Below are 288,358 nucleotides of genomic sequence, written 5' to 3'. Positions count from 1 at the left end.
GAATAATTGTGAATAACTTATTCTGCAGATAGTACATTCCATCATGCGACTGAGGTCCGAATAAGACACACTACCAGCTAGGCATTTTGATGTTTCGGTGCATCAACTTAAACAGCGAGATATATTAAAATTTTGTGGTAAGAAGTTCAAGAATACAGTTATATCAAACTAAAATAATGCCCAAGCATTGAAAAAGATGGTGAGGGAGAAAGACGTGAACAAATTATAAACATGCTTGGGTCAATTTATTTACCACTATCACTATTTATATTCTGTGAATTTGACGCTCATCGGAAAAAAAACAAAACAAGCTGCAATTTTGTTTACACTGAAAAAAAATTCTTAGGTGGAATTAAAATTATCATACGATATGAACAAAATCATTACACGTTTTCTGCAACGAAGCATTTTCGTGCATTGTAAATAGTTCGTTTCGTCTAATGGCATCTTGATGAACGAAAAGTTGAGTAGTTTTACATATTTAATGTACGGGTTATTCCATGTCAAATTTACAACCACAATTTTAATTCCTACCAAAAAATTTTCTTGCATTCTTAGCACAAAATAATTGACATCTATTTTTTGTTTTGGCTGAATACGATAGATTTTTTTCAAGTTATGAGTTTTTGAATTTTATGAATTGGACGTGCGTTTTCGAATGAATTCACCAATAAATATCTGATATAGTTTTACATTTCTTACAAAAGAAATGTATAGGATTCGCTCAAACTTTGAAAACTTTTTCCGAGGCCCGGAGGGCCGAGTCTCATATACCAATCGACTCAGCTCGACAAATTGAGACAATGTCTGTATGTGTGTGTGTGTGTATGTGTGTATGTATGTATGTACAAAATGTCATGTAATTATCTCAGCAATGGCTGAACCGATCTTAATGAAATTAGTTTCAAATGAAAGGCCTAACGTTGCCATTTGACACTATTATTTTTGATTTTCGATATGTTGTTTACTTTCTGAGATATGGGCGATTTTGTCAAAACACAGCAGGTTTTTTGCAAATAACTTTCGAACAGTACAATATTGTCCCACAAACTGCACATAAATAGAAAGCTTGTAAAAATACCTTTCTAACAAGCTATAGATTGTATAAATCCGTGCACGAGCGGCGGAGATATTAGACATTTTGTATTTTTAGTCCTCGCTTACCAATTTCCACCAATTAAAAATGAGATTGTTTCATACAGAGTATTGCTTCACTGGTGTTTTAGGGGCAAAACTAAACCGATTTTGAATATCGGGGTATGAAAACTCATCTACGTGATTCAAGGAATTCGATGATGTGAACATTTTGTGAATTACCTTTATAGTAAATGAACTATTTCTCAAAAATCAATATATAAGTTCACTTCAAAGACAAAATAATGTGTTGATAAAGAAACAGTGAGTTCTAGTATTTATTCCTTGGATTACGCATTGCGTTCAATCATGAGGTAAATGTTGGATGGTATATCAATACACAGATCAACAAGTAATTCACCTAGTAGTGAGATAAAAGATTTCTAATATAATTATACTTGTGGCGTCACCGAAAGCAACTGTATGTTTGAAGCCCAAAAATCTAGCGAAAATTTAGCTCTTTTGCAAGATTTAGGTTATACTGGTTATGGAGCAAAAATTACTGCTTACATTATTTATAATAAGAATGTAAGAATCAATATATCATAATAATATGCCTATAAAAATAATGTCACTGCATTAACCATCATTTGCCATTCCTCACACGCCCCCCCATCTCTCTCTCTCTCTCTCTGTCTCTCTTCTATCGCATCTATCTAGCTATTTCAGTATGCATTTCTAAGTTGTGTGATAAGATCTTCTGCCAATCTGAAATATTTATTAATTGTAATTGCGAAGGTTTGAGAAAACAAAACTATTTTTTGTCTGCTGCTACATCAACTCAACTTTAATTCAATTGTATTCAAAGCCTGTATCTACTCTATAATTAAGGAAATTCATGGCTATATTAGAAAAATATTTGGCTTAACTGGGTAATATGAAAGTTTGACAATGGAAATTTTCAAAAGAGACATTCCACGTGCGATATTTAAACTATTCGTATCTCTATTGAATTTTGAATGAAATATATGCTCAAAGACTGAAAGCTGAAGCCAGGATTTCGAAGACAAAATACATGAGAGGAAGAGGTTCTAGAGACGACAATGTGAACCTCCCACCCGAGTTCGGATTGACGGTGACGAAATCGAGATGGTCGACGAATTCATGTATTTGGGCTCACTGGTAACCGACGACAATGATAACAGCAGAGAAATTCAGAGACGGATCATAGCGGGAAATCGTGCCTACTTTGGACTCCAGAGGACGCACCGGTCGAACAAAATTCGCCGCCGCACGAAGTTGATTATCTTCAAGACGCTGATTAGATCGGTGGTCCTCTACGGCCACGAGACCTGGACTATGCTCGTGGAGGACCAACGCGCCCTTGGAGTTTTCGAACGAAAAGTGTTGCGTACCATCTATGGTGGCGTGCAGATGGAAGACGGAACGTTGCGCAGGCGAATGAACCATGAGTTGTATCAGCTGCACATTCGTTGTATTGGTACGAACTTTCATGAAAAATAACGGATCAAAGACCAAAAATATCCACAAATTAGATCCAGGAAAAGAAGTCTTCAAAGTACCCACTCTCAATGGGGGATGCAACTACAATGTGTCTTCTAACTTATTGTCGTCCATATTTGGATATACTGAGTAGTTTGAACCATTTCTTTTTCACAATATTGGTCTGTATAGGACTTATTTATCCATATTTCCTGCACGAGAATTCCAAACGAAGCAATATGAAAGCTATAAGCATGAATGGAAAGAGACTGCATTGCAATCAACTGAATGCACGGCTTTTATGCTATCAACATAGCCTAGACATTTCACACTATTTACTTCAATGCAAATAAAAACTTTGAAATATCTACCTGTCTCATTCACGAATCGCATTCTCCCTCTGTCGTTCTCTGTTCAAGGGGCTTGAAAGCACATGTGACCTTGTCTCACTTTACTATATTCAATTGCGCGTTAAAATACTGGACCAGTAAATTCTGTTCTGCACATAAATCTTTTTTCGGGAATATCCGGTTTATTCATTATTTATTATTAATTCAAAAATGTGTTTGGCTTCAAATATATGACGATTTCATTTTAATTAATAATTTCATTCCGCATCTTTTTATTCGTTTTGTTCATCTGCGTTCATTTTACTTATTTTATTCGTTTCATTCTTTGGATTCACTCTGATCAGTTTAGTTTTTTGTGCATTTTACTCATATCATTCATTGTTTTCATTGTATGTATTTTATTAATTTTTTCCAGTTTATTCATTTTGTTCAGTTTCTTCATTTTAATAATCTGACTACTTTTTCAGTTTTAATCATTTCATCCAAATAATTTATTTGATTCAATTTATTTCTTTATATTAATTTATAACCTTTCACTGTTGTTCAATTTTGCATTTTAATCAATGCATTTAATTCTGCTCATTTTCTTCTTTTTATTCATTTTATCACTCCAGGTCATTTTATTTATTTGATTCGTTTGTGTTATTTATGCATTTCATTTATTTTTTACTTTATTCATTTTGTTCATCCATTCTTTTTATTCATTTGATCCATTTCATTAATTTGATTCATTGTATTCACTGGATGAATTAAATCAATTTGATTCATTTAATTCATTTGATTCATGTGATTCGTGTGATTCATGTGATTCATGTGATTCATTTGATTCATATGATTTATTTGATTCATTTGATTCATTTGATTCATTTGATTCATTTGATTCATTTGATTCATTTGATTCATTTGATTCACTTGATTCATTTGATTCATTTGATTCATTTGATTCATTTGATTCATTTGATTCATTTGATTCATTTGATTCATTTGATTCATTTGATTCATTTGAATCATTTGATTCATTTGATTCATTTGATTCATTTGATTTATTTGATTCATTTGATTCATTTGATTCATTTGATTCATTTGATTCATTTGATTCATTTGATTCATTTGATTCATTTGATTCATTTGATTCATTTGATTCATTTGATTCATTTGATTCATTTGATTCATTTGATTCATTTGATTCATTTGATTCATTTGATTCATTTGATTTATTTGATTCATTTGATTCATTTGATTCATTTAATTCATTTGATTCATTTGCTTCATTTGATTCATTTGATTCATTTGGTTTATTTGATTCATTTGATTGATTTTATTCGGGACAGCCGCTCTCCAGATGCCGGTCACCCTATGGTTGATAAGGAGATAAGAAACTCACACATATAAACCATTGCAATAGTCCCTACCTAGGTGATATAGGCGATCACTCACGATCTGATCAGATATAAAACGACAGTTGTCAACGCTACAATATTTTTTTTCTTTCGAGCTAAAATTAGTACGGTTTTCGGTAAAATTGTTGGACAGAGGACAGACAGATTAAAATTAAGGACTAGAAATGTAAGTCATTCTAAAATACAATGAATTAAAATTGAATTGTAATAATTATCAACATTTATAAAATTACAGCTAAAAGCAAACTCTAACCTAACACCTGAGTTTCGCTATACGGATCCGAAAGAATCCTCTCGCCTCTACCAACAAACTTTTAGATTTCTATGGATAGAAATCGGTCGGATTTCAGATCGTTGGCTATTTGGTAGGAAAATACCACGAAGGAAGAAATACAGCCAACGCGATGGCGAACCGATGCCCATGCGGTCTTCCCGATGCAGGCAAAATGGTGGAATGTGAAAGATGTCTGATCTACCATCACTTCTCTTGTGCTAACGTCAACGATAGCATCGCTGCGGATGATCGTCATTTCATTTGTAAGGCCTGCGCGACCGTTCCTTTAATCACGTACGGTAGCAAATCCGGAAGGTCATCTTCATCTAGCACACGAGCTGCTAGGACTGCGCTCGAGCTACAGCTCCTCGAAGAGAAAAAGCAAATGCAGTCTCGTCAACTGGCAGATGAAGAGGAACGAGAAAAGGCTTTACGAGATAAAGCACTTCGATTGGAGCAGGAATATCTCGTGAAAAAATATGAAGTGCTGTTCGCACAGCTTGATGAACAAGAAGAAGCAGATAGTGTGAGAAGTGCACGGTCAAGTCGTGGTGCACGGAGGATAATGGATTGGGTACAGAGCCAGTCAGTTCCGACAACAAGTGTTGGTACCGGGAATATGCAAACCCCCACCAACCTTCAGTCTCGAACTGGAACTATTCCAAAAAGATTTCCGTTAGTACCACCGATTTCCATCCATCGCGCTAACTCAGATCAGAACGTCGCGATGCCAGTACCTATGAAACATAAAGTCGATGGCAGAACGACAGTAATGGCTCCTGTTTCCAAAGCGAGCCGCATATTATCCCCGCAACCAACAGAAAGCGACCTGACCAACGAACTTAAGGAACTCCAGCAAAGGATGGAAGTTCTACAACTACGCTTACGAGGGTCGTCACGACAGGCAAATGTCCAGAGTACCCAGATGCAGTTGACAAAGAGGCAAGCGATTGAAGAGCAAGTCGGACAGCCAATCCAGCATCATCGTCAGCAACTTTCATCAGTGCAGTTCCAGAGCTTCGTGACAGCAGGTAATCCAGCCCTATACGAGAGCAGACAGCGCTTTTTATCAAGTAAGCAAGCTGGCATAAATAATTACGATAAAGTGACACGTGAAAATCCAACGATCGAGCAGCAAGCTCTTATCAATGTTCCGGTAAGTCAGGCACTGGTGAGTACAGCGACTGTGGCTCAAGCGAATTATACGACCGCATCACCAATTCACACGACCGCTCAAGCCGCATATCAGATCTCATTAATTGATGAACTAACGCCATTGACATTACCATACACACCCATCTCACGACCGCTTAATGTTTCAGCGGTATTTCAACCATTAAATATAAGCACCCCTCGGACTCTGGTGAACTCTACTCGTCCCTCCGTGCAAACTGTGTCTAGTTATCTATCGCCAGTGGTTTCTCCAATTGTACATTCGTCTGCTGCAGTACAGCGTCAGCTCTTCAACAGTCCAAACAGTCAGCAGCTTGCGGCAAGGCATGTCGTTCCCAAAGAGCTTCCAATTTTTTCGGGCGATCCTGTCGATTGGCCACTGTTCCTGAATAGCTACCAGAATTCAACCGAGATGTGCGGATTTTCCGATGGAGAAAATATGATGCGTCTTCAACGATGTCTGCGAGGAAATGCTATGGAGGCAGTGAGAAGCTACCTGATGAACCCTTCATCAGTGCCAATAGTAATCAACACCTTGAAAACACTGTATGGACGACCAGAACTTATAATTAATTCACTGCTGTATAAAATACGCGGTATGCCTATGCCAAGACCAGAAAAACTTGAAACTCTTATTAGTTTCGGTCTAGCGTGTCAAAATCTTTGTGCGCATCTAGAATCAGCAGGACAGTTAGCACATCTAGCCAATCCATCGTTACTACAAGAGTTGATCGAAAAACTCCCACCCAACCTGAAGCTAGATTGGGCTATTTATAAACGTAGTTTTCCTATAGCTGATCTCACAACGTTCGGTAGCTACATGGCCAATCTAGTGTCGGCTGCCAGCGATGTAACTTTTACGCACGTGGTTGATGGTTCTCATGCAACGAAGTTGGATAAAAGGCACCCAAAGGAGAAGATGTTTGTTAACACCCACACGATCGAGGGAGCCGAGAAAAAGGAAATGCAGTACAACGAAAGTAAACATGGTGATAGAAGGGATATCTTGGTGAAGCCGTGCCTAATCTGTGAGAGGTCAGGGCATAAATCAAGGGAATGTGAGCTATTTCGAAAAATGAGTTTGGTTGATCGTTGGAAAGCGGTACAGCAGCGTCATATATGTCGACGGTGTTTAATGGCCCATGGGAAATTCCCATGCAAGGCATCAGTTTGTGGATCTAATGGCTGTCAGGAGCGGCATCACTGGCTACTGCATCCAGGTAAACCAGATGTATCATCGAAGGTCGACGATACCTCAAAAAAGAATTCGACAGTTGCGATTCACCAACAACTTGAGCATGCAGTTCTATTCAGAATAATTCCTGTCACTCTCTATGGAGGCGGTAAATCCATTGACACCTACGCCTTTTTAGATGATGGTTCATCTACAACCCTAATTGACTCAAGGATAGCTGAAGATCTAGGAGTATCAGGTGATGTACATCCGCTTTGTCTACAATGGACCAATGGTATCGAGAGAATCGAGAACAATTCTCGGCTGGTTAGGCTGAGCATCTCAGGGGCTACGACCCAAAAGCGGTACGAGATGAAAGGGGTTCACACTGTGAAGAATTTGAACCTACCAGTTCAAACGCTGGCTGTCGAAAGGTTTGCCGAAAAATATGCACATATTCGAGGATTACCAGTCCGTAGTTATGTGCAAGCATCACCTGGAATCCTTATCGGTTTAGATAATTCGCATTTGAAAGCAGTGTTGAAACTACGAGAAGGTGGTCAGGATGAACCGATTGCTGCTAAAACAAGGCTTGGCTGGACAATCTACGGGAAGGTATCAGAAGACGTAGCATCCAGAGCACATCGTCAGTTACACGTGTGTGCCCGAATGCCGGACGAAGAGCTCCATGATATGGTTAAGCGATTCTTTTCTGTAGAAAGCGCGGGTGTAGCAGTTGCTCCTATGTTGGAAGGTGAAGGAGATAAACGTGCAAGGGGAATTTTAGAACGGACGACAGTTCGAACCGCTTCGGGCCGCTTCCAAACAGGCTTGCTTTGGAAACACGATTACGTCGAGTTCAACAACAGTAGGCCAATGGCTGAACGTAGGCTTCAATGCTTAGAGCGTCGTTTGTTTGCAAATCCTGAGTTGTACGCGAAAGTGAAAGTACTTATCAGCGAGTACCAAAGCAAGGGCTATGCACATAGAGCCACTAGTGAAGAGCTTGGCGGCTCAGATCCCAAGCGGGTTTGGTATTTACCACTCAGCGTAGTCGTCAATCCTCGAAAACCAGCGAAAGTCCGGTTAGTATGGGATGCTGCTGCGAAGGTTGGAAATCAATCCTTCAACTCAATGCTGTTAGCAGGTCCCGATCTGCTTACTTCTCTCCCATCGGTGTTGTATATGTATAGACAACGGCAGGTTGCTTTAAGTGCGGACATAAGGGAGATGTTCCACCAGGTGCAGATACGACCAGAGGATCGACAAGCACAGCGGTTCTTGTGGAGAGATGATCCGAAATATCCATCACAAGTCTTCGTGATGGATGTAGCGACATTCGGTTCCACCTGCTCCCCTTGCGCAGCCCAGTATGTTAAAAACAAAAATGCTGAGGAGTACGCCGAACAATTTCCGCGAGCAGTCAACGCTATCATTAAAAACCACTATGTTGACGACTATCTGGACAGCGTGGACACCATCGACGAAGCTGTAGTGTTGGCAGAGCAGGTTAAGTTAGTCCATTCGAAGGCTGGATTCGATATACGAAATTGGCTGTCAAATTCTAGTGACGTTCTAGCACGGGTTGGGGACCACAAAGCGGAACCAATCAAGAGCTTCAGGTCGGACAAAGCCCAGGATTATGAACGTGTATTGGGAATGGTCTGGATACCAGAACACGACATCTTCGTATTCGACGGACTTTTTAAGGAAGAGATCCAGTCATTGCTCGACGGAAATGTTACTCCTACGAAACGTCAGGTGCTGCGGGTCGTCATGAGCATTTTCGATCCACTTGGATTGGTGGCACGTTTCGTAGTTCACGGAAAAATACTTGTCCAAAATATTTGGCGGTCAGGTATTTCCTGGGATGATCGCATTCCTGACGAATTACTTGCTCACTGGCAGCGCTGGACCCTACTCCTGCAACAACTTAAGGAAATATCTATTTCTCGGTGCTATTTTCCCGGCTATGATCCACGAAGCTATGACGACATCGAACTTCACACGTTTGTGGATGCCAGTGAAGATGCTTATGCTTGTGTATCCTACTTTAGAATGGTAGATCGAGGGGAAATTCGCTGTTCCCTCGTTGCTGCCAAGACGAAAGTGGCTCCTTTGAAACCATTGTCCATCCCAAAACTGGAGCTTCAAGCAGCCGTCATAGGAGCTCGAATGACGAAGAATATTGTGGAAAATCACACTATAAAAGTAAAACGGCAGGTGATGTGGACCGATTCCAGCACGGTATTGTCTTGGCTACGGTCGGACGTGCGGAAATATCGTCAATACGTGGCGTTTAGAGTTTCGGAAATTTTGGATCATACTTCCGTGGATGAATGGCGCTGGGTTTCATCAAAATGGAATGTCGCTGACGATGCCACGAAATGGGGCAAGGGCCCTAGAATCGATAGTAACAGTCGTTGGTTCAAAGCTCCAGAGTTCATAAACCGCCTTTCGGAATTCTGGCCAGACCATGTTTTTCCTCCTGCTGGTACAACTGAAGAACTCCGTCCAGTACACGCTCATCGAGGAATCCGTATGCAGCAGCTATTGAATTTCGGAAGATTTTCCAAATGGGAACGATTGGTTCGTGCGGTTGCTTACGTGTACAGATTCATCAATATTCTTCAGCGTAGAGTGCATGGCAAATCATCCGAAACATCGAAGTGGTTGAGCAGGGAGGAAATACTAACAGCAGAGAGAACAATCTGGAAGCAAATACAGTTCAAGGAGTATGCCGACGAGATTCTCGTCATTAGTATGAATCAGAAGGTACCCTTGGAGAAGCGTGAACGTTTGGATTCGAACAGTAAACTCATCAAACTTTCACCGTTCTTGGACGATCGCGGAGTTTTACGTATGGAAACTAGGATGGCAAACGCCGATCATCTACCGTACGATTTCAGATTTCCTATTATTCTGCCGAAAAATCGATATGGTACTCACCTCATAGTCGATTGGTATCATCGACAATACAAACATCACAGCAACGAAACCGCAGTCAATGAGATGAAGCAGAGGTATCACGTATCGAGGCTACGAGTGGCTTTCAAAAGCGTTCGAAAGCTGTGCAATTGGTGTAAGGTGTATAAAGCGAAACCACAAATTCCGAGGATGGCACCGCTCCCTCTCGCAAGATCCACACCATACGTTCGAGCATTTTGTTATACTGGAGTCGATTACTTTGGTCCACTTCTCATAAAACAAGGTCGAAGTGAGGTGAAACGTTGGGTAGCGCTCTTCACCTGCTTAACAATTCGAACAGTACATTTAGAACCTGTATCTAGTTTATCCACCGAGTCCTGTAAAATGGCGATTCGAAGGTTTGTTGCACGGAGGGGAGCTCCAATGGAAATTTATAGCGACCAAGGTACCAATTTCCTGGGCGCAAATCGCGAGCTGCTGCAGGAATATCGGGAAATCAACAATAATCTAGCTGCTTCATTCACCAATGCGGTAACACAATGGCGTTTCAATCCGCCTTCCTCGCCACACATGGGGGGTGTATGGGAACGATTGGTTCGTTCTGTAAAGTGTGCACTTGCCTCCCTATCAACGATGCGGAAACCAAACGATGAAACATTTGGCACGTTATTGGTCGAGGCCGAGTCTATTGTCAACTCAAGACCTCTCATTTATATGCCAATAGCCACTGAAGATCAAGCAGCGCTAACACCGAACTGCTTTCTAATGCTAAGTACCAGTGGTGTCAATCAGCCAGCTGTAGGAATTGCAGTGAGCCAATGCCAAAGCAGTTCTAGCTGGAATATCTGCCAGTGTCTTTTGGACCAGTTCTGGTGTCGCTGGATAAAGGAGTACTTGCCGACAATAACCAAGCGTACTAAGTGGTTCGAAGAGAGTAAGGCGGTGGAAGCTGGTGACTTGGTCGTGATAGTAGAGGATCATCAACGGAATGGATGGGCAAGAGGAAGAGTACTTCAAGTGATCCTTGGGCGAGACGGCAGAGCCCGCAGTGCAGATGTGAAAACAGCAACAACAGTGCTGCGGCGACCGGTGGCGAAGCTGGCAGTCCTCGAGGTTAATGGTACAGCTACAGAAATCTCCAAGCAATACGGGTTGGGGGATATTCGGGACAGCCGCTCTCCAGATGCCGGTCACCCTATGGTTGATAAGGAGATAAGAAACTCACACATATAAACCATTGCAATAGTCCCTACCTAGGTGATATAGGCGATCACTCACGATCTGATCAGATATAAAACGACAGTTGTCAACGCTACAATATTTTTTTTCTTTCGAGCTAAAATTAGTACGGTTTTCGGTAAAATTGTTGGACAGAGGACAGACAGATTAAAATTAAGGACTAGAAATGTAAGTCATTCTAAAATACAATGAATTAAAATTGAATTGTAATAATTATCAAAATTTATAAAATTACAGCTAAAAGCAAACTCTAACCTAACACCTGAGTTTCGCTATACGGAGCCGAAAGAATCCTCTCGCCTCTACCAACAGATTTAATTCATTTGATTCATTTGATTTATTTGATTCATTTGATTCATTTGAATCATTTGATTCATTTGATTCATTTGATTCATTTGATTCATTTGATTCATTTGATTCATTTGATTCATTTGATTCATTTGATTCATATGATTCATTTGATTTATCTGATTCATTTTATTCGTATCTTTATTTTTATGCATTTCATGTTTAGTCATTCGTTTTATTTCATTCAATTTGTTAGTATGAGTCAATTTATTCTATTAATCTTATAACTATTTCTAAATATAATCTTAATTTTTATGTAATAACCTAATCTAATTTGATTCGTGTATTTGGATCAAAATTATAATGATTTTCATTAATTTTTCTACTCATTTTATGAATTTAGAAATCTATTGTTTCATTTTTTGCTTTACTTTTTTATTTCGGTCGTTTTGTTGATTTCTATAATTTATTTAGTTTATTCGAGATTTTATTCGTGCAAGACTAGAAACTGTTTTCATCCCACCTCTAATTGGGTGCCTACTTCTCGTGAGTTCTGCAAACTAATCCAATAGTGAAATGTGTAAGAAATGTCTCATCTCACTGCTAGGTGGATTAAATCGGTTTTTTTGTTATTTATGTTATGATTTCTGCAAATGATAGAAATATATCGAAAAAACAAGCTTGGACTAATAAGTTTTTTATTCAATGAAAATATTTATAATTATATTGAGAACCTTATTACTTTACGAGATATTTCAATTAAAGCTGGCCCATAACATGGCGTTTAATGTAAAATTGCCCTTTTTAACGTTATATTTGTAATTTATCGCAAAACATTTTGAGATCCACTGCAAAAATTTTACACAATATTTCTAACATGATTTTTATTATTTGAAGAAAAAATAAGCAAAAAATTTGATCCAACTTTAAAAAAAATTCTCAATTTTTCCAGCAAGCTCATGCGAAACTGCAACTTGATTCATTTTTATATTTAATATTTTTTTCCATGCATCAAATACTTTACGAGCTATCAGCGATTGAAAAATGTTCAATTTTTCTAACTTCAAAAGTTGAAAGCTCATACCTTGAAGTAAATATTATATTCAGTCATAACAAAAATACCTGTCAAATATTTTTAGCTGAAGAATGCAAGAAAGAAATTTGGAATGAACTAAAATTTTATTTGCAAATCTGACGTTGATTGGCCCGTACGGTGCATAAAAGTTATCATCGATGTCTAAAACATTTTTCGTGAATGAAACGAAATGATTCGTTCTTTTATCAATTGTTTTATATAGTATAAATATTTTTGGAAAGGGTAAATTTATTTTTCGTATATAAAAGGAAAAAAATCGCATTTCCGTATTACATCGGATCTTTTTGGATCTATGTTTGACAACATCTATTTTATTTCAAAGAGCTCACCCCGATTGTGTACTAGAAAAAAATGTTATATTTGCGAAAATTATCCAAATATATTTCGATAACAAGCAGCCAAAAACTAAAATTAAAACAATTCCTATATTTGACCCAAGTTGGTTTTATGAAACTTATTTGTAGCAGAATTAAAAATATGTTTTCTCTGTATACTCTTATTTGACAGTTTGCGCTCGAATAGGCAGTCGAAATCTAGTACCGCAATCTAACAAGCTCGAACGCTTGGTCGAATGTGATACGTAATGCCGCAAATTAGTCGAAACGACTTCAACACGTTTCGAATCGAGTCACTCGAATCGAGATGCGGAATGCCACCTCTGTTTTCGATATAAGCTATGGGTGCATTTTGCCCCAGGAGTGCGTTTTACCCCATCTTCCCCTATATCCCGTGCGGTTGGAGCAACAATCCGCACAGCCAACGAGAAAGTAGAGAACGAGGAAGATGGTTTCCCGACTGTAATCTGCAAATCGAATAAAAGAAAACGGAATGGTATTCTTAAGTTATTTCACAATATCCGTCTTATTTCCAATTCCGTCAAAGTATGTTTGCTTTAAAAATATGCCGCATAGAATACTTGAGCGAATCTCTTCTGTTTTATTTTATCCATACACAGTTGCTCTTGACGCTGTTTTACAGCAATCACAACAACTCGCTTTCGCTTCGGGTGGGTCCACTTGTAGCCGTAGCTAAGCAACACAGTTTAGCTGAGTCTACAATACAACATTCTTAGATGATAAAGTCATTGCACAATTTGATTAACTTAAATTGATCCAATTTCCGCTAAATGTTAGCTTGAAAGGGAACCTACATAGCAGCACATTGAAGACAATCATCGACAACGACGACGACGACGACAATGACGACGCATGTTCCGTTGCTGGGGGCGAGATGACACGCGTAGAAGCATCTCAAATGCTAAACGCTGAAACCGTCATATAATCGTCGTTGAACTTTTCCACTGCACCGCACCGAAGCACGTGTCGAATGTTTTGAGCTCAGCATGCCAATTAGTTTGTATGCTAGTGAGACAAATGAGTGAAATGCATCTTCTACTGTTACAGTTCTGAACTTAATTGGGGCACTATAACGTTTTTTGACTCTTGTGTCTTTTTTTGCTTGAAAACCCTGACACGAAATTAAATTGCTTGCTTCAAATATAAGCTTGTTTCGGTGGAATTGAGTGAGGTGTACGCAAAACAACGGCGATGTAAGCCAACTTGATATTTATTTCGGCTTAGAACCCAACTTGATTTTTAACTCAATGGCGAAGATCCCCAGTTCGAAACAAACAAATGTTTTTTTCAGTTTCAGTCTCATGCAAAAAAACGACATTATATAAACAACTCTAGTAACAGTTAACAGTTTTTTCACCCGGCTGTATCAACAAAGTCCAATGTATCACCACAGACAACAGACGTTTTGATTCGTATTCAAAATATGTGTACACACTTGCAACCGTAATTTTAAATGAAACGAACGATTTGAACGCATTATGGAACCGTTTGTACATACACTGAAAGAAATCCAAACGTTAATTCTATTTGCTTCAAACCGCTTAAAATTCATATGAAGAAGAAATGCTATTGTTATCACGCGCACACATACCTTCTATGTGTCAACTGTATAAACTATGTATGCACACACATAAGTTATATGTGCATATTATTATAGAATGGGGTTTTATGTGCCTAATAGTTATGAAATGTGAATGTAAGATTAATATTTCTTGTGAATACACACATTAGGTTTATGTGCCAGCAAATAGTGTCTATATGCCTCCGTTAATTGCAAAAATCTATGTGTAAAATCAATAGGCATAACGTTTACTTTTTTTTGAGTGTAGGTTCAGCAGCGATGAATTGCTATTGGAATGCTGCAATGTCAAACTTCGTGTAGCGACTAGTAGAGTAGATGTCAATTTTGAGCCTCTGATTTCCAAACTATATCGATTTGAAAGTGGACATAGGTTTTTAAGTAAATTTGGGTTGACGCCAAATGTCTATTATCTGTGCATGAACTGCATCCTGTCAAATAGGTCATCGGCCGAGTGCTCAACAATAATATCAGCGTTGGTGTCGTTACCGAAAATCACATACCGTTATGCTTCGAAATCCGGCAGGGTAATGCTTAGCATCAATTGCATGTAAAAAGTAGTTGCTTTCTACGTTGAGAATTGTTTATTGTTTTTGTTGTAGTTTAAGATGTTATGAAATTGGTTTTAGTTTCAAATGGTTTATCTATCAGTGTCGGTTGGGGTGATTAATTTGAAAAATAAGCACAAGTGCTGTTTTAAAATCGGTTAAGTGCAACACACAACATGTCTTTATTTTTAACATTTTTCTAACATTCAAGTCCTACATTGATCGTTGGCTGTAAATAGTCGCAAACTTGTCGTAGTTGGTTTTTATGTCATTACGTCATATGAATGAACTATTGACAAATGTCAAGATTTCAAGGCCGGTCCGATTTTGAGTCACTACGGTAGCTCAGTAGCTGCAAACATTGGCGACCGTGTTTATCGCTGACTCGTGCCGCTTTTGTACATTGGCTTTAGCCTTCCCAGTGTTAACCAGACATTCCATTGATTTGCGCGCGAGCAAACCGCATGTAAACAAGAGTGTACGAAAAGAAATGTTATTGGCCTTGGCCGTGATCGTCCTGCTGCATCCAGCCATTCGCTTCACGCCGATGCAGTGGCTGCCTAGCGTAGAAAGCAAACAAACTGAAATGGTTTCAGAATCCGGGGAGTCAACAATGCGGTCATAAATAGACATAGGAACGGAGGTACTTAGTTTATTTATAAAATTGATAAAATATAACCTATAGCGAATCCCAAGATTCTTTCAAACAAGCGGAATTGAATATTAGGGGGAGTGAGGATAGATTAATTGTAATATTTCCAAATTTTTTATGCTCTTCCTAGTCGGCTATTTGGAGTTCAAGTTGCTTATTTGGCCAATCGTATTAATACAACTAATTTTCGGCAGCCTGCTTTCCAGAGCAATTACTACATGATAACGCTATTGGTACACTTACTAACAAATCTTCCCGTGATACATGTGGAGATACAAAGGTCTCCTCGGTCTCTAGTAGCGACATGTATCGGACTAACATTCCTTCCTTCACCAGAAGAGCTGCATTCGGACGTGGTCGGCGTTGGTATTGACTGGCATGCAGGGATTAATATCGATTACACAATGTGGATTATCTTGTTATTCCAAACATGTTGTTTAAATACACATTTTACAATCTCAATTTGTTTTGGTCAATAACAGCACGCAGAAAAAAGATTTGTAGGTTCAATAAAATTATGCATTAAATTCAATAAATTAAATTATTGGTCGGGAGACAATAAAATTATTTATTGAATTCAATAAAATTTATTTATTGTTTCAATAAAACAAAATTATCGTTCCGTTTTTCAATAATTATTTTATAGAAATTAAAAGAAAATTATTGATACTAAAAATGTATTTATTGAAAGCAAAAATTTGTTGTTGTTCTAATAAAAAAATATTTTCAAACCAATAAGTTTGTTTGTTAAAGTGATAAACAATAAATAATTGAATTCAATAACACATATTTTTGGTTTAAATATGCTATTTTTTTCTGCGTGAGAGTATCAACCACAGGCGATCTTATATTTATGCCTATTTTTATGCCTAATTGTAATATTTGCAACCTTTTACCATTGAGGATTCCTTGTGCACGAGGATAAAAGAATAAATAGTGCTCTACTTTATGTAATATTATTCCACTATAGAATGTAACATGTCGCCACAATTATTAGCATTTTCCATATGTATGGGTTACTTCCTCCACTCGCGGCATGAACTATGGAAAAAGTTGAGCCAGTTTCCTGGCTAAAACCTCGTATACAATTTGAAAAATTATTTTTTTGTCTTTTTCTCTGTGATTAACCTCTTCATGCACATCTCGCTGTTACGAGAAGATTGAGTTTCGAATTTAGTTCAGTCAACATTAGCGTCTGTTACACGCACTATTTGAACACACCCTTCGCTAAGTTTTGTCACACACTTGCTTGATCCCAGCGCCGAGCAACAAATTTGCTGCAAGCAAAGCAGCTGTCAACCATGCTTCCGCTCAGATAGAAAATCTAATTCGTAGTGGAGTGTATCGACACGACTGGTAGACTAAAAGATCGCCACCCGGAAAAAAAACATGTGCCGTGAGTGTTTCGCCTGCGAATAAAAGAAACCGACTGTCGCGTCGGATGAACCTTTTGGTTCCACAGAGAAAGAACGATACTTTCGGATCAAAAGTGATTCGACCAGAGTGCGGAGCACGAGGAACCACTCGCATTACCCGAAGGAAGCGTAAAAAAGCGAAGCTTTTGTGCTGCACAAAACACGGAGTAGATCAGCAAAAAATACTGTGGCGTGCAGAGAAAATATCTGCATTGAAGGAGCCAAAGGATTTGCGCTAAACGACGGAAGTGCGCGAAAGAAACGATTCAGGGTTCCAGGGAAGGTTACCCACTGGAGGGCGGTAACACCGAACATACGGTTAGGCGAGTTGTAACGCTGCTAAAAGGGCTCTCTGCAGGAAGCTTTTTTGACTGGAAACTGAATCCCTTTTTATTAGAAACTGCTTTTTATTCTGGAAACTGAATCTTTGTTTCGGAAGTTGATTCATTGTTTGATACTTTGATACTTATTCGGGAGCGAATAACTTCTGGGAGGCGCAACGCCCTGACCCGGCCGACATTCCTGAGCGCGACGGAGAAAACTTGGCTTTTCGAAACCGTACGGGATCGATGTTGAGCCACTAGGATTGCTCACGACGAAGATGCGCGGGAGGTGCTAAACCCGATGGCATAAATAGTGCGAGTGCAAGTAAGATAGTGTAAGGAAGAGATGGCTGATTTGACCTAGAAGGTGCGTTCAAGAAGGAGAAAAGCAAGAGAAAGCGGAGCGGAGTGGAACATGAAAGGGATATAGGAATGAGAAGTAAAATGCGGTGAAGGAAGTTTTAACAGTTTATGTAAGAAGGGAGAAACAGCAATACATTTATGTTGAATCAGATTTGTGGATTGTTTTGATTTCCAGATTTGGGTAAGCCTTCTTATGTTACATCGCTTATAAACAACATCCATAACATTTGGTTTAGACTTTTTTTGGTGGTATCCAACGGGGAAAGCAGATCGAAATGGTGTGTCAAACGAAAGCAATTATGTGAAAAAATTCCACCCAGAGGTAGGATTCGAACCTGCAACCCTTGGGACTCCGGTCCAATACACAAAGCCCTTATGCTATCACTGGGCTATGATGACGTCCCAGGAAGAACACATGATTATTGCATTCACGCCTCTTGAGAGAGACCTGCTGGAGAGAGAGAGAGAGAGAGAGAGATCACACACAACCGCAGCCTCCACCCAACACATTTGTTCTATTTAATCCAGTTTAGAATCCTGCCTATGGGATGCTTTTTTCACAAAATTGCTTTCGTTTATCTAACCATTTCGATTTTTTTTCGACGTTGGATACCACCAAAAAGTTTTATATTAGGTACTAGTTAATACCCATCGCGCGTTGCTGCGACTTACAACGAAATAGAAGGAAAACACAATTTGTCCCAAAACGCCTTATGACGGGCAGATAATCCCCAGCCAATAGCACACAAACACGCTCCATAACAAACGCCTTCTACATATATATTTTGACGGCAAGCGGTTGAGCCGTGTGGGAGTCCATAAATGACATACATACAAACATTGACTTTTACATATATAGATACACTCTATTGCACAGATCGCTCTACCAGTGTTAGAGAAAGACTGTAACAACAGCGACCTCCCACTGATCCGACGAGCGTCGGAGCTTACGCAACACTGCACCGGAGCTACGTTGCTACGTGTGGCACACAGCGAAACCGACGATTGTTTGGAACGTGAAGAAGTTGTAAGGGTCGGAGACCCACCCGGTAAAGTTCGACTAATAGGTGAAGAACTATTGGTAAACCGATTCCAGCAATCGATTGTATTATACACCGATGGCTCCAAATGTGATACAGTCGGAAACCGACTCCATGGTATTGGTATGGCGGGAATACGTAGTCTTCCGCAATATTGTAGCATTTTTTCTGCGGATACCTATGCCGCTAGATGGCTTTGTCAATTCCGAACATACAGAACGTACTGGTCGCTCTAACAGACTGTGCGAGCTGTCTGTTTGCCTTAGAGGGCGGCAAATTGAAGCATCCGTAGATCCAGGAGGCAGAAGCGTTAGCAGAGAGCAAATCTGTTCGATTCGTCTGGATCCCAGGATATAGTGGCATAACAGATAACAACTAGGTAGATTGACTGGGGAACGGGGCAAGAGCACTGCCGGCCATTGATGTACCAATCACAGCTAAAGATGCTTGGAACGCAATAAAAACGCGATACGACTGTGGCATGCAATGGCTCGGTTTCCAAGAAACTAAAATGCGATATAACAAATGCGATACACAGCGATGGACGGACCGAAATAGTGCTGCCGATCAACGCATACTGAGTCATGTTGCGAGGTCGGTTCAGCGATACCGAATGAAACGTAGCGTCTGGTTCGCTGAAGCCTCGACGGCCTAGCGCTGGCGCTTCACACAGCTACTCGATCTAGCCCCTGGCGGTGGAACTAGCTTGCTCCCGGGCTTCGGTTTTGCGATTCCAAATGGTTCGTGGCACCTGGTCACTGGCGTCTCGATCAAAGCTGCGCTCTTCCAGCTAGCATAATGGACATTACTTTAACGATTCAGTCGGTTGTCGATCATCACGTCCAATAGCATAATTTGCCGGTGTAGAGGTCTTCAGGAACCCTCAAGCTGTACAACGAATGAGCGACTGTTTCCCAGCTAACACTGTTGAAAGCATTCTTCACATCTAAGGTATTCGCGATACTCTTTCCTCCTCACTGTACGATGAAAGCGGCCAGATCGTTGGTTCATGCCTCTGGAATGCCTTTCGATGATGACCTTCATCTTCTCCGGGGACCTTACAGGTGGTCCAGCCATGACAACTCTGTAGGAGTCTCCTCGAGAATTCGGGTTGCCTTTGTGGCAAAGCTCCTCAATGTAGGCTTACTTGCTCAGCTTGACTGCTTCTGTTCTTGGAGCTCGTTCCTCATTTCGGTGTCATTACGATTCCTCTGGCTGCAACAAGTCCACTGTTTCTTGGTTTCGCATTCCTTGGTATGGTGGTATTGCACGCCCTTGTTAATACTACCGTCAACTCGTTCGCATTGGCCTCAAAGAGGATCCTCTCAAATTCGACGGACACGTCCTTGTGAAAGTTCGCCGTTTTGCACGATCACTCGTTTATCTGTCTCCCACGTGATTCAAACTGTTTCATGATACTAATGCCATACCGGATCGTTTGTTGATCATTGTGGGTCTAGCGCACTTTTCAATTAATCTTTCCTGTCTCTCCAAGGCTACATAAATTGACATCGATAATGGATTCCCGGCTCTCCCTGCGGGAAGTGCTGATGATTCCTTCGTTTGTAAGATCTACATTTAGCTTTGCCTGATCTCTGATGTTCAGTCAAAGTTCCTTTGAATCCAGTGTCCATCCCGATAATTTCGTAATTACTTGGTTCTCGGAATATTTCCAAATTAAAGTTTCTTCGGCTCCTCGGAAAAGGTTTATTCGAGTCAAGAATTTTACGTTTCGACTTCGTCTCTTCAAAGCACTTGGCTAAGACACCAGCTAGTCCAAAAATGGAGCACTGCTTGTGAACACACTAACTTCTATCTTGCGATGTCCCGAAAGTTAACAAGTTCTGTTTGGTGATGAGACAAATAAAACCTTCTTTTCAACTAAGCAAACTAATGTGTAACAGTTCCAAAGGCAAAAAATACGGCGTTACAAGAGCGACGATGCAACACGCAATGTGTTGTGGGTGGCGAAAGTCACGAGTTTATGAAGGCATGGGCTAGAGTCTATTTATAGATTCGAGATATTTTATTTTCGATCCATTGTTTAAGACCGACAATTTGCATTGATCTCAATATAACGAGCATATTAGATATAATCCTTTTGCGTGCGAATCCTAACTGAAATTCTTTTTCCTTTTTTTCTTCCAGTGAAAATCCAAATCGACGAGGCACCCAACAGCACCACAACGTCTCCCAACCATGCCCCGTACGCTAGCAGTAACGGGAAAATCGAGGACAAAATGCTACTGCCAAGCAGTAACGGAATGGCTCCCGGAAAGGATAACCACGAGGAGCTGGAGGATGACGATGACTACGAGCTGGTACCACCGGATGGTGGTTGGGGATGGCTGGTGCTAGGCGGTTCCATGTTAGTTAACATACTCGTACCTGGTACGATCAAGAGCTTCGGCGTATTGTTCGTAGAGTTTCTAGAAGCATTCCAGGCGTCTCCGTCGGCCGCCGCGTGGATCCCAGCGCTGTGCTATTTCCTGTACAGCTCTCTTGGACCACTGTCGAGCATTCTGTCGGTGAAATACAGCTACCGGACGGTGACAATAATCGGTGGAACGTTTGCGGCAGCCGGCATGATTCTCACTTATTGGGCTACTTCGATCAATTACTTGTACATAAGCTATGGGGTACTGGTGGGAGCGGGAGCTGGACTGTCATTCCCACCAACCGTTTATATTGTGACGTCGTATTTCGTCAGACTCAGAGGGCTTGCCAATGGGCTGTGTATTTCCGGAAGTGCACTTGGATCGATCATTCTACCACCAGTGCTGCGGTATTTGCTAGTCAACTTCGGCTACCGGGGATCCTGTCTGATCATGGGTGCAATCACACTGAACGTATGGGTAGCAGCGATATTCTATCAACCCGTAGAGGACCACATGAAAAGGGTGAAAAAGGTAAAGGATTGCGATCAATTGACCGGAGATGATACCATCCTGGAAGAGTCAGAAACAGGTGAAGACAAGGAGGCGTCTCAAAATCCGAATAAGCCTGCGATCAAGCCAAAATTTATGATCCTGGATGACGATACTCCGCTGGCGACACCTACGTTGGAGCATAAATCCCCAGACATTTTTCGATTTAACCCTAAAAACGGACTGATCGACAGCTTCGCAAGAAGTGTTTCAGCAGCAGCCGTTCCGGCATCGTACCACAAAGAAGAAGGTTCTAACCGGCATCGTAAAATCAGCACTCCAATCAAAGAAGAACATCGCAATTTAACTTTTACGAGCCAAATGAATGAGTCTCAAGGATCGCATTACCGTTTATCTAGGCTAAATAGCATGCGAAGTGGTCATAGACCCCCAAGACGATCTCCGTCAACCAGCAGCTTCCAGTATATCAGTACTCCGTATCATGGAAGTACACTATCTACGCATCAACCGCGAGAGTTCGCCTCACATCTTTCACTTAGATCAATTGCAGATAGTTTTAAGCCCGCAAAAGGCGAAAAGTCCGATGAAACCTCCAATCGTAAAACGTTCTTTGACCTATCACTATTGCGCAATCCAACATATCTAGTAATTCTGATATCCAACTCCACTAACGCAATTGGATATACCAACTTCATTATTCTTCTACCGGCGTACGCAATCTCGCTAGGATTCGATAAGAGCCTGGCAGCTTACCTTCTGTCAATTGTATCAACTCTGGATCTGGTCGGACGAATCGGAGGATCTGCTTTATCGGACACCAATCTCATCCCGAAAACGTGGTACTTTGTTGGGGGACTCTCGATCTCCGGTCTCGCACTGGCCGTGCTCCCGATGGCCACATCGTATACCATGGTTAGCGCAGTCTGTGCCTTGTTTGGGCTTGCATCGGGTACTTACGTTGGAATCACTGCCGTTATCATGGCGGACATGCTGGGAACCGAACGGCTGACCTCTTCCTACGGTATCAGTCTATTCGTTAACGGCATCCTGCAGCTTGTTGGGCCACCAATCTGTGGGATTATATTTGAAAGTATCGGGCGCTACCAGCCATTATTCACCGCGCTCGGATTTATTCTGCTCGGGGGATCTGCCCTGTGGGGTTTCATGCCGCTGATATCGAGAAATAAGCTTCGGAAAGAACAAAGAGCGGCGGAAGTTCTCCTGGAAAAGGAGAAGAGCCTGATGGCGTAAAAAGTGTGTCTTGACCAAAGAATCAATCGGAGAACCAGTTTTTTTTTCGTTTTTTCGTTGTATGGAAAAGTGTGATAGTTTGATGAGGGTGAAAGTATTTAGAATTTGTTGTATTTCAATCTCTATACCTACTAAAAAGAGTGTGCTTTTAATGGTTCTCCGATCTGTTCAGGAGAATTATACGAGTGGTTAGGGCTTGACGATTTGTCGAAATGAATTCTTTTCAGAACACGCAACAAACAGGTAATCCGCCTTTCCATCAGATCAGTGGAAGGCAGCGGATGCTTACTTTTAGGTCAATATATTTAGGGGACAACAAGAACACAATATGAGTATTATATTTTTAGCTATATACAACAACAAAAAAAAATCATGTAGCTGAAATTTGCGGGATTTTACAGCGTATGAATGACTAGGTTAGGCTTCAAATAGAGACGGAACAATCCCGTAGAGACATATTAGATTTGGCATGAGGAAGGTGTGAAAGTTGCTGTCACGAAGCACGAAAGATTAGATGAATCTTGTGAGATATCGAAAAAATATGTAAATGTTAATAATCAATTTTATCAATGTAATGTTTAAATCTATCTTTTAGCGCTAGAGATAATTTAGAAAAGAAACATAGCAATCAAAACATCTACAGACTTGTTTTATTGGGCAATTTTTATCCGAAATGTCTACACCAGCTTGGGTTCAAAACTAGGACGTGTTAGTATGGAATTTTATTTCGTATGCAATAATTCATATTTATAAAATAATTTCATTCATTTCATATAGTCTAATCTATGCTTACTTGTGTTAACATCCTCTCGCATTGCCAACGAAGTGACAGCGACTACTCGAACAAACGAATACTTTAACCGACCGTGTTCATCTATTGGATAAAAGAACAGGATATGATACGATGCTAATGGACCTTCTTGTAGATAGGCCTAATGACACCATTCAATCAATCCGAATTCTTCCGCCCAGATCATCACGATCACGCGGTGGATTGTTTCGTACAGCACTTCCACTCCCGGCCTGGATTCCGTGTCCTCCATTGCCTCTACGGTTTTCAGCTTTCGAATAGCCTTCCATGTTTGTCCACAACTACTGAATCCTTATTTTATCTGTTTAGAATTTAGTCACAAATGGCCGACATTTGAGCTAGAACATTTTTAAGCGGTCAAATTTCAAACCGAAAAACGTTAGAAATCAGTGTTTCAACATTGCAATCTACTCCACTGTTAAGTGCAACTACGATTTAGTAGCATTGCATCGATCACTGCGCCATCTACAAACGTTTGCCGAACGTGTTTCTGACGCTCGCTTTATTTGAAATGACTAGCAGATGTTTAAACACATTTCGCGACGAGCCTATCTGTTATCTTTAGTTTAATGTTAAATCTATATTCCTTCCACATAGTAGCAACTTCTGAACCATCTGTCATCTGGCGCTTCTGTTATTGATAGTTTTGTGAAATTTTTGCACATCACACGTTTCTTATGCCGATGACGTTTTTTCTCAGCTGCGCTTGGTTTACCATACCACTCCCTGACCTGAGGTGTAGCCGCTGCAAGCATTAGGCTTATAGACTAATTTTTCTTATTTGTCCGAGGGGAGCAACACTCCGTGATTTGTGGATGAACTGAAGTTATAATTTATAGTTCTGGACAGATTGATGAAGATTGGCCAGCGCTGCGAAATTTCAAAATCAGTTACCTATTTCTGCTTGAATTTACCGAAACCAACATTCAGATTCATCACCTCCCTCATTCATTAACTTTCCAACTGACTGAAATTTCATGTAGAGTCGAATGCTTGAGTGGAGAGGAAATATAAATTCCTTCACCAACCAAAGCATTCATTTGTTATTATGTGGACAGTTTGTAGGCAGAAGTTGTCATCTTCTACATTTTCGAGCATAAGTGAACTGCGTAATCTATATCTGGTGCACTTTTGCTCAATAATTCCTCTTAGAGCTAGCATAGAAACAAAATGCTTCCGAAACCGAACATGTCCGAACCAGAATGCGCTGCGTCGGGAGAACGGATGACGAGTGAAAAGAAACATTTTATTCATCGCGACGAGGATGAATTGAATTTCGTTTCCTTTCAAGTTCACACAACATGTCAACTTTTTTAAGCTCTGACATTGGTTAAACACTATTTAGACTCTCCGTTTAAATGAACGTGAATAAGTGCTGAATATTAGAGGCAGTTCACTATAAGAATGTATAACAAATTTGCTGATGCAAATGGAAATTGAAGGCATTAGAAAAAATGCCTTTAATTCCCAAAAAAAATATCGGGTTTGGGGGGATATGAATATTTTTTGTATATACAGTCGTAATTCGCTGGTTGGACATTTCTTAACTGGACCGTTTTTTAGTTGAATCTCCGCTAGTTGGACCATAGAGTTTTAGGCAAACCATTTCACACACACCACTTTAGTGGTTTGTTTTCCTCCAGCTGTCATATGTAAAACTGTCAGCCAATTTAATCATTTGAAATAGCTCGCATAAAGTATTTATAATTCTGCTGAAATGCTCTTTGTCGCTGTAAAAGTCATTCCGAAGACGTACAATGCCAGTTGGTCAGGTTCGATCACGAAAATAATCCTACTGAAAAGTTACTTTCGATTTGTTTTTCTCCACCTATGACAGGTGCAGGAAAACAAATAGTCGAACACACTAATACAGTTACAGATTGTCAAGTACTCTATTGTCCAACTAAAAAGCATCTGAACGCCAAAATCTCATGTCAAATTAACTTTGACAATCAATCTGACAATATTTAGAGGTGTTAATAGATGCATTTACACTGCCAACATCTCCTTTGGAGAGTTTTTGACATTTGTCAGTCGGTCCAACTAGCGAATCAAATTCGTTAGTTGGAAAAGGCAGTGGCCCAACCAGCGAATCACGACTGTATATGAAAAACATGTTTAAAAACATTCTGAGCAGGAAATAAATGCACAAAAATCAACAACTCAGGGAACAGGTTTGGGTAGTAACCCGACCCGCTAATACAACTAATCTTGCACGGGATTTGAATCCTTCCCGGCATTACCTTATGGCATCACTTCGGGAAGAGTTTTTTTTATGTGCACAGCACACACTCCTATCCAACTAGTTCTTTCAGTAGGACCCATCCATCCTTGACACACTACCAGTTTTCGAACATCCACATAACGTAACAATTTCTGTATGGTAGTAGAAAAGCTAGCTGTGGGTCTAGAATTAGTACTTTTCCCCTACGAGGACAACCTGGGCGGCAAACTTCAGACTGCCTAATTTACTGAGCCCGTAAATTCCCTTGTGCCATTTAGTACCACTTCCTCGTTGAGCATCCGACTGGTTCGCAAACTATTCGGTCTAGTTCCCGACGATGGATCTAGCCTACTCCGACGAAGGCGAGAGAAGTTCGAAAGCGAACCAACCAGCCAGGTGCCGAGGTCAGTTCGGCGATTCCGGTAGAGTAGGGCGTCCGGTTTGTTGGAGCCCCGGCGCGACTGGTCTAGTTCCCGGTGGTGAATCTGACTATACGCTGACGGAGAGTTCCGCGGCGAAAGAAGTTCTCCCGATGCTGATTCTTATTTGGTTTCATTACCACAACTTCTTGAGCCCTTTGGCTCCATAACCGGTGCCGTTTAGCGCCGCAACTCTTTTAAGCCCTTTAGTTCGCTTCTTGGGTCATTTAGCACTGCTTCCTTGATGAGCCATTCAGCTCCTCAACTTGTTCGCGAACAACTCGGTCTAGTCCCCGACGATGGACCTGACCTACTCCGACAGAGAGTTCCCCGGCGAGAGAAATTCTCCCGAAATCGAGCCAATCAACTAGGTGATTTGGGTTAAGCAGGATGTCCGGTTCACTGGTGTCCCGATGACCCGCGACTGGTGGTGTCTCGTCGTGGTCTACTCAGTCTAGTCCCCAGCGGTGAATCTAGCTTACGCTGACGGAGAGTTCCCTGGCGAAAAAAGTTCTCCAAATACCGATTCTTCTTTGGTTTTCGCTATTTTTCTATCGGAACAACCGGTGGAATGCCACGGTCGGTCTTGCGATTTCGGATGGAGCGTGACGTCCGATTTGCTGGCGTTTCGACGACTCATACTCGGTGTTCTGTTACAGGCTACTCGACTAGTCCTCGGCGGTGGTTCTAGAGTATTCCTGCGGAGAGTTCTCTGGCGGTGATTGCTCTCCCGAAACCGTTTGCTCGATTTCCATCACTCCGTTTCCGATGTACATCATAACTCTGTTTACTGCATTCCACGTCTTTACTTCATTCTGTAGGCTACATTATCCGGGTTGATATCCGGTCCTCCCGTTTTAAGTAGCTCCCTGCACGTCACTTCAAACCTCGGACATTCAAAGACCACATGCTCCGGAGTCTCCTCGACGTTCTCACACTACGGGCAAAGTGGTGACGTTGCGTACCCGAACCGATGGTGATACTTCCTGAAGCAGCCGTGGCTCGGTAGGAGCTGCTTCAAGTGGAAGGTAATCTCTCCGTGCTTTCTATTGGCCCACGTCAACAGGTTTGGATGAGCCGGTAGGTCCACTTTCCTTTCGCTGAATTGTCCCATTCCTGCTGACACGTCACCATCAAATCGATTCTCATAATCTTCCTCACGTTTCTGACGTTTCATTGATTGTAGCACTTGATATCCTCCCCCAGGGTGATGCAGATGGGGATGATCTCGGTGATAACGCATACTGCCCCCTGTACGCAATCGTACGGTGTCAGTGAACAGGTAGTTGAATCGTACTTCGAGAAATGACCCTCAACGATTATCTTTAGCTAACCCGGGCATATTTCAGCTGGTGTCGACGGGCCCTCATCTTCGTCATGACAACTCGGTATGCGTCCCCCAGGGATTGGCGTCTATTTCTCAGCACAGCTACTTATGGCAATTGGCTTGCTAAGCTTGATCTCCCGTTTTAAATAATCCCTACCTTCTCGAAACGTCGCTCTCTCACTCTCCGATCATGCGCTCTGAGCCCGCCGTCACAATTTTTCTTGTTAGATCAGCTGCATCTACGTACTTGATTCCGCTGTTCGTCGAAGCGACTCAACAAAGAGGTTTTAGTTAAAGACATCCACTTTAGCTTGCCGGTCGTCCTTCTCCATGCTGCAGCATATCCGTTTCGTGAACCAATAAGCTCCCAGTTTTGTCACGATACTAGGAGCCATTTAGCTCCTCGCTTCGCCGCGATCTACTTGTTGTAATCCTCGGCGGTTGAGCAAGCCTCCACAACGAGCCGACAGGTAGGTGTCGAAGTTTGCCGCCAACTTTCACTACATGGCAATATTCTCATAAGATAACTTTTGTAAATGAAACTTTGAGAATTACATTTCTCGACAAACATATGATTACGGCCTAAAAGCCAACTGTCAAAATTCACTTTTAATGGAAATTCCGGACAAACCGTTATTAGCTGAACACAGTTCACAACAGTTTATGAAAGAGAAAACTTTTCTCTTTCGTTTACTACCAACATCTGTGATTGGCGTGTAACGGTTTGTCCGGAATTTCCATTCAAAGTGGATTATGACAGTTGGCTTTTAGGCCGTAATCATATGTTTGTCGAGATTTAAAAACTAGGCATATTTTTGTTGAACATATTCAATTTTGTCAAATTTCTTCGAAATATTTCGAGGGGGGTTTTGTCGCCAACACTACCCCCCCCCCCCCCCTCGCCCTGCTATGCCACTGCTCCTAAGCTTTTTTCTTGGTTCATTCTAGACCAATATTCGTTTGAAAACTGGTCCATACGTCAATAATTTTTTTCTGCTTTGTAACATTGTGGAATTGAAAAGGTTAAATCTAAAAAATGACAGTTTCGCAATCTTGTCGGTATCTTGTTTTTCGTAATTCCCATTCCAATGATAACGACAATAGTTACAAGAGAAACAAAAAATAATCAGCTGATCAGACACGCCTCACGTAATGGGCTTCTCACCCTAACCGAGTCAATTTCCTACCCCTCACGAAAAAAAAAAGTTACGCTGACGTTTCTGACTTCAAAAATTTGTTTATTTTTTCCGGCTTGTGTTTTTGTGAGAAGACCTCCAATGTTTAGTAGTGTTTAGCTCGTACTTTTCCAAAAAAGAAATATAAAACAATAATTGAACAATTGTAAATCACCTGTGAACGATGTCATCCGGTCGGAAGTGCAACAACTGCGGCAGTGCCGACATCGAGGTGGACAACGCGCGCGGTGATGCCGTCTGTACCAACTGTGGTTCGGTGCTGGAGGACAACATCATCGTGTCGGAGGTACAGTTCGAGGAAAACGCTCACGGTGCATCCAGTGCGGTCGGTCAGTTCGTGGCGTCCGATTCGAAGGGTGGCGCGACAGCGTACGGCAAGTTCCACGTCGGTACTGGGACGGAATCACGGGAGGTTACACTGCGAAAAGCCCGGCAGGGTATTACACATCTGTGCCATCAGTTGCATCTGAATAATCACTGCATCGAGACGGCTTGTAACTTTTTTAAGATGGCACTGATTAGACACCTGACGCGGGGACGGAGGAATACACACATTTACGCCGCTTGCGTGTACATTACCTGCCGAACGGAGGGGACATCGCGTAAGTGGTTTCCGATTGTCGGCGAAAGCGGTTCGACGGTTGGTTACTGAATTTGTCTTTCGTTTTAGATCTCCTGATTGATATAAGCGATGTTTTGCAAATCTGCTGCTACGAGCTGGGTCGTACCTATCTTAAACTGTCTCAGGCACTGTGCATTAATATACCGTCAATCGGTGAGTACCTAACAATCATACATCTTTGTTTAATCAAATGTTCCGATAAAGAATATTTAATTTTATTCAGCTATTTTGAGCTATTTTCCATTAAGCGATTTGAGATCGGATTTGTCACTAGCGTTATTTTGTAAGAGTTAGTCGCTCGTCAATTCGTCTGATATTTCATTTGACTGGTTCTATCTAGTAGATTGAAATGCGAATGATGGAAGTATATCTTTTTGTGGCCTTGAGAGCTTTATTAGAACGACCGGACCGAATAGTAGGAAGGACCTCTTTATCTATACTATAATGCAAATGCTAGTGATAAACTTCCAGAGTAAAATTCAGATGTATTTTTCGATGTTTTTTACATTAGGAGATTTTTGAGGAGAATATTTTAGGTGACAAAACTACTCGATTTTAACAGATTTAATTTAATTTTAATAGATTTTAATAGAATTTAAGAGTTTCGCAGTCGGATACTCCCAGCCCGGGGACAGCTTGACAGATAGTGCTTGTTTCATATATGTACCACTAATTTGATGGTGGCGCTAGTATGCCTTCTCCGTACGAGTACCACGAACAACGAAACGAAATAGTTTCAAGAGAAAAGCGTGTTTCGTTACGTGTGTTATGCACGCCGTCAATGCAGCAAGAACAACATTTAGAAAAAGCGTATTCCAAAATGTGGATAAAGAAAACAATTATTAGAGAATAAATTTATCCCTAACTGGAAACTGTCAGCAAGGTACATAAATCTTACTATAAATTTAACTGGAAGTCGTTGTTTTTTTTGTTTTATTGTTGTGTGAAGTGTGTAATCGGTAAATCATTTGTGCTTTTTGCCCGAGAAATATGAATGAAAACCATTTTGGCCAATGAAAGTAAATCACCAACAGGGATGCCAACGGTACCGATAAACTACATTTTTTTTCGATATATTTACATTTGCACAAGCCGTACAGCCCGCTACAGCGACGGATCACTACAGCTCTTGCCAGAACAGTAGTCAAACCGAGTACATTTTGCCGTACAGCAGTAGAATACATTTTTGTTTTGCTGCTGTACTCCGACTGCTCGGTGAGAGTGTGGCGTAGTAAAGTTTGTTCTCTCGCTTTGTACATTTTTCTCTGCATAGTCAAGGGGAGAGTCCCGCACACGAAAGCGTTGATGCCGGCCGTGGCGTAAATGAGCCGCATTCATTGTAGTCATTTTTGAATAAAAATATTAAAAAGATTGAAAATATTAAAAAATGTAAAATAAGGAAAGCGAAGCTGTACCGCTCGCGTCTGGTGGCTGTACTGGGGACAGTAGTTTTCTGTCATGTTACTGCTTTACACACAGGCAGCCGTACAGCGCTGGGCGTCCTGCACTAGCGAATGACATCAGCATCGAGAGAGAAATGAGAATGTAGGCAGAAAAATTACAGCCGTGGAAAAGGTAGGCATTTTGCATCCTTGATCACCAAGCCTAACAATTCTTGAACATATGACATCTTGTTTCAAATTAATTTAGAACGTCAAGAATTCTAGAATTTTGGGAATATAAACGAAATATGTAGGATTTTCTACACAGTTAGCAAAATTGGTTTTGGATAGAATTTGTGCGGTTTTACCAGAATTCTGGCAGCAAACCGGTAGTGCCCGGTTTTAGAATGCTGCCAGGAATTGGGTCGTGCATAAATGACGTAGCATTTTGGGGGGTAGGGAGGGTATACCAAATTTGTGACGAAGTGTGACTCGGGGGAGGGTAGGGTCAGAAGTTGTGCGACGTAGCATTAAGTTTAAAACCCATTGTTTAGAGAAAACAATTTAATGATCCTCCATTATTTCCAAGAGAAATAAATTTAAATTCAAACAAGTTACTTTTGATGCGGTTTTTCATGAGGTAAATTTTACGATTCGCGGAATTACAAGTTCACAAAAATAAGAAAAGATTTTGTATGCGGATTTAACTTGCTACATTAGTTAGTTAATGTTGCTAACTATTAAACTTAGTTTGGAAGCTGAATTAAATTTTCACTTCGAATTCAACCAAACAAAATTTAGTAATTTAGATAAACGTATGCTTCTTAGAATCATTGGCAGCTGCAGGATTGTGAACTAAGAGAACTTCTCTTTCTGCTCCCCTTGACATAAAATTCCAAACAATACTATCAACACTATATTTGTGATGAAATGGGCTTATTTTGCACGCAATTTGCTGTTATAATGAAAATGTTGATAAAAGTCGTCAAACATTTTGAAAGGACATGTATTTAAAATAATTGAAAAAAATGTTTTTTTTCTCATCACCCGGGCGCTTTACATGGGACGAGGGGGAGGGGGTAGGTAAATGCTACATTATTTACGAGGGTTAGAATTTTGTGGCCAAATGCTACGAGGGGGGAGGAAGGGGTCAAAATCGCCAAAAAAACCTACGTCATTTGTGTACAATTATGTTCGACTCTTGCCAGAGCTTTATTCGACTTTTGCAATAATTCTGTTCAAAAGATTTTGCGATGGTTTTGGTACGAATTCCTTCAGAATTCATTTCGCATATTACTCAGCTCCAGCCCGACAGAAAACTAATTGAACGGCGTCTACCGGAGGATTTCATGTTGGTTCGATCTCGAAGATTTTCGGAAATTTCTATATAAGTGGAAGTGGCACGATTTTGAAAGCCATCTTCCTGTATTTCTGAAAATCGATTCATTTTTCTTGGATTGTTTAAATCCAAAATGGAAACTATGTTTCTGTTAAGGTATGGACAGTTTTTAATTTGAACAGCGAAATAAATTTGGTGATAGAAATGCTTAAATTATTAATTTTTACAGCTATAGAAAATAATAGATGGGATGCGCCTTTTTTAAATTTTGTTCCATTCGAGCCGCCATGACATCACCAAATCACCACAAAATTTGCTTATGAGTTCAATATATGGGAGCTGTCAAGTTGTCCCCGGGCTGGATACTCCTCATTACTTTATTCTGCAGTTCTACCACACGCGAAATTCTTGATGCAAACGGTATACTGTTTTGTTTCTCTAACCGTCTTTCTCGGCTTATCTATCTCGTAACATTTTGGACTTTCGCCTATTCTATTTCGAACGAAGTTCCACATTTGATCATTCATCTACCTGTTACAGATCGATTATGACACTGAACTGCTCCCTGCTAACCTTGGGCTCAACGGTGTTTACGTACGCCGTTTTTGTGTGTACCCAAAATTGAGTCAGGTTGCAACCCCAACCGCTGTCAGTTCATACATTTTCACAAATATATGCTATGCTATATTTCTTCTTGACGGAGAAAATTTTGGGTAAAAACTATTTTTTCTCCACTAAGGAGAAAATTGTTTTAAACCCCTTTTGTGCGTAAAGGCCACGAAATTGATATTAGACTAGTTACATTTAAAGATAGACAGAAACTTGGCTTTAATCATATTTCTAGTCAAATGGAAGTCAAATCCGGAGTCAGTAGTGCCAGGAGTGAGTATTTCCATGAATCCAGCTGGAATCTGTTTCACGTTGGAAAATGTCGGAGAGCAAAGCGTAAGAAACCGGCGTTGAACAGCCTCGATTCTGTTAATCCCATTCTTGAAGTACGAACACCACAGAAGAACAATATTCTAACGTTGAGCGAACTAACGCGCAATGAAGCGATTCAAGACAGTATACGTCCCTAAAGTAGTTTTCTATCCAGAAGATGAACCCTAACTGTCTTGATGCCTTATCCACATTGTATGAAGTATGTGGTTTGGAGTTGTGATATTGACAACGGCTGCAGTAACGGCACCACCCTGCTTCTAATGTTTTATTCAGTATTTTTTTGTTTTAAACAGTACCAACCTTTCTGTTGATAACTGCTTTAGTATATATAATGCATAATAAGTCCTAATGAGATTCATTGCAAATTGTCATCTTTCGTATTCTAATCAAAGTCTATTTATTTTTTTTTGTAGTTTTTAGATATCTATTACTGCTCTGGGAAATACTTGACCAGATGAAATGAATGTGACTAAAAAGTGTAATTTAATTAAATAAATTGTGTTTAGCCAGCAACGGAACGTTAAATTTCTAGCTTTTGACGAAACGTTGAACTCGCAGGAGTTTAATAATATTCATTTGTTTGTTAGAAGTAAGGGAATTACAACTACGAACTATGTTTCATTTATCAAAGTCATCATCTAGATGTGGTTCTTCTATTCAATTTAAACCTCATTCTAATTGTGTTAAATGTTGTTTCGTAGATATTGTATAGTCTTGTTTTTTTTTTCTATAATCATTCTAACATTAAACTTTTCTTTTGTTTTAAAGTTTCATTTGGGTTTTGTCTCAAATTCCTCTTTGCTGGCCTACAAGCGAGGACTTTTAATCACTTTCTCTCTGCAACTTACATACTAGGAGGAAACCGTCGCTTATGATTTGATTAGTTTTATATTGTTGCTATATGTTTCGCATTTGTATTTATGCTGTTCCATTTTGTTTGCTTCCCGTTAAATTTTTGAGTATTTTTTTAAATCTCAACTACCGTTCAGTTGTCTTTAGCAACACTCATGCATTTTGCTTAAACTTTAATTCTCTATTTGATTTGAAGTTGATGATATATGAAAAACGAAAACTCATATCTTAACGCAACAAATAAACGCCAAACCTTTACTCATTACGTGACTAGTACTTTGCTATAACAACTCGTATAAAATCGATTATTTTAGTACGTTAGCACACTACGAGGGAACGCCAAATTACTTAAGTCGCATGTCCTTTGAACAACTCTTCCTAAAGTTTTAATTTAAGCAACAAAGTTTTTATAACTAATACAAAAAGGTAGGGTCATACATAATCCATGCAGCTCATTGCATTCTTGGTTTGTAGAGTAACTTAATCTCAAGGATTGTGTTATCAGCTAGTCGGAATGCTGAACTTTAAAGCGCACAGTGAAGTTACGAAAAAGGCCTACGATCCATGCTGAACATATTGAAAATGTCTGGAGAAGTACTCACACGTGGTCATCGCGCCTTTCTACTGCAAATCGAGCCAGGATGCTTTGCAGCATGGGGCTCGTAATCGGAGGAGGAGATGTCGTCATCCTAGCTTTTACGCCTGCATACATCAGGATGAAAAGATTCGCATCCGGAGCATAAGTCACAAGTACAATCCTAGCCATTATGGCTGAAGCAGGTACTTTGCCATTTGATCTGCTATAAAACACGATTAGCTATCCGTATGTTGAAAAAAGCAAGGATAATGCCTAACTGCTTGAAAATTGTACGAGCCCAAGCCACAGATGTTGTGGGTCATAAAGAAACGCATAAAAGCGTTGAGACTCTTCGGAAATCGTTCGTCCAGCTATTCAGATGCCAGATCGTTTCATTCATTCTATAACGATGGTTCCAAAGACGATAACACAGTAGGCGCGGGAGTTTTTGGAGAACACTATTGGTTGGCCTTCCGCCGCAATGCTGTGTCGTGTCCGCCGAAGCATTCGCAATAAGAACAGCGCTTACTGCATACCACACGTTCAGCGACCTGCTAATAATGTCCGATTTGGCTAGCTGACTATCAGCAATCGGAATTGGACCCTGAGCGTTATAGATGTTGACGAAACGATAATTACATTAGCGTCTTCTAGGTTTAAATCGTCTTGCAATCTTGGACCCAGCGGTCGTTTTGGTGACTTCGTTTGTTCCCGTCTTTCGAGCATTTCTTGTCCGTAACATATTTTCATGAGTAACATATATTCTTGCTGGAAATTCGCGAACCTGTTTCCAGTCCATAAAAAGGGAAATAAGCGAGACGTCCATCACTATCTTGAAATAACTTTATTGAGTGGTGTCTCGAAGTTTTTCGAGCTGGTAATTCTGGAATCTCCTAAGGCTCACTGCCAGCAACATGGATTCCTGTGTCAATCCTATAATATCCTACATAATAGAAAGTATAGAATGTCGCGATCGATTTGATATTATTTACACCTAACAATCTGCCGCTTCTAGTAAATTGAACTGCGATATAACAATCACTAAAATGCAGTTATTTGGAATCAATAATAATGTTTATTGTTGTTTCTATCCTATCTTACGGATCTTAGTGATTGACAGGCTTACCCACATTTACGTCAACGTTAACACATACCCTAAGGAAGGCACCCGGTACTGTTGATGTTTCTGCTGCACCTCAATGAAAGTGCTGAAGACCTCACGACTAACATGATCTCAAGATATTTCGTCTGTTTTGCTCAATTGAAGATTGAAGAATTCTCCAACATCAGTATCAAGTTTTTGTTGATTGGTATAGAAAGAACCGCCCGTGTGTAAAGCTGTAGAAATGCTGGGTGATCACATTCTCATGCAGGAAAGATTCGGTTGGTTTCAGCAATCTGCAAAAATTGAACGCAAATTTTTTTCACTACCGAAAGCTTGGGAAACAATCTGCCAGGCACGAGCCGGAAGTAGCGTCAAATTAACTTTGCATCTGCGGGAAGGCGGGGTCCCCTTACGACTGTCCTGGGTTTTTACTTCTCTGATGTTGTCACCCCATCTTAACCCATGTTATCCGGAAAATGATTATTCTCTACTCGCGAGAGTTAGAATTGCGGAACCTGATTGAACGTTTCTCGACAACCGGATTCACTAATAGAATTACCAGGTTTGTTCAGAAAATATCAAGGAAAACACCAAAACATGGTTGTCCCATTCATAAGGCTAATAAAAATGCAAATTTTGAATAGCGTATTTCTCGACTTGCTGCTTTTCAATATGGAACTCTCATTGTGGATTAATGGGCAATTGAACAGTAAAAAGTATCATGAACAGCGATTGCACTCACCTTTTAGCGGAGGTCAAATCCTTCTATTTATTCCATTTTCTTTGATATTCAACTTAAATAAAAACAAAAAGAACTTACGTCGACGTGTTCTATGATTTTCCTCTACACTTATCTGTTTGGATTATGGATAACCCGGAATGGGCCACTAGGTGCAAGGCAAAAAAGGACAGCCAAACGAACATAGAATTGTCTCACAAACGAAAACTTACCGATTCAATATTTGTCAGCTATTTGATTATTTTTGATTCTACAAACTTTTCACTACTGCTAAATTTTCCACCCTGTTACTACTAAACAGACTGTGTACATCTTGTAAGTGTTTGTATGTATTTGTGTTTGAATAAGTAATTGTTCTGCCAAAATTGGTTACTCTCAACAAAGATTTGATCCTTTTCTATTCATATCACGTATTTTCGGACCACATGTCCCACTCATTCACTTTCATTGTTCAGCAAAGCGATTGTTCCGAGCCCATTGTTGGCCAGCAGGTTTGGCCCATTATCTGCATTTCCGTTGGAATAGCTGCTTCCGTTGCCATTGTGCAGTGTCGAGCAAGAGTTTGATCCGCTAGTTGCCGACGAGTTCGGTTTGCTGTTGTTGTTGTTGTTGTTGATGGAATTGGCGCTGCTACTGGTAGGCAAAACAGCACTATGGCTACTGACGCCCATCGGACCGTAGAATATTAGTTCCGGAATTTGGCCTCCCTGCACACCGGTACCGTTGGTGCTCTCCGAGGAGCACTGAAACTGGAAGGTGACCGTTCCGACGCAAACCTCACTCATTCCTTCCTGTCCGAAAAAACTCAGCTCGGTTCCATCTAGCACGACCGAGGCCGTGTAGAAGCACTCCGGTTCGATCTGGATCGGTGTTTCGAAGAAAACATGGAACGTATTGCTTGAACCATCCGAGAAAAATTTGGTACTATTCTCCGCCAGCACACGACCCAGCCGCTTCAATTCGATCTTAACATCATAATCTGCCGCACCAGTCGAAGATCCATACAAACCAAATCCCACAATGAAGATCCGCTTATCCACCGAAAACTGTATCGAATCGCAGCGACCCCGATAGCGCCACTGATTGCTCCGATAGGCACACGAAGCAAACCGGTGGCAGACCTGTGTCTTCAGCCCGGCCCGACTTTTCACCGGAAACGTCAGCTTGGGCTTATTCTTAGCGGTAAAATTCAAAAATATATCGATTGTCTCCTGATTGGTCAGGATGCCCAGCTGGGCCACCCGGTTGGCAAACTCCTCCAGCGACATGGTCGGTATGCGGATCAGATACAGTGCCTGCCCGAGCACCTGCCGCTTGTTGTTCGAGGTCGGTTCGATGTCAATTTTGCTGCAGGCGGCCTGGGCCCAGCTCAGCGCTGCCTCGAACAGGTGAATCTCCTTGCAGTTGAGCGTCTCCCGGGCCAGAATGGTCTCGAACGTCTTCAGATCGATATCGACAAAGCCTTCGGATTTGATTGCCATTTCCGCCTGTCTCCGTTGAATAATTGGATCGATTTGCGCGCGGGAAGAGGGGATACAGAGCAAAAAAAAAATGGGACAACGTGTTAGGAAAATGTGAGTGAAAAAAACTTAGGATAAGTGAAACTGCAATATTTTTGTTTTTCGGCCGATAAAATTCGTTTATCTATTCCATCATCGGGTGTACAATGTTCCGGGTTTTACAACTAGATATATATAGACAGGTAAGCTTGACTTCCTAGTATACGGTTAAAATATTGAGCTTTCTTTTGAGTGATTGTTGACTTTTATCCCCTTATTAAGCATTACGAGTTGATGGTAGACGACGAAAAACATTGAAAACAACAACACACGACGATACAGATTATGTTTTATGTTACTTTACAAGAGGGGTTCAAATCAAACTTGACAATGATATCTGCCTAGTCGGCTTTTATAACTTGCTCCAAGGATTGAACTACTGTTCTTACTACAATTTGGCAATTAAAATCACAACCATTGCTCTGTTACGACAAGTTGAATAATACTCTAGTCTATCTGCTCTGTTTCTTTTTGTTCGATCATACATAAACCAATGTACCAAATATTGCAGTTTTAGTTCGTGTAAGTAATGAAATTAAAATCTAAACTACTGATGGCCTGCTTGAAGCAATTGTAAGATGATTATCTGAATGCAGGTGGGAGTTGGAGTTGGGTGCGGGTGTTTGGAGAATGGATAACAACAGTTCATTCCAAAAGAGGAAATTTTATTTTGCTTCAAAATATTGTTTTAAGTACTATGACGACGGATAACATACGCAGAATGTTGTGTAAATTTCAATTTATGTTTTTCAAGGAAATCGATGTTTTGCATTATTGAAATAATGCTATTTATAATTTCAATAACGACAGAAAAATCTAATCTTAAATTCAACGTTTTCATTTCTCTAGCACAGTCATGTCAAATCGCTTGCCAAATCAAACGTTTTTGTTTTCTGAAATTTCAACCTTTCGCTGGAGTTTATCAAGTAAATGAAAAATTCATCAGACGATCGTGCCCTGAATGAGCAATCGGCTACTGCTGGTGCCAAAATTCCTTGGGGTTGGTTTTGTGTAATTCGTTTTTTGTGCGAAAAATTCACAAAAACTCTGCAAAGTCGAATAGCGATTCTTTGTAGATTATTGAGTTCACCAAAGGGAATCTGCTTCTCTTATATGTTATTAATCATTCGGAAGTCGCGTAGTGAACTGAGAGCATCACTGTTTGAAAGTAAGGCGAAAGTGTTTTAGAGCTTTAGTCGGTCGCCTAAATGCATATAATAACGCGACTGCCGGAAAGTTAATATTGTGAAACATATTTTCGGCTAATAATCGGAACGGTTCTTAAAACACATTGAAATGCTGTTATAAGAGAGCTAGTTTTTTAAATTCGTTTATTTTGCACGACTTGTGATATATGTAAATTAAATGGAGCCGTGAATCTTCTGGACAGTGAATAAAGAGTGTGGCGATCAAAATTTGGTCCAACAAGAATGCCAGTAAATCGTAGAAAAATCAATATCAAAATTTAAGCGAATCCTATACGTTTCTATTATACGAAATCTAAAACATTTAGTTAACATAAATATTGTAAAAATATTTAACTAGACTTTCGGTTGACTGAATCCGAATTGTCCGGCCTTCCGCACAACTTGTGCCATCAGATTCGGTACAAACAGCTCCGAAAAGTTTAATGTGTCTTCCTTAGATTCCGCTTGGCGATGGTGCTATATTTCTCATATTGAGAGAGTTTCGGCCCTCGTGCACCGTCGTCACGTTTTTGGCGGAATATCACTTCGCAATTTTTTTCATAAAGCACAGAACAATCGTATTGCTTCAGGAAAGGCAGCGGACGGTTTTCCCAGTCACTTGTTCACGTAGATTTCCTGGATGGTGATCCCCATTGCAATGGAAATGTCGCTTTTCATTCTACATGTACAGTTAGCTTACCAAACCAGATATTTTTAGCGAACTTAGGCAGTTTCATAACAGACATTCTTCCTCGCTATTTATGAGATTTTCCTACTATCTTCTGGTGAATCCACCAATGCATCATAGTACCCCTATTGCTTAGAGTCACGCATTATCAGCGATATCGGTTGTTTTGCAGAAGTCATGTGAAAAATAGTGAAAACTCCGTTCCATTGTATTTACCTACTACTGCCTGAAATCCGGAGGCGAAGAAATCCGTCATCGCGGAGCAGTTAGTGTCAATGGAATACAGCAGATTCGAGGTTTACTCGGAAAGCCTAGCAGAAGCTGAAGCGCAATACCGAGGGAAATGTGGCGCAATCTTTCCGTGCCTTGGATTGAGAGTTCGGTGCCACAAATCAACCAAAAGTAACTCCAAGCCACAAACATTGTTATGCAGAAGCGCAGGCCCAAGCCGGCCGTCTCGGAGCAGAGGGTTACCTTTCAGAAGCAGCGGTTCAAGACAATGGTCAAGGTGGTTAAGAGATTGGATTATGAAACATATCTGACCCTAGATGGCAACGACTGGCGGAGGACGGAATGTTTCTCGTCCCCCCCATGGCACAGTGTTTTTTTTGCAAAATCGTGCGAAATATTAATTACGCTTATATCGTTAAATTTGGGAGGATTTTGTGGGCAACCCTTTCCAATGGTATTGCTGTTTTAATGATTGATCTCCCTAAAAGTGAGATACATTTACCAACTTTCTTGTAAGTCCATATATTTAAATTATGTCTTAGGCAAAGTTGTAGAGCAAGCTTTTGACATTAACTTTGCTGAAAACACAAAGCCTTTATATTTAATATCTTCACCATTATTGTTGGTTGTTTGTGGATGATCCCTTTAATGCCAATTCATTGATATAACGTTTTAAATATTGTCAGAATGATATTTATTTTCGGTATGTTCCGTAAAAAGGTTTGAATTTTTAACATGGACAACTTTCTATATTACCACAATGGCTTATCTCGTGTATTTTCAATCTAATTTGGCAACTCTTGAAAATTAAAAGGTTTCAAATGGTGATTGGTCGTTAATGTGGAAACGACCGAGTTTACGTTAGTAGTGTTTTTGGACTACTTATCTAAAATAACAAGATTTGGCTATGATTTTAGTAATTAATCTTCCTACAGGTGAGATTTTTCAACTATTTTTTCGATATAGAGATAACGTCTTTGGAAAAGCTATGCTTTCATGAATATATTTGTTGAATACACGAAGTTTCTTCTTTAAATGTTTAAGAAGTTATAGCTCGTTATATTTGGATTACCCCAAAATTATTTTTTTAAAATATCTTTTCAATTATCATTTCTATGGGCTTCATATATTCTACAAAGTTATTTCAATCGTCAAAATACGCAATTTTTATGAACCCATAATTTTTTTTATCTCGAGTATTTTCGAAGTTATTGACCATTTTTTTGAAAAACAATAGTTTTTTTTTCAAATCATCTGTAACTCTATTGGAGACAACGAGAGACAAATGAACTCTAGTAAGTTGATGTAGCATTTCTAATTTCAACTAGAGCTGGCTGCCCGTTTTGTCCGTTCAAAAGTTATTACTTTTAAAGCTTTTACTAATTTTACCGGAAATTACCCAATAACTTCTAGGTCGCAAGAGATGGTCTGATGATATTTTCGTGGGGAAGGATATGTATCTTGATAAGGCGAACAACTTTCTGAAACATGTTGAAGCTTTATCTACGATATTTTAGAAGTTATGGCGAAAAAGAATTTGAAGGGGTCATTCACAAACAACGATCAATAACTTCAAGAGTACAATAAATAGAGATGGTCTTCAGTGAAGATGTTGTTTAATAAGAATAAGGGTTCTTCATAGTTTTAAAAATATAGCAAATATCTTACTTCAAGAGTGATTAATCACTATAACTATCTCATCAAAATCTTGAATCTTGGATCTTCATAAAACTTCCTAGAAGACATCATTGCTGTACGCTTTACTGTTTTCGCGTGAATAATTTTGGCAAAAAACACTGTGCAAGGAGATAAGCGGCGATATTAGGTATAGGTATCTCCCACACCATATTCTCAAAAAAGGTTCTCCTGTGGCTGTGGCCATCAGTGACATGAAAAAGTTGAAGCCACAGGACTGGCTATGAATGGAGTGATTTATGCTACCAAATGACTGCCGAATGTAACCGCTTTCATCCGGAAGCGCCATCCAGGCAGAATGTTGTGTTTTGGTTGGGCCTGATATCGGTCCACAACGTCAAAAGGTCGTGGAAAGAAATTGACCGCCTGAACATTACTATGGTACCGAAGAACGCGAACCCTCCGAACGCTCCTCATTTACAACAAATTTGTTCTATACAACAGAGTCTTGGTAAGGTGGGATATTTTCTGAACATGAAAATAGAGCTTAAGCCTACAGAAGTTGCCTATATTCAGTATCATCGCCTGCGCCATTTACTGATACTGATTATTCAACATGTTAGGCCAAGCAGAACGTTTCGTTTACATGTTACATGCGCTAGCGCCGCGTACCATCGCGTGTCAAAAACAGATCGTAGGGCGGAGAAGTTACATCTTCCTGGGTATTCCTCAAGGTGTTCTTGTGATGAGGCTCCGGGTCAAAAGACCTATCCCGCCCTCCTATTTGACTATACAATTCAAAACTAACAGCATACCATGGAAAAGCTTGCGCGCAAGATGCTAAGGCGAATGCATTACAACCAATTGTCCTCTCATCCACGGGAAACCAAATTCAAAACACTGTCTTCAAAACCAATACCTGAACAAAAAACGGCTGTTCAGGCCATAATGACAACTATAGAGGCCGCATCTAGCACCCCAAAATCAACAGCCAGCACAACCGACGAGAAAGTTGATACCAATACGATAGAAGGCCTCCACGAGAAACTGAAAGTTGCGTGCACGAGATCTGACATTCAATAATATTTATTTTTATTTAGTTTTTAAATATTGTAAATATACAAAAAACCATGGCTCTGATAAACTGCCGTAATGTGCCTTTAACAATATACGAATTATAAGAAATGAATCGGTTAGCATTAGAGAACTGGCACGTAAGGTGGAACAAAACAGTCTACCTTCTCGTCTCTGACAGAGTAGAAGCAAAAAAACCGCTACGCTATACACATCAGAAAAGCCAGCAAGAAATACTACCTTCAGTCCTTTGTTAAAATGGCACCGGTTCGTTTAAAATCAGCCGAGATTGCTTAGATTTTCTAAGGAGGAAATTTTTTCGTCATGTTTTCCTTCTGAAGGACAGTAAAGTCGTTGATTCCGGCTCATGTGTTGATGGGTCGATATCTAGCGTGCAGATGGTGGAGGCATCTGTCCGGGGTCGGTGATAGGAACTGAGTGCAGACAGTTTGGTATCGCCACTGCACAAACAGTATGGTATCGTTGCCTTCGGCGCAGTGAAATGAAAATAAATAAAGTCGTACTGCGGGTTAACACCATCCGATTGACTTTACGAACACTCGCGTTAGACCAAAAGCTCAGAAGGTGAAATATCCGGCAAATGTAAAATTGGAGCTTAATCTCAAAGAAGGGATCTACATACAGTTACATCATGTGACAAACTGCGTTTTGATAACGACTAAATTTCCAAAGCCCAGACGGAAGACTTCATTGCGAAGGACAACATGTAACAATACATTGTATACAGCAACATTAGAACCAAGCTCTCAGAGTACATGGAACATGACGAAGTAGATGTTGGTAGGCATGACCTAGCACCGTACACTAAATAATACGTGTCAAAATACGTTTAAGTGGAATTGGTTACGACTGACTTTTGGAGAAAGTTTTTCATCGGTATTCCCAACGGCGTCCGTGTTGTGAGATTATCGAATGCAAATCATCAAGCAAAATGACGGTGTAATCTAATAGGCAAACAAGATCTGATCTGTAACCAGATGGCCCACCACGGAAACACATGCGCCGAACCAGCTAGTGAAAACTTATTTACTACAGATAACCCTACCAAGTAGCCATTGCATCTCGATAACTAATTTAGTTATAGGTTTTGTGCCCTTTACGCGCGAACATGGTTTCACACAATTTTGTCCTTAGTGGTGAAAAAATAGTTTTTACCTACATTTTTGTACACTAAGGAGAAATATAGCATAGTGAAGCAAGAACGGTTACACCTAATCCCTCCAAACCAACAACCAGCACCACATACAAAGAAGGCAATGGCGATGAAGACGGATGTGCAATAGCGGCCCGTAGAACCAGAAACAAATGAGAGCATCTGACTGCGAGCAATAAGAATGTAGTACCGATGACGACAGGGACGAGAATGACAACACGATAGAAGGTAGACCGAATAAGTTGCGGTGGGCAACGAAGCTAATATTTCACTGTCAAGGAGATCTCAATACGTAACAGTTTGAGGGATTTCTAGTTTTGCTTTCTTCATTTTTATCTATAGTAAAAGCATAAAGATCCATAGACCAGTTATAGTAGAAAATTAGAACCCGCTTGTTAGAAGATGGAGAGAGAAAAATCAAAGCTAATTCACGAGAGATTCCAATCTTTCAACACGTGATATTGCTCAACAAGTCAGTGTTTTGCAAAATTGCGTCCAGAAGATCAATGCAAGCACAGAATTATACGCATAGAAGATTTAAAATTTTCCTAAACGGCGATGAAAGTCAACAAACTGTTGTCAAGAATGGGGCTAGAAAATTCTACACGTTAATCTTGATCAGATGTAATTGCTGCCTGCTAAATGACGAAACAAACAGTCGCCAGCGCTGACTTCCAACATATATCAGAACCACAAGATATAACACCGGGAACGATAAGTTCGATGTGGAAGATCATTTTAAAAAGAGGGAAGACGAAAATGTCGAATTTCGCATCGCAAAAGCATATCTGGCAAGCAATCTGCACTTGTGTAAAGCGAAATAAAATTTTAGTCACCAAAGCCACCACCAAAGATGAAATTTACAAAACGAAATGTCGTCTATAACGTATTTGTCAGTATTTTGTTTATGGTTACTATTCTAAGAGCGCGGAGTGGCTAGTTCGGTGCATTTTATCCTCGAGGATATGAATTCATCGAATTGAAATTTTGAAAATCCATCAATGTATTCGGAACATTCAGAGAATACTTCCGTTGCGTAAGTACCGTATACTTCGTAGATTGTAGACTTATGACTCTCATTTCCAACCAGACTACTTGAGGAGCATTGTTTGGAAATAATAATTGATCCAGTCCAAACGAGAATTCCGCCTGAGAACCACCATTGCGTGCCACGCTAACCATCTTTACCGTAACTTGGGATATGAGAAAGGAAGTTTTTATGAGATACTTACTTAACGGAAGGCCCCGACTTAGCGACAACCCCAAAAGTACCACAGATTGGGTAGTGGGTGGTTTGTTATTTAGGATTCGGCTCAAGCAAGTGATGCGACTGAGAATATATTTTCGTACATAACAAGTTTGAATAGTTTATTGACTGTAGGATACGTAAATGCTCTAGATCAGTGGTTTTCAACCGGGGGTTAATTCACCCCTAGGGGTAAATTAGACTGATGTAGGGGGTGAATTACGCAGGACAAATTTTTACTTGTTATCCAAACATTTCCGTCACAACATCTAACTGAAAATCATTCTGACAGGGTAATGATGGTAAACAGTTTTCACAAAGGGGTACACCATGGTGATCAATATTCAAAAAGCGGTACATGGAACGACAAAGGTTGAAAACCACTGTTCTAGATGGTAAGGCGTTTAAACTCTGGAAACTCTTCATGAAAATCATAAAGACTTTCTATATTTCCTAGCCGCAAAATTTATATACCTATTCCTGATTTTTTGAAAAGCCCTTAAGATGCATAAACGGAATGGTTTTTAAATTGATCACCGGGCATTTGTATTGTATTGAATTTTGTCAGTTGGTATATGTTATTTTTTTCTTCATGTGGAGTTATATCGATTTAGAGGGGATTTGACTTCATCCCCTTTTCTTTACGTCACTAACTGGTGCCTGTTTTGTCATCGGCAGGGGAACGGCGCATTTGTCGCTCTCTGTTTGTGCCGTTGTTCTCGTTGTATATTACCCAAGTACCAAGTGCTACTAGGTGAAAGTGCGAAATGCTGCACAACTGCACTAGAGGTGGGTGGGCATGGGTTTTTTTTGTATCCGGATCCGATCCGAACCCGAATATTATTTACCCCGAACCCGGTGATAACCAACCCCATCATGATATTTACGGCAAGGGGGCGTCCATAACATTAAAAACATTCGTACGAGTAAGAGCGAATTGTTTCGAAAAAAAATCGACCCGATACGTACCCGTAATAAATATTTTTAGAGCATCCGACCCGACCCGTACCCGGTAGTAACAAAACCCAAAACCACCCCGCTTCCTTCGGGTACTGGTTCGGGTCGTACCTGTCCATCTCTAAACTGCACACGCCTTTTACTTCCTGATAACAATTCCCCAACCGAATCAGAATCCAGTATTTTTTTCGAATATAACGAGGTCAGATATGTTCAAAATTTCACCACAATGTGCTATAGAAAATCTATCCCACCCCCTTCCCTAATAGGGTTAGCCTTTGTTGACAACACTGCAAGTTTCGAAAAAATATTCTCACGAATGGTGTAGCTGTTTTAGCTAATATCTTACTCCTATAGAGTACTTTATTAAAATCACATTTAAAAAGCAACACACAATCTCGTAAATTATTATTTTCTCGCTATCACTTAACAAATAAAATTTCTACACTATCCATAGGTGATTCAGTCTGTTACTAGACAACTATTCGCTAGCCATCGCCACGGCAAAGACGTATATCGAAAGCTTATTTCCATACGCAAAAAACAATCTATCTACCGATAGAGAAAACTTATGTCAAATGTCGAACATCCACCACAAAAGAAAACCAGCATTTGCTGGCAGTTATATTCTATCGCTTCGCTTAAACCGAAGGTTCCCCTGAGTGATCGATTTCCGCGGTTGAGCTCAGTGAGCTGCTGGAAACCGACGATGAAACCGTTGTGGATGAACTAGTGGATGAACTATTGTCCCCATTACCGGCGGTTGCACCGCCGATCATCGTGGATGTGGATGAGGATTGCAGCTGCTCGTAGCAACCGGGCAGGTACGGAACAGGAACAGAATTAGTGGGATTGGGAACTAGCCTGTTGACGTTACTATTAGGTACTACTATGGCGGAGGATGATGGACTAGTAGTGGTTGCTGATGGTGGAATGTTTGAGCTATTGGTTACGAAATGAGTGCTGTTCCTATCTACTATTTCTAGGTTGACCGTACGGTCACATACCTGGGCGTCGATAACCTCCCAGCAGCGTTGCATCAGTTCCGGTTCCTCGAACAGCCGCGACTGACTGAGCAGTAGGCAGGCATTTTTCGCCGTTAGACTGGTCTCCAGATAGTTGACACAGGCCCGTGCCAGATGCGGTACGATGTACTTCTTGGCGACGTATAGCGTGGCCAGCACGTTGTCCGCCTCCAGGTGTATCTCATCACAGTATAAGTATCTGCAAGTATAGAAGCTCGATTATTCACGATTGCTTAGGCCTTAGAGTAGGCAGTACTGACTTCAATAGCGTTAGAAAAGCAGTCGGCTCGACGTCAGGAACTTTGATATCTTGTTTGTTCTCGGCTAGTCCTCCGTAAAACATGGCATAGAACACGGAACTTCCGGTTGCAAGCACGTACTTGTGAGCCGGTATGGTTTGCACTTGCTCTATTTACGGGAGAGGAAAATACACGTGAGAGAACACAATGTGAGAACGTTAGAATAAAGAAAAATAACACAAGGACACATATGAGTGCATCATTATGTAACCACGTGTTTTCATTAGATAGGCTGGAGATGCTGCTGCATTAGCAGGATGCTACTGTCAAACAACACTGACCTTCGGGGCGTCTGAATAACCACTTACCATCGGTTCCGACGATGAAGCGAATATCCGCCATCAGATCGTTGTTGAACATGGCCGCATTTCGTTCCCGGACCGTACTTTTCGTGGCTTGCCAGTTTGGATCACCGGTATCCGCTGCGGTGGTGCTGGTAATGACACAGCTACCTCCACTGGCACTACTGCCGCTGCTGTTGCTTCCCGTCGGCAGACAGAACGAAGTCGAACTGAGGGCACCGGGTGAAGTGATGGTCGGCGACGATGGCGCACTGCAGGGCTGAGTCACTTGCATATTCTCCACACCGCGGCTTCCCGGGCCGTTCAGACCGCCTGGCGCGGCGACACTGCCACCGGTTGCGGCACCGGCTGTGGCGGTAGCGGCTGCGGCACTGTTTTGGTGAAACGGGGCCAGCACGTTGAACATCTCAACTACAATGAGAATCAAGAACGAAGACCGGTTAGCTGTGCATAATTTTTAGCGACAGAATAGCTGAAGGCCCATTCGTTCTGAACGATCAAGACGGGCGGAGAGAACTGACTGAGGACAGTGTGAATTTCTTTATTGTCTATCATCTCCTCGTACGCAGAAGTAGCGCCCGCTTCGCACACGGTGACATGATGCCGCGATGTACGTGACGACGCGGCTCTATTCTTACTATAATAGTGGTGGAAGAAAATCTGCATTGCAAACAAACATTCGGCAAGAGCAGTGGACAGAAGAGAACATTGATTTTTTTTGCCGTTTTTGTTTGCCCTTGGCCCCCACGCGTTGCTTCAGCGGGTGGGAAATTTTGAGCACTTTCGTCTATGTGCGAACCGTGAGCGGAGCGGTGGGTTTCACAACATAATATAGTCGGCGCCGAATAGATTTTTTTCGCGTGTTTCTTAGGGGGGGTGGGGGTCGTCCAGAAACACGAGCCAATCCAATAAGTATGAGCGGTAGATAATAAATATGTTTAAAGATGTTATTGATCCGCATTATGTAAAAGCGAGGATAAGTTCCAATTAAATAACTATAGCAATGTTCCTAGAAACGATCTGAAACGATTTAGTCTTTATTTTGTCAGCAAAACCGATTATCGCTTAAAAGTTAAGTTCACGAGCGGAAGTTTTAAATGAGACAACTAAATTCTGCATACTTTTTCAAAAAGAGAATTTTTCATTTGGTTCATTTGGCAGATAATCCCCAACTAATAGTCCACAAACATGCTCCAAAACAATTGTCTACTACATATAAACATTGACTTTTATATTTATAGATATAGATTGAGTCAAAAAGAGATAAGTATACCCTCATTAATTCCTTCTGAAACTAGCCAGGGTATCAATTTAGCACTGGTTGATTGAAAAATTACTAAAATAAACTCACATTTGTAAAGTGTAATCAGCAACGCTATTCAGCGCCGTTCACATTACACTGTATTTCACTTATTCAATTAATTGCAAGGAATACCAAAGTAACAGCCACTCTCGCTGTGGAGGATATGCTAAACGAGCTTTGCCCTCCAACACAGCTAACAGGAAAAGGCAGCATAGAGTTTATTTTTAATTTTTTTATTTTTATTTTTTTTAATTGCCCACCACACTCCCCCACACTCATACAAGAGCCCCCTGGTAGTGGACGCAACAAATTATTAGCATTACCTGACACTGCGTGTCTTCCAGGAATCTTAGCAGGGAGCGATGGATGCGGTTATTCACCACCCTCGCTATGGAGATCCCGGAAAAGGAACAAAGCTCACACCCATACTTAATATCTAAGGACCGATGAAGAAGCAGCCAACGTTAATACTAGAAGAAATCTTTTGAAATGTTGGTTCGGCCGGTTGAATTATACCTACCGCCATACCACCAAACAGCAGCCGCAGATCAGCACCAGCAACAGTGAGGTACACTGGAAAAAATTGTTCCCGAAATCGTGAATAAAGTGATTTTGGAACAATCACGTTTTTACGTTACGAAAACAGAACCATGAGCGAAAATCATGTGTTTTATTATTATATTCAATTTTCCTTCAGTAACACCCGCATAACGCTTTTATTAGTGGCAGTATTTCAAAAATCACTCCAATCAGCATGCGTTGAAAAAACCATAGTTTGGCAAATCATTAAAATCCATGATTTCATCACTCATGGTTTTTTTGGCTCCTGAGGAGTGAAAACCGCCAAGGAGTGAAAACAGGCTACTAGATTATAATTACAGCATACAGTTTAAAAGCCCGAGCTCAATTTAGATTTTCAATTTTCATTTAATCAAGCACAAAAGCAAAACAGATCCTTGGTACAGTTCATGGCGAAAGCTTCTTTTCGATAGACCTCGAAGGTCAGCATTCAATGGTTAGCGTACTAGGCTAGGCTTAGGCCATTACAGTAATAAAGAGTACACCTGTTTTGCATCCTTCCACTATGCATTTGTACTTTTGGATTTCATCACTTCAGCAGAAACATTTTTACACCGGATTTGAGATATGTTTGCCCGTGATTATTGTTAGAAACACATATTTGTTAAAGTTATATATTTCCAGCCGATTTTGACAGATAAACAAAATTCTGAAATCATTTTTGGTATAAGTCGATTTACACTTCTGAAATCGTAGTTATACCAAATCTATATACCGATCGTTCAATAGTAGAAACTGCGTGCTTATCGTATAAAATATGGCAGGCCCACTTCACCCTTTCCGGCGGAGTAAATCAACAAAATTGTCGAATTTGGGGGACACAGAATCCACACGTTATACATAAAACACCACTGCACTACCAGAAAGTAACTGTTTGGGCCGGAGTGTGCTCCAAAACAATCATTGGTCCCTATTTTTTAAAGAGGGAGAGACCATCGAAAACGCACGCTACCGCTGGATTTTGACGCACTTTGTCTGTCCACAAATGCAGAAAAAAGGTCTGAAAAACTTCTATTTTCAACAAGACGGGGCATCTTGCCATACCGCAATCAAGTTCTTGCAGAGCAAATTCCCAGGATGCGATGTCTCAAAAAATGGTGATTTGGAATGGCCTCCTCGTTCTCCGGATTTATTGCCAGACTTTTTTCTGAAGGGTTACTTGAAAAGTAAAGTGTATTCTAGCAAACCTAAGTACCTTGACGAACTCAAAGCTAATATACGAGCTGAAATTGCTGCGATTATGCCCGAAATGCTGTCCAATGTCATGCAAAATGTCCGCAAAAGAGCTGCTTTTTGTGTATCAAATGGGGGTGGTGTTTTCTAAACCTGGTTTATAATAAATGGCATAAAATATCCTAAAAAGACTTGTTTACTTGTGAAAACGGCTAAAAAATGGCGGGTTGTTCAATGTTGAAAAAGGATACATCCAGCTGGCGCACCTGGGATAATTGAGTAATTAAACATACAAATTTTGATGACCTGTTATCAAAGTTTGTAATTAAATTCGATCTATAAGAGGTGACAGAACAAGAATCACAAAACCCATTTGGATTGCTGATTGTTATATTTACTCCCAGAAACGTGCATAACAAAGATTGGTTTCCACCGCTCCTTTGGAAACAGGCTCCTTGGTGTGAAATGTGTGGTTTATTTGAAACACTGATTAGTGGAAATATTTGTTTCGCTTTTGTGAACTTCAGTCACGGTGACCTAGTTTCCAATTTTATGGTCATCATTCATAAAACCGAAGGTTGGCTCATGATGTTATTCAGAGGTTTAGGAACATTAGTTCACAAAATCAAAACATTCTGGGTATTTTCTCGTGAAATAATCGAAATTTTCATGAATCCATTCAATCCTCGTGAACTAATTTTTGATTCCTAATATATTAGTCTCGATCCAATATCCGTGGTTATAAAATAGTTCACAAAATCATAAAATATTAGTCATGTATTAGTGAATTAGTTTATGTTTTCTAGTACAGTAGTCACGACTGACCATTCGTGCTTGTGAAATAGTTCAGAAAATCATGAAATATTATAAAAGTATTCGTGGTTCACTGGATACCTAGTATAACAGTCACGTGAAATAGTTCTCGAAACCATAAAATATTATTTTTGTATTCGTGAACTGGTTGATGATTTCTAGTACTTGATTTACGTTCCATTTCGCTGGTGATACTTAGAAGATATCCTTAATCATTTCCAATTTCATATAACATGGTAATGAAATTTTCACGTGAACTATTTCACAAAATTTGTAGTATAATTCGGGGAATCGTTTTTATTCCTTGCACTTTTTTATGAAATGTCCAGCTGCTTGCGACCAGGCGGTGGTCAGGGTCAGCTCTTTTCGTCCGCGTCCCTTATCATCCATTTTATAAGGTGGTTCATCAACAGTGCCATCTTTGAAAATGAATACCCTTGGTTATGCAACTAATTTTCCCGGTATTATTTTAATTGCAAATAATTAAGTACTCTTCATTTTATTATATTCAGAATTGCACATATTCTGTCGTATGTAATTTTAAATGTTCTTTGATTTGATGGCATTGTAAGGGAATTTGATGGCATTGTAAGGGAACGCCGGTTGATGCCAATCGAGCTGACATTTCTTTGGACTGATCAAACTAATTTCTTTGTTTGTTCAGTGTTTATTTGACCAACCAGGAAACTAATCCACTGGGCATTGTGCATGAGGAATACGCATGATATTGCCTGAGTGAAATGATGACTGTTTAATCATATATGATGGTTGAGAATTGACAGTGAATCAGAAGCCAGTTACCAATTTGCAGCAGTCATATCAACATGAAGAACATATGCTTCATTGTCGTATTCATTGGCTTGCTTTTAGTCCAATAAATCAATTAAATTAATTGTTCTCATTATATTGAATACTTTCATTTGCTTTGAAGTAGTGCATGCTCTATATTATTGATTGTCATGTTAACCATATTTCTGCATGAGTATAAAATTATTCTAGCTTGATTATTGACGTAAAAGGTGACAGGTTAGTTTCTTTTCGTTTTTATTGTTTTCAATCTTGTTCTAGTATTTATTGTAAAAATTAACGTCATCAATCATCTATTCGACATAAAAAGCTGGTCGTTTCAGGTATTTCGGTAGCGCTTATTTTATACCGTCTTTAAGCACTAGCGGCCGTTAGTTCAGTGAGCCGTTTACGTGATCTCCGAAGGAGAAAAAACGCGCGCGAATAACACTCGGTACCTTATTTAATTATTCGCGGAGAAAGAAAGTGTCCTTTTATGTGCTATATAAGCACCAAATTTTATATACGATAAACAGTGCTTGTATTGCGAAATCTTCAATTACATAGGTATTACCGCATCTATTTCTATTTCAGCGTCTCAAGAGATCTCTCTTGAGACGCTGAAGGTAATCGCTTTTCATAATACTGAATTCTTTTGGAATTTTCGTGTTCCGCCGGAATAAAGAAACAAGGAATAATAACATTGTTCACATACCGTCTGATTCTATTAAACATAAGTAGCACTCCTGACTCCTGTTTAAGTTGCTTTTTTGCAACCCGGGCGTTTCCAAACAAACGATTACTCTATCAAATTCTCGACAGCCGGCTGCCCAGAGTAATAAAAGCATGATAACACTTCTGAGAGTTGCATAGATCGTATCACTTATCAAGGTGAACCCAATGTTACGTAACTCTTTACCCCAACCTACTAACAAAAATTCCTTCCCGTGGCAAACGTGGAGATGCAGAGGTATACACAGTCTCATTAACAACGTTTGCTTTAACATTCCTTTCCTTCCCCGATGACTGCAAGGACGTGGCCTGCGCCGTTGACATTTGAACGTATAGAACTCTCGAAACGTGCACATTGAGGATGGATAGCTGCTCCCAGGCCCCATTCGTTGATTCTCTGCGCAATTTCGCTTGTTCTGGTCAATCACGGAGTAGCAACTACGAATTGTACGGTCATCATGCTCATGCTCATACTCAAATGTCCAGCTGCTTGCGACAAGTAATACCAGCAGTAGCTATAAGGAAACTATTAGCACCTCGAGCATCGTTATTCATTTGATAAGAGGTTGGTTGTGATGTCTGGAGAGAAAACGAAAACTGCGCTGAGCACTACAAATCGTGTTCGTGTTATATTTCACAGAACAAGATACTGCGAATCAGCCAAACTTTTTTGATCCAGTTCATATTGTCACAGTACTCCAAGTAAAAAAACCAATAGTAACCAAAAAACAGATAGTTATAAGGCTAAAGGACAATTTCTTCGCCTTCATTTTGCGCTTAAGCCAGGTTTAAACGTAATGGTAAACCTGGTTAAAAAGTTAAGCGATGGTGAAGAAATCAGCCGTAAGAGAAGTTACGAATACCATGATAAAACTGCTGCTATTATGGCACCACCTATCAAATTCGAAAGTAAGTTCTCTAGAATAAAATATCACGATAACGTGAACAGAATTTATGAAAATCGGGACTAATATTCTGCAATCATGAACAGAAATTACACTACTTGTGATAACAGAACAAAAATCGTGGCTAAGATCCTGAAATCATTAACATAAATCACATTACTCGTGATTAAAATATCAAAAATAACTAAGATCCTGGCATCATGAACATGAATCACTTTACTTATGAATAAAATATTACGATAACGTGAATAGAAATTACGAAAAGATCCTGAAATTATAAACATAAATCCCGCTAGTCCGACAGAAAAATCCGATAGTAAACTCATGAATAAAATAGCACAGTAACCTGATTAGAAAAATCGCAAATAAGCTCTTGAAATCATGAACGTCGTTTGACTGTCGTTTGTGTACCCCCAAATGATGAACAGGAATCATCACGAAAACTAAACATGTCTAGAGAACAACAATAGTAACCCATCCAAATATTCAAATGCATTCGGGGCGAGCTAGTTTTTTGAAACCACAAATATTTTCATGAATACAAGGTTCATTATTCATAATTTCAGGAACTTGGTCACGATTTGCGTAAATCGTTCAGCTTACGAATTCGTGATCTTTTGTTCACGATTTTAATGTGCGGATTTTTTCCATGTAATTTGATGAATTTCAAAGAAATCACTTTTTTAAACCATTTTGAGCAACTTAGTGGGATGCAAAATATTAAATTTTGCAAACGGCCAAATATTTTTTTCCTGAAATGATAGAAAAGATCACCTTGAAACGAAGGGTTGGTATCCAAGCAGTATTTACGCTTTTCAAATATATTCCATGGAAACAATGAAATTCAATAATAAATAAGTTAAATTACCAGTTGTCTCTGGGTCAAACCCTGTTTAAATCGGTTCGTCGAAAACAAAAAATGTGCATGTGTGTAAGTGTAATTCAAACTCACAATTTTCGCGGAGATCCTTGAACCGATTTGCACAAACTTACTTTCAAATGAATGGTACAACGCTCCCATGGGCTGCTATTGATTTTCTGTTGATCAGAGCCACGGCTCTGGAGCTACGGGTTGAAGACTGCGGTCATACAGCAATTTCCCATATAAACTGGTACCATCAATATGATGCTAAACTTATTAAAATCAGTTCAAAATTACTTTGATTTGCAGTTCTAGATCCCTAATCACGTCAATCCGGTGCTAGCTTAGTCCGTTAATTAAGTTAGTGTCGAATTCTGAGAAGACGAAGTCGAAACGCAAATTTAGTTCTAAACATAAACATTTTTCTCCACTAAGGCTGTGAACAATTTAGCGAATATTTTTAGGTAAAATTTTACTGTGCGAAAGCCTTTTTCTCTCGGATTGTGAATTTTAACCGAGAGAGCGACCCATTTCAAATGTTTTCGATAGTTATTTAGAATTTACAGCTGCGATGATTATCGCAGTTGGTGAGGTGTGAACATTTGTCCACCGATAAATTTAAAAACAAATTATCATGCCGAATTCAAGCCAATCCAGATGCTCCGAATCATGACTGAATGTATTTAAGGTTACTTGATCTTGAGCTGCCGTCGTAAACCTCCCTTTCACGGTAGATGCGAGTGTATTTTATAAGATTGCATACAGTCAGCGAATACGGTGACTAACCCAATGTCGATACCCTCTTACAGGTTCTCTGCTGAACATAATTTTAGCTAGTCTAATGACCCATTCGGGGATATCACACATGATAATGCAAAGAACTATGGAACGAGCCGGGCTGTCAACGTACAAGAGCAAAGAGACACCCAATCGAGATGACAAGCAAAATACCACGACTAAAGTAGAAGCGCGACAGTTGTACACAACATTGTAGACCATGTTTGATTGCGTCCTATGGGCGATGAAACATACGTCAGGGCGAATTTGAAGTAACTGCTAGGTCAAGAATTTTATATTGCTACCGAAAAGGAAAGGTTCAAGCTAGGCTCAGGCGATTTGCACATGTGGGCTGAAAAACTAGCTCTCTGTGACAACTTCTATCGTTAGTTTTATTATTATTGTTTATATTTACTTCCCGGGTTCGACATTGGATTGTGTTTTTTTCAATTTAAAATTTAAACTTAATTTTTGTTTTTGTGAAAAATGACACATTGTTTTAGTGAATATATCTTTAGTGCAGAGGTATTCATTCCCTGTGACTCCTTCTTAGAAAGTGTTGCTATATAAAATACGGGAATGAAACATTTTTTACTGGTGCATGCAAAAAACGCTTACGTTCTTTTAAAAAAATGCTCTTGAGTCGAAATTGATCATCTCATTGTTTCATCGGAATCGAAGATGGTCGAACGGATCTTTGTGAAATTCTTCATATATAAGCATGTTAAACCTGCGTATCATCCAAACATAGTTTGGATTAGGTCCTTTTTTGATGAAGTTTTCTTCTGATAATATTTTCATTCGTATCATTTTGTCGTGACACAAAATTCGTAATACTCATTGGCGCTTCAGTAGTAATGTATACCACTATATGGCATTATCTTTATCGTAATGTAGAGATTAGAGGCGCAAAAAAATGCAAATATCGCAGTGTCTTTGTCAACTTAAAATCAATTCTACTTTTTCGGATCTATAAGTATCAAGAAAATAACTACAAACTTCAAATAATTTCTAGGCTACTATGAGTTTTTGGAACCAAGCAATATGAATTTAAGAGGAGAACTACCTCTGGACGATTGAAGAAAATCATTGTTTTGTATTATTTTGGGCAATGTTATCCCAAAGTTTTACAGTCGACGATCTCTGCTGTGCGCGTGGGCATGAGTTGTGCGACAGTCATAAATTATCAACAAGGCCAAATGGTGCTTATATAGAGCTTTTGTGTCTTGTCTAATATCATCTACAACAACTTTATTGGATATTTCAAGTATCTAATTAATGTTTTTAAAGAGTTAACTTTCCATAACTTTAAGGGGGATTAATCACCTAAATTATTTTTAATAGATGCGCTGCATTATGCAAAAAAACTCCCTCGAAAACCTCCAAAGTGGATGGTTTTGAAATTATGTGATCATGACCATTAAAAAAAACTAGTTTGAACATTTATTTCAGTATTTTTGATTTTAAAAGTGTCAACCTTGAGAACCCTAACTTGCATTCGAAATCGAATAACTCCAGTTAAATCAGCACCAGAAATAACAACTTACTCCACGGAGACAAATGGAAAACGCTGTCTATTTGATGTTGATGGAGCAAATTTTTGATTCCATGTGCTTACATATAAGTGGTCATGTGTTCATCGCGTTTATTTATTTTTATATGATTCGTGACCACAGTAAACCCAACTATCTCGCTCACCATTTGATTGCATCTTGTTATGAACATAATGAAGCACCTAGTCTGTCAGTGAATTACTACTACAACTTTTAGAAACTGCATTCCATTATAATTTAGAAACTGCATTCCATTGTAATTATACATTTCTCTATTTCGCTCAGATAGTTCTTCAAAACTATCATCTTTTAGTTAGGAACATTCAAGTTTATTTGTTTTGTTTGTTGCACAACATTAGTTTACTGTAGATTCTTCTGAAATTTTAAATTTATTGCGGTCCACTTCTACTCAGAAAAGATCTAAATTCTTTCGTCAAAAATCGATGACCATTTCTTTTTTAATTTATTGAACGATTCCGCAACTCTAAAAATATGCTATTTCCAAACGAATGTAACCAATGCTCGTTTATTTTATAAAAAACGAGCTTAAAAATCCACATTATAAGCCGTATAAAAACCAAACAATGCTCAAACATGTTTTGTATTGCAGAAAACAGATAAATTTATAGTTATTTTTTTTGTAAAATTGTTTTCCGTGTGCTTTAGCAGTATCAACGGGGGAAATACAGCGCAAATTCGTTAGTCGGGGATTCGCTAGTTGGGGTGTACGTTAGTTGACTGTCCGCTAAATGGGTCATGTCCCAACTAAAAGACACTCTTATGTCAAAAAGTGATTGACGTTTAAGTCATCGATTTCAAGGGTGGCGATTTTGAAAAAAAACATGCTTCGAAATCCAATGGAACTATATTTTTTGAATTCATATTCCGGAATGTTTTTAATGAAATAAATGTGTTAAATGTAAGCGCTTCTTCCATTCAGCATCAATTAGTTTGTGTCGTTGTGTGTTAGTTGGTAACTTCTAGGAGATCACCTCCGATGTATTCAATCACCTGATCTAATGATTTGCTTGCGGTTCATTGGATTTTTTCCGGCAGCGTATTCATTTCCTGTTTTATATGAAGGAATTATTCAAAAAAGTTATTAATGGCAAGAACACTAATGACAAACTTTATCGCAAAAATCAACTTTAAACTGGGAGGAAACTGCCAACTTTCGTGAACCACAAAATATTTGTTTTTTTTATTGACAGGAAACAAAGAATCAGCGATTCCCTCGGGTAATTTTTGCTAGCAGTCAATTGCCCCAATTATCAGATATGATTCGCTAGTTGGAGCGCAGTAGTGACTCAACTAACGAATTTGCGCTGTAGTAGTGCTTTATTGTAGTGCAGATAAATGTATCGTCGTTTTTCTGAAGAACGGTTTTCCGTGTTAGGGGTTTAGCAGATTTTTTATATTTTGTTTTCTGTTCTGTCACCGTTTGTGTTGGTTTCTGCCTCCCGCACACAGAAAAAAATCTGCCCATAACTCATTCACCAATCATTCACAGAACGAATCGACATCGTCCAGCTGGTTTCTTACTAGAAAAACTTCAGTTATAATTTCTATCGAAAACATTATTTGATTGTGCCATTTAATCTCAATCTTTGTTTATCAGTAGTATGTTAGTAAATAAAGATAAAACTGCATCTAGCGTATATTTGAACACTCCACTTACTATTATGATATGGGAACACTGAAAAAATCTGCTCTTCATTCCTCTTCATTGGGCGCTGGGAAATTTTCGCATACAGATTGGACATAATCTTCCGGAACCGAATGACTTTCTGAAATCTTCTGTCGCCCTCCTAAACAGTAACTGGCTATCACCTATTTTCTTGTTTTTCGCTGAAAAATCGTCCATGAACTTTAAGCGTATATATCCGGGGCGTCAGGAGAAAAAAACTGGGGCGTCACTTTCGTGTTTGAAGGGTTGCACCTTTTTGGATTTGTTTCGGTATGCTATAGTGGCAACTCATAAACCGTTCACCATCGTACCGCACCGATGGTGTGTAATTTGCTAACAAGCGCCCTGGCCACTTCAACCCGGAAGGGTTGAAAATTTCACTCGAAGCGAAATAATTTGTACTTTTCAGCCATCTTACAATTTTCCTCAACACAAGTCACAAACTGTCTGCACCTCGCTCACTGCCTGCCAGCCTGCTGAGGAGAGGATGCGAAAAAACCTCCGCTTTTCTACGCGAGTCGCGCTTGAGTAGTGTGTAGTGTGTGCGCGAGGCAATCGCATGTGTAATCTTCCCTCGGCTAACTACGATATTACATCTTTTGCTGGTGAATAGGTATGCGTTTCGTTTTTGGTTCGATGTTTATGGTGTGTGGTATGGAAACGGCAAAACAGCGTGCGGGGGTGAAATTGCACTTGTGCGTTGCTTGCGGTGGTTCCTTGTGTTTGTGTTGGGTCGGACGTCGGCGTGTGAAAGTGTGGTTTGATTCGAAATAAATTTTTCGATGCTGATCATGGAAAGAGAATTATTTCATTTTTCATAGATCTTTGCCGTAACAGTGGCATATTTGTTCTTTCCATGATATGTTGGCCATTAAAAATCCAACGCTTGCACAAATGGTGGATACATATTCAATTTCCACCCTCCTTCTATTGACTAATCCATGTGCGAGATTCATGTTAAATCGGGTGAATTTTTTGCCAAATGAGGGTTAATCAGATGGTGAATTGAAAACATAGCGTTATATGTATTTTGTCTATACACATTGCAACTGTGTTGGTGTCCTAGACGTCAAATATGCCATTTAGAATTTTTTGTAACTGACTGGAAATAATATATTGATAGCATAAAAAATTGATGTTAACCCGATTAGAAACACATATACACATATTTCAAAACTATATCTCGCATTGTTACTTGTTATAAGTTTCTGTTATTTTAACTACTAACGAGACCTAATTTATAACACAATATGTAACAAAAATTGTGTTCTGTTATAATTTTGTTATTTCATTCTGATCGGGAAGCCGTGGGCGCAACAACCCAGGGTGATTTTTAGGGGTCCGTGATGCAAAAAAAGGCTGATGATCGTTGTATTGGACAATAAAAGACATTGTTTTTGGTTCCTGGTTTTTGAGAGAATTTGAGGAATTAGGATGTTTTTCTTTAAGAAAAATGAAATTTAGGTCTGACGGAAAAGGTGTATTGTCAGAGTTGTCATTAAATCAAATTCAAATGTTTTGTATTTAATTAAACCAAAATATTGATTAAATCGTAATTCCATGTAGAGGTGTGCGCCGCCACGCAACGCTGCCGATTCCAGGTGGCGGATTTCCCTAAAAACCTGGCCAAAAGTCGAAAATGGTTTTGATTGACCTGCAAAGGTACATACCACGGTTTTTTGGGGCGTAGATTACGATTTTGACGTCTGATTTTCAAAATTCATAATGGAGGATACAAAATGGCCGACATTTTAATCTAAATATAAGTAAATTTTCATGAATGAAGATTTAATGGTTCCAGTGTATGACAATAACTTTTATAATGCATCGAATTTTAAATTGTGTGCAGTTAAATGATAGAATTTGTTGATTTGCACGCATTAAGATGTTTGGGTGTCTAGATGATGTAGCTATTGTGAGAATTGATTTTATTAGTCATTTCAAACTATGTATCTTGAAATATAATATAACATAGTTACAAAACTTTTAAACTCTCTGTACGATTATTATTCAATTACTGTCCGATGCACATATTCCTCAAAGAACGAAAAATAGTATTTTTTTAAATTATAGAAAATAAGCCGATTCTGCGACGAAATGTATGGAATGAAAATTGACAACAAGTTTGCATGCAAATTGCAGTGACTAAAAATGAACATGTCAAAAATATAAAAACAAGTGAAATTCACTAAGATTTACAGTTTTATTTCAATTTTTAGACCAAGGTTTTGTCCAATTTCCATTATTACGATGAAGCATCCATATAAATTCATGCGTTATACTTGGTCAGAACATCATTGTATTGCTTCCTGGTATAGTTTTGAGCAACCACGTTTTGTTGTCATGCTTGCTGACATACTACGACTGACAACCTTCTCACAAACAAATCCGCCAAGCTGGAGTGTACGCCAAAGTGAACTTTATGGCCAAACCACGGCCGCAGATCCCAGTATTCTTTTGTTCTACTTTACTGATTTTCGTTCGTAGTATCCAGTCATATATTTCACCTCTATATTTGTTTTGCTTTGCATGATCATACGTTATAGTTTCCCGGTAACGTTTAGGCATGATATTCATAATCGATTTTTGAAATTTGTAACCTTTGGCGATCACTTCTGTTGACCTCGTTGATTTTCAATAAGATCGACCAAAATTATTTATGTCTTTTGCGTGCCACTTTTGATAACTTTTGAACATGTTTAGGAAACTCGAGGAAATTTTCCCCACTGAATATACAATTCTTTCTGATCAAAATGCAGTATTGTGCGACTCGCTATGACAACCGGAGGTGCAGCAGCAATTAAAAGTACGAGTCTAAATTTTAAACTGAAAACCTTATAATCCGACCTCGTCCCACTTAATCAAAGATTACTCAAAAACGGGAAAGTTCGGGCAAGAATTCTATAATGTTCCTAATAGAGAATCGTTCAAGGAACACAAATTGCCTTGAAACATAGTGGACATACGTGGACAAAAAAAGTATTTCAATAATTTAAAATTTGTGTTGAAAACGACTTCTACAAAAGCGTGAAAATTATTGACATTTTCTATAAACAAACAAAATAATATCTTTTGACATCAATACATTAAATAAAGTACATACTGTTAACATAACTTTCCATTATTCTATAATCGAAATCAGCATTTTTATCAAAATCCAGCTAAACTTGAATAACATTGATATTTCGAGCGCTTGATAAAAAATGTGAACAAAACGCGATAGTTTAAGCTGTTTTGATGTGCCAACACCTCAAATATCGAAATTTTGGAGCGTTTTACTTAAAATAGTATGCGACAGCACCATCTGAAGGACAATATATGTACTAGAACCCAAAGTACGACCATAAAATTTTCGACTTCTGGTCAGGTTTTTAGGCAAATCCGCCACTGTGCAGCGCTCCGACAATTTTTACCTGAAATTCGCGGCGCACACCTCTAATTCCATAACTTATTTAATTTTTTGTGTTGTCTTAGATTCTTAAAATCATTTAAGGCGACTTGCAGTATTGCAAAATCTGTCCAGCAAGCGATTGCCATTTCGGGACGAATATGTGAAAACGCCACAAATTGTTATGTGCACTTTTGAATTATTTTCCGCGCGTTTTACTTTTCGACTGATCTTTTTCAGCAGATTCACCACATGTTCGAATTTAACTTTATTTAATTATCGATAGCATACTTTTCTATCTGCCTCTCGTTTCTTCTGCTGTAAATTTAATGCATTGGACATATTCCGCTTGCGAAAATTAAAAAAGATTCAGCCTTACTTCACAAGTATATGATGCAAATAAATAAATAAATATTCGGTCGATCCACTCATTGAATGCATACTAGTATAAGTACATGCCAGAAAATGCATAAAAATAACAGCAGAATAAAAAAGACGGGACTATGCTAACTCTGCATATTTTTGTTTTTTAGTGTAGAACTTGAAGGAAGAATACATCTTAAAGCATGCCCTACTATGCTTAACTGACAGTTGTTTATAGCATAATTTATTCGTACTTGCCCAACCGCTCAATCATGTTCCATTCATTTTCAACATAATTGACGATGTGAATATCTTTCCACTAGGTTTTCCGAGTAAAAATACCATCAACAGATTTCATGCTATTCGTTTATGCTCGAATATGCTAAACATATCAGCATATAACCTAAACCGGCCAACACAGTGCAGATAACGACGGCTATGATTAGTAAGCAAGCCTTGATTTGAAAGGAAGGCGTTCGCATTTGTCTGAAAATCCGCCTACTTTTATGGATATTGTACACATCGTAAATCTGAGAAAAAGGGTATATATTATCAATGGCCCTTATCATAAATTGACCAGACGTACCGGATTAGGCGGGACAGTCACAAATATCAAGATCTTGTCCCGCAAGGTAAGACGTCCCGGAAAGTGTCCCGCATTTGCCATAATGTTGATGTTTATTCCAAAATATCCATATTGTACTTTCATATTATTCAAAACACTCGTAAAACTTTAGAGTCTTGCTGCCTTATATTCGAACTACGTGGGGAATATGCAAATTGAGACAATTTATTGTGATTGTCCCGGTGCCCTTTTTTCGATTTCTAATGAACAAGGGCATTAATCCTTACAAAAAGTTTCCCAGTTTTAGACAAGCTGTGAAAATGCCTGGGAAACGTATTTCGTTAATAGGTTTCTTGACCACGTCCCGTCCTGAATTCATCTAGTCATCTTATTACATATTCATCCAGTTAAACTCTCAAAATCTTAATTGTATTATTAATAAATATTCACTTTTTGTTTCTAAGCTTGAATTGAATCGCCGTCGTCAATGCAAATCACTCACACTTGTTGACCTGTGTGGCTAAAATGAGTGAGTTTTCAGTAATGTAGTAGTTAAATTAAAATCAATACTACTCTACGGTACCAAGAATAATCGCACATATATAATGATAGGAGTTGTCCAGAAGAGTGTTTTATTTGTTTACATTTTTCTTTCCTATCAGTCTTATGTTCTTTACGCAAGTGACGTCATCGCTGTATATATGACCTGGGACGGGACTCGCGGAGAGTTGTTTCCTTTTTCTTTTCTTCGTTGATTTAATATTTCATCTCGCAAAGCCTCTCGCTCTGCTTCACATCTTTTAAACGGATTGGTTGCATTTGAGTTCCCCCTGACTGCACTTGTCGTTAATTTTTGTTCGCATCCGCGACTGCTGTCTCTGGATATGATGGTATAGCCGTTCTTATTACACCCGTTTATCGCGACCGCACGTTCTTGCTTCATTGCTTGTGTATGAAATAAATAATATATTTATGAGAAATGTAAGTGCACTACGATAGTCAATTGAATTTTCACATTAATGTCTAAATAGCAATATGCTCCCTTGACTTTCATACAGGCCTTCGATCGCTTGGAGAAAATGGCAACAATGGACTCCGTTTCTGAATTATCCAAAGTTTTTGTCAGGTTGTGCTTAAGGCTCAAGTTACCTCAAGGCTTGGTAGTATGCGTAAGAAAAATTGTGTTCAGCTTTGCCACCAGATTATCCATTTAAACCTTTTCAAAACTCTAAAAGAAGAATATCAGTCGATTTATTAGATCATCACGATTCAATTCATGAAAAATACCTGCTGGAAAAACCATCGGCTTAGCTGGATGGTGCTTTTGAAAAAGTGGCTGTGATTTTTTATCACACTACCACACCGAGCTGGGGTACGCACCACAACTGCGCAATGAAAAAACCACAGCCACTTTTTCAAAAGCACCGTTTAGCTAAGCCGATGGTTTTTCCAGCAGGTATTTTGCATGAATTGAATCGTGATGATCTAATAAATCGACTGATATTCTTCTTTTAGAGTTTTAAAAAGGTTTAAATGGATAATCCGGTGGCAAAGCTGAACACAAATTTTCCTACCCACACTACCAAGCGTTCAATTCTAACACATGCTTAAAAAAGGTAACTTGAACCTTAAGGTGATTTAGCAAATTTGTGGCTTAGTACAGGTGTTGGACTAGACAGCCCAGAAAAAAAACAAATTTTTGAAAACTTAATCTGCCAACCCCTGGGTCGATTGACAGTTCCACCTGGAGCATTTATTCCAAATTTGAACAAAATCAGATAGATCTAGCTGCCGGAACAACGTGCTTAGAGTTTGTATGGGGTTTTTCAACAATTTCCATGTAGAAAAGCCAATTTTTCATAGCTAGATGCCACTGTATGTATCAGTTTATCACAACAAGCGAAAATAAGAAAGATAGTTCGTCAAACGGTGAGATAACATAGTCTTCACTAAAGGGATTGGAATGGCAAGGAGACGCCATGTTCCGCTTGGAGTTTCAATTCAGCTGTAGAAGCTTATAGCTGAGCGGATTCAGGACTGAACATGTCGTTTCTTTGTTTTTTAATCTCTTTAGTTCTCACAAGTCTCCTATCGCATGCCTCCATGCGAGTCTAAGTCTATTGATGACATTTGGTCTTTAGACCGACTGGGTGCTATCAGCCTTCTGCCGATAGTAGCAGAATGAGAGGGTGCGAACAGGTCTAATCAAAGAAACATTACCGTAAAAATTAATATCTGATCGGAAATCAGCCGCAACATGACTTTAATCTGACTAGTGTCGATGATCGCGGGTCAATACATACTGAAAATTCACCGCGTCTTTTTTAAATCTAATTTCAAGTTCCGTTATTGCTAACCAGCCCGTGTAACACGTTAACAATTTTTTGTATTTCTCTTCAATGATCGTTCGTATCGCTCGTATACGTGTATTTTACAAATCATCCGATACGTAAAATAGGAAATGGTATGTACCTTGATTTATAACATCTCGCGCTATCATAATTCTTTGTCTGTGTAACGTGTTATCACTCGGTAGTTTTCAACCAAATAAATATATCGTAGAGAAGAAGTAGCGAATTCTGTCTAAATACCGTTACAATAGATAGTGATCCGGCCCATTACGCATATAAGATTAGCTTTTCTAGGCAATACTCCCACGGTCGGCTGTGTGGAGTTCAAATTGCTTTTGGTTAGGAAACATAGGATACTCTCGGTAGCCGGCTGCCCAGAGTTTGAAAAGAACCAAAAACTAAACAAGATCTTTTCTTTTCCGAGTGTACTCGAAGACTAACAAAACATCTACAAAATAAAATATTCTTTACAGGTCGCATCGCTTGCTTGGAGCGAATCCTAGACCTTATACCCTTCTCAACCCCCAACACCTATGGAAGAGTCTGATGAATCGTCGTCCTTCCGTTAAGTAGGTAGTGCATCAACACTTCCCGTCTACCTTATCCTTTATCCTTCCCCGTGAACGATGGAGATGGGGGTGGCCGGCAATGATGGCTATCATGTGTAGGTTTCAATATGGGTCGGGTATGGGTAATATGGGTAGATGATCAGCAGTCATACATGATGAAGTCAGTGTGCAATCCGCCAAAATCATCGTCACAACGTAACGCAACGCAACGCAACAAGCGAAAATAAGAAAGATATTTTTTTTGGCTACAACTTTATCACAGACTGCCAATAACCCCGGTTTAAGTAGGAGGTGTTATTAAAATTAAAGTGATGTCTGAGTCAGTTTTGCATGTACCAAACACCGTATATCTAGCCGTAGCTTGCGGTTGGCCCCTTCCAAGGGCGCTATCCTTGAGGGAGCGCTAGAATCTTGATCTGCTTTGTAAAAATAAGTGAATTTCCCATTTACAGGTATCAACTACATTATTGTTGGAATGTCGAGTTGGAAATGAGTGTCAAGTGGAGAAAATAAAAAAGATCGAACGTGTTTGAATAGCAAGACACTGCAAAGACTTATAAAAATTGCGAAACTTATTACAAACTTTATCGCTCGTTTTAACAGCTATATTGCTACACAATTGGGGCAGAAATCCGGAGGAGGTTTTCAGCGTGAAAAAACACACTTTTTGCGATTTTGTTTGGAACTTTGCGTGAAGCGAATTGATCGAAACTTTTGTACATTTCGATAACATGCTGTAATTTTTCTATGCAAAAATATCGGCAAACGACTCGGTGAACAAACTTTTTGTAGAACGTCTCTGGAAAAACATGATTTGCGGTGTTACCTGCCATTCCAAACCTACTGAGCCATTTCTTTCATACATACACATTCTATGTTAAAAATACCTAACCCTTACGTTGAATTTTTGAGATAAATTTTCAATTAAGGGAGTGTTTTACTCATTTTATATAAAAATTACTATTTTTCACGAAAAATTCTTAAATGAAAAATTATCCCAAAAACTCAACGCAGTGGTTAGGTATTTTTAACATAGAATGTGTATGCAAAGTTTGAAAGAAATTGGTTAAGTAGTTTTTGAATGACAGGTAACACCGCGAATCATGTTTTTCCAGAGACGTTCTACAAAAAACTCGTCACCGAGTCGTTTGTCGATATTTTTGCAAAGAAAAATTGCAGCGTGTTTTTGAAATGATACACTATAATGTACAAAAGTTTCGATAAATTTTCTTCACACAAAGTTCTAAAAAATTCGCAAAAATGGGTTTTTTTCACGCTGAAACCTTTACACCTTAACACCGGGCACTAATAATATGTAAAAACTTTTATCAGAAACAGATGATAAAAGCATCTTCGTTTCACCTTCATGTGTAAAAGAAAGGTGGGTAATGCCCTGGGCATATTCGAAATGTCGTAATGCCACTTGGGCTGGTAATTCTAATCTAATGATATGTACCGTAATGAACAATCTCTCAACCAGGTCACAACGCCTAAAAATTGTTTCCTATTTATACTGCCATTCTAAGCATAATTGTCCCATATTAATTTTTGAGCATTTCCAGTTTATTTTTAATTAAACATTTCCTTTCAACGTATATTTTCAGAAAACACATCCAATTCATACAGTTTCTTCCAAGACTCGGTACCACTGTAATACCTGTAGTAATAGCTTGCAAAATCTAACGAGACCTTCATTGGGCCTTTGTGAATGTATACAATATATTGCTTATACAGCTTCGAGTCCATCGCTTTCTTAGAGGTACAAAGCTTGGTTTTAAGTCAGCAGCTGCAAACTCCTTGTCAGATCATCAGTGTCTGGACAAATTTATCGGCGAGCACACACTTCTTGTGCCAGATAAAACTTCTGTCCTAGGCCCTACAGAAACTCGTGGATCAATTTTTTGTTCTCGTCTTCCGTCTAACACAACTTATTACTGATCGTATCAAAACAGTACTTTCACTACTGACCCGTGTATTTTCCAAAAATAAAATTCTAAATTCGGTCACTAGATTTGCTGCTATAAAATAAAGTGTTCGGAATCTAAATAATTGCAACTAGTCTCGGTCGTGATTCAATGTGTCTTTAATTTGCTCTTAACCAATTTGGTGACCCTATATTTGCTGACAGACTTGCTAACATTAACAAATGCCGAAACTTTCAACAATTCAATTGTACCAGCGCAAGCAGAATATGTGAAGTTGGCCGGGGTAGCTCTCGCGACGAATAAGTCATAAAATAAGTAGAAATAAGTGTGACATTTCCATGTAAGTACACACTGAATTATTGTACGAAAGTTGACCAGGAAAAGAAAGCCATTGTAAACACCAAAGGGGCGCAGAGATGAGACTTCGTCAAGAGCGCCAGAAGACTACGCAGCGGCTCTGACCGTATAGTGCTGAATCAGTCGTAGAATTCCACAAACTTTTTTGTTTGCGAAACAACGGTTGAGTTTAGCTAACCTGTAGGATAAGTTTTAGTACATTGGTCATCTCAGACATCACTCCGCAAAGCTGGAGAAGAAAGAAACAGACGGAGTAGTCCTTCGGATTTAAATCAGCGGTGTTTGATGGTCATTCGAAATTGCTAAAATATATCGGAAAAAGTTTGCTATAATGTTTCAAAGCCTTTTCTACCCATACTTGTTGAAATGCATATCTGGTTTTACCGAAATATACACATGCCCAAGGTACAATCTTTCAGAAGGTTCTGGTGCAAAAATAAGTGAATTTTTATGCACTCTTAGATCAATATTAAGGAAATTTTACCGATAGTCGCAATTCTTGCCCAAACCACCACCAGATGATATGATAGGATGATTCACGGTTAGCAAAATCGATGAGATTGCGCGACAGTGAATTTTTTTTTCCTTTAACCCTTAGAAAAAGGCAAGAGGTCTCAGGGGTCTGGCGTGCTGCAATTCTCGAGTCTTAATGAACTGAAATGAAACTATCGAGCGGTTTTGGGTTTTCAATTCTCTCACTGATAAAACGACAAAAAGAGGCTTTTATTTTCACTTGGTTTTGAGGGTTTTCGAAGTCACGCTTGCCTTTTTGGGGGTATATAAAATGTTTTACGCTCTTTCATTTAGCAAATGGTTCTTCGAGAATTTATAGGAACGTAACCCTTAATCCTCGTAGCAAAAATGTTAGTACTGACTTTCGGTCGATTTTCAATAATTTTGCTATTATTCGGATTGATCACCTAGAATCTGGATTTATGCTTTGACGATTAGTTTATTTATTACAGTGAAGACCCGGTGAATTTTAGGCTGATAAAATGGGGACATTGATAAAATCGGGACATATTTTTCTTTCTTTTCAGGAAACCGAAGATCTTAAAATATTCTTCTTTAATGCCTAGATATAGCCTCCTAAGCTTACCTGATTATTTAGCTTAAATTTCCATTAAGGGGGTCTGACAGTACAAAATTAAAAAAAAAACATTTTTTTTGCATATTTTTCGGATCTCTAAGATAAGACAAATATGCTTAAGAAAGGGTTTACTCGAATTCAACTTGGTTCGTCTGCTAGTGCCCATCAAACTACCAACTATCAATTTTCATATGAAGCTGATAAAATCGGGTCAAAAAGCGGATAAAATCAGGGGTAGATAAAATCGGGTGCTAATAAAATCGGGTCTTCACTGTATTTAGTTTAGAGAGGTTCGCATCCAGTAGTTTCGGGTTGTCGCAGTTCCGCTGATCGCACGATTTGTCCGACCAGATCAAACCGCGAGACGAACGACCAGCCACGTTTTGGTTCCAGTTTTCTGTTCACGATAGACACTACACTGCTGGCCAATAAAATAGGTGTGTGATAAATTATTTTGTTTTTCTTTCAATAACACATACCAAGTTACAGCAGTCTCATTCACACCTACCGCACGCATAAGCCTTGGTATCTGTCAAGATACTAGTGGGTTGTTGGTGCTGATTATATTTGCAATCTTTGTCAAGATGTAAAACAAGACTGACGCAGGCTTTTTCGTGTGGTCAATATAATAGGTGTGTGAAATATATTAACGGGTTATTATTTTACATAATTCCATTATTCGTTTTATTTGGTGAAGTTTGAATTCTGTGTGCTAATAAATGTATTTGAATGTTGAAGAAGTCAAAGATTTGCCTCGAGCATCTCACTGTATTCAAGTAGAACGAGTTTTGCTAAGAAATTTTGTTCAAGAAGGTAAAACATACAAATAAATCGCGAATACACTTCGGCGTTCCGAAAACTTCGTTACAAATGCCTTAAAACCTTTGAAAAAAGGAAACACGCAAAAAAACCAAGAAAACATCTACAGCAGCTGACCATCGTATTGCATTATTAGCGAAACCTGATCCATTCGCATCATCCAAGACTAATTCAGCACAAATTGGAAAAGTGGTTGGTCCGAGAACAGTTCGCTGTAGGCCGTAAAATTCAATTCTTCCTGAAAGAAGTGCTAAGAAAGTTCCACTATTGCGAAGGAAAGGCCTTCGAAGAAATATGCAATTTGCTTTTCAACAGCGTTAATGTGCCTGGTTCAGAAGGAATCAATAAATAGCGACATATCCTTCGGAGGGACGAATCGAAGATAAACCTGTTTTCCTCCGATGCGCAACGAAACGTTAAATATCCAAAGGGCAAAGAGTTTGATCTGCGACACACGCAAAATATGGTAAAGCACAGATGCGAGAACAACGAGGTTTGGGGCTTGCTTTTCGTGGAATGGCGCAGGTCCTATTTTCCACAACACCACTATAATAGCAAGATTCGAATACAAGACTAGAGGATGGACATCCTAAAGGATGTGATGCAGTCCTATACCAAAGATAACGTGCCTTTACATGGCAGTTTCAGCAAGATATTGATCGAAAACACAAATCGGAGTATTTAAAAGAACGATTTAAAGTGTCTATAATTTCGTACCTTGCCAATCTCCTGTCATCAATCCCGCAGAAAATCTACGGAATGTACTTAAAAATAAGTTATTCGGTCAAAATTTCACAAATAAAGATCGTTTGTGGGAAGCGGTTTAAAAGAAATGGCACGCTATACCAACGGAAACTTATCAGCGTTTGAATAACTCAATGCCAAGGCGAATGGATAAAATTTGGTTGAATAAGGGAGCTTACATAGGTTACTAGTTGTTAAAAATATTAAAGTCTAAAAATCATTGGATTTGAAAAATTTTAATGCAATGGATTAAAATACACCTATTTCATTGACCAGGTACTTATTTGGATTTAATGGAGAAGAGAGATTTAAGATAAAGCATAACATTTAATTTACAAATAAAAGTGCTCTTTTTTATATTTACGACTATGCCTAAATATAAAATATTTGAATATAAAAATATTTTTAGAGAAAACTCAAAATGTCATGTATTTTTATCTCACACCTATTTTATTGACCAGCAGTGTATGTGCCTCGCTCTAAGATGAACCTTTATAATTATAAAAACACTTTGTGAACTGCGAAAGGCGACGATCCAGTGCGATAATTGGGGGCTTTTCGTAACGCGCAATGCATTGACCATTGACAACACTGAACAGCCGCGTGTCGTGAAAAGGTCCCGAACTGCGTGCACAAATGAATATGTATATTTTTAGCCTTACTCGAGGCGCGAGCAAGCCTAGGCCGCGTACAGTGCAGGTCAAATTTGTAGTTTACTTTAAAAGGGAACGATTATTAAAAGTCATTACTCTGCAATTAATCGAACTTGGTATAGGCTCAGCTTGGTTTGGGATAGCGGCGTTGAAGTCGACTGTCAAAATACTCTTAGTGGTAACATTCCAGACGTTGTTAACTATAAAAAGCTGCACTTGACGAGTAATGATTTGTTCGGAATTTTCCCTTAAAATGTATTATTTTGGTTTTTACGTCCTGTTCCTAGGTTACGCGAAATGCTCTGTTGAATATTGCTTGTGGCGCTAAAAACTGGATATTAACCGCACTGCACACTTACCATTCTTCTTTTAAATTTTTCTAATAGTAGGACCAATACAAAGTACCATCGCTATCGCTGGAAATACAAGTGTTTTGACAGCTCGCAGTTTTGAGATCACTCGCACTTTGAGATGGTTTGTCTGGATTTTCTTTTCAAAGAGAATTTTGACAGTTGGCTTTCAAGCCGTAATCATATGTTTGTCTTGATTTGATTTATACTGCAAGAATATATTATTGACGTTAACGTAATTGTACTTCCTCTAGGGTTCCAAAATTGGTTCGTTACTCTATTGGGTATTCAGCAATAAGTGGTGACTTTTCATTCCCATTGTTTACATGATTCGGTTAAAAGCCGTGTGGTGTCCGGCGGGCTGAAATCTTTTTGCACTATTTCAACCAAGAATAGAACCTCTGGGAACTGCTCCCATGTCGTAAGAGGCGACTAACAACATGCTAGGAGTTCCTAGGCCGAGGTTTTGTTCCGTACCGAAGACTTAATCTGGGCGGACCTTAAGGTTTTCCATATTACCCTCTTTCCAGTCTGTATTTAGTGAATCACTGACATATACCTTTTCTGATTCGCCTTTCTTGATTGTGTACCAACGTTTTAAGTTTCTTCTGGCGGTTGTATATTAGCCGTAAATGACGAAATCTAATTCTACACTAAGTAACAGAATATATTAATATACCGGCACTTTCACGCCAAGGTTTAACTTCCAAAGCTTTGCCTTAAAAACCGTTTTTAAAAAATGGAAACTTTCATGCAGGAAATTTATTGAATTGGCCTAAGATGGAGCTGTCGAATTTCACAAAAAGCTTTTTATGTTGCAAGTGATCTGTAGTTGTGTTAAATTAGGTATTTTTCTATTATATTTGGAACCGTCTACCGACAAATCTACATTTACGAATACCTCCAAAAGTGACTTCTTGAGGTCTCATGAAGGCCTGACACTAGCTTTATGATACTTTTGCTTTTCTAAACAGTAATAAAAATCTCAACATTCAAGAACTTCACTTTGTCAGAAAATGTAGGGCCATCGGAAGCTAAAACTTCGTAAAATCGCACTCCTGGTCCTTTTTTCAGTGCAGTACTCTACGTCACTCGTTCAAATTTGCACCGCTCTTATGGTAGTCGGCATTTGCTAGTATTACTGTTCTCCCATCCATTCTGGTAGTCAAACGGTGGGATAGCAAAATTCTTACAAGTTTCCTATCTCATGCCTCCACGCGATTCTAAGTCTATTGATGACATTTGGTCCTTAGACCGCAGAATGAGAGGGTGCGAACAGAATGAGAGGGTGCGAACAGATCTAGTCGAGAAAACATTGCCGTAAAAATGAATAGTTGATCGGAAATTAGCCCCAATACGACTAATCTGACTAGTATCTATGAACACGGCTCAATACGTATTGAAAATTCGCCGCGTCTGTTTTTATGAACCTAATTTAAAGCTCCGTTATTGCTAACAAGCCCGTGCATCAGATTAACAATCCTTTATATTTCCCTTCAGTGTTCGGTATTATCGCTCGTATACTTGTATTCCACAAACAATCCGATATGGAAAATAAGAAATACTTTCCTTGATTTATAACATCTCGCGCTATTTTTGCCAGTATAATATGCTGTCACTTGGTAGTTTTCAAGCCAATAAATATATCGTAGAGAAGAAGTAGCGAGTTCTGTCCAAATACTGTTGCAATAAATAGTGATCCGGCCCATTACGCAGATAAGATTAGCTTTTCCAGGCAATACTCCCACGATCGGCTGTGTGGAGTTCAAATTGTTTTTGTTTAGGGAACATAGTATACTCTCGGTAGCCGGCTGCCCAGAGTTTAAAAATAACCAAAAACTAAACAAGATCATCTCTTTTTCGAGTGATCGTGCACTCGAAGACTAACTAAACAACTACCTAATAAAATATGCTTTACAGGTCGCATCGTTTGCTTGGAGCGAATCCTAGACCTGATACCCTTCCAAACCACCAACTCCGCGACACCTATGGAAGAGTCTGATGAATCGTCGTCCTTCCGTTAAGTAGGTGGAGCATCAACACTTCCTGTCTACCTTATCCTTTATCCTTCCCCGTGAACGATGGAGATGGGGGCGGCCGGCAATGATGGCTATCATGCTGTAGAGGTTTTAATATGGGTCGGATTGGTATGAATTCCTACTTACCACTTCCTAAGCAACTCTTATTAGATAATCAGCAGTCAAACATGATGAAGTCAGTGTGCAATCCGCCAAAATCATCGTCACAACGCAACGCAACGCAACGCAACGCATTGTTTACATGATTCGGTTAATTATTATTGGGTAATAATATGCATTCGCAGTTAAGTGATTTTTACAGAAGGAAGTTTTAAACCTACTTGCCATGTGAATAAGAAGCCAAACAAATCTTATAAACGAATCCGTGAAATCCGTTTGATAACAGCCTACGCTAAAGTGACCAGATGTCCCGGATTAGGTGGGACAGTCCCGGATTTCGAGGTCTTGCCCCACATGGTAAAACGTCCCGGAAAGTGTCCCGCATTTGCCAAAATGCGGATTTTTGTCCCGAAATACTCATATTGTACATTCATATTGTTCAAATCACTCATAAAAATTTTGAGTCGTGCTGCCAAATTTCCCAATTACGTGGGGAATATGAAAAACGAGCCAATTTATCCTGATTGTCACAATGCCCTTTTCGACTTCTAATATGACCCAGGTCATGAATTCTTACGAAAAATTTCTCAATCTTACACAAGTTGTGCAAATATTTGGGAAAGGTAAGCTTCTTCAACATGTACCGCAATCGTCTTGAAAACATCTGGTCACTTTAGCCTACGCTACCTTCGCACCCACACTTGCTTATCGCGCGGAACCGCCACCAAACGGCCGTTCTCGCACCAATACAGTCCCAGGCACTGATACGGCACACAAACTTTTCTTACGGCGTGCACAGCCTTGGTTGTTTCTTTTCTATTTTTCTAATACCACAAATTAACAAACATAAAACTATGCAAATTCCCAAATGGGAAAATTTTGGACGATACCAAATTTTTTGTGCATAAGGACACATACCTTACATAAAGTACGGTTTTTGTTTTAGTGTTTCGGATTCTCCTCGTCAGTAACTAGCACCAACTGGGTGTCTAGTTTGACGATGTATCTAAGCTAGTACCCAAATTAGCACTAGTTAGACACTAAAATCCAAAAAGTCACACGTCTTGCGTGAACACTAAACAACTGGCTTATACCGAGTGATGTCTCGATAGTAAGCACAGAAGTTCTGTTTGCCGACGAAGAACATGAACCGAAACTGTCTTATGGTTTGAAGTCCCAAACGCCTGAGATTATGCAAATTCCCAAATGGGAAAATATTGTAGATACATCGTCTAACTAGACACCCAGTTGGTGCTAGTTACTGACGAGGAGAATCCGAAACACTAAAACAAAAACCGTACTTTATGTAAGGTATGTGTCCTTATGCACAAAAAATTTGGTATCGCTTTCTGCTGTTAGCTAGATGCGTTGACCAGCACAGATGGAGCAAATAGTCACACAGCTCGGAAAAATCAATCCTATGATAATTCAGCAGTTGGCTTGCTGGAACAACTACCGGCAAAACCGGTCACATTTCGATTTCAATTTATTTTTAAATACAGCAAAGAAACATTTGGCACACTACGTATACAAAATTTGGAAGGCACCGGACCTTAACCAACCAACTAGAACTTTTTGTTTGGCAAGCGATTTGCGGACGTGGAAAAATATTTATTTCTATGTCTAATTAAAATTCTGACCATTTATTTTAGCAACTCCGCATAGCTAAAAACCATTTGACGTAGTCCGAACAATAAATCTGTGTTGTGGGATGTAATAACCATTAAAGGCGTTGCTTTTATAATTTTCCTACAATATGAACTTAGATTTTATTCAATGAGTATAACAATAGTTCTAGAATTGACGAATTGAATGGTTAAACTATAGTGAAACAATATCCAGTACTGAAACCATATATGATATTGTATATGTTGATGGCCATGTCAATGGTTCGAATGTCAAACAAACAATATCTGAAAACCAACAAAACAAAACAAAACGACAAAAAATAAGCTTCATTGGGCTTATAAAAGATAGCTACTTTAAGTCACAATTTAATTTCATAAAATAAAATTTCAAGAACCCAGACCCGACCCGAACTCGAGAATTTCAAACCCGACCATCTCTAATGTACAGTTAATAAATTTCTTACCTGAAGTCAAGTAACTAGCGTATACATTCAACGGGACAGGTAAAATCCGATTGATATAAATGACCTGTTTTGGAAAGTTGAGATCATACACAGCCTAACTATACTACAGTGAAGCTGTTGTATGCTTGTTTCTAGCACTTCTTTTTTCATTATTTTAAAAGTTGTTCGATGCAGCAATTCCTGTTTTTCAATTTTCTTACCGCCTTTGGTAGCTATTCTGGAATGAAGAGATTGCCAAGTCATATAATTTCTATTAAAACATTTTCTAAGAAAAGAAATATCTTTGTGTAATCCCGCGACTTGTTTTGGTTGTCATTTTTACAATTTATACGCGAACGGAGATCTTAGCGGAATAAACGTACTTTACATGTTTTTCTACCATTTAATTCCACTAAGATTGTTGTGAGATTTTGCTTATCAAGCATCCTAGATTTTTTATTAATTATTGATCGGATGGTTTGCTCTGGATACACGTTGAGCTTGCCTATTTCGAAAATGATTTTTTTCTTTAATTTTTGCTTCTTCCCCTAAAGTAAGCATTCTACGGGCCATGCGATGAAAACCGGCCATTTTATACTGATAAGAATGCTTTGAAGTATATTTCTTTCGAATTGGCAGGCTTCCTATATAGTTCATGTTCGCTCGATTTTATACTAGAGGAACTTGGCGTTGGTATAATATGAGTATTAAATTTTGTCTGTATTGTTGGTGCTAGAAAATTTTCTAGCATCAACATACAATCACTTATTTTATTGAATGCCGCAAACAGCCCAACTATTTACAGTGAGGCTGCTGTATGCTTGTTTTAAACATTTCTTCTTCTTTTCAGAAAAGAAAAACGCACAAATTTCTGATTTCGATTTTTATTTATTTTTTATCTTAACAGATTAAGGCCGAAGTGGCCTGTGCCGTATACAAAAGATTCCTCCATTACACTCGGTTCATGGCCGCGCGTCGCCAGCCACGCAGTCTGCGAAGGGTCCGCAAATCGTCTTCCACCTGGTCGATCCATCGTGCTCGCTGCACGCCACGTCTTCTTGTACCGGTCGGATTGCAATTGAGAACCGTTTTCACCGGGCTATTGTTCGACATTCTGGCTACGTGCCCGGCCCACCGTAGTCTTCCGATTTTCGCTGTATGACAGATGGGCGGCTCCCCCAACAGCTGATGCAACTCATGGTTCATTCGCCGTCTCCATGTGCCGTCTTCCATCTGCACTCCACCGTAGATGGTACGCAGCACTTTCCGTTCAAAGACACCAAGTACGCGTTGGTCCTCCACGAGCATGGTCCAGGTCTCGTGCCCGTAGAGAACTACCGGTCTAATCGGCGTCTTGTAGATGGTCAACTTCGTACGACGGCGAACTCTGTTCGACCGAAGTGTCTTGCGGAGGCCAAAGTAAGCACGATTTCCTTCCACGATGCGTCTACGAATCTCTCTGCTGGTATCATTGTCGGCAGTCACCAGTGAGCCCAAGTACACGAACTCTTCAACCACCTCGATTTCGGCGCCACCGATGCAAACTCGAAGCAGGCGGTTCTCATTCTCTTCTCGTGAACCTCTTCCTATCATGTACTTTGTCTTCGACGTGTTGATGGCAAGTCCGACGCGCTTGGCTTCTCTTTTCAGTCTGATGTAGGCTTCCTCCATCTTCTCAAAGTTTCGTGCAATAATATCAACGTCATCGGCGAAGCCAAGTAGCTGAACGGACTTTGTGAAAATCGTACCACTAGTGTCGATCCCTGCTCTTCTTATTACACCTTCCAGCGCGATGTTGAATAACAGACACGAGAGACCATCACCTTGCCGTAACCCTCTGCGTGATTCGAAGGGACTCGAGAGCGTCCCTGAGACACGTACTACGCACATCACCCGATCCATCGTCGCCTTCGCTAATCGCGTCAGTTTGTCCGGGAATCCGTACTCGTGCATAATCTGCCATAGCTGATCTCGATCGATAGTGTCGTATGCGGCTTTGAAGTCGATGAACAAATGATGTGTGGGCACATTGTACTCGCGGCATTTCTGCAGTACTTGACGAAGAGCGAACACCTGGTCCGTGGTAGATCGTTCGCTCATGAAACCCGCCTGGTACTGCCCCACGAACTCTCTTGCAATTGGTGATAGTCGACGGCATAGTATTTGGGAGAGTACCTTGTAGGCGGCGTTCAGCAGGGTGATTGCTCGGTAATTACAGCAATCCAGCTTGTCGCCCTTTTTGTAGATAGGACACACATCCATCCACTCCTCCGGTAAAATCTCCTCTTCCAAAATCTTGGTAATCACCCAGTGCAGTGCTTCAGCCAGTGGCTCGCCACCGTGTTTTAGTAGCTCGCTTGGTATTTGGTCAACCCCAGCGGCTTTATTATTTTTGAGCCGGCTAATCTCCTCCTGGATTTCTTGGAGATCCGGAGCCGGTAGTGTAATGTCTTCCGCGCGTGCTCCCAGGTGCGTTACCGTGCCATCCTCGTCGTCTTCTGCATCGCCGTGCAGGTGTTCTTCGTAGTGCTGCCATCACCTCTGGATCACCTCACACTGGTCCGTGAGAAGATTCCCGTTTATATCTCTGCACATGTCGGCCTGTGGTACGTTGCCCCTGCGCGAGCGGTTCAACTTCTCGTAGAATTCCCGTGTGTCTTTAGCGCGGCACAGCTGCTCCATCGCTTCGCGATCTCGGTCTTCCTGCTGGCGTTTTTTGGTCCGGAAAACCGAGTTCTGATTTCGATCAAGGGTTTAATTTGCTTACTCCTTTTGTTTTTTTTCTGGAATGGAGGCTGTTTAATGCCATGTAATTTCTATTAAAACAATATTGCATTTTGGGATAGGCGTGCTTTCTATTTCATATTAAACGTTCTTCCAATTGTGTTATCCTAGAAATGCGCAATTACTCTTCGCATTTTTATTAATCGTTTACAATAAATTCGTAATTGAAGTTTTGATTATTACTGGAGAATTTACCAACACAACTCTTAAACTTTATGATTTATATTGAAATCGCTCTCGACCTAAATATCTTACAGTACAGTTTTGTACCTGTACTTATATGGTAGTAACGCCTCTCCGGAGTGGGTAGCAATATTTTTTCCCGAGTGGGTAGCAATATTTCGAATGATTTCTACCCGTACTGACGAAAGTTCAGACATTGTGTGCATAAGTGAAAATGAAAATTCCCTGATAATAGCTGGTGGCTATTTGAAAACACCCTTTGTTAATGGGCCGGGGAGTCCATGTTGGTGGGAAGTGCGTAATACAATTATTTAATAGCGTGCCGTATTGTTGTCAATTGCATGAAAACTTGTGGCCTGTACTGTAGCTTCATTTGTTCTCACTTGATGTGTCTTTTTGGTTTCGGTTGTTCGATAATTAACACAAAATTAGACATGTCTCGGTTATACCCTTTTATCGACAGCCCAATTTTCATTCACAGCACATTTCACAAATTTGTTTTACTATTTTTCGCAAAGATAAGGATGTGATGGAAGAGTATAGACAAAAATAATTATTTTCACAAATATAGAGTAAATCTAGCAAACTGATTGAAATGGTTCTATGTGAAAGATTCTCTTTGTTTACTTTCTCTTTCGGATATTACGGTGCCATAAACAAAACTTCCCTACAAGTTTGCAATACGTTTCGAAGGACCACGATTTTGACCAGCATGTTATGCAAAGAGTAGCGCAGCTTACTTTAAGGTTCAAGTTACCTTTTTTAAGCATGTGTTAGAATTGAACGCTTGGTAGTGTGCGTAGGAAAATTTGTGTTCAGCTTTGCCACCGGATTATCCATTTAAACCTTTTTAAAACTCTAAAAGAAGAATATCAGTCGATTTATTAGATCATCACGATTCAATTCATGCAAAATACATGCTGGAAAAACCATCGGCTTAGCTAAATGGTGCTTTAGAAAAAGTGGCTGTGGTTTTTTCATTGCGCAGTTGTGTTGCGTACCCCAGCTCGGTGTGATAGTGTGATAAAAAATCACAGCCACTTTTTCAAAAGCACCATCCAGCTAAGCCGATGGTTTTTCCAGCAGGTATTTTGCATGAATTGAATCGTGATGATCTAATAAATCGACTGATATTCTTCTTTTAGAGTTTTGAAAAGGTTTAAATGGATAATCTGGTGGCAAAGCTGAACACAATTTTTCTTACGCATACTACCAAGCCTTGAGGTAACTTGAGCCTTAACGCGACCGAGTTATAAACGGACGAGAAAGTAGGGGAATTGTGGGAAAAACCGACACCCCACAACTTTCCCTAGAAATCAAATTTTTCTTCATTTCATAATAACACATTATTATTGGTACGTTTATGTACCAATTTGAAGGAAAATTGGATTTACGTTAGTACGCCGAATGTCATAAAATAAACAAGACATACGACAGCAGCGTTCATACTCGTCTGGATGTTAAGGTTTTAACCGAATAAAAGCTTTTCAAATCACCAAATGTGGTGATTCAGTTTTTAAAAAATGTTCCCTATTGGGGTAAAACCGACACCCTATGGTTAGGGTAAAACCGACACGCTGTTAAGACGGTTGTGTTTACTTGCGATTCATAACAAAATGCTGGGGATCTTTGTGACACTTCCATTACACTATTAGCACACTATAGTAATAGCAGAATTACACAGAAATAATTTTATTGTGTTTATTCCTTGTAAGTCTCTTTAAAAATCAATAATTGGAATGTTTGCTTATTTGATTCTATCGAAGCTTTTGCTGTTTCTGTAAAAAGCTCATCAAACCGAATTTCTAGTGTTCTCTTGGTTTGTCATGGACGAACTTTATCACAATGAGACCATGATCTTTTGTATACCCCGGTAGATTGTTGATGATCAGAGTCCGAAAAATGAAGTCTGAAAAAGGTAGTTTTACTCAGAAGTGTGTGTCACATATAAGTGAACGGTCCGATTATCAGAACGTAGAACGCTTGCAAATCTTCTCTCATGAAATAAAATGACACTGAAGGTTGCAATGATGTGCGTAAGCATTTTTTGGAAATACCCATTTCAAGAAATAATCTTATAGCATAAAATACTCTTATTTATAGCACTACGCTTTCGAACTCTCTTTCCCTCACTTCATGATGAAGCTATAAAAAGCACATATTTGCATCACACATACTCATACTTTATTAATCATGCATATATCTTATTTTTAATAAATAAAAAGATTTTAATAAAGTGGAGATAAAAAAAATTAAAGGGGGTGTCGATCTTACCCCTATGGGGTGTCGGTTTTACCCGCAGTGCCTAAACAAAGTCATTTTGTATTCCAAGTTTAACAACCAATAATTTTTAATGAAATAAATTTTTTGAAGTGCTGAAAAAATTAAGCCCTTGTTAAGAATATTCTGAAGAAGAATTCTGCATAGAAATTATAATTTTATTGGTTTTGTGGTAACCCAGAAAAAGCGTTAAGCGGTAGGTGTATCTTCGTCGCGAGCGGTTGACTCTTGTAGAGCTCCCTTCGAGTCGGTTAATTTTCATTATTTTCGGCGCAGTTTACTGCCTCCCGGTTATCGAGAGTGTCAATAAGGGTGCAATTTAACGATTATACAAGGTGAAGTGGCTTATAAAAGCATTTTCGGCATATTTTTGAGTGACGCGAGTGGTGACAGCTTGTGAAAATCGAATTCCAGCAAATCAAAAAATATCTTTTCCTCGCATTACGGGCCGTCGATTCCCGATGCAAGGACAATAAAAGGGCACAGAAAACATCTAGAAACACATGCTATATTCTAAAAATAGTGAAAAATGGTTTTTCAGAGAAAAAATTCAATCCGAAAAGTGAAAAAAGATACGGCAATAAGAAAAATTAGCATATTCAAATAATTGGCCTTTCACCAGCGACTAGCGACTACCAGGTGTCGCCCCAAAATTCTTCGCCCGAAAAATAGGTGGCAAACCAGCCAGTCGGTGCTCAGCTAATTTCGTCCGCGTCCCTTGTCACCTATTTTTTATTGGGTGTTTCATAGGCGTCATTCATCTTTGGAGCCACCTTGGATATTCAACTGTTTTTTTTACTTTCTTATTTTTTTGCGAATGAGTAGAGGTTTTGATTCTTTAATATTCGGGATTGCGGATATTTTGTCGCATGTAAATTTTGGGTGTTCGTTGATGTGATGGCACTGTAAGGGAACACGTATCTGCCGGTCCGCAAACTTTTCTTTGGACTGAGCAAATTAATTTCTATGTTTCTTTAGGGTTTGTTTTACCAACGGGGGAACTGATCCAAAGAGCATTTAATGTTCGTAGGGAAAACATATGGCCTTGTTTGAGTGGAATGATGACTTCAATCATGTATGAGGTTTGAGAATTGACAATTCGCGAGAGGAATCGGGGACCGATAAGCAATTACCTTCAGTTATGTCAGCACGAAGAATAAGTGTTTTGCTGTCATGTTCATTGGTTAGCTTTCAATTCTATCTCATGCCTCCACTCGAGTCTAAGTTTATTAATGGCATTTGGTCCTTAGACCGGCGACGACTGGGTGCTATCAGCCTTCTGCCAATAGTAGCAGAATGAAAGGGTGCGAACAGATCTAGCGGAGAAAACATTACCGTAAAAATGAATAGTTGTTGGGAAATCAGCTCCAATAAGACTTTAATTTGACTAGTATCGATGATCGCGGGTCAATACGTACTGAAAATTCGCCGCTCCTGTTTTAATGAATCTAATTTCAAGTTCCGTTATTGGTGACAAGCCCGTGCATCAGGTTAACGATCCTCTGTATTTCCCTTTAATGTTCGATATAATCGTTCGTATACGTGTATTTCGCAAACAATCCGATATTAGCAATAGGAAATACTTTCGTTGATTTATAACATCTCGAGCTATCATAACTCTTTGTGTGTATAACGTGTTATCACTCGGTAGTTTGCAACCCAAAAAATATATTGTAGAGAAGGTATAGCGAAATTAGTCTAAAGTCGGTATTTTTGTGTATTTGTAACGTATGTAGTACTTGATTTGATTGGATTTGATTCTGTCTTAACCTGCATTTTAAGAGAGCAAGTAGAAACTCAACCCTCCCATACGATGACTGGTTCGAGAGATTTCATGCGACTAGTCTTCTACGCCGAGGCAGAATCTAGATAAACCACCCTGCAGGTACTGTTTCGGTCGCGCATACGTCGTACCGTGTCCCCAAGAAGTGCATATCGTTTCTATCGTTATCCCGCCGACAAACCGGCGTCAATATTCGCGGTTTTGTTTGTCCACAAGCTTTTCATTATTGTTTCCGGCGTTGCGTACTTCCTGATATTGTCGAGCGCCCCGACCTTCACCACAGGAAGAGAGACCGTCCGTAGGCATGGGCATCGGGAACACGTTTCGTCTGAACGTAGATCCTAGAATGAAGCCAGTCAGAATCTTGTATTTTCTCTCGAAGGAAGCTCCTGGGTAAGTTTTATTGGATATCCTGGACAAGTAGCTCCTTCAATCAATGTGTCGCGTGAGATCATACGAAACATTAACTGTATTCGATGGCCATGATCTGTTATCGGTTGTGATTTAGGGAGATGATCGCTACCATGGGGTTTAGATATAATCTTCCATGTGTAATCTGAATGTAGTCAGGTCGAACAGAAAGTTATATCATTCGTGTTCAAAATGGTCATATTGAAAACTGTAGGTGGAGTAGCTCGATTATCGTCCTAAAGTAAAGTGACCAGATGACTTCAGGACGAATGCGGGACAAATTCAAGAAACCTATTAACGACATATGGTTCCCAAATATTTGCTCAACTTGTGGAAGACAGAAACGTTTCGTGAGAATTCATAACCTGGCTCATTATAGAAGTCGTGCCCCTTTCGACTATGTTTCAATCAGAACAAATTGGCTCAATTTACACATTCCCTACGTAGTTTGGAGATTGGGCAGTACGACTCAAAACTTTTATGAGAGTTTTGAATGAAAAACGTGTACAATATGGGTATTTTGGAATGAAAATCAGGAATTTGGTAAATACGGGACACTCTCCGGGACGTTTACCGTACGGAAGAAGATCTTGAGATCCGAGACTGTTCCGCCTAATCTGGTTACTTCATCCTTAAGACAATTCCATGCCGTAGTATGGCAGTTGATTCACTAAATCGTTGGTACACAACCGAGGCTATCTGAGGTGTGCATGTATAAGTAATGCAAAGGTTTTTGCCTTTGATCCTGGCTTGACAAACGACAACTTGAGTGATTAAGTCGTTGCCATTCATAATGAAGTTCTGAAGAAAACAATTGTCGGGGGTATGCAAGCTAATTATAATTCTATCACAAGATTGTTGCTAACCAGCATTTCGGGGCTTAGTTCTGACTGATTTCCGATCTAGGGCTCCAAAGACCTAAGGCCCAAAAAGAAATCGGATTTCATAGATGTCAAACAGTATTTTAACAAACAATATTTTCATAATAAAAATTTGCCAAAATTTCAGGCATAAACTGGTAACGTCGATCTAAACCAGTGTTTTTCAACCGGGGGTGAATTTACCCCCAGGGGTACGTTAGATAATGAATTATTTCGGGTAAATTTCGACTTATTATCCTAATATTCCCATCGAATTATTGTCTCTATATTATAGTCAATAATTCGATGGAAACATTAGGATAACAAGGTAAAATTCACTTGAAATAATTCATAATCTGACATACCTCTGGGGGTGAATTCATCCCAGGTTGAAAAACATTGATCTAAACAATAGCATTAATATTAAAGTAAATGTACCAACGTATAAAATAGACGCATTAAACTCTGCAAATTGATATCCTCCTATAAATGTGTAGAGTTTCACTACCTTATCACACTCACTTACATTAAATGCATCCCACCTCTCTTCCGCAGACCCATGCATCTATATTATGCGCTATGCCAACAAGCTGGAATTTGCTGAAAAAACTCACGAGGTGTCGATGACCGCCCAGCGCCTAGTCCAACGGATGAAAAAGGACTCGATTCATTCCGGCCGACGGCCATCGGGTTTGTGTGGAGCTGCCCTCCTGCTGGCGGCCCGTATGCACGACTACAGCCGTACGCCAAATGACATCGTTCGCATCGTGAAGATTCACGAATCGACACTGCGCAAACGGCTGGTTGAATTTGGTGAAACGCCCAGCAGTGCACTCACATTGGACGAGTTTATGTCTGTCGATCTAGAGGCGGAGCAGGATCCTCCGGCGTTCAAGGCTGCCCGGAAGAAGGACAAGGAGCGCTTGCAGAAGTTGGGTGAATCGACTACGGAGTTCAATCAGCTTCAGGCAGAAATTGATGCCGCGTTGGATCGCGACCTTCATAAAACTATGAGCCGGAAGCGCCATTGTAAAGGGGAAGATTTTGGAGTGGACGAGTCGCGGGAAACTGACCAGTTTATTAATGAGTCAACAATTGACGTCATAAATCAGTGTCTGGATGATGATCCGGACGATCCAAGACCAGATGGGCAAGGGAATGTGCGTCTGAAGACCGCCGTTCCAGAAGGCATCAAACCAGATCTGATGGCGATGTGTTCCAATGCAGAACAGCGCAGGGAAGGTGCAAAACAAGAAGCCAAAGATGATGATGGAGATCTGATTTCGGAAGATCTTGACGATGAGGAAATTGACGGGTATATTATGACGGAGGAAGAAGCTCGCTACAAAGATATGATGTGGAACCGGTTACACGCTGAGTATCTTAAAGAGATGAAAGAAAAGGAGGATAGGTTAGCGAAGGAGCGCGAAGAAGGGAAACCGGAAAAGAAAAAGAGAAAAAATCATCGAAAGAAAGTTATAGGACCATCCAACTCGGCCGGTGAAGCTATCGAGAAGATGCTTCAGGAGAAGAAAATCTCCAGTAAGATCAACTACGACATATTGAAGACACTCACGGATTGCGCCAGTACCAGTGAACAGCAACCGGAAACGCCCGTGAAGCAAGAGTCCAGCGATATCGACATCCTTTCGCGGACACGAATTAAACCGGAAACGGCACTATCCAGAAGCGCAAGATCTGCAGTAAATTTGTCATTCCCCGGCCGAAGAAAACCAATTGCAACTCTACCCGTCATAAGCAGTGTTTCGGAGAACGTAAAATTGATTGACGAGGAACCTCCGACGCCGAAAGTTGAACATGGTATGCACTGCAGTGTGTTTTAGCTTAAATTTGAGCTCCTTTTCAAGTAGATATTGTTTTTTTTAGCCGACCAAATCGATGATTATGACGATGACGTCGACGCAGAGCCGGAGCCAGAACCGGAACCGGAACATAAATCGTTGGCCGATATGCTGAACACAGGCGACGATGAAGACTACTATGGCTACGAAGAGGATTACTAGGTAATTAGTTCATCTATAGCTCTAAATTCTCTGTTCACTATTCCATTGTAGGATACAAAGCCTGTTTTATATATTATTCATCTATAGATGAACAATTGCTGGCTTATATTACTGTATTTACGCATCTCCATAACCGAATATATTACTATCGTGTTTCAAATAAGGATCAAACACTCTAGTTTGATTGGATATGGGTTCAATTACGTTGTGTCCGATATCACTTTCCCCGAACGAAGTTTACCCACAGAAAGCATATTCAAATAAATAATTATGCATACTCGTGTGAAAGTTTTAATTTAAAATCGTGTAAGACTCAAAACATTCTGTTGGGTGTGTACGGGTTAGTATAGGTGCAGAAAAATGTCAAACTTTTCCTTTTCCGATTACCATGTGTAAATTCTTCATTCATAAACGGTTCATGATTGGTTTTAGTAAAAAGCAATATAGAAATTCTGGAAAACATTTCGTTCGGCAGACTTGTAACGCAAAAAAATTGTGACTGTGTTTTCTTAAATTGCCCATCATTAGCTTCAACATTGGTAAACTCTACTGCGTAAAGTGATGCAAATAAAGAACGCATTCCAACGTCCAACAGATAAGAGAAAGATCATCTAAAATTTGCATCTATGTACGAAGAACTGTGCCGGTAAAAAATGTGTCAATTTCACCAGCTGCAAAATATATAGATCAAAATGTGTTGGATGGAAGCAGCGGTTGTATGTGATCTCGCTTTGCATACAGGGTGCGATCACTGTCGCAAATAATCATATGTTCTTTCTGGGACGTCATCATATCCCAGGGATAACATAATTGTTAGTGCATTGGGTCTCACAGGTTGCGGGTTTCAATCCTGCCTTCGGGGAGATTTTTTTTCACATATTTACTTTCGCTTCACTAACCATTTTGATTAGTTTTTCCCGTTGGATACCACCAAAAAAGTTTTAAACAAAAACTGGTTGTTCAATTATGAATGAAAAATAAAAGACAGTTATAAGGATATTGCTAGTAGAAGCACATGAAACAACGGCTACCATAGCATGATATGCAAAAACATTTATCTAAAAATGTTGTCAGTTGGATTTCAAAAGTATGATCTGTGGTGACAAATCACATATAAAGGACACTTGTCCGATGAAAAAACACTAATTGTTGCAAAAACCATAAGTGGAATTGCTTGGATCTTGCGTTGGATGTCGACCGTCAGGGTATGCATTGCGGAGTGTTTAGTTTGAATTTGAACTCCTTTTAAGGTAGTGTTGTTTTTTAGCCGACCAAATCGATAACTATGATAATGACGCCAACGCAAAGCTAGAGCCGGAACCGGAACATAAATCGTTAGCCGATATGTTGAGCATAGGCGACGATGAAGACTACTATGTTTTTTGTAAATCGACTTTAAATTTTTAAAATCGACTTTTTCAGTGTAGAAGTCAATGAAGATTTTTTTCAATATTTTTTCAGTGTAGGAGTCAATGAAGTTTTTTTTCATTTTTTTTTTCAATATTTTTTCAACAAACAAACAGTGATAACGTCAAACAAAAATCACAAACAAAACTACAGTTTTCACGATCCAACACAACCAGATATAATCGAAATTTCAAAGCACTCCTCAGTTTTTTTCTCACACCGTTGGAAAAATCTTCATGTAAATGAATCAGTAATACTCTACGCCCCGAATACATTTTAAAGAAGATTTTCGCAACGGTGTGAGAAAAAACCCCTTTTTCCGTTTTCCAAAATGGTCGTTTATTAAGACGTTCTCAGTTGAACCTTAACAGCCTTGATGCCATTCCAGTAATCTTTTCACTTTCGGGTGTTTCGATTCCCATTAGCTCAATGTTATCACAAAGCGAATTGGGAGAGTTACAAAACGTATATTAAGATAGGTTTTAATGATTTATAAAATAAGCGATTATATAGGGTGTTGAGCCCATTTTCGCCATGTTTCTATTACCCATTTAATGCCGTTGGTTAGAGCAGTGTCGGCCATCTTTGTTCAACGCATTGAGTCAAATGGTAGCGCAACAATTGGGGCACTCGATTCGAGTTTTCGTTGCGCTCAAACATGAGAATTTCACAGTTTTCAGCGCATTTGTGTTATTATATTGGCTCTTAACAACGAAGCAGAGCTGTTGATATCAATTTTTACGCATTCCATTGATTACAATCAATTAATTAATGAATTAATGGATGGGGCACCCTGCTTAGTATGGTAAATTTACCCTGTTAGAAATTTATCAATACGACCAACACAGATAAAATTCAATACTCATTATTGAGGACAACCTCCAATTTCTGATTCGCTTGAAGCATGTTCGAAGACGTCGATTTCAACGTTCTATCAGGATCTACAAAAAGAAATTAAGCATACTTAATTTCTTTTTGTAGATCCTGATAGAACGTTGAAATCGACGTCTTCGAACATGCTTCAAGCGAATCAGAAATTAGATACGATTCGCACTCTTAAGAAATGAAAATTTCGCGAAAGGGGTTGAACAAATCAAGTCATACTCTAAACATTTTTCGAAACATCCCAAGGTTCTTAAGAAGGAAGAGCGTTTCCACCAGGCTATAAATCACATGAAACAACGGTTACCAAAGCCAAGCTTCTTTAGTATAAAATCTGAAAATCTTTATGCACACACTCCATCCCAACATCTGTGTGGTCAGGATATTTTGAAACTGATATCTCAGAAAAGTGAAATTTGCGATCTGTGATGATAAATCGCATACAAAGGACACTTGTCCAGTGAAAAAACCATACAAATGCGCTAATTGTAGCGAAAACCATAGATAGAATTTCTGGGTATTCGAGACAAAATTATAAATTCTCGTAATATTGGAAAAATCTAATAATCTACTTTTTCAGGTATGCTTCAAGAAAACAAGTTTAAGCGTGTTAATCCGCTTCAAAATAGAGTAACAACTTATCTACCTATACAATGATCTTCGACACATTATCCTACAATGGTGCGCCATCTTGTGCTTCTGTGGTAGGTGTTGGTATTAGTTTCATATTTTAATAGAAATTATACGACTTGGCAATCTCTTCACTTCAGAATAGATGAAATTCAGTAAGCAAATTGCAAATCAGAAATTGATGCATCGAACAATTTTAAGAAAGATGAAAAAGGAGTGATAGAAACAAGCATACATCAGCTTCACTGTATGTACACACGGATTGGGAGCCTCTTCATTCCAGAATATATAACAAAAGTAGTAAGCAACTTGAAAATCAGAAAATGATTCATTGAACATTTTTTAAAAGAGTGAATTGAAAAAGACGGTTGTGCCTCCAGCTGAAAAGTTTTGTTCTCGAGAGAGATTGCGAGACGCTATACGCGTTTGTGAAGTGGGAAAGAGACAACCGTGCTATTAAGTGTAGTGGATTAGTTTCTTGTTTAAATAGAAATTACATGACTTGGCAATCTCTTCATTTCAAAACAGATAAAAAAGCAGTAAGCAAATAAAAAATCAGAAATTGCTACATCGAATAATTTTTAAAATAATGAAAAAAGAAGTGCTACGAACGAGCATACAACAGCTTCACTGTAGAACAGTTAGGCTGTGTATGATCACAACTTTCCAAAACAGGCCATTTATATCAATCGGATTTTACCTGCACCGGTGAATGTATACACTAGCTACATGACTTCAGTTAATAATGATGGAATGTATCAGTAGTATTCCCTATATGGTGAGTATTATATGAATAGTTAGGAAATGGTTCCGAAGTTTTCTGGAATGGTATTTATTTATACGGGTCCCGCGTATTAATTGAAATATTTTGCTTTTAGTAAATACGTGTCAGAATCAAAAATATGTATCATTCTGGAAGTGCGAATATATTGCAAATATCCGTCCCGCGTATTAATTGAAACTTCATGAAGCGTATTAGGTATTATACTTTTTACATTATCACAATATATATCACAATTCATAAAATTTTGGAAACGCTTGGTGTTTACCCAATTTTCTCCTTAAGTGAAAACTTCTGCTCGGACGGGACATCACGTTTGACCAGTCGTTCGATTGAAACATAAAGTGTGTTTTAGTTTTAAGGATTTAGCGTCAAGTCGGCGCTAATATATTCCGACAAAAAGTTAGTGTCGGTTTCTGATAAGACGAAGTCGCCCCTAATGACTAATAAAACGCTGTCGTTTTTGAATATTTGTGATGTTTAAACGCTATATCACATGGAGCGACTCCATGCATTCTTTTAGTAACCACACAACCATAGCCTGGTTGAAATTCGAGTATACCGTCTTCCCCAGCTCTGTGGTAAGTCTGCCATTCATCATGCGAAAATCGCACAACGACCGCAGTTTCCTGGTAGATATTGTTCTTCGACCCAAATTTATACGATTTTCTATTGTCCTAAATTCCTCCTTGCAAACATCGTTAATCCGCTTCAAAATAGAATAATAACTTCTCTACCTATACAAGGTAGTTCGATCTTCGTCACATCATCCTACAATGGTGTGTCATCTTGTGCTTCTGTGGTAGGTATTGGTATTAGTTTCATATTTTAATAGAAATTACATGACTTGGCAATCTTTTCATTTCAGAATAGATAAAAAAGCAGTAAGCAAATTGAATATCAGAAATTGATGCATCGAACAATTTTTAGAATAATTAAAAAGGTGTGCTAGAAACAAGCATGCAACCGCTTCACTGTAGGATAGTTAAGCTGTGTATGATCTCAATTTTCCAAAATATGCCATTTATATCAATCGGATTTTACGGGAAGAGATGAATCCTAATAATCACCTTCTCTCCCGGTGTCGACATACAGTCTGTGGACATCTGTACTTGCTGAAACCGACTGAAATGACAATTCATTCTGATCCAGATTTGCGGCCGGGTGTATGAAAATAGTGGGAACCAATCAGGAACGAGCTTCAGTCAGATGATTTGAAATCGGTTTTTTGCGCGCGCGTGTGTTATCTTACATCCATCAGAAATGAAAATGATGCCCTCTGCTAGTAGCTGGGTGAAGTGGAACTGGAACACGTGATTGCATGCATGTAAAATTGTGCTTCCAAAGACTACATTGAAAAGGAACTCACAATGCCAATAGTATCAAGCGACAAAGAAGATAATGTTTTAATGACTGTATACTAATCGCTGTAATTTGGAAACCATTATTAAGACCTGTCGCTCCGTATATTGTTGATAAAATTGAAAAACTTATAACTCATTAATAGAAATTACAAGAAATTGGCAAGAAAGGCATACAACAGCTTCAACAGAAAGAATTATACCAAACTTAAAACCATTCGTTTCAGCATAAAATGGCCTCTTTTCATCACATGGCCCATTTAAAGCTTATTTTTGGAGAAGAAGCAAAAATTAAAGAAACATTTTCAAAATAGGCAATTACAATGGGTATCCAGAGCAAACCATACAATCCAAAATTAATAAAAAATCTAGAATAAGCAAAATCTCACTACAAACATAGTGGAGTTAAATGGTAGAAAAACATGTAAAGTACGTTTATCCCGCTAAGACCTCCGTTCGCGCATAGATTGTGAAAACGGCAACCAAGACAAGTTATTACTCTCAGGAAAAAAATCGCGGGATTACATAAAGACTGTTCTTTTCTTAGAAAATGTTTTAATAGAAATTATATGACTTGGCAATCTCTTCATTCCAGAATAGTTACCAAAGGCGGTAAGCAAATTGAAAAACAGGAATTGCTACATCGAACAATTTTTAAAATAATGAAAACAGAAGTGCTAAAAACAAGCATACAACAGCTTCAGTGTAGTACAGTTAGGCTGTGTATGATCTCAACTTTCCAAAACAGGTCATTTATATCAATCGGATTTTACCTGTACCGGTGAATGTATACACTAGTTACTTGACTTGAGGTAAGAAATTTATTTACTGTACATTTGAGATGGTCGGGTTTAAAATTGTAGGGTTCGGGTCGGGTTTAAGGAAATTAGTGAATCTCTTCATTCCAGAATAGTTACCAAAGGCGGTAAGAAAATTGAAAAACAGGAATTGCTGCATTTTTAAAATAATGAAAAAAAGAAGTGCTAGAAACAAGCATACAACAGCTTCACTGTAGTACAGTTAGGCTGTGTATGATCTCAACTTTATAACAAATATACAGAATGTTTATTCCCTGTTATAAACAAGAATTATAGAAACTATTTAAAGAACAAATTTTATAAACAAATATTTAGACCGGCAATGCTTTATGCACACACTCCATCCGGATCGGTAATTTCCCAACATTTGTGTGGTCAGCAAATTTAGAAACTGATATCTCAGTAAAGTGAAATTTGCAAATGTATGATCTGTGAAGATAAATCGCATACAAAGGACACTTGTCCGGGGGAAAAGCCATACAAATGTGTTAATTGTAGCGAAAACCATAAATCGAATTGCTGAGCATGCGAGAAAAAATTATAAATTCTCGTCCAAAGCAACAAAAACAACAAATAAAAAATCTACTTCTTCAGGTTTACTTCAAGAAAACAAGCTTAAACGTGTTAATCCGCTTCAAAATGGAATAACATCTTATCTACCTATATAAAGATCTTCGCCACATCATCCTACAATGGTGCGCCATCTTATGCTTTGGTATTATTTTAATAGAAATTACATGACTATTCACTCCAGAATAGATAAAACATCAGTAAGCAAATTGAAAATCAAATAGAAAATTGAAGTAAGACGCAAAAAATACGCCCGTTCGTGCCGCTTAGCGTCTGAAGCGCCGCCTGGACGTGAGTAGCCGTAGCCAATTTCACGGATGGAGAATTCTTCTCAGAAATCTCATGAATTTATTTATTCAGAGCTGGTGAGATCGTTTCATGTAATTTTTCAATGCTTGTCTACCTTCATAAATATTTTGCTTTTAGTAAATACGTGTCAGAATCAAAAATATGTATCATTCTGGAAGTGCGAATATATTGCAAATATCCGATTGATACGTGAATGTATTCGAAAGTTATTCTTGAAATGGGTCGTTGGATGTACAATAGAACCTTTCATTTCCAGGGCCAAACATGTGTACATTCATCGATGAAAACACATATACATCATTACATAGATGCAGAAAATTTTCTTCCACAAAAGCACTGCCGGACAGTGGGAAATGGATTGTACACACACAACGCTATTTACTTAACCACAAATCTTGGATGTGCTTGTAAAAAAAAGAGGGAGGACCCTTGACTTTCGAAATATATAGGAGACCCACAAGTACCAAAAGAATTATACCAAATACTTCAAACCATTCTTATCTGCATAAAATGGCCGCTTTTCATCACATGGCCCATAGAATGCTTACTTTAAAAAGCAAAAATTAACAGTAACAGAATTTATTTTCGAAATAGGTCAGCTCAACTGGTATCCAGAGCAAACCATCCAATCAATAATTAATAAAAAAATCTAGGGTGCTTAATAAGCAAAATCACACAACAAACGTTTATTCCGCTAAGATATATTGTATAGATTGTGAGAATGGCAAACAAGACAAGTCATTAGCCTCAAGAAAAAAAATGCGGAATTGCATAAAGACATTTCTTTTCTTAGAATATGTAAAAAGTTTAAATTGATCCCAACTAATCATAAAGTCAAGCTGAAGACAACCGTGCCATTGAGTGTAGTGGATTAGTTTCATATTTTAATAGAAATTAGATGACCTGGCAATCTCTTCATTCCAGAATAGAAAACAAAAGCAGTAAGCAAATTGAAAATCGGAAATTACTACATCGAACAATTTTTAAAATAATGAAAAAAGAAGTGCTAGAAACAAACAAGCTTCACTGTAGAATAGTTAGGCTGTGTATGATCTCAACTTTCCAAAACAGGCCATTTATATCAATCGGATTTTACCTGTACCGGCGAATCTATACACTAGTTACTTGACTTCACGTAAGAAATTTATTCACTGTACATTAGAGATGTGTGATGCAAATGCATGCTTTCTGGTGTTTCATATCGTATCAAGAGGAAGAGCATTCGAATGTGTGGTGTTACGAATAAATAATGTTTGGCACTTGGTCTTATTCCTTAGAATAGCTTCACAAGTAGGGGGACACAAATCCACATCCATGGATTTTCTCAAGTAATCTTTTCCAGCTTTATTAGCACTTGTGAATTTTTTATTTTTTTTTTTTTCATTTTGATTGTGAAGGTTTCACACCTTAAGGTCATTCGCCTCTTCGGGTTAGAAAAATCTCTTATGAAAAATTTCTAACGGGGTCGGGACTCGAACCTAGATGCGCTGCGTATAAGGCAATCGATGTACCAACTACGCTACGCCCATACCCCACTTGTGAAGCTATTCTAAGGAGTAAGATCAATTCTGCAAGCATAATGTTGCTAGGATTTAAAGCATATGAAATTATCAAATTACCAAAATCAAGCACCCCTGTGCAAGAATATTTATCAAAAAATGTAATAATAGTTTTATAAAAATTTCATGACTCTTCATTCCAGAATAGAAAGTTTCAAATGCGCTTATTGCAGCGAAAGCCATAACTTCTTAACTTAAATCCAATTCATTGCAGAAACTCATTAGATGTTTCAACTGAATGTGAAGCTGAAGAAATTTGTAATTGTTTTAAGAATATTGTTAGGTTATTCCCGAGTATTAATTGAAACTTCAATTACGATTTTTTGTACACGAATTATTGAAAAACTTCGAAAAACTTCTAGCTCAGAAGAGTATTTCCACCAGGAAATAAAGCATATGAAACAATGGCTACCAAAGTCAAACTACCCTAGCATGATATGCAAGAGAATTTATCTAAAAATGTAGGCTGTAAGAAAAGTTTGTGTTCCATATCAGAGCTGTATTGGTGCGAGAACGGTCTGGTGGTGGTTCCGCACGATAAGCAAGTGTGGGTGCGAAGGTAGCATATGTTGCGAAGTTTAACAACCCCACGGACTGTTCATCTTGAGTCTTCAGCCCGAGCGTGCGACAGAGGGAGACAGCGTAAAACTGTAATTCATTAGTGAGACGAACGACACCAGTTCGCTTTGAAAGAACAGGTAGATTTTTAGCATAATTTAGATATTTTAATAGAAAGTACATGGCTTGGGAACCTCTTCATTCCAGAATAGATAAAAGTAGTAAGCAAATTGGTAATCAGAAATTCATTTTAAAAATATTCAATTCATTGAATATTTTTAAAAGAGCGAATAGAAGAATAAATGCTAAAGACAAGTATACAACAGCTTGACTCTAGAATAGTTAGGCTGTGTATGATCTAAAACTTTCCCAAAAAGTCCATTTTACATAACAGTTTTTGCTACCGGCTGAGACGGTTGTGTCTCCAGCTGAAAAGTTTTGATCTCGAGAGAACGGCAGATTGCGAGACGCTATACGCGTTTGTGAAGTGGGAAAGAGATTGATCCCAACTAGTCATAAAGTCAAGTTGAAGTGGATTAGTTTCATGTTTTAATAAAAATTAGATGACATGGCAATCTCTCCATTCCAACAGTAAGATAACAAAAGCAGTAAGCAAATTGAAAATCAGAATTTGCTACAGCGAACAATTTTAAAAATAATGATAAAAGAAGCTGGAAGCAAGCATTCAACAGCTTCACTGTAGAATAGTTGTGTATGATCTCAACTTTCCAAAACAGGCCATTTATATCAATCGGATTTTACCTGTACCGGTGAATGTATACACTAGTTACTAAGTAAACTTTTCGAGCTTTATTAGCGATTGTGTTTTCGCTGCAAGCCATAGGTAGCCCGCGCGCTTGTGGTGGTGATACCAACAGGTAGCTCAGCGGGAAGAGATTAGAAGTGTCACAGGTAGGCCTATTTGTCTACCGAAGAAGCAACGCGCCGAAAAAGGACAGCAAGTGTCACTTTGCCATACAACTGCCACCGGAACTACAACGACACACACAAGGTGTGTTCTACCGGTGTTGATCTTCATCACATCAGAGACAGCAGATAACAGGTATATTTTTCATTCCTTTTTGCGATAGCTTTTCTTGCTAGCTAAAATGGATGATGAGATGGGAGAACGAGTAACTGACCCTCCTCCTAAGCCTTCTACTGAAAATGTTGACCCCATTAGAATTAAAATTTACCCGGAGTCGTCAACAGGACCATGGTTTGTATTTATTAGGCGTAAAGTGAAAGCGGTAAATATTATCCAAATTTCTCGCAAACTCGGAGTATTGTGGGGTTCTCTCTTCAAAGATAATCGATCCTCTTTGATATACAATGTTTGTGACGAATTCAATATGACAGTTTCGAATACTGGCGAAACAACACGTATCATCGGACCTCCTGCACGTCGTGTATTAGATCTATCTCTGTGCTCGACATCACTTCGATTAGATTGCACGTGGAAGGTTGTACCTGACCCTCACGGTAGCGTACATTTGCCAGTCGTTATTTCAATTAACAGTGAATTAGGCCTCACGAATTCAATCAATGTTCCATATGACTTGACACGAAATATTGATTGGAAAATAAACGAAAGAATAATTTCCACTTTTCTTGCTTCGACGGAAGAGCTACCCCATGCCGAAGAATATGAATTTCTAGCAGGTTTGATTATTGAAGCAGCAGATCAAGCCCAAACGAAATGCAATCCTGGCATGACAATAAATAGACGGCCTCCTAATCCTTGGTGGGACATAGAGTGCTCTAATGCATATGAAGCTAAACAAGTTGCCTACAAGAAAATTATGAAACGGAAAGGAGGTATACTTAACAACTTTGAAAAATCATTTGATTTTGCGAAACAAATTTGACAGTCTACGCCGTGCCAAAAAACCTAGTTATTGGAGACGCTTCGTTGATGGCTTGTCAAGAGAAACATCAATGAGTACTCTTTGGAACACAGTCAAAAGAATTAGGAATCGAAAGTGAAAACGTGAAGATTTTTCGAATCGCTGGATAGTTAATTTTGTCAAGAAAGTTTGTCCAGATTCTGCTTCTGTGCAGAAAACCATTCGCGATGCTCTCACGAGTAACGATTCCATAGATTCGCCTCTGACAATGATGGAATTTTCAATTGCACTCCTCTCATGCAACAATAATGCTCCGGGTCGAGACAGAATTAAATTCAACTAGGTGAAAAATCTGCCTGACCTAGCAAAAAGACGCTTGTTGAATTTATTTAACAAGTTTCTTGAGCAGAACATTGTCCCGCGTGACTGGATACAAGTGAGAGTTATCGCCATTCCAAAACCGGGAAAATCAGCCTCCGATCATAACTCGTATCGATGCTATCCTGCATCAGGAAATTGTTGGAAAAAAATTATCCTTCGACGTCTCGACAATTGGATTGATACGAACGGCTCGCTCTCAGATACCCAGTTTGGTTGTCGGAGAGCAAAGGGAACGAATGATTGCCTGGCGCTACTTTCGTGTTCCGACTTGTGCCAATATAGATACTCCCGATTCCAATTTATTTTACGACACGTCCATGCAAGAGGAGACTCGTGAAATTCCGGATCACCTGCGCTCACGGGAGATCCCTAAAATATTCATAAGTAGATACCAACACATCGACTGCCATAAAATGTTCTACACGAATCAATGAGGCTACTGGATTCGGTATTTTCAACTTATTTTTTTCAATTTCTCTCAAACTTGTAGAACCCGCCTCTGTTTATATGGTGGAACTAGCAGTTCGCTATAGTTTGTAAATAATTAATACATCACCCCTAGCCATTACTTCATCCTCACTGATAGTCTCATTCTTTTTTGGCAAGATACGAGAATTTCTGAGTAACCTAACAAGAATATCAATTTACCCTAGTTGCTCAATCGCGGGCAATGAGAAAGCTGATAATTTAGCCAAGATTGGTGCACTAGATGGCGAAATATATGAAAGACCCATCGCTTTCAATGAATTTTATAGCGCTTCTCGTCAGAGGACGCTTGCTAGTTGGCAAACATCCTGTCCAATCATTATACTTTAGATGTGCATCCCCGTTGTATTGGGCTCGCATCTTTGTGCTTGTGGTTATCACGACATTGAGCATGTTGTTTGGTCGTGCACTGAATATCGTGAAACCAGATCACAATTAGTAGATTCTTTACAAATCCAAGGAAAACCAATCCATGTTCCTGTTAGAGACATCCTGGCGTACCGCGATCCTCTATACATGGAACTTATCTATCATTTTCTAAAAACAGCGTCTGTCAAAATTTAATTCGATTCATCTCCTCATCTCTCATCAATGACTAATGATTTACCAATTAATGCATCCCCGTTGTATTGGGCTCGCATCTTTGTGCTTGTGGTTATCACGACATTGAGCATGTTGTTTGGTCGTGCACTGAATATCGTGAAACCAGATCACAATTAGTAGATTCTTTACAAATCCAAGGAAAACCAATCCATGTTCCTGTTAGAGACATCCTGGCGTACCGCGATCCTCTATACATGGAACTTATCTATCATTTTCTAAAAACAGCGTCTGTCAAAATTTAATTCGATTCATCTCCTCATCTCTCATCAATGACTAATGATTTACCAATTAATGTGTATATTCAGTTTTGTTCCGACAATAGCAAAAAATGTAAATGAATACACGCGAAAGTACAAGATCATTATGAAACACAAGAATTTAAGAAAAAGCAAACATTAAAGTGATTACAGCCAACACAACCAAATACAATCGAAATTCAACGCACTCCCACTACCCATTGACAAGATAAACAGATAAAAGAAAAATTAAATAAATCGCGATTGTAAACAACCTTGAGAAAAAAAACTTGCAGTTCTCTTAAGGTTCATCTGAGAAAGCATGGAAAAGCGGCCATCTTGGGAAACGGAAAAAGCAGTTGGTCTACCAATACCCCGAATAGATTGATTCATTTTCATGAAAATTTTCGCAACGGTTTCGTTTTCCAAGATGCAGCTTATTAAGGCGTTCTCAGTTGAACCTTAACGAATTGTATAAAGCAACAGTGATGTCATTCCAGCATCACTTTCGGGTGTTTCGAAACCCATTAACTCAGTGTTATCACAAAGCGAATTAGGAAAGGTACAAAAGTTATGTTAAGATTTATAAAATAAGCGATTATATAGTTGATGCTAGAAATTTATCAATACCACCAACACAGATACAATTCAATACTCATTATTGACGACAATCTCCAACTTCTGATTCGCTTGAAGAATGTTCGAAGACGTAAATTTGAACGTTCTCGTGATCCTGCTATGAAATGTATCTATCAGGATCTATAAAAAGATCCTAAGCATAGATTCACACTCTTAAGAATTGAAAATTTCGCGAAAGGGGTTGAACAAATCAAGTCATATTCTAAACATTTCTGGAAACATCCCAAGGTTCTTAAGAAGGAAGAGCATTGCCACTCCTCTAGTATAAAATTGAAAGAACATGTATCTAAAAATGCAAGATTGTTTTAATAGAAATTACATAGCTTGATCTGCTTCATTCCAGAATAGATAACAAAAGCAGTTAGCAAATTGAAGCTTTGAACAAAAAAAAATATTTCTGCATTGAAAAGTTTTTTAAAGAGTGAAAAGAAGAAAAATGCTAGAAACAAGCATACAACAGCTTAACTGCGAAGTAGTTAGGCTATGTATGATCTCAATTTTCCGAAAGATGGCCATTTATATCAATCGGTTTTTACCCGAATGTGAACACTAGTTACTTGAACACGAAAAACGGTTTAGAAATTTCCACCTATTAGTTGGTAAATCATGGATTTTACCTGTACCGGTGAATCTATACACTAGTTACTTGACTTCGGGTAAGAAATTTATTAACTGTACATTAGAGATGGTTGGGTTTGAAATTCTCGGGTTCGGGTCGGGTCTGGGTTCTTGCAATTTTATTTTATGAAATTAAATTGTGACTTCAAGTAGCTATCTTTTATAAGCCCCAATGAAGCTTATTTTTTGTCGTTTTGTTTTGTTCACCCTATCAGATACGGTTTGTTTAACATTCGAACCATTGACATGGCCATCAACATATACAATATCATATATGGTTACTTCGCACTGAAAGATGTCGATGGAAGGGACATTAAGTTTATGGGAAATCCATATAGATAATGTTGTAGTAGAAATGATATACACATAAATAAATACTTTGTAATTTTAAATTTATTTTCATGCACGTATTTGGTGCATGAATATAAATGTAAAATTAAGTTCCACCACAACCCACTTGTCGTACTTTCAACGAATTTTATTATAATTTTACACGCTAATTGAAAATTGCAGTTTCATTGAACGGGATACCAATGCACTTAAATGTATTTTAATCCAATATTGCTGTAAAATAAATGACACGAACAAAAGTGTAAAATCATATGCTTTTTGATGCTCCCATTGAGTGCATCGAATCCAACTTAATTTAATAACCAAGAAATGAATACAAGAGCACAATTGTACTGAGATAGTTATGTTGTGAGTAATTTCACAATCATTGAGAATAGATTACCCGAAACCAATTCAGTACCACGAAGAACACAATGAAAAATAAAAGACACTCTGACCGAGTTTTATGGATATTGTTAGTAGATTCCCGGGAAATAAACGAAACTTCAATTACGTGTCCACCAGGATATAAATCACATAGAACAACGGTTACGAAACAATTGATTACAGTATCAGCCTAATTCCGGAGAATACTCGGAAGACCAGGATATAAGGCATAAGAAATTATCAAATTACCAAAATCAATTATTGTTAGGTGATTCCCGATTATTAATTGAAACTTCAATTACAATGTTTTGTACACGGAATAATGAAAAATTACACACTTCGAAAAACTTCCAGGATAACATGCTCAGAAAAGCGTTTCCACCAGGAAATGAAGCATATGAAACAACGGCTACCAAAGTCAAGCTACCCTAGTATGATATGCAAGAGATTCTTTCAAAAAATGTAATATTTAAAAAAATTACATGGCTGCCGTATCAGCGCCTGGTGCTGTATTGGTGCGAGAACGGTCGTCGGGTGGTGGTTCCGCACGATAAGGAAGTATGGGTGCGAAGGTAGCGCAGGCTGCGAAGTTTAACAACGCCACGGACTGTTCATTTTGAGTGTTCAGCCCGAGCGTGCAACAGAGGGAGACAGCGTGAAACTGCAATTCATTAGTGAGAAGACGCCAGTCCGCTTCGAAAGAATAGGTAAAAAAGAATTTGGCTATTGTAATAGAAATTACATGGTTTGCAAACCCACTTCATTCCCGAATAGATAACAAAAGTAATAAGCAAATTGAAAATCAGAAATTGATTCATTGAATATTTTTTAAAGGAGAGAATAAAAGAAGAAATTCTAGAGACAAGCATACAACAGTTTCACTCTAGTTAGGCTGTGTATGATCTTAACTTTCCCAAAAAGACCATTTATATCAAGTGGATTTTACCTGTACCAGTGAATGTAAAGACTATTTATTTGACCACCAATTACTGCCCAGGTAAGAATTGTTCATATAGGTTTCAATTTTCCCAGAAATTGCCATTGGATTTTACCTAAAAGCGGTGTCGGGGGCCATCTCGTGCTTTTTTTACAATGGAGAAGACCTTTACGTCCCAGCCCAGTACACGTGCTATTGGTAGGGTCCAAGCTACCGCACGGGGTGCACTGGGGGCGTGTCGGGCTCGAATGGTGACGCTGCCATTAATACCGACTAAACTCCATTGGGCTCCGCCATCGTTCCTCCCAGGAACTACCTCTCAGTATTACTTCTGGCCACCTCGTCCTGCAGTCATTGATTTGCACTTTACATTATCTCCGTAACAGTAAATTAGCATTCTGTGAAATGATTGTGACTGTGTATAAAATTGAAGCTAATGTTAAAAGAAAATTGGCGGACCGATATTTGCTCATATTGTTATATCTGTTAGTCTGTGGATCTAGAAAAATAGAAAAGAAAAATCAAATTATTTTTGCGCACATTAGAATAACATATAGTCCCAAATATAGGAGTAAGACATAAAGTGTCAAAAATTCGACTACAAGTGACAATTGTAGGAATAAGATACAACAAAACGAGGCGATTGAGCCAAGCGTCTGTCTTTTTCTGACAAAAAAACGAATTTGAGCTGCAAAATTAAAAAAAGTAGGTGGTCTTTTCTTTTCAGAAATAGCTTATCTTTCGCCTTCTAAAAAGGACCACCACCTTAATAGTTGGATAAATTAAATTTAAAAAGTTTACTCTATCGACGAATGCGATAAAAGAAGAATTATAGACCTTTTCATTCAATTATTCTATTTTTAATTATTACAAAACTATTTTTTTCGCACGGAAATGCTCTCGATTGTTTACCAACTAAAAAATTGGTTTATTTGTGGAATGGACATTCGGTACGACTAACAATGCTCGACTGAAATTTTTAACATCAGTAACAAAACTAGAAATCTCTTAGCATCGAGCCAGTGTTTCGTAAAGTTTTATCTAAATTTATTGAAGAACAATGTTTTGAGTTGGTGAGAGGTTTTCTCTATTGTAAACTTTGCGACCAACTCAATTAATCATCGGTCAACACAACAACCACACACTTATAAAATCGATGAAATTATCCGCGTATACATCAAATTATATATGCCTTGCTAACAAATTTTCAAAACACTAACTTGTCGAACAAGCGTATTGCTTTCAACTAATAACATTATTAAATTCACAGAGTTTATTTTTTGCATCTGGTAACTGACCACTTATGTTAGTAAATTTCTGGTGTGAAAACCAGCGGAAGAGTCTTGTCTTTTTATTGCAGATTGAAATTGCAGCAGCATGAATTAACAACTGACAACTCCGCGCCTTGACATGATGCTTTAACGTATTGGAATAACTAAACTTATTGTTCGTAAATATGACGTACGATTATTCGGGTTTCGATAATGTAACCCTGTAACCATATGCAACCATTTCACGCGTTTAATCATCTGTATGGCAACCCTGCATTTACACGCCCATCGAAATGGCAGTGGGTGGCGGTTCCATTTGACGCAGAGGTGTTCCGCTTCGCATATTCGTCAAACGTCAGTTGAGTTTGCTCTGCTTCTGTTATCCTCTTTTCGCTTTTTCTTCCGTCGATTGTTCGTTGGGTTGGAAAAATCACACAAACATCGCGACACATCGCGTAGCCAGCAAGCAAGCAGTTTCAGCCCGAACCCGGAAAGGTTAGCACGTATCTGTATGTTCCTGAGTCTAGCGCGTCGCGTTAATTTTATTTTGTGAAAATCGTTTTGAAGCAGGATTAGAGAGGATTAGCCGTGGAATGTTGAATATCCTTTTGCTGGCATTCGGAATGCTATTTTGTGAAGTAATAGAATAGAAACATTTTGCCAATAGCTGCTGCGGGCGATATTCAGCTAGAAAATTATCGCCTAAACGAGTTATATGAATTTTCGATAAATTTTCATCGCGCAAATTTCAGGCTGCCTTTTTGTGTTTTTGGTGGGTGACAGCAGAAGCAAAGATTGTGCAGTTTTGTTAGTGCTGAGAAGTGTTTGATAATTGTAACACCGAAGAAGGTTTTTGGTAAAAGATACGGGCATTGAAGCAAGCGCAAAAGACAAGGAAAAAAAGTTATTTTTGTGGTTCATTTTGTCCCTGATTCCTGGTGTTAAGTTTTACTTTGGCGTTTTTTCATTCTCTTGTTTTCCGTGTCGCCGTGCGTGTGTGTGAGTGCTATAGCAGAGCTTGTCAGTTGTGATCACCAACCCGAAAGCGTTTGTTTTCATCCAGCGTGTGTGTCGAGTGTCAGTGTATCGCGACAGTGTTGGTGTTTTGCTGAAACACAAACAGCAGCGAGGGGTCACAAAGGCAAAGGAATAAGCACGAATTATATTGCTCTCGCAGGAGGAAGAAGGAAAATGTCGCCTTGTTTTGAAAAGTGATTCCTATCGTCTCTCGAGTGAAGGAAGACAGTATTCGAAATTCGTTGATTCCAATTTCTTGGTTTACGCTTCTTGATCGTGTTGTGTGAATGAAAAGTTACCTTGGCTGGATAGCAGATCCACTCATTCCGTGGGGTTCGATCTGTAAGGTGAAAGGGCAAAGTTACACGACGAGTTCGCTAAAGTGGAAGAAGCACCTGGTGGAAGAGTTTTGATATCGATTGTCGCGAGCTCAGTGCTGTTGCCAGTTTCGGCTGTGGGGGGTCTGTTACAAAGCGTCAACATTTCCCGTGTATTGTACGCTGCCGAGTTCCGGTCCGGGAAGCCAGGAGCTCAAATTCCATTGGAAACTATAGGATCACTGGAGGAAAAAAACGTAGTCGTCATTACGGAGACCAACGGAACGGCGAACGTCGTCGACAGTATGGTGAAACGGTGAGTGAGGTCAAATGCTACGAGTTGAATATTGGAACACGATGTCTTCTGGATTTGTTGCGGAAATTTATTAGTAGTTTGTACGCGACATGATAGACCAATGTGTTTAAAGTCTTATTGCGTTTTTGTTTAGCTCTGAAACTGACTCAGGTTTTAACCCCAACCGCTGACAGTTCATACATTTTGACAGCAGAACCTGACTCAGTTTCGCATCAAGTAAAAACAACATTAAATTGATATGATGTTAAAAGATGGCAATCGAATATGCTGGAATAAACAATGATAGTTAAAATTGTTCACTGCAAATCGTAGGCCCAAGCAACTGCTCACTATTAGGCCACAAGTTCTTACATTGTGATATTTCGAGACAAAAACGTTACCAGTGATTATATTATTCAGCAAAACTTTGGTACTGTGGATTGCACTTTTGAGCCAAAGGGGACAGAACGGATCCGACGGGATAAAACCGATGCCGAGTTTCAGAGTGAACTGGAGAGCTTTAGTACGTGGTGTGATCTAAACAGAATGGTTTTCAGCCTAAGAAATCGTTCACGCGGAAACGCCTTCCGATTCAGTTTAACTACCATTTCTTTAACTCGACCATTCCAAGACAGTCTCACGTCAAGGATTTCGGAGTCATCATGGATTCGGCACTAAGTTCAAACCACATACTTCATACATCGTGGTTAAGGTATCAAGACAGCTTGTGTTCATCTTCCGAACAGCGTAAAACTGTTTAAAATCACTTTTATGCGTTGGTTCGCTCAACCTCAACACTAGAATATTGTTCTGTTGTTTGGAATCCGTACTACCAGAACGACGTTCACATAAGCGAGGTCGTCCAACGCCGGTTCATATGCTTTGCAGTCCGGAATCTTCCTTGGCAAAACAGATTTCAGCTGCCGAGGTATGAAAACCGTTGTCAGTTAATACAGCTCGACACTCTAGGCATCCGGAGGGACTGGTTTCGAGCCCTGTTCGTCTCGGACTTACTGTCTGGTGTATTGCCCTGCAATCTTCAGATGCCTGGATCTTCAAGCTTGCGTTCGCGTTCTCTATGCAATAACTCTCTTCTGCGATTACCATTCACGAGAACCAACTGACGAAGGCTTGTTACTTCAACCTGATGAGGAATTCGATTAAAGCTAAAATACTTTCTATCCTGAAATGTAATGTATTTAAGCAACCACAATTGAAGGCAAGTAGTCTGTTGGTGAAGATACAACAAATAATCTAATAATATTTTTGATTTGAACGATTCTACGTATACTCAAATCAATTGACAAAAGATGTTGAAGAGCTGGCAGCAAACATGCAGTGGATTATTCTGATCGTACTGCGTGCGATAAGCTGATCGCCGAAAAAATAATTTCTCCAGAAAGATCTTCCCGGAAGTCAAGCTATGCTAATAGCGCAGGGGATACCAATCCATGACCATTTCGAGGTCAATTTGCAATGCGAAACAGTTCACCATAGTTGGCGTAACACGATATATGATCAGATCATCTGCACACATGAGTTTAGACGACGACAATTCACTGCAGGTTTCGTTCACGAATAGCACAAAAAGAAGAGGTTCGAGATGACTTCCTTGAGGAGCGCCCCATGGAACGTGGAATGGATCTGAGAGTGTAGATGCAAGTCGCACAGAAACACTGCGATGTAAAAGGTACGATGTGATCCAATTTGTCAGCCAATCCGGGAGTCCATTGTAGTTTTTTCACAGCAAGTTGATCGAAAAATCTATATACACCGTATCGATCTGTTGCCCGGGTCACCCTTCAACTGGCGCATTCTAGCCTTTCCGAATACGCAGCTGGTTGTGTTGAGAGATTATCAGTTTCACAGAAGCCTCATTTACCGCCAACAGGAGTTGTACCGTTTTGAGGACCGTACATCTCTTCACGAACCTCTGCACCATTCTGTGCAGGAATTGTCATTTTGATTCTGCACCAGACGGTGGATGTTCCTATCGGACCTGTCGATGCTGTCGGGGACATACACGTTGTAAAGCGCTTGTTTTGGAATGACGCTTCGACGGCTTCCAATGAAGCGCCTTTCCAGGGCTTAATCGCACCTGTGACATCCTGTAGCCACATAGCTATATCTTTGTCTACACAGGAGATTTCGAGATACTCTTGTTGGTATGCGCACTTCCAAAACTTGGGTCTCGTATTGCTTGAGCTCTGCTCTATGACGCATTCGATCAGCGCGTTTCGAGTAGCATTTAGTTGCTTATGAGGGAATTCGCAGGGTACCCACCCGGAATGATGGCCATGGAGTACGACTTGATCATTTCGTTGAAGGTTGGCTGCTGCTCAGTTTGTTGTGTCTGTCTAGGATCCTGCCCCTTGATCTTTGCGGTTGCTCTTCCTTCATGTACCCACTATTGTTCGGCGACTCCGTGTCCGTCGAACGCTGTCGCTTGCATGATACCTTTCCTATTGGGATTTATGCTAATGCTTCAGCGGTTTTGTGATCGTCTCTCAGCAGCCACCCATAGCATTTCTTCGCCGTTCCATTTAAGTGACGAGTTCTCTCTGTTCTTGTTTTATTCTCTGAGCCCTTCGACCCACCGGTTGCTCTGTCGCACTGGTCTGTGTCCTCCTTGATCACTGTCCGATCCTCGTCTCAATCTGGAGAGTTGAGAATGGACGAAGTGCAGGACGCAACATGCTCAACAAGCTATTATTCATCAGCTCTTTTACCTCTATTACCACAATCTCCTCCAAAGTTATGTTTACAGTGCTCTTAGTGTTTTCCGTTTTGTTCCCACGAAGAGCTAGGGAAAGAAAGTCAACCCTGTCAGAGCCCCGCTTGACAGGGTAAGGGGAAAAAATACTGCGGGGTGCGCTCTGGTACCTTAGGCTCCGTGCGTGGCTAAGTATTTGTCATCACTTTGGATCCCAGTCTTAATTTTACGTAGCTTTGGGATTCGAAGTGTTGATGCCACCTTGGATTGGGGGATTAGGGCGCTAATTTTACAGTACGGGTTTTGAGGCACGCCCGTTGGCACCCTCCCATTCTGCTGCTACAGGCTGACAGCACCCAGCCGACGTCGGTCTAACGACCTAATGTCATCCATAGACTCACGTGGAGGCTCACAAGGAAACTTGTGAGTACTATGTTATTACACCATTTGACGGCACTGGCACAAATGTCCTATCAAAATGGGGAACGTACCATTTGAGCCGGTCGCTACTGATTCCTTAGCCGTTGTTAGTCGCCTATTACGATATGAGGAGAGAAACTCTGTGCTGCGAGAGATTTCAGCCACAACCGGATACCACACGGCTGATAGTTGACGCTTTGCCGGATTCCATCGTAGGACGTTTTTTCACGCAGGAAAGACCAAAATTGCTTTTGGGTTGTTCTTCATACTGCACTCAATTCGAGAAATATATGAGCGAAAGTTCCACGTGTTTTCGATGCTCGTAATTATCCGAAACCACGTGTAGCGATTGAACACCTCGAAAAACTTCCACTGTTGATTATACTCATGTCATACCATAAACCGAAGAGCATCGCTCGAACCGTCAAATACTGGTGGATGACCATAATATCTAGACAATGAGATGGTTAGCTCAATTCCTGATTTATAATTCAAATAAAACTGAAAAGATCGTTGAAAAATCAATTGGTCATGGGACACCGCGAAACAAGAATAGTGGAAATAGATAAAGAAGCATGAATCGCCATCCTAATTACTATACGTTGCAGTTCGGCTCACTCAATGAGGAGCAGAATTCGGGAAATAATAGGAAACAATGGCCAAATACTAATGAGAGAACTTTAGAACTGGATTCTTAATTGATTTTCTTCATTTTTACTGTCAATTGGTCTTATTGTTGTGTCGAAAATGTTTCGCAGTTCAAATTGATTTTTTGCAATAAAAATAATTAGATATTCAACAAAAGAAGAAATGCAAAATGAGTAATTTTATATTGCTTTGTCCAACACGGTCTAGGAAAACTAGGTTTGATTCCTATGTCGAAGAAAGGAAGGTAGTCATACAGGCCCATGGATGGATTATGCGCACCCTTCAACGGGAACTCAGTTAATTTGCTCCTTTCAGCACTGTTTATTTTGAGTTATTGTTTACGGCACCCTGGTGGGCCCGATTACTTCATTGACACATATTCCCCAATAAACACATAACACGTTAATCTGAGCCATCGGAAGAAATCGTGATAACGGTCGTTGGAACGTATCAATCTCGTCGGAGTAGCTTATTTATAGCAACCCCTTTTGATATTATTTAGCACCTCGCCTTGCCAGGGCGACAATGACTCTTCTCCTTCCGCCGTTTATCGCAACGGAAACAGTAATAACAACAGTGATGTGGCTTACATGGATGGAAGAGTAACCATTTCCGTGCAGCGGAAATTCTGTTTGTAAAGTCTCTCATTTCTAGGTAAGCATTTCAGAAGGGCGTTGCTGCAGTACACTGCTAAAAATGCATATATTTCACGTATTCCACCCACATGATATGCATATTCTCAAAAATGTGCTAAAAATATTAATTCTATTAATCACGCACATTTGATGTAAAATCTGCTATGAAACAAATTTCTATGTGGCAAACTATTATAATTTTGATGTTCGCCACAAAAAAATATATATGTAAAATCAATAGATTCAATATAGCAAATTTTATCAATGTAGTAAGCATTCGAAAAAATTAAAGACGCTGAATCCCTCTGGATAAAGGCTCGCCATCTCTATCTTATTTTTATTATTTATCTGCGTCACTCCAATCGAACACGTGACTTGTCAAAAGCACTCAATCCGAAGAAAATCGCTTCGAATCCTTCTGGAACGAGGGTAATTGACAGGTCTTGTGCTCGATTGGAATGACACTGACAGATAAATGGTAAACAAGCGATAGACGTGCCGAGTCTTTGTCGAGAGGTATTAAGCGTCGTTAGAGAAAATACACAATGAAATGTTTTGCTACATTTCGAATTTCTTTTTTTAAGACAATACATTGCAAATGCAAGAATCATTGAATTAATTTCCTATTTCCCTTAATTCTAATTTCCTACGAGTGTTTGTACATTATGAGCCCCTTCTATACCGACTTTTTATAACCAGTCGTACTGCTAACTTAAAACTCATACATTAATTTTGTGCAAGGATCGTGGTTTTGTATCGATTTATTATGTAGTTACACCGCTGAGAACTGACATACAAGTAAAGTTTTCAACTTGTGTAAGAAATTAAATTGTCGCTTTGAAATGACAACAGCAAGTAGCAACTTGCCACTGGTCGGCGCTTCGATCGGCCAGCACTCGCTATATGGGACTTGTATGCAAACTCGGATACAATGGTGACTCACGCATGCGAACCTGTATGCGATCGTGATTTTCAACATATTTTCATTTAAATGTTTACATAGGTTTTTTGGGAAAGTTTGTTCTAGCTTATATGTCTGTTCTCTGTGGTTACACTAATCTATTAAGGTAAATGTATATTTAAGCCTTTCATACCCAGCTTTTCTCTAATACATATAGGGTTCCAAAGTAATTTATTCTTAAAAATGGTGGAGACAAGAAACCCGAACAACCTTTTTTCGTGAAGATAGGTGTTTCCCTCGCAGTGTTAGAAGGTGCTCAATTTTTAATATTTCAACGCTCAATACAGATCTCCTAGAATATTTACAATAGACCAATTGTATGGAAAGTGTAGTCAAAGACAGTCTAAATTAATAGTCACTCGTACTTTACCAAATAAAACATCTATGTTCCCGTTCAATAAGATTGAAACGTATAAGTATAAATCCTTTTAAAAAGAGTGGCATCTGACGGGTTGAAGTATCAGGTTATGTGTTTCGGCTATGCAGTCTGCGGTTTACAAAAACACTATTTTGTCTTCTTCCGACGTTTCGGTCCGTTTGGGACCTTTTTCAAGGATTCTAGAAAGGAACTGGAATGTGGATGGACTAACACAGCGAATAACCAAAACATTGCGAAAAGAATATCCACAAGTAAAAATAACTGCTAAAAACCTACAAACTGTCGGTTCATTGTTACCATCGGCCAAAGACAAAACAGCAAAGGAGGAGCTTCACAACACTTTACATATACGATTCAACTGAGAACGCCACAATATGCGGCCATCTTGGAAAACGAAAAAAGCAGTTTTTCTAACACCGTTCGAAAAATCTTCATGAAAATGAATTAATATATTCGGGGTAGATAGAGTATTACTGTTCGATTTTAATGGTGGTTTTTCTAACGGTGTGAGAAAAAATTGCTTTTTTCGTTTTCCAACATGGCCTCTTCTCCAAGGCGTATCAGTTGAAGTTTAATATGTAGTTCGTACAGAAGTGGGCACGAATGGTGACAGATATGAAACAGTCGGTAAAACAGGGCATATTAAAGACAAATAAAGTATAATGTCGTAAACCGTTTCAATTTTAATCTTATTCAAATTACTATATACCAATTATAATTCTCGACAAACGTATGATTAGGGCGTATAAGCCAACTGTCAAAATTCACTTTGCGGGGAAATTCTGGAACAACCGTTGTTGGTCAACCCAAATTCACAGCAGTTTATTAAAGATACTACTTCTCTCTTCTGTTTAGTGCCAATAGCGGTCATTGACAAGTAAAGTTTTTTTTCAGAATTTACCCTCAACAGGGTAAAAAAACTTTACCCATTTTATGTATTCAAATTGCCCATTTTCGGAAGTTGTTCCAACTGTCAAAAATGGGTATTTTTTGTTTCTAACAATGAGTACTTTTTATCCCTTCCACAACTACTCGATGAGGTAATGTCAATGGGTATATTGATCTTAACAATGGGTGAAAAATCCTTAAGAAGTATTTCAAGCGAGTTAACTTGCAAACGTACGTGGAGTACGTGGTGGAAACGGTACGTGGTGGAAACGGAACATTTCGGCAATGCTCCGAAAACAACGCACTACGGTCCCAAAGCTGTATTTAGGAAGACAAAACTGTTTGCGCCTAAACCGTTGGTTTTAGATATATAGTATCTTCGGCAAACTTTCTTAGAACTTTCTTGTCGATTTTTTTATATTAATTGAATTAGGGTGGTCCTTGTGGTTAGGGTGTTCAAAGTATCAACTTCTTAGATAGCTACATAATGTTTTACAAAGTTATAAATCAATCAAATTGAAGCAACTTTTCTGAAGAAGCTATGTGGCTATCTCTAATGGTTCATTTGCTATGATTTTTGCAATATTTAAGGTAGGGTGGCTCTTTAAAAATTGGTTTTATTTTAATTTCTTTTTATGTGTTAATTTCGCGCTAATATTTTGTTCTAGAGGTTTTTAAAACTTTCGTAAATACATGTATAAGGGTTTTCGGCATGCAGTCTTTTAAATACTGTGAACATATTTTTACCTTCTCTCCTACGTTTCGACAATGTATTTTTGTCTTCCTCAGGGATTGAATGTTTTCTGTCTGTGATCTTTTTGTGAAAATATATATATGTTCTATTTGTTTGTCTCTGTTGCACATCTGATTACTGAATTTTTGCATTAAAATTGTGAATTTAATTCTCATTATAATAAAGCTACACTATCGGTTAGAACGTCACAATGGTCTGTTTACCATAAATCGATGTATGAAGTGACAAATGAGAAATAGTGATTTTAAGGGGTCACGTTTTCATCGCTCAATCACTTATGGTAAAATCAATGTCAATGTGTGTGATAATACCAAAAGTCACAGAAAATCTGGCTGTTTAAACTACTGAGGATGTTGCAAATATGCACCAGTTCGGCATTTTTAGAGCAGCCAAAAGATCCAGTCATCAAAAATATATCCAGTTGGCGGTTTTATTTTGTTAAGGCCTTTGGAATGGGATCTCTATCTAGATTCCTATACTATAATTAATGATTCCTATACTATAATTAATGTTTTTTTAATCTCAGAAATTCTATTGATAGTATTTTTCATTCTGGCGCGATTTCCATGTAAGGGTATTTTTTACACATTTTGTTGTAACAGTTCTGCGAAAAATAATGCGTAAAACATACCCAGGTTGACGTACAAGCTCTGTACTCCAGGTCCGTCTTAAGACCACTTGGGGCCCCTGGGCACAACTGAGCTGAGTGCCCCTCCGATTTAACAGGTATCAACTGCTGTAGAGTAGGATAATTAAAAAATGATCCCCATGCCACCTTGAGACTTTTTTTCAATTTTAAGCCAAATTATTCAACTATGTGAAAATATTAAAAATATTTTAGAAATCAAAATATATGGATAAAAAAAATCGGATTTCCATAACTATAGGTGGCATTGTAAATGACCAGGTACTATCGAAAAACGGAAGAATATTTTGATATATGCGGTTGTGGGAGTTCGAACTCAGGTGAGATGCGTACAGTGTAATGGACTTACCAGTTGCGCTATTCCCTCCCCATATGATATAATCTGACCTTCATAGTTGTAAGACGTTGTTTGGGGCGGAAGAGTGCCTCCGTCAATAATGAGAAATGATGCGGTAAGGCGGGTTAAACATCAATACTACAATGTCGACGATTCATTCAATTATTGTCATTACACTATGACAATCTAGGAAAAATATTTAGCAATATGCCAGTAAAATTCGACTTGTTAATAAATGACGACTACGTGATTTAAAAAAGTTACATCAATTCGTACAATAATGTTGTTATCAATTTCTTACTGTTCCTGATATGATGCAACTGGAAAAAGTCAATTGCCAGCTTTAAAATAAGCCACACTTTTTCAATCATAATTCAACTACATTTACAGTTGAACAATATTGAATGTTGCAGCCATTGAAATCAATCAATATTATGTAGAACCTAAGTGATCCGAGGTTCATTCATTTTAACTTTTCGAATAGTCCCTAAGTAATATTTATTTGGAATGTGGAAAAAACCGTAAAAGCCGAAAATCCACTAAAGTAATATTAATATTTTTATATTCATTAGTATCTCAAAAACGGCGCCGGTAGTTAAGTGGCATATCTAGGGTTTCGATGGTAGAGACGCCTCAGCACAGAAAGAGACCGAAGGAAAAAAAAATAATAACAATAATTAGCCTTATCACCTTTCGAAAGTACAAAGTACCTTCATTGTTACGTAATCAAATAAATACAGCGAAACGTTTATTTTTCGAACCTATTAATATGAGAAGCACAATTCTAGAGTTTTTATTCAAAACGTCATATCTACAATGAGTGATTTTTTGTTTACTTTTCTCTTTTGATTTTTACGGCGTCACTATAGCACTTCTCACTTATTTTGCAGTACAGATTGCAAGACGGTGGTTTTTACTAGCATAGTATGCAAAGAGTTGAAGAATAACTGTTAAAGCGATCGAATTATAAACAGAAGAGAAAGTAATGAGAGTCTCTCATTGTAGATGTCCTTTTTTTAAAAAAGCCCAAGAATTCATTTCAATAATTCACTACCACAACTATTAGGAGTTGATTTATAATCGACCACAAACAGAAATGCTACCATCTACCAACGAAGCTCATCAAAGATGAAAAGTAAATGCTATATCACTTAGATTGCAATATTATACAAAATGTAATCCCAAACATGAAAGAATACAAATTTAAAGTAAAAAATTCATTGCTCTACTAGTCATGTAAAACAGTCGAAATAGGAAACATATTGAGTGCACGCTGGCGTGAGACACAAATCCGCAACTACCTACGGGATACGTGCAATTTGACCCAGCATATTCTGATTCCTAATTCTGACGGCCTAAAATATTTTTAATAAGGCGGAGTGTCGTACAAAAATAACATAATTGGTTCTATACCAGACGACGGGTAGTGGAACATGCCCAATCTAGCCGTGAAAGTATCGTGAGAACGTCAAGAGAGTCAGATCATTTAGAAGTCTCTTAGGTTTGTTCATCACAATCCCTGATGTGATGAAGAAATTATGCCACATGCACGTTCAAGCTTGCTAAACAGATTGTAACGAAACTCGAATTTCGACATCCTACAGCTGCCTTGTGAAGTTTTTCCCACCTTGTCGGTTGCCGCTCCTGCTTGGTAAACATTTCATTTTTTTTGCTCAAAATGTATTGAAACTTCAATCGAAATGTTGGATTGACGTTTGAATTGGTCCAATACCATTCTGGTCATGCAGTGCCTCGTTTCCTACCATCACTCCGCTTGATTATCTGATGGTCTTAAAACGTCACGTGGGTTAAGGTGCGATGTGCGAATTTGACCCATGGTTACCTACACGCTAAAGACTTATAAACTATTAAGTGCTACTATTTTTTGGAACATAGCCTTCTGAATGATTCTATATTGATCCTAAGTTGGAGGCCCGTAAAAGCCCGGGACCTTTGGCCCTGGCCCAGTGTGTCCATGCGTAAAGACGGTACTGCTGTACTCATTTATGGGTACAAACTCTCTACCTTTTTAATGGGTTATTCCACTTTTATTGAAAATGCATATTTTTCTTTGCATTAATGTGTATTTTATTCTTTGCATTAATGTGTATTTTCAGTGAAAATGAATTTTGACAGTTGGCTTTTACGCCCTAATCATATGTTTGTAGAGAATTAATCAAATTTTTAGTAAACAAGGTTGCAACTATAAGTTAAGTACTATTAGTGCAAGATAGCTTATAATTCATCATTTAGTTTATGCATAATATTGAAGAACTAGCTTCGATAAGATGCATAAATCCGGTTTGTTTACATTTTACTCTTACGTTCTTCTGAAAGTGGTTCTAGATTTCCGCCAGGTAGAATGGATCGTAGTAAGCCGAACCGACATCGAAAGACTAAGACAAAAGACGAACATTGCTATAGTAATCCACCCAACGGTGTGACGAAATCCATTTTACATTGACTGGAAGTGCGCCCTGCATATAAAGCCTTGACGCTCAACCAGGGTTACCACATCCATAGATTTTCTGTAATGTCAGAGATTTCACATTATTTGGTCGTAGAATCTTTTTCACAAATGAGAGATTTTTGCCATTTCGATGAAAATTTCATAGATTTCGACAGATTTTTGAAATTATTGCGATGTTTCTCAATTTTTTGGAAATTAAACACATTTTTTTCTGTTTTAGACACCACAAATGGTAAAGAGATTTTTTAACTGAAACACAGATTTCAATCGCATACAACCCCTTCGCAAAAATTTTGTTTTTCGACTACACAGCCAATTCGTCGGGCTATTGCTACGAAAATGGCCAAACTGTGATTTTTCACGCACGGAAAGGTTAAAGTCTATACTTTTCACACCACAAAAGGTATAACAAACACTCGAAACGAAATAGATAGGGAATAGGGTGGCAGGCAGGTGACGATAACAATAAAGGTTCGAATCACTCCCCAGCAATAAAAAAGTATATGACATTTGATACCGTTTCCCTTGGGTACTGTGTTCCGTCTCCTATGGACCGCATGTTTCGGTATCCGCAAAACACATATTCATACCTCGTTGTTTCAGGTGGGAGAACTTTCTCGATTTCTCACAATCCCGCTGTTTGGGTGTTCTCGGAAAACATTTCAAAGTACAGTCAGCAGGTTTCCCATCAAGATGAGTTTGTTGGGTAAGTAGTGGCATTTTGGAAAATCGGGATTTCACCTAGTATTGAATAGTAGGTATTTCGTGTTATCGTGTTATTATCAATCATTGGCTTTAGATGGGGACGTGGTATGACATAGTGACCTTGTGTTTCCTCCACGAGTTCAGTATAGAGCACCCTAGTTAGAGTGCGGTCATGAAGAAGAGGAAAATATCTGGTTTATCCAAACGACTATGTAATTTGACGTAACAATACGCCAGATTTCTTCTCATTTGGATATTTCAAATTCCTTCTTAGCCATACTCTACCCAGAGCGTTTTAGTTCTGTTTTCACGCACCCTACGGAATTAAAGCACTCTAGGTAGAGTATAGGCATTCTTACATGAGAATAAAACATGCCATTACCAAGTAATACTGGTATTGTATTAGAATTTAGTCATTGCTCGCACTAAACCATCATCGTTAATAATATTACTGTTCAGCATTGACATTACCAATACCTCGTACAATGGCACCAGACGAGGGTGCAGCTTTCATCACTTCACGCATTCTGATAAGAATCATTAGAAAGCTGACGTTCACGATGCCACTCTCGATTTACTCTCAGAAGTCTGTCAGCTCACATCACATCCTCCCTGCACTTTCCGCATGCTGCTTCCTCCCTGGTGTGCTTCTTTGTTGTCTGGGCGTAGAATAGGAATGATTATTTTCAGTCACTTGGCAAATGGAACCAACGGTGTTAGGACGGGCCTGCCGCCTGTCGACTAGTGGCAGGTAGGACTATTGATCTTTACCCTCCTGCTGTTAGGTGTGTTTTCAGGTCTTTTTTTCTGGGAAATGTTTTTGCAGCTTGGTTGTTTAAATTTTGAAGGCTTCGTGCGAAATGTTTTTTTTTATATTTCGAAAACCTTGGTTAGAAAATAAACTCCAATCCATCGTAATACAGAAAGATCTTTTACGACCCGTTTGGAAGTTATCTTTTTTGGAATTGTGCGTGTTTTCGGGCCTTTAAATTATCTCTATTCCACATGACTACCTCTCGCTTTGTGCAAATACAGTCGTGATACGTTCGTTGGGCCACAGCCTCCGTCCAACTAACGAAATTGATTCGCTAGCTGGACCGAAATGCATCTGTTCACATCTCCAATTGTTGTCAGTTTGATTGTTAAAGAAAATTGCCGTGAGATTTTGACATTACAATGCTTTTTAGTTGGACAATGGTCCAACTGGCGAAGGTCCAACTAAAAAGCGGTCCAGTTAAATAGTGACCAACCAGCAAATCACGACTGCATAAAACTGCAAGCGTTTTGTAATCATTGAATTGGAAAACAGGTACATTTTTCATGAACATATTCTAGAAATTGGTTTTCCTTGGCTCCAAGTACGTGATTCTTGCTCATTGTGTTCAAAATTTGTGTACCCTATATTTTTTTCAATTTGTTCTATTCGTAGCTGAAAGCAAAACTGAAATAACACGAAATAACTTATGTTTCTTTGCTTGCTGTGTGTTGCCAGCAAAAAAGATGCTTGCTCTCTAATACGAAGCATCAAACTTAGATAAGCTTCTGCCTTTATATCGACAATCCAGTACAGTATTAATTACTTCAGCACAGTTGTTAGTCACTTCACGGGCTATTCTTGTACGTAATAACACAGAGAACAGACATATAAGCTAGAACAAACTTTCCCGAAAAACCTGTGTAAACATTTAAATGAAAATACGTTGAAAATCACCATCGCATACAGGTTTGCATGCGTGAGTCACCATTGTATCCAAGTTTGCACACAAGACCGGTATAGCTATTGTTGGCCGATCGAAGCGCCGGCCAGGAAATATACACTGAACCGTCCGGTCACATTTGAAATTCCCATATAACCCGGAACTCAATTTTTTTTTTCAAAGGGGGGACCCCATGAAATTTCAGAAATCGATTTCGTAGTTTTGATGCCAAACATCTTTAAAATGCATGAAACGTCGAGATTTTATGTTATCTCGAATTTTTTTTTATTAATATCGACTTTTCGGGACTTTTTTCGCTCCTTTTTTCAATTCAATATTACCGTGGCTGGTTTTTCTTTTGCAAAATTTTAGAACTCGAATAATGATTTATTTTCTTGTATATAGTTGTCAAGTCATGTATAATAAAATTGTAATGTATACATTTGAAAGCTTTTAATAAATATAAGCAACTAAAAAATTCTCGTGTTTATGATTGAGAAAGGCACAATTGCACCGCTAGGTGGATTAATACAGGTTTTTTCAGTAAATGTTAGAGCCATACTACTCAAGTTGTTTTCAAGACTAAAGTGTGTTTTGCAATGTGCAAAAAACCCAAACCATTTTTCTCTTTAGGGAGGAATATTGTACATAACTTTCTATCTTGTAAACCACTCTCTTCTTCTGGCCAAGATGTTTCACCAGTTGTTCGATTGAAACACAAAGTGTGTTTCCGTTTTAGGGATTTAGCGTCAAGCCGGCGCCAATCTATTCCGACAATAAGTTAGTGTCGGTTTCTGATGAGACGAAACGCACCCATGACGTTATGTTATACTCCCAGGATGCTAACTTATATACGTTGATGATCTTAAACTTTTTCATTGTGCGGACTGTATCGAGCTTCAGCGACATCTAGATGCATCCATAACTGGTGTAATCGCAACTTGTTGGCTTTCAGCGTTTCCAAATGCTATTATATATCTTTCACATGCAGAAAAAATCCAATTCTCTGGAGCTACAACATCGCCGGTCAATCGCTAGATAGAGTATCAGTTATCAGAGACCTTGGTGTACTCCTGGACTCGCAACTGATATTCGGAAGCTATTACTCTCACGCTTTATCACAGGCAAATAGAAATCTTGGTTGCATAATAAGAATAGCCAACAAGTTTACTGGTCCATATTGTCTGCGGGCACTGCATTTTCCACTTGTTCGGTCTGTCCTGGAAGCTTCAGCAGCCAATTGGTGTCCTTAGAACTTCGCCGCAGCGAAACCCCACAGAGTTACCACTATACGTCGATCGCTGTCGAGGTACATTCTGAGCGGTATTTGTTGGGAAAATATTGACTGGCCAAATGGGTGCCCCTGATATTCTCTCACAACATCAATGTACCTTAGATCACGTAACTTTTTAAGACTCGACATTCAGCGCACCGATTACGGTTAGCACGAACACATAACGACGATGTGTAATGTTTTCAATAGTTTGTATGACCATTTTGATTTTTAGGTTTCTAGTGATGTTTTAAAGAATAGACTTAGCAAACTGACTTAGCTTATAAGATTAAGTTACAATGTTTCTGTAATGTTATGTATTGCTGTATACTATGTACACTGGTGTGCAATAAAATAGGTGTGGTCGATTTTTTTTCGCAAAAATATTTAAAAAAATTAGGCTGTGCTATTTTTTTCTAACAATATTTTCACGAACATGTATCTAGTGCGTAAGTTTATAACGCATTGCTGGCAAATAACCGCTATGTTAAACCTAATCATTCAGTCAAAAACTCTTACACTGGTTGTGCAAAATAATAGGTGTATTTCAAAAACGAAGCATAAAAACAAAAGAAATATTCCATAACGAATTCATTAACATTTGATTTTCATTGTTTTCATAACATTTTGAACTAACCCATTTTCTCAATCTTTTGTATTAATAATTAATGCTGTTTCTTCTATTTTTGATGACTTCTTGACACCGGTGAGGCATGGAGTTCACGAGCTTCTGCAACTTTTCAGTTGGAATACTTTCCCACGTTTTTTAACTGCAGTCCACAGTTCAGTTTTGTTCTTTGGTTTCGGTGCAGTTTTATTCAGTTCATTTTTCACCATTCCCCATAAATTCTCTATAGAGTTGAGGTCCGGTGACTAAGAAGGCCATTTCAGGACATTCAGTTTGTTTCTCTCAAAAAATGTTTTGGCCGTTTTTGACGAGTGCTTCGGGTCATTATCCTGTTGAAATGTCCAGATTAGAGGCATTTCTTCTTCGGCGTGCTGAAGCATGACTTCCTCTAAGATTTCCGTGTACACCGTTTGCGTCATGATTTGTTGTATCCAGTGAATTGGACCCATACCATACCATGAGAAGCACCCCCAAACCATAATACAACCACCTCCATGCTTAACGTTTTTCAAAGTATATTCTGGATAAAAAGGTTTGTTCTTAGGTCGTCTCACAGGTTTCGAGGAGCTGTCAGAGCCAAAAAGGTTGATTTTAGTTTCATCACTCCATAAAATGTTTCGCCATTTTGAAGCTGGCCAATGTATGTGTTCCTTAGCGAATTGCAGTCTACATTTTCTGTTTTAGTCGAAAGTAATGGAACTTTTCTAGGACGTCTTGCACGTAGATTTTGTTCTATTAAGCGTCTACGAATTGTACTGGTGTCAACTTTGAGACCAAGCTCGTCTCTAATGTCCGTTGATGAAGCAAACGGGTGTTTTTTCGAGTGCCTTGCAATCTGCCGGTCCTGCTGTTATGTCGTTTTTCGAGGTTTGCCGCGCGTTTCGGCACGTGGATGCCATTTCATGGCATTTGTAATTGTGCTTTGAGAACACATCAGTAACTCTGATATAGTTTTATAAGTTTTGCCTTCATTCCGGAGCTTGATGATTAAATTCCGTAGTTCTGGTGAACAATGTTTGCCTCGTCCCATCGTAACTGTAAACAATAAATATTTGATGTAAATTTATAACTTTGCAGCAAAGCCAATCATATAATTTGCAATCCAGTACGTCATTGTCCGATTAAAAATAAATATTGATAAAAATTTTGAATGTTACCCACAAACAATTTAGATTTCCTCGCAGTTAGTTAAGTTAGATAAAACGATAAAAACAAAAAAAAATAAACAAAGATTACAGAAAAACTATCAATAGGTTTACAATGAAATTCAAGAAAATAGAGTATAACTAAAAATATTCAAAATGATGATTATCCTCAGTGTTAGCATTAGAAAGTGAATTTTTATTATAACGTGATAGTCTTAAGAACTTTTGTAACAAAAAACCTGGCGTAAAAAGCTTTTGCAAATGCCGTGTCAAATAAACGTTTTATGAAAAAAAATTGAATGAGTATGGCTCAAAACACAACACACCTATTATATTGCACAGTCCAAAATAAATGATTTTCAAAACAGGCGATGTTATCCCGTCACCAAAAGAAACCTGTCTGATTTGTTTACATCACCGTTGTGCCATAAAGGTAATCTGTTATAATCAATAGGTTGTGTTCTTTGCTATTGCGTTGTTAGCAGCTTGGCGTAATCAGGAACTATAAATATGGTTCACATCTATTTTATTGCACACCAGTGTGTGTAATTTTGTTAATTTGTAAGTGAGATCCTTGTAATCAGGCGAAAAACGTACGGAAAGATGATGGGTTTTTACGCGCATTCGAGGTCTGCTTCAGAAGTGATCCTTGAAATGGGCTTTTCCCATACAACATCAGCCTTTAATTTCATGTAGACCAACACGGGTTAGAAGAGCAACGAGGAAAATAAATAATTAAAAAGTTAACCTAAAAATGTTTGCGGACAAGTTGGCTATCGCATACTGGATAGATGAAATCTATACTTTAATCTCAATTTACTACATTAGTCGCTACATTTTTGTCACCCTCTGTAAATACATATTGATGCCTCTCTTTGCGTCGTGTAGATATCTTGTTAAACATCTTGGCTGAAATCTTGGTCTGATTTTTAAAATAAGTGAGTGGTTAAGTCATGAAATTAGTCAGGATACGAGTGTCATTCCCAGATACACAAAAAAATATTGTTTGAAAGTCGAACTGAAAAAGAAAGCCAAAGCAGACAACAAAAAGGCACATATCTGAGACTCTACCAAAGGCGTTAGAAGACTACGCTATGGTCCTGTTAGTCCAGAATAAACAACAAACAAGACAAAGACTTCAAATTTCAACAAAAATAACGAAAAATATTGCAAACTTTTTCCTCTCGTTTTCTCAGTATCATGGGAGCAAGGGGAACGGAAATGTGGTTATGGTCTTGCTTCGGAATCGTGACAGAGCTTTTTATTGTCCCTTTCGAGAGAGAAAAAAAATTGTTGGAAAGACTCATCAGAATCGATAACTACACCATAGATCTCAACTTTGTGAGCGGGCATGTAAACGCGTTAATTCTTCATGAAGGTTTTGTGGCCAGTAACGCCATTTGTTTAGACCAACGACTCTCAACCTTTTTCCTGCAATGGACTCCTTAGAAATCACTCTGAGTTGCTGCGGACCCAATAAACATCGATTTTGTATAGTATCAATATGTTATTTTCAGTTTGTTAGGAAACAAGACTTGAAACTTTATTATGTACTCAGAAAATATATTTTTCTTCGTGAAAAGACTTCACGGCCCCCTGGGATCCACGGACCCCAGATTGAGAATTACTGCTTTAGATAAAATATCACAATCCTGAGCTTATCTAAGCGAACTTTCGAGATATCCGGTACTGCTGAATATTTCTGTGTCTTCGAATATTAGAAAACGTCGCGGACCATCTTTGATCCGCAAGAAGATCGGATACGGTCGAACCCACTTCAATATGTTTGATTTGAAATGGAACCATGAGTCTTTGGCGACGAATCTTGTTCGACATCCATTTTAGGATCATTTGAGTCAATTGAGTAGTACACTTAATATACGGTAGAGTGCCAATATTGATGGTCATCCTGAAATTTCAAATCGGACACACCTCAAAAGTATGGGTACCTCGAAAAAAATCCCCATGCAGAATTGGAGCGCAATCGAAAAACAATGTCATGAAGCGTCGAGATATGGTGTAAGGTTGAAAAAATGTCTTTGTGGTATAAGGAATTAAGATGGGACTGGAGTTTGGAAATACAGTTTTTATTTTTTTTTGTATGCCTAATGCTTCAGAAATCAATGAAATGTCGAAATCTGGTGTGAATTCGAAAAGAAACAAGTTTTTTTTAAATTTTTATTTGAAAATCTCAGTTTAGAAATTTAAAGTACCAGAGAGACAACTTTTATCAAAATAATTTTTTATGAGAAGATACAAGATCCGTTGCTTCATGGCATAGAAAATAAATTAAGAGCAGTCTTTTCAAACCCCAGTATCAACACAAATCCAGAGTCTTCCAAGTTTCATAAAGGCTATCTTAAAATAAAATTCAGGGTAGCAGTAGATCTCGACGTTTCATTACATCCTATGACATTTTGCATAAAAAAATTCAAATTCAATTTTTTGAAATTTTTGCGCTTTGGCTGTTTTGCACAACTCCTTAATCACGTCCGATTGAGCTAAACTTTTTTTTTGTTGAGGTGTGTCCGGTTATCAAATTTGATAATCACTTGATACATGCCACTGGCACTCTAATATACAGTCGTCTGAGTATATGCTCCCTCAGTCGCCTTTAAACACCTAGCGTCAACTGATTTCCAAAAATATACAGTAAAAGATTTGTGGAATTTACATGACATGAACGACAATCAAAAATGAAGTATGTAGGGAGTAGGTAGGCCATTTCCATATAGACGAATTTCGCGCTAAATCGTATTCAGAGTGTGCACTACCCTCTCAGATTTTAATGAAACTTTCTGTGCATGAGAACTTTGTCACAAAAAGCCACTTTGCATACTTTGTTTTTCCAAAGATGATCTAGACTGTCTTTTGAAAAGGGCCAAACTTTTTTTTACCAATTTAATTCAAACGGCTATAAAAATGACAACTCTTACAAAAAAGTGTTGTAGGAGTGATTTACACAAAATTAGTTAAATTTTTGAATAAAAGTATTGAAAAAATTCTTCATCGACTCCTACACTGAAAAAAAAATCGATTTTAAAAATTTAAAGTCGATTTACAAAAAAACCCATCTCTGATATGGATGAAATTTTGTTCCAAAATAGGTAATTATGTTCCCTATGTCAAAAATTCAAGTTGGGCACTTTCAAGGAAAAAAAGTTATATGAATAAAAGAATTTCCTTGTCCAAACTGAATTTATTTTTTCAGTGTATTTTTATCGAAAACTAAACCAATGAAAGTCATAATCATCTCAGAATCCAATTTCTGAACTGCTAGTTGCCTGATACATGCAAAAAGTATCAGTAACGAATTTGGTATATATTCACAACAACGAGATTTAACTAAATACCTTTTGGCCGTGTACGAAGAACTATCTTGTCTATGTACCCGCCAGGGAAGTAGAGATTGATGGTGTAGGGGCCTTAATTGCGAAGTATGGGGTTCGCTCCTTCAAGAACCCTTTGCTTCGGTCAGTGAAAATTCTGGTTCAGAAAATCAGTTTGCTCTGCTAAGCTTCTTCGTAAAGGCCTGAGAGTGTCCTTCGAAGGGTGCTGTGATAGAACCGGGTTAAGTGGTTCCTGGTCTCGGTAATCCTAGAAACTTGCAGGAATTTCGATATGGTACATCAAAAACCCCAAGTGTCCCAATGTTTCAGTCCCTACATTTTCCCCAGGTTTTACACAATGCATTTTCTCTACGATTAAAGGTCAGACGAAACGAGTACCCGACGCGAACAGTCTCCTACTTTGTGGTGGGCAGCGATTGCTTTCGACCGACTTTTGAACGTCGGATCGCCCGAATTTTTCCCAATATACGCGACACTACAAATGAAAATGAAAAACTTGATGAAAGCTGAAAACGCGATTATTGGCACCTGTCCGTCAACGGATTAACGGACAGAACATCAGAGAAACACTGTTTCGTCTGGTGGCTAGGGCCTACGTTGTGTATTTGATTCATCCTGTGATTGGAGTACACGGAACATTCGTCATATGATGACAGCTATACATCGCTTTTATGCTAATTATTATGACAGTAGTGTTGAGTGCAATCATAAAAGAGGCTGCCCTAATAACATCTTATGATCCAAGAGCCTAACGACCTGTTCAGGGTATAATGTATATGTTCAGGGTATGTGGAATCGTTGGATTATATGGGTTAAAATTCGTGTATAATTTTTTTATTAGGGTGTGATGCCAACATTCTCCCCTCAAAATTGATGGTTTAATATTTACCTATCAACGATCATGTCCACATCGTTACAGTTACAGGGGGCTCTCCATTTGATGAAGCATGAAAAGCACTCTGTATTTCTTGGGGAAAACGTGGATTTTTCAGATAAAGTACTCGAAAACTTACTTTATCTGAAAAATCGTTGCAGATTACCTTAGTTTGAATTCTTTCGCAGTGCTCCATTCCGGGTAATGAGAAGGTGGACACTTGGATTAGAATGATAATGAGAACGTGGATATTTAGGCATTAGAAGGTGATATTTATGAAAATTTATGAAAGATCGCGTAGCTTCAACGAGTTTTTAAATATGTCTTCTCAGAGGACACTCGAAATTTGGCAAATTTCGTCGAGCGGAAGTTTAGGAATCCCAAAGGTATCAAAAAACCTTGGTCCAAGAGCATGGAAGAGGGTCATGACTTCATTCGGGTAATATATCGGGTCATGTACAATCAATATACGTAGAAGCCCCATCTCCGGCGTATTGAGATCGTGGAGAGCGGTCTCTGCACTTGTGGTGGCAGTTATCGCGATATTAAACATGCTGTCTGGTCGTGTGCTAAGTATTCTAGTAACAAAACTCCGTTATACGAATCCCTTCGGCCTCGTTCAAGTCCAGTCTATGCCAAATTCGTTACTGATACTTTTTGCATGTATCAGACAACTAGCAGTTGGAAAATTGAATTCTGAGATGATCATGACTTTCATTAATTCAGTTTTCGATAAAAATACACTAAAAAAATCAGTTTGGACAAGTAAATTTTTTTTTCAAATAACTTTTTTTTCCTTGAAAGTGCCCAACTTGAATTTTTGACGGTAGGTAGGCAACATAATTACCTATCTTGGAACAAAATTTCATCCAAAACAAAGATGTTTTTTTGGATTTACTTTAAGTTTTTTAAAATCGATTTTTTTTCAGTGTAGGAATTGATGAGGAATTTTTTCAATATTTTTATTCAAAAATTTAACTAACTTTGTGAAAATCATTCCTACAACATATTTTGTAAGATTTGTCATTTTTCGACTGTAGCCATTTGAAAAAAATTGGTAAAAAAGTTTGACCCTTTTCAAAAGACAGTCTAGATCATGGAAAAACAAAGTATGCACAGTAGCTTTTTGTGACAAAGTTCTCATGTACAGAAAGTTTCGATAAAATCTGAGAGGGTGCTGCCAACATTTGTTCGAGTTGACGCGAAATTCGTCTTACACAAATTATTATTTGAAGTTCACACTGAAAAAGAAAGCCAAAGTAAACACCAAAGGGGCGCAAATCTGAGACTCCGCCAAGGGCGCCAGAAGACCACGCTACGGTTCTGCTTATAGTTATTGGTCAATATCTTGCTAGAAAATCATTCGATCATTACCATAAATAAACAGTTCAAAAGTGTTGGTGTGTCCTTTCTAAAAACATATAAGGTCAAAATAAAGGGGAAAAAATATTTATGCTATGCCGAGAGTGTTGACCTATTCAGTCAATTTCCATCCAAATGTTGCATTATTTGAACAATATTTTCCTAAATTTTCGCTGCAAAATATTGAAAATTGTGTGAGTGACAGAGAATTGTCAGGAGACACCTCGAAAAAATGCGGTGTGCACCATAGCCCAAAATCTACTGGATCAATCATTTTGAAATTTCGCACATTTCTTTTTCACATAATTGCTTAGACAAGCACAGGACAACCAGCGACAATCGTTTTTTCTCTGGTTTTAAACAATGGAATCACGTCAGAAGTAGTGCGCTGTATTCGTAAAATGTTGCGCTATACAGCGCAATACTTCCGACGCCATGGATTAGCACTAAACAAGAGAAAAAACGATTGTCGCTGGTTGGATTTTCCAGCTTTCAACTGTAACGATAATATGATTTTTTTAAACAAATATCGGATTTTTTGCTTGCTATGAAAAATTCTCAATAGCTGGGGAATGATGTGAAGAAGAACTGTGCACTGAGAGTATATATTCGTAAATCTGCTACGAATGGGTTTCGTACAGAAAACTTTCGTAAAGTATACGAATTTATCGTACATATAATAAATCATTCGAAGTTCTACGGAAATATTGGAAATCGAACCCAGGTGAGCTGCGTTCAAGGCAATCGATTTACCAACTACGCTATGCCCGTCTCAACTGTGCTTTGTAGCCTGCGTCGGACAAACCTCGGGTATACGCAGGGTGATGTAGGTCAGTAGGGGGATAAATAGTACCACAGTAAAAAAATGTAAGACGCTATGCCTAGAGTATCTGCAAAAGATTCCTGCATAAATAAACGATGTACCCTTCGACCTATTTCAATTGCCACAATCATTGTGAAAGCAACAATAAATCAGTAGCTCTAAAATTTTGCCAAATCATTCCTTTACTCGCACAATTCAATGACTATTGCAAACCAATTCAACTGATTGGTCCTTGCCAAGGCTGACTGGTTTCTCATTGTCAGCTGTTTAAGATATGTAGTAGGCTGGGGATTAGGGAGGCTACTAAAATACTAACTACGGAAAATTTATGCGATAAACCGTGTATTCCTAGCCGAGCTAATCCTGTTAAAACATTGTCCAAAGTTAGTGGTATCCTTTTATAGCATGGTCCCGTCGCTGAGACAGAAGGAACAGAAAGAGGAAACGAAATTATCGATTCAGCCAAATATTGTCAGCCCACTACCGCGGATATTCATTGCGGTCGGCATTTTCGTCGGTGTGTGACAACGAAAGGACACTTGCCAACCAGACGCGCAGAATGTTTATTCAGCTGATTTTATTTTTGCTAGCATCGAACCGAAACGCCGCCGGTTTTATTTTATCATAAATTGTTGCAGAAGTATGACGGTAAATAGAAGCCGAATAATTAAACATGATGTAGCAATTCTCCCCGATTTTACTTTAGCTTTGTGACTGCCGGTTGCTTTCCGGATGATCGTAATAATCAGCCGTGGCAGCTGTCAAAAATATGAGGGGCTCGTTGCAAGAACTGGCCAGCTCCAAAAAGCCCGTATCGAGATATAAAAGGAAAACGAAAACTTCCGAAAATAGTATTTTGATGTGGCATAGAACATTTCGTCATTTCTGCCTTCTGATTTTTTTTGCACGGAAACAAATAATGTTTGACCTAGAATTTGTGATTTATAGTTGTCTCATCTTTGCGATATTAACTTTTTACGATATCAAGAAAAAACCTGTTTTTGAAATAAAATCCTCAAATTTGTAATTCTCGATTACAAGTAAATGTAAAAATTAAATTAAGAAAATAAAGTATAAATAATAAAAACCAGTAATCCAGAGTTGGCTTGGGTCATTCTTGCACTGAACTCTTCATATATAAGTTAATTTGATGTGTCGGCTTTTTCAGAATCGATATTTCTATTACTTTGAAAAAAAAATCCTTTTGCCCCGATCTTTTCTGTCTATTTTTGGCACAATAATTTTTACATTTCTTACCAACGAAATGTATAGGATTCGCTCAAACTTTGAAAACTGATTATGATGCCCGGAGGACCGAGTCTCCTATACCAATCAACTCAGCTCGAGAAATCGGGACAATGTCTGTGTGTACTAATGTCATGTAATTATCTTATCAACGGCTGATCTAATCTTAACGAAAATAGTTTCAAATGAACGTGATAATTTGCCACTATTATTTTTGTTTTTGGAAACGTTGTTTACTTTCTGAGATATGGGTGATTTTCTCAGAACACAACACGTTTTGAGCAAATAACTTTTGAACAATGTAATTAAGTACATATAAATAGGAAGTCTTTGAAAATACTTTTCTAACAATCCATAGATCGTCCGAATCCGTACACGAGCGCGGTAGATATTAAACATTTAGTATTTTTATAACCCACTTTCTATTTTTCAATAACTGAAAATAAGACTGTTACATAAGGAGTATTGCTTTACTAGGGGCAAATCTAAACCGATTTTGAATATCTTGGTATGATAATACATCTACGGAATTCAAGGAATTCAATTTTCAAAACATTTTGTCTATTAATTCAATAGCAAATGAACTATTTCTCAAAAAATAATATGTAACTTCACTTCAAAGTGAAAATTTGTCCAGATTTAATGTATTTATCTGTTGGATTGAGCATTGCGCTCAGTCGTGGAGTGGATGGGGTGGTATATGAATACACAGATCATCAAGGAATCCACCTAGTAGTAATAAAATACATATCTCATGTAATTCATATTCATTTTATACTCGTAGTATCAACGATAGCATATGTATTTTTGAATCTCAAAATTCTAGTGTAAATTTGACTTCTTTTGCAAGATGTTGTACTGGTTATGGCGTAACAATTGCCAGTTGCATTATTTATAACAAGGATGTAAGGAATCAACATATCGCCCAATATACAAAAATTATGTCACAGTACTAACCATAATTTACCATTTCTTACTCGTCCAACCCCCCTCCCTCCCTTCGTGTTCTTGGTAAATGTCATGACTCACATCTATCCTAATATTTTTCTATTTATTTCTATATTGTGTCATAAGATCTTCAACTAATCTGAAATATTCGTCAATGCCCAAGCTAATTTGATGTTTGCAATGTAATTGTGTAGGTTTAGGAAGACAAAACTATTTTTGTCTGTTATTTCCCTACAAATAGTTTTTCGAAAATTAGTGTAGAGCAAAGCCACTCGCGGAAACAAACTTAATATTACATTCTACTGGAAAAAGAAAATGCTTGTAGATGAAGATGATTATTATGAGAAATCTAGTACTAATTTACGATCAAAACCTGCTTTATCCTGAAGATGAATGATTATCCCTTCGAAACGTTGCACTATGATGAGTCACATGTGACAAAAAAACTACATCATCTCCAATTTAATCAAATTGAATACTGAACTTTTATATATACTATAATTGGCCTGCGTTAGGCCAAAACGAACAGAGCGCCATATTTTTTTCTGGTATTTTTCACCCCAAAATTCATTATTCGATAAATTGCCAATTATATAGAATGTCAAGACATTTTTACTTGCCTTCGATTACTATTTCAAATCTCAAAATAAAACAAATTTGGACGGTTCTTGTGGTACATTGGCACAAATGCGCTTTTTGGACATGTATCTCAAAATGGCGCTTGGTCCTCTTTGGCTTAACCCAGGCGAATTAGGGAAAACTGTATTAATATACCTGCTATAATTGGTCGGTGTTAAGTCAGATCGGATTGTATTAATTTGGAGAAAAACGAGTTTAAAGTTTGAATCGCAGCATGCTTCATGTTATAATTTGAAACGAATTTTTGCCATAATTCTTCCTTCTTTTGACATATTTCAAATCTGATAAAAGTCTAATGTAGGGTAAGAAATTCTTTATTCTATTATTATGCTATCATCAACTCATTTTTTAAGATTTTGCGACTTAGTCCGGTCTGACTTAATACCGATCAATTAAGGGTATCTCAGTAGTATAAATGTGTGAAGATGCAATTTTTGAAAAGAGACATCTGCGTTTTTCAAACTTTTCGTATCTTCATTGAATTCTGAATGAAACGTATGGTCAAATATATCATTTGAAAACTAAGACGGTTAAAAGCCCAAAAATATCCACAAATTAGATCCGGAAAAAAGTCACCGAAAGGCCCCCTCAACTCTCGGTAGGGGATGCAAGTCTAACGATTCTTCTAACTCATAGCAAAAGTTTTAGTTGCCCATATTTGCCTTATGATTGAATTTTCACTGCCGCAATTAGTAGAGTGGCGTTCGATAATTCAGTACACGTTTCGTTTGAGTGCTCCGTATTCTACATGTAAATTAGCGAGGATTACAACCAATTTTAATAACCATTGGACAGATAGTTGATATGACTTGTTTTTGCCACGCTCATGATTATATAGCAACAAATGACACGATTTGTTCTGGAAACCCAAATGTACCTTTGTTATCATCAATGTGGTTAAAAACATATTTATTTGCATTAAGACTAATTTAAATGCTTATTTTGGTAGTTTGAACCATTACTTTGTCAAGGTATTGGATCGTATGGGATTCATTAACGCATATCTCCGGAACGGGGATTCTGAATGAACAATTCGCAAGCTATAAGGATGATTGGAAAGAATCTCCATTGAAATCGATTAAATGCACGGCTCTTGTGCTATCGACAATGATATTATCGCCAACATAGCCTAGATACTTCACACTCCTTTTTTTACTTTAAGGCAAATTAATACTATGTACTATTTTAATCGTGTTACCTCTGTCGCTCTCTGTTCAAGTGTCATGAAGCACAAGTGACTTTATCTCAGTTTACTATTTCCAATTACGTGTTAAAATAGTGGACCATAAAATTCTGTTCTGTACAAAAATTATTTTATTGATAAATTTGTGTCCAAAAAGACATTTTTGAATTCCAAAACAATTTGAACATTCCAATTTCCTAATGACTAATTAAGGCTCTTCAATAAAGTAGAAACACCAGATAATCTCAAGCCATCAAGAAAAGAAGAGGTAAAAACGACCAGTAATTTTTCAAATAATGGTATTTTTACAAACATTTTAGAGCTTTCTGAAACAATTGTTCTCAAATTCGTACAGTTCGTTACTTTGTCTAAATCTTTTTTTAAAATTTCTTTCTCTGTGCCTTTTTTCCAGTTCATTCATAGATTTTATTCGTTTTGTTTATTTTATTCATTTTAAAGATTTGGCAAATTTAAAATGTACCATCATTTTAATTTAATCATTTTTTCACTCAGCATGTTTCATTAATTTTGTTCATTTGAGCTCATTGTATCTATTTTATTCGTTTCATTCTTTGGATTCATTTTTATCAGTTTATTCATTTCATGCATTTTATTCATTTCATCCAGAAAATCAATTAAACACAATTTAATTTATTCTAATAATTTAAAAACTTTTTTGCTATTGTTTAATTTTTTTCATTTCCATCATATTATTCTGTTTATTTTTTATTCATTTGGTTATTTTTTTAAAATTTTGTCTATGTTATTCATTCTAATGATATCATTGAATTTATTAGCCCCTGCATACCCATGCTGTTTAAAAGCAACGTTTTCAAACAGCTATAACTTTGGGTTTAGACAAGATTTTCTCACAAAAACAAGTAAGTTACTGTGACTATTTTATTTGAGCGCCACCAGTTACACAAATTATCCGTAGAATTGAAGTTATTGAAATTTTCTCTGATTCGATTACACTGGAGCAGTGCCACCAGAAACAGTTTTATTAAATTATTGTCAATTTAGACTGCCTTGGACTACCTCTTCCGCGCAAGTGTATTATTGAGAACTTTGCAGGATATTAGTATTGGGGATCGGAAGGTAAAAATTTGAGCAGCTTCTAGCACTGCTAGAGAAGCACATATTTGGATAAAAATAGATTTTTCGTGTTTCTTTACTCCAACATTTTTAAGGAAAAGTGGTTTTGAAACCCTGTATGCGCTAGAAAAAAAGTTGGACATGAAAGGGTTTATTCTATCCATATTACTCTTTTTATTTGTTTTATTTATTTAATTAATTTCATTTTATTTGTTTTATTCATATTATTCATTTCATTTATTTGACTCATTGTATTATTTTATTAGTTTTTCCAGTTCTTATAGTTTTATTGGTTTCACCATTTTATTAATTTATTAATTCTGTTCAATAATTTCAATTTTATTTATTTCGTCCGATTTCATTTCTTTGCTTTATTTTTTTTTTAATTTTGTTTTAAAATTTATTCAGTTTATGCGAGGTTTTATTCGTACAGGACTCGAAACTGTGTTTATCTCACCTCTAGTTGGTTGCCAACAGGCTGCCGTGAGTTTTGCAAACCAATGAATGATCTAACAGTGATATGTGTAAGAAATGTCTCATCTAACTGTTTGGTGGATTAAATCGGGTTTTCTAAAAAAGTTGACTAGCGAAACCGATTTTTTATCAAAAAGCGCCTCACTAGAAAGATTTTATTGTTGCTTCGTAGTGTTGAGCAATAAGGTAGACATAGTTAGATTGGCGTAAAATGAATCGATGTGGTATACATTACCTTTTATTTCCTCTTATTTACGAAAATATTTCATTTGTGCAGGAATTATTACACTAATTGTCATATTTGAAAAACGTTTGCATATTATTACATTTATTTTACTCTAAAACATCCTATCATAGTTCGCTGTTTGTGTAAGTCTTGCGTCAGAACACGACAAACGCCACTATATTTTCCCTCTAGCTGTGACGTATAGCCGAAGTGATGATAACTAGCCCACAGCTGATTCCGATAGCCATCGACAAGCTGTCATGTTGCCAACAAAGTAATTTCGACCCCATCCATAATGCAGAAGACGAAGGGGAACATCCTGCCGCTGATTGAAAACTAATGCACTGTCGTAAATCTACCATAAACCAAGAGCTGACCTTCGCTGTGTGTGTTCATACATTTTACCATGTACATCGAACGCTCCAATCACCATTCGAAACCATCCTATCGGAGATCCTATAGTGATTCCCATTTCGTAAGTAGAGCAACCTTTCCAGAACGATGGATGCATCGCGTCCAAAACAAACCGCACCTCCGCCAATCGATAAATCCAAACGACCAGCACCAGGCCAGCCCAGACAGGTTGAGGTTGCTTACTGCCTGCCAACTTATCGACCATGAGCGAAAGGGACAGACAGAACCCGGCGTCGTGGTTGCGATGATGTAAGCGGCTGTGGTCGTCTGTAAATCGGTCAGGCTCTCGCGCACATTATTTTTTTTGTTCAATTTTTCAAGTAGAAACCGCGAGCGTGATTCTAAAACCTCCGCCTTCATCCTACATGCTCCGGCCAGCCTTCAGCGTGCTGGCAAGTGGCAACAGTAACCGCAACTACATACTTGAGCTCGTTCATACCGCTGTTGAATTGCCATTAGTGGTCTGCGTGTTCAAAGGTTTCCTCTATAGGGGCACATATATCAAAGGCGCACTATGATTTCACTGCTTGGTTTATGTGGCCATCACTCACAGACCTCGGAGTCCTCGTCGGCGTCGTCGTCGTCATGTGCATTTGTTCATCAGAAGGTGCACTTCAGCTGGAGCAGCAGCGGAGCTTGTCAGCGAGTCGCCGGGGGTCGTTAAAATTACCCATTTCGAAGGAAAACTATTCCTTCGAGCTGGGAAAGCTTATCGAATTGGTCAGTTATTTTGCCGTGTACCGGATGTGATCGAGCGAGGAAATTACTCTGGCAATTCGCTGTTGTCCCTGATGACGCCACTGCAATTACTGCTGCGTCGAGATTCGAGCACACGTCCCAGAAAGAAATGAAGTGGCTCTTTCGTGGTTAAATTTGTTGCACACACACTGGTCGGAGTGGTTTTCCGGAGCCTGGTGAGTTTTGATGCGTCACATTGAAGCGATCAAATGAACTGGAAAGGTTACTGTTTCAATAGCCAGTCCAGTTGCAGAGCGCTCGATCGAAGTTAAGCTATTCGCAACTAGAATAAGCCCTAATATTTAAAAAAATGCATTTGGTTTAGAGTTCAGAGGTCACATAATTTCATATTGCAACAATTTTGAATTACATCGTCAATTGCTCTGATGTAATACAATCAATAAAAAATAGTAATATTAAGAAGTTTTGAGTATTCCCATCGCTTCATTGGAAATCAGCCAAGAAGACATTATCGTAACATATCGAATTTCTTCAGTCAAAATCACTGGCATCCTCCTGGATTCTATACTAACCACAATCGATATAATGATATTTCTCGTTGTTATCCTTGGTTTGGTTATTATCCCCAGTGAACCTAACAGCTGATTGGAATTGATAAGTTAAATTGCCCATGCTGGTATAGTTTACAAATCACGCACTCCGTGGTACACCATGGCAGGAATCAGTTGGTGGTGATGGTGGTGTTGGCTCCCCATTTCCGTCACTTCGGTGTCATCAAAGCCGGTGGAGCCTTCGCTTGAAGTGTGATGATGATAATGGGTTATCATTTCCTCTACTGGAGACAGCATTCCGGACCCCTCTTCTGTCTGTGTGAATAGCGAACTGGACAGGAGATTGCCAGCCGCTGATTCCACGTTTATCTAGCTGTTGAACTGAAGCCTGCCCTGTCGACCTTGCCCTTGAAGGGGGGAGGAAGGAACTTTGTCGAATGCGATTGATTTTTCGGAAGTTCGCTGCAACATACTTCGATTTTTTTCGTGATTTTTAGTGTCAAGTACCGTAAACCGGGGTAACTTTGATCATCTGGGTGACTTTGATCAATCGAAACTTTTTACGTAGATCGCTATTAAACCAGAATAGTCTACCGAATCATTTTAATTCGAAATGATTTTTACTCTAAACTTATAAAATACTGATTTGATATACTTTTTGAGTATATTGTTCGGTTTTTCGGTACACACACTACAATAAACCGAAATTTGACTTTACCTTATTTTCACGAAGCTTCGTAAAGTGTCTATTTTTTATAAAACAAATAAAGCTCAGATTTGAGCAAGAGTAATAAATTACAAGAGAGTTTTCATTTTCCTTTAGAGTGGGATGTGCTTAATTTACTTTTAAGAGTTTGTTTATTTCAACCCTAGAACGTTGCACTTGCGTTTCCCACCTTAGAACGTGCACTGGGGTAAAAATGTACCCCACGCGTTTGATCGCAATTTTCGCAGGTAAAATTGCAAACATACGAAATGAATAATACATCATTTCCTTCATTTTTTAATTGCAAAAACAGCTGTGTATGTGAAAGTACAGAATTTGTTGAGTCAATGATACATAAATTGGTTTGAACAAAATAAAAATTGAATAAATCGCAGTTTTGACTTTTTTCATAAACATTACTATAACTTTGCGAATTTTCAACTGATTTGAAAAAAATCAAATGATTCTTTGAAGAATGGCCTTAAAACGCTATAAAATGGAATTTTGATATTTTTAAAAAAGTGCAATTATTTGGAAGAGTGAAAGTTTAAAAATCGGATTTTGGAAAATACCACGAAATGGGGTTGAAATTGAAATAAAAAAAATATTTCTGGCCAGTAATACATTGGTAACACGCAACGTTGCTGTTACAGCAGTAATTGTGCGCAAATTATACTTGCGAGCCATTGCTTTGAAAAACTATAAAAAATAAACAATACAACAATAAAAATCAGCAAAAATGAGAACGATTTTTTGTTTCGCTTCAAATTTAATTTAAATCAATTGAATAAATGATTAAAAACAATAATATAATACTCATGGTTACTTACGAAGTAAAACAACCAGTATTTAAACTGGTATTGTCACGAATCACATTTTCACTGACAGCACGAAACCTGACGAAACACTAACGGTAACCGTACACTGGGGTACAAATGTACCCCACGCCAACTTTGACACCTGCTTCTACGAAGGCTATAAGCAAACAAGCTATACCACCTTTTCCTACTCTTACTAGGAACTCTAAATTGAATTGTTAATTAAGTTTTGTTTTTGTTTTTTTTTTGTGTTTCGAATTCATCTCGTCAGTAACTAGCACCATCTGGGTGTCTAGTTAGACGATGTATCTAAACTAGTACCCGAATTAGCACTAGTTAGACACAAAAATTCCAAACAGTTCACACGACATATGTGAACGCCTAAAGCCACATGTCCCGAGTGATGTCCCGGGAAGCAAATATAGCTCTGGTTTGCTGACGAGAAAGCGAAGACGAACTCTTGTCTTTTGGTTCAAGAAACCAAACGCCTGGTATTATGCAATAAAAATTGGACTAAACCGTTTTGCGCGTTAAGGGCACAAGACCTAATTTTAATTAAGTTTTGTTTTTTTTTGTGTTTCGAATTCATCTCGTCAGTAACTAGCACCATCTGGGTGTCTAGTTAGACGATGTATCTAAACTAGTACCCGAATTAGCACTAGTTAGACACAAAAAATTCCAAACAGTTCACACGACATATGTGAACGCCTCAAGCCACATATCCCGAGTGATGTCCCGGGAAGCAAATATAGCTCTGGTTTGCTGACGAGAAAGCGAAGACGAACTCTTGTCTTTTGGTTCAAGAAACTAAACGCCTGGTATTATGCAATAAAAATTGGACTAAACCGTTTTGCGCGTTAAGGGCACAAGACCTAATTTTAATTAAGTTTTTTTTTGTGTTTCGAATTCATCTCGTCAGTAACTAGCACCATCTGGGTGTCTAGTTAGACGATGTATCTAAACTAGTACCCGAATTAGCACTAGTTAGACACAAAAAATTCCAAACAGTTCACACGACATATGTGAACGCCTAAAGCCACATGTCCCGAGTGATGTCCCGGGAAGCAAATATAGCTCTGGTTTGCTGACGAGTAAGCGAAGACGAACTCTTGTCTTTTGGTTCAAGAAACCAAACGCCTGGTATTATGCAATAAAAATTGGACTAAACCGTTTTGCGCGTTAAGGGCACAAGACCTAATTTTAATTAAGTTTTGTTTTTTTTTGTGTTTCGAATTCATCTCGTCAGTAACTAGCACCATCTGGGTGTCTAGTTAGACGATGTATCTAAACTAGTACCCGAATTAGCACTAGTTAGACACAAAAAATTCCAAACAGTTCACACGACATATGTGAACGCCTAAAGCCACATGTCCCGAGTGATGTCCCGGGAAGCAAATATAGCTCTGGTTTGCTGACGAGTAAGCGAAGACGAACTCTTGTCTTTTGGTTCAAGAAACCAAACGCCTGGTATTATGCAATAAAAATTGGACTAAACCGTTTTGCGCGTTAAGGGCACAAGACCTAATTTTAATTAAGTTTTGTTTTTTTTTGTGTTTCGAATTCATCTCGTCAGTAACTAGCACCATCTGGGTGTCTAGTTAGACGATGTATCTAAACTAGTACCCGAATTAGCACTAGTTAGACACAAAAAATTCCAAACAGTTCACACGACATATGTGAACGCCTAAAGCCACATGTCCCGAGTGATGTCCCGGGAAGCAAATATAGCTCTGGTTTGCTGACGAGAAAGCGAAGACGAACTCTTGTCTTTTGGTTCAAGAAACCAAACGCCCGGTATTATGCAATAAAAATTGGACTAAACCGTTTTGCGCGTTAAGGGCACAAGACCTAATTTTAATTAAGTTTTGTTTTTTTTGTGTTTCGAATTCATCTCGTCAGTAACTAGCACCATCTGGGTGTCTAGTTAGACGATGTATCTAAACTAGTACCCGAATTAGCACTAGTTAGACACAAAAAATTCCAAACAGTTCACACGACATATGTGAACGCCTAAAGCCACATGTCCCGAGTGATGTCCCGGGAAGCAAATATAGCTCTGGTTTGCTGACGAGTAAGCGAAGACGAACTCTTGTCTTTTGGTTCAAGAAACCAAACGCCTGGTATTATGCAATAAAAATTGGACTAAACCGTTTTGCGCGTTAAGGGCACAAGACCTAATTTTAATTAAGTTTTGTTTTTTTTTGTGTTTCGAATTCATCTCGTCAGTAACTAGCACCATCTGGGTGTCTAGTTAGACGATGTATCTAAACTAGTACCCGAATTAGCACTAGTTAGACACAAAAAATTCCAAACAGTTCACACGACATATGTGAACGCCTAAAGCCACATGTCCCGAGTGATGTCCCGGGAAGCAAATATAGCTCTGGTTTGCTGACGAGAAAGCGAAGACGAACTCTTGTCTTTTGGTTCAAGAAACCAAACGCCCGGTATTATGCAATAAAAATTGGACTAAACCGTTTTGCGCGTTAAGGGCACAAGACCTAATTTTAATTAAGTTTTGTTTTTTTTTGTGTTTCGAATTCATCTCGTCAGTAACTAGCACCATCTGGGTGTCTAGTTAGACGATGTATCTAAACTAGTACCCGAATTAGCACTAGTTAGACACAAAAAATTCCAAACAGTTCACACGACATATGTGAACGCCTAAAGCCACATGTCCCGAGTGATGTCCCGGGAAGCAAATATAGCTCTGGTTTGCTGACGAGTAAGCGAAGACGAACTCTTGTCTTTTGGTTCAAGAAACCAAACGCCTGGTATTATGCAATAAAAATTGGACTAAACCGTTTTGCGCGTTAAGGGCACAAGACCTAATTTTAATTAAGTTTTGTTTTTTTTTGTGTTTCGAATTCATCTCGTCAGTAACTAGCACCATCTGGGTGTCTAGTTAGACGATGTATCTAAACTAGTACCCGAATTAGCACTAGTTAGACACAAAAAATTCCAAACAGTTCACACGACATATGTGAACGCCTAAAGCCACATGTCCCGAGTGATGTCCCGGGAAGCAAATATAGCTCTGGTTTGCTGACGAGAAAGCGAAGACGAACTCTTGTCTTTTGGTTCAAGAAACCAAACGCCCGGTATTATGCAATAAAAATTGGACTAAACCGTTTTGCGCGTTAAGGGCACAAGACCTAATTTTAATTAAGTTTTGTTTTTTTTGTGTTTCGAATTCATCTCGTCAGTAACTAGCACCATCTGGGTGTCTAGTTAGACGATGTATCTAAACTAGTACCCGAATTAGCACTAGTTAGACACAAAAAATTCCAAACAGTTCACACGACATATGTGAACGCCTAAAGCCACATGTCCCGAGTGATGTCCCGGGAAGCAAATATAGCTCTGGTTTGCTGACGAGAAAGCGAAGACGAACTCTTGTCTTTTGGTTCAAGAAACCAAACGCCCGGTATTATGCAATAAAAATTGGACTAAACCGTTTTGCGCGTTAAGGGCACAAGACCTAATTTTAATTAAGTTTTGTTTTTTTTTGTGTTTCGAATTCATCTCGTCAGTAACTAGCACCATCTGGGTGTCTTGTTGTTAGGGTCCCAGGTCGGAAAATGCCGAGTTCTCGTCTTTCCATGGCTCCAAAGAAGGCGTGGGGTACATTTGTACCCCAGTGCAACGTTCTAGGGTTAAATACATTTTTTGTGAAACTAGTTGGCAATTATTTCAAATTATTTTAAACTAAAATTCGCAACATTTTTTATTGTTCAATATTCCAACGTGTTAAAATGGATGAAACTTTTTGTATATTGATCAAGTACTGAAATAAACAATTTTAGCAGTTTTAAAGGTTTTCAGAATCTGTTATTCTAGTTGGAAGCAAATTTTACGAATTTTGGTTACTCGAATTTTATAGTACATTGAAATACTTTGTATAATTCCAATTAACATCTATTTAACAATGAGTATCTTTCCAGAATTAATTTAAACAAACATTTGAATGAAAAACAAAATATATAATGATTACTTCGAAAAGTGATCAATGTCACCCCGGTTTACGATACCTTTTTTGTATCCAAACTCATATGTTTTAAATGTACGAAATCAGCTGTAAAATGTTTTTTTTTGCGATGATAACAGAAAATCATTAACATCTAATTAAGTTAAGACAAAGCGAACTCAGTAAACTCAAAATTGGCATTCAGAATGATCAGTGTTTGCCACATCTGCATCTGAACCAGGAGTAGAAAAATCATCGTAGAACTGGAAATCTCGCGGTGCGGCGTGGTGTGAGGATTCAAGTCATTGTGACAATAAACATCAAGGAGCAATAATGTGTTTCCTTTATTTTAATGTAGAATACATTTAAGCTTTCAATATAGGGGTCCCGTTTCAAAATATCGGCTGCGGCACCGCGTCAGATTTTGAACGTTAATAACTTTTATCATACTTAACAGAATGATTTGATTTTTAGGCCAATTTGTTGAAAATATGTTCCTCTATGCTGTATTAAAATTTTAAGTATGTATAACATGCACTAATAACAAAAAATTGTGTTTTGAAAAATCTTTCGAAAACGACTCGGAAAAGTGAAAATTTTCAGCCCATCCCGCACAGAGCCGTCAAAATGGTGGACCAACCGAACAATAAAATAATGAAAAGTTTATATATAGGTCCACTACATGTTTGTTTTATGATTATTCGTATTTGGTTGCTTGACGAGAGCAGTTAGTGGGGGAAAGACGGCATACTCCTTTGGTTAGGCCATTAGAAGCCGGACGGAAAGGAAAGGCTCACGCACGGCACGAGAACGAGCGAGAAAGCGATAGTAGTGCATATTAGCGCGATTATATAAATATCTGTCGGTCGGTTTTTCTCATTCGTATTCGTTCAAGTACTAGCAAGCAGCCAGTCCACCGAAGTAAAGCAGTTGGCAATGACGACGGTCCGAAAAAGTGCCCCAGCTACTGGTGACTCATCGGAACTGTCGCCCTGCAAGAATTTCGCCCCAACTAAAGGGCAACTAATCTGTAGGCTATCGTTCCAGAGTCTATATAAGAAATACGATGTGTGGAACGAAAGAAAGAGAATTTAAATTATCCTCTCTCGCTCGTTTTCGTGCACTGCTTTTCCATTCCTTTCTGCTGCTAATACCATCATAACTTAAACGAATGTGCATGTTCCCCCACCATCTCATGGCCAGTGTTGCCACAATTGCATGTTGCTATTACACTTTGAATTATTTTATCGATCCTCTCTAGTATTGATAAAATATAGAACGTGCAAAGTACACTAGTCGCATGCTTTTATTCGAACTTTTTGGCAGCCTCCGTTGATTAACTGCATAAATCGATTTGTTTGTGCAGCTCCTTGCTAGTAGCAAACTAAATAGCCTTTATCAGCGCTAACAAATAACACAAAAGAATTTAAATTTGTGAAAATATTTTCCTTCCTTCTTTTCAAATCTGTAACATTCTTTGAAAATATTGTTTGAATGTTGTTATTGAAAAACTGAACATGCAAGTTTGCTAGCACTGGCCACTACATTGAAGGCGATGGAAAGACAGAATATTCGTTTTGGTTATGCTAGTATTGGTAGCCGAACGGAAAGGAAAGGCGCAGGAATGGAACGAAAACGAGCGAGAGAGCGATAGTAGTGCTTTCTCGTGTGTTTATATATGAATATTGGTCAGTCGGTTTTTCTCATCATTCGTATTCGTTCAAGCACTAGCAAGCAGCCAGTCCACCGAAGGAAAGCAGTTGGCAATGGCGATGGACGGAAACAGTGCCCCAGCTACTGGTGACTCATCGGAACTGTCGCCCTGCAAGAATTTCGCCCCAACTAAAGGGCAACTAATCTGTAGGCTATCGTTCCAGCGTCTGGTTCGTGAGATTGTACAGGACTGCAAAGTCGAGCTACGCTTACAAACCTCAGTCGTAATGATGCCCCGAGAAGCCAACGATGCCTACTGGTTCGAGAATGCAAAATAGTGCGCCTGGTTTGTTCGAGAATGCAAAATACTGCACCAAACGCATAACTTTCAGGCCAAATATATTAAACTGGCTCACCGTGTCGCGGGGAGTGCGTCTGAATTATGCTCCCGCAATAAAACAATAAACGGTTCTTTTCAGGACCAATTAATTGTGTTCTAATAAGAGTTAAACTGAAATATCCATTTGAGGTGTTTAACAATTTTCAGCAAGTAGGTTAGAAATACGATATGTGGATAGAAAGAGAATTTAAATTATCCTCGCTCGTTTTCGCGCACTGCTTTTCCATTCCTTTCTGCTGCTAATACATCATAAATTAAACGAATGTGCGTGTTCCCCACCATCCCATGGCCAGTGTTGCCACAATTGCATGTTGCTATTACACTTTGAATTTTTTTTTCGATTCTCTCTAGTGTTGATAAAATATAGAACGTGCAAAGTACACTAGTCGCGTGCTTTTATTCGAACTTTTTGGCAGCCTCCTTTGATTAACTGCATAAATCATTAGATTTAAATTAACGTCTCGAAGTGAAGTCACGATGCTCCGGTTATGTCACAGACATTACCCACCCATCTTTTTTTAGTTTAGTAGAGCGAATACGAATTACTATCGCTCTCTCGCTTGCTCGTTTTCGGGCCATGTTCCTTTTCATTCTTTCCTGCTATTAATACTAGCATAATCAAAACGAATGTGCGTCTTCCCACCATCCATTTAGTGAGCAGTGTTGCCAAACGCATTTTCAGTTTTTCATCAATAACATTTCAACAATATTTTCAAAGAATGCTGTAGATTCGAAAAAAAGAAAAATAGTTGGTGATGGAAAAGAATTCCCAATTAGAATTTTTAACCATAATTATAACGAATCATTTGAAAATTTCACATGCAAACGTAATTTCGTTGCATATCATTAGATTTGGATTAACGTCACAAGTGTAGTTACGACACTCCAGTTATGTCGCAGACATTACCCACCCATCTTTTAATGTAGAATATTTAGTCTAGAAATCAGAATGTTCCAATGGTCGTTTCAGGCAACTTCAACATAGATGTTTCAAAACAAGAGAATTTGAAATTTGTTTATTTTATGAATGAATGTTTCAAGCTTCGTTTGATCTCTGATCCATCACAAGCAACTACACTTGCAGGCACATGCATTGATCTTGTATTTGTCAAAAACGTCAATGCAGAAACCCGAAGATATATTTCGTACTTTTCATATCACAGACCAATACTTTTTTTAATTGATCCAGTGGTTTAATTTCAAATGTAAACAACGCTTGAAAAATTATAACCGGTTGACGACCTACACCTACACCAATCATGTCAGAATCACCTCCTGGACAACAGCTAAGCCCGGAAATAGTAAGAAGTCAGAAGCATCCAACGAAAATCGAAGCCAGCGCATCTCCCCACCAAGGCCAACAACGCCAACAAAAACGGTCCTTGTCAGGACCACCATCATTTTTGTAAAGAATAATTTGAAATATTCCTCGCCCAAATCACCTTTTGTCCGAAAATTCCAATGAATATCAACATATTTGAAGAACGTGTTCCTTATGTATTCTACATCTCTCCGGTTATGTCGCAGACATTACCCACCCATCTTTTTTTCGGTAGTTGTCTTACTGGAGCTTAGAATCACTGACTACAATTGCAGACGAGATGGTAAATGTCACCTACTAAAACACTGCTTAAGGTAAATTTCAGTGGGTCGTGTTTCTGAATGTGATGTACGGTTCAAATATGTGCTGGCGTAGGGACTGCATGATCGCGTGTATCATCGCGAAGAGATCGAGCATTTTTACGTTAACGTGTTCGATCGTGTGGGCGTTTGTATATCACGTGTGCTAGCGTGTGTGTAACTTCGCGTGTATAAAGTCGATTTAATAACCGTGTGTCCATTTGCATATGCGCGTGTATTCTTGGACGATCGTGCACGTGCCGCGAATCTGTTGCTTAATTTTTGGTACACGGTTCAGAAGAGAGTGAGTTCTTGCATACCATCAGAGTGCCCGGTCCTGTCGCCAAAAAACGTGTTGTCTAGTGGATATAAGCGTCATTTTTGTATTGGTTCAACTGAAGGTATAAACCTAGGCTGCTAAGATCGAGGGTAGAGATTTCTGAATGATGCTTTATCGATGCATTATCGCGCGAACATAAGCGTTTGTAGGTTCCCGCTTGAGATCGCGTTTAAATGTTCTTTTTTTATTTCGATTATAGAGGTTTTAACCTTAAGGTCATTCGCCTCTTCGGGTTAGAAAAATTTATTATGAAAAATTTCTAACCGTATGTGCGGGGTCGGGACTCGAACCCAGGTGCGCTGCCTACAAGGCAATCGATTTACCAACTACGCTACGCCCACCCCCGTTTAGATGTTTATCAGTACCAAACCATGTTTGTGTGATCGCGGGCTTTGGTGTGCATGGATGATCGCGAAAGTCTTAAGCGTTTGTATGTTAGCGTGCTGAACGCTTGAAGAGAGTTAGATTCCTCATATCACTAATTCCCGGTATTGACGCCTTGAAACGTGTTCTTTAGTAGATAATAGCGTCATTTTTTCTATTGGTCCAACTGAAGGCATATACCTATGTGACTAGAACCGAGGGTAAGGAACTATCGGACGTGACCGATATATGATCGCACGAACACATGTGTTTATAGGTCCGCGCTTGAGACCGCGTTTGTAAATTTATAGTTGCTAAAACGTTTACTTAATTAGCGGGGTGCTATCATGTTGGCGAGATCATGGGTATAGTTGTGCGTGTACGAAGCTCAAGCGTTTGTATGTTAACGTGTTTGTCGCATCTGCTAGCGTGTATGTAATATCGCGTAGATAAATTCGTTTTTATAACCGTGTTACCATTCGCATCGGGGTGTTTTAAAGTTGGCAAGAACACAGGCGTAAGTATGTGTGGATAATTGCAATTGCATGTTCGCGTTTGTGATCAGGTTTGTATTATCGCGAAGGCCACGAGCGTTTGTACGTTTGGAATGGGAGAGATTGTGAGTGTATATGAGAGAATATACAATTGATTGCGTTAGTGAGTGTTAGTATGAATACTTAAAATGTAGTAATAAAAGGAAATAGAACATGCCGAATAAAAAAAGAGGTGCAAGGCGATTAATTAGAAGTGTATAAATTAACCGATATTATTTTTGGTACACATGAATAGTGGAAAAGTGAACTAATAGAAGTACAACACAAACAGACTAATGAAGTAGAAGAAAATAATATATGTAACATGCAATCAAACTACTTGAACTCGGTCAAATACCTCAAATGATGTTTATTTACCGTTAAAGACAATAGCATCCTGTTAGAATTTTATCATGTTATGCTGACCGGAAATGGATGTGTTGGTAAATTAATCGCAGCTTCATTTATCGAATCCGGTCTTCCCAAGTGAATCGAATCAAATGCTCGAATTTAACACCAGAGAAATGTGAAAAACGAATCGTAATTGCACTCGAGACAATACATTACCTACTATTCTATCATATACGCCAGTTCTGCATCCATTCCCTGACCCAGTTGTCACAAATACTCTGACGAACACATACACAGATAGACATACGACTAGCACAAAACAATTGTACACTAGTAAAAAAACTACGTTTTACTACCCTAACCCTAATAGACTTCTACTTTTACATTTCTTTAATTAATTAGCCTGTGCACGATGACGAAGTCGACCGATAAATCGATACAATGATCTCCACTAGGAGCCATGCCTTCCCACACCGCTATTAAGCTGTGAATCAATGTTTGCAAATACGGTCCACAGCAAAAGCCAATCCACGTCGAATCGCCAGCCGGCCACATCAGCACTCACAGGCCAGTGATTGATCGTTAGTTAGGGCTGGTTCAGAGTGTGAAAAAAACACAAAACATAAAAATACCCATAAGCCCTCTCGGCCTCCTCGATGCACCACTATCGAGGCGTAATGCAATAACCGTCTTGAAGCAATTGTCTGTCAGAGGTTTTTAGCGCTGATGCACGAACTATGCTTGATGATGTTTGCAATACCGTCAAATTCATCAACCTAGGGAAGGGAGTTACAGTCGTGATTCGCTGGGTGGTCACTTTTTAACTGGACCGCTTTTTAGTTGGACCTCCGCTAGTTGGACCATTGTTCAACTAAAAAACATCTGGAAGTCAAAATCTCATGTCAAATTCACTTTGACAATCAAACTGGCAATAATTAAAGATGTGAACAGATGGCTTCGTACTACTAATGGCTCCTTTGGAGAGTTTTTGTCGTCTGTCAGTCAGTCCAACTAACGAATCAAATTCGTTAATGGGAAACATGCTGTGGCCTTATCAGCGAATTACGACTGTATGTGTTTTCTTTATAAAACTTGAATCGCCTTGGAGCACATGTATTCACGGTTTTGCTCAATTTTTGCCCAATATGTTTGTTACCGTGGTTGATGTTATGACCGCCGATAGACAACATGCCAACATCGCAAAAATTACTGCCATCGTAATAAAGATAATGGAAGCTATTCATAATCGCAGTTTACAAAAGAAAAAACCACGAATAACAAACAATAAAGTCGCAAATCAACCTGCGCTCGCTTGTGTCTTAAGATCGCTTACAACATACAACAGCATTAAGTAGCTGTCTGGCTTTTACGCAAAACTCAGTTTGTAACCATTCCTGGAAATTCAAGGTCAGCCGATTCATTCGTACGGTGACTTTCGGACAGTTTAGACGCTCTTCTCAGTCCGTGCAGTTTAATGCTATAACGTGTAGTGCAAAGTTTACTAATCCGCTTTCAAGGTTATTTTCTGCGATTCTGTCTCTTCGAGGCTTTGGCATTCCTGCCTTCTTTCTTTTGTGTGGGCGCGTAAATAGCCGTTTTCGAGTAGCAGAGCAGTAAAGTAGCAGTGCTTCTTTTCGTGTAAGCCGCCTGCATACCGTTGTACAAAGCTAAGTACCGCTTTTAAATTAACTTGCCCATTTTTGTACCTCCTACCATACTGAGTTCTAGACTCGTGCAAAAAGGACGACTCATGACAATGATTCACACAAAAGGTGAAATGGATATCGAAACAAAATAGACTCCCCGCCTGGAACTATATCCATGCTTCTCAACACTATGCAACCCAATTAATATGGTCCGCGCCAAATTTCATAACCATCATAACACCGTAAAATGATCTCAAAAACCCATAAATACACCAGAATATGGTTTTTATATGGTACCTTCCGGACCATGGTGATTTTGTTTTCATGGTTTGAACCCATTTTAAACACTATCAAAACACCATGCAGTGGGGGTGAATTTGGACCATGAGCATGAGGGAATTATGGACTTTTCGTTTGCGGGATATTCGGCCGCGACAAAAATATCGAACATTAAGGCCCATAAGCTTATGGCTGTGGTAAACAGACTCTTCGTACCAGCTAACCAGGTCGAAATAGATGGTGTCGTTTCCGCTTCGAGTTTGAACTGCGCTGATCTGCTGAAACACGGGTTAGCTGTTTTAAAGATTTCATGCTTAAACCAGTGAAAAAACTGGACTGCAAACGATTGCATTCATCATCAGTGGCACCAGGCTCCTAACGGTTGATCTTCGCCGGGTCTACTCTACCTAATTTTCCCCTCATTGACAAGGGTCCTCTGTCTGTTCGCCTTTTCGTGCCGCGGGCCATGAACTGCACTAATTGCAAAAAATTGGGACAAATAGCCTAACTTTGTGGCAGCAAGATTCGTTGTAGGAAATGCGATGGGAACCATGAGGTTGATTCCTGTAGAAGGGATGTCAAAAACTGTCTAGTGTGGGGAAAGTCCACACGATCTCTGTATATGTTCAGCGTGCAAGCTGGAGAAACTGTAGCGTTCCTTTCAGGGACGCTCTAACCGATCTTTCAGAGAAATGCTAAATAGAGCTACGCCACCGGCCACTATGAATATCTATATTAACTTGTCTACTGACGCATGATGACCTCCAGAAGGAAGCATCTTTTGCAGTGCTTAGAAGCAATGCACAAAGGAGGAATATTTCCTCTCCTAATCTTCGAAGGTGTTCCTTCAAAGTCTTCCAAAAATAACAGCTCTGTGGAAGTAAAACTGAAGCAAGTAACTCCTAGTCTCAGAAATCTGAGATTTAGAGAGATTTCAAATCCCACGATACGGCATGGGGTTGTCTTCATGGTGATAATTGATCTATCTCACTCCACGAGCTTTGCGAAAAATATCAATTCCAACTCTCTGGTACGGCCGGGCTCCTTAAACTTGTCTTTCTGTTCGACATCGCTGCGGTTAGATTGCATGTGGAAGGTTATCCTTGATTTCCATGGTAGCGAGCATCTATCAATCATAATCACTGTTGCTAATGGTTCAGGGCCACCGAATATATTCATTGTTTCGTATGACCTCAAACGGAATGTTAATTGGAATGAGCTTCCTCCGGTGGGAGCGTACGGGTTTTTGGTTGGCTTGTTTTTTGACATCGCGATTCACACTTAGACTAAACGCGTACCAGGCGCAAACTCCCGCGGATGATCTGTCAACCCATGGTGGGACAAAGAATGCTCAGATGTATACGCGGAGAAGGCCTTCGCATACAAAGAATTCAAGGTAGGAATGCTTGACAATTTCAGGGAGTACATGACGTTAGAAACGCCAATAAAGAGTTTGATGAAAAAATACGGTTATTGGCGTCGGTCCGTCAGCGAGTTATCGAGAGAAACATCGATGAGCACTCTTTGGGGCACTGCAGACACACGGTGCACTGAATGCACAAATTGCTGCCAGGATACAGGAAATTTAATCTATTAGCATTTACTTTAACTAATGCACTGCGATGTTTATTCGTGTAAATCAAATACTGAACTGATGATTCATAGCGCAAGCGCAAGCTCTTATATACCATTATTATAATTTTAGAACTTTAATTTACGCTGCGCTGCTGTTAATGGTAGTAGGCAATTGAATTGAAGCGTGTGCATTACTGCTACGGTGTGATACTGTCTGCCGGTGATGCAGGTTTTGAAGGATGCTTCAAGATGTTTCTGTTTCTAGTTCGTGGTGTTTCATTATGGTGATGAAATGTTCTGAAATTTACCAGAGCTGACGCGAACAGTCATCAAAGCGATGGCCTCAAAACCAGCAAAACAGCCTCCGACCACAAGTCGTATCGGCCGATTAGAATGCTGTCGTGCAACAGTCAATATAAACGACAATGGCGGATTTATGCTGTTTCTGGTTCTAGGAAATCGATCTTCATATGCACTAAACACTGTCTGCGTACAATGCAACATAGATTCAATTCGTGTCTATTTCACTGCAAACATGTAAAATACTCTCCAGTTCCGTTAAGCGTAAATTAAATTTCATTGTACAGAAATTGTGTTGTGAACAGCGGGCTGTTTTGAAATTACGCTTTCAGAGTGGACTAGAATCGAAGTAGTCACTGTCATAGCAGTAGTTGCACTCGGGATGTCAGGGATAGCATAAAGTTAACGCATTTGGTCAGAGTCCAATTAGTTTCGGGCAGGGTTGCCAAAAATACAGAATTATCTTTCTATAATACATTCTGAAACCAGAATCTGTACGTTTAGATACACCGATTTTTTAAAATATATGTATTTTAGGCCCTTATTTTTTATTGGATTGGCCTGACGTAAGAATCTACTCTCAACCCCCTGGATTTTTTACTTAAAAGTCGATTTTATATTAAATTTCACTGTAGAAACATTAAAGTTTATTGTTTTTGTGTTGTGTATTAGATTTTGACATTAAACTAAATTACTGTAAAATTACTATACTGAACCCATTAAAATTATAGTTTGCTTCAATTGTACATTTCTCTTCGGGCATACTACATAGGAACGAAAGAGATTTTTGGTAGATTTTTTTGACTTTCTATTACAATAGTTGGTTTAATGGATGGTCAGGGGAACCAACTCACTCATTTGACGTAATGGCCCAAACCCAGCTAACAAACTGAACAAGATAATTTATCACATTCGCATGTCGTTGTGTGTGGTTGCAAAAAAAAATCTTTCAGAAGTGTTCATTCGCAAAGCAATTCCATGGCGGGCTCGTGTTATGCTGGCATGGTTTCTATTATTCTCCATTTTTTTAGCCGTACCATCATATACATACTGTCCACCACCGGCAGGAGGCATCCTGTATTATAAATGGGCACATTTTAAAACAGCGACGATGGTACGGTCGGTGACCATGACATTTCATGCGACAACGCTTTTCCGCACGTCAAGGACGCCGTGTCCTGAATATGTCGGTACTGCTAGGCATGGCGGTGAGATTTTTATTATGTTTGCTATTCTTTCGGATTTGCTTTATTGCGAAGGATCTTTGATGATAATCCGGGAATTGCATGCAGCAATAGAGATACCGAGAGGGCTGGCGAGGTTTACATTGTTTTAAAACATTAAACTTTTGGAAACAATTCTTTAACGACCTGCGAAACATAATACACGTCTTTTCGGATGATGACTTCCAAGCCGGTATGGTTTGTTCCGGTTTCCTGCTGATTATTGCGATGTATCTGTCAGTGTGATTATTCATTCCAAAACTATTCTCGATATATAACAAGCGGCAATGCTCGCGAAGTTTTGAATGCATGTCTTTTGAGTTATCATTGGGATGAATAGTTTTATTCTTGATTTTTTTATATTTAAACGACATTCAATTAGCTAGAGATTACTGGGAAGGGAATGTTATGAAAATTAGAGCCATAGTACTCATTAGAGAGCAAGGATGTGAAATAAACAGATCGGAAAACTAGAAGTGGTAGGGTTATTAGAACAGGCTTAATATCGTACGGGCTTAATCTTTGTCTTCTGTTAATGAGGGTCGAGGCAGAATAACTACGAATCACCCGAGTTCACTAACATGTGTCCTGATAAAGGTAGACGTGTCTATCTTTAACGTGACAACCGACAAAAATTAAGCCACGCAAGATCACCACTGAAAACCTGTCGACGATTAGCATCAATCTTAATGATGATTGCTGCTGTTCATCTCTGTTTGCCTTTCGAATGCCGGGATATCTTAATTATTCTTAATCTAAGATTGTTCGATTACTTCTTTAGCTAAGAAATTCTGCATTCTTAAACACTCAAGTTGTGAGAAATTTGAAAGTTTGGTGTGGTGTGCCTTAATTTTAGATTCCACCGTTAAGAAATACTTCGTTGGAAAAAAAAACGCCGTCAACGATTGATATGTTTTTGGACTCAACTCGGTTCTTATAATTTTTCTGAATTAGTGGATTCCATACTTCTATTATTCCGATATTTTGAGGTTTTAGTGATGCTCTGCTGTCATACATTTGAATCCTATCCAGGACAGTTAACTTATAGCTTATAAACAGAACAAGATACAGGTAGGAGAACATGGAGAGACTTGACCAAAAGCGAGATTCAACAATTCAATAACGTGTTCTATTTGGTTCTTCTAAGTTTTTGGAAAATATTTTTATATTTGTATTTGTATTTGTATACTGTAACTTGCCTGGAATGGTGTAATTTTTTATCAAACTTTGTATGGACATATCTATCTACTAGAGTAATTTTTTTTATAGAACTCATATACCATTGTTATTCCTTATGAAGTAGTGAAATGTTTCTACATTAATCGGAATATTGGAATAGTTATTTATAAAATTAGCACCGCTTTGAATGTAAGAACTAATGTTAGGGAGACTTGACCAAGTGGCAATACGCTGAAGAAAGATACAAAATTTCTGATAATTAATATTCTGTGTGTGGAATGTTAATCATGTCACAAAAAATCCCACCTTTAACACCAGTCTTATTCTTAATTTTTTTAAATTTTACCTTTATCTTTATAGTACAAGTAAATAAAGTTAGCAGGCTGATTTCGTGACGTGTGAACATACAATGTAATCAGTACAGTAAATCCCCAAAAGGAATTTGATTAAAAATCAAAATTCATCAAATGTCCTTTTATATTTTTAACTGGTATCTAAGGACATCCAAAATATGGGAAAAATGACAACGGCTTGTTTTATGTCATCAGCGTTGCCAACATTTTTTTCAAAAAAACTGGAACCTTTCTTGAAAAAAACTGGATGCTCGAAAAAAGCCTGCTTTACTCTTGTAATATTTAAGTGAACGTTTTTTATATTGTTGCCCAAATTAAAAAAAGTATTAAAACATTCGAATTTTATTGTAATTCTAATAGTTAGTCTAATTTTGCTGTTTTGAAGGTTTCAATCTACACATACGCAAAATCCTAAATTTAAGACCATTTGCTAAACATGAGGATGCGCTTAAACCTTTCTTTAGATACCACTACAGCAACAAGCTGAGAATTCAACAAATGTTCATCAAAATATTAGACACAATGTACTGCCACCTTTATGTTTGAGTAAAATTCATTTGAAATCGAATCATTTGTACATTCCCGAACCGTTTTACTCACACGTGGTATAAAAAGAGTTCAGGTTATGATGAATTAAAATCTTATTCTGGGGCACTAGGCATCATCCCATGGCTTGCTTGACAATTCTATTGATTCATAGTTACAATTTGTAAGAAAAAGAAACAATAAATTAATATTTAAAAAAAACTGGCTCAAAATCAAAAAAAAACTGGAAGATTTTTACGACTGTCTGTTGTAAAAAAACTGGAAGAATCCAGTTTAAACCGGAAGGTTGGCATCGCTGCCCTATACTTCGATTTAACATACATTTTCTGTTCCAAGTATTTACGTTAAATCGAAACTTAGAAGAAATATTTGTTTTGGAATGAAATTATTTTTTTTTCTTTTCGCACGAAATGCTTGCGACGATATTGTTGATCTTATCCACCTAACAGTGACACAGAAGCTATATATTCATATCCATATAAATAAATTGATCTGCTGAATATAAACAAAACATTTATCTCAATCCTGGCGAACATTCGCCAATTCTAACAGATATCCAACAGACTCCCAGAAGTTATTATGCAAAATAATGTCAGAACTCAGGAATTTATAAGAATAAATATTGTTGGTCTGCTTTCTTCCAGCGTACATTCACATAGAAATTCAAACACTGTTATTCTCGTTCCTGAGGTATAGAAGTAAAGTACCGCTATTCTCGTTCCGATAGTGAGGAGATCAATCAAGAGGATCTGTATCTGCATGCGGCGCAACCACAACCTTGGTAGGGTAGTGGCTGTGACTCATACAACCGGCGCTTGCGAAGGAATGAGACATTTTGTATAAAGACAGAGTTACATCTTGTATATGTGTGATGGAGCAGATACGGGATTTTGTGTATTGGTGTACTCAGCCGCGCAGCGTACTAATACCCCTGGTACCCACAGCTAAACAGGGGCTCCTGTTTGGTATTGGTAGTTCAGTCCGAACGTGCGACGGCGTAAAACTGCAACTCATTAGTGAGACGACGCTAATTCGCTTCGAATGAACAGGTAGATTTTTAGTAAAATTTAGCAATTTTAATAGAAATTACATGGCTTGACAGCCTCTTCATTCCTGACAACAGCTTCGCTGTAGAATAGTTAGGCTGCGTATGATCTGAACTTTCCCAAAAAGGCCATTTATATCAATCGGATTTTACCTGTACCGGTGAATGTAAACACTAGTTACTTGGCCACGAATTACTGTTGGGGCGGCGTTGGGGGCTACCTCGTCCAGTGGTCCTTTAGTGGTAGTAGACCGGCTTTGCCGTTTACACTATCCCAGTACCCGTAAATTTGCATTCGGTCAAATGATCCTTTCGACGAAATGATTTTTGGCGAAATGGTCCGTCCCCATGTCCAAAAAGGTTAATAACACTCGCTCGGACAGAGATTGAAAGCAGGATAAAACTATATGTTTTCGTATCTCAATATCAATAAAACATTGGTGTTATCAATAATAAAATGTGTTTCAAGCAAACTGATATTCTTTATATGGTCAAGGCTCCGAAAATGGCAACCACAGGCGAAATTTTTTTTATTAAATTTTGCGTCAAACTGTTTGTTTTCCGTATGCATATATCTCTTATATTAAAAAATATGAATGGTGAGCTCAGAAAAAAAAATCCTTGTCTGTCATTTATAATAATTTGTTGATGCTACTTGCATGACCTGAAAATGACTAAAAGACCGTAAGGAGATAAAAATGTACACAAAATCCATATTTTCAACTTTTTGGCTGGAACCACATTTTTCCATCGTAGTCTAATTTAAATTTGATGATATTGCTTGAAAAATTGAGATGAATATGGATAAATGCTCATTTTCAATTGTGAAGTAATGGAAACCATATAACTTGTAGCGTGACAGATCAAAAATTCGAAAAAGTTTTGTGGACCACACTAAAAGCATGCATACAATGTCTAACCTATATTTTTTCTTACTACTTTGAGTCTACTTTTTGAAATTGTATTGTGAAAACCTTAAAGTTTTATTTATTTTTGAGAAAACACAGTTGATCTTATGTAACGTGACAGATGTTTTCTGCTGTGAAGCAATTCCATCAAGTTTGATTCAATTACGTCAAAAATGGTGACCATCTTCGATTCTGATGAAACCTTTTACGTTTCATCTTTATTGGAGACTAAGTATTTTGCATTATTAAACAAACAATTTTTATTCAAGAGTAATATTTAAAAAGTGCGTATCAGATCTTGAATGCACCACTTTCAAAATATTTTGTTCGAATATCACCATTGGTGCAGCAAAGCTATATGATAGCGAGTTCTAGGGAATCAATTCTTCTGTGTGAACATTTTTTGGTGAAATTTTTCAATAAGAAAACAAAATGTTAAAAAATACAATTACAAAAAAAAACAATTTCTTTTTTGTTAACGAAAACCTAGAAACTGAAGAAACTGTAATTACATTATTAGGAAGTTATTAGTAAGGAAGCATTTTTAACTTCAAGTAGGGGGAACCGGGGCTAGTTGGCGATGTCTTCAGTTTTCATTTTTTGCCGATTTGATTTTGGTAGATCTTGCAAAATTGAACCCGTTGCATGAAAGGGTAGACTGTTGGCATCTCTAAATTTTATTAAAATGTTTGATACGTTGTCTTTATTTCTAGAGACAAAAATATGTGACGCTGAAAAGCCGCCAACTTACCCCAACCTCGGGGTAAGTTGGCGGACTGCCAGAAAATAAGCAATCCAATGGAAATTCAATTACATGAGTGGTCCATATGAAATGTGCCGATTGTCTTTTCAATAAAACTGTATAGTATTCGAAACATTTCATTATATTTCAGTCTCAATATCCCGTCATTTTGACTTCGACGCGTACTCCATATTCAAAAGCAAATTTTCAAAAATCTTCAGGCGATTGGCTGAAATAATTGTCCCCTGCATTGACGAGAGACACAAGAAAAAGTTTCTCTAACTTTGGAGTGAATTCCAGAAATAAAAATATATGACTATTTTTGCACTATAAATAGTACTTGCCCCGTGTGCGTCACCGCCAACTTACCCCAACCACATATTTTATAAAAAAGAATTTAAAAAAATACTTTTGGGTATGAATAGGTATAATATCTATACGGATGCTGAAAGCTCTTTTCGGCACTATCGAAAAATATAATCGTTCGGGGAATAGATTGAAAACCACCTTAAATAACACAAAATGTTTAAAATTAAGAAAATTTACAAAGTATGCTCAAAAACACAATATCGCCCACAGCTTCTACAAAACACAATGTTTCGCAACAAAAACACTTTGGAAAATGCGTTTCACATTACTTGAGGTACACAACGGGAGACATCGCTTTATGTCTAATAGAAACGGAGAAAAGGGGGTTCCGCCAACTTACCCCAACCGCCAACTAGCCCCGGGCTCCCCTATGCTTCCAAATTTCTTAATATTTGCCAGTCATAAATATAATTTTCTTATACAATACGAATACTAAATATAATTTCAAAGCGAAATGCTCTTAAGAAAAAAAATTCCGAAACATTTTGATTTTTTTTTCAACAAAAATATCTAGTCGTGAAAACACGCCCTTTTAATAAATAACTCACAGATACCAAACGCAAAAACATAACACGTTTAAAATTTAATTGCGAATTAAAAATAATTAAAATATAATTGCATTGTGGAGAAAATAACAATAAAAGGTTTTAACATAGTTCAAAAATTGTCTTAATTTTTAAATTTTAATTTTTTTATTTTAATTTATTTTTTTCTTTAAATAATTTAGTTGTAGAATGTATTTAAAAATGGTTTTTTAATTCAAAATTCTCATGAAATATTGTGCTTTAAAATGCAGATGTTTTTAAGTTATTTTAGTTTTTTTTTCACATAATACATTACTTGGTGAAATTACGACCTTTTCATAAGTTGTTCAGGTTTGTTCATCAAAACCAATATGTTTTTCAAAATAAACATGAAATTTCCCATTAATACTCAGTTCCCAGATCAAGGATGATTTGTGGACGACTGTCTCGATATGCTTGCTTCAATAAAAAATATAGAACTGTAACTGACAGATTCTGGTTGTAACGTGACAGATCATTGAGAATACTCCATAAAATCGAAAACAAAGTTTTTCTTCAGGAAAACTATATTTCAAACTCTTACTTGTTTTCCAAGCTTCAACTTAAAACTGTGTTCATGCAAATTTGGGGGCTAACGGAACAGACTTTTTCAATTTAGTCGGGCAACCTCCAAACTCACTGCGAAAATTGTGTAAGGTGACAGACGTATTAAAATGACAATAACCCGAAAACCGTTCATGATAGAAAAAAACTTTCTGTAGAAAAAATGTGCGGTTTAGTGATCTTAATAATGTGCAGTTGGGATAGAATCTGATTTTATCGTTTTTGCTGAATTATCTTATGAAATATGCGTAAAAATGTAACGTGACAGACAGAAGCCTTGACCATATTCAGTTTCACCATGCACGTAATGTTGTTGTGATGAAGTCAAAAGTAATCGCCTAGCCGAACAATTTATTTCCAGCAACAACATACAGCACTATGTTGAATTCGACAATGTGCCTAAATGTCAGCCTTCTAGCAAGCCGCCCTGGTCAAACAGCACTCTTCAAAAGCTAAAACGTACTCGAGCAAAAACCCTACGTGCGTACACAAATCGACGGTGTCCTGTTTCTAAGCGCATGTTAACTTTAGCCAGTAATGAGTATCGTTGTTGCAACAAGCTATGTAAACCGCATCCAGAATAATCTACGCCGAAACCCGAAGGGCTTTTGGTCATTTGTCAATACGAAGCGAAAAGAAACTGGACTTCCATCAAGGATGCTTTATGACGGCGAAGAATCTACGACAACTGTGGCGAAAAGTACGCTGTTTGCCAGATTCTTCTCGAGTGTTTTTTCAACTGACTCGCCAACCGCAATTGAGCTCGAAAATGCTTCCGTTCCTGCTTGTGCTGTTGATACGGCTGTCTCTGAACAAATGGTTATATCTGCAATCCGGAAAACCATCATCTTATGCACCCGGCCTTCATCTGTATTGAAAAAATGTTCGGACTTACTAGTAACACCACTTGCATATATTTTTAACCTATCGCTTCCAGCAGCAAACCTTTCCTGAGGATTGGAAATGCTCAGTAATGTTCCCGGTATTCAAGAAAGGTGACAAATGCAACATCTCTACCGCGGAATCACTTCGCTAGGAGTCGAATCTGAAGTATTTGAATCAATCATCAACGAAGCGTTATTTTCTACTTGTCGACACTACATCAGTACATCCCAGCACGAATTTTTCCCCGGACGTTCGGCCAAGACGAATCTCGTCTGCTTCACGTCATTTTGCATGGAACAAATGTCTAAGAAATGGCAGGTGGATACTATTAACACTGTCTAAAGGCAGCTTTTGATAGAGTTAATCATGAGATACTGATAACAAAGATTGATAAGCTAGGGTATTTTACTAGACTCTGCCAATGGCTTCGATCCTACCTTGTACACCGTGAAGTCGTTGTTCAAATTGGCGATATTGTTTCAGAATCTTTTTCAACACTTCCGGAGTTCCTCGAGGTAGTACGCAAGGTCCACTACTGTTTTCACTGTTCGTGAACGATGCGGTTTTCGTTCGAAGGCGTGAAGGAAAGCTGTTTTTGCCGACGACTTAAACTTTTTTCTTGTTATACGGAATGAAGCCGATTGCCGTGAGCTACAGCATCCTGACACCTTTTATAGCTGGAGTGTAAGGAACATGATGGTCCTTAGTGTTGCAACATGTTTTGTCATCAGCTATTATCGAACGAGAAATATGGTTACCTTCAACTATAACATCGCTACAGCTACAACGCGTTGACCAGGGAAGTAACTCCTTAGTGTTACTTGAAGGTGAAAGATCTAGGAGTCATTCTTGATGAAAAGCTAACGTATACTCATCACGTCTCAGCGGCCATCGCCATAGCCAGTCGATTGCTGGGATTTATTTTCAAAATTTCCAACGAATTTCGAAATTCTCTGTGTTTCAAGGGTCTTTATTGGTCATTGGTGCGCCCGCAGTTGGAATTTGCAAACGTCGTTTGGTGCCCTTATCAAGCTACGTTGAGCCTTAGGATCTAAGTAGTCCTGCGTAAATTCATACGATATGCGTTACGTGATTTGCCGTGGAACGATCCGTTAAACCTGCCACCGTACGAGGACCGTTGTGGTCTTTTCGTGTCAAAGATTCTGCTGGCTGAATATGCTGATCCGAAGCTACTAGCGCAAATCAGCCATTACGCGCCTACCCGTTCTCTTCGCCCTCGAGCCCTGCTGCATTCTGAAATGCGCAGCACTAACTACGCTACCAATAGTCCAATTTTAGCAATAAGACGTTGCTTCAACGAGTTTGCTGAAATTTTCGACTTCTTCATGAATACTTCGCCGTTTCGTCATAGTGTATTGTCACTAGTTTAATTATGTTTAGTTTAGCTTAGTTCATTTAGACAAATTGTCAGTTGGACTTTTTATACAAATACAAATGTTAGGATCAAGGATCAAGTCTCATATCGGTATGGTTATCTTCAAAATACACGGAGATTTTGAACGAGTCGAGGAACGACTACATGATCTGTCTTTGCATGCACTCTATAGCACCATTCGCCAGTTTATGTCGGAGATGTTCTTTCAATCGCAGATGATAAGAGGAGAAACTTTTTCCCAGACATTGACAATGGTGTTCTAAAGCTTTGAATGCGGCTGAAGCACCCTATTCCTTCATTCGTGGCCCTGTGAATGGGCTCTAGCTGTACTTAGACCACGCTGTGTACTTATGACAATCAGCCCCTACGTGTCAGTACTGTAAATGACCTGTACACTACGGAAAACCCTGCACTGAATTACCAAAGAGAAAAAAAACACCTACAACAAATACAGCGTCCTTGTCATCTTCAATAATTCACAAATTGCTATCCAACTACCAACATATTTTGAACCACCATCAAATGCTCAATTATCTTCGACTACAGCCAATACATCTGAAACAACCAACGAAAATGACGAAAATGGTTTTGGCGAAAGCGACAAACAAGAAAGTTTAATGAATGACCCCCACGCGTTGGCAGGCGACACTGAAAATGTTCCTCGGCAGCAGAAAAGGGAGGAATCGCAAATCTATTGGATGAAAAAGAAATCGTTCAAGAAAATTATATACAGTAGACAACAACGTTTTGGCACTTATAAATGTATCAATGCGACATCAAGAGTGAACCTACAAACACTCGCGATGATTAATCGGATACATCTGGAGGTCCCTACTCTCAGCCCTTGCAGCCCAAGGCCGCTTACAGAGTGCCGACGAGAAGCTGAGCAGGGGCTGGTACTGACAGTAGGATGCGAGAAACCTGCTTGCGGTATATCAAATGGAGCCTGTCAGAGTAATACTACGTTCACACTACGAGTTAAAACATGTTTTAACGCTATCTTGATGACATTTTTCTTGTTGCTAATTATTATAACATGTTTTAACTCTGTAGTGTGAACATGGTATAAAACCAGGTAGTCTGCGCAGATTCGCTTGGCTTTCACTCTGACATCATCCCTTTGACTTGCAGCAAGCAGTTTTCTCACATCTCACATTCTAATGTCAGTTCTAGACCCAGCTCAGCTTCTCGTCGTCACTCTGTAAGCACCCTAAGTCTATGCCTTCAGATGAACCAATAAAAAACGACACTTATGTCCACTAAATAACACGTTTCATAGTGACACATGCGATTGGACATACGGTTACAAAATTGAATTAATGCACGCGAAGTTACATACACGTTAGCACACGCGACATACAAACGCCTAAGCGACCGAACACGTTAACATACAAACGCTCGAGTCCTTTGCGATAATACACGCGATCGTGAAGCCCCTACGCCTGCACACATCTGATCCGTACAATGAATATCACATTCGGGATCACGGCCCGCTGCAATTGAGCTTAAGCAGTATTTTAGTGCGTGACTTTTCACGTTTCGCCTGTAATTATAGTAAGTGATTCTAAATGGAAACCCTTCCGAGACGCTAGCTCTATAGCTCCAGTAGGACAACGCTCGAAAATAAAGAAAATTTGCTCGACTATAGCGTGATTACCGCAAAAAATACTTTAATGGAGAGCTTTCAGAAGATGGTTGCTACATCCGATCTAGAAAATTTTTCATATGTTCAAAATCATGACGCAAAATGTTTTCTTGTTCAATTTTTTTTTTCCAACAAATGACCATTTCGAGGCTTTAAATAGAGTGCTCCTCTTAACCGTTTTTGGGCACAAAGGACACAATACCTAATTTAGCAAATCGAAGATTTTGCGTTTTTACGTTAACATGTGAGTATGAATAAGATATTTTCAATACAATGCAGTGAATTATTAAAGCAAAACCTATTTAATACATAAATATAATTAATATGTTGATTACCGGTCTATAAATAAACCCGGTTTAAAGGTAGTGTAGCATTTTATGTGTCTGAAGCAGCCCCGCGAAAACTGTTTGTTGCCTGAAGCTGCCACCAAATGCCAGTAGCGCTAGTTACGTTTCAAATGTTCAAGGTCTGTGCACATGAACTGTACAACACTGTTTAAAAGTTGGATTCAAAACAAGTAATCATTAACAATATATGAGAAATTACGCGTTCTGTTACATTGCTTCTGCTCCAGAGAGCCCGAACGCTTTTATCACTTGAGTACCAGCTAAGCACATCAAAATAAAGTTTGTATGCATTCGATAAGTTTCAGGTAGAGTTAACAACATTGGCCCCTAGCGATGTGAACATTGCTTAAAGTGCGTTCGCTGTCGTTTTTGGCAACTAGCCGAGCCAGCTTATGTTGGCTTCACTCATTTTTCAAAGAAACGTCAAAACATTCACCCTCTTGGTCTGAAGCCAAGAATCGATCCATAACAAAGAATTTTGGAAGATATCTAATGTAACAGAATGAAAGAATGGTGGGAAAGAAATGTGGTAAAAGTTCACTTATTTTATTGATCAAATTTAAAAAAGATGTGTTCTAGAGCAGGAATCGAACCTATTTTCTCCCTAATCCCTATCTAGTTTGGAGCGTTAACCACTCAACCATTGAGGAACTGGGATAACGTCATTCTTAACAGTTTGGTAATCTCTCCCTACCATTCGATCGGCCATATCTCTCTTGTTATCTATTTTTAGCTTACAGATAAAAACCTATAAAACTATTATCAGAAAATAACTTAAACCACAAACATGACTCGTTTATTCCCCTTACATAAACATAAGGACGTTTTTGGATCTTAGGGTGTTTTGAACACCATCTTGCGAAAAAATGTACTGTTATATTTTTCCTTAAGGTTGCACAGAGAATGCGCAAAATTCGCAAACGAAAAAAACAGGTTTTTTCCACACCGTATGTCAGATCTTCATAAAAATCAATCAGCGTATGTAGAATGTTGTTACAGTACTGCTGATTGATTTTTATGAAGATCTGACATACGGTGTGGAAAAAACTGCTTTTTTCGTTTGCGAATTTTGCGCATTCTCTGTGCAACCTTAAACTATAACTGTATTAGTGATGGAATTTGCGTTTCGAGTTCGTCTCATCAGAATCCGACACTAACTAGCTAGCGCCGGATTGACGAAAAAATGAAGTTGCTTTAAGCATTAGAAACGCATTAAACATTGCACACATTCCCTCATATTGAAGCGAACCATAGAATAAAATTGATATTGATTGGTAACATTTCGTTTCAGCAACAGTGACAATGGAAATTGATAGTGAGGTAAAAATTACGTTAACCCTCCGTAGAGCATGTGGGGTCAGACCCTACGTTTATTGGTTGTAGGCTAGCATGTATGAGGATATCACCTGGTCTGCGGAGGGTTAAATCGAAGTACGTTAAACCGAGGGTACAATTTGTATCAATTATAACATTTATCGAAAATACACAATCTATACTGTAGAGAATTTTTACCAGGGAATGGTTTAAATACCTGTATTTTTTCAGTAAACATATGTTATGTGGTGACATTGTTCAATATAAAATAGTTACAGTTGTGGTTCTGATGTACACGATTTCGCAACTCCAAGAAATATTCCATAATCAGCTACTGAGTCGTCACTTCATCGATTCGATTAAACTGATAAGGACTCAACTCACGATGCCAACGATGAGATCAATAGCGCCGTGCGAACATTGTTTTCTCACTTAATTTTGAATGAATGGTAAACATGGTCGAAGAATTTTGCGAAAAAAAACACTCTTATCTAAGCATTTTCTGTAAACGATGCCTACTACGATCGATATGCGTACAGATACGGGTTCTGCCCCGATCGTAACGCTTCTCGATATTCCGATGTTTTTCGCTCAAGCCTCAGCCGGATTTTTTTTTTCAAAATAGTGGAGTTCGCCGACGGGAAGAATTCGCATATGCAGGTTCGTTGTTTTCATTCTTCCATACACAAATGTAATTAAACCGACAATGTTGGCGCGAACCCCGTAACTGTCCGCCAGCATCTCCGGCTGCAACCGGTCGGTCGGTCGGCGGTGTGATAACGATCGGAAAGGGTCAATGAAAGTGGTCCGTTCATAACATCAGCTGCCTAACATTCATTGCTGGTCAGTGGCGGAGTTTGTGTTGTTGTTGTTGCGCGTGCTCTTGGCCACCATCTCCTTCGTCTGTCTGGAAAAGCACTTCACGCAGAGCTTCAATTAATTGAATCGGATGTAGAAATAATCAATTGGCGTTTTTACCCCGCCTCATTTACTGTGTTGACTGCTGGTGTGCCGCCTTTGCATGCATTAGCTGTTTTCAAAACATTTGTATACACACATATGACTGTACTGAACGGAATGGACTGGGCACGGATGGAAGTCGATGCCGCCGCCGTCGCCGAAGCCTTTTATGTCGATTACTAACTGGTTCCTTTCCTCGAGACTACGACGTTCAAGCAGCTGGTATTTGCATAAATCACTAGCACTACACACAGGCGTCGAGGCGGCCGGCCGTCCGACAGATCGACCTGCGATTCCGTCATTGAATTGCGCACCACGCGTTCTGTTCCACACTGATCCGTGTGGTGACACATTTTACGGGCACTCCACCACGCACCCTGCACGGTGTATGGGTGCATGGTCTCGACTGTTTACATTTGGTTTCCGCGTCACATCGCTGGTCGTTGACTTGCTTCGATCTTTGCATCGTTCCTCAGATTTTTAACGTTATTTTTTTTAAGATTAGGCGACAGGAAAGCACCAGGGAAAACAGTGGATGAAACAGAACATTATTGTATCCTAAAGTTGAACAGAGAATTGTGCCAAAATTAACAAAGAAAAACGCGTGTAATAGATATTCATAAAAATCAATCAGCAGTTCTGTAGTTGATAAGTTGGTTGATTTGCATAAAGATCTTACACACGGTGTGGAATAAAAACTGTATTTTTCATTTTCGATTTTTCCATCATTCTCCGTTCCTCCTTAATACGCCTAGGATTTTTTGCGTGATTTTACTTTTTTGTGGCTTAGTTTTAGTTTTTAATTTTACAGTTTTAGTTTTTTTTTTGAATATCATGAACTACACAATTTTACCACATTTTGGCATCTTGTTTAAATTTTCACAAGCTCAATTTTATGTCGCTTCACACTGAAATCTGGGGAAGATACTCAATTGGTCCTAAGTTACAATGAGAGATTCTCTTTGTTTACTTTATTTTCTGTTCATAACTCGGTCACTTCAATATTAACTCTTAACTTTTTGCATTATGTTCTAGCATTCTATTTGCCTTATAGTCTAGTATTCTTTTTTCTATTCTATTTTATTCATTATCTCCTGATTTGTACTGAAAAATTAGTGGAAAGTTTTATAGTGAGATTAATTAAGATAGAAAGTAAACAAAGAGAACCGTCATTTCGAGAATCACGTTTTTTCGAGAATTATTGTTGGAATTACGTCATATTCATATTCACATTCTTTGGTGTGTACGTTAGGGAGGCGATATTATTTTTTTTTTGATTCGATATTAGATGATTCAACCTTAGCTTAAAGGGGGTTTTCAATTTAGAAATATGTCTTTAGAAACAACTCATCAGAAACATGTTGGGAATCGAACACCGGTGAGCTGAGCATAAAGCAATCGCTTTGCCAACAGGCATGTCCAAACACGCCACGGCACCGCGTGCTGCATTTTAACACCACAACCGAGTGTATTGAAATGAGCACCCCAAGCCAGTGCTCGATACGAAGCACCGATGCACGATAAACGAAGCACCTGTGTCGGTGGTGGTGTTACATTTTCGATCCGGTGCTTGGATGCTTCGGAAAACACTCGGGCCGGGTGCTTTGAAATTTCTGAAGCACCGGAGCCGAGCGCTTTCAACTTCGGATAACACCTCGGAAACTCTTTGACTTTGCACCCGTATCAAAGCGAGAATGTTTAAGTCCGCTGGCATATGCACAAAAAGAAAGAAAAACAGATTTTTCGGTGCGACGGAATAAAAGAGAACAGAAAATATACTTCTATAATCACGGCAGTTTGATTTTTAGTTAGTTATGTAATTATAAAATATCCAAAGTCGATACAAGTATAGATCGCGGATAGTGGATTTTTTTTTAATTTTGCGTCTTGGAAATACTAGTCAATGAAAATTCTATTTCTTTATCTTCTTGCAAATGTATATCTAATTGAAAGCAAAAGATAGGAACTTTGCCATCGATAAACATGTTTTTTATTTTTTTTATGATCCCAATCTATACGGATAACGCACATATGGTGCTTAGCTCAATTTGAATCTATTCCTATTGGCGCCATTTAGTTGGTATTTCTATACAACTCAATCTTATTATGGCGTTAGAATTGGGCACATGTTTCGAATTTTCGATCAATCAATCACAAGTATCTCACAGCATTTGGATAATTTTTATTATACGAAACTTTGGTACCAATTTTTATATATTCTATCTATTGCTGGTCGTAATAATAAAGTATTGAGTCATTTCGTGTCGCAAACTCTATTACAATATTTAGCTAAAATAGTGATGAACTGCCTCATAGTGCTTTTTAGGATGACAAAATGGAGACACTGAAAAAATCAGTTTATCCGGTGATGCTATTACCTGTAAGTCGATTATTCTGGGAAAGTGAATGGGTTACCAGGTTGTTTTGAAAAAAGAATTAATTTCAATTAGAATGTCAAATTACAGTACTAGTTTTATCATTGCGGTAATAAAACGTATTTTCAGAGGAGCTAATCTCATATAAAATTGTGGCCCTTCGCTAAAACAAGGTCATGTATGATCATGTTTCTCAAATATTTTATATTCATTCCAAGCACCTCGGCCTGGTAAGTTAAAAGGGAGAGAGGCTTTGCTTTACTCTAAGGGACCATTCATAAATTACGTAACGCATTTAGGGGGGAGGGGGTACGACAAGTTGTGACATAGGGGGGAGGGGGTGTTAACTACATCGTTACGTAACATGTTTTCATCGAAGAAAAAAAAATTTTTCTTGGAATTTGTTACGTAACAGGGGAGGGGGGGATGGAGAAATTTGTGACAATTTGTTACATAGGGGGAGGGGGGAGTCAATTTTGGGCAATTTTTGCGTTACGTAATTTATTAATGGTCCCTTAATGGAACTGGAATTGTTCATATCATTTGTAGCAAGTTACCTACTGCAGAGAACTTCAATTTTCAAAATTACTTGAAACACGTTATCGTATGTAAAGGCGTTAGGGCACAATCGAGTGCGCCCATACGATTTATTGCCGCATTATACGTCATTGCCAGTGCCATTACAAAACTTCTAACTCAGCACAATGCAAAGAAATGAATTTTGGCCGGACTTCATTACGTTTCTGGCACATCCAACGGCGTCCGTGTGTTGACGTGCCGTTTGGTTCGCTTTACTTATAGACTTATAGAGAATTAATTTAGAAAAATCTACGTTATCATAAATATCGCTAGCTAGTGTCCTAGTCCTTATCAGTTCTTCGATAGTTATATTATATAAGCTATATTCATCATTCCGCATGTAAACTCAATAAAACAAAGACAAATTTAGTTGACAAGATGGTAAGTGATCACCCAAACCACATTCTGAAGACTAGATTTTTGTCTTGCTATATTCTGCATTTTTAATAATTGATCCGATACCTTGTCCTTTTTATATCTATTCTGCTTTAAGGTATACAAAAGCCAGCTTCAAATGGGTTTTTACAATTTGCTCGGCAAAATTTAATTTCTGCATGCATTTTAGATGCATAAATTTTTTTTTTACTCTCTAAGGAGATTTCAATTCTTGCATAGTATAGTGGGTAAGTAGACTTACCAATCATAGAGAGTATAACTGTACTGGAAACAGTGATCGATGTAAGGATATGCGATGATGTTTGCTGATATGGTCGGGCATCTATCATCGACATAACTTTTTATAGTCCGTCGGAGATGGCAAACATGAGTTGGAAAGTTTGTGTAAACTAAAAGCATATTGACCACCAGACCATCCAGTACAATATTGGTCAATGAAGCTATGCTTTGTGTAAGCACTACGCACAGGAAGACTCCTCTCACTTGAACGTTGAGAAGTTAGCTAAAGCATGTAACACCACAACAACAACGAACAGCTCTTTAATTTACTTTACTTTTTTAGTAGTTGAAAAATTAATTGACTTACACCAGAAAATCGAATAACAGACAAATGATTTCCCGGATAACGCGACCTGTAATGCATTAAATACACCTTAAGTTTGTTTGAGAATTCATGCACAAATAGCTATACAAAACTGAAATATATCATGAACCCGTTAACAATATATTAAATAAATGAAAAGCAACTGAAAAGACAAATCACACCTTGGAATTTTCCAAATTGAATAGAGCCAAATTGATACATTTACATTTACCATATTTTATTTTAGATTCGATTACCCGGGGTAAGATTTTTTAAATCCCCGGATATTCGAATCTGACCTGTTTATTATTTGGAATAAATTTCCCTTATTCCATAGCAAAATAAAAAAAATATGTGTGCATACTTTGCATCTATAAGATGTGAACAACATTCTTAAGAAATGATACTTGAATTTGCCTTGGTTCGTCAATAGACCATCGGTATAATTTGTGTTGAGTTTGTGTAAGTCATAGAAATTTACACGCGTATGTAAATGATATGTTCCCACGCGAGTTGACTTTATTCGCTTGCATATTATCATATGATAAGTTGTTTCTTTTTACTTTTACTGTAAATTTTGACAAATGAACAGTATATTTGATTGAATTTATTAGAATGACAAAATACGATAATTTGTATTGAACAAAAACCAAGATATAAAAATTGTAATACAAACTAGTTGGATCCACTCACATTTGCCGGAAAGGTAGACTGAAAATATTGATCCTAAAGTTTTTGTTTAATTCATACACGGCACTCATGAAGTCATTTGATGGTAGCTGAAGCCGCCACTTTAGAAATTTTACTAAAATACTACAATTTCATGTTTGATTTTACCTATGCGGAAATCAAAGAGAATTTCCATAGATTTTAAATATTGATCTTTGTACCTAGAGTTAAAAACTAATATGTTTTCTCAATCAGTGACATATTCACTTTCCAGACTGATGGCTGGAAACATAATTTCTTTTTGAAATTATGACTAAAGCTGAATACTTTACAGGATACTTAACGACCTTGACTTATACTACATTTTCAGAAATCATATTTTTATTAATTTTATAATGACGGGACATTATTTTGAGCTTTTCGAGACAAATAAAAAAAAATACAACCGTCAAACTGGGAACTTGCAACACTTCTGACTTCCTCTGCTAATGTAAATTTGGCGGTAATAATAATTTTAACAATTTGGAGTCAAAAGTCTTAAAATTATGCAAAACATATGAAAGGTGTTGACCGAATAAAAATATTTAAAATCAACATTTTTTTCTATCACGCTTTCCAATTTGCTTTTCAATTTAATTTAGGCGCATATGTATTTCCATACCTGAATAAAATTTTCAAACTGAGCTATCTAGTACTAAGTTTTGGAAAACTTTGACACTTTAGTCTTTCAATGATACTTTTAGTAATACAAATGTGGAGTTTACAATCCAATCGCTATTAATCGTTAAATAGATAGTCTCAATATTAAATTTTTTAGTTTTTAGAAGAGAATTTTCTCTTATTTTTAAAGCATACAAATGACCGGACTATATTTAAATTTCGAAGTGCAGAAAAATCTTTCTAATTTTGATACTGAATAAAGGTCAGTTATGGTCTTCAGATGTAATACTCGGCCTGAGGTTGTTTGATGTAAGAGTTGGCTAAGATGTACAATTCGACTCCAGTACCAATGCCATTTTTGAATCCATTCATTTATCCATTTATAATTCCTACTTGCATACCTACTTAATCCTTCCTTACTGTATAATGCATTACAGATTCTTCACAAAGTACCAAGCTCGTTCATGCATATGAACGCACCAAATTGCTTTGAGCCACTTACCAAGCGACAGCAATAGCGCGGCGATAATCGCTACCGAAATATAAGCTGTCGTGTTTTACGAATTTAAAAACACTCGGTACGGTGCCAGCCGATGTCAGAAACACCTCGGTTGCGGTGCCTGCCGATGTGAGATGCACCTCGATTACGGTGCCTACCGAAGTCAGAAACACTCGGGTCGGTGCGCTGGCACCGACACCGGTGCCTTGGTATCGGCGACCGGTGTCTGCTGTTAAGCGCCGGTACGGCGTGCCAACTTCAATGCTCTTAGTGGCGTGTTTATTGGTAGAAGTGCCCACCGTGCAGCACCGTTCGGTGCTTTTGCCATGCCTGTTTGCCAATGCTACGCCCGCTCCTAGTGTGATTTTAATATGTATACTATTTGATGTCAAGTAAATACAGTCAATTCTTAAAAACCTGTTTTAATCAACCTAGTGGTGCAATTGTACCAATTTCAATAAACACTAGGTTATGTTGAACTTAAAATCAAAATCAATATTGTAGTTTGGGAAACGTTGTAAGAGAGAATCGTATCGTCAGTCCCTCTGACCGGTGGTTTAAAATTTTCCTTGGGCATCGTGGTAAGCTGGTACCGTTCTCACCACGGAGAAGAATTCAGCCCGTATTTCTGGAACGAAAGGTCTGAATCGTACGGAATTCAACAGCAGTCTTTGGGGATATTATATATTTGGTTTGTTTCGAGATAGACTAGTACTTGTTTCAGCTGTGTTTATTATCAGATTAAAACTGTAAATACCAACTCAGTTATAGGTCGGGTTGAAATCAATCATGAGTTATAGTTGCAAGTCATGCGACTCTTCCGTTAATGGGATTGAGAAAATTGCATGCCGCGGCCATTGCGGATCGGTTTCCCACCGCACCTGTATTGCCGGTATGCAGCGATTCGCACTAGACCTGTTGTCTATTTTCAACAACAACCTGTACTGGCTTTGTGACGATTGTGCTCGCTGTTTGAACTAGTGGATGCAGCAATCCGTTTCCGCTGCTCCCATTGTGGACACAACAAAATTATGTGAGGCTGTAGATAATTTGAACGCGGTCGTCTCAAATCTCTCGAGCCGCATTGAATATCATTTCCCGGCCAATTATGGTTCTGTAACTCAAAGGGGGCTGTTTGTCAAGCGACTTCCGGAGCATCTGTCCACTCCGACTAGCAGCCGCCCCGGTCCTGTGGTGGAAATTGGACGAGGCGTCATCCGCAAACCTACCTCAGGCAAGTACAATGCATCTGTGAGCTCTTCCTTGCCTCAAAACTCTTCGATTTCTAGCATTGGTCAACGACGGGATACATTACTGCTATACTACCAAAATGTTGGTGGTATTAATCCAACCGTCTAGCAATACCGCCTTGCAGTCTCCGATAAGAGTTTTGACATCCTTTTCTTCGTCGAAATATGGTTGAACGATGACACGCTTTCCAGCCAGGTGTTCGGTACTGAATACGAGGTGTTTCGCTGTGACCGGAGCCCTAGCAACAGCCGAAAATCCACCGGAGGCGGCGTTTTAGTAGCGGTTAATACCAGCTTGAAGGCAAGAATCGTCGAGAACATTTCTTGGGTTTGTCTCGAGCAGGTTTGGACGATTATCGAGCTTGGCGACCGTAAGTTGTACTTGTGTGCATTGTATATCCCACTCGACCGCGCTCGTGATACCGAAGCACACTCTAGCTCAGTTTTTACTATCCTCGAAGATGCTACCGCTGTTGATGAGATCATGGTACTAGGAGATTTTAATCTTCCTAGCATTTGAAATCTTCCCGTAATGGATTTCTTTATCCGGATTCGGACCACTCCGTCCTCCACCCAAGTGCAGTGAGGCTACTTGACAGCTATAGCTCAGCCACGTTACTACAACTCAATCCTATTGCCAATGAGAAAAGTCACCATCTCGATCTTTGTTTTGTCAGCGATCAGGTTTCCGCCACATCAATAGCGACGGCTCCCTCTTTTCTAGTAAAACCAGTTGCACATCATCCTTCACTGATCGCCACGATTGATAGCTCTGTGGTGCATGGTGGTGCGACGGCTGAAGTCTATAAAGAGAGCTGCCCTGCGGAGGTTTACCAAGTATCGCACAATATCACTCTGATGCTATTACGTCAATCTCAACTATGCGTACAAACGAGCCAGTCAACACTGTTTCTATCGATATCAGCAAAATATTCAGCGTAATCTCAAGTCGCATCCTAAACGTTTCTGGAAATATGTGAACGAGCAGCGCAAGGAATCAGGACTGCCGTCGTCTATGACTTTCAATGGGAACACAGCTACCACATCTCGAGACATATGTGCACTTTTTCAGAAAAAATCGCGAATGTATTCACAGATGAGGCGCTAACTATTGAGCAAATCGAACTCGCTGCTAGCAGAGCTCCACTTGTGGATCAAACTCTGGGTGCTATCGATTTTAATGCAACGATGATTACCAGAGCTTCCTCTCGACTTAAGTCATCTTTCAATCCGGGACCCGACGGGCTCCCCTCCGCTATTCTGAAAAGGCACATCGAAGTTTTGGTTGCTCCGTTTCTTCAGATCTTTAGAGCATCTATTACTAGAGGTAGTTTTCCATCTTGCTGGAGTTCGCAAAAAGGGCAATAAGCGAGACGTAAATAATTACCGTGAAATAACTTCATTGACTGCTGTCTCGAAGTTGTTCGAGCTGGTGATTATGGAACCTCTTCAGGCTCACTGTAAGCAGTACCTAAGTGACGATCAACATGGCTTCACGTCCGGGCGGTCAACTGCATCTAACCTGATATGGTTAACATTCTACATAACAGAGAGTATGGAACGTCGCGCTCAAACCGACGTCCTTTACACCGACTTATCTGCCGCTTTTGATCAGCTAAACCACGATATCAGAACAGCAACAATGGAGAGATTTGGAATAAATGGTAGTGTTTTGCAGTGGTTTGATCTTACCTCACAGACCGAGAGATAGCGGTTGTCATAGGAGATTTCCAGGGCCCAATATTCACTTTTACGTCAGGAATACCTTAAGGAGGCCACTTGGGACCGTTGATGTTTCTGATATACTTCAATGATATACATCTAATTCTGAAGACTCCACGATTGTCCTTCGCGGATGATCTCAAGATTTTTCGAATAATTCGTACAATTGACGATTGCAGGTTTCTCCAACAGCAGTTTCAAGCCTTTGCTGACTGGTGTAACATGAAGCGCATGTATGTAAACCCGAAGAAGTGCTCAGTAATATCATTTTCACGGAAAAAGGAGTCGATCTATTTTAAATACCGTCTACTAGAAACAGAAATCGAACGCGCCAGTCACGTGAAGGACCTGGAAGTGATTCTGGATTCTCAACTTACGTTCAAACAACACGTCTCCTATGCAGTTGATAAAGCGTTTCGAGCGCTAGGATGCATCTTCAGGATAGCCAAAAATGTTACTGATGTTTATTGTCTCAAATCGCTGTACTGCGCTTTATCCAGATCAATCCTAGAATATTACGCTGAAGTGTAGAGCCCAAACTACAAACACGGCGTTGAGAGAATTGAAAGCGTACAGCGTCGCTTTTTACGTTTCGCGCTCCGAAGATTGCCGTGGAGAGATCCTGTACGATTACCTAGCTATGAAAACCGGTGTCAGCTGATTCAATTGGAGCCCCTTTATGTTCGAAGGAATACAGCAAAACGTTGTTCACTTTTTCTTTATAATACAACTACGTCATCATATGGATACTTTTGGCGTTGTTAACGACTCAACCTTCAATATAGGTGCCGCTTTTAAAAATTTCGGGAAGGTCGTGTGTCTTCGAATGTTTACATCTTTTTACATTTCTTATAAAAGAAATGTATAGAATTCGCTCAAACTTTCAAGATTTTTTCCGAGGCCCGGAGGGCCGAGTTTTATATACCAATCGACTCAGCTCGACGATTTGGGACAATGTCTGTGTGTGTGTCTGTGTGTGTGTGTATGTAACGGACAAATTCTCATTCGTGTTTCTCAGCAATGGCTGAACCGATCTTATCCAAACCAATTTTAAATGAAAGAACTAAAAAACAGTAAGAACTCTATTAATTTCTTATGTTTAGTTTCCAAGATATGAATGTTTGAATGCGTAAAAATGTCGCTTTTTGCGGTTTTTTTTAATTATCTGTCGAAATTGACGATACAGATTAACAATTTATATGTTTTTAGGCAGCTTTAACGAATACCTTTCGAACAAGCTATAGATTGTTGAAATCGGAGATATCATCGGATCGGATTATCAAAAAAAATATTTAACATTAAATGCGGACGAAAGATTTTTATCATTTCCCATTGCCAGAAATATGACCAAAAACATGTAATCTATTATTAACGCCAAAACGGCTTATTTTAGGTCAATAGTATCTTCGGAGAATTTAATGGAGGCAATATGCCCTTTCTTTTGGTATTGTGTTTTTGCTGATTAATCCCCCTATGAGTGAGATATTTTCACAAATTTTCTTGGAAGTGATTATATCGAAATGATGTCTTCAGCAAATTTGTAGCTCTTAGTTTTGCGAATAACTTTACTGAAGACTTCAAATATTTATTTTGAATACTTTAAAAGTTATGGCTTGTTGTTTGTGGATTACTCTTTGTCGCCTATTTATTGTTCAATATAGTAATAATCCATTGAAATAAGCCAAACATTATTTCGATAAACCGAATTTTGTATTTCATTCTACTATCTACAACCGCTAGAAATAATCACCGAACACTTCCAAGTTGTCTGGAAGGAACTTGATAACTTATCAGTACAAAAATGTTCATTTGTGCGAACCTTCTGACTGCAATTTTTCTAACTTATAACCATCGGATCGATCTGAAACATATCGGAAAATGAAAAGCGAAATATATAACTCCAAGCAACGGCGTAGCCAAGAGAAGGTTTTGGGGCTTAACACCATACAACCCCTACCCCCACCACACCCAAAAAAAAATTGGATTGAAGTTGAAAATTTATTGATGCAGACTGATTTAATTCAATATTACAATAACAATTAACTGATCCATACATTGATAACCTGTTGTTGTAAACATCATGAGGACTTTTGATAAATTGTCGGAATGGGGTCCTGATATGTAACTGATCTATTGGTCGTGATTTCACAGTTGTCTAATAGCATCAATATCAAATTCCTGCCTGAAAGCATTCCAATAGAAAATTCCAGAGTTCTGTAATCAATCATAATCCTCAGATTTCTTTTCAAATTGAGCTCGCTTTTGTAGAGATGTACTGTAATTAGGGTCTTTATTTAATAGGAAGCGAAGTTAAAATTGATTTAATGTCTATGAAACATAGAACTGCTCACCAAAAAAATGCATAACTTTCAACATTTGCTAAAAATGTTTTTACCTTTCTCATTCACTCTAAAATTCGTCAATCTAATCCCGACCCGGAGGGCCGAGTGTCATATGCCAATCGACTCAGTTCGTCGAGATCGGAAAATGTCTGTGTGTATGTATGCGTGTGTGAAGGTGGAAAAAATGTGACCTCTGTTTCTCAGAGATGGCTGGACCGATTTGCACAAAGTTAGTCTCAAATGAAAGGTACAATATCTCATTGAATTTTTTATTGATTGGGCTTCCGGTTCCGGAGTTACGAGTTGAAGAGTGCAATCACACAGCAAATTCACATATAAACTGAAATGAAAAATTTTCAAAATCAAATTTGTATTTTTGATGCCAAATGACTTTAAAATGCATGAAACAGTGAGATTTGATGTAAACTCGAAAAAATAATGTTTGACAAAAATTTACGTTTTTGGACTTTGGAACATTTTTGCCTTTCTTATATAGAAAGGTTTTGCAATCACTCTAAAAATCGTCAATCATACCGGCCCGGAGGGAGTATACAGTGAGGGGTTGCTACTTTAAAATTAAAACTAGTTTAAAACTTTTTAACTGCCCATGATCGCATATTTGTCCCGTTTTCTATGGGATTTCCTATCTTTATTGGACTGATATGCGATCATGGGCAGTTAACAAGTTGAAAATTTTCGGCAGGACCCGGACCTCCCGGCTTTCTCCATGATCCGCCGCTGGTTTCAAGCGATGTTTCAGCATCAGCAGTATCTCAAAATCGTGGCTGTCGATCCATTGTATGTATGTGCAAATCGTACTGAACATGTAATATTCATTTCCACTATTCTGCCCATGATCGCAAACTAGTCCAACAAAGATAGGAAATCCCATAGAAAACGGGACAAATATGCGATCATGGGTAGTATTGTATTGAACATAACCAGCCATGGAATCGTAGTCTAGACAAATGAGAAAAGCACATTTGCATCACTAGGTGGATTAAAACAGGTTTTTATTTTGGGAATACATCGAGTTGAGACGAAAACGTAATATGATTAATAACGAGGATAACACTTTCCGAATGTAGAGAGAAATTTATGAAAAATGACGATTTATATTCGACCTGCTAGAGTCCTGATCGATTTTGATAAGCATTTGATTTTTGTTGTATGACCAATTATATGTATAGGTCAAACGTTCAAAAACAGTAATTTAAGGTCAAGATAGCATCATTTTGAAACCGCCAATTTCGGAGGTTTAGTATCTTCGATGAGTTTTACAATCGTTAAACAGCGCATCATTTGATAAAATAATTTTGACGGTATATCGTCCATGACTACGTCTCAGGTTAATATTCATGACTACAATAAAGTCTCAACAAATTCGCTAAAGACACGGACTCTGTTAGTATATTCTGAAAAATTAATTCTGCATAATTTTAAAACTTCAAAAATTATGGTTTCGGAATTATGCCGTTTGAACAGTAAGATCGATTTTCACCAAACCGAATTTCTGGCTACGCCGCTGACTTCAAGTAAGTAGAAACAAAGTCGTTCTTCACTCGTTCACAAGAAACTTCTTCGAATGCTGAATATCTATTATAATACATTGAAACCCCGATTTTATCAGCCAAATGTGAACATATGTTTGATGGGCTCTAGCAGACGAACAAGACTGAATTCGAGTAAATCCTTTCTTGAGCATGTTTTCCTTATCATGGAGATGGAAATATGCAAAGTAAAAAGTTCATCATAATCAGAAATAGTTATCAGACTACATCAAGGGACGGGGAGAATATTTTAACAGCTTCAGTTTATCATAAAGAAAAAAAAATTAAAGGGTTGTGTACAGGACACGACCACGGTGACATTAAAAATGTAGCTTTTTTCAAGAGCGTGCAAATGTATTTTATCTATCACACATATCGACTCAAGTTCTTGCTCACTCGCCTGTTTTTTATGTTACAATTTGCTATATACCCTCCCCATTAAAACATAATTTATTGAAGGTCTTTTAACGGTAATCTATTAATTAATCAAGTATCTCACTAGGTGATTGGCATTATTTGGCTAATCCATCTAGTAAAAATAGGCTGGTCTGTCCAGAAAATATATTTAAAAGAAAAGTTCCATATTTAGAACCGTGACGAGGAAGCCCACGCCCAGCAACGGAAATATACAGATTCTTCATGAAATATGAAATTTCATTTTCCATTTAAATTTTCAATAATGTATTAATGAACTTAAGTAAATAATCTTAAGGTTAAGTATTTCTTGATCGATTAGTGGTAAAAAAAATGAAATTATTTGATACATTACATTGTTATGCAACGTTCGCACTACCAGTTAAAACGGGTTTTATGCTATCTTGGTGACATTTTCTCTTGTTGCTAATTATTAAAACGTGTTATAACTCTGTAGTGTAAACATTGTATTATTAAACCAATTCTGCAGCGTTTTATGTTATATAGGTGTTTTATGTGGTAATAGGACTGACATAATTATATCTTCAGTACAGCGGTTTGTTGCATAATTTCAAACAGATATATTTTAAAATTTAAATTAGTATACCTAATCGTTCAATTTGTTGTATACTTTAAAACGCAATTAGAACTGTGTTTTAACTACATAGGGCAGGACAGATACTCTGACTGGATAAACTGGGAAAATTTTAAGTCCAGTAACGATTAAGACATGGCTTGAATTTGAATCGAAAAAGAACACCCGCCTAAACTGCTGCTGGGACGGTAAGTTCTGTTTTAAAATTTTCCGTTGTGTACAGTACGAAACAAAAGTGTTTGAAATTAGAAAACAAAAAGTTCTGCTGGGAATGTGATTGTTTCTGATGCAATTACACTCAGGTTTTTTTTACGCAGGGGATACAGGCCGTGCAAATGAAAACCGCCTAAATTTAAAAAAAACGCGTAAATGAAAACCGCGGAAATTTCAAAATTCGCGTAAAAAATACCGCGTAATAAAACCTGAGTGTACTCCCCTATATAAAATACTACGCTGCTGAACAGTGCAATAACTACAGAAGCACGTTGTCAGATGCCTTACTGATAAAAAACATATAACCAAAATATGAAACATATGAAAACCAATAGGCTCTTTACCCTAGGCAGCTACAATGCGCCGTAAACATGGATTAACAAGTTACAACGCACACGCATGCATAAAAATAAATATATTTTATTCAAACGCTACACTCTTAAGCAGCACACACCGTATTGAATTAAATCCAAACCACCCCACCCACCCATTTTGCAAATCATTTTGTGACACCGTGCTGGTACCCGAAAAATTCGCACACGGCCACCGCTGCCGAAAATGCATAGCGTCTACCGCTTATTGTAGTGCCCACACGCTGCAGCCATGATCTTACCCGTTCGACATAAGAACAAAAACTGATTCAAACGGGTACGCGTCACCTCTATTTATAAACTAACCGTATATGGTTTAGTCACATAGGTGCGAGTGTGTGCAAATGCCAACGTTGCCGAAAATCGGTAGCGCTTATTGCATCGCCCGGAGACGATGTTGTTCGTATGAGACAAGAGCAACAACTGATTTAAACGGACATGCGTTGCTTCTATTTATGACTTTTCGTGTTTCATTGAGCAACTAAGCTGCCCTCTTTTGACGGCTGTGTCTGAGAAATCTGCCTCACGAATGGTAATTTTCCCGTTTTTCGTGAACTTTTTAATTTTACCAATTTCCAAAAGTCTACTTTTATTGGGGAGATATTAAATTATTACCAATATTTAAGTTAGGTGTTTCTGAATCGGTTGGTGTATGAATGATTAAAATCCATCTAGTAATATTGGAGTTATAAGCGTGCAAACCTTACATAGTTTCGTTACATGGGAGATAGTTTAGATTTTAGAATGACACCTAGCCCCAGATAGTGGAGTAAGACATTTTTAATGTCAAAACGGACTGTCAAAAAGTGCAGCCAAACGAGCATGAGGGTTTTGAGAGGGGAAGTACAAGAGGAAGCCCATGCAAAGATTATGGAAGCTCCCGTAATGCCAATTTACATTCATGGTTGCTAGTTTTTGCTTTTGTCTCCGCAAGTTTGCGTATAAAGTGTCTGTAGCTCCGACAGTTAGTCAACTCTGTCAAATATGTAACCAAGTTAGTTGAATATTTTTCGAATGACCGGCCTGCAGATTATGTGGAGATGGTTCTACCAACCCCTCATTCATACCTTATATCTTTTTATTACCACTTGATGAATAGTACATATTTACGTTAATGTTACTTTTTAACGAAACAAGAAGCTCAAATAAAGTTTTACTTGGTATCACTTTGAAACTAAGAACAGTGTGTAATTTACTACGATAAGATGCATTTAGATTTTCTTTGAGATTTTTTGAACACTTAATTAACTCATTTAATAACAACACGCACATCTCACATAAATTTGATAATTATGTACTGACCTGTGTGTACCCTGTTGGGTTCGACGTCATCATCAGTTCCACAGTTCGAATAAACAACGGTATCATACAACGGGGAAGGTACGGTACCTCCATGCCCCGGTGTGTGCCTTGAAGTCGATTGACCATCGTCAACCTCCAAAGCCATTTTCTTGCGTTTTCGATATTTCGAAACGCGCTCGGCTACAGTTTGAGGAGGTACTTTCTCCTTTTCCATTGTAGCACCTTTGCGACGCTTCCGAAGCGCCTTAACATAGTCGTTACTAGTTGCACTAGACATCTTTTCAATCAATTTTAAGCGTAAAGAACACTTTCAATATTTTGAAATCAGAGGGAAAAGATTGGTTGAGAAACAGTACATAAACATTAGTTCAACATCTTTGTTAGGGAAGCTTGCTTTCTTACTGCTTATTTAATCGCAAAATTCTTAATTTCCCTATAGATGCCTGCAATGGAAAATATTCAAACATTCTTTATTTCATGGTCGGAGCCTGAAAAGGGCTGATACAAATAAGGTAATTCGATCCACTACAGCTAAACTTTGAGAATATGTAGAAAAAATCTGCTTGTTCCGTTCAGTACAGCGAAAATAATTGACGTTGAAAAACAAATCGGCAGCTTCAGTTGCCAAACACGTGGACACGATCGAAGCATTTTTCCGTCAAGGTCACTTTTCTGATTCAAATTTTTGTAGGTATTTTCTTGCTTCCATCCAATTGGTCAGTTTGTTTGTGTTATCGCACATTTTCGGATATTATTATAGAAGATAACTAACCCGAAAAGAGGGAAGTTATTTATCAAAGCACGAAATGGAAATTTCATTTGTAATTCTGAGAACAATTTTGTGGTCCTTATAAGGACCGTTTATTTTAATATTATTTCGCCGTTTCCTTGCCAACAACAATGCGATTTCTGTACACGTCTAGTGATGGAGGCAATTTTGAGAGCGCCTTTGTTTGCTGCTGCTAACTGGGAGCCTTCCTTCCAGGAACTAACGAAGCGGGCGCCGGCCATAACCGAACTGATTTCAATGATGATCAAATGCAAACTGAAAACGCCTTTGTTTGCTGCTGCTAACTGGGAGCGTTCCTTCCAGGAACTAACGAAGCGGGCGCCGGCCATAACCGAACTGATTTCAATGATGATCAAATGCAAACTGAAAACATTTTCCCTCAGCCACTTTGTTTTACGTATCTCAGATGTGGTTCATCGTCAAAAAGGCGGTGCTAACAAGTAAACCACCAATCGAAGCACGGCTGATTAATGCGTTTTCAAAATCATTTCTATCAAAATTTACGGTAATCGTATCCTCTACGGAATCTACTACACAATTGATTTGATTATTTCCCAACAAATCGCGCAAAAATCTGTTTGTTCCGTACAGAACAGCGCAAATAATTAACGTTGGAAAACAAATCGGCAGCTTCGGTTGCCAAACACGTAGAAGCGATCGAAGCATTTTTCCGTCAAGGTCACTTTTCTGATTCAAATTTTTGTAGGTATTTTCTTGCTTTCATCCAATTGGTCAGTTTGTTTGTTTTATCACACATTTTCGGATATTATTATAGAAGATAACTAACCCGAAAAGAGGGAAGTTATTTATCAAAGCACGAAATGGAAATTTCATTTGTAATTCTGAGAACAATTTTGTGGTCCTTATAAGGACCGTTTATTTTAATATTATTTCGCCGTTTCCTTGCCAACAACAATGCGATTTCTGTACACGTCTAGTGATGGAGGCAATTTTGAGAGCGCCTTTGTTTGCTGCTGCTAACTGGGAGCGTTCCTTCCAGGAACTAACGAAGCGGGCGCCGGCCATAACCGAACTGATTTCAATGATGATCAAATGCAAACTGAAAACGCCTTTGTTTGCTGCTGCTAACTGGGAGCGTTCTTTCCAGGAACTAACGAAGCGGGCGCCGGCCATAACCGAACTGATTTCAACGATGATCAAATGCAAACTGAAAACATTTTCCCTCAGCCACTTTGTTTTACGTATCTCAGATGTGGTTCATCGTCAAAAAGGCGGTGCTAACAAGTAAACCACCAATCGAAGCACGGCTGATTAATGCGTTTTCAAAATCATTTCTATCAAAATTTACGGTAATCGTAATCGACCCGATGTTGAACCCGGTTTACTTGTTAACCCGATAAGAGGGAAGTTATTTATGAGAGCACGAAATGGAAATTTCATTTGTAATTCTGAGAACAATTTTGTGGTCCTAATAAGGACCGTTTATTTCAATATTATTTCGCTTATTGCATCGCCCGGAGACGATGTTGTTCGTATGGGATAAGAGCAACAACTGATTTAAACGGACATGCGTTGCTTCTATTTATGACTTTTCGTGTTTCATTGAGCAACTAGCTGCCCTCTCTTGACGGCTGTGTCTGAGAAATCTGTCTCACGAATGGTAATTTTCCCGTTTTTCGTGAACTTTTTAATTTTACCAATATCCAAAAGTCTACTTTTATTGGGGAGATATTAAATTATTACCAATATTTAAGTTAGGTGTTTCTGAATCTGTTGGTGTATGAATGATTAAAATCCATCTAGTAATATCGGAGTTATAAGCGTGCAAACCTTACATAGTTTCGTTACATGGGAGATAGTTTAGATTTTAGAATGACACCTAGCCCCAGATAGTGGAGTAAGACATTTTTAATGTCAAAACTGTGTTTTAATAAATCTTTTGAGAATTACTCGGAAAAAGCGAAAATTTTCAGCCCATCTCTGACAGAGCTATTAATAAGGTACACTAACCGAACAATAATGTGATGAAAAGTTTCAAACATGGGTCCACTAGATTTGTTTCTATTATCATTCGTATTGAGCTTCTCATAGGACTGTACAATCGGTTTAGTTTTTAACTCCACGTTTAACCTTTTGTTTTGCTTACTTAAATCGATAACCTAGAACAATCCGAAACTGGCTAGGGTTAGAAAATCGCTCAGTTCCGGCTGACGAAAGCAGCTTTCCCGTTCCGCCCGTCGCAACAAGCATAGTTTTGCATCCCACTGACCGGTAACGCATTCCGCTTCGCTCGCTGCCATATGCTACAACAATTTCTTCCGCGAAAGGGAGAAACAAGAAACGGATGCTAATGAGAGCTAATATGCGAGCGCGATTTTCACCGATGGTGGGACGTGGAGCTCATGGGAGTAACGACGTTGTTTCGTTGAAATAATCCGAACAGATTTTCCAATTAGCAATGGATTTGCTTCTTCGAAACTACACGTGTATCTGAAGCTGAATGAAGACCGTTAGATTAGAAGGTTTAATTTCAGTAAAATCAGATTCAGAATTGAACAGTTTGTAACGGTAGCATGCTGACACACCTACAAACAAACTTGATAATTCTTGAAATTGTATTGCTGGTTTGACCGGCTGACTGATTAGAGAAGGTATCATGCGATCGGATGTCGATGTTATTGTTAGGAAAAGTGTCAAATATGTTTCATATCTAAATAAATACTGTGACTGGTTCCAACATTTATCAAATACTGATCAGCCGTTTTATTCAAACCGTGGGATGAGCTGCAACACCTGTAACAAACCTTTGATTGGGCATTTTCGAGTGAATCAGTCCCGGATCCTTTCTTCCGCTCATAACGCTTCATCCAGACGCCTAAGGTGTTTTTCCACATTTCAGTGTTGCGTGCATCCACCTAGCTGTTCGATGCTACGTCACAAGCCCGACTTTTCCTCAATTGTGTAGATATTTCCCATCAACGAACTCATCCGCACTGATATGCTAGACAGTTGAAATTCATGCTCACTAAAGCCTAATACTTATATGTAGCTGGAAATTGTCATTAAGACAATCCAAGATATGGTCGGATTATACATCACCGCAATCGCTGCTCGGGATGTACGTTGCAACAAAGGAATGACGAGCGAAGTCTCGATGATGTATTGAAACTACGTCTCGCAATCTGCTGCACACGCGGAGCCAGCTGTGAGCCAACCAGCCACGGGCACAATTATAAGCGCTTCCATTAAACCGTGATTGCCGGGACGTGACCGGTTTTACAATAAATGTAAATTCGGTACGGCCAAGTTATCGTTTTAGAATGCAGATAGTGTCGTAATCGACAGTCGAACTAGATTGTGAGAGATTAGAATGGTTTTGCTTGTTCGGGGTTGACATATTTTTGTGCAACAGATGTGAACTGTTCGATGGTTTGGTTGTCATTGTAGAAACTGTCGCAGTATCGTGAACAAATTTTTGGTTCGAATACTTTTGTAACAATATATGAACAGCATAATCCCTTTGAACACGACGCACGGAGACTCCTCTTCATACCAAAAGTGAAACAAGTATTACATTGGATTACACATTTTTGAATACTTTTTTATGTTTTGATTGCATCTCTTCAGTAACTAGCACCTAGCTCCAGTTGGACTCTAAATCCACAAGTCACACAACTTGAGTATAGGGTTTGGTTCCCAAGCCGAAAACTAAAAGTTCATTCTCGCTTTCTTATCAGCAAATCAGATCAGCAAGTTGTTTTAGGCGTTCATACAATTGTGGGACTGTTTGGATTTATCATCTAGCTGGCCCCAGGTTGGTGCTAGTTACTGATGATAGTATTTCAAAACACAAAACTTCAACTTCATCCAAGTTAGTTGTTGTGCCATTATGCATGAATTGGTTTCTGCCATTTTTCCTTTCGGAAAGTAAATTTTGAATTTTTCTTTTCGTATTTTGGTTTAATATCTCACAATATTAAGATACACCATTTAACCTTCATAATACCTACAATGGTATTGCGCCATGCACTATTTTCACAATTTAGCATTTGAAAAGACCAAAATGTGCACATCCAAATAGATAATTCTTGAAACATATTATCTTTATCCGTTTTTTGCCTTTCTCATATAGAAAGGTTATGCAATCACTCTAAACATCGTCAACTTAATCCCGGACTACTTAATTTTTAGCATGCGCCATCTGAACTTTAAAAAGTACAAAGTTTTTACAATCAATCATTATATAAAATGATATGCTTAATATATTTTCATTTCTTTTATGTCTTTGACTGATTTCCTTACATTTCTAGCCGCTATTGTTAAGGTGGTGCCCCTTGACTAAGAGTTTCGAAAGCAACTTTACTGAAGCAATATGATTTTTATTACGTGTTACAATAATTTCACGTGTTACAATAATTTTAAATCGAAATATATAAATAATGTAACTATATTAACTCTCCTGAAAAGACTCAGCTGATGGCAAAATGGATTTAAAAAAAAAGTTTTTAAACACTCCGACTTTCCGTTCAAAATCATACACATTGAACTCGGTCGAGTATACTATTGATTTCGAAAGAATTTACACAGCACATATATCTCGAAATTTTGTCCACATAAGCTTCGAATTGTGATATTGTCGAAAACAAGCAAATGACATAACTGGCAACAAGCCTTTCATGGAGGACTACATACCCATTAACAAAGTGGAGATCGACAGCGTGGTCACCGATTCGAGTTTGTCAGGCGTGCATCTACTGAAGCACCGGTTTGGTTGTTTCAAGGCCAAATGGGAATCATGAGGATGACTCTTGCTTTGGGAATGGTGAAAAATGTGCCTATTGTGAGGAGAGTCCACATGATCTACCATGCCCCGCGTACAAACGGAGCCCGAGGTTGGCATATCGAGCAAAACAGAACGTGTTGAACCAATTCCAACGAAAGCAGTCCAACTTGATGGATATGATTGCAACCATCCAGCTAAACACGGAGGAAATACTAATCGTTGCAGTTTCAGAAGAGCAATGTTGTGAGGTACTTTATCGAATGCATTCGAGTAGTCAAAATATATTGCATCGGTTTGTTGACGCTTCTCAACAGAGGGGACCAAGCAGCTAGTGTACATGTGATGATGTGAGAATCAGCAGCGTACATCTCATTGTAAAAAAAATTCAAAGAGTTTAGCAAAACAGTTCAAAAGTGAGATTTCTCTGTAATTCTCAACATTATGAATGTCCCCAGGCTTGTGAATCGGAATTACAGCCGCTTGTTTCCATGCACTCGGGAAGACGCTTTCAGTGAATGAGCTGTTAGAAATAATGCTAACTGGCAATGCACATCCTTTTATGAATATCGGAGGCAAACAATCCGGGCCTGATCCTTTCGATGGGTCGACACTGGATAAAGCTTTCACCACGTCTGCTTCAGTCATATTCAAGCAAGGGAGACTGATATTGTATGATGGTAATGTGTCTATATACTCTTGTAACGGAGAGATAGCTGGGTTGGTGAATACCCTACGAAAATGTTCTGCAAAAAGGTCTACGGACTCTGCTGTGGATTGCGCACTGGCATCTCCAAGATAAACATTTACGGGAATGCCACCAGCGCGTTTTCTGTTGTTCGCAAACTTTCAGGACGTAGAGGGATTGTTCCGAAGGTTGATTTGGATGTGACTATTCCGGACTGTTTCGTATTGAAGTTCGGTTCGGCGAAGAACAGCTTTGTTTTCGTCGGTCTTGTGACGGAAGTGTCGCTTGCGTTGTTTTCGGAGAATGTTGCGTAGACGACGAAGCTCGGAATTCCACCACGGATACTTGTAGTCCGTCTTTCTGATGACACGTTTCTCTGGAACACTGCGGCGTTGTATCTCGTATAGAGTTCCGTAGAACATTGCGACAGCATGATCCAGATCGTTTCCACTTAAAGGATCGAACCAGTCAACAGCATCGAAGGCCGCAGACACTTCTTCAAAATTGCAGCGATTAAAGTCAAAGTCGACGGATTCGGCAAAAGCGTCTTCTGTTTTAACTTGCATATTAAACCTTAGCACGAAGGGTTTAGGGTGAGGGTCAACTTAGTGTATAGAGGTCGGAGGCTCGAGAAGTTCGACTAAATCGGGGTGGTTCACGAATGCCAGATCGAGCGTCCGTCCATTTGCGTTAGTGAGCGAGTTGTTTTGACACAGCCCTCCAGCGACTATCGTTTCCGTGATAGCTATGTCTTATTCCGTTGTGGCATTTTCAGGCAGGTAACATTTGAGATCATCTTCGAATATCCATCTGAGATAGGGAAGGTTGTAATCACTTACAATGAATACACCGTCTGAACTACTAGCTTTATCCAGAATTTGTTGAACTGCAGAGGAGTGGACATTGTACAGGTCTGGACTGCTATTCGGCCGCAGATATATACAACAAATATACCGAGCGCAATTTGGTAGTGAAATGCGCATAATAACTTGTTCCAAGCATTCAAAACCACGCTGCCCCCGTGACGAAGATGACTAGAGGAAGAGTTGCGATTGCAACGATAGATTGCGTAGTTCATTGAAAGTTCCGAGTTACGTATGTCAGCACGCAGCCAGGTTTCTGTGAGAACAATAACATCATAAACGCAAGACACGGTGTATTTATTAGAACAATTTTATGCAAAAAAATTCAGCATCTCTGAAACTTCGGAATATGAAAGAATGGGCTTTCCCCTTTCATTTGAAACTAAGATCAAAATAATCCGTCGGGGGGTCCAGAGCAACTTTTTTTTTTGAAATTTTTTCGTATCAATATAGGTTTTACTACTGGAGATAGTTCATATTTCTGTCCCTAGATGGTGCTTTATACATTCGAACAACATTAAAAGTGAGAATTTGATAGAAAATTTAATTGTCTACAAGTTTGTTGACCACTAAAAATTGATCTGAAATCATCCGGAAAAGTTGTTTAAGATTTTAACAAAGTTGTATCTAAGATAGTTTTCACACGAGGCCTAGTGGTTTGGAAATATGTTTTCTCGCACTTATTACATTACCAAAAAATAATTGGGTTTAGTGCCATGAAAATATTAGACGGGATTCATTACATTGACAATTCTAATTGAACGTCTGACAATTAGGATGTTTGACAGAGCCAGATAACTATTTGTGCTTTTGGTTTGTAATTTTTCCCGATAGGTTCGAAGGGACTACCATTCATCGGAAGGTATTGCTTAGTTACAAGGGTTTGCTTACATTTATGTTTTGTTACACGGGTGTTTTAGAAAGGACCATACGTCGTATAATTTAGGTTATGATCGCTTAACTCAGCTATTATAATTCCGTTCAAGACGAAATGTTGGGACACACCGTTTCTAATTTAACGCAAACCACAACAATAACTGTCCAAATTAGTGGTTAGTGTGAAATGATTTATTCAAATTTTCTCCGCAAAGCATATTGTGGAAGTTGGATTTTACGGCCATTTCCTATCAATTATGCGAGATATCGTTGCTAAATTGATCCTAGATTATGCGATATGTATTACTTTTGAAAACAAAATATGATTTGAGTACAACAATAACCTTATAAACATAGAAGTCCTCGAATATATCCCAAAAAAATTATCTTGATCCAAAAACTCAAAGTTTTTTGTTCATTGTTTGTCACATTGAGTTAATTTTGAAAACAGGTAATCAGCGTTTTTAACCAAGCGTTGCAATGAAATCCGCGAAATATTGCTATGGTGCGTTAAAAGTTTCATTGAGTTTGTTCAAATATAAAGGTTGAAGTTCAGGCCAAGTCAATTTTATACGAAGATGCTAACAGAGTAGGAGATTCAAGTAAGAATAGTTATCAGTCATCCCTGAGAACAATCGAAAAAATGAAAAAGAAGGCATACCTAATTGAAAAAGCTGTTTCTGCGGGAGGAATCACTTACCATCATGAAAAAGCATATTAATATCATACTAGTTTGGTCAAAACTTATCTAAAACTTATCATCCCAAAAATATGAATGGTTCCCTGTATCAGGGAATTATAATTTTCAGTTAAAAGATAAGACTTTCCAAGCTCTCAAATTCCGCTGAATTCACTATTGAACTAAACACAACTACTTGGCAAATAAAAAAGTGCTTGTGAATTGACAAACCACTAGGTCTTCTGTGAAACTAGTTTAGACTTAGAATTCGTTAGAATATTAAACTACTTTTCGGGATAATTTCAAATCGGTTTTCAGTTGGAAGCAAAGTTGTAGACATTTAAATAATCTAGCAGAATCTCACTTTTAGTGTTGTTCGAATGTCTAAAGCACCATCTAGGGGCAGAAATATGAACTAGTTCCATTGTAAAATCTATATTTTCACGAAAAAAAACTTCAAAAAAAAAGTTGCTCTAGACCCCCCGACGGATTATTTTGATTTTAGTTTCAAATGAAAGGCGAAAGCCCATTCTTTCATATCCTGAAGTTTCAGAGATGCTGATTTTTTTTGCATAAAGTTGTTAAAAAAAGACACCGTGCAAGAGGAAGTCTTTAGTTTTTGTTCTCATTCCTCGAACATTTTGATAATAGACGGACAAGAAACTGTCCGACTTACAATTGGAATTGGCATCCGACTTAGGATTGGAATTGGCGGCTTGAGTGGGCAGGCGAGGCAAAGTTGTGCCGATGAAGTGTCGGTTTGAAACTTGACTTATTTGGCCACTAGCAGCATGTGGCGAGCAGGCATTACTTTGCTGACTTCGTTGTTTCTGCCGTCGGTTGAGAAGGAGTAGGATTCCAAAACCCCTTGGTCGTGTTATCTTCGAACTCGCGGAATCGGATACCAACGATTAGTCCCAACGGATATAGTCAATATTGAGGAGGGGTGCTCGCTAAATGGCATGCAGATCAACGTCGATAAATGTAAGGTGATAATTTTTGGACGCTAGGCAGTTCTATGGCGTTACGAATATATCCTTGAAACCTGTGTCATCGACAGGGTTGATTCTATCTGCGGTTTGCGGGTGTTATTCGACAGAAAACTTCGTTTCGCCGACCACATCAGCGCAACCGGTTGTAGCGCGTTCAATGAAACTTTGTGCGTTTCGCTCTAAGAAGACTGTCATGGAACGACCCTATCCGTTCGTCCCGCCGTATAATAATAGGTGCATGTTGCTAGATTTGCCAACGCTGGAGTTTCGTCGCGCTTTCCTGCAAAGAATGTTCATTTTCGATGTGTGTCGACCAATGTTGACTGTCCCTACAGCTTATGGCCAGAATAATCTGACAGTCAGATGTTGTGGCAAATTCAACGAACATCTCTACTGTACGATCTTCATACTTCTAAATCTAGTTATAAGCTAGAACATTTTAATACAATAGAAACAATAGAATTTTAATCTGTACGGTATCTACCAAAGACAAATAAATATGTAAATAAATAAATACAATCGCGGACAGATTTGTCTGTTGCCATTATAATCGGGAGGCACTTCAGTGATAACGCGACCACTTGTCGAATTTCCTATAACAAGGCATAAGTCCATCTAATCGTTCTAACTTTCGCCCAGAAAATAATATTGTTGTAACTGTCAAGAGGAAACTGAACAACAGTGTTATAGTTTGATGTGGAAAGCTGCCAAGATGAAGGAAAAATGACAGAATTAACAAATGGCTATGGTTTTCCATCGGAATGTCCAAAATTTATTACGAGGAAGCCTTGAAATTATATTGAAATCAAAAACGATTTAGATTTTTTTTCTTATGAAGGATCTTATGAAACCTTCATTTTGACCACCAATACAATTCCAAAATCGAGCTGATTTCTTGCGTCCGAATTGCAAGGATTGATAAGGAATCCTCACAGAGCTGGTAAATAAACTGCGTTGATATTTGTTTCTAGGTGTTTCTATCCCTCAAGTTGTCGCCAAGTTGCGTGTATAACATACCCACACGGTATATTGAAAAGATGTTCTTTTGAGAACGCAATAAGTTGAGAATGTCCCAATACACAAAAAAAACTAACATGCAACAACATACCCGATTTCGTACCCGGAAGAACATTACATTACTCGTCGGTCATTTCCACTCGGTGTGCGATTCTAAACTAACGGTTCCCGGTGAGCTGCCCGTGTGGGGGCCTTTTGCGAGTGGAGGGGTTTAACGACCGCAAAATAGTTCCGCCACACACAGACGAGCACTATAGGTTTCCTCTACCGCAGGCGGCATTGTCAGTATAGGAAAGAATCGATGGAGCCAGCAGCAGAGCAGCAGCAGCAGCAGCAAGCGGGACCAGCAGTAAAAGTGGCGTTTTACCTGGAAAGCACCTGGCCAACCAACGCAGCAGCGCAGACACTCATCGTTGCACAGTGGGTGCAAATCGACGACTATAGTTCTTATAGTGATTCGTTTCATTGTTATGGCTTTTTATTTTTCTTCAAACAATGCCGGATCGAATATGTACGTCATTAATTATAAGCTGATCAAATTATTCAAATTTGAAAAATAATGTTGTCGATGGATTCCGTTTTTTGAATTTGCTAATTTGTACCCACTGTGGGAACATGGCACTTGAGAGATCTTCGAAGAACCTTGCACATGACGAACGTATTTTTATAAGTGGACCCGCTTGTGTTGTGTACATTTCACCTTCCTCTTTCGACGTCACAACAAACCACCTTTCGCAGCGATGTTGTCTGGATGGGACTTCATATTTATGGGTAGCATAAAACTGCTGAATGCAATTTATCAACGCGCATCTGCCCGTGGGAAGGTTTGTACTCGTGACAAACACTCTTCGCAGGCTTGTAGGCTACAGCGGGCGTGCCGAATGTTTAGCCTAGAAGTACGGTATTTTTGAAATGTGTTCCAAGACCTCATTTTACGATACACAACTGCCCTACAACGGAGACTGCCGGCAACAGTCGCGCAAACTGTTGGCTAAATTAAGATATGCGAGACAACGGACACAATCCGTCACGGCATTGCATTGTCCCACAGTACCGCCGTGTTTTGCGAAATGTGCATCAAGAAAGCTGCGATTACGGCATAAATAGAAGATAACACGATAAGTGGTTCAATTACACAAGTTGCCATTTCTGGTGTCCGGCTTACGAGCGGAGCGATAGTACTGAAATTTTGCGCAGTTTATTTGTTTGGTCTACGATGCTCGGATCACTTCAGAACGGCACAAAATTGTAGCGGGGCAAAACAAAAATCTGTTCGTAAATGGATGAAATTATATGGTAGTTGGTTCGGAGTGGTCAATTCCAATCTTATCGCAAATAATGATTAGTTTTGCTGCATGGTTTCGTTTGTTTCGTCAGCTGTAGTTTTCTCCGCACGTAGGTATATCCTACTTCCATTTTTTCTTTGATGTATAATTAGGTGACCTAATCTGCATTTTTTGAGAGACCTAATTTGCATTTTTTGCGAATCCTTATACATCTTGATCAAATACCTATTGAAGTATCGCAAAGTTGGTGAACTTCCGTTAGGTAACATTTTAACATTTCTCCTCTTATCCTATAGGTATAGGCGTATTCGGTCGCGAGCGACATTCATAATTCTCGTATTTCTGAAATTTTAAGTTTCTATCTTCTGAGCGGTTTGAGTTGAATTACCAATGAGAAAATATGATAATTGCGCTATCTAACGCTACGTATTGATTGTTGAATTATAACTGACATTAACTGCAACATTTTCCAAAAAATGTTATACCACATCCGTACTCATGTTTCGTCTATTCTTTTTTTTCATTCCAGCACTGACGGCACCGAGTCTCCCGTAATACTAGAAAACGATGCAGACACAGACAAACGTTGCGTAAAATATGGCGAATTAGTGATATTAGGGTAAGCATATATATTTTCTAGTAATACATTTTTGTCAATTTGATATTTGGAACAAGAAAATTAGTGGGTTCAGGTGCGCATAAAAACTGTAATATTCTAATAATAATATAATAATCACGATATAGTTAAAAGATCATTATGAAAATTGTTCCTAAAATAAGGATTTCGCACTGTGAAAAGCATAATGTAATCGCATAAATCGCAATCTGTTTTTGACATTGCCGATCATCGAAGAACGCACGCGAATATGCGAATAGAAACACGAGTATGAAATCGAATTTGTACATACAAACGTCTATTTGACATATAAACGCTTACGCGACCGAACACCTTAACTTATAAACCCTCGAGCCGTTCGCGATGATTCACAACGCCTGCATGCATTTCATTTTGTGAACTTCAGCAACAGTCCTCGTTATGTGATTAGTAAATCATTCACAGCTTTATGAACATTATTCATCAACCAATTACCGAGTCGTGATTTTGTTCATAAATTTAGGAACATTGCTTACTATACGACGTAAAATTGGTTGTGAGTTAGTTCAGAATATGAATACGATATTGATATCTTCTCGTGAAGTATTATTTGTGAATCTATTCATATCTTTTGAGCTGGTTCATAATTCCTGATCATTGAACTTCACATGCTTCAACCTGGAAAATTACGAGCCGCAACTTGGTGAGCTTCCCGCATATTTAGTGACCATGCCTGTACGATCACCGTAATGGTATTTGGACCTTAAAAAACAACGTGTTCCGGTGTCTCTTGGACGTTCGCACACTCCGGGCAAAGGGGTGACGAAGCATGTCCAAACCGATGCAAGTACTTCCGGAAGCATCCGTACGCGGACAAAAACTGCGTCAAATAGAAGTACACATGCTTCCTATGCACCCAAGCTGACACATTTGGGATGAGTCGGTGAGTCCTCCTTCCCTTCGCCGCATTGTCCCTCTCCTACTGCTAATTAGCCAAAAAGTCCGCTCGGACCAGTCTCCTTGCATTTCGTGAATTCCTCCGCTGGTAGCATTCCATGTCCTCAGCCAGACTGATGCCGATGGGGATCATTCCGGCGATAACGCATACTGCCTCCGACGATATTGTTCTGTATGCACTCGCGACTCGTACGGCCATCAGCCGGAATGTCCTGTTCAGCTTTACACGGTTCCGCTCGGTTTTCTGGGCTTCACTCCAGGCAGGAACCCTACATCGGAGTATCGATGACGAAGCAGTAGATAGCAGACGTCTCGTGATGCTTCTCCGGCTGCCGACGTTTGGCATAATTCTCGCCATAGCGTTCGTTGCCTTCGCCGACTTTTCGCAGCCGTAGTGGACGTAGTTGTTGAATGAGCTTCCGGTCGTCGATTATCACTCTCAATTGCTTCAGTACCCGCCTCGATGCATTCACGTGCACTCCGACGGCGATCTGAATCCGCTGAACCGCTTTGCAGTTATTGACCAACAACACCTCCGTCTTGTGGTGAGCTATTTGCAGCTTGACCCCGTTCATCTAGCTCTCGATCGCGTCTATTGTTTCCGTCAGCGACACCTCCACTTCTTCAAGAGTTTCACCCATCACCGTTACTGACACGTCGTCCGCGAAACCCACGATTTTCACTTTCCTGGACAGCCACATCGTCCATGCCGTTTTAAAGAGTTGGACCGAAAATGGAGCCCTGAGGACCGCCCGCTGTGACTCGCATTGATTACTGCCCTTCGCTCGTTTCGTACAGCAGCACTCTGCTCTGGAAGTTGCTCAGGAAGTAGCTCTTCAGGATCTGGTCGGGAACCCTCATTATGTGCAGTGCTGCAGCGATGCCTTCCCAGCTGGCGCTGTTGAATGCATTCTTCACATCTATTATTACCGCAGCGCATTATCGATCTTCTCTTCGTTTCTGTTTAGAGCCTTCTCAGCACTCTCGAGCACTATCCGAATTGCATCCACTGTCGATGCTCCTTTTCGTTAACCTGTAAGGGATGATCCTTTCCAGAAGTTTTCCGAGTGTAGATATATGGGCCTGTACGAGGCCGGATCGTCCGGTGGCTTCCCTGGCGTCAGCAGCAACACCAGCTTTTGGACATTCCATATTTCGGGACAATTGCCTTCATTTAGTCACTTCTGCAGCACCATCCTGAACATGTCAGGATATGCCAGGATTGCAGCTTTCAGCACTACGTTTGTTATTCCATCCGGACCGCGGGCTTTCTTTGATTTAAGGCGCTTCGATGCTCGTCGTTAGTCGCTTGCCGATCGTCCGTGGTTCCTCGTTTTTATTCGCCGTACGATGTTGGTGGCCATATAGTTGGGTCGTGCTCCGGGAAAAGACTCGACGATTATCTTCAGCTTTCTCGGGCACATTTCGGCTGGTGTCGTCGAGCCCTTCATTTTCGCCATCACGACTCGGTACGCGTCGCGCCAGGGATTGGCGTCTACTTCTCGGCACAGCTCTTTGCGGTAATCTGACTTGCTAAGTCTGATCTCCAGTTTTAAAGCGGTCCTAGATTCCCGAAACGCTGTCTTGCGCTCTTCTCTATCTGGCTCCGATATTGCTCTCTGAGCCCGCCTTCTGGCTCTGTGACTAGCAGCACGTAGCGTACTAAGCGTCTCATTCCACCAGTAAGCTGGATGCCGTTTGTTGCGTGGTTCCAGTTTTCGCGGCATTGTGGCATTGTCACAAGCCGCCATAACCCTACTTGTTAGGTCAGCCGCATCCACGTTCTCGGTCCCGCCGTTCAGCCGAGTGCCTCAACAAAGAGGTCTTTGTTGAAGACTTTCGTCTTACACTTTCGTTCACCGGTCTTTCTTCTCCGTGCTACAGCAGGGCTCCGTTGACCGATACGATAGCGAATCGCCTGCTGGTTACTATGCGTATACGTTTCGCATATTCTCAATCCACGTTCGTCGTCAATGAAGGAATACAGAATGTGACGTCGATGATAGACTCCCTTTCGTCTCTCCTAAATGTGTTAACAGAACCTTCGTTGCACAATCGTACGTCTAACTTCGCTAGAGCTTCCTGCAGGATACACCCCCTTGTGTTGGTTACTCTACTGTTTCACTCCACAGCCCAGGCGTTGAAGTCACCACCAATGACTACCGTCTTCCGACCGATCAACTGTTCGGTTAACTGCTCCAGCATTAGGCTAAATTGCTCCACGTCCACCTTGGAGGAGCGTAACAGCTGCACTTGAAGAAGCCGTTGATTTTGGCGATCACGAAGCCCTCTTGCGTGTTCTTCTACTTTTTGAATGGCCCATAACTTGTATCACAACCGTTCCCGATCTATCCGCCACCCAGTTACCGTTATCAGGGGGAATTGACACGGCTCGGCGATCAAAGCGACATCGCACATAGTTTCTGTCGGAGACTGCCACAACAGTTGCTGTGCGGTATCACAGTGATTCAGATTTATCTGGGTTATTTCTATTACCGTTGGCCTACAGTTGCCTTCTTGTAGACAGGGAATTTAAAACCACCCGTCTGATGGTTGTTTCCGTCTGCTGGAGTGCAAAGCAAGCACTTCGGCCTCTGCGTGCAGTTTCTCGCAAGATGGCCCGTTTCCCCGCATTTCAAATTTGAACAAATTTATTTTCAAAGGAACGGTACATCGCTCCCATAAAACGCTATTGATTTTTTAGTTGATCGGACTTCCGGTTTCGGAGTTACGGGTTGAAGAGTGCGGTCACACAGCAAATTCCCATATAAACTGGTAACCCTATTATGTCCGAATGATGTAATACATATTCAAATATGTTCAACATTACTTGGATCTGCGGGTCTAGATCACTAATGACGAATCAAGATAGCTATGACTACATTGGCCATCGATGACGGATCTTGATGCCCCCGGGGAACTCACAATGTTCCCGAGGTAATGTCACACCTATCAGCAAACTCTTAACCGATTTTTACAAACTTGATGCCAAATGATAGATATAATACTTCCATGGACTGCTATTGAATTTAATTCAGTTCAGTATTTTGGTTCCGGAGTTACAGGTTAGTTATTGCGGTCACATAGGAATTTCTCATATAAACCGGTACAATAGTAATAGTTCATAGGTTTTAAATCTATTGAAATGAACTTTAAATTACTTCGATTCGCAGGCACCCGATGGCAAATCAAAGATTCTTGAAATACATTGTTCGATAATTCCGGAAGGTTCGGGTTTCGGGCATATTCCAGAACTAAAGCCATTTCGGCGATGACTGAACCAATTTTCATTAACCTACACACCAAAAAAATCTGAATTTTATCGTTGACGTAATTGCAAACATGACACAATTCAACAAACCGTAATTTACGAAATGACCGAACATTACCATGTTCCATTTAATTTTACATGAAACATATACTTTACATGCGCAATGACATAAAATTACACTTCCTACCATTCAGAACAAACGCTGTATGTGGAGTAAAATTACATGATTTTCGAAATTAAACGTCATGTAAAATTAAAATCAAACGTAAAACTAAATCATTTTTGATGCTCGTATATGTCATGGTCAGGAGACGTAAATTTACACTATTTTTTCTAGGTGTGTAGTCTCAAATGGAAGGTATAATATGCAGTTCGGTGTTCGACCCCCAGTTACCGCGCCCCTCCTCTCACCCCCTCCCTCTCAAACCAACTACAAACCTGCATTCCCTTTATCCAGCCGGATAGCAAAATAAGTTCGGTGGTTCCCAACGCATCGTCCCCCTCCCACTAATTATATACCTTCCCTTCCCCACCGTTCCGCATTTAAAAATATGGCAACATTGAACTCAGGCTGATTAAGCTAATTAAATATTGTTTGTATCAAGTGGGTCAGCATGTTTCTTATCAGGTTCGTGACAGTGGTGAACTTATGAATGCTTAAGTGTAATAAGAATGTAATAGACATTTCCACAATATTATATTGAACGTAACCAGGTATTAAATCCTAGGCTCAACAATATGTATATTCGTGCAAGAAATATATATTAGATAGAAAATAGTCGTACATAGTATGTGGGCCGAAACGTCAACATACAATGCAATCCAACTAAAAACAGTATTATATCGTGTTCACCGATATGTGAGCTGAAACATAAAATTAATCGATGACGAATCGATAGACTACTTTTTCTTAAAACCTCGTTGAACGATCGAGAAAAATCGAATTTCTATAAGACACAATGTGGGGGCCTCCTTTTTGGAGCCTTTCAACTGTCTCAATGTTTTTTTGCAATCTTACAAACCGTGACGCAAAAAGCATACCTCACCACAAACCATTTCGATCGATTGGTGTGCCTGCCGAAATTATTGTGCCTACCGAAAACCATTTCTCGAATAGTACAGTAATGGTTTTCGAGTGGTGCTATGCTATGGTCAAAATATGATGAATATGTATAATAAACTACTTTATCGACACTGTCAAATGCAGTCGATATAAGAAGAACTTTTCAAATGTTTGTTTCTCCTGATTCGCCCAGGAGGTATTCCAATCTGTTGTTGTTTATAAACAATTGTTCCAGCAATTTGAATATGTATTATCTAAATCTTCGAGTAGGGGAACATGGGGAGACTTGACCAAGCGCAAAATTCTATTTTTGGCTATGGCGTCTTCTATTCGATTCTTATTTTTTTTTTCGAAAATATTTTTATACTTGTTTCGATCCTTTAAGGTAATTTTAAAAGTTTGGAATGAAAAATCCTTTCCTTACAGAAAATATTACGTGATTAATAAATTTGCAATAAATGATGTAATTTTTTATCAAACTTTGTATGGACATATCTACTCGACTACTTATTACTATTAATGTACTAATATACTATCTTAATCCTTGTGAAGCAGTGAAATTATTTTACATAAATTGGAACGTTGGAATAGTTATTACTAGAATTTGCATGGCATTGAACGCAATAACTAATGTTGGGGAGACTTGACCATGTGTCACAATTAGCTGAAGAAAGATACAAAATTCCTAATAGTTATTACGCTCTAGTATCTACTGTTAATGTTAATCACGCCATAAAAAATCCCACCTCAAACATAAGTCTCTACATTTTAGTATTAGTAAACAAAGTTAGCAATAGTAGGACTGATTTCGTGACGTGTGAACATACAATGCAAGCAGTATAGTTAATTCTTTAAAAGAAATGCATTAAAAAAATCGAATTTTATCAAATGCAACCCTTTTATATTTTTTTACTGCTACCTAAGGATCTCGACAATATAGAAAAAAATAATTACAGTATGTTGTATGTCATTATTTTTTGTCATGATTTTTCAAATTTCTCTTGGTCAAGTCTCCCCACGCCTTGGTCAAGTCTCCCCTAAGTGGATGAACTTGACCAAAAAAAAATGATCACAGGAAAACTTTTGTAAGTTTTCAAAAATTAAATTAAAAATTCTGCAAAAAATCATGAAGACGCACAATAACTTTGCACATTGTATCTCAATGACTTTTGAGGGATTGAAAGCTTTTTTAGAGATTTATGCAGTTTTAGCTGAAAACCTGGTCAAGTCTCCCCATGTTCCCCTAACTGTGGGAATGCAGCAAATATTTTGATCCGTGTTGTGTAAGTTTGTGTCAGCAATTGTGGTTTTAATAAAAAACGGTAATATAAGTTATTAGACGTACCTACAGTTTTTGACGATTTTTGCCTTTCTCAATAGAAAGGTATTGCAATTGCTCTGAAAACCGACTTTTTAACGGAGGCCCGGAGGACCGAGTGACATATACAATTCGATTCAGTTCGTCGAGTTCGGCAAATGTCTGTACATGTGTATGTATGTGTGTATGTATGTATGTATGTGTGTGTATGTGCGTCTGTGTGTGTATGTGACCAAAAATGTCACTCATTTTTCTCAGAGATGGCTGAACCGATTTTGACAATCTTAGTCTCAAATCAGAGATACAACGTTCCCATAGGCTGCTATTGCTTCCTGTTCCGGAATTACAGGGTGGTGAGCACGATCACGCAGAAAATGTCGATTTTAATAAATTCTGCAATGAATGCATAAAGGTGAAAATTTTTCCGAAATATAACCACAATTGCTTCGATTTGTAGTATTAGGTCACTAACATCCATTTAAAGCCTCTTTGGCCACATTGGCCACCATCATCGGTTCTGGAAGCCCCGGCGGAAGTATCCAAATTCAGAATAACAGTCACATCGGTTTTTCGGAGATGGCTAAACCGATTCAACCAAACTTAGTCTCAAATGAAAGGTGTTGCATAAATGTTGCATATTTAATTTCATCCCGATCCGACTTCCGGTTCCGGAGTTACGGGTTGTGGCGTGCGATCACATAGCAAATTGCGATTCAAACCGATACTCAGATGAAAGCAAAAAAGGTAAAAATTTCGCTAAAATGTCTCTCAAACAACTTAAATTTGCTGTTCTAGGTCACCGACGGTCAACCAAACTTTTGTTGACTACATTGACCACCATAAACGGTTCCGGGAAAAGCGGCCATCTTTCAAAATTGACGAACTCACATCAGTTTCCCGGAAATGGTTGGGCCGATTTTCACAAACTTAGTCTCAAATGATAGCTATAATATCCTCACAGATGTCTACAAAATTTCGCACGGATCGCTTATATGGTTCCGGAAATATAGACTGTGTAACGACATGGTAACCTAACGGTTAGGCCGGTACGATACGAAACGATACGATACGATACGGTAACTCAAAAATGTGCCAACCGTTGGAACCTGTTACTAGAATCGGCAACGTTCAAGAGTGGAACTTTATTCCTTAAATACCGATACGAAACGAAACGATACTCCACTGCCAAAAAAGCCACTCTCTTCCGTTGCGGACCGGCTTCAACCAAACCCTACTGTTTAGTCAAATCATTAACAAATCCGCTTAAGCGCCAACACAACCCAGCAAGGATTGTGATGCGGAAATGCGTGTGAATGCCTTCCCGGTTAGCTCGCTCAGGGCGGGTCTTACGATCGCGGTACGAAACTCAAACTCCCTAAAAATCGATACACTGTCGGAAATGGAAAGTTCATCTAGTGGAATTAAACTTATACTGAAACTTGCATTTTAGTTTTCGCTCACATCCAAAAGCTAAGTGTGGGCGTTCGAAAAGGTTTGTATTTAGCACTACGGTTGGTTTGGTTTTTGTGGTTTGTATTACAAATTTCGTCTACCTAATATTTGCGCGCAAATTCCTAAAATTAATATTAAAGAGCTCTGACCTTATTTGTAGTTGCTGGCAACCCGGGTTGACGATGGCAAGTTGAATCTGGATGGCTGCTGCTTGAAGATGTGGTGCTACTGCGACGACGTGGAAAATCAGCGGTCCTATTACCACCTTGCTGCTGTTCGACACCGGCTCACATCAGCGGGAGGTGCCGGTTTATATTCGCTGCTCACCACTGTATCGGAAATGACTGCACACGATTCAAGCGGTTCACGCCAGCGAAATTATCAGGAACTAGTTGCCGTTCGGTACCGCCTGGCGGATAGCGGCGTCGGCGACGACGACTCGTGGTTGCACTCAACGGTATAAGAACTGATGCTGGATTGCACCTGGATTATCGATGTCAGTTGGCGCGCCGATGAAGGCGTCTTTCCCGGCACGAACTTTTCCACCGGTAGCTATCACGTGACCAAAGGATGCTGTCCCGGAACTAAGCACGAGGTACTCGACAAGCGTGCCGAATGCAGTCGATGGAACGATTTTTCAGTCTGCAATTAAAACCTTCAATCGAAGGTTATCACCTTCGAACGATACACAACTTACTATTAAGCCACACTTTAGTTTAGTTAGTTGTTTTTACCTGGTATAGCTTTGCAACGATTCGAACAATGAATCTTGCAATTAGTCTACATATGTCGGCGACTTGTAGTGCCTTTTAGAAACAGAATAATTTAATTAGGCATGGTTTTACAGATCACTACAATTTTTGCTTACGGTTCGTGATTAGCAATAATCGCAATTGACGACGCCGTAGCGTCCGTATATCACGATCAATAATTGCTTTTTATGTTTTAGCAATTCGCACTAGTATAAAAATATTTCCAAGTCCTCAGACTACTTATTACTTCACTTTACACTTTTTAAGATCTTTGGTTCTGTGGCCAACTAAATTTGGAAACAACTGCCTAGCTCGACGACTAATATGCAAGAGGTATAACATGATCAATTGATGCCTCAAGAAGGCTATCCGAATGTATTTAGCGACAGATGGCTTGTTCTGATTGGCTAATTATAATTTGTAACTGATTTACAGCGAGTATGAGAGCTTATCTGATGAGATAAAATTAATTATATTTTTAATGAATCTAACGCTTCGCGATTTTGGTTGTGGTCCGGGCTAGAAGAGCCATGTACTAAAATTGACCGGCGTAACGTTTCACTGCTAACGCATATATTATGATATGCAAATATCGCGAACTTACATTGCAAATACTGTTACAAATACCCCTTAATCGGCCTTAAAAATTTTAATAAAATTTGGTTGCAAATTTTATTAAAATTTTACTCTGATTTGAGTTACCATCGTTAATCATTTCTGAACTAAAGCACAAAACTTGATCGACACATCTTCGGTTTCATCCATTATTATTGCGATTGTTAACTAATTATGTTCGCTTGAATACAGCGAATGCAAATACACACACATTATGATCGGCGCAAAATACAATACAGCAGATTACAGCAAAGAGATTTTCGATAATAATTATGGTAAATCTGTTAGTGATAATAACGCACTACGCAAATGATTGTTTTCTTCACGTCTAGGCGAATACTTATATCCAAAACAAATTTTTCGCGGCATCTTCAGTCGGGTTTTGAAGATGTGAAACCGAAACGTTTTGCTCGCGGAACGGTAACGATAGCGATAACGGGACATTATAACCGAGTTGCGACTGCACGCGGCGGCTGATTCGAGAAAACTAGTCCCTATTCCACAGCTTCAGAAAATCCCAACCGACACTAATACATACTTCAAATCTAACGAGAGAACTAAAACTAATACTACACACCAAAAAAATCTGAATTTTATCGTTGACGTAATTGCAAACATGACACAATTGAACAAACCGTAATTTACGAAATGACAGAACATTACCGTGTTCCATTTAATTTTACATGAAACATATACTTTACATGCGCAATGACTTAAAATTACACTTCCTACCATTCAGAACAAACGCTGTATGTGGAGTAAAATTACATGATTTACGAAATTAAACGTCATGTAAAATTAAAATCAAACGTAAAACTAAGTCATTTTTTATGCTCGTATATGTCATGGTCAGGAGACGTAAATTTACACTATTTTTTCTAGGTGTGTACCTAAAATACGGGTGAACCAACTTTTCTAAGTTCGAACTGATAGGGTTGCAAGTAGATAGATTGCGGTTTGGACTGATTTTGCTTAAATTTATACTAATTAACCTTACCCTAAAATCAGCGATAGCAAACGTTCTATTTCTATCTACTTACTACCGATATTTGACGGTTTATTTTGCTGAAAACTAAACGATACCTAAGCTAACGATACTCAAAATTAACCGCAAAAATGATTTGCGAAATTGTTTTTATGTCAAATAACCGATACGAAACGAAACTCTAAATGAAGCCTCTACTGTAATCTCTAAACGAACGAAACAGCATATTCCGACAGGGCCTGTTCAATATACATAGACGGCCATCATGAAAAAAAAGGGAATCAAAACAAAATACACATACATACAAGTAAGTTTAATCGGTGTGCAGATTTTAATGTAGTTTATAAAATCGGGTCGCGGAAGTTTACGCGTTTTAGGCGATTTTAGTGATTTAGTTTTATTTAAGCAAAAAAAAAGGAATGGTAAGTACTGCAAAATATATGTAGAAGAGTGTGTAAAGTTAGCTATGATTTTAAAAACTATATTTTGTTGAAAGAGACTGACCGACAAAAACAATACATTGAACATCAAAGGTTATTGACCTCGTTGACCTATTTTTTTAGACTGAGTGTTATTTTTTTATGCTGCGATGCAAGTGTGTTGATTGGATCTTGCATCTTGCAGTGATGAGGTATTTTATGAATCGTTTTATCTTGTTAGCCTACTTTAATACTTTCGGCGTTCATAGCTCGGTAAATTACTGTTGCCTTGCGCTGTTTGTATACAATTGACCATCGACTCAATCCTATTGACGAGGAGGTGTTTCTTTCTTTATTTATTTTCGTTAACCTACTAATGACTTCGAAATACATAGCTCGACTGATTATATTTTTGAACGGCTGGTTGTTTGTGACAGGGAGAGGTTTGTTTTTCGATATTGCTCTATCTTCCCTGCTCTCTACCGTTTCTTTAATTTCGATGCGTGATACACGCCTAGCGTTTTGTTTGTTTTTGTATCTTTAAGGCTCAAGTTACCTCAAGGCTTGGTAGTATGCGTAAGAAAAATTGTGTTCAGCTTTGCCACCAGATTATCCATTTAAACCTTTTCAAAACTCTAAAAGAAGAATATCAGTCGATTTATTAGGCCATCACGATTCAATTCATGCAAAATACCTGCTGGAAAAACCATCGGCTTAGCTGGATGGTGCTTTTGAAAAAGTGGCTGTGATTTTTTATCACACTACCACACCGAGCTGGGGTACGCAACACAACTGCGCAATGAAAAAACCACAGCCACTTTTTCAAAAGCACCATTTAGCTAAGCCGATGGTTTTTCCAGCAGGTATTTTGCATGAATTGAATCGTGATGACCTAATAAATCGACTGATATTCTTCTTTTAGAGTTTTGAAAAGGTTTAAATGGATAATCTGGTGGCAAAGCTGAACACAATTTTTCTTACGCATACTACCAAGCGTTCAATTCTAACACATGCTTAAAAAAGGTAACTTGAACCTTAAGTTCATAACAACATGTTCCTACTTTTTTTTGAACAATTGCTTCGCTATACCTGGGTGCTAATTTAGCTGTGAAGTCCTTGGTTTTATCGGACAGAAAGAAATTTTTTTTAATATCACTTCCCCTTCCTCAAAAGTAATGTCTCGATTAGATCTAAGATTATAGTTGGTGGCGTAGCGGTTATATGCCTTTTTCAAGTTAATTCGAACTGCTTCATATAAGTGTTTCAATTCATCTGAGAGTTTTGGTGGGTTAAACTGATCAAGGTCAGCATTTGCTTCTCGGAGGCGAGTGTATTCTTCACCGGAGCTGACCATATTCTTCCCGAAGTTTACAAAGTACGGAGAGTAGCCTGTTGAATTGTGGACGTTGTTACGAATCGCGCATGCTATGTGTTGGACTCCTTTATCCCAGTCTTTTTGAGTTTTGTCCATAAGTGATGCACGAATAGCTGAAGTGATCACTCTATTCGCGCGTTCTGTAGGGTTTGGACTTGGGTGGTATGAGGCTAAACTCCAGTGTTGTATATTGTACTTATTTAGGAACTTCTCGAACTCTTTGGCGCGGAATTGGGCACCATTGTCGGAAATCAATACGGCTGGTATCCCAAAGAGTAAGAATACATTATTTTCTAAAAAGGTCATTACTGCCGCAGTCTTCGCTTGACGCATGACTTGGACTAATGTGAACTTTGAAAAAATATCTGTTACCACGAGCACCCATGCGTTACCGGACTTCGAACGGGTGTATGGACCGAGAAAGTCTACTGACACCATTTCCCAGGGACGATCACACATTTTTGGTTTACCGCAACTGGGATTTGGATGGACATTATCAGTTTTCGAGCGTTTACAAGTTAGGCATCCCTTGCAGAATCGAAGGATATCTCCGCTCATTCTGGGCCAATAAAACCTTTCCGCTACTGCCTGATAGGTTTTTTCGAATCCAAAATGGGCCGAGTTGTGAATGTTTTCGATAATGCTCGCTCTTTCGCCACTAGTGGGGACATATTTCCACCTAAATGTCGGGTCATCGGCCTTTGCGACGTTCGTAACAAATTTATAGAGTTTATCGTTGACTACTTTGAAGTCCTTGTACTTATCGGGGTGTTTGGAAACAAGTTCTTTAAACTCATCATGAGGAGTATCTGAGATGCTATAAGCAACAACACAAACCGCTCTAGAAAGTGCATCTGCACTAATATTGTCTTTTCCTTTTTTGTATTCGAAGACGATGTCGTAAGCTTGTATTTTCATCGCCCACCTTGCAATTCGAGGACTTTTACTATTAATTGACATTGTTTTGAGGAATGTCAAACTCATAGCGTCCGTAATTATTGTGAATTTTGAGCATTCGACAAAATGTCGGAAATGTTCTATTGCCATGAGCATTGCAAGACATTCTCGCTCCGTGGCGCTGTATCTTCTCTGAGTGGCTGATAACTTTTTTGAGAAGTACGCTATGCATCGGCGTTCGCCTTTAATATTTTGCGTAAGAACAGCTCCTACTGCCAAGTCCGAACTGTCTGTTTCAATTGAAAAGGGTGAATCGAACTCTGGGTTTGATAGAATAGGAGGAGAAGTAAGTGCAGATTTTAGCATTAGGAGGGCTTTGTCAGCGTCCTCCGTCCAGCGGAATTTCCCTTTGCATTTTTTTAAGAGATCAGAAATAGGGGATGCAATTTGGCTGTAGTTGTTTATAAATCTTTGATAAAAGCCGGCTAATCCAAGTAGCCTTCTCACATCTTTTATAGATTGCGGAGCTGGATAATTTAAAATCGGTTCAATTTTTGCGCTGTCGGTGGAGATGCCACTTTCGCTTAATATGAAACCTAGGTATCTCACTGACTTTTGGCAGAACTTGGACTTATCGATACTAATTGTTAAATTAGCTTCTCTTAGCCTGTTCGCAACTATCTCTAATAGCTGAAAATGCTCTTCCAAGGTACTTGAAACTATTATTATGTCGTCCAGGTATACAGAGACTCTGGGATGTAAATCAAATTTCAAAACTTTATTCATAAGTCGACAAAGGGTTGCTCCACTATTGAGGAGTCCGAATGGCATAGTCTTATATCGGAATAATCCCTTATTGGTTCTAAATGCAGTATAATCTCTACATTTTGGATCAAGCACCACCTGATGGTAAGCATCTTTCAGGTCGATGATTGTGAAATATTTTGCTTTCTCTAATCGCTCCAAGATATTTGTCATGTTGGGGAACGGATATTCGTCTCTCTTCGTCATTTGATTGAGGCGACGGGCATCTAAACAGAGTCTCCACGATCCATTGGGTTTTTTAACTGGGAGTAATGGGTTCACAAATTCGCTTGCACATTCTTCTATTGCGTCCATGTTTAGAAGACGCTCAATTTCTTTATCTACTTCCTGCTCAACCTTTGGGGAATATTTATAAGACGGTATTTTTCTAGGTGTCGCGTCAGGCATTAATTCTATGGTGTGTTGGATTAAAGGCGTTCTTCCAATTTTACCCTTATACGATCTTGGGAATAATTTGATGACATTAACCAATTTATCTTTTTCAGCAGTTGTGAGTACGTGTTCAGTTAAAATGGAATCTGAATCTACGACATCATCTTCTGGCGGTTCTAACGATGGGATGTTCAAACTTTCATCAATTACTGTCTCGGGCAGAATTGTTTGGACGTTTTTATCAACCTCCAACATGAAAACGAGGGCCTGATCGGCTTTCGCACTGATGGAATTTATCGTTGAAGTGGCTCCATTTGCAGGTTCTGGCTCATTGTGATCCAAGGTGATGCCATTTCCTGTCGTCGGGCGAATATTAAAAGCCCTCCAAAAGTCGTACCCGCAAATGAGATCCTTGGAGATTTCAGGGATGATCACTGTTGGAATTACCTTAGTGGTCCCTTCGAAAGTAAAAGGTATATAAACAAAACCGGCGCAACTTAATTTTTCGCCGTTAGCAGTTTGAACTTTAAGGTTAATGCTTTGAATTTTTAGGTTCCAGCGTTTAATCAACTCCATTGAACTGATCACGGAAATACTTGCTCCCGAGGCAAGAAGTCCGACCACGTCAGTATCTAGGATTTTAACTTTTACATGTGGGCAGGTAATTAGGTTAATGTTCACTATAAATATTTGGTTAAAATATTCGTAATTGGGAATCTTATCGTGGCTGGTACTAGAAGAAGGACGATCCCCATTCTCTTCTTCTAATCTTCGTTTTTTTCACTAGACTGGAAATGCTGCTTGGGGCAGGTTTTCTTGCTAACGTTGGGTTCACCGCAAGCGTAACAACATATTTTTTTGGGTTGCTGGCAATACCTTGCCAGATGACCGGATTTTTTGCAATTCCAACAAACCACTTTGTCGCTAGACTCTTCGACTAACTGCCTTTTGTCAACCTGAGAAGTAGAAGGTGTGGCATTATGGCCTGTTTTGAATTCCTTCTTGATATGTCGATCTTTAAAAGATTGTCTAATGTCATTAATTGCATTGATCTCTTCAGTATCATCATCATCCAGATTGAGTTCTTCGATTTCCTCGGGGCATATTTGATGCACGGTTTGTGGGTGAAATCTCTGGTTGTTTGTGGTATACAAGTTTGGTTCTAGGGCGTCAAATTGATAACAGTACTCGGCAAGCTCGTTTATTGAAGCAATAGGGCACAGAGCTAAACGCCTTCTGTAAGATAATTTAGTGTTTTCGAAAATGAGCTTAAGTTTTTGTTGCGGACTTAACTTTTGTGTGAGACTTTGAGACAGTCTCTCCATATCTGCTAAATAGGCACTGAATCGCTCATTCGGTCTTTGCTTTCTTTCCCTCATCTCATCTTCTATGGCCTTGTCTTTGTTCGGGTTTTCGAAGGTCATATTTAAATAATATACTAGGTGATTCCAGGTCAAAAATTTCTCCCAGTACGTAAAGTACCATTTTCTAGCTTCTCCGATAAAGAAAATATATAATTGTTGAAGCAGTTCTTCATCGCTAACTCGATTTGCCTTCGCTAAAATAGTAACTTGTCGAATAAATTCGGAAACAGGCAACGATTTTGGTCCCATTTCACCATTGAAAAAAATTTGCCATTTTTCGATCTTGATTCTAAGATGATGTTGGTTGTTTGAATGATTCACGTGTTGGTAATAATTTGAATTTATTTGTTGGGGTATATTTGGGATTGGGGGTGGTTCAGGGAAATTTAAATTACTTGTATTTACTGCGGTGTGTTGGGCCGGCTGTCTACTGAATACTGGTCTACCTGGATTACAAAATGCACTATGGTTTTCTAAAATTGGCGGTGTTGGGCTTGTGTTTACAGCTGCGTTTTGGGTTGGGGGAATTTCTGTGCGATTTATATTACTTAGAGAACAATGCGGGGTAGATAAACTTGCCCAAGCATTGACGTAATTTCCCACAGCCTCTTTAATTGTTTCTTTAATAAAGTTTGTTAGGTCTGCAGTGAGAAGGTTCTGTAGTTGTCTATGGTCTACGTTGGCAGGGGTTTCAATTGCGGGTATCACAGGAATGGGTGGATCATTTCTTGGTATTTGTCCAGTTGAATGGTTTCCTACTTCGTTCTGAATGTTTACACTACCGATTGGTCTCACCCCTTGAAAACTCGGCGAGGAAGCCATAACCGGAACTGTAAAAGAAGCATTGGGTGTAACCGTTGCTTGTGGAGGTAGTATCTGCTCCATAGAACTAGGAAGGCTTGTTGGGGGAATTGGATTCCGAGTGTTTTCCAAGTACAATCTAGCATTGTCGGGTTGCAAATCCCGCTGGGATGGGTCAGATGGATGGGTGTTTCCTGTCTTGAAGTATTCTTGGAAAAGTGAATCGACCCAATCAATAAACGATTTTTTTAGTGCACTATCCGACGAGGGAGCTCTTAAGATTCTGTTTCTAAGACAAGTTAATCTAGACATAGATCGCGACGTTATTTGGCGTTCCAAATCTTTTCCGATGGCTGTTATTTTATGTGCTATTAGGCTCGTGATTTGTTCTAATGGGGTTGTCGTGATGTATAATTTCATGTTTTTGCGATCATCCTTCAATAGTACACGCAGCTCGCGACGTTTATTTTCTAGATTTTCTGCTATCGGTCTACCGCGGAGTTCTAATTCGTAATTTACTTCTTCTTCATCCAAATCGTCCGCGTGATAATTATACATGTTGATATCCATTCTTCTATGGATTTCACTAAACTAAATCGCGACGATCCCGATTTGGGCTTTGCAATGCAGAAATGAGAGCAGCGAAAAACTCTATACTGTAATCTTGTTAAACTTATTGTATGTGTGTAATGCGCAACTATTTTTTTAAGAAATAAATTAAAGTGAATGTAGACTAAATCAAACTAATTTCCAATATTCAATAAACAAAAAATTAGCGAAGAAACTATTTGTCGATCGTTAGTGAGCCTTTGAGTTGGGCGCCAATTTGTAACGACATGGTAACCTAACGGTTAGGCCGGTACGATACGAAACGATACGATACGATACGGTAACTCAAAAATGTGCCAACCGTTGGAACCTGTTACTAGAATCGGCAACGTTCAAGAGTGGAACTTTATTCCTTAAATACCGATACGAAACGAAACGATACTCCACTGCCAAAAAAAGCCACTCTCTTCCGTTGCGGACCGGCTTCAACCAAACCCTACTGTTTAGTCAAATCATTAACAAATCCGCTTAAGCGCCAACACAACCCAGCAAGGATTGTGATGCGGAAATGCGTGTGAATGCCTTCCCGGTTAGCTCGCTCAGGGCGGGTCTTACGATCGCGGTACGAAACTCAAACTCCCTAAAAATCGATACACTGTCGGAAATGGAAAGTTCATCTAGTGGAATTAAACTTATACTGAAACTTGCATTTTAGTTTTCGCTCACATCCAAAAGCTAAGTGTGGGCGTTCGAAAAGGTTTGTATTTAGCACTACGGTTGGTTTGGTTTTTGTGGTTTGTATTACAAATTTCGTCTACCTAATATTTGCGCGCAAATTCCTAAAATTAATATTAAAGAGCTCTGACCTTATTTGTAGTTGCTGGCAACCCGGGTTGACGATGGCAAGTTGAATCTGGATGGCTGCTGCTTGAAGATGTGGTGCTACTGCGACGACGTGGAAAATCAGCGGTCCTATTACCACCTTGCTGCTGTTCGACACCGGCTCACATCAGCGGGAGGTGCCGGTTTATATTCGCTGCTCACCACTGTATCGGAAATGACTGCACACGATTCAAGCGGTTCACGCCAGCGAAATTATCAGGAACTAGTTGCCGTTCGGTACCGCCTGGCGGATAGCGGCGTCGGCGACGACGACTCGTGGTTGCACTCAACGGTATAAGAACTGATGCTGGATTGCACCTGGATTATCGATGTCAGTTGGCGCGCCGATGAAGGCGTCTTTCCCGGCACGAACTTTTCCACCGGTAGCTATCACGTGACCAAAGGATGCTGTCCCGGAACTAAGCACGAGGTACTCGACAAGCGTGCCGAATGCAGTCGATGGAACGATTTTTCAGTCTGCAATTAAAACCTTCAATCGAAGGTTATCACCTTCGAACGATACACAACTTACTATTAAGCCACACTTTAGTTTAGTTAGTTGTTTTTACCTGGTATAGCTTTGCAACGATTCGAACAATGAATCTTGCAATTAGTCTACATATGTCGGCGACTTGTAGTGCCTTTTAGAAACAGAATAATTTAATTAGGCATGGTTTTACAGATCACTACAATTTTTGCTTACGGTTCGTGATTAGCAATAATCGCACTTGACGAAGCCGTAGCGTCCGTATATCACGATCAATAATTGCTTTTTATGTTTTAGCAATTCGCACTAGTATAAAAATATTTCCAAGTCCTCAGACTACTTATTACTTCACTTTACACTTTTTAAGATCTTTGGTTCTGTGGCCAACTAAATTTGGAAACAACTGCCTAGCTCGACGACTAATATGCAAGAGGTATAACATGATCAATTGATGCCTCAAGAAGGCTATCCGAATGTATTTAGCGACAGATGGCTTGTTCTGATTGGCTAATTATAATTTGTAACTGATTTACAGCGAGTATGAGAGCTTATCTGATGAGATAAAATTAATTATATTTTTAATGAATCTAACGCTTCGCGATTTTGGTTGTGGTCCGGGCTAGAAGAGCCATGTACTAAAATTGACCGGCGTAACGTTTCACTGCTAACGCATATATTATGATATGCAAATATCGCGAACTTACATTGCAAATACTGTTACAACTGAACCGTCCGGTCACATGAAATTCCCATATAAGTCGGAACTCAAATTTTTTTTCAAAGGTGGGACTCCATGAAATTTCCGAAATCGAATTCGTATTTTTGATACCGAACATCTTTAAAATGTATGAAACGTCGAGATTTTATGTTATCACAAAAAAAATTTTTTTTATAAAGATCGACTTTTTGGGACTTTGCCGATTTCGCACCTTTTTTTCAGTCCAATATTACCGTGGCTGTTTTTTCTTTTACAAAATTTTAGAACTCGAATAATGATTTCTTTTCTTGTATATTTGTCATGTGATGTATAATAATAAAATGTAATATTTGCATTTGAAAGCTTTTAATGAATATAAACAGCGCAAACATTATCGTGTTCATGATTGAGAAAGGCACAATTGCACCGCTAGGTGGATTAAAACAGGTTTTTTTTATTATTGTTGCCGTTACAAATTAGCACCGATTGAATTAGTCGCTACAAAGATGCTCCAAAGGTGCGTTTTCAATGAAATATCCAACATCATGAAAGCAAGAAGCATCGAAAATAAAATTAGAATGGTTCACAAACTGCCAGAGGGCTTGCGGGCAGTTGATTTGTTCAGTGGAAAGCCTACACAGAAAAAAATATTTTGTGATTTTAAATTTATTTTCATGCACATATTTGGAGCATGAATATAAATGTAAAATTAAGTTCCAGCACAAATACACACAACTTGTCGTGCTTTTTTCAGCGATATTTATTGTAATTTTACACGATGATTGGAAATTACAGTTTCATTAAACGGCAAACCAATGCTCTTGAATGTATTTTTAATCTCAGATTGCTGTAAAATAAATGACATGTAATATTACACGAACGAAAGTGTAAAATCATATGCTTTCTGATGCTCTCATTGAGTGCATCGAATTCAACTTAATTTTCAATCAAATTTTCGATTCAAGCCTTTTATGTTTACATTCGTATTGATTTACATGTCGTTTAATTTTCATTATTTTTTGGTGTGTAGTATTGCATTGTTTGGACTCACACTCTATCCGTACATCATTCCGTCGCCTATGTCGCTCGGGACTGACACGTTTCAGTATCCATCACCGTCGAATTGGATCCGTTCCGTGAGTTGGCGATGGTTTACGCTGTGTAGGGGGACCCGTCGTTGCTTGTTTGTAACCGTACCGCCAGAGCAAGTTCTGAAACTCGGGTTTAGTTCAGTTATTATCTCACTGCTGCGGTCGATCAACATCAGCAGAAACAATGCATCTCCTAGGTATAGCTTCGTGTAAATCGATCCTTTGACCGCGCGTTGCCACAATGAGAGCACAACTATCATAACAGGCCCTGTAAAGTTAGAGTCTCACATGGCCGAGGGCAACTCGTTTGATGATAGACTGGCATGCTCGGTGATCGATTTCGGACGTCTTGTTGAACGGCATGTGCCAATCTGGGACAACCTTGGGCACTCGAGTAGAGACCTGCAAATGTTCGAAGTACACGGAACCGGCAAGTCGCCATTAGCACTGGAACCATACATGCATGACGGAGATGCGCCTTCTATAACTTTTAACTCTTTGCAAACACACCCACCCACTAGTAAACCAATAGTTGGTTGGTACCTCGCGGTTCAGTGCCATTTTGTTTTTGCTCCACCGGGTGTTATTGGATTGTTCGACTTTTTCTGGGTTTATGGGTAATTATACTAAAACTAATAAATGAAATCGAAATCAATTTTCCATATGGTCGCCCCGAAGCGGCCGGCAAACGAAACCTTCTGCTGGTAAGTTTCCACTTCGGTTTCGATTTCGTACCGTATTCGTTAATCGGGCTGTGCCGCTGCACCGGTTTCGAACGCATGCGGCAGGCACCTGCCTTTTGTTTGGTTTCGAATTGAAATCAGAAAATATTATCTCATAAATAGTGATGAGCGCCTACCATTGGGAAAAAAATCGCTCGAGTTTTGTAGCACATTCGTTGCAGAAATGAATGTACAAGAGTAAATATGAAGGCATGAGTCAAGGTTTTCGCTGCGAAGCGGAGCCATCATATGTATATCAACAGGTAAAGCACTTTTGTTTGCAAAATATGGCCATGAATTTGGCTGGAAGTATATAACGAACCCGTGAACTGGCGAAAAGTGAAATGTGATGTTTTATCTCGTCTGCGTAACATATGATAATAAAGCAGCTTGCTGTTGGATTTTGTAATTGGTGGTACCAGCACTGCAGCACCCAAATGTGGCTTGTTCTATTTCTGAGACTTTCTTTAAAATGTTATCTGTATAAAAAGCGTAATAAAGTCTGAACAAATAAAAGCTTAACAATTTACTGCATTATCGTCGAAAAGTACACACTCATCAAGTTCAAGTTTTTTTGTTTCTCTTTGTTTATTGCAAAATCCAACAGTAAGCTGTTTTATTTTCATATGTTAAGCAGACGAAATAAAACACTACATTTCACTTTACGCCAGTCATATTTTGCAAACCAAAGTTGCATTGTTCTCAGTACCTGACGGTAAGTTGCCCACCCTCGTCAAAACATTAGTGGGCTTGAGATAATTTAAATACCCATTGGCAGTTTTACGGACGAATTTTCGATCTTTGAGCTGAATACCTTTCATTATTTTTTGCACAGTAGTACTGTTTTCCTTATCGGCCATCAAATCGGATGGATCTTTGATTGTTTGGCTACCTTTGTTTTATATGCGCTACTTAGCTCGCGATTGTTTCGGACCCGCGCTTGAATATTTGGTATATATTCCTTCTCGAAATGTGGAAATATATGGCGTGGTGATCGAAACGAAACTCACTTGCGGCGGCTTTTTGAAGAACGGAGTCGGTCGCTCTAATAAGTTTATACTTCAGTTTGTAAAACTGTTTGATTGCGAACAATTGAGCTCAGTCGATATCAAAGTTGGCAAGAAGACCAAGATGGACTCGTTTCATGTAACCTTCGCCGGGTCTGCTCTTCCAGGTTACGTCGTGCGAGGGAAGTTTCATCTATCTGAGCGTGTTTGTACCGTGTGTCAGTACACTGCCTTAAATACAAACAGCTCGGCCATACACTATCACATTGTAGCAATAAGGCAAGGTGTGGAGGAGACATGAGGATGTCACTTGCTATAAAAATGCCGAAATGGGCATAGTCCTTATGAGCTTACATCATGTCCTGCGTACAAGCGTACAAGCGTAAACTAAAGCACTCCCTTAAGTAGCTTAAACCCCAAGCGCACTTTTGCAGAAATATTGAATACCCTAGTAACAATTGTGGTTTTATGATAGTTTTATAGCCACTGATAAAACTTAGATTGCACTTGTAGCGTACTATAAAACTTCAATTGTTACTTGGGTATTGCTCCACCACCAGCCCTTTTAGAAAACCCTTATGCTCGCTTGTTTTCTGTCAAGGCTGATCCTGATAATCACCACGAGAGAACATCCTTTGTTCCGGGGTTGTTACGGAAACGGAGAAGTCTTCTCCAAAATGTCCTCCATTGCGGTTGCAACATCATGAACAAATCAAGTTAATTAAAGTGCTGCTTTAAAACCGAAGCAAGTAGCTTCTGGACTTGAAAATTTGAATTCCAATAAAGAGTACTAGACACTTTCAGGTGCATAAAAACCCCAAGTGTCCCTTTTTTGCAGCTGAAATTCTCTGAAATCGTGGACTTCATTTCTACAACTTTCAATGTTACTGAATCTCTTGAAAGTATCCTGATAACCTTTCTCCCTGTAGTGAGAACAGTTTGGAAGCAGTTGACTGCTGAATGGCTCCTTCTTGCAGCGGTTCTATCTCTCGATGGCTAATTCCTCGAATGAGGTCGCGGATCTGACCGTTGTTCTACAGTGGGATTACAGAAGTATGCTCCCGAAAATCGGGTCATTCAAAATGTCTTATCTAAATAATCTGAAATGTGACACATTTCAGATCATTTAATATCATTCGCTTGAATCGAGAAGATCCCTATGGAGGGGTACTTTTCGGGATCAAAAAATGCTATTCTTTCCATCGAATGAACTTCCCCTCAACACCAGGTATTGAAGCTGTCGCTTGTCAAGTTCATGCTAAAAGCATATGCCATGTAGTCGAAGTACAAGGATATAAATCAGGTCTGAGAAAGAAGCTCATCAAGCCGTTCGAAATTTTCAGATATCACAACGAAAGAGCAATCGACAGGAGAAATCCTAAAATTTTTCAGAGGAAGAATGCCCGTCAACACTTCCAGACTCATCGTATCAGTGGAGTGCATGCAACCTAAAGCAATACGCAAATGACGATACTGGATTCTCTTCAGTTTGATGAAGTGTATTACCATGAGATATTTGAATGTGAAGACCTAATTGAAGTTACACTCATGAGTAGAAGCTGAAGTTGCGCCGGCTCACGCTTTCTAGACCGACTATCTTGTAGTTATCTTGTATAATCTTTCCCTTTGCGGAAGCAAAATTGTGTATCTGACAGTAAGTCATTTGCTTCGACCCGATTGTCGAGGCGAAACAAGATCATTTTCTCTAACAACTTCCGGATACAGTATAGAGTTGTGATCGGCCGATACTTGCTGTGATCGGAGGCTTTTTTTCCTGGTTTTTGGATTGCGATGACGCTCACTTGTCTCTAATCGTGTAGGACAATATTACAATATTTAGCCGGCTGTTCGGCCATCTGTGGGAGCTGTCCATCAATGTCAGCTTCTTTCTCCGAACAGCCTAGATAAGCCGTGTAGTGTCGGTAGTGGTTGTTTCAACCGGCTAAGAATTACACTACGGACTACCTGTTCCGGTGGTAACACTAAACAGGGAACCCCAATTCCATAGTGTCATGCGACCCGTGCTATGGGTAAAATTGTTGAGGGGGTTTAAAATATTCTCAATGGCGCACGGAGTGTCGTGGATCTTACCCTTGCTGTGTTATGCGAATCTCTGACACAGTGGACGTTCGTTTCTTCGCAAATCGTGGGATTCAAATGATGTTCATGTCCCTAATACCCATTTCGGGGTTCGCTATATGCGATTATAAGCCAACGTGTTTGGTATCTTCTAGTTGCTGTATAACAAGTGCTGATGATGAAATGTGTAGTGCTGTAATCGAATACGGTTAGAGTAGCACAAATTAATCTTCAGCATAAACGTACAGCAACTATGAATCTATCTCGCCTTGTGCAGGAAGGGAAAGTTTCCATAGCTTTGGTTCAAGAACCGTATTTCCATAAAGGAAACTTCTATGTTGGAAAGCTACTTAACCCCGTCTTCGTAGCTTTCAACAAAAATGGCATGACAAATCCACGTGAAATGCCTCGTGCATGTATACTTGCGAATAGTGCACTTGACGCTTGTCTTATATCGGACCTCACAACTCGTGATATTTGTACTGTCATGGTAAATATGACTGTTGACAACATAAACAAGAAATACGTCTATTGTTCGGCATATTTGCCGCATAATGAACCATCACCTTCTGATGATTTCAAAAGGGTTGTATCATACTGTGGCAGAAATGGGTTTCCTCTCATAGTGATGCAAATTCCCACCACATAATTTGGGGCAGCTCTGATATCAATTAGAGAGGCACCGAATTGATGGAATACTTAAGTAGTACAAATCTGCACATTCTTAATGCAGGAAACCGCCCAACTTTTGCACGAGCTGGCAGAGAAGAGGTGTTAGATGTAACTCTCTGCCCTGACAGTATTACGCATGAGTTGACAAACTGGCTCGTACCAAAAGAGCTCGAACCGTCGTTATCTGATCATAAGTACATCGTCTTTAATCATTTAAACGTCTCACTAGATATCGTCACCTATCGTAATCCCAAATCTACGAACTGGGACCTCTACGAAGAGGGCTTGGCGACTAGGTTTCATGGGTATCTTACGACGATTGAATCTCCAAGTGATTTGGATGAGGTCGTGGATAAAACAAGCTCACTCATAGTAGCAGCATACCAAGGGGCTTGTCCGCTTCGAGTTATGCGTGCTTCTAGAGGAACACCTTGGTGGAATACCGAACTTGTTCGACTCAAAAAGTTATGTAGGAGAGCTTGGAATCGCAGACGCAGGGACGGGTCGGAGGCATTTAAGTTGGCTCGCAAAGCATACAGAAATGCCCTTCGATCTTCTGAGCGAAGTGGTTGGAAAAGCCTCTGCACAAATGTCTCAAGTCTCAACGAGACTAGTAGATTAAATAAGTTACTTTCGAAATCGAAAGACTTTCATGTCAGTTCCATTAGAACTGCTAATGGTGAATACTCGTCAGACGAAGATGTAGTACTCAACTGTCTTTTTGACACACACTTTCCAGGTTGTACGGAGCCATCACTGACGACTGCCTCTGAGTTCTTTTCAGGCAGTTCTGATTCTTGGGCATTTGCTGGTAGAATTGTGACAACCGAATCGATCAAATGGGCGATTGAAAGTTTTGCTCCGTATAAGTCTCCGGGAAAGGACGGAATTATTCCAGTTCTACTACAAAAAGGATATGAACACTTCAAGCATATTTTGAAAAAGGTTCTTACTTGCAGTCTTGCAACAGGATACATTCCATTAGCGTGGCGGGAAATAACTGTCAAATTCATTCCCATAGGTGGCCGCGTCACTTATGAGGAGGCTAAGAGCTTTAGACCGATCAGTCTGACCTCCTTCCTTCTCAAATCAGTGGAACGTTTAATCGACCACTACATTCGGGATGGTTGCTTGGGCGAGCGCCCGCTGCATGCAATGCAACATGCATATCAGCGGGGGAAGTCTACTACCACCCTGTTACACAATGTTGTTTACAACATTGAAAAAGCTTTTTCACAAAAGCAATCAAGTTTAGGAGTTTTTCTCGATATTGAAGGTGCTTTTGACAACGTGTCTTTCGAATCCATTTTGGAAGCAGCACGAGATCATGGAGTACCTTCATATATCACGAACTGGATACACGCAATGCTTAGCAACCGACATCTGTGCTCATCGTTAAGACAGGTAGAGATGAGGAAACTGAGTGTCTGCGGATATCCTCAAGGTGGTGTGCTGTCACCACTTCTATGGAACCTTGTCGCCGATAGCTTGTTGAGAAAACTAAATGAGCTTGGGTTTCCGACGTATGGTTTCGCCGATGATTATCATATAATGATCACCGGTATTTGCATTAACACACTTTTTGCTTTGATGTAACAAGCCTTATGTGTTGTTGAGCGGTGGTGTCTTCATGTTGGACTATCAGTTAATCCAAATAAAATCTCAATGGTGCTTTTCACGCAACGAAGGATTACAACCGGAGCTCGTCCATTGCAGTTTTTTGACTCTGAAATTATTGTCGAAGATCAAGTTAAGTACGTTGGGGTAATTCTCGACTCAAAACTTAATTGGACAGCTCACATCGATTTCAGGATCAAGAAAGCTTGCATGGCCTTTGGCCAATGTAGGCGGGATTTCGGCAAATCTTGGGGACTCAAACCCAAGTACATTCAGTGGATCTACACAACAATTGTTAGACCAATACTGGCATACGGGTACCTTGTTTGGTGGCAGAAGGGAGAAGTCATGACAATCCAATCAAAGTTTAACCATCTTCAAGAGGCACTCTTGAACATAAAACCACTACATGTGTTTCTGAAACAAGAAGCACTTTCTTGTGCATACCGTCTTAAGGTTACTGGGCTCTGGAACAGTAACCCAATAGATCGTGTAACTAGCCACACAAGACTGTGGCCCCAAATGGTTACTTGGGATGAATATACACTTGCTCCCAGTGACCTTACACTCACATGTAGTTTTCCTTCTAGAACTTTCAATGTGAGAATTCCTCTTCGTGAGGAATGACTGTCTGGCTGGATGGAGCGACAACTTGAAGAATACGTAGTTTGTTATACGGACGGTTCTTTGTTGGAGGGCCGAGCCGGTGCTGGTATCTATTGTCATGAAATGAGATTAAACCAATCTCATGCGCTTGGTAGATACTGTACTGTATTCCAAGCAGAAATCTTTGCGATTCTGTGTGGCGTACAATCCACACTTCAACAGGGAATTTGCGGTAAAAGAATCTATTTTTGCTCTGACAGTCAGGCTGCCCTGAAAGCACTTAGTTCGGCAGATTCGAGATCGAAATTAGTAATCGCATGTCGAACTCAAATCGAAGAACTTAGCATTTCAAATGCTATCTACCTTCTATGGGTACCCGGTCATTCCGGTATTACTGGAAATGAATGGGCGGACGAATTGGCTAGAGCTGGCGCTGCGACTGATTTCGTTGGTCCAGAACCAGTTCTACCACTGTCAATAAGTTGGATAAAGCACAAGATTCGCTCTTGGGCTGCATTCGAACATGCCAACCATTGGCGTAGCTTGCAAACTTGCGTTAAAACAAAGGCTTTTCTGCCGGATGTGAATCCGAAAATGTCGAGAAATTTGTTGCATTTTTCCAAGCGCAACTGCAGTATTCTGGTCAGGGCACTGACTAGACATTGCAAACTCAATTATCACATGGCTACTATTCAGCGCGCTGAGTATTATTCATGTGATCTTTGTGAATCCGATTACGGAACATCATATCATTTGATATGCAATTGCTCTGTATTAATGCAATTGCGCATCCGGATTTTTGGTTCTCTATACATAGATGAACCTATGTACAGAGAGCTGAAATTTAAGGATATGCTTTTGTTCCTAACCCAGTGTGGTAAAGAGCTATAGTTTTTTAGCCGTATTTGAATGACAATATCTCTTCGGGGGTGTTGTCGTTCTGTTATCTCAATATCGCCTCGGGGGTGTTGATATATCCGCTCACTGTTTGAGTAGAGGTTCTAAATCCCTCGGGGTTGGAAGTTTTATTCCTGCTGTTGTAGCACCTGCAGATCGTTCAGCATCACTCCGGGGTTGCAGAATGCTCTGTTTTAATTGTTCTGTGTCGTTGATTTCCTTACCCCTAACCTTACCACTTCCCCAATCCTTCCCATCAGGAAAATGATGAAAAGACGATTCTTGGCAAGGCACAAATCTCCGATCAACATGGGGAACGTGTCATTTAAGCCAGACGCTACTGATTCCTGATCTTGTAGTTATCTTGTATAATCTTTGCCTTTGCGGAAGCAAAATTGTGTATCTGACAGTAAGTCATTTGCTTCGACCCGATTGTCGAGGCGAAACAAGATCATTTTCTCTAATAACTTCCGGATACAGTATAGAATTGTGATCGGCCGATACTTGCTGTGATCGGAGGTTTTTTTCCTGGTTTTTGGATTGCGATGACGCTCACTTGTCTCTAATCGTGTAGGACAATATTACCCTCAAGAAACTTATTAAACAAGTTCAACAAGCGTAACTCAACTTAGCGTCTGGCAGGTTCTACAACAAGTTGAATTCGATTCTGTCTGGTCCGGGGGCTTTATTGTTTCATGATAAGAGAGCAAGTGTGAATTCTGCCATCGAAGAATGTGTTTCGTTCGCGCTAGAGGGGGATGCGGCGCGGTAGATTTTCTGTTCCGGGACGGAATCCGGTCAAATCTTCTTGGCGAAATCGAATATCCAACGGTTTGAATATTCCATGCTCTCGCTAGTACTGTTTTGGTTTCGTATACTACGAGCCGTGCTCCAAAAAGTGCTCATCGATATTTCTTGTGTTAAACCGTCAACGAACCGGCGCCAGTAACCACGTTCCTTGGCTTTCATCAAATTTTTATTTCGCGTTTGTAGCATTGCCTACTGTCGGTAACTAGCGGGTAATCCGTCGTCCCGGAAGGTTTTGTACGCGGTGGCCTTTTCCGCGTATGCGTCTGAGTACTCTTTGTCGGGTTGGGAGAACGTTTTTGGGTTGCTACGAGTGGCGCATCGCTCTGCCGGTTTAATGGGAAGATGGCGCGAACCTTACTAACACTTTAGTGCCATCCGCAAAAAGCAGATGTGTTAGCGGTTTTGTAATTAATTTGCCCGGACTCTTACCCCAGGGGGGGACATTTAGATTCGCGCTATATTTAGGTATTTTACAATATCGTGGGAAAGCCCAAAACTACCACAAAAATACACAGAAATACCAAAAATCAAGAAACAAACGAAAATGACTTACCCACGGACCGCCGAATACGTCCTCGAGCGGTCTTTGCACAGTTTCTTCGGCCTTTGCTACGGCCAGGATCCAGAACTAGGCGAAAATCCGCTTCTAGGATCCACTTCTTCACACTTCACAAACCGAGAAACACACGACAGAAACCACGGAATTTGGAACGGTACACCAAATTTATTCAACGGACAGAACGACGGCCAATGCAAAAACCACAAAAAATAGCCAAATTACTCAAACTGGACTCTTGACTATCCAGCGCAACGATTCAAAAGTAAGAGAGCGATCGAAAGCTTCCCCCAGTCACAGGAAAAACTCCCAGTCTTTCTCCTAGTAGCTGTATCCTCATAAAAACCGCGCAAAGAGGCAAGAAAACGGATATTTTCTTGAACTTTTAAGCTCGGTTCAGTGTGTGACGCGTAGCAAGTAATTCCGTACCCCAATGCATCTCAACTCTCGCATACCCCAGCATATTCCTGTTAGTAATCATGAACTCTTCACGACATTGCCAAATATTTCATGCATTTTCCGTTGCAACGCAACAGTGTGTTCGCGTTGGGTACGCTGAATCGCGGTATCGAGAATTAAGTCAGCCAAAAACTTGTACTCTTCATTCGGGGGAAGCTGATATGCTAATTTAACAGTTTCGGACATCGCGGTCACATAGCTCTTCCAATCAATGCTTTGTGTGAGGTCATAGGAGGCATTGATTGTTTCAGATAGTCTTGAACCGTTAGTGATTGTAGGTGACGAATCGCCGGATTGTGCCTTTGTTCACGAATGGTTCGCTACGTTTGCCACAAGTCCATATGGCCTGCCAAATCAGGTACTTCGAAATGAATTTCGACAGCTTCTTACCTTTGAAACGATCAACCACAACTTGTCCTAACCCGCGAAATAGTTGCTCCCGCTTTTCTTCCAGCTTTTGGCTTGTGGTCGTTCCTGGAACCTTTGGAGGACCTTTGAGACGATGGTGGTAAATGAGGTAGCAGATTGTGCCTGATAGAGCCGCGGGAGAACTTCCCCAGCATCTGGTCCGGGTCTGGAAGAGGCCCGCGCAGCAATGGTGGCTAGCATACTGTCTTGATTAGGAGGGACGCGGGAGAACCTACACTGCACCCAGTCTGGGTGTGGCGGAAGTCCCGTTGAGTGCTGGTTGTAGGTGGGCAGTGGCAAGGGCTTCGGAAGAACTTCCCCGGCAACTAGCCCGGGGATGGTGAGGGGCCCGCATTGACGGCCAAACTTGTGTTGCAAGTTGCGCAAATTGGGTAGTTATCGCGGGTGATGGTGTGGGTATGGATTATCTTGGTATATTCCACCCTGTTGCGGGAGTCAATGTTCCATCCGGTTATTGTAGTCTGTCGACTTTTCGAGATCTTCTTTGGTCTTCACAGAGTAGCCTCAAATGTTTCTCCAGTGGGTGTCAGTCGCCTTGAATGTTCTAGTAATATCTGATGGTGGAGCCTCTTTGGAAAAGAGATCGGGACCAAGCGGTCGGTAGCCCTGTTACGGGGATTCCGCTGTACCCGGGAATCCAGCATATGGGAGTCAACCGGTAACATTGTCTCTATGGTTTGGACGTAGGGGCTCTTGGATTAATGCGCCTTGAAACCCGAAAGGGCATGGGAAAAGACCCATGTTGTAATACAGTCAGTAGAGCGGTACAATTTGTTTTTGTGTGCGACAATGCCAGATTTTAAAAATCCAGCCTAACATTTGAAAAGGGCCTAACTGCAAAATGTAAACAAATCGAATTTTCATGTTTTCGTTAAAAACACGCCATAACCGAACACGTACATAATGCAACATTTGATTATAAAGAATTTTAATAACGATTTTACAACAATTTATAAAAGGGTCTAATTGATATTTATAACCAAACTGATTATTAAAAGGCCTAACTGATTTCAAAGGGACCTAACTGATTGAAAAGGGACTAACTAGCAATATACTCATTTTAAAAGCATTATAACGAATTATTGTATTATAACTAAAGAATTAATCGAAACTACAACTGATCTAAGCTCCCATATATTTTTGACTTGATAAAATTGTAAAGAAAACTAAAGAAATAAAAAAATAAATGATTTATGCCAAATCAGTCATGAAAATACATTACAGTTGAACAGAAATGCTAATTAAAATACCCTTTATCTCAAACTATGCCCTTGATTAGTACTTGACGCTACGATGATATGGCTCACTATCTAAAATCAAGCGCAGAAGCCGCTAAAATGACTCTGCTCATGTGAAGTACAAAACACAGTTTTAAGCACCGTAATCTGATCAACCGATGTTTGCCAAACTCGTGACCGCTATTTAAGTAATATTGAAAACATCAAAAGCTGCGTCCAGTACATACTTCAAAATTAACATCCAGCACCATCAGCGAGGAAGCGAATGAATAAAAATATGCAAAATACCCATCACTTCGTTAGGCTAAAACATTGAACATCTATAAAAAATTTGAACTTATTCAACTCCAGATATCCAGATTTATGAACCGTGGAATCCCAATGCAATGATCTGAAATTTCCGATCCTGAACGCACCAAAAAACCTGAATTTTTACGTTGACGTAATTGAAAACGTGACACAATTCAACAAATCGTAGTTTACGAAATGACGGAACATTACCGTGTTCCATTCAATTTTACATGAAACATATACTTTACATGCGCAATGACATAAAATTACACTTCGTACCATTCAGAACAAACGCTGTATGTGGAGTAAAATTACATGATTTACGAAATTAAACGTCATGTAAAATTAAAATCAAACGTAAAACTAAGCCATTTTTGATCTGGGAGACTTCAACTCGCACGGAGTATTGTGGGGTTCCCTCTTCAATGATAATCGATCCTCTTTGATATACAATGTTAGTGACGAGCTCAATATGACAGTTTAAATACAGGCGAAGCAACACGCATTCCCAGACCACCCGCACGACCAAGTGCATTAGATCTATCTCTATGCTCGACATCACTTCGGTTAGATTGCACGTGGAAGGTTGTATCTGATCCTCACGGTAGCGATCATTTGCCAGTCGTTATTTCAATTAACAGTGAATTAGGCCTCACGAATTCAATCAATGTCCCTTATGACTTGACACGAAATATTGATTGGAAAAAATACCAATCTTTAATTTCCACTTCTCTTGTTTCGACGGAAGAGCTACCACCTACCGAAGAATATGAATTTCTAGCGGGTTTGATTATTGAAGCAGCAGAACAAACCCAAACGAAATGCAATCCTGGCATGATAATGAACAGCCGGCCTCCTAATCCCTGGTGGGACCAAGAGTGCTCGGATGCATATGAAGCTAAACAAGTTGCTTACAAAGAAATTATGAAACGGAAAGGGTGTACACGTGCGAACTTTGAAAATTATTCGATTTTACAAAAGAATTTGACAGTCTCCGTCGTGCCAAAAAGTCTAGTTATTGGAGACGTTTCGTTGATGACTTGTCAAGAGAAACATCAATGAGTACTCTTTGGAACACAGCCAGAAGAATGAGGAATCGAAACGTAACTAATGAAAGCGAAGATTTTTCGAATCGCTGGATATTAAATTTTGCCAAGAAAGTTTGTCCAGATTCTGCTCCTGCGCAGAAAATCATTCGCGATGCTCCCACAAGTAACGATTCCATAGATTCGTCTTTGACAATGATGGAATTTTCAATTGCACTCCTCTCATGCAACAATAATGCTCCGGGTCCAGACAGAATTAAATTCAACTTGGTGAAGAATCTGCCTGACCTAGCAAAAAGACGCTTGTTGAATTTATTCAATAAGCTTCTTGAGCAGAACATTGTCCCGCACGACTGGAGACAAGTGAGAGTTATCGCTATTCCAAAACCGGGAAAACCAGCCTCCGACCATAACTCGTATCGACCGATTGCAATGCTATCCTGCATCACGAAATTGTTGGAAATAATTATCCTACGACGTCTCGACATTTGGGTTGAGGCGAACGGCTTGCTATCAGATACCCAGTTTGGTTTTCGGAGGGGAAAGGGAACGAATGATTGTCTGACACTACTTTCGTCAGAAATCCAACTAGCTTACGCAAAAAAAGAACAAATGGCGTCTGTGTTCTTAGACATAACATGAGCATTCGACTCTGTTTCCATTGATGTTCTCTCCGAGAAACTACATCAATGTGGTCTTTCACCAATGTTAAATAATTATTTATACAACTTATTGTCAGAAAAGCACATGCATTTTTCATATGGCGATTTGGCAACATTCAGAATAAGTTATATGGGTCTCCCACAAGGTTCTTGTTTAAGCCCCCTTCTCTACAATTTTTACGTGAATGACATTGATAATTGTATTGTCAGCCCATGCACTCCAAGGCAACTTGCAGATGATGGCGTGGTTTCTGTTACAGGACCAAAAGCCATAAATTTACAACAACCACTGCAAGATAGTTTGGATAATTTATCAAGTTGGGCATTGAAGCTAGGCATCGATTTCTCTACGGAGAAAACAGAGTTGGTTGTTTTTTCAAGGAAGCGTGATCCAGCTCAGCTTCAGTTGGTTGGTAGAACGATAGCCCAAGTCATGACCTTTAAATATTTCGGAATTTGGTTCGATTCTAAAGGTACATGGGGAGGCCACATTAGGTATCTGATAAAGAAGTGCCAACAAAGGATAAATTTTCTCCGAACAATAACTGGATCTTGGTGGGGTGCTCATCCAAGTGACGTGATAAGATTGTATCAAACAACGATACTTTCAGTAATGGAATATGGGTGCTTCTGTTTCCGTTCAGCTGCAAACACTTACATTATTAAATTGGAACGAATACAGTATCGTTGTTTATGAATCGCCTTAGGTTCCATGCAATCGACACATACGATGAGTCTTGAAGTACTACCGGGAGTTCTTCCCTTAACGGACCACTTCAAAATAAACTGTGAATATTTACTTACTGCATATAACGATTTTTTTTACCGTACATACGGCGCTGACGGCATTCAAATCACTTCAATACCTAAAATAGAGCATAGAAAATATTTTAAAATGAATACAAAATTAATTAATTCATTATTAGCAAAGATATCCTGTCCAGAAAACTAAAGGCCTAGTATAGATTGCAATGCCATATTATTTCCTGACGCCGCAATTTTCTGGGCAGTTTATCTAAGCCTCTACCAAATAAATAGTACTCAACTCACCTTGATCCCTTTGTGACACCCAATGAAAGCTCTTCAAGTCAGCAGAATCCATCAAAAAGGCCCTTGAATCGGAATTTCCTGTCCGAAAGTTCTATGAAAGTAACCTTTTGTTTACATTCATATCGGCAACACTATGGAATTTGTCAAAGTTAGCGCGCACTGTGTGCATTTTGTTGTAATGTGGTCAGAATTCAATATTGAATCCTTTGAGACATAAATTTCGAAACATTATTAACTTTATACATGGACCAATGCATCGACAGTACATTTTGTCATGAAAAAACAATTTTGAAGCGTATTTTTTCGATTTACGTTCAACTAATGAATGAAACATGCTGACATATTTGACCATTCATGGTTGTTCGTTTGTTACAGTGTGAAAACACGTTTCATAAAAATTATATCCCATGGCCATCTACCCATAGTTTCACTTATTTGTTGACACACTTTCATCGCTGTCAAACGGTTTATCTAGTGAGCTAATTGAAAAGGGATTATATCAAATTTATGGAACCGATGCGGCAAAACATGAACAAATGCATTTGCCGGTATTTCTGGTTCTAGTAAAACTCTATATTCAATGGTGAATAAAGATACCAAAAGTAGTATATAATCGAAACTTATGCATGAGGCAGACATCATTTGTCTCTAAAGTACATTTGCAATGTAGCCAATCGTTTTTTGGAGTGCCTAAATTTGTAATAGAATATTTTTTTACATTCAGTCTAATAACTGATTGCAACCGTCGTAAGGTAATAATGATCGCATCCGGCGATGGTATGTGAAAAATATATTACAGTCTTCGGTAGAAGTGTGATGAAGAGTTATGATACTTATTGAAGAGAAAAAGCAAGTTATTCAATTACCAACGTATATACGCCAACGAACGACAAACCCGATGATATGAAAGGGAGTTCAACAAACGTGTAGACATGATGTACGAAGAGTACATAAAACATGGTGTGAAGCTAATCAGCGGGGTGGAAAATGCAAAGGTCGGTAGGGAAGAATTTTTTCGCCTAGTTATTGGTGATGAGAGTCTCCCCAGAACCACCGACGACAGCGTAAACGTCAATATTGCAGCAGGCAGAAAAATGGCTATGTGTAATACTTAGTACAACAACAGTACAGTGCTGGGAGAGAACTATTTACATGCTTGGTCAAACAGTGACTGTTGAATCAGGATGCTGCTAAAGAATATGTTGAAAAGCTCAACGAACGAATAATTGAGCTACTAATAAGAGATAAACTAAACACAGCAAGGTATCAGGTTCACGAGGCGGTCTACTACAGTCACAAAGTGTTAAAAATACAAAAGGGCATCTGTGGAACGGCTGGATCAACGTTGAATGACCAATAGCGACAAACGAGAAAATCCAGACTGTGAGTCGAATGCTTGCAGCGGCTACACAGGCAACTTACACATTCAAGTGAAAGCCGGTATAAAATTTTATCGATGTAAGAAGGGGTACTTCGAGAAAAAAATTCGAAGTACGAGGTAAGCTTTTGCTGGAAAGATTTGCAAAAATTTTACGGGACTATTTTCAGCACAAAAAAGAAAAGTTCTGTGGGATCAGATAGGATCAGGATGAGAAATCTGTTATCAAATTAAACAAAGACAACTGCCAGCGGTTGTCATAGAATGGGCAATCAAATAGAGAATGAAAACACAGAAAAAGGATTGTTGATGAAAAACAGTTTATGAATCTACCCTCGCTAGAAGAAGTTGAAAATATTGCGATAACATGTTTGACAATAAAATGATATCAGTTTATAAGGTATCAAATGAGTAGAACGTAGAGATAAGCATTGCGTTACAAAAGAAACGAAATCACATCTGATCATAAGCCATTTTTCAACTAGATTGCTAGTTGAATAGTTTTACAAATATCTTTTATAACAATAAATGGTTACAATTTTTTTAAATTACTAGATATATGACGGTGAAAAAACGTTTATAAAAATTAGGTAGCCAAATGATAATTTGAATACAACAGAGGCTGTATAAAACTTACCTCCTCTCTACAGCAAAGAGTGTTTCATCAGAATATTTTTTACTGTACACTCGATGGCAAATTCTACAAAAAATCCTTATCGACGCACTAAATTCACCAGACCTTTTATTTTTTAGATATTTCCTCTTCTTCAAAAAAAACTTTGCTGTCGGTTGTAATATTCTAGTCAAAGCACTGACTGGACATTGTAAACTCAAATATCACAAGTTTCCTACTCAGCGTGCTGAGTATTATTTGTGTGACAGTGAATTCGATTACGGAACTTCAAATCTTTTGATATGTAATTGCTCTACAATAACGCAATTGCGTAATCGGATTTTTGGTTCTATATACATACACAAACTTTTGTACAGGAAGCTAGTAAGGATATGCTATAGTTCCTAACCCAGTGTGGCAAAGAGCTATAGGCTTTGTCAGTAGGGTTAATTATTCCTCCGGGAATGAAGAATTCATGCTGTTTACTGTTTTGTGTTGATTGTATTGTGTTGTCATTTTCCATTCCCCTTCCTTTTGTCTCCTTTCCCTTCTTATTAGGAATCTTATAAGGGGACAAGGCTGGGCACAAATCTTCGAATAACATGGGGTGCGTACCAATCGAGTCAATATATACTGATTCCAATTTTACGATCAGTAATTAAATAAAGATTGTCTCATCCAAAAGGGCAGAGTTCTGCTGTTTCTTTGCGTGTACCTGTCATACCATCTATTCTGTGTACCGTTACCTTGCCTTGTATAAATCCGAAAAATCTAATATAAAACTAATGGCACTATCATAATAAATGAGCCACAAGATGTTTTTACCAGTTCCAGTTACGCAGTACTCAAATTATAGGATATAATCTTATTTTTGCACACCGATTTTGTTGTTGAGCATGTTGAGAACGTTAGTGAAAAACGACTTTTTCAAATGAAACGCTAGATTTTTGTTTGACTTGTCTTGTCAACGCAATCAAAGTAACCAACAGTGTTCCTGGAATATTTTCACTTTCAACACATTATTTTCCATTGAAGTGGTTGTTTTGACTTGTTGATATAAATTAAAAAAGTGTTGAAATAGCTCTAAAGCATTTATTAAATCAAACGTGGAAAACAGTTGAATCAAAAAAATATTTTGTTAATGTTATCATAACAACAATCTAAACAAAAAACAAAATAGTTGTTTCAATAATTTCATTTTGTTGTATTAAATGCATATAAGATTTAAATCAATGGACGCCGGATGTTGAATCATAAAACAATTCTGTTAGTTGAAATCGTATTTTTTATTGTTTTAAGTGTAATAAATATTTGAAACAATGCTTTGTGAATATTGGAGCATTGCTTATATTAATCTCGTGTGTTTTGAATAGAGTAAATGTTGGCCCAATTCAAAAAACCTATTTTAATCCACCTAGCGGTGCAACGTTCAACTAATGAATGAAACATGCTGACATATTTGACCATTCATGGTTGTTCGTTTGTTACAGTGTGAAAACACGTTTCATAAAAATTATATCCCATGGCCATCTACCCATAGTTTCACTTATTTGTTGACACACTTTCATCGCTGTCAAACGGTTTATCTAGTGAGCTAATTGAAAAGGGATTATATCAAATTTATGGAACCGATGCGGCAAAACATGAACAAATGCATTTGCCGGTATTTCTGGTTCTAGTAAAACTCTATATTCAATGGTGAATAAAGATACCAAAAGTAGTATATAATCGAAACTTATGCATGAGGCAGACATCATTTGTCTCTAAAGTACATTTGCAATGTAGCCAATCGTTTTTTGGAGTGCCTAAATTTGTAATAGAATATTTTTTTACATTCAGTCTAATAACTGATTGCAACCGTCGTAAGGTAATAATGATCGCATCCGGCGATGGTATGTGAAAAATATATTACAGTCTTCGGTAGAAGTGTGATGAAGAGTTATGATACTTATTGAAGAGAAAAAGCAAGTTATTCAATTACCAACGTATATACGCCAACGAACGACAAACCCGATGATATGAAAGGGAGTTCAACAAACGTGTAGACATGATGTACGAAGAGTACATAAAACATGGTGTGAAGCTAATCAGCGGGGTGGAAAATGCAAAGGTCGGTAGGGAAGAATTTTTTCGCCTAGTTATTGGTGATGAGAGTCTCCCCAGAACCACCGACGACAGCGTAAACGTCAATATTGCAGCAGGCAGAAAAATGGCTATGTGTAATACTTAGTACAACAAAATATTCGGAAACGCATTTGTAGACATCCAAATGGTGAAACGTGTTTTCAAAACAACCAGGTTTTGACAAATGGTTATTTCGTTGATGTCGTCGATGTTAGTATCTTCCAAAAATCGTCGATTCTAACCATGATGTGCTGGGAGAGAACTATTTACATGCTTGGTCAAACAGTGACTGTTGAATCAGGATGCTGCTAAAGAATATGTTGAAAAGCTCAACGAACGAATAATTGAGCTACTAATAAGAGATAAACTAAACACAGCAAGGTATCAGGTTCACGAGGCGGTCTACTACAGTCACAAAGTGTTAAAAATACAAAAGGGCATCTGTGGAACGGCTGGATCAACGTTGAATGACCAATAGCGACAAACGAGAAAATCCAGACTGTGAGTCGAATGCTTGCAGCGGCTACACAGGCAACTTACACATTCAAGTGAAAGCCGGTATAAAATTTTATCGATGTAAGAAGGGGTACTTCGAGAAAAAAAATTCGAAGTACGAGGTAAGCTTTTGCTGGAAAGATTTGCAAAAATTTTACGGGACTATTTTCAGCACAAAAAAGAAAAGTTCTGTGGGATCAGATAGGATCAGGATGAGAAATCTGTTATCAAATTAAACAAAGACAACTGCCAGCGGTTGTCATAGAATGGGCAATCAAATAGAGAATGAAAACACAGAAAAAGGATTGTTGATGAAAAACAGTTTATGAATCTACCCTCGCTAGAAGAAGTTGAAAATATTGCGATAACATGTTTGACAATAAAATGATATCAGTTTATAAGGTATCAAATGAGTAGAACGTAGAGATAAGCATTGCGTTACAAAAGAAACGAAATCACATCTGATCATAAGCCATTTTTCAACTAGATTGCTAGTTGAATAGTTTTACAAATATCTTTTATAACAATAAATGGTTACAATTTTTTTAAATTACTAGATATATGACGGTGAAAAAACGTTTATAAAAATTAGGTAGCCAAATGATAATTTGAATACAACAGAGGCTGTATAAAACTTACCTCCTCTCTACAGCAAAGAGTGTTTCATCAGAATATTTTTTACTGTACACTCGATGGCAAATTCTACAAAAAATCCTTATCGACGCACTAAATTCACCAGACCTTTTATTTTTTAGATATTTCCTCTTCTTCAAAAAAAACTTTGCTGTCGGTTGTAATATTCTAGTCAAAGCACTGACTGGACATTGTAAACTCAAATATCACAAGTTTCCTACTCAGCGTGCTGAGTATTATTTGTGTGACAGTGAATTCGATTACGGAACTTCAAATCTTTTGATATGTAATTGCTCTACAATAACGCAATTGCGTAATCGGATTTTTGGTTCTATATACATACACAAACTTTTGTACAGGAAGCTAGTAAGGATATGCTATAGTTCCTAACCCAGTGTGGCAAAGAGCTATAGGCTTTGTCAGTAGGGTTAATTATTCCTCCGGGAATGAAGAATTCATGCTGTTTACTGTTTTGTGTTGATTGTATTGTGTTGTCATTTTCCATTCCCCTTCCTTTTGTCTCCTTTCCCTTCTTATTAGGAATCTTATAAGGGGACAAGGCTGGGCACAAATCTTCGAATAACATGGGGTGCGTACCAATCGAGTCAATATATACTGATTCCAATTTTACGATCAGTAATTAAATAAAGATTGTCTCATCCAAAAGGGCAGAGTTCTGCTGTTTCTTTGCGTGTACCTGTCATACCATCTATTCTGTGTACCGTTACCTTGCCTTGTATAAATCCGAAAAATCTAATATAAAACTAATGGCACTATCATAATAAATGAGCCACAAGATGTTTTTACCAGTTCCAGTTACGCAGTACTCAAATTATAGGATATAATCTTATTTTTGCACACCGATTTTGTTGTTGAGCATGTTGAGAACGTTAGTGAAAAACGACTTTTTCAAATGAAACGCTAGATTTTTGTTTGACTTGTCTTGTCAACGCAATCAAAGTAACCAACAGTGTTCCTGGAATATTTTCACTTTCAACACATTATTTTCCATTGAAGTGGTTGTTTTGACTTGTTGATATAAATTAAAAAAGTGTTGAAATAGCTCTAAAGCATTTATTAAATCAAACGTGGAAAACAGTTGAATCAAAAAAATATTTTGTTAATGTTATCATAACAACAATCTAAACAAAAAACAAAATAGTTGTTTCAATAATTTCATTTTGTTGTATTAAATGCATATAAGATTTAAATCAATGGACGCCGGATGTTGAATCATAAAACAATTCTGTTAGTTGAAATCGTATTTTTTATTGTTTTAAGTGTAATAAATATTTGAAACAATGCTTTGTGAATATTGGAGCATTGCTTATATTAATCTCGTGTGTTTTGAATAGAGTAAATGTTGGCCCAATTCAAAAAACCTATTTTAATCCACCTAGCGGTGCAATTGTGCCTTTCTCAATCATGAATCACGAGAATGTGTGCGTTGTTTATATTCATTAAAAACTTTTAAATGCATATATTACATTTTATTATTATACATCACATGACAACTATATACAGGAAAATAAATCATTATTCGAGATCTAAAATTTTGAAAAAGAAGAAACAGCCACGGTAATATTGAACTGAAAAAAGGTGCGAAATCGGCAGTCCCAAAAAGTCGATTTTTAGAAAAAAAATTTTTTCGAAATAACATAAAATCTCGACGTTTCATGCATTTTAAAGATGTTTGTCATCAAAAATACGAATTCGATTTCTGAAATTTCATGGGGTCCCTCCTTTGAAAAAAAAATTTGAGTTCCAGCTTATATGGGAATTTCATATGTGACGTGACGATTTAGTCTATATTTCCGGACCCATATAAGCGATCCGTATGAAATTTTATACACATCTGTGGGGATATTATAGCTATCATTTGGGACTAAGTTTGTGAAAATCGGCCAAACCATTTCCGGGAAACTGATGTGTATTCGTAAATTTTTAAAGATGGCCGCTTTTCCCGGGCACTTCCGGAACCGTCTATGGGGGTTAATGTAGTCAACGAAAGTTTGTTTGGCTGTTGGTGACCTAGAACAGCAAATTTAAGTTGTTTGAGAGACATTTTAGCGAAATTTTTACCTTTTTTGCTTTCATCGGAGTATCGGTTTGAATCACAATTTGCTATGTGATCGCACGCCACAGCCTGTAACTCCGGAACCGGAAGTCTGATCGGGATGAAATTAAATAGCCATTTACGGGGACGCAATACCTTTCATTTGAGACCAAGTTTAGTCGAATCGGTCTAGCCATCTCCGAGAAACCGATGTGACTGTTATTCTGAATTTAGATACTTCCGCCGGGGCTTCCGGAACCGATGATGGTGGCCAATGTGGCCAAATAGACTTTGAATGGATGTTAGTGACCTAATACTACAAATCGAAGCAGTTGTGGTCATATTTTGGAAAAATTTTCACCTTTATACATTCATTGCAGAATTTCTTAAAATCGACATTTTCTGCGTGTTCGTACTCATCACCCTGTAATTCCGGAACCGGAAGTCGGATCCATTAGAAATTCAATAGCAGCCTATGGGAACGTTGCACCTTTCATTTGGGACTAAGTTTGTGAAAATCGGTTCATCCATCTCTGAGAAAAGTGAGTGAGATTGTGTTCGCGTACACACACAGACGCACATACACACACACATACATACACACACACATACATACACACACACAGACATTTGCCGAACTCGACGAACTGAATCGAATGGTATATGTCACTCGGCCCTCCGGGCCTCCGTTAAAAAGTCGGTTTTCAGAGCAATTGCAATACCTTTCTATTGAGAAAGGCAAAAAGGCGTAAAATGTATTATTTTAGCGCGAATGAAATTTGATTTATTACTGGGCATACGAATAACTTACTTACACTTACTTGGCACACATTATGTAACAATAAAGTCTTAGACAATGAATTATAACTTATCCAGCCGAATAGTACCGTTGATTGAACGGATCATTTGCCCGGTACGGGTTACAGTCGTTTGGTTTTCTTTCCCAGTAGATATGTGCCATAGCGTGGTGTTTACATGACAATGAATAGCCGGCCTCCTAATCCCTGGTGGGACAAAGAATGCTCGGATGCATATGAAGCTAAACAAGTTGCTTACAAAGAAATTATGAAACGGAAAGAGTGTACACGTGCGAACTTTGAAAATTATTCGATTTTGCAAAACAAATTTGACAGTCTCCGTCGTGCCAAAAAGTCTAGTTATTGGAGACGCTTCGATGGCTTGTCAAGAGAAACATCAATGAGTACTCTTTGGAACACAGCCAGAAGAATGCGGAATCGAAACGTAACTAATGAAAGCGAAGATTTTTCAAATCGCTGGATATTTAATTTTGCCAAGAAAGTTTGTCCAGATTCTGCTCCTGCGCAGAAAATCATTCGCGATGCTCCCATAAGTAACGATTCCATAGATTCGCCTTTGACAATGATGGAATTTTCAATTGCACTCCTCTCATGCAACAATAATGCTCCGGTCCAGACAGAATTTAATTCAACTTGGTGAAGAATCTGCCTGACCTAGCAAAAAGACGCTTGTTGAATTTATTCAATAAGCTTCTTGAGCAGAACATTGTCCCGCACGACTGGAGACAAGTGAGAGTTATCGCCATTCCAAAACCGGGAAAACCAGCCTCCGACCATAACTCGTATCGACCGATTGCAATGCTATCCTGCATCAGGAAATTGTTGGAAAAAATTATCCTACGACGTCTCGACAATTGGGTTGAGGCGAACGGCTTGCTATCAGATACCCAGTTTGGTTTTCGGAGGGGAATGATTGTCTGGCGCTACTTTCGTCAGAAATCCAACTAGCTTACGCAAAAAAAGAACAAATGGCGTCTGTGTTCTTAGACATAAAAGGAGCATTCGACTCTGTTTCCATGGATGTTCTCTCAGAGAAACTACATCAATGTGGTCTTTCACCAATATTAAATAATTATTTATACAACTTATTGTCAGAAAAGCACATGCATTTTTCATATGGCGATTTGGCAACATTCAGAATAAGTTACATGGGCCTGCCACAAGGTTCTTGTTTAAGCCCGCTTCTCTACAATTTTTACGTGAATGACATTGATAATTGTATTGCCCATGCACTCTAAGGCAACTTGCAGATGATGGCGTGGTTTCTGTTACAGGACCAAAAGCCATAAATTTACAACAACCACTGCAAGATAGTTTGGATAATTTATCAAGTTGGGCATTCAAGCTAGGCATCGATTTCTCTACGGAGAAAACAGAGTTGGTTGTTTTTTCAAGGAAGCGTGATCCAGCTCAGCTTCAGCTTCAGTTGGTTGGTAGAACGATAGCCCAAGTCATGACCTTTAAATATCTCGGAATTTGGTTCGATTCTAAAGGCACATGGGGAGGTATCTGATAAAGAAGTGCCAACAAAGGATAAATTTTCTCCGAACAATAAGCGGATCTTGGTGGGGTGCTCATCCAAGTGACGTGATAAGATTGTATCAAACAACGATACTTTCAGTAATGGAATATGGGTGCTTCTGTTTCCGTTCAGCTGCAAACACTTACATTATTAAATTGGAACGAATACAGTATCGTTGTTTACGAATCGTCTTAGGTTCCATGCAATCGACACATACGATGAGTCTTGAAGTACTAGCGGGTTCTTCCCTTAAAAGATCGATTCTGGGATCTCTCCTCTCGTTTACTTATACGATGTGAGGTTATGAATCCATTGGTAATTGAAAATTTTGAAAGACTTGTCGAGCTTCAATCCCAAACCAGATTCATGACAGTGTACTTCAATCACATGTCACAAGAAATAACGCCTTCTAGTTATGTTATGACATGTGTTAATATACTAGATACTCCCCATTCCACTTTATTTTTCGACACGTCCATGCAAGAGGAAATTCGTGGAATCCCGGATCACCTGCGCTCTCTGGAGATCCCTAAAATATTCATAATTGAATACCAACACATTGACTGCCATAAAATGTTCTACACTGATGGGTCACGAATCAATGAGGCCACTGGCGTCGGTATTTTCAACAATAACACCTCGATCTCTTTCAAGCTTGCAGAACCTGCCTCTGTTTACACAGCCGAACTAGCAGCAGTTCACTATAGTCTGGAAATCATTAATACTTTACTTCTGAGCCATTATTTCATTCTCACAGATAGCCTCAGCACAATTAAGGTACTACGCTCATTGAAGCTTGACAATCACGCTCCGTTCTTTTTGAAGAAGATACGAGAATACTTAACTAAATTAACAAATAAATCTTATCAAATTACCTTAGTGTGGATTCCCGCTCATTGCTCCATACCGGGTAATGAGAGAGCGGATAATTTAGCCAAACTAGGAGCACTGGACGGTGACATCTATGAAAGACCTATTGCCTTCAATGAATTTTATAGCGCTTCTCGTCAGAGGACGCTTACTAGTTGGAAAACATCATGGGACAATGGTGATCTGGGACGGTGGTTGCACTCAATTATCCCTAAAGTATCAACGAAGGCATGGTTCAAAGGGTTGGATGTAAGTCGAAACTTCATTTGTGTGATGTCTAGGCTCATGTCCAACCATTATACGTTGAATGCGCATCTCCACCGTATTGGGATCGCAGAAGATAATCAATGTGCTTGCGGAGAGGGTTACGAAGACATTGAACATATTGTTTGGTCTTGCACTGAATATCGTGAAGCCAGATCCCAATTAATAGACTCCTTACGAGCCAGAAGAAAACCACCCTATGTTCCTGTTCGTGATATCCTCGCTTTACGAGATCTTACATACATGGGCCATATTTATCATTTCCTGAAAACAATAAATATTCAAATATAATTATCCCCACAATGTTTCTAATTTTTCCCTTGCTACCCACAAATAATTTAGATTTCTTCGCAGTTAGTTAAGTTAGATAAAACGATATAAATAAAGAAAAAAAATAAACAAAGTTTACAGAAAAACTATCAATAGGTTTACAATGAAATTCAAGAAAATAGAGTATAAATAAAAATATTCAAAATGATGATCATCCTCAGTGTTAGCATTAGAAAGTGAATTTTTATTATATCGTGATAGTCTTAAGAACTTTTGTAACATGTTATGTAAAAAAACCCTTTTGCAAATGCCGTGTCAAATAAACGTTTTATGAAAAAAGTCATTTTTGATGCTCGTATATGTCAGGGTCAGGAGATGTAAATTTTCACTATTTTTTCTAGGTGTGAAGCTAAGAAATTCGTCATCGATATATTTTGGCTACCCCATAGATCGTCCGCTCATACACACCGAATATACATTATCTATGTAACCCATGTAATCTAATTCGAAAACTTTGGTTGTTTATTCAATATCCGGTAAACTAGCAGGTTGTTGAGCCACACGGATTGAACTGGTTTAATTTTAAACGGACAATGCGAGCAAACAGGCTTATCAGTGTCGTTCCAGTTCTCGCGGTAAAACAAACTGCCATCCACACAAGTTACACTGTTAACTGTTGACATTCCTTCTTCCCTTTATTTATTATCTCTCAGTATTTTAATTTAGCGGCAATTATGGCTCTTATTGATAAAACTAATTACGCTACACTGAGAGAACATCAACCCACATTTTTTTGCTTCTTTCTAACTCTTTCGACCATTTTCTTTCGCTTCCCTCTCTTTCCCAACAGATATAATGGCTTTCTGCCACAGGGCGACCGTGGACGACGTCGGTCCAAATTTGTGCTATACAAACGCGGCGAATCGAATGGCGTCAAACGGTCCAAGCACTACATCGTACAATCACCTCAGACTTCACAGGCAATTCTCGACGCGAAACAGCACTCGATATCGTACACGCTGTCGCGGAATCAGGCCGTCATAGTGGAGTACAAAGAGGACCACGACACGGATATGTTTCAGGTAAGTTCTGTGGGATTATTCAGTGGAGGCAGAGGCAGCCGCGGCTCATTTGTTATGTGTATATGGGTTTAATGCTTGCAAAACAATGTAAAAAAAATTCTTACCAATGGCATCTAGTAATGGAGAGTCGCCACTCCCTATGTCGTGATACTAATGTACTGTATGAAAAAACAATAATTACTTTAGGCAATGATTACAGTTTTTTTGCTCAGGTGCAAAAGTAATAATTTCACTATTTCGCGTATTTTTAAACACCGGAAACCATTCCGATATTTTGCGGAAACCCGATTACTTCGTTTGCTAAAAATCGATTAAATTACTTTTCTCCCCTTAATTCCAACTAACGAGCTATAAACACCAGACGTCGCCACACTATCGAAAGTGTGTCATACGATATCCACCTTCGCCTTGCCTCGCCGGATGACAGCCGAGGACGGAAAGAAAGTTTTGGTTGTTTTTGCTTACATCCGCCCAAGAACGAGCCAAGCACAATAACAACAGGAAGAGTGGTGGTTTTTGTTGGACGCTTCGTGTCGGGGTCACGAGCATTCACACTGTCACTGATGGGTTTCAAAGGCGAACATAGGCTGTTATGAAAATGAATAATGCGGATGTGATACTACGGTTGGATATGGGTTTGCGCAGAAACTTTAGGAAGGCTTTATCGTCTATTTATTTAGGGAGGATGTGGCAGGTTGGCTAAGGAAAGTCACTGAATTTCAGGTGCTGACGGGCGTAGTTTGGATGGATTATGATTGGGGATATTTGTTCCATTATATGAGTTGTCGTCATTAAATAAAGCAGAAACTTCTTGTTTTATTACATAAATCGATAGAGGCCAAATTTCTCAATGAAACCATATTAATAGCTGCATTAAAATTTCAGAACAATTTTGAATGATTTTCTACGAAAATGTATACAGTTCCTTGCTTGACACTATCGATATTACTTGACAATGGTTTTAGCCACATAGGCTAGCATCTTTGACAGTTAATCCAGTCAACATTTCCTGGCATCATTGTTGCTATATCCCGGTCGTCAATAGAGCTGAAGTTTTTTGTTTAAATTTAAGTTGTTTTTCAATCGCGATTTCTTTTATTTTCGTTTTATCTGTTTTTTCGTTAATCGGATGTAGTTTTATGTTAAAGTTTCGTGATTTCAATCAGGATTATTCCTGGTTACTGCAGGTGCTGTTTTGCTGAAGCGCTAGTTTATTTTTTGTGTTTTTTTATTTTATCTGACGTTATCACATCGCGCTACGTCACGCTCAATTCTTTCGTCCAAAGCGACCTCTGCTGGTGGATAGCTGAGATATCAAAAGTTGCGTGCAAGTTCGCTTCGATCGACACACGTTATCCTACCCGTTGGAGTTGTTTAATTTCCTGCGCATATTGCATACCCACTAGTCTAGTACCAACAGCTCGAAAGTCGTTAATGATTCAGAACGAATCACCTGTCTTGGGTATAGCGGATATTCGTTCCACATACTGTGTGTCAAGATAGAGACGTTCATGAACCTATTCACTGAATTTATTCTGGATGTGTAACGGCTGTGCAGTCTTGTTTTCTAATGATAATTTCCGTAGAATGGATCCACATTGTGCGGTCTGACGGGAATTCTCTGAAATTTTGGAAGGATGACGTAACTGATTTGAAAGTTGTTCCTAAAGCTCTCTCGGTTAAAGTTGACTCGAAACCGCTATCATCAATCGTAAATACACCTTTGAAAAGGATTACTGCATACAATCCCGTTCGAAACATTTCTAAGTGCAAGCGTGAAAATTATCCGATCAAAACAAAAATCATTAATATTCGAATAAAAACAGATTCACCATCTGAGAAGCAGTTGCTGTTCTGCATGTTCTACATACTCCAGCACTCTGCCGTTATTTGAACGAGGCAAAATTTCTCTGCCATCGCCGAGTCTACATTAATGACACCACGCTGCGTTGTCATTACCGAAATGCTCGGTATACGGTATTACGGAAGCCCTCGAGCGCTCCGACGCAGTCACACTACCAGCCAGCGACCTACCTCTTGTGTACGTTCTAGCCGCTAATCTTAAATCTGACATTTTTTTGTCCGTCTTCTATCGAAATGTTCGAAGCATGTGATCCAAAACTTTGAATTTCATGTTGGCATCTTCTCTTCTTGCGATTACTACGATATTGTCCTCACAGAAACCTGGCAGCGCGACGACATACATAACTCAACACTTTCAGAGAGTTACACAATTTAACGTTGTGATCGTAACTCTCCCTCCAGTCAACCGGATCGCGGTGGCGGCGTTCTGATCGCGCTTAAAAATAATCTCACTGGCAATGTTTCAAAATTGCCTGGTCGATGGCGACCTCAAATGTTACCTGCCTGTAAATGCCACATCTGAACAAGAGATACCTGTCACGGAAACGATAGTCGTTGACAGTTTGTGTCAAATCACTACGCAGATTCGACCGTATACTCAAGATGGTCGCTCACCATTAACCCTCGACTCGACTCGAGCGATTCGTAGTTATGCTGCCTAAACTCGACTCCTGTTAGCAGAAGACAAAAGATTAGCCCATAAAATTTTAAGCCTGTTTCTATTGACCCTACCAGTTTTGGTTTTTGATATGTATATTTCACATCCTTGCTTTTACTTGAGTACTACGGCTTTAAATTGTCATAACTTTCCCTACTCAGTAATTTCCAGCTAATTGAATGTCGTTGAAAAAGTAAAAAATAAGTTCTACTTTCCTATTTTTTTCCTATATTTAGGGGTTACGAGTTTAACACTCCGTTTTTGTAGCTTTTTCATTGCTGGTACTGGTTGCTGCTTTTGAGGTACTAGACGCACCTTTTGCAGTTGTCGTTATTGTCCTAAGAGTTTGGTTTTTTAGTGTCCTACTCGTCAGTAACTAACACAAACTTACTGCTAGTTTAACCGATTTGGTGTTTGTTTAAGACTTATCTATTGTGCTGTTTATTTACAGGACTGACACAAACTGATCTAGCTGGAGTATGTTTTTATAGTAAGATTTAAAAAGCTGGCCTGTGGTGTATTGAACTGTAGGGCTGTCTGGGATTCATGACTCACTTTCGTGCCTAACCATCAAAATTACTTCTTACTCCTTTTTCGCCATCGTGGGTTGGGGGGGGGGGGGGGGGGGGCATTGTGCTTTCGTCGCACTTCTTTCTTCTGTTATATCTTGGAGCTTCACTTGGTCTATGAGAAGGATTGGCAAAATTCAAGATGACCATTGTCGATTCCGTAACTACGAGCCCAAGAGCTCGGAACATAGTCTCTGCCATTGTGCAGTACTATTTCTTCGAAGGGAGCGACACTTCGGAAGGCATTTTATGACGCCTCACGAGGTATGGCAAAGCAGTCCTAAGCGGATTGTAGCTACACTGCCCTTTTATGCGATTCTGACGTTAGCGCCAATAGGAATATTTTTCAGGAAACCAATTTTTGTGTTTCGTCATGTTTTCAATAGCACGAATAATGTTTCAACTATCTGTTCTGTACCAAATGTGTACAATTCATCGTAGATAATAGCCAATTGCTTAAATTTTTAATTTTTGGCAAAAACCTTGTAAATTTTAGCTAGTGTCACTTTTGCAAAAAAATAGCGATTTCATTTCACTGTTTTTATGCAGTTCTGACGTACCGGGTAAAATGTGTCGTATATTATCAACCGTTTCAACTGAATTATCTGCAAATGATTATGAATTCCTTCAAGTTTCCGAGGCTATATGTGGTGGTCTGGTCAGATGGTCGGTTTTGGATCTATACGGATGTTCCGTGGGTTATGTCCGAGGACCATTCAGTACATTTTCATTAATTTTCCAAAGTTTAGCAAGTAAGGCATTATTATAAAATGTATTGTATATTTTATCCTACATTTGAACACTATAATTTCATTTTGGTATCATGTAGGCCTCTTTCAGGCAACGTGGAAGCAGTTCTGGGCTGGAAGCCCTAGTGAATATGGAGTGCGCTACCCATGTTTGTGAAACATTTATACTTGAAGATACCTGCCATGCGGCACATTAACGATGATCTGCAGACATGTAAAGTCATCCGGAAACACGGAGAAACTTTACAACCCATTCGGTGATTCCGGATTCCTTTTCAAGGGACACATTTTTAAGTGAATATTCCTGTCACGCGGCACATCAAGGTGCACCAGCTCGGTTTTCTATGAACAATACTATCACATGTAAAGTCATCCGGGATGAAACGTTTTTGTTAAACATTTCTGTCATGCGACATGTCTAATAATATCAACTCTATAATTTATGGACAATGCAAATCTAATGCCAATTAGGGACACTTTATTAACAATTTTGGAATATGGAAGTTCGGGCCAAACAATGCTAGTAATTATTTCTGTCATGCGGCACATCAAATTCTGTGATCTGTCAAAAATACAATCATATTTGAAGACATTTGGATACAGTGTTCCACTTAACGACTGATCCCGGTAATTCCGGTTTCCCGCTTCTTTGGTAATTTTTTAGTGAATATTCCTGTTACTCGGCACATCAAAATACATCATATAGGTTGTCTATAAACTATTCAAGCACATTTGAAGTCTTCCTAGTACACGGTTATTCTGGAGTTGTTTGCATTTTTAGCGGATCAAGCGTGTCACATAACAGGTGTATTCAGGTACAAACGTTTCACAAGTATGGGTTACTCATTTTGAATCCACAAAGTCTCTCAGATAGTTTAAAAATTAGTTTAGAGCCTTTATATATACAATTTATTAATGTTCATGTTATATTAATACCAGTTATCATGCTATGCTTAGAAAAATTAATGAAACTGGCTTAACATTGCCTCGGACTGACCCCATGAAATTTTCGTATAAATTTGGAGCCGGATATGTGAACAGTTCAACTCACGGTTTATGAGACTTGAATAAATTCCATTTCATTTGCAGGTGTTTTAGTTGGAATTGGTTTTGAAATTAATTGGTTGGGTACCAATTGCGCACTACAATGATGAAATATAGAACAACAGCGGTTAAGGTTTTGAACAAAATTTTTCACCAAGATACATTCGTACATTATTGTGGTATGAAAAATACATGTTGAAAAAGACTAAGCTTGCTGCTTTAAAGAAGCATTCGAACTTGCACAGGAGACTTCTTTATAAAATATAAATAGTTAAAAAAATTTGTCGTGCTAAAAGAACTAATTTGAAGTATGACCCAAAATATGCCGCCTTCGCCTACAAAAATACACACATAAACTAACAATAGCAATAATTTAGTACGTAAGTTAACCATAAACCTATACTTATATACCATCCCTCGCCCTTTTCTAATACAAACTATTTGATTACTAATTCAAAACTGAAGTTATAGATATACTCAGCTCCGTTATGTATTATATAAATGAGCCTAATAACAAAGCTAGAGGAAAAAAACTAATTTGAATACCACCTTAGCATAAATATAACACCACACTAGCCATTTATATCACAAAATGGTGCTTATCTAGCTCCTAACATTACTTATGATACAACAGCTTAAGAATAAATTGTTTTGCCTTGTTAAATATACCTTCAATACTGTATTGCACCGGTACGTCACTTTGGTAAAAAAATGGCGTCTACGCCACTTTGTTTTTCTCGTTCTAAAAGGCCATTTTGCATAATTTTTTAAAGACAGTTACACTGAAAGACTTGGATTTTTGTGAAGATTTCAGAAATATGAAAAAAACGAAATTTGACCAAAGTTGCACTTACGTCACTTTTGCATACAAGGGCAGTACATTAATAATGTACTACCCGGTTGAGACGACACATGTGGACAAACAGACAACTCGTTTCCAACTACATTGGATTCGGGTAATTTGTAACATGTAGAGCAAACAGGGGCAGCCACAAAAGATAACCTGAATAGTGGTCGCAGTGGCAAAGTTTCCCCCAACAACAAAAATAAGAAGGATCGAACTTTGAGCTTTGATTTAACTCTCGACTCCTTTTTTGCTTATTGTCTTCATCTGATACCTTGCCATTTAATTACCGTCTCAGTGAGCCGTTTAGATGCTGATTCCATGAGCCGTTTAGCTCCTGTTTGCGTGCGTCATTCAGCTTCCAGCCATATCACGATCTACTCGGATAGTCCCCGGCGGAGAACTCACCCTACTTCGACTGAGAGTTCTCCGACAGAGGAATTTCTCCTGACATCGATATCCTCTTTCTTGAGCCATTTAGCTCCCAGCTTTATCGAGATCTACTCGGATATTATCCGGCAATGAGTTCGCTGACAGCGGAATTTCTCTCGGTAGCGATGTTTCAATTAGCTATCAGTCAATTAGCTATCATTTTTGTCACGATATAGTTGGATAGTCCACGGCGGTAAATCTACCTTACTAAGAATTCTCCGACGGTGGATTTCTTTCGATACTGATATTCGTTTCAGTGAGCCATTTAACTCCCCGCTTCGTTCCGATCTAGTCGATCTAATCCCCGCGATGGACCTAGCCTACTCAACGGGCCAGCTAGTAGGTGCTGAGATCCATCCAGCGATTCAGGGTGGAGCGTAGCTTTCGGTTCACTGGCGCCCCAACGACCCACTGTTAGCTATTCGGCGCGATCTACTTGCTCTAATCCCCGACGGTGGATCTAGCTTACTCACCACGAGCTAACCGGTAGGGTGTGGAGGTCGGTCCGGCGATTTCGGTGAAGCCTGACGTCCGGTTCACCGGCGCCACGACGACCCGAACCCGGTGCTACGTCGCGTACTACACAACTGGTCCCCGGCGATGGACCTAGTCTACACCGACGGAGAGTTAGCCGGCGGTGGAATTCTCCCGAAACCTGATTTGTGGTTTCACGGCGGCTTTCTGGCCGACGGCGCTATATTGTTGGTCCCTTCGCCACTTTCTGTGTAGCTCGGAGAGTATACTCATAAGCACTCGTCGTGGCACATCTCTTCGACGATATTGTCGACTGTTACACCAGGTATACCCCTTCGATCCTAGGGCATTCGAAGCCCGCGTGTTCCGGTGTACCTTGCACGTTTACGCACTCCAGGCAAAGGAGTGACGAAGCATGTCCAAACCGATGCAGGTACTTCCGGAAGCATCCGTGCCCGAACCAAAACTGCGTCAAATGGAAATTCACTGCGCCATGTTTCCTACGTGCCCACACCGGCTGACTGAGGTATGTACATAGAGTTTTTTTTGCAGTAATGAGGTACATAGGTTTAACAACCCAACAACTCAAACAGCGCCTGTCTGGCCACCGATCGCTCATAAATCGGTACAATGAATTCAAATCGTCAAGCAGCGAGAGAGAGAGAGAGAGAGAGAGAGAGAGAGAGAGAGAGAGAGAGAGAAGCAATGCAGACGAGTTTAAAAAGACAGCGCTAATGGTTTATGCCATTGATAATGAGCACAGCTTTGATCTATCAAAAACAACAATTTTAGAGCATGACAACTGATTACAAGCTTTACAGATTTTGGAAATGTGCCACATTTTTAGTGATGGTTCAACAATTAATTTCAGAACCGACACTAATAATTTAAATGCAGCATACTCTGGGGTGCCACACACTCTCTCTCATTAAGCATAAACTTCACTCTCTTCTGCTCGTTTCCCCTACGCCAAATTATTGCTGTTTCCACTCCCATCTGTTCCGTACCTCGATACTGTTTACAACACACACTTTTGCTTTTTGAAACGTTTCATTGCTCAGTCTGCTGGTGATGTGTGCGGGGACCGTCTGTGTAAGTTGCCACAATTCAAACAAATTTGCAGTTCAAATCAAATTCAAACTTAATTTTGACATTACAGTGTAGATCAGTGCGTTGTTTCTTCCGTCTAAATGTTCAAACCAACTTGACTAAGATAATATTGTTCGTGTTGTAAGTAATCTGTGTGTTTGCAAATTGAATGTTGTATGTAATTATTGTTCAAATTGTAGTTTTGCTCAGAAGATGAACGCATAGATATTCGAAACGTTGGTGATAGACGCAATAAAATATTATTGTAAGAAATACGTGACCGAAAGCCATCTCTCATTACTGAAAACAAAGTGGTCGTTCATCTTTCTATAGAGTTATTTGCTTATAGGTAACACCTTCCTCTTTCTCAAAGGTCAGATGTAAAGGGATAGTTTGATCAGCTGCATTTACACCACACGAATGCCGTAGGGAATCCCAGGGAAAAGGTTTCCCCAAGTGTCCTTCGTGATGGATCCTACTTTTCCGTGAATCTTTCAATTGTGGTTTGATCTAGCGCGCTGTGTTAGAGGTTTGAACCTCTATAATTCGCTTCGCTTCGTCATTCGCTTCTTTTTGCTGGTGCGAAAAATCTTTTTAGAACAGTCCCTAAACCTACGTGCGGGGTTGGGAATTGAACACAGGTAGCTACGTACAAGGCAATCGATTTACCAACTCTCCTAAGCCCTCCCCCGTTTTTCTTATCATCCATTTATGTGGTGATCTCTGTTTTGTCGTTATCATATTCGTCGTCGTGTGGCATGTCATTCTTGGCATTGAAGCTCTTCGCCTCGGTTAAACTTCTGAACGTTATCGTTACACAATTGCACATATGATGTAACTGTATATGAGAAACTTGAGAGTTTATGGAAAGTCAACAACAATGTTATTTTGCTAATAATTAACTGATCTGTCTAGTATATATAACCACCCTAAAGAGATGAAGTGTTGTATCGAAATTTGCATTGAATATATTTATGACCACCTTCCTTAAAGATTGATTGAGACTTTCTATAGCGTAAGAGCAACAAAGCGACGTAGGTAGGATATGTTCGTATGCATTTCTGTTAAAAAGCGGAGCGATTTTTAGCTCCTGGAATAGTCGCGGTTACAGAGTAGACAGTGGAAACCTTGTCTTGATATGCACGTAACGTGATCTGAGAACTAATAACACCTCGTATTTGTATTGTATTGTCATCCGCATTATTGTGACTTTAACATCGGTGAAAATACTTGGGAAAAATAAAGCTTGTGTCGGTGGCTCAGATTATCGGAATCTCTTGCCGTGACGCGGAATAAAATTACCACCTTCATCTGTAGTGGCCCTCTGTAGAGGTTGGTAACAAACTCACTAGCCGGGCACATTAAAAGCAGCGCATCGTAGTCACATTCCGTGCACTTGTACACTTAAACTTACTTATTGTAACGTGAAGGATCGGGTAGTAAATTTTAACATTATACATTTATATTCTAAAACGTTATACCAATAAAATAATTTTGTGCCATTAGTTTATAGCTTCTACACTAGCTACGCGCCAAACTAACACTCTGCCCGCAGCTTCAAGGTACAGTTGACCTGCCTTTTGATAATTTGCAAACGTCTCTGGTGTTGCATCGACTTCTGGTGTTGGTTAACCCTGGACCAAGGCACCTTCATATGATAATCGAACAGCTTGTAATGAGCTAAACTTCCGATTGGCGGAATTTGTTGTTGAACTACATGTTGCAGGTTTTTGAGCATATTAAAATTGCTTTTCTCGGTTTCACTATTGTATGTTATCGGTGCAAAATTTTGTATATGGTGGAACTGTATAAAAGTTATTTCAGTAAGGTTCATCCTCGTGAACAAATGGATGTGGTAATATTAAAAATCAACAGCAACTGTGTTGAATTGAAAATTTTCTTTTTGGCTGCGTGAAGGTTCTATTAGTTGTTGGCCGATTTATACTGGTTTTATCGTGATTATATGACATGCAAACAATAAATATGAAAATTTTAATGCTTTTTCAAAATGTATCTATAAAGAGCAAGCCTAAGTTGTATAAATTCATTGTTGGGAGAAACAACCAAAAATTGCCTTTAAGGAACCCCTTCCAACACATAGCGCGCGTACAAACATATAAATAAATAGTACCCTTAAATAAGTTACTCCAACTTAACCGTTACACAATGTTGCAAAAGAAAAATATTTTTGAAATGTTGAATAAAAAAATGGTACTACCTCTTTGAGAAAAATTGAGGTGCTGGCCGATTTATAGGCGTAATCAAACTTCATGAAACTCAGTTGAAGACCCCTAATCAAAAAAACATCAACGATAGCTAAAAATACTTTTGTTCACCATTTTTCAATTTGTGACCATGGTGCAGCGTTTCACCTGCACATGTGGCATCTCTCCCGCAACGACCTTTTTTTAAAAATGTTCGTGGAAATTTGATAATTTTTTCTTCATGACAAAAACCTTTTTACACTATTTAAGAAACTTGTCGCAATTGATAAAACCTGTTTTAATCCACCTAGCTGTGCAATTGTGCCTTTCTCAATCATGAATCACGGGAATGTGAGCGTTGTTTATATTCATTAAAAGCTTTTGAATGCATATATTTCATTTTATTATTATACATCACATGACAACTATATACAGGAAAAGAAATCATTATTCGAGATCTAAAATTTTGAAAAAGAAAAAACAGCCACGGTAATATTGAACTGAAAACCCTGTTTTAATCCACCTAGCGGTGCAATTGTGCCTTTCTCAATCATGAACACGAGAATTTTTCAGTTGCTTATATTTATTAAAAGCTTTCAAATGTATTCATTACAATTTTATTATACATGACTTGACAACTATATACAAGAAAAGAAATCATTCTACAACAAAGCGACTCCGATCCAACAAAGAAAAGATTACCATAGAGTGAACTGGGTGACCTTTCAAAGAATAGTTGACTCACGACTGGACGAAAATCCAGTTCTTAACAATACAGAAGACATTGATCGATGCCTGGCTGGCTTCCATCGAGCCGTGCAGGAAGCAGATAGGTCCTGCATCCGGGAAATACCAGTGAAGGCTAATTTCATCCCAATCGACCGTGACACCAAACACTACATTCGCCTGAGAAACATATACAGGCGTCAATTCCAGAGAACGGGTGACTTGAATAAAAGACAACTCGTATCAGATCTCAACGCTGTCATCAAAGTTAGAATGGACCATCTCAAAAACCAAAATTTTGGAAAGGTTATCCAGAACTTAACGGCGTACTCACGGCCATTCTGGAAAGTCGCCAAGGTACTCAAGTCTCGTCCCAAGCCAATTCCACCACTAAAAAAGGATGCGAAGCTATATGTTTCTCCCCTCGAAAAGGCCAACATCATCGGCGATAATTTTGTGCGCTCACATAACCTCGGTAGCAACATCCAAAGCCCGCTCGAAACACTGGTTGAGGAGAAAGTTCGCAGTTTAAACGAAACAGTTGGAGTTGTGCCTCCAAATCAACTCGTGACAGTAGAAGAAGTTCACTCAGCTATCAGGAACACAAAAAATATGAAGGCACCCGGGTTCGATGGGGTTTTCAATCTCATTCTAAAAAATCTTAGCCAAAGAACTCTTACTTTTCTAACGAAGGTGATCAACAAGTGCTTAAAACTTCAGTATTTCCCTTCCATCTGGAAAATGGCTAAAATCGTCCCGATCCTTAAACCTGGAAAAGATCCCACGCTACCCACGAGCTACAGACCCATCAGCCTATTGTCATCGCTAAGCAAGGTCTATGAAAAGCTGCTACTGGATCGCCTCCTACAGTCGGGTCTCCTACTACGCGATTAACAGGGGGCGTGAAAAAGGAATCCGCGTTGTAGGATACCCATAGCTTATGGGATTTCGACTAATTGGGGCTGTGGCCGATTATTTCGTCCGTGTCAACATGTAGCGCTATACTTTCTTTGGCAAAGTTGTTGTACTCACTTGGGCCTACAACTTAGAGTAATTGGGTATCCAATTAGTTGAGAACTATGCCGCCAGGGGTGCTATGAAGAAAGAGTAAATAAATCGAAATTCTCGTCGTAAATTCGACTATCATCAAATGGATTCAATGTCAAATATATCAAGACCCTGCTTATTTTGAAAGGTGGTGTCTTCGGGGAATTTATAAAAGAAGTCCAGAGCTTTTGGATGGTAGAAAGTATAACTCGCAATTACTCCACCAGGCGGCGCTAGTGCTAATGCAAATATTCAACACATGTTAAAATAATTCTATATCTCAACATCATGATGAGATAGAGTAGTACTGTCTTTAGCAAAGTTGCTCGAGAGGTCGAGGACTACCCAACGGTAATAGATTAGTTTGGAATACTCTCACTATGCGGCGCTAGTGAGCGTAGAAGCTTTCAACATATGGTAGATTATAATATATCTCAAAAGTCTAATAACTTGGACAAATGGTGTTTTCGGCAAAGTACTCGAGGAGGTCATAGGCTACTAGATTATGGATAGATTAAATTGTAATAGACCCGCCAGGCGGCGCTAGTGAGCATTTTCTTTTAAAGCATGTATCTCAAGATCATGATCATTTAGAAGGGTGGTGTCTTTGGCAATATTCATAGGCAGGTCGAGCTCTGTCCTACGGCGAACAAATTAGTTCAGAACTCGCCTACTAGATGGCGCTAATAAGAATGAAACTTTCTTATCATTATAGATATATTTCTAAAATTTGATAATTTAGGAAAACGCTGTTTTTGGTAAAGTTCTCCAGGGGGACAAGTGCTGTTTGACAATGTATAGAAAAAATTCGAATATACCCGCTAGGTGACACTAGTGAGCATGCATTTTTCCTTTTAATTTCTGCATTTCAACATAAAGGCAGTTAAGAAGGGTGGTGTCTTCAACAAAGCTGCTCGAGTGGTCGAGGGCTACCCAACGGTAACAGATTAGTTTAGAATACTCTCACTATGCGGCGCTAGTGAGCGTAGATGCTTTCAGCATGTGGTAGATAATGATGTATCTCAAATGTCTAATGATTGCGCTTTCGGCAAAGTTTTTGAAGAGCTCAAGGACTACTCGATCATGGATAGATTAAATTGGAATGGACCCACAAGGTTACGATAGTGAGCAAGTATATATTATACAGGGTGCTTGGTTCATGAATAAGAATCTCTCGAAGGGTGATTTACTGTCATATTTGGAGCAAAAAATCGTTCTACATATACCATCAAATATCAACCGTTACAGAGTTATTGAACTTTTTGTGTAAAAAACTTGTTTATCTTAAAACACCTCTAACTCAAAAGGTATACCTCGTATTTTAAATCTTTTAGTGCCATTGGAAAGATGAGAAAATTTTCTATTGAATAATGTTCTTATATCTTTCAGATAATTAGCTTTAATTACCTTTTAGTTGTAAAGTAGTTAAAAGTTAGTGTTTTTGATGAGGTTTTTGTTAATTTTCTCAAAATAAAGAATTATGATTATAGCAATATCTATTATCCAAAAGTTGGGTTTGAGGACGATTCATAATTTATTCTTCAACATAACATTCCTATCTCTTCTTCTTTCCTTGTAATTTGACTAAACTTTTCTTGTAATTGACTTGCAAGTTCTTAAAAGACTCTAATCTAAAAAATATGTTTTATATCGCTATTATCAAGGCTTCATTGGAAAGCTGAGAAAATTTCATTTCGATATATGTACAGATATCTTTTAGTTAAGTGTACTACATGACATTTTACTAGTAAAATAACTCAAAATTTGCGGTTTTTTGGTGATTGTTGTAATTATTCTAATTATTAATCAACTGAATTTATCGTCACTATTGTTCATTTGGTGCCCCTTAATATTCTCTACAACTTGTTATTTGACACTTTATCCCTATCGCTTTTCATTTCGTTGCAATTTAATAGTTAACACAGCATGGCCTCATCACAAATGCAGTGGGTTCGAAATCGTTGTTTTTGCATATGAAACGAGAAGATAAAAATGATTTTGCTTCGAAACTAAAAGAGATAATTGAATGGAGTCACAGGAAGAATTGTAGAACTTGCTGAGATGCAGTGGCGTAGTAGCGGGGGGGGTTTTGGGGACGAAACCCCCCCCCGAAATATTTTGATGAATTTTAAAAAAAATCAATATGTTAAACAAAAATATACCTAAAATTTTAAATGAAATGAAAGTTTCATTTGCAAAAGTTATCTTGTGAAAATATTTCCTTGTAGTGAAAATTGGCTGCAGACTCGACACCTACCTGACGGCACGTTGTGGAGGCTAGCTCAACCGCCGAGGACTATAACAAGTAGATCGCGGCGAAGCGAGGAGCTGGGAGCTTATTGGTTCACGAAACGGATATGGGTACCGAGAGAAATTTCACCACATTCTGTAGTCCTTGATTGACGGCGAACATGGACTGGAGAGTGTGAGAGAAGTATCCCCATAGAGACCACCAGGCGATTCTGCAGCACGAAGAAGGACGGGCCGCAAGCTAAAGTGGAAGACGAAAGCCTTTAACGAAAACCTCTTTGTTGAGTTACTTCGGCGAACAACGGAATCAAGTACGTTGATGCGCAAGAAGGATTGGGACGGCTTGTGACGTTACAATGTCACGAAAACTAGGGCCATGCAGTAGACGGTGTGCAGATTACGGGTTAAATGAGTAGGTCAGTACGCTACACGCTGCTTGTCTTAGATCCAGAAAACGGGCTCAGAGCGTAAGATCGGAGAGTGAGAGAGGTGCACAAGCGACGTTTCGAGAAGGTAGGGACTCTTTAAAATGGGAGATCAACCTTAGCAAGCCCATTGCCATAAGTAGCTGTGCTGAGAAATAAACGCCAATCCCTGGGGGACGTGTACTGAGTCGTCATGACGAAGACGAGGGTCTGCGACACCAGCTGAAATATACCCGGGAAAACTAAAGATAATCGTTGAGGGTCTCTTACCGAATCACGATTCAACTACCTGGTCACCGACACCGTACGGCGAAGAAGAAGGAGGTAACACAGCCGAGTGGTAAGTGACTAACGACGAGCTCAAAGAAGCGTCGATGTGACTAAAATCAAAGAAAACCCCCGGTCCGGATGGAATACGAACCGTGGCGCTGAAAGCTGCGATCCTGGCGTATTCGGATATGTTCAGGATGCTACTGCTGAAGTCTTTAGATGATGGTAATCCCCGAAATGAGGAAGGTGCAGAAACTGATGTTTCTGCCAAAGTGTGGGAAGCCACCGAGCCATGCAACCTCGAATAGACCAATGCCGCAGCGTGGCATAAAAGAATGAGCCAGATCCTGAAGAGCTACTTCCAGAGTAGAGCACTGCTGTACCAGACGAACAAACGGGCAATAGGCAATGCGAGTCACAGCGGGCGTTCCTCAGGGCTCCATTCTCTGTCCAACACTTTGGAATGAGATGTACGATGGGGTCTTAACACTGCGGCTTCCCAGGAAAGTGAAAATCGTTCGTTTCGTGGACGATGTGTCACTAACGGTGAGACACTTGAAGAAATGGAGGTATCGGTGACGGAGACAATGAAATCGCGAAAAGCTGAACAGGACGCTTCGACTGCTGGTCGTACGAGTTGCGATTGTGTACCGGAGGCAGTATGCTTTGTCGCCGAGATGATCCCCATCTGCATTACCCTGACGGAGGATATCAAGTGCTACAAACAATGAAACGCCAGAAACGTGAGGAAGATGATGAGAATCGATTCGATGGTGATGTGGCAGCAGGAATGTGACAATACGGAGAAAGGAAAATGGACCTACCGGCTCATCCAAACCTGTCGGCGTGCGTCAATAGAAAGCACGGAGAGATGACCTTCCACCTGAAACAGCTCCTACCGAGCCACGGCTGCTTAAGGAGTATCTTCATCGGTGTGGGTACGCAACGTCAACACTGTGCTTGGAGTGTGAGATCGTCCAGGAGACACCGGAGCGTCTTTGAACGTCCGAGGTTTGAAGTCTTTGAATGTCCGAGGAGAGTCTTTGAATGTCCGAGGTTTGAAGTGACGTACAGGGAGCTACTTAAAACGGGAGGACCGGACATCAACCCGGATAATGTAGCCTACAGAATGACAAGCGACTTAAAGACGTGGAACACAGTAAACAGAGATATGATGTAGATCAGTGATTCTCAACCTGGGGTCCGCGGACCCCTAGGGGGCCGCGGAGTCATTTCTGGGAGTCCGCGAAGAAAAATATATTTTCCGAATGCATATTGAAATTTCAAGCCATGTTTCCTAACAAATTGAAAATAACATATTGATAGCATACAAAATTGATCTTTATCTATGGGGGTCCGCAGCAACCCAGTGTGATATCTAAGGAGTCCGTGGTACGAAAAAGGTTGAGAACCGCTGATGTAGATCATGACCGTCTTACAACGTAATGGGCATCGAACAACGGTTTCGGGAGAGCAATCACCGCCAGGGAACTCTCCGCAGGAATAAGCTAGATTCACCGCCGATGACTAGTCGAGTAGACTGCAACAGAGCAGCGAGTATGAGTCGTCGAAACGCCAGCGAACCGGATGAAAGCTCCATGTGGATTCGTCAGACCGACCACGGCACCCCACCGGTTGTTCCGATAGAAAAATAGCGAAAACCAAAGAAGAATCGATATTGGGAGAACTTTTTTCGCCAGGGAACTCTCCGTTAGCGTAAGCTTTATTCACCGCTGGGGACTAGACTGAGTAGACAGCGACGAAACACCACTAGTCGCTGGTCATCGGCGCACCAGTGCACCGGACACCCTGCTTCACCAGAATCGCCGAACTGACCTCGGCACCTAGCTGATTAGCTCGATCTCGGGAGAACTTCTCTCGCCGGGGAATTCTCTGTCGGAGTAGGTCAGGTCCATCGTCGGGGACTAGACCGAGTTGTTCGCGAACAAGTCGAGGAGCTGAATGGATCATCAAGGAAGTAGTGCTAAATGGCCCAAGAAGAGAACTAAAGGGCTTAAAGGAGTTGCGGTGCTAAATGGCACCGGTCACGGAGCCAAACGGCTCAAGAAGTTGTAGTACTGAAGAATCGGTATCGGGAGAACTTATTTCGTCTGGGACCTCTCCGTCAGCGTACAGTCAGATTCACCGCTGGGAACGAGACCGCGTAGATCGCGACGATACACCACCAGCCGCGCCGGGGCTCCAGCAAACCGGATGCCCTAATCTACCGGAATCGCCGAACTGACCGCAGCACCTGGCTGGTTGGCTCGCTTTCGAACTTCTCTCGCCGGGGAACTTTTCGTCGGAATAGGCTAGATCTATCGTCGGGGACTAGACCGAGTAGTTCGCGAACCAGTCGGAAGCTCAACGAAGAAGTGGTACTGAATTGCACAAGGGAACTGAAGGGCTCAGTAAATTAGACAGTCTGAAGTTTGCCGCCCAGATTGTCCTCTTAGGGGAAGAGCATTAATTCTATACCAACAGCTAGCTTTCCTACCTTGACTACCCAAACCCGTTCCCTTAGTTGTTGGTTTTGAACATTTTTTTCCTGCTCAGAATGTTTTTGAACATTTTTTCATATATATATACAAAAAAAAATTCATATCCCCCCCCCGAAAAATTTTCTTACTACGCCACTGCTGAGATGCATTAATTCCATGATAATAATGGTGAAGTTTACTATTTACTATTTTAAGAAAATAACGAAAATGCAAATAATAACACTAACTTTAAACTAATTAACTTCTAAAAGAATACTAAATTCACTTAACTGAAAGGTATTAATACATTTTTCTCTGCAAAATTTTCCTGGCTTTCGAATAAAAAAAAGAAAAGGTACAATAAGTGCCATACTTTTTCAATAAGAGCTAGTATTAGTGAATATGAGATTCAATAGTTCAATAACCCAAACACATGAAAACAAGACAAGATAAGTGTATCATGTCAAAGAACAAATTATACAACTTTTCAAGACTAACAATTTGAATTATTAAAATAGTGATGTTAACTATTAATATTTTCGCGAAGTGAACGAAAAATCGATCAAAATTGTTAAATTTTAAATAAATTACTGTGAAACGATTACTTAACCTCATTAGCTGAAACATTTGAGGACATTTTTCAGTGGAAAATTTCACCTATCCAATGGATCTAAAAGATTTGAAATACAAAGTATATTTTTTGAGTTAGAGCTATTTTAAGACAACTAAGTTTTTAACACAAAAAGTTCAATAACTTAGTAACTGTTGAGATTTCAGGGTATATGTAGAACGATTTTTTTCTCCAAATATGACAGTCAATCATCCCTCGAGAGGTTCTTAACCATGAACCAAACACCCTGTATTATGTATCTCGAGATCATGATAATTTGTCTTTGGTAATATTCATCGGTAGGTCGAGTTCTGCCTTACGGTGAACAGATTAGTTTAGAACTCACCCATTAGGCGGCGCTAAGGAGGATAAAACTTTCAGAATATTGTAGATCTTTTTTTTTAAAGTCTGGCAATTACTAGGTTACGCGAGTAAGCACGTGTTCTGGGTGACACTAGTAAGCACGCATTTTTTCAATTTCATCATTTCAATATTAAGGCAGTTTAGAAAGGTGTTGTCTTCAACAAAATGGTTTGATAGATCAAGGACTACCCAATGGTGACCGATTAGTTTGGTATACTCTCACTATGCGGTGTTAGTGGGCGTGGAAGCTTTCAACATATGGTAGATTATGAATTATCTCAGAAGTCTAATAAATTAGAAAGATGGTGTTCTTGGAAAAAATTTTTAGGAAGAATAATGGCAACTCGATTATGAATAGATTATTTACTGCTCTGATTCTTGTTAATTTTATTTAAATTTCTGAAGTAGCCTCAAAACGGATAAGAGGATAAATTCATCAACCCATTCTCTGGCGCATTATGAGAGTATTCAAAAGCAATCTGCTATCATCAGACAGCTCTAGAACTACCAATGAATTTCACTGAAGAAAGCCTTCTTCTAAACTGTCATGATTTTGAGATGCTAAAACTCGCAAAAAAAAAATTTTCTCTCTAATGCCACCTAGTAATTGAAATTCACGTAAATCTGATAACACCATTTTCACTTTGACTTAAGCTACTACGTAGTAGAAGTTGTCTTCTCCCTAGCAATGAGTGAGTTCTGACTAATCTGATCACAGTAAGATAAAACTCAACCAGTCGATGAATTTTGCCAAAGATACCACTCATCCAAATTATCCTGATCCCGAGAAAAAAAATTGAAAAAAGCTTGCCCACTAGCGCCGCCTGGCATTCCAAATCAGCCTGTCAATAATCGAGCAGCCCTTGATTTCCTCAAGAACTTTGCCGAAAACACCATCTTTCTAAGTTACACTCTTGAGATGTATCATAATTTACCAGGTCCTAAAAGTTTCTGCGCTCACTAGCGCCGCATAGTGAGAGTATTCTAAACTAATCCTTGGGTCGTTCTCGACCTCTCAAGCAACTTTGTTGAAGATACCACCCTTCTAAACTGCCTTTATGTTGAGATGCAGAAATTGAAAGAAAAAATGCGTGCTCACTAGTGTAGTCAAGCGGGTCAATCCAAAATATTTTTTACATTGTCAAACAGCACTTGTCGCCCTGGAGAACTATCAAAAACAGCGTCTTCCTAAATTATCAGGCATTTGAAATATATCTATAATGTTGAGAAAGTTGCATCCTCATTAGCGACGCCTAGTGGGCAAGTTCAGAACTAATTTGTTCGCCTTAGGACAGAGCACGACCTGTCTATGAATATTGCCAAAGACACCACCCTTCCAAATGATCATGATCTCAAGATACAGGATATGAAAAATAATGCTCACTAGCGCCAACTGGCGGGTCCATTCAACTTTAATCTATCCGTAATCGAGTAGCCTTTGACCTCCTCAAGAACTTTGCCGAAAACACCATCTTTCTAAGTTACTAGACTTTTGAGATATATCTACTACATGCTGAAAGCATCTACGCTCACTAGCGCCGCATAGTGAGAGTATTCTAAACTAATCTGTTACCGTTGGGTAGCCCTCGACCACTCGAGCAGCTTTGTTGAAGACACCACCCTTCTTAACTGCCTTTATGTTGAAATGCAGAAATTAAAAGGAAAAATGCATGCTCACTAGTGTCACCTAGCGGGTATATTCGAATTTTTTCTATACATTGTCAAACAGCACTTGTCCCCCTGGAGAACTTTACCAAAAACAGCGTTTTCCTAAATTATCAGACTTTAGAAATATATCTATAATGATAAGAAAGTTTCATTCTTATTAGCGCCATCTAGTGGGCGAGTTCTGAACTAATTTGTTCGCCGTAGGACAGAGCTCGACCTGCCTATGAATATTGCCAAAGACACCACCCTTCTAAATGATCATGATCTTGAGATACATGCTTTAAAAGAAAATGCTCACTAGCACCGCCTGGCGGGTCTATTACAATTTAATCTATCCATAATCTAGTAGCCTTTGACCTCCTCGAGAACTTTGCCGAAAACACCATTTGTCCAAGTTATTAGACTTTTGAGATATATTATAATCTACCATATGTTGAAAGCTTCTACGCTCACTAGCGCCGCATAGTGAGAGTATTCCAAACTAATCTATTACCGTTGGGTAGTCCTCGACCTCTCGAGCAACTTTGCTAAAGACAGTACTACTCTATCTCATCATGATGTTGAGATATAGAATTATTTTAACATGTGTTGAATATTTGCATTAGCACTAGCGCCGCCTGGTGGGGTAATTGCGAGTTATACTTTCTACCATCCAAAAGCTCTGGACTTCTTTTATAAATTCCCCGAAGACACCACCTTTCAAAATAAGCAGGGTCTTGATATCTTTGACATTGAATCCATTTGATGATAGTCGAATTTACGACGAGAATTTCTTTACTCTTTCTTCATAGCACCCCTGGCGGCATAGTTCTCAACTAATTGGATACCCAATTACTCTAAGTTGTAGACCCAAGTGAGTACAACAACTTTGCCAAAGAAAGTATAGCGCTACATGTTGACACGGACGAAATAATCGGCCACAGCCCCAATTAGTTGAAATCCCATAAGCTATGGGTATCCTACAACGCGGGTACCGCGCAGTAGGAATCCGCGCAGTAGGAAGCCGCGTTGTAGGAATCAGCGTAGTAGGAGACCCGACTGTACTATTCTTGAACAATAACAACACCCTTCTACCTGAACAATTTGGCTTTAGGAGAGGTCATTCAACGACACACCAGCTGTTGAGTCATCAACATAATCCGAAGAAACAAAGCCGTCTCCAAATCCACGGCCATGGCGCTACTTGATGTTGAAAAAGCATTCGATAATGTCTGGCACGACGGGCTGATATATAAGCTTTGTGAGTTAAATGTTCCGGTCTATCTAACGAAAATTATCCACAATTACCTGCAAGATAGAACATTTAAGGTCTCTCTGCAGGGAGCCGTCTCTGATTCTTTCCAAATACCGGCTGGTGTGCCTCAAGGTAGCCTCCTCGGGCCAATATTGTACAGCCTGTTCACGTCAGATATACCTCCCCTTCCCGATGGCTGCTGGCTGTCACTATTTGCGGATGACACTACCATACTAGTGAAAGGACGACAAGTTCGCGAACTCAGGAATACATTACAACGATGTCTGGACATCTTGGTTAAATATACAAACACCTGGAAGATTCAACTTAACCTCCCCAAGACCCAGACAATAATCTTCAAGCACCGACAAACCACCAAACTGGATCCTCCGGACGACTGCAAAGTGTCGCTTGGAGGCGTCCAAATAAACTGGTCCACCGAAGCAATATACCTTGGACTATTAATAGATTCCAAACTCATCTTCCGCCAACACGTTGAGAAAGTTCAGTCCAGATGTTCCCTCCTCGTGAAAAGCCTCTACCCCATCATCAACCGGCGATCCAAGCTCTCCGGATGTAACAAGCTGGCAGTGTTTAAACAGATAATCGCCCCTGTGATGGATTATGCTATTCCGGTGTGGCAGACGTGTGCAGCCACCCATAAGAACAAACTGCAAGTGCTGCAAAATAAAACACTAAAAATGATTTTGAACCTACCGTTTTATACCCGAACTGATCTAGTCCACAGGCAAGCTAACATAGAAACTATTACTCAAAGAGCAACAACAACAACAAATAAATTTAAAGAAAAATGCCAAATATCTGAACATATGCTTATTCGCAGACTATACTAGGATTAGAAATGTAAATATTGTATATAGTAGGTTAAGGTTTAGGTTAAGGATTGAAAAACAAACAAATTCCGTCCGATTCGGCAAGTCTGTAACAAAAACTACATAATCAAAAACAAACAAAATACGCCAGAATTACCAAAGTTGAAGAGAAAATCAAATCTGCATCACTTGAAAGACCAATTTCATGTAAATGTACACATACAAAAGAAAATCAATAAAGCAAATTTAAACTGTAACTGTAAACATTCTACAACAACTATATACAAGAAAAGAAATCGAGTTCTAAAATTTTGCAAAAGAAAAACCAGCCACGGTAATATTGAATTGAAAAAAAAGGAGGGAAATCGGTTAAGTCCCAAAAAGTCGATTTTTATAAAAAAAAATTTCGAACTAACATAAAATCTCGACGTTTCATGCATTTTAAAGATGTTTGGCATCAAAAATACGAATTCGATTTCTGAAATTTCATGGGGTCCCCCCTTTGAAAAAAAATTTGAGTTCCGGATTATATGGGAATTTCAAATGTGACCTGACGGTTCAGTGTATATTTCCGGAACCATATAAGCGATCCGTACGAAATTTTATAGACATCATTTGGGACTAAGTTTGTGAAAATCGGCCCAACCATTTCCAGGAAATTGATGTGAGTTCGTTAATTTTGAAAGATGGCCGCTTTTCCTGGGCACTTCCGGAACCGTCTATGGTGGTCAATGTAGTCAACGAAAGTTTGGGTGTCCGTCGGTGATCTAGAACAGCAAATTTAAGTTGTTTGAGAGACATTTTAGCGAAATTTTTACCTATTTTGCTTTCATCGGAGTATCGGTTTGAATCACAATTTGCTATGTGATCGCACGCCACAACCCGTAACTTCAGAACCGGAAGTCACATCGCGATAAAATGTAATAGCCATTTACGAGGGCGCAACACCTTTCATTTGAGACTAAGTTTGGTTGAATCGGTCTAGCCATCTCCGAGAAACCGATGTGACTATTATTCTGAATTTGGATACTTCCGCCGGGTGATGGTGGCCTATGTGGCCAAAGAGACTTTGAATGGATGTTAGTGACCTAATACTACAAATTGAAGGAGTTGTGGTCATATTTTGGAAAAATTCTCACCTTTATACATTCATTGCAGAATTTATTAAATTAAAACATTTTCTGCGTGTTCGTACTCCATCATTTCATCACCCTGTAATTCCGGAACCGGAAGTCTGATACATAAGAAATTCAATAGCAGCCTATGGGAACGTTGTTCATTTGAGACTAAGTTTGTCAAAATCGGTTCAGTCATCTCTGAGAAAAATGAGTGACATTTTTGGTCCCATACACACACAGACGCACATACACACATACATACATACACACGCACAGACATTTGCCGAACTCGACGAACTGAATCGAATGGTATATGTCACTCGGCCCTCCGGGCCTCCGTTAAAAAGTCGGTTTTCAGAGCAATTGCAATACCTTTCTATTGAGAAAGGCAGAAATGATTTCATCAAATATTGAATGGTTTATTTTGATGCAGGATCGATTTTAAGAAATGTGCGACATCTCTCCCCAAATTACCCTATCTCTTTTCAAACAGAATGCGAGAATAAAAGTTAATAAAAAATGTATGTTAACTGAAAGGAACATAATGAATGTGAAAAGAGTGGAAAAAGTTTTATTTGTTTTGTTTGAAAAAGCTGAAAAACTTACAAAATGTTCAGCAATGAGTCGACAAGCTGGTAAACGGTATCCTACATCAAATTGAATCACAGAAAAAAATGCTGTAGAAAATAACCCATTGGGTATGTTCTCTGAAAAAATCGGGTAGGAGTAGTTTAGAGTGTACTGGTTACGCTGTCCCTCCCGGTCAAAAAAAATGCGGACGAACATGGTCAGCCGATTTAAACAGTTTGACGTTTAACTCAAATCGCCTGTACTAATTGCCCCTAGGAACAAATGCAATTTGCGAATGCGATTTAAAAGCAATTTCAGCACTTGGGCAAATTTTCTGGCGGCTGAAAAGGACTTAGTTGTTTTTGCGTATTTCAAACATGGCGGTTCATGTTTGGCTTAAGCTTAAAATAGTTTTTTTTAAACGATTGGCTTGTTCTCGCTTGTATTTTGTTTGTCTAGTGCACTTCATTTAGCCAACGAATGTGGGAAATTGTGGAATCATGTGTAAGTATAGTAGAACAAAATATCTGACCTAAACCTAAAAGTCAGATTGTGGTAAGTTTTGGTGTGCAATGCCAATTTCACCATTGATTCTTTCTATAGTTTGGTGGTGATTATCTAGTTTAGTGATAATTTTATGTGAGTATATAATGAATCCGAAAATAAATAATATTTGTAATTTTCATATTAGACAATTAGGGGCGATTAAATGGCGCGTTCCCCGGGCGATTTGGGGCGATTTAAGAGCGGGTAGAGCGGCTTAAATATGACGGCGGCAAATCGCCCAAATGTTGCATTTGAAATAGCCCCTTAATTGCCAGCAATTTGCTGGCAAATTGAAGGGCAAATCGGATGCGCGAGTTGGCAAATAGCCCCCCGTTAGCCAGCAACTTGCCCTTTTTGACTGGGCTGGGACGGGACATGCGGATAGAGAAAAAAACAAGTGTCAAATTGATCCAGCTCTCAAACGTCACTTTGAACCAGTGCGGGACAGAATGAGATGGCTTGTGAGCGCTATGTTAACCAGAATGAGAGCGCATGTGAGAGGCATGGTGAATGAAAAATAAAAATTGAAAAAGAAAACATCTATCCGCAAGTCCCGTCCCGCGCTATCCCTGTCAAAAAAAAATCGGACGAGCATGGTCAGGCGATTTAAAAAGTTTGACGTTTGACTCAACTTGCCTGTGCTAATTGCCCCTAGGAACAAATGTAATTTGCGAATGTGATTTAAAGGCAATTTCAATACTTAGACAAATTTTCTGGCGGCTGAAATGGACTTGGTTGTTTGTTGCGTTTTTCTAATATGGCGGTTCATGTTTGGCTTATAAGCTTAAAATTGTTTTTTGAACAATTGGCGTGTTCTCACTTGTACTTTGTTTGTCTAGTGTGTTTCATTTAGCCAACGAATGTGGAAAATTGTGGAATCGTGTGTAAGTATAGTAGAACAAGATCTCTGACCTAAAGTCTTAATGAACGTCAGAGTGTGATGAGTTTTGGTGTGCAATACTAATTTCACCATTGATTCTTCCTATGGTTTGGTGGTGAGTACCTAGTATACTGGTAAGTATATGTAGGTAGATAATGAATCCGAAAATAAGAATTATTTGTAATTTTCATAATTGCAATTAAGGGCGATTAAATGGCGCGTTCCGTGGGCGATTTAAGGACGGGTTGGGCGGCAAAAAAATGACGGCGGCAAATCGCCCAAATGTTGCATTTGAAATAGCCCTCTAATTGCCAGCAATTTGCTGGCAAATTGAAGGACAATTAGCGCATCCGAGTTGGTAAATAGCCCCCGCTAGCCAGCAACTTGCTCTTTTTAACTGGGATATTTTTATTGCTGTCAGTTTTTCATAGAAAGGAAAAAAATGGCGTCACTCGAAAAGTAACGTCGCGAATTGATTTTGCGCAAGCACCTGGAAAATACTCAACTCTCTTATCGGGACATGGAAAACAACAATGGTAAGTCGTGTGATTAAACGTTATTTTCTAAAATTCTGAGCCTTGAACAGAAGGATAAATGCGGTCAGAATGGATGTTCTATTAGTGATCCGGATCAGAAAGCGTGTTGTGAAGGCGTTTCAGCGGATTCCCCATGGTCAAGGATGTGGCCGAAAAGTTGAATCTGTTGAAGTCTTTCGTTCAGAGAGCCAAGAACCGAGCGGGACTGCACGCTAGACTGCCCAGAAAAATAGTGATTTTTTTTAAACTCATTCGGCCCACTCCAGGTCCTACCAAGAGTACTTGCACGAAATTTGAAGCACATCGAACAAGTCTAGCTACCGGACCAACGTGCCTGAAGTTTGCATGGGATTTTTCGACAACTTACATGTAGAAAACACATTAACTCGCATTTCGCCGCTAGGTGGCATTGTATGCATCGTATTATGACTGTAAGTGAAAATAAGAAAGATAATTTAATTTTCTATAGCTTTGTCGAAGACTGCTAGTCAATCCGGCTTTGTTAAAAGAAGTTATTAAACTTTTAACGAAGTGATGTCTGAGTCAGTTTTGCATGGGGCCTATCAGTGCATGGTTGTGTATCAGTACTCGATTCCCACGAAACTATACATTTTTGTGAGATAATCGTTAATCCATGATGACTCCGAGATCCTTGACGTTAGAGTGTCCTGGAATACTCGAGTCGAAGAGATGATAGTTAAACTGAATTGGATGGCGTTTCCGCGTGAACGTAACGATTGAGCATTTACTCGGGTTTAAAACCATTCTGTTTAGATCACACCACGTACCCAAAGCTCTCCAATTCACTCTGAAGAAACTCGGCATCGGTTTTATCACGTATTTGTCGAAACATTTTCATGTCGTCGGCAAAAGAAAAACGGGGTCCTTGTAATTTGATGTTGACGTCATTAACAGTTATGTGTCCAACAAAAAAACACCTTTAACAGGCCAACGAGGGTACCCGGGTACCCACAAATTGAAATGCTCATAACTATGGATTCCTTCAACCGATTTGGACAATTTTAGATGTTTTGGATTCAGGAACTCGTCCACTTTTTGATACTGTACAATAGAACCGGAATAATGGATCTGGTTATTGGTAATCCGGATTTTCCGGAGTAATGTTCCAGTACTAGGATATGATTTGTAAATTTTAATAATGTACTAGCAATATGAGTATCAAAACTCTTCAAATTGTCTCGGAAGTCTGTTTTTTATTGTTACGGGACCCTATTGCAATTTGAAAAATGGAACTGGAATGGAATGGCCACTCACGGCCCCACGGGAACATACTCCGGAATGTCCGTTCCGGGGTCAAATCACCAAATGGTTCCAAAACCACGAGATACAGCCTACTGATGCAATTCCAGGAATTTTGATACCCATATTGCTAGTATTCCATTGAAGTTCGCAAATAGTACCCCAGCACTGGAACCTGCTTCCGGAAACCCGGATTCCTGGGAATCGAATGAAGTAACCCGGTTCATTTTTACCAAGTCCAAAAGTGGATGAGTTCCTGAATCCAAAACAGCCAAAAGTATCGAAATCGGTTGGATATTACCTTAGTTACGGGCATTTTAGTTTTGTGGGTACCCGGGTACCCACGTCGGCCTGCTACGTAGTTAAAAAATTCAGGAGCCCCTCCTCGCTCCCACCCTTACTATATCAACAATATTATTAACCCAAAAGCTTGACTTAGTGAAGTTCTAAGATGTCACAAAGTTTCAATTTCCAGCTATGGATAAAACATAGAAATTTAATTAATTGAAACTTAAAAAGGTACCCGGGTACCGCGTCGGACACACAACGCTTAAAGTAGAGGAGGAATATCACTGGACCGAGATGGCTTCCTTGTGGGATGCCGGATGTAGCGAAGAATGGTGTAGATAGACAATCCTTAATGCTGATTTGGAGTTGCCTTCCATCGAGGTAGGAACGAAACTAGCGCAGTAGTTGTCCATGAATACCGAGTTTGTCCAGCTTCGCCATTGCGATATCATGATTGATTTTGTCGAAGGCCGCAGATAAATCCATGTAAATAGCATCGGTTTGCAATCCGTCAGCGAATCCATCGAGTACATATGTTGTGAACGAGAGCAGGTTGGTTGTTGTCGATCGTTTAGGCATAAAACCGTGTTGGTCGTCTGCAATGCAGGGAAAGAAAATAGGGTCTAAGACAATTAGCTCGAACAGTTTTGATACTGCACTTAAACACGAGATTCCCCGATAATTGTCAATGTTCGATTTGTTTCCTTTTTTTGTGAACTGGAAACATGTGCGCTGCTTTCCAACAGGAAGGGAATGTTCCAGTATTGAGTGATAGCACAAAGACTCGCCGAAATGGTTCAAGAAGCCCGCTGATGCACTTTTTGACAAAAATCGAGGGAACGCCATCTGGGCCCGGGGAACTAGATGCTTTCAGCTTGGAATTTGCTGCAAGAATGGCAGCATTATCGACACAAATTCGGTTGATGGTTCGTCCTAGAGAAGGAGTTAGATTTGCAGCGGCACTATTTACTATAATTCTTCTGAACATACTATCGAGCTAAAACTAACGATTAGTTCACAAAAATGTTTAGTTCGTGCGAATCGTGTACTGATGCACAACCATGCACTGCTAGGCCCCATGGAAAACTGACTCAGACATCACTTCGTTACAAGTTTAATAACTTGTTTTATCAAAGCCGGATCGATTAGCAGTCTTTAATTATCTCTCTTATTTTCACTTACAGTGATAATATATAGTGCCACCTAGCGGGTAAAATGCAAGCAGGTGGCTTTTCTCCATGTAAATTGTCAAACTTCAGGCACGTTGGTACGGTAGCTAGACTTGTCGATTTGCTTCAAATTTGGTGCAAGTACTCCTGGTGGGAACTCGCCCTCCTCAAGGTTTAGGGGTTTGACGGTATTGCAAACATCATCAAGCATCAATTGCTTTAAGATGGGTATTGCATTACGCCTCGATAGTGCTGCATCGAGGAGACCGAGAGGGCTTATGCGCCTTTTTTATGTTATATGTCTTTTCATACTCCGCACCAGCGTATACCAACGCTAAACCACTGGACTATGGGCGGTGGTGTGGCCGACTGGCGGATCGACGTAGATTGACTTTTGCTGTGTGCCATGCTTGCAAATTTTGTTCTATTGGTGGTATTCGTGGACGGGGCTCACGGAGGGAGTCATTGTGTGTCCATTTATCGGTCGACTTCGTCATCATGCATATACTAATTAAATTAATTTAATAATTAAATTAATTTAATAAAGTAGAATAAGTGGAAACCTATTAGTTGTAGCTTTGTGATAATCGTAGTTTTTCGTACTAGTGTACAACTGTTATGTGCTAGTCGTATGTGTATCTATGTTTGTATTTGTCTGAGTATTTGTGACAGTTGGGTCAGGGAATGGATGCAGAACTGAGGTATATGATAGAATAGTGGCTAATACTACTGGTGATCAATCTGAGCATATAGTTCTATTCATTGGGGAAAGTCGGGCTGGATAAATTAGGGTACAATAAATTTATCGACGCACGTGAGTCCATTCCCGGCCAGCATAGCATGATGAAAGTCTAACAGCATGCAATTGTCGTTAATGATAAATATACATCATTTGCTGCATTTAGACGAGTTTGATTGCATGTTACATGTGTTTTTCTATTCTACTTCATTGGTCTGTTTCTTTTGTGCATCTATTAGTTTGCTTTTCCATTATTTATGTATACCAAAATAGTATTGTTCAATTTATACACTTCTAGTCAAGCTCTTTGCATCTTTTTTTCTTTATTCAGCATGTTATGATTCCTTATATTAGTATATCTCTACTATACGCTATCTATACTCATATAGGTACAAACGCTCGTGGCCTTCGCGATAACACAGGCCTGGCCACGGGCGCGACCATGCAGTTGCAGTAATCCACATATACTTGCGCCTACATGAAAACACCCCGGTAGTTAAGTAAACGTGGCATCTTTAAACTTCCAAACGCGCTCTCAAACATTAACCCACACCTCGCACGATCATGAAACGGTCACGTCCGAAAGTTTTATCATTCTGGACTAATGCCTTCAGTTGAACCAATCAAAAAAGCGACGCTCATATTCACTAAACAACACGTTCCATGGTGACATGACCTGAAACTCAAGTTTCCCAGACTACCATCTGTACCATACACTAAAAATGAAGCATCAGATTCACGGTCCGCGCGCGATCAGACAAGTATACACGCTACATCATTATAAAATCAAAATTATACACGCGAAGTCACACACACGTGACAATCATGTTAATATACAAATGCTTGAGCCCTTCGCGACCATCCCCGGCACCTACACCCGCGATCTCGTAAACATGATAACATCTCGGTGATAAAGTGAATGTCTCAGCTCCTATAAATTTTAAAACGCGGTCTCAAGCGTGAACCTAAAAACTCCCACACTCGCACGATCATTAATCGGTCACTTCCGGATGTTTCTATCCTTGATATCAGCAGACCAGGTGCATGCCTTCAATTGGATCAATTAAAAAAAGAAAGCTCTCATATCCACTGGACACCACGTTACATGACCGAGGACTCTAGTGATATGGGGTAACTTACTCCCTGTCAGAATGTGAATTTTACACCAAAAACCAACTATCAGAATGAAGGTCCGCGTGACCATCCAAGAACGCACGCGTATATAGGAAATGTCACACGGTTACAAAATCCAGTCTTGTACACGCGAAGTCACATGAATGCGAGCACACGTGACAAACACGTTAGCATACGAACGCTTAAGCCCTTCACGATGAACAGCGCACACTTACGTTCGCGATCGCGTAAACTTTGTAACATCCCGGTAATAAGGAGAACGTTTTAGCACTCACGAAGTTTCAAACGCTGCCTCAAACACGAACCTACAAACGTCCGAATCTGTCACGTCCTGAAACCATTACTCTCTGTCCTAACTTAGGTCCATACATTCAGTGGGACCAATCAAAAAATAAAGCAAATATCCACTAGACAACGCGTTCCATGGCGACGTCACCGGGCACTCTAGTGACATGGAGGATCTCACACTCTTTTAGCATCTTAGCAGTAAACCAAAAAATAAAGTATTAGATTCACGGTCCGCGCACGATTATCCAAGAACACACGCGAATATGCGAAAGGCACACGGTTATAGAATGGAATTCATACACGCGAAGTTACATACACGTTAGCACACGCGACATACAAACGCACACGCGATCGAACACGTTAACGTACAAATGCTCGAGCTATTCGAGATGATACACGCGATCGCGAGTCTCTACGCCCGCACATACTTGAACCGTACAATGAATATCACATTCAGAATCACGGCCCGCTACAATTGGCCTAATGCAGTGTTTTAGTGGGCGACATTGCCTGTCTCGTCTGCAAATTGTAGTATGTGATTCTGACGGGGAGCCCTTCCGAGAACCTAGCTCTACAGCTCCAGTAGGACAACTCTCGAAACAAAAAGTTCTCCTGGTGGGAACTCAGGGGTGGGCCGATAGGGGTCATTTTTTCCTGTCACTTTACTGCACACGTACAAAGTGCAAAAGGCTCCAAGGCAAAATACGGTGGAAAAGCCACGGGTCCGGAACCGTAACCCAGATACTGACGAAGCCTCATTGTCTCACCATGGAAGATGAGATTTACGTCCAGGCGGACTTCCGGCAGCTTCTGGGGCTACTTTTCCTCCCCGTCCCCCACAAGTTTGAAGTTCCGAAGGAAGTAAGCAAGAAGAAACTTTTAAAGTTTGCCAATAAATACATGATTTGGCAAGCGATTTGATCTTGGCAAACAGAGTGCGCTGTTCGTGACTATCGGGACTGTAAACGGGGAGATCTACCTCACGGAGTGTCTACAGAAGCGTCTGATTCCTTTATTGAAGCAACACGAGGGCCCTACGATCTTCTGTCCGGATCTAGCATCGTGCCACTATTTAAATGTTATCCTGGAGTGGTATGAAGCCATTTGTACTTCATTTTTGTAGCCAAGAACATTACCGCCCCTTCCATCCCCCGCGGACCGGAACCAAGACTTATCGAAAAATACTGGGTAATTATGAAGCAGTAACTACGGAAGCATCCCAAGGAGGTCAAATCTGAGGAAGACGTGAGGAAAAAGTGAGTAGAAGCTGCAGCCATATGTTGTGCAGAACCTAATGAGTGGAGTTAAACGTAAGGTGCGAGCGTAAGGTTATGGTATTGAAGTTGAATGAAATAAATGCGTCAAAAGCTCACTAATGGGTTATGTTTTAGTGTCTAGAAGTTTAAAAAGGATCGGTCCACTAGGTAATTTTCCACAGCGTTTTTGCCGTGATGCAATTTGATTTGGGATACCCTTTATTGTGTACTTGTTTCGGTTAGTATTCACTCTTATGTATTACTGTATGCAAAAAAAAAACAGCTAAAGCTTTCTAACTGCCACTGATATCTAAAAAAACTGTATTAAACTAAAAATAATGTAATTTGCCTTACACAGTATTCTGTTTGATCCACATCTGAACTAGAGAATTTTAAATTGGTAAAAACCTGATCCCAGCCCGAAATCTTTCGGGTTTAGGTTCGCGTTTCGGGTGTGAAACACCGAACCCTACCATCATCTCTAGTCTGTAGCTAACTAACCAACCAAAGCAAATTGTCTAGATATAGTTCCTCTGTGAGCCTAACGAGTCAAGAGAGAAATCGTGAGGTAAATTAGACTGCCCTTCAAATTTATAACCGCGGACGGGGAGCTGTAATTTATTCTCCAATCGAAAGCGAATGAATATTTTGTCGGCAATTGAACGAAGTAGAGTCAAACGTCGAGCTGTTAGTGCAGAAAACATAATCGTAAAGAGAATGATGTTGAAGCGAGTGGATTAATGATCAGTCATTATAGCCTCAAATGGCAGCAGTTAGACAATGGGTAGTCCGAATTGGTTGGAAAAAGTTTCCCACACGATCTTTTTCTGTAAGTGACAATATACTAACTACGATATTATTTTGTAGCACAAACAGCTATCGTGAAATTGGTATGCCGAATTGCTTTTATAGTCAAAGACTACATGTAAACACAGAAAACTAAAACAGGCTACATGCAGCAGACTGTTGACTAGAAATTACGACTGCCTAGATCTATCACAAACACCGTCGTCGGCCACATAGTTTCCATTACAATTATTCGCAGGCTACTTTCTAAATGCTTGACATTTGTAATCCTATATACCTCGATATGTACAGCATCGAGTGTTCTGTTTATGGAAGAAAGCTATTTCCAAATGGAAAAGTGCATTCTCCTTAATAATATGAACAAAGCAGAAAGCACATGTGGTCTAGGCGGGCAGGCATCGAACAATGACACACCCCGGAAGGAGACAGTTGTTATTCAATATCTCCTACCGTTTTTGTCAAGTGGATACTTTCTACCACCATCTAATATGTTGTGACTAGATAAAAAAAAAGAACAAGCAATTACATGTCCCACGTCTGGCACTCCAAACACACCTGCGCACAAGGCTACTCACTGAAGGATGGTTATCGATTTTGATTCAATGGTTATCACAGTCCAAATACGGTACTCGATACAGTCTTTCTGCTGTTTCCACCATAGAAAAGAACCTAATCAAGAATCAGTTTCCAAACAGAACAACGCAAACACGCCGTTTTCCGATTAAAGACGCTATTGCGCAGAGAGCATTCCACCCGATCGACGGTAGCGAGCCCAACGTCCAACATAGACTCACTCGATCTCGTTGGCCCGCTTCGTCAAAGTCCAACTATGCTTACGATCCATCCGACTGTTTCCTATCTAAAATTATCATCATTCAAACACAAACTGACCTTTCGTTAGTAATCGGTCTCCCAGTCATTTTACGACCGTTCTGGTTCGATGCCCCCGCGAATGCAGCCTGTCGGCGGTGCAACAGCACCAGTGAGTTGCTGCCAGCCGTGCATTGGTCTTCAGCAGACAATACCATGCGGTTTTGTGCAGCATAGCGGCATTATGTTTACGTACAACCAACCGCACATCATCCGACTACGGGACTGCGTGTGAGTTTGGGTTGGATTTGAACCGGTCTTTGGCTGTTGTTGTTGGGATGGGGAGCTGGGGGTTCGATCGGTTAGCTGCTGATGCACGCACAGATGATATCCATGTAGGTATGTTGGTAGTTGTGATGTCGATGGGCAATTATTTTGGAATAGCTCCGATCTGCTGTTTGTAGGATGATGCTTTGTTTTTTTTCTGTCCCGTTCTGATCATTTGAAAAGGAAAATTACCATCATCATCATCATCAACCGTTCTGGTTCGATTTACAATTTAAGAAAGAAACCGACTCACTGTTAGGTGGTACGTATTTTTGTGACATTCATGAACAGTTTTCCCACCAATTGAAGCTTTAACCGGCTGCGATATAGCCGATTGTCTCCGATGAGAACAATTAACCGTTTTATAGTTGGCGATTGCATGTTTGTCACGCTGAAAACTAACTGCGCGCCGCTAAACTGTTTTGTGTCTGCACAAAACGGCAGACCTTGCCGATTGTGGTTAGTCGTCCATATCGCGTCGGGTCGGGGCGTAGTTCTCACTGTAAAACATACAATTATGGGTAGGTTCTAGTCGACCTTTGTCTGAAATCTCGTACGTGAACTGGTGATTTGATTTTAACTCTTGCAATTGTTCTTCAAAATAATCGACAGATACGTAAAAAACCGTGGTATATTAGTTATATTAGTAGATAGAAACGCTGCACTGCAACAAGTTCATTCTGATAGTCAATTGTAACAAAAACTTTTTTTCTTTTTCAACAGGTCGGCCGTTCGTCAGAGTCCCCCATAGATTTCGTCGTGATGGACACACTGCCCGGCGACAAGAAAGACGCCAAAGTCCTACAAAGCACCATATCGAGATTTGCTTGCCGAATTCTGGTGGATCGAACCGACGGACATAAGGCGAGAATATACGCAGCAGGATTTGACTCGAGCAGAAACATTTTCCTAGGGGTAAGTTGGGTTCTTCTCTATTCCATCGCCGGTAAAAATGGCGCAGCAGCTGTTGCTTCACACTATTCTCTCTTTTGGGAGAGATAAACTTTAGTCATTAATCACTACGCAACTCATCGAGTTAAACTTTAGTCGTTAATCTAAAGTAGAGTAGAACGGAGTAAGACAGCCCATTTCATCTTATTTTTCAATTTGAAACTTGATCTAGGAGTTGCATTTGAAATTCGTGCCTACATGGACTGTAGAAAATTTGTGCATTCACACCCAAGACAAGACCTTCTTATATTTTCTTAAACAAGAGAAAATTCGATTAGTAAAATGTGGATCATCAGATTCTTGCTCAACATGAGCCAAAATAGCATAGGAATATTCGGAAAGGACAGATGGCGAAGCATTCTTTAGCATTTCTGCATAAGAGCGCTTAGAGTGTTCCTTAAGGGAGCGCTTAATTTGATCCCCCTGCTTGAAGGACATGTGAAGTCCCCCCTCGATAAATGCACTTCTCCGTATCTTTGCTGCAAGAGTCATTCTTATTCTCTTCAGCGCATTTGCCATGTTGTTTTATATTTCTTATAAAAGAAATGTACATATAGAATTCGCTCAACATTTCAACATTTTTTCCGAGGCCCGGAGGCCTAGACTTATAACCAATCGACTCAGCTTGACGATTCGGGACAATGCAAAAATGCTTGTTTTGCCCTAATTTACCTTTTTGTTTGTGTTTATTTTTATTAGTGGCTATATAATAAGGAAGAAAATCAAATACGGGCTACCATAGATTGTGTTTCTTATGCCAAAAAGTCCAAAGATTCTACAGAAGATAGTAGAATTGTCTGCGTAAAACATTTTAATCCGTTTTACTCCAATTCTCCCCAAGGGTTGCGTTTTCAGTTCAACTTTACTCACAATATCTCGGAAGCAGGCCAAGTGCCGCTGATCAAAAGTAGTGTTTCTTATGCTAAAAATTCCAAGGAAACGAGTGAAGATATATATATATATATATATATATATATATATATATATATATATATATATATATATATATATATATATATATATATATATATATATATATATATATATATATATATATATATATATATATATATATATATATATATATATATATATATATATATATATATATATATATATATATATATATATATATATATATATATATATATATATATAATGACCGCACGGACCGTGTGAACCCGTTTTACCCCAATTTTTCCCATACTCAAGAGTGAAATTAAACATGACCATATCTTTTGGAAAGCGTCTACATGCAGTTTATCAATAGTTGTATTGCTTATGTACAAAGATTCTGGGAATCTATTTCTGATAGTCAGAATGGCCGCATTCTTCCTATTATTCCAGAATAAGGTCTACCAGGTTTTACATTTAGGGAAGAGGTCGAATACGGCTCATCTAAAGTTATTATTATCATGTAAAAAAGTCCGGGGAATGAATTGAAGATATTTAAAGGGCGAACACGAAATTATTGCGACACATTGAACAGGGCATAACTTTTTTACCATTGGGTAAAAATCAACCAAATTTTGCACACTTTCTCATTGATGTGTATTGTTTACATGCTGTCAAACTCGAAGTCGTGTTTTTCGATTCAACGAAAATGGAGGTGAACCAACGCGAGTCGAGAGAACAAATTCTTTCCAAACACCTGGAATTTCCTGACCTGTCGCACCGGCAGTTGGGAACAATGTTGAACATTCACCATTCAACCATCTCCAGAGTGTTGAAGCGATTCCAGGAGCGGTTGACGTTGGACCACGGCAAAGGAGCTGTAAGAAAACCGGGACCGGAGAACAAAAAGACGGAGGGAAAGGTGAAGCGGATGATTAAAGCAAATCCCAACGTCTCAAGCCGTGATTTGGCTAAAAAGATCGGCATGTCGCAGAGCTACGTCCAGAATGCAAAGAAGGGAGCTGGACGACATACATACATGGTACAGAACTTCCCAAACCGCGATGAGCGGCAACAATCGACGGCTAAAACTCGGGCACGGAAGCTCTACGAGAAGATGCTGACAAAATATGGCTGCTGTGTGATGGACGACGAAACGTATATAATTCCGGGGTTGGAGTTTTTCACCGGCAATAGCAAGTTCTATGTGGACGACAAATTTAAGAAGAAGAAAATGTCGAAGTTCGCCTCCAAATATCTCATTTGGCAGGCCGTCTGCCCTTGCGGACTGAGGAGTGAGCCTTTCGTGACAAAGGGCACAGTAAATGGCGAGATCTACAAATCTGAGTGCCTCGAGAAGCGCCTTTTGCCGCTTTTGCAGCAGCACGACGAAGCTCCGCTATTTTGGCCAGATTTGGCATCATGCCACATAATTCTAAAAGTATCATGGAGTGGTATGAGGCCAATTCTGTCCATTTTGTTCCAAAGGACATGAATCCGCCAAACTGTCCGGAGCCCGTGACCAAAAAGCCATCTCTTCATATTCTATCTGACCTTTTTTTCGCTGTTTCACTACCTGATTTTACTCCTAATGTTGAACTCCCGTTCTCCTTTCCGCCGCGTGTACGGCCTTTACCGTCCGCTGGACTGGAACCGATGAAGGGGTGGCGATCTCCGGTTTCGTTGGGTTCCACCAAGGATAGTTGCGGCCTTGGTCCTCGGCTATCTGTCGTGGACAAGCCGGAATACCCGGAACAATGGCGTGGCGTAATGGAATGGCGTACCGCCAACGTACTGCGCATCCTATGAATTTTTATTCAAAACTGCGGGGTCCTGAGGGTAACAGAACACGAATAGTTTAGTGACCTGACGGGCTATTCGTGGTTTTTATGGGGAATGACGTTATCTTGGGACTGTACTTGTTGTCCACTTGTTCTTCTCAAAATAGAAATTCAATTTTTTATAAATTTTAGCTCCAATAGCTGCTCTTTTCACCAAATTTACTGTTCGATGCTTTCCGGGTAAAGGATCGACCTTTCCCGTGATAAGTTGCTTGAAGTGAGCTAGAGCAAACTCGGTCATTCCCCTTGGGCCATTGTCCCCATCTACGGTATACGCGGCGACGTGAGCTACCCAATCAGATTGATCGCCATCCCACCCGTTCCTTTGCCTACTGGCAATCCCTTTCAATCGATGACATCTGGTGGTGGGTTTTAAAAGCTATGGTGGCTGCATGTTGATGGAGGTGTGCTTTCCAAAGCTCTATCAACTGTGAGTAGTGGAAAGTCGGTTCACAGCAAACACATCAAACGAACACAAACATTTCCTGCTTTATATTTGAAAACTTATTCGACTATTTAAAACACGCGATAGTTTCAACAATCTTTAAAGAAGAGAGTTTCGACCGTTACAGAAGGACCGAGGGTAGAGGCTACCGGACGTGACCGATTCATGATCATGCGAGCGGTGGGTTAATGCTTTAGATCGCGTTTGTAAATCTATAGGTGTCAAAACGTTTATTTAATTATCGGGGTGTTTTAATGTTGGTGAGACTGCAGGCGTAAGTATTTGTGGATATTGCAATTGCATGTTCGTGTTTGTACATTTGTAATGAGAGAAATTGTTAGTGTATACGAAAGAATATGCAATTGATTGTGTTAGTGAGTGTTAGAGTGAATCTAACTTAAGATATAGCAAGAGAAGAAAAAATACCATGCCGAATAAAGAATAAATGCAAAGATGAGATTTAATAAAAGCATATACATTGACAGATATTATTTTTGGTATACAAAAACCTAGGGGATATTTTGCAAAATTGTTTTTATAACTGCACAACCAGAAGACGGCCTTAAACAATTTGAACACAGAAAAGGGAAATCTTTCCTCCAACAATTTTGTTCTCGAGACGAGTAGTAACTATTTTGTGAAGTAGTGTAAAGTAGGCGAGACCGGGGCTAGTTGGCGGTATTTTCAGTTTTCATTTTTTATCGCCTTGATTTCGGTAGATTTTGCAAAAAAGAACTTGTTGCATAAAAGGGCAGACTGTTGGCAACGGAAAAGCCGCCAACTTACCCCGGCCCGGTGATAAGTTGGCGGTATGTGTGGGTAAGTTGGCGCCAGAAAATCACAATCAAATGGAAATTCAATTACATTATGAAACGTGCCGTTTGTCTTCCTTGTATTGACAAGAGACACAAGAAAAATATTCTCTTACTTTGAAGTGGATTCCAGAAATAAAAATATTTGATGACTATTTCTGCATTATGAATAATACCGCCAACTTCCTCCGCGTACGTCACCACCAACAAACCCCAACCCAGCATATTTAAAAAAAAAATATTTAAAAAATTGCCTTTGTTTTTGGATTGGTGTAATATCTATACCGATCCTGAAAGTTCTTTTCACGTCCCGAATAGAAATGTACAGTAATAAAACCATGATTTTCACTGTGACAGTACAATAATTTTACAATAATTTACAGTATGTTTTAGTGTTATGTCACATTACAAAAACAATAAACTTTAACGTTTGTACAGTAAATTTCAATGTAAAATAGACTTTTACAGTAAAAAAGGAGGGTGGTTATGTATTTTTTTCCCGAAAACAGTAAAATTTAATGTGAATTAACTGTATCAGTTTTTTGCTGAACAGTAAAATTTATTGTTACATGAAATTTTATTGTAAATCTGCTGTGAGAACTCTGTTTCGAAAAATGCAGAAACAGTAATAACTATAATATTTATTGTTTTATGATTGTTTGTAGGGTAAATGCTATTGTAAAATTCTATCCGGAGTACTATCGAAAAATATAATCACAGATAACAGACATTTAGGCTAGAACAAAATTTCTTAAAAAAAACCTGTGTAAACTTTCAAATTGATAAACGTTAGAAATCCGTGTTTCACTATTGCCATCTACGCAACTGTTTGTTACACGTGTTTGACAACTGCACTCCAACCAATGTGGTATACACACAGAAAAAAGTATTGGTAAAAATAAAAGTTTTTCACTCTTAGCAAAAAACAACCAACACATACTCTTAGTTTGAAAATAAAACTTTTGTTTTGAGTACCATTCTTCATTAGATTAAAAGGAAAACTTTTATTTTGATTATTATTCTTGATTATTTTAAAAGTTTTACTTTCAACCTAATAGTAGGCGTTGATAGTTTTTTGCTAAGAACGGATCACTCTTACTTTTACCAATATTTTTGTTCTGAGGGTAGATAGGTGTGACAGAACACATGGTTTGCTAGTGTTGCCAATCAATAATATGTAAACAATCCAGAAGCAAAACGGTTCGACGTCATAGCGTTCACACGATTCAATGGGAGCGGAACGAACGCTATGACGAAAGCAAGTCGATTTATTCTGTGATCACACACACCACTCATGTAAGATTCATCTTACGAATACCAAAGTGCCGTCTTCGCCATACCTGTATATACGACATTGCACTCCAACTGCATTGCGTCGATCACAGCGCCACCTACAAACGTTTGCCAAACGTATTTCAGAGTCTGGTTTCTTCGAAATATTAGTAGCGGGTATTTACACACGTTTCAAATCGAGCGTAAACGTCTGTTATCTGTGATATAATCATTCTGGGAATAGGTTGAAAATCACCGTAAATAACACAAAATGTTTAAAATTAATAAAATTCACAAAGTATGCCCGGAAACACAATATCGCCCAAAACATCTACAAAACCAAAATATTTTCAACAAAAACACATTGAATAATGTGTTTCACATTACTTCACGTACACAACGAGAGACAGCGAAATAGAAACGGAGAAAAAGGAATTCCGCCAACTTACCCTAACTCCCAACGAGCCCGGGCTGCCCTACTCCAAATAAAGTAGTTCTAGAGAAAATTTTCAATAAGTAACAATGAGAGATTCTCTTTGGGGTCTTTCTCTTCTTTTCATTACTCGGCCATTTCAACATTTACTACTCTACTCTTTGCATAATATTCTAGTAAAAACCGTCGGCTTTCGATATGTACTGGAAAATTAGTGCAAAGTGTTGTAATGACGTCGTAATAAACGAAAGAGAAAGTAAACAAAGAGAGGCTCTCAATGTTACTTAGGTCCTATTGAAAATTTTCTCTAGCGTTATATTTTTGGAATTTTGATATGCCACATGCTGTCATCATAATCCGTTGTATCCGGAGAATTTGGCACCGCCAAGCTAACGCATTTGTGCCTATCAAATAAACGAAATGAATGAATGATCATAATCATCGTTTTCTGAAAAGGTGTTTAAAATTCCACCTTAAAGTTACAAACTATTTGTTAAGGCCATTTTTCTGTATTAAAATGAAAATTGTCAAACTGACAGCATATTCCTGCTAAATAACCGCTAAAAAGAAACTCGCACACATCAATTGCCTTGAGTGTGATGACATTAGCTGCCATTTTCACGATCACACATTATAACATAAGCAGCATTACAACAACCATTGCTCAAGGCCTCTCTAACCGTACCAGTTTTTCCGCATCATACACCTGGTTATGGCACTCGGAGTGGCGGCCTCTCATTCGGAAGCGGCTGAGCGAGGCTATGCTTGAACGCTGTGTGGTGATTAGCCTGACAGATGTTTTCTTTCCTTATTGGCTCTGTTGCTCCGTTTTCGCTGAGCCGATCACTTGATCAAAGGGGTCTGATCTAACCTGTGATCCGGTTCCGCTCGGTTCAACGCGGGCGGGTGCAGTTATTGTGCACAATTAATACAACGAACTGTAAACTTCATTTTCACTTGTTTGCCATTTTTGCCAGTTTTTCTTTATTTGTGGCCAGCCGCCATCAGCAGATGGTTATGGTTGGCACGACATGAGTAACCGCTTCGGTTTTAAGAAATGCAGTGACATAAGAAATAATTCCGATTACGCTCGGCGATGGTTATGGCGGTAACTGTTGAAAACTTTCGTTTTCAGGCATTACACGTGCTCTGGCGGGATTAGTCACGGCGCGACACGATCGTTTCTTTTTTTTAGCTCGGCACTAGTCAACACTTTCCCAAACTAATTGTTATTCACTGATCTCTTTCAGGAAAAGGCCACCAAATGGCAGGATAATGTGGAAATTGATGGTCTCACAACGAACGGGGTCCTGATCATGCATCCCAAGGGTCAGTTCTGCGGCGGAACGGCAGAGTGTGGTTTGTGGCGTGAAACGTCCGTAGGCGGGGATGTGTTTAGTCTGCGGGAATGCCGATCAGCTCAGCAGAAAGGACAGCCAGTCTACGAGGAGACTAATGCCCTGCAGGACGGTACACTGATCGATCTCTGCGGTGCAACGCTGCTGTGGCGATCCGCCGAAGGGTTGCGACATTCGCCGGTTCGTATTGCAACAGCTCATATTACTTCAGCCGAATAAATTTTGTTTTTTTTTTTGGTTTTCAGACGAAGAAAGATCTTGAAAAGTTGGTAGATGAAATCAATGCTGGACGTCCGCAGTGTCCGGTCGGCCTCAATACTTTAGTAATTCCTAGAAAAGTGTCATTGGGTGAACACGTCAATCAGCCTTATGTGTATTTAAATTGTGGCCATGTACAAGGTAAGCTTCTATGCTATTACATATAAGTTATACGGTAGTATAAACTGGTCCATTTTTGATTAATACGAATTCACCAACTATTTCCAGGTCAACACGGCTGGGGACAGGACAAGGCCTCGAACGCGCGCCGGTGTCCAATGTGCTTGGAGTTGGGTCCTGTGGTGACGCTCTGCATGGGCGTGGAAAATGCATTTTACGTCGATTCTGGACCGCCAACGTACTGCTTCAATCCTTGTGGTCACATGGCAACAGAAAAGACCGTCAAGTAAGGGATTCTTAATTTACGGTCCATCAGTTTTATTGTTTATACATGTTTTTTTCTCGCTTCCAGATACTGGGCCAATGTCGACATACCTCATGGCACCAACGGTTTTCAGGCGGTATGTCCATTCTGCGCCACACCCCTGCAAGGATCTCCGGGCTACATCAAACTTATTTTCCAAGATAATCTAGATTAACCAGTGTCCCTCGTGTCGACATATTCCCACTCCCCGAGACCAGACCTTTTCTTCTAAAAATCGAAAGATACGCAAAAAATCAACTGATTCGCATATAGTTTGTAGTACGTAATTGTTAGTATATTTTTTAATCTAATTATTTTTAAATTAATTATCACAAAACAAACAAAAAAACGAAAAAAAAATTATAGCTATGCCTCCGTTGAGAAGAACAAAGCCACAATCGCAAAAAGAAACGAAATTAAAATCGGTATGTCGGTGTCTGTGTGAATGCGCTAACATGCAAATGGAATAAAGATTACGTCGGAGATGCGTCGAACCGAGAATGTCGCTGCATGGAGAAGGAGGCCTATGCCTGTAGCAAAGTTCATTGTTCAGAAAATGTTCTAGACGCAAAAAAAAAAAAACAAACAAAACAAGCAGCAACTAAAAGCCAAGAGATTTACAGAAATTTTCCCCGTCTTAGCTTTGAAACACTGAAGCAAAAATCTATTGTTTCTTCTCTGAAAGCATAAATGCCTCTAGCGACAAACGTTGACCGTTTGTTGATTGATCGAATTGATTAGAAGCACAGCTTAACTCGAGTGAATGGTAGGTGGTTAGTTCAGTTCGTTTTTTTTGTATGAGAAAATGCATTTTACGTACCTAGTTGTGTTGACTGATGAGGATTTTTTCTATATCGAAATTTTTGGCATACATGTTTAGACGATTTATTTTTCTGTTTGATTTCATGTGTTACGATTAGGAGATACGATAAATGAGTAGAACGTAGGAGAAAAGTTTACGTTTAGCGCGCATCTTATTTAAATTTATATTGTGTAAAAAGTATAATAAGTATATAAAGTCTTAGCAAAAAGCGTGTGTGTGATGTAAGAAAAATATCGCCGTTGTTTCATTTTATGAAACATGTTCGAACATTCCTTCAATATATGTTTGTTTGCTACCAACAGGCTTCTTAACCCCAATGGTGATTCTTTATAGATTTTAGTTATTTTTAATAATAGGGTATTTAAATGAAATAGAAAGTTCTTTAGAGAGACAGTCCACCTTTAAACGAAATAATATATGGGGCATTCCACGCAAAATTTGCCCCAAAATTTTTTTTGACGAAAATATTCGCCACGTATTTTTTTACTTTAACATAGTAGGCGAGACTTTCGAGATTTTTTGTGTAGAGTTTCACCATTTGAAAAAACCTACTTTTTTCAATCGCTCCTACTGTCAAAACAAAAGAAGATACCAAAAGTGCCCAAGACATGAAATGTGCGCCTTTTTCACAGCTTTCGGATAATGTATATTAAAACTTACTCAACGTATTGGTTTCATGGATTGAATAGTTTAAAACAAATAGGTTTTTTTCAAACTTGGTCATGATTTTTTTCTTTATTGTATAAAGTAGCAAAATCATTTTTATTGATGCCATAAAAATTTGGGAGTGGTCAATTAAATACTTACGGAGTTATGAATTTTTCAACCACGCCTTGCGCGCGAAAAGCGTACCGCCACGCACTTCGTTCGTACCCAGGCTTGACTACGCGATTTTACACATCACTGTGTTGTGTAAAACATACTTGCATTAACTTCATTATTTATTAGAAATAAATAAAAATAAATAATTATTATTCAACGGATTGACTTGATTTTTTTATGGTGATACATAATATGTGTAGCCAGTCGATGAACCACGGAAAACTGAATAAATTTTTTTCTCATTATTTTTAAGAAAAGTGAGTGAATTTTACTTAAAAATATCAGATTTTTCGGATTTTATAAGGCTATTTTCCAAAATTCAAACCATTTTATAATTTTTTTAAGGTTAATACTAGTTCAAATTTTAAAAATCTTATTGAATTTCCTGTTTCAGACAATTTTATCAAGAGTTATCATATCCGCCATGGCGCTCCTCGACGTGGAAATGGTTGGACGTGTACTCTTGGAACGCTCTGTGTGACTGCAATTTTTTCTCGTGCATAATGAATGTATAAATAAACCTTAACATTAAACAAGAGGTCCATTGTTACCTTACCTTCAAAATCGTAAACCAAAATCACTTTCGGTTTAAGCACTTTACAGCAGGCGCCCCCCCCCCTTAAGAAAAACATGCACAGCTAATTCTATACCGTTTATTCAAAACGTAATATCTAACAAATGTAAACAAACTGAGTTTATTATGCCAAATAAAAGCTAAGCATTGACTCTTTATCGTCCACAAATAATAGAGAAAAATGATAACTCTTTATATGTTAATTTAATCTTAAGTCAAAATGTCACATATAGTATACCAATGCTTTGCTAATGTTTTGTAGATGTGATGTTTTGCGTTGTGATGTTTCTCCAAGTTGACTGTAGTTAGTATGTTTTTCCAACGCCAAACCTCATATCTACACTCTCGGTTGCAATACAGCACATGAAATATATCACAACTACAAGCCCGTCTCTCTAAACGTCACAGTAAAATGTACCATCTACAAACGGTGTTGCCAAGACCACATATGTAAAAGAGCATAATAGCAAAAGTGATCGGCAAAATGTAATAAAGTAATAGTTATCAATTATCTCCCTATCTATCTTCGCGAAAAACATGTAATATGCTTATACGATACTGCAATGAGTAAATGCAGAGGTGATAGTAGAATTGATAGCCTTCTGTGTGCATTAATTGTTAAATAAATTTGAAAGTTGCAAGGAAATTTTTGTACGCGATTTTCTCCGTTTGACGTTTCTGTTAGATATGATGTAATGAAAAAACGCTCTAGAATTATGTTTGTTTAAGATTATTATTGTTTTATACTCAATTATGTAGTTGGGGGAAGAGGAGGAGTTGCTTCTCTAATCTTCCGGTCATCACATCACATGCTTTGGTATTCTTAGTATGTATAATAAACATGAAGAAGTGACACAAGGCGCCAAAAGCGCACTAAAATCCTATTTTTCATTGGATTGACTGCTCTAAATATATCGCCAGGGGACCATTCATAAATGATATCGGATATTGACAATAGGGAAAGAGCGTCACGTAACGAGATAAAAACTAAAAATGAATTTTAGACGTATCAGCGGATCAGGGATAAAAAAACGAACAACATTGTTTATGAATGGCCCCCAAACAAAGAATATTCCATAACGAATATCACGTAACATCGGTGACAGAGCATTGGGATCAAGGCCAAGTTCCCCCTGGGTCGAGCAAAACTGAGAAGCAACATCAATTTAGGCACAGATAGCAGACGTCCATTTATTTTCATTTTTTTTTGTTTTGTCTTTTCATTTGTTTCTCTTGCTACGAGGTGTTCGGCTCGGTGCGGGAGAGCGTGACGGCCAAGGAAACGGAAAGCCAGTGGCCCAAACAGATCAGGAACAGGAGGACGGACTGCGAACAGGGAAACAGACAATAGATGAGAAATCGTTTACTTATTTATTATAACTACGATACTAATCACAATTGTTTTGCTTTTCTTGTTTCGTTTCAGCAAACCAAAATCTATACGGACTAGTACATACGAACATACGGTCTATTCGAGTCGAACCAGGCGGACATTAGGTTCGAGCAAACTTTATGTGGATAAATATTGCTTACGCCTTTATTGGGAGAGATTCTTTTTGCGAAATCCTAAAATACCTTCACTGGTATAGCTACTCAGGATAATAGTAATAGAAAAATCAAGGGTTTGCCTGGTCCATAATGTAATGAATATGTATATTGACTAGAACAGGGATAATCGAGTTATGTTATAAGATAGAGAAGCAATAGCACAGTTGTAGGAAAAGTATTCGCGAGTATGGACTCATACTGCTAGTATGTTTACCGTTTCAATTAATAGTCGATTGATCCGCTTCGGACCTAGGAGACAAAAAGGAGATTATGAAGAGACAGAAGCGGATTCAATGCGAAATTTGCCAATATGACGTTGACCCCAAGGCGATGGTAGGATGATTTTCCATAGGATGACAGACTAGATGACACGACGTTATACGCTCTAAACTTGCGCCAAATAGTTTGTATGTATGTATGAATGTAAGCCCGTATGTATGCCTGTATGCATGGATGTGTATAGGAGCAATTTATCCCTGAGCAACATGGAAGGACACCTCTGAGCCGCCAAAACGCTCATGGGAAGCCGGGTGTGCGGTCATAGGTGTGACCATAAAGCACTGCACACACTGTCAAGTGCAACGGAGAGGTTTACAGTTAATGCACATAGGTTGCAGAAATAGGTTGTTGAGACAGCCCGATTGCACATTGATAAATAACAATAACAACAACAACAGTAGTGCCGTGAGCTCGTTCGCATTTAGGTTGAAGAGGATACCCTCAAATTCAAGTTCTTCGACTCAGTTGACACTCTTACCCCGACCAGATCGGTTGGTTATACACGCGCGCGATCCTTTATTCGTTTATTTCAGAGTGAAGGTTATATCACTCGATCATCGTTAAAATGGAGGTGAACAGTGTAAAACAGTTACCAGTTCCCATTGCGAACAGCTTCGCTGACCTAAAGAATGACATTCCAAGAGGACCACCTAGGATCAAATTGTATCCCAAGGATGCATCAGCCCCATTTATCGTTTACATACGACAGATGAAAACACCTTTGAATGCTCTCAACATCGCTGATTTTTTGCACAGTCGCTACACGTCTGTGACCGAAATAAAGAAACTAACACAACGAAAACTCGAAATCATTATGAACAACAGAAAAGAAGCAAATGATCTAATCAAAAGCTCCCAGTTACGATCGACCTTCAACATCTTCGCACCATGTGATCGAGTTCAAGTCGATGGTGTGGTATCTGATCCCTTCATTGGAACTGCCGACATCGTTGGAAGTATTGGGAAATTTAAACACAAACATATGCGTTCTGTATCGATTATCGATACCTGCAGACTGGCGCAATTCTCAGTTTCGGAGAATAGTTTTGTCCCGTCAACTAGTATTCGTGTTACCTTTCCTGGTACAGTACTGCCAGATTTTATTGAAATTCGCAAAGTACTATTTCCCGTTCGATTATACCATGCAAAACCAATGGTTTGCAGGAGGTGTAACAAACTAGGGCACACTGCGAATCATTGCTACAGTAACATCAATATCACCAAAGAGTCCAACATGTGCAAAAAGTGCAACACTGAACATACACTACCTGAAAAGTGCATTAAATTTAAACGAATGTGCCACAAGCTTCGCAAAACTAAATCGAAGATACAGAAAACTATCTATGCTGAAGCACAAAAAGCGGCAGCTGAAGAAGTTTCGAACATAGAAACTCCATCTGAAGCATCCACTTCATCAGCATTACGAAACAATCGTAAAAACTCCACTACTACGCCTAAATCCAAGATTAAATCAGCTAATACTGCATCGTCTATGTCACTACCACAGCCAGAAGCATCGTCATTTTTCACCATCTCCGAAGTTGTCAACGCACTATGCGAGTCTCTTCAAGTGGATCCCAAATTAAGGACTTTGATACACGCACTAATGCCACTAATAAATAGCTTATGGACACAAATTATCCAATTTGCTCCAATACTTGGAGCTGTAATATCTTCAAGTTGAAATATTTTTTTTTAGAGTAAGTTGATATTATATTATTATAATATTTCTTGTAAATCCGGCTCCGTTAAACTTACGTTATGAGCCATGTCAAATAAACGCATTGAAAAAAAAAAAAATAACAACAACAATACTCAATTATGTAGTTGATTTTATAATAAAAAACGATTTGGAATATTGTTGTTGGGTCGTTGTATGAGATAATTTTAAAAGTGTTTATTAGGTGATATTTGTATTCTGGCGATAAATGATTGCTCAAGAGAGATTCTTGCAGTTCCGCAATAATGTTGGACGGATGCTTTTTAAGTTTCTGACGCTTTTTAAATCTTGTTTTCAGTTTAGTTACGTATTGTTTGCACGTCGTACTCTTAATTCTATTCTTTTTGAAAACATTAAAAGTTTGCATTTATTTTTCTGATGGTGCTCGTCAACATTTTAAAAATGTCAAACGTTGTACTAATTCTTTTTCACCACAAATCTGACTGCATTCACCCCCAGTGGCATTTTATGGTATCAAGAATTTTTATGGTATCAAGAAAAATGATTTCACTACTTTATACAATAAAAAAACAGAAAAAAAATCATGTCCAAGTTTGAAAAAAACCGATTTGTTTTAAACTTTTCAATATTTTCCATGAAACCAATACGAGTAAGTCTTAATATACATCATCAGAAAGCGGCGAAAAAGGCGCACATTTCGTGTCTTGGGCACTTTTTGGTATCTTCTTTACTTTTGACAGTGCGAGCGATTGAAAAAAGTAGGTTTTTTCAAATGGTGAAATTCAACACAAAAAATATCGAAAGTCTCGCACGTGGCGAATATTTTTGACTACTAAACCGAGAAAAACAATTATCCGAGCAAAAAAAAAAAAAAAAAAAATTGCGGCTAATTTTGCGTGTAATGACTTTCAACTCCCAACAACAATTTTTTATTGACTGAGTCCAGTTCTAACCTTAACTGCTTTCAAAATAAATGAACTGACAGTGGTTGGGGTAGCAGCCTGACTCAGTTGCAGGGTCAGGCGAAAACAGTATAAGAAATAAACAGGTTCGTTACCTCCTAGTTCGATACTATCAGTCTTAAATACGATTTATACGATACGCCAGGTTCCGTCACCGGTTGGAGGTGCCGTGCTAATGGAGGTATTCACACGGAACATGTGAATGGTCACACGGAAACGCAATCAACGTATCCTGACGGAACGGTAATGTAACGTTGATGTTCTAAACTCCATAAGATAATTATTTATCATTTTACGAGAAAAACGATGATTCCTCTCTGTGCGAAATGCCAATGGTCACAGTATTGACGCTATTGTAACAATATTTCAATACAGCTTTTTCCATAACACGTGCAATACTTTTGTCAATACTCTCTAGTATTGTCAAAAGTATTGCACGTGTAAGGGCCGCTTTAAATATTGTTTTTCGACTTAATTTCTTACCGGTGAACCCGCGACGAATTTTACTTTCGAACCGACACGGAAAGCCTACGCGCCAACCTTTATTCGACCGACCAGAATAGATGTTGGAAGGTTTCGGATTGTAGACAAAAACGCGGTATCGTCTACTTCTTGCGAGTGCTATAATTCAACTGAGTAATAATACAATGTGATATGTGTAATTGTAAGTAAGAAAGGGTGTGTAAGTGAGGAACGCAAATTCGCCTACCCACAGTTATTGGGTGCTATATTATAAGTTTATATAAATTTAGAGAAAATTATTTTATCAGTAACAAAAAAGGAATATTCATCATTCTGCTCCAAACAGCCTGGGCCCCGTTGAAACAGTCCGTTTCAACGATCGTCGTCTAACATCCTGGCGGTGGGTAGTTTATTGGTATCGTGGCCATCAATTGGCAGTACTCGTACCTCGGTGACTGCCCGTTTGTATACTCCGCGGTTCGTACGTACGAGAACTACACGCACCAAACCGTCGGCTGCCGTGTAGGTTTCTTCCACCCTTCCAATGTTCCACATGAACGGTGGCAGCTCCTCTTGCTTCAGAAGCACCAAAGCTCCCTTGTAGATATTCTGCGCTGGAGTCCTCCATTTGGTTCGCTGGTGTAGTTGACTAATATAATCTCTGGACCAACGTTTCCAAAAATTCTGGACAGAGCGGCGTAGCTCTTGCCATCGAGAGAGCCGAGACACCTGGTCATTTGTCATGTCCGGCTCTGGGAT

At 39.1% G+C, this 288,358-nt stretch overlaps 5 protein-coding genes across 6 annotated transcripts in view; 3 read left to right on the top strand and 2 right to left on the bottom strand.

Annotated features, from left to right (window-relative positions):
• Nucleotides 1-23,554, top strand: part of LOC131677641 (monocarboxylate transporter 12) — a 69,729-nt gene extending 46,175 nt beyond the window's left edge. The window contains exon 3 of the mRNA XM_058957537.1: nucleotides 20,924-23,554. Within this exon, the coding sequence (XP_058813520.1) occupies nucleotides 20,924-22,914 (1,991 nt within the window). The 3' untranslated portion in view covers nucleotides 22,915-23,554. The remainder of the gene's footprint in view (nucleotides 1-20,923) is intronic.
• Nucleotides 23,555-28,957: 5,403 nt separating this feature from the next.
• LOC131677638 (transcription factor IIIB 90 kDa subunit) lies at nucleotides 28,958-89,681 on the top strand. Of its 2 annotated transcripts, XM_058957535.1 has the most exons (5): nucleotides 28,958-29,493; nucleotides 29,562-29,666; nucleotides 85,236-86,501; nucleotides 86,568-86,704; nucleotides 89,574-89,681. In XM_058957535.1, exons 1-4 carry the CDS (start codon nucleotides 29,055-29,057, stop codon nucleotides 86,702-86,704), a joined length of 1,947 nt encoding a protein of 648 aa, XP_058813518.1. In that variant the 5' UTR covers nucleotides 28,958-29,054; the 3' UTR covers nucleotides 89,574-89,681. The 2 variants fall into 2 exon arrangements, with proteins under 2 accessions (XP_058813518.1, XP_058813517.1); XM_058957534.1 differs by lacking the exon at nucleotides 89,574-89,681 and having other exon boundaries at nucleotides 86,568-86,863.
• LOC131677639 (BTB/POZ domain-containing protein 6-B) lies at nucleotides 33,427-59,545 on the bottom strand. The gene is made up of 5 exons (XM_058957536.1): nucleotides 58,988-59,545; nucleotides 47,833-48,237; nucleotides 47,486-47,633; nucleotides 47,208-47,424; nucleotides 33,427-37,936 (listed from the first exon to the last, which is right to left on the bottom strand). Exons 1-5 carry the CDS (start codon nucleotides 59,070-59,072, stop codon nucleotides 36,884-36,886), a joined length of 1,908 nt encoding a protein of 635 aa, XP_058813519.1. The 5' UTR covers nucleotides 59,073-59,545; the 3' UTR covers nucleotides 33,427-36,883.
• Nucleotides 89,682-103,765: 14,084 nt separating the features above from the next.
• Nucleotides 103,766-281,502, top strand: LOC131677637 (protein pellino). Its single transcript, XM_058957533.1, has 8 exons — nucleotides 103,766-104,964; nucleotides 191,697-191,786; nucleotides 237,969-238,200; nucleotides 272,484-272,675; nucleotides 279,659-279,946; nucleotides 280,012-280,165; nucleotides 280,253-280,430; nucleotides 280,497-281,502. The coding sequence occupies exons 1-8, from the start codon at nucleotides 104,954-104,956 to the stop codon at nucleotides 280,621-280,623; spliced, it is 1,272 nt and encodes a 423-aa protein (XP_058813516.1). The 5' UTR covers nucleotides 103,766-104,953; the 3' UTR covers nucleotides 280,624-281,502.
• A 6,469-nt stretch (nucleotides 281,503-287,971) lies between these two features.
• LOC131695495 (uncharacterized) overlaps nucleotides 287,972-288,358 on the bottom strand; it is a 5,445-nt gene continuing 5,058 nt past the window's right edge. The window contains exon 1 of the mRNA XM_058984038.1: nucleotides 287,972-288,358. This exon is cut by the window's right edge and continues 5,058 nt beyond it. Within this exon, the coding sequence (XP_058840021.1) occupies nucleotides 287,972-288,358 (387 nt within the window).

Source organism: Topomyia yanbarensis, chromosome 1, assembly GCF_030247195.1.
Source record: "Topomyia yanbarensis strain Yona2022 chromosome 1, ASM3024719v1, whole genome shotgun sequence".
NCBI classification, from domain to species: Eukaryota; Metazoa; Arthropoda; class Insecta; order Diptera; family Culicidae; genus Topomyia; species Topomyia yanbarensis.
Note: the sequence above shows the minus strand (reverse complement) of the source record. Positions and strands in the feature narration are given on the sequence as shown.

Coding starts and splice junctions, on each gene's coding strand:
- LOC131677638 (XM_058957535.1), top strand. CDS start 29,055: ATGTCATCCGGTCGGAAGTGCAACAACTGCGGCAGTGCCGACATCGAG. Junction 29,494..29,561: donor CCGAACGGAGGGGACATCGC/GTAAGTGGTTTC, acceptor CTTTCGTTTTAG/ATCTCCTGATTGATATAAGC. Junction 29,667..85,235: donor CATTAATATACCGTCAATCG/GTGAGTACCTAA, acceptor TCTCTTCCGCAG/ACCCATGCATCTATATTATG.
- LOC131677639 (XM_058957536.1), bottom strand. CDS start 59,072: ATGTCCAATCTGTATGCGAAAATTTCCCAGCGCCCAATGAAGAGGAAT. Junction 47,634..47,832: donor CTTCATCGTCGGAACCGATG/GTAAGTGGTTAT, acceptor TCCCGTAAATAG/AGCAAGTGCAAACCATACCG. Junction 47,425..47,485: donor GCTTTTCTAACGCTATTGAA/GTCAGTACTGCC, acceptor CTATACTTGCAG/ATACTTATACTGTGATGAGA.
- LOC131677637 (XM_058957533.1), top strand. Junction 238,201..272,483: donor ACGACACGGATATGTTTCAG/GTAAGTTCTGTG, acceptor CTTTTTCAACAG/GTCGGCCGTTCGTCAGAGTC. Junction 279,947..280,011: donor AAGGGTTGCGACATTCGCCG/GTTCGTATTGCA, acceptor TTTGGTTTTCAG/ACGAAGAAAGATCTTGAAAA.